Below are 232,559 nucleotides of genomic sequence, written 5' to 3' on the forward strand. Positions count from 1 at the left end.
ATTAGTTTTGTTAGGCACTAAAAGTTGCCCTTTTAAACTTATTGAATCATTGCCTTTTAAGAAGCTCACTAACCTAATTGAGGAAGTTTGTTGTATTTAGTTACGGGTAACAGAGCATGGCACAGGTTACAGCAATATGTTTGTTTTCTTGCAGTTGTCTTATGTTAATGAGCAAACCAGAGATATACACACTTACTCCAGGGTGTTTGTTTTTTACTGCTTTATCTGTCTGTTTCATGCTTTTTCTTGTATATGACTAAGATGTTTTTCCCTTTACACCTTTTACTGTATTGTCTTCAAAACTTAATTTCCACTCTTTATAAATTGAATTGGCTATTTTACATTTCTATGCTGGGGCTTGCTCCTTTTTATACAGCTATTGAAGCATACTTTTAAATAATTTTAAACTGATTACTAATTATTGATGTGTGTTGATGGACGCCATACATCAGTGAAAATCAGCTGCTGTGTTCATACTCAATCCTGTGCAGAATGAAAAAATATTGATTAACCAGTGGAAAAAATAGTCTCAAGAATACAAAATCTAATTACCATGAACTAAAATTCTTCAACAATATGTTATTGACATTGATGATTATTAACATGTATTAACAATCACAGCAAAGCAAGGAATAATATTACAGTGTGCAGCATAAAATGGTCTGAGAAAGTGGATACGGGAGTATGATTAAACATTGTGTATAACAAGAGCTCATCACAAGCAATTGACATAGGGGGAGCAGTAGTGCTTGAAGTGGTCCTAGAGATGTGGTTGAACCCCCCCCCCCCTTGACGCTTATATAAAAAAGGGACAGTGCAAAAAAAGTGTGGTCTCAAAAATAGGGGTGCAGTCTCAAGAGAAAGGGGTGTGGTCACACAATAGTATCCCCGACTCAAATGACGCCACACAGTAGCACAATCTTATTCACATTACACAGCATATAGTGTCCCTGATTCACATTACACCACATAGTAGTTTCCTTATTCATGTTATGACACATTGTAGTGCCCCCTTTACACAAATCCCACATTAGTGCCCCTTATACACAATGCCCACAGTAGTAGTGCTCCTAATACACATAATGCCCACAATAGTAGTGCCCCTTATACAATGCCCACAGTAGTAGTGCCCCTTATGCATAATACCCACAGCAGTAGTGCCTCTTATGCAATGCCCACTATAATAGTGCTCCTTATTCAGTGTCCACAATGGTAGTGTCCCTTATGCAGAGCCCACAGGAGTGGTGCCCCTTATGCAGTAGTGCCCATTATACATTGCCCCTTATGCAGAGCCCACAGGAGTCAGTGGCAAATGCAGGATTTCCATATGGGGGTTTCCAAATGCTTAATTTTAGAGTGAGCGTGGAATGTCAATGAAGAGGGCAGAATTAGTACTTAACCAGCTTTAATAAGCATCACACAAAGTGTATTTTGTGTATTAATTCCAGCATATACAGGACCAGTGATCACAGTAAGCCATTAGATGCACCAGTAGGCCATCCTGCCTGAGTTGAACATATTTATTTTAGATGTGCGCACCATTCCAGACTATTGGAGCAAGTCCTGGAGCCTGGAGGAGCAGCAGAAGAACCTAGCACTGGCCCGGACATACTGTATATGTACATATTGGGCTCTATAGCAGTGCATCTCTAACAGTGCATGTTTTCCAGATTTTCTAGTTTGTGCACAGGTTATTTATTACTGGTTGATACATGTTAAAAGATCCACAGGTGGTGCTAATTATTTCATTTGTGATATTGAGAAGAACATGCATCACTATTAACAATCTATTATATTACTATTTCTATTGTGATCATGGTGTGGGCTGGGGAAGGGGGTTTCCAGGCAGACAGAAACCCCCCTGCGTTTGCCTATGGGAGTGGTGCCCCTTATGCAGTGCCCCCAGAAATGGTACCCCTTATGCAGTGCTCCCTATGTAATGCCCCCATTAGCACTGCCCCCAGTGGTAATGCCCCCATTAGTAGTGTCCCCAGTAGTAATGCCCCCAGTAGTAATGCCCCATAGTAGTGCTCCCATTAGTAGTGACCCCCAGTAATAATGTCCCCAGTAGTAGTGTTCCATGTAGTAGTTCTCCATGTAGTATTGCCCCCAGTGGTAGTGCCCCAGTAGCAATGCCAACTGTAGTAGTGGCCCAGTAGTACTACCCCCAGTAGTAGTGGTAATGCCCCTATTAGCAGTGCCCCCAGTAGTAATGCCCCCATTAGTAGTGCCCCTTACACAAAAAAACCCACAATACTTACCTTAAGCCCCGCTGCCATCCGCCTGGCCGCTCCTCGGAAGTCGAGAAAAGGTTACTGGTGTTCTTGTGGTGATTTACTGGGTGCGGCGGTTATGGTGGCTCCAGCAGTGTCTTCCGGGTATGGCAGTGACATCATGATGACTTCCAGCGCATCCTGCAGATCTTTCGGTGGTGATTATCACTAACTTATAACCCAAACTCCTAACCATCTTCCTAGTGCCTAACCCTAACCTCCCCTCCCGTAGCCTAACCCTAAGCCTCCCCCTCTTGCCTAACCATCACCTCCCCTCCCGCAGCCTGACCCTAACCCTCCTCCTAGTGCCTATCCATAACATCCCTTCCCACAGCCTGACCCTAAGCCTCCCCCTAGTGTCTAACCATAACCTCCCCTCCTGCAGCCTAACCCTAACCCTTCCCCTAGTGCCTAACCCTAACCACCCCTCCCACAGTCTAACTCTAACCCTTTCCCTAGTGCCTAACTCCAACCTCCCCTCCCATAGCCTCACCATACCGTGCAGAATGTCAACATGTTGATATTCTGCAGAAGCTGGCATGTACCTAGTAGTGCCACTTTAGCCACAAGTTAAGTTGCGACTGAGAAGCTGTCAGGAACTGTAAGGGAAAAAGCCAGGAGGTTAGGGTGGCTAGGGAACAAGCAGGTGTGTGACAGTGCTAGGTCTACCTATTGCGGCCAAACTCAGGTTTGGCTAGACCTGCCCAGAAGCGCAGAGTCTAACTCACTTGGTGGCCTTCTCCAGTGACCCCTCCAGTTGGGATATGGGTTTCGCTGCACCAAGTGAGCAGGTCGCGGCAATCTGTACAGGTACATGGGAGTGGCAGAAAGACTGGAACTATAAACTGAATACTTGAACACCGGAGATCAGCATGAACTGAATAATTGAATATAGGAGATGGGCAAATGAACTGAATACTCGAGCACAGGAGATCAGTGTTTGAACTGAATACTTGAATACAGGAGATCAGCAAATGCATTGAATATTTGAACACAGGAGATGGGCAAATGAACTGAATACTTGAACACAGGAGATGGGCAAATTAACTGAATACTTTAGCACAGGAGATCAGGGTATGAACTGAATACTTGAATACAGGAGATCAGGGTATGCACTGAATACTTGAATACAGGAGAATACAGGAGATCAGGATATGAACTGAATACTTTGAATACAGGAGATCGGCAAATGAACTGAATACTTGAGCACAGGAGAACAGGGTTTGAACTGAATACTTGAACACAGGAGATCAACAATGAACTGAATACTTGAGCACAGGAGGTCCAGGTGCTGACTTGCACAGAGAAACACAGAGAAATTTGGATACAGACATATACTGGGAATTACTAGAGATCCAGCTGAGAGTTAACTAGTAATTAGCATGAAATCTGACACCACAGGAACACAGGGAGGCAATTAGAGAGCTGAGCAGCACACTAAAAGACAACACAGGGATTTACAAGAAACACTGGAGTTCTGTGAGAGCTGAAGTAACATGGTGGGAATTAGCAAGGGAGCTAATACAAGTAACACTGGTGGTCAGCGTGATGGCTGAAACAACACACTGTAGAAACTTCATGGAAAACACTGGTGAGCATAACAATCACTGGAACAGCGAAGTTGAATAGCAGTTTCCTGTTCCTGGAGTCAGACTTAAATACCCCTGGGTAGCTGGTCATTAGATCAGAAGATCAGCTGAGTGACCACAGGAGAACCATTGGGAGAGACTAGTCAGGTGATATGGACCAACAGGGCTGCGCCCATGCCCGGCACCCTGGAAACCAGGATTCACGCATGGAAGCCCTAGCAGACCCCAGGGAGAATACTCAGACACCATTCACCTCCACTCCCAGTGACTGAACACCTAAGCCCAAGGACGCCGGCGCGGAGGTGAGTAGCAGCCGATCCCATGCCGCATCCTGACAGATGCGTACAACTGTGAATCATCCGTAAAATCATGCAAGTGGCTATGGAGCATGTGCAGTGCAAATCCGCACTAAGTGCTGGAATCTATGGGTTTCCCAGCAAGTTAAGCCCCAAGTAAAAATCTGCGTTATGTGCACCCTCTGGAGTTTAATGTGCAGAGATGTGGCGCAGTTCTGACAATTAGCCATATGGTAAACACCACAGCTAATTGAATCTTCCCCATAAATATTAAGAGAAAAGTTAAAGAGCTGTAAATGTTATTTTTTTATTATCTTTTTCACTATAAATCGCTGACATATTAGGCAGCACTGTACATTGAGGGTGTCATGACACAAATTACATGCAATGACACAAAATAGAAGGTAAAGGTGGCCCTTGTTAGAGTAGTTTAAAATCCAAGAGGTGTGGAGAGTTCATGATATATAAGATAGTGGGATAAGAACTGTATTTGCTGGAGGGGAAAGTACATGTGGCTATTGTAAGCCTCCACTGATTGTAAGTATAATAAGGCAGTTATCATAGCCAGAGCTGACGTGAGGGTGATAAGGCCCAGATACTGCAACTCTCCAACTACTCTCTTATATAAAGTGTTATCACCACATGACTGTAAAATAGAAGAATGTATCTGACAGCATGTCATGTAAATTATTATCAACTTAATAATCTCACTTCATTGCACACAAGTGCTGACCTACAGGAGTGCAATATAATTAGACAACATTGTCTAAATTAATTTATTACAATTGACTTTACTTCGACAATCACTTTTTATATGAACACCTTTTTTGAATTACTATTCATGTATGCAGAGTTAAAAAAAAGAAAAGAAAGAAGCATTTTTTGAAATATGCATTTTTTTCTATTTCTATTTTTTATCGATATTGTGATAATGCAACAAACTACTGTATTTATTGAAAAAAACACCAGGTGGCGCTGTCTCCTATTGAAACTATGCAATTGGCAAATTTAAAGCTTGTCTGCTACATTTTTTTTTACATTTTAAAAATGTTTGAAGATGAATACTGAATTCATGTTTTAAAATATTTATGCACATTTGCAAATCTGTATATGTTACACTGTCTTATAATAGTATAAGCCTAGTAAATATTTAGTGCACAGTTTTGAATGATTAAAATAGCAATTTTTGTATTTGATTGCAAAGCATGCAACATACTGAAGTGTAAAATACCTTGCTAGTAATAAATAAAGTAAAAAAAATCTTACAAAATTATATAGTTAATATGTTTTCAATTGAACATAAAACTCTCACAGTACTTATATTTCATAAAGCAGAGTGCGAAGCTTAAAATGTTTGATAAATTAACTAATTTGGCTTTACCACTGTTGTTTAAATACAAGTGATCATTTTTTAGGTTTGAAACTATCGTCCCTTAAAATCATATTTACATGGACTGTTTGGTAAAGAACAGTTGTTGTTTTTGACATTCATCGGCTGTAAGAAGTTCATTGTTATACAAATTGTCAGCAACTTCTCTCAACCTTGTTGAGGGAAGTTCAAAACCAGATGCTGCCCTCTCCGGCATTAACTTCTCCAACTTCTTTTAAATTGCATCTACTGTACTGCAAGGGTAGAGTACAACCCTTTTCACAACATGATGCAGATATGACTGTAATCCATTGTAACCAACCAGACTTTTTGGACAATTTCACACTAGCATGATCAAAGCTAATTTCTGATTGGCTGCTGTGTAGACTAAAGAATGTTTGTGCAATGTGCATTATGATATTAATATTACACCGAAACAGAGGAACACCACGTTAAATAAAAGTGTATGGTAAACATTGTCCTTTATTAATGATTATTGATGATAAAAGTATGTTGCCTGTGTAGATCAGTTCACACAACATAGTGGCAGTTTATATATACTATAAAATTATGATCTGTAAACTATTCTATTTAGAACACACAACAGTTGTGGGATGCTACTCATGTGCCTTTAAATAGGAGCTGTAAAGATGTGTGATAGTATAAAAATACCAATTGTCAAATTTGGTTTGAGATGTACAGTAAGTTCAGTATCTAACAATGTACAGTATGCGTGTCATTGTAGATTGAATACATAATAGCCTGTACAGTGTCTCTGGACTGAACTTGCATCACATGCAGTGCAATCTGTTTCTCTTTAATAGGTTGTGACATTCAGTTGCATCACAAGGGGGGTGCAGGGCGCACCCGGGTGTCAGCCGCCGAGGGTTGACACAAAGGTGCTGACTCCTCAGTGACAGGAGCCAGGTGCTGCGCTGTAGCATTAAGTGCAGCACTAAGCCCCTGACACAGTGAGGGAGCCGACACTGCACACTGGGCAGTCTGCACCTCCGGCACCCCCCACCACCAACGCAACTCCCACCCCCGAGTGATAAGAACAAGAGTTTGGGCCGCAAGGCCACGCCACCTGTCCGTGAGGCCATGCCCCTATTTTGTCGGAGCACTCCAGAACTCCCCGCGCCAGGTGTCACCGCAGGGAGAGACGCCACTGGTGACATTGGTATAATTCCCAATTACATTATTATTTAACACAAGCTGTTTCAGAATTCATAGTTGCGTACAGTATGTGTACATATGTGTATGTGTGCAATTACATGGAAACTTAGTAAATTACATTTTGCAGTGGAACAGGCTGTTGTGTAGAGGTACAAAGTTCCAGCAATACAATCCTAAAGTTCCACTTTTGTTTGGTTGAAATGAATTTTGCAGCCAAATGCAGAACCATTATAATATTCAAAGAACTGGGTTTTTTTTGTTTGGTTGTTATGTAAATGCATCTATAGTGGCAATACAAATTCAAAAAACCAAAATTCGATTTAACACAAGAAAAGTGTGACTGTATATTTTAATGTTCAATGTGTGGGCGGAATTCAATTGTTTTTATCCCCTATCGCGCCCGACGGAGCTATTCTATTCTTGCTCCTGTCGGGCGCGATCAGCTGCCAAGCGCTACATTTCAGCTCGCAGCCCCTGGGGGATGAGAGCTGAAATGTGTGAAAAGTGACATGTTTGGGCGCCCAAACATCACTTTTCGCGATCGCGCCCAGCACTGTGGTCGGGTTTAGCTGCTTTACGCGGCTAAACCTGACCTCTATGGGCGCGATCAGCGCGAAGAACGGCAGCAATTGAATGGCGGCCCGCGATCTCCTGTCACTTTAGATGGGAGATCCGGACCGCATAATCAATTGAATTCCGCCCTATATGTCCCTCAACAAATTATCGTACAAGGTATTAATATTTTTTTTGCGATACAAAACAAACACTAAAAAAATCCATTGATTTACATTTGCACATGTCCTGTGATCTTTGTGTCAGATAACATATTGTTCTCACAGATAGCCATGGGAGTTATTTACAGTATGTTCACTACTTAGAACTGGCTGTGGTGGTGGGTGAGTATGGGAACCAATATGAAACAGTGATCTCTGTGATATAATGGAGACTGACAATTCTGATTGGTCCTCACACTCACCACCTCTTTCCATAGCTTGGACTGAAAGACAAACCACGGAACAACAGTATTGCTATTCAGAGGAGCCTTAAGGTTGAATGTAGCCCAGGATAGTGTGATTTTTTTTAATTCTACTGTACCTGTGAGTGTTGTTTAAAAGTGATGAAACTTGTTATCCATGGGCATTAACATGGCAAAAATGCACCCTGTAACAGGCCCCGCTACCAACCATGTGATGTCATTATATGTAACAATGAAAGGGAAGGGCCGCCTGGACCAAGGAGTAGCTGAGTAGCTGCAGTAGCTTGTCACCTAGACCAGGGAGAAGCTTAGCACCTGCAGCGTCCTATGGATGCTCCAGACGGCAGCTCCCTAGGATCGTCTAATAGGAGAGCCTCTGATGAACTCTGGGCACGATTCTATTCAGCGCGATGTAAATAGCGCCGGGAGATAGCTCCCGGAGCTATTCAATTCATCGCAATGTTAGGTCGGGGAAGGCTCGTTATCGCGCCTTAAACAGGGTGTTTAGGCGCGATAACGGGCATTTCACGACCTAACTTCCCGGCGCGAGGCTGTTTTCCAGGCGCGAAGGGCAGAAAACAGCCTCGCGCCAGGACTTTTGTCGGATTTCTTCTCTCATCCCCGGAGGGACTTGGCAGCGCGGTGTATTGAATAGCTCCGGGAGCTCACTCCCGGAGCTATTTACATCACGCTGAATAGAATCGTGCCCAATGTATTCATTTTTCTAAAGAGTGGAGAACTGAACAAATGGAGACGTTACCCATAGCAATCAGCTTTGAGGCAGCATTTATCGAGTACATTCTATAAAATGTTAGCTAGAAGCTGATTGGTTGCTATGGGCAACTTTACCACTTGTCCACTTCTCAACTCTTTAGAAGGCTAGATACATCTCCCCCTATAGGTGAGGAATGGATGGCTTTCCTCTCCTGCTGCTGAGAACTCACAGCACAGTCAGCTCTGGGGAGAGTATGCCTCCAGGTAACAGGATAGCGGGCACCCCCCTATTCTCCTCATTTGTTGAGTAGGCAGGGCTAGATTAAGGTCCTGGGGGGCCCCTGGGCAACAAATATGTGGGGACCCCTATCACTAAAAGTTGTATGCGTATATTATATATATTTATATATATATATATACACACATATATATACACACATATATGTGCATATGTATATATATATTAACATATATACACACACACATACACCGGGCTACCAGCCATGTGTGTGTGTGTAAATATATACATATGTATGTATATCACACAAACATACAAGCATACAGCAGCATTCCATGCAAGAAAGAAATGCCGCCATATGCTGGTTTTGGATACATATATATGTATATATATATATATATATATATATACATGTATACATACATATACACGTATACATACACACACATATACAGTGCTGCTTACCTCTCCTGGTTTCAGAGGCAGCAGCAGAAATCATCGCGATTTGCGGATCATTGAAAAGGGGGCAGAGCTAAATGCAGGGGACAGGGCTTAATCGTGGGCCGCTGATGTCGGCTCCGTCAAAAGAAAAAAAAATGTTCATCTGAGCCCTGGGTATTTGGACGGGTGCCGGGGACAGTGTGTGGGGGCCCCCTATGTGTGGGGGCCCCAGTACGATCACCCCTGACGTCCTGCCTATAATCCGGCCCTGTGTGTATGTAAGATGAGCAAGGATACAAGCTTGAGGGCTCACTGTTTGGATGTAATTTTTTGGATGTAAATATGTGTTGCAAACATCTTAATCACTGTAAGACTAATTGAAATAAAATGGTGTAGCTGACATAGCAGCAGGGGATATTATGTAACAGCCCCATATATGTAACTGCTCCATTGGATGGTATATGAGGGCTCACAAAAGTCATACCTCTGATTGAAAAAGAAGTTATACTAAGCTGTATGAAGCCATGGACTGCTGGTTGCACTTGTGTGTGGAGTCATATAATTTTGGATTTCATTGTTTCCATAGGTTGGTGTAGAAAAATGAACAGTAGAGGGCTAGAGCAGGGGTGGGGAACCTTTTTTTCTGCTGAGGACCATTTTCATACCTCCCAACATGACCCTCTCCAGGAGGGACACAAGGCTCTGGTCCTGGACTTCCCTGGTAATTTATGATTGGTGGCGGCTCCAGAGGTGGGGCTGCAGCACAGTCCAAAATTCAAATAGGGGAGTCACGCCAACTACCAGTGAGTCCCAGCCAGTGATGTTTGCCAGCGTTTAAAATGACAGTTGCGCCGCAGCCCCTCCTCTTACCAGGGAAGTCCAGGACTAGAGTATTGTGTCCCTCCTGGAGAGGGTCATTTTGGGAGGTGTGCATTTTGATATATATAACATTATTCGCGGGCCAGGTGCAGGCCATGCCCCCTCCTTGTGATGTCATTCAGGGGTGGGGTCGCAATCGCCGGTGATTATAGCAATGCCCGGAGCATCTGAGGATGCTCCGGGAGCTGCAAGGGCAGCGTTGTGACCGTCTGAAGCGTCCTAAGGATGCTCCAGGCGGCACTGCTGCATAGATTATGGCTGCAGGGTGCCATTCTAGGCACCCTGCTAGCCAGATGAGGATAGCAGAAAAAAGCTCCAAGGGCCAGACCAAATGATTCCTCTGGCTTTATATGGCCCCCTGGCAGGAGGTTCTCCATCCCTGGCCTAGAGGCTAAACCTCAACCAGGATAAAGCAACATCCATTCTAAAGAAACTAGAGGAAGATCAGCGTAGGGCATATTTATTATGCATGAGCCGGGTAAATCGGTTTGGTTATAGTCTATAGCGATTTCTAGGGGTATGTTTAGAGTTTTATATAGCTGTTAAGATAAGCCTTATAGGTTAAATATGGATATCAACCATTAGGGAGTTTATCAAGTGCTGTGTGACTGCACCCACAAACTCCACCCAGAGCTCCATGGCAACACACAGCTAAGATTAGCAGGGACACGTGAGCTTGTCCTATAAGATTTTCTAGACCACATGACCAAGCCCAACAACAAGAAATCACTTCTAATCTATTGAAATCACAACCATTTTCATTAATAATATATCTGTAAACCAATATATTATACATTATGGTTTGTCTGCATGCTATTGTCGATTTATTTAAATACATTAGCATTTATTTCATAAAATGCAACCAATGATATTTACTTTCATTAGATCAATGTAATAAATTGCGGATTGCTTACTGGTCTTTGCATATTTAGAAAAAAAAAATTATGATATCTGTGTGTTCACTTGAAAGAGAAGTGAATATACACACAGAAAATCATATAGCTGCTGAAATACAACTACAGTATACCAGTGAACAGTAAAGAAAACTGTGATATTTTTGTTTCCAATTAATTTGCACCTACAGCAGATGTTCATCCGATTAAGTAGTGCGTACAGACGGGACAATCGACAACGATAACGATATCGTTGTTCGATCTCCGGGTGTGCTGGACGATCGATATCGATCATCCAGCACACTATGGGCTTAATTCAGAGCCGGACACTATTTGCGGAGAGTCGTTCCAAAAAAGGGGCCGGCTATTTAAATTGAGCGCTCGCTCTTTGCGGTTTGTTGACGCCTCTATGTCTGAGCGAGCGAATGGAAAATGCGCTTGCTATTTTGTAAAGACGCCCCTTTGCCGTTCGCATCATACATCATCTCCGGTATTTATTAGATTAATCGGGTACATCGAAAGGCATCTGAACTGCTCGCAGTGCTTGTGGTAGGTTTTTCCTACCGCAATCACTGCGAGCAATTCCGGCTAAAAGACAACCAAGTGACGTGGTCGATGACGCTCCTTTACTAATTATGCACTACCATTAAACGCCCTTTTGACCATTAGGCACGCCTGCGTTCGGATCTCCACTCCCCCGTTTTCAAGCACCATCCCGTTACCACCCACAAACGGTACATTCTGTAAATCAAATTAGCAGCCCCTCGCTGTTTTGCGAGCGCACGATTTCTGACCACAATGACTGGTTTGCGCATGCGCATTACGACCCATACGCATGCGCAGTTGTGTGAACATTGCTCAGAGCAAACGAGCGGCCGTTTACGATCGGCTCTGAGTCAGGCCCTATGTACTCACCAACAACTATAACTATCAACGATCGCGGGTCCCTATAGTAACCTGGTCGATATCTACCAGGTTGGCCTGCATGCACAGGCGATGGTCGATATCGATGTCGACCATACGTGCCCATGCATCGCAGGTCGTTGGTGGGCGAAATAATGCACAATATGAACGATAACGATATGATCAATATCCTTATCATTCATATCGTCCATTTTAATCGTACCATGTATACACACCATGAGAATCAATTGCATGTAGTTTTGCAAGGTCATGGGCTCTATTTTATTTATTGTTAGTGGTACAGATTCATAAAATGGGATGAACAGGATCATTTAACATCATACAGTATGCAACTGAATCGACCACAAGACTTTTCTCTACCACAGGATTTCAATACCTAATTTAGCTTTCTCCTTAGACAGATCACATGGTTAATCACAGTGTTCTATTGCAAGGTTATCCTCTCTGAACAGATCAATGTAGTAACATCTGGGTTAAACACCATTTTGGTATTGCTGAGCCTGTGCACTTAGTAATACTGTGGGAACAAAACTACATGCATTGGGCTATATTATCACTTTGGCTAAAATACACTGTTACAATTGCAGATCATCCCTGAAGAATATATTAGATAAATATTTGGAATCACGTATAAATGCCTTTGCATTTGCTACTAAATAACTGGACAGGTTGGACATATTTCATCTTGTAAACTTCATGAATTACCTTTTTAGGTCCTGAAAAATCTGTGCAGTTTAAATTCTGTGTCTCATTAGTTCTCAAAGAGCAAAAATTACATTGTTAATCCCCAATCTCAATGGTTCCTCCGTTTTAGTTTGCAAAAGAAGCCTACATAGGTTTTTATGGGGGCTGCTAAAATGAGAACTGTATGAAGCTTGGCCCCAGCAGCTAATACAATTTTGTAATACAATGGATCCCACCCTGGTGCACTTGCGCTAATGGAGGTTGGCACATGCACAGTAGCACAGTGAGGTGGCAAACCTGTAAGTTACGTAATCACTATACATTATACTGATCGCTGGAACGGCCTGTCTCATCGATTCAGACGTAATACATTCACAAAGATTCCTTATTGCTGTGAATTGCGACAATCTTCCTTTTGCGGTAGACCACAATTATTATTAAATTAGTTCCTTGGTGCGTTAGGTGCCCCCAAAACATTAGCACCCTAGCTTTGCCTTATGGTACAGTAGCTTCAGACCTGTTATTTAGAAAGCTAGCCACCTTGGTGCATTATGCTAGATATATACATACTGTACATAATGCTACTGAACATAATGCTATATTCCAACTCAAGGCATTTGCATATAGCACATTGTGTTTTCTTAGCATTCTCCATGGTGCTGTATGTACAATATTTTTACACATAGTGAGGACACTAGATGTAAAATAAAATTTTATCCAAAAAAAAATATAGGTTCTGTTTAATAACAAATGTGCTGTGACCCAAAGCAACCAGTCATACAGTATGTCAGTTTCCATTTTTCATTTTGTGCTTGAAACATGTCAGTTATAATCTACATCTGTGCACGTGTTTTAAAAGTCCCAATTATAGCACAGCTCAAAGAGCAACTATAATGTAACATATTGCAAATCACATAAATGATGTTAGGACTGTGTTTTTTCTATTAGCCTAATGAAAGCTCCTGATTGTATGCTATGGTCTACTCACTATTTAGATTCCAAGTCCCAATGAGTAGGTGCATCCAGGGGTATTTTATACATACATGGACATGAGATACATAATATACATAAACATGGTCATGAGATGCATAACATACATACATGGACATGAGATGCATAGCATACATACATGGACATGAGATGCATAACATACATACATGGACATGAGATACATAGCATACATACATGGACATGAGATGCATAACATACATACATGGACATGAGATGCATAATATACATACATGGACATGAGATGCATAATATACATACATGGACATGAGATGCATAATATACATACATGGACATGAGATGCATAATATACATACATGGACATGAGATACATAACATACATACATGGACATGAGATACATAATATACATACATGGGCATGAGATGCATAACATACATACATGGGCATGAGATACACAATATACATACATGGGCATGAGATACATAACATACACACATGGACATGAGATTCATAATATACATACATGGACATGAGATACATAATATACATACATGGACATGAGATTCATAATATACATACATGGACATGAGATGCATAATATACATACATGGACATGAGATGCATAATATACATACATGGACATGAGATACATAATATACATACATGGACATGAGATACATAATATACATACATGGACATGAGATGCATAATATACATACATGGACATGAGATGCATAATATACATACATGGACATGAGATACATAATATACATACATGGACATGAGATACATAATATACATACATGGACATGAGATTCATAATATACATACATGGACATGAGATACATAACATACATACATGGATATGAGATACATAATATACATACATGGACATGAGATACATAATATACATACATGGACATGAGATACATAATATACATACATGGACATGAGATACATAATATACATACATGGACATGAGATACATAATATACATACATGGACATGAGATGCGAGATGCATTTCAGTAATCACTATAGCTGTACTGTACAGTAATGTACTCTTGCATCTTTGCTGCTTGTGCGCTGCGTTTGTGCCTGCGACTCCAAAAGATTGAATGGTGCAAACACAGTGTGCAGTATGGCGTACCGTGGCTCATGCAGCCGCGGCTAATTGCATGGCGTGATGTCTGTGCGTGTATGCAACGCGAGCGGCAAAGATGCAAGAGGACACATCTGTAGCCGTTTAACACTATATACATTCTGCTAACACCAATCTGTATAGTACAGTATGTGTGGTATTTGTATACTAATGCCTGAATATTGTTCTTCCTCATCTTTACTCTGTCCCTTTCCCCTGCAAGGACAGACCAGTAGAAACTATAAGCATCTCTTTACTTTTTGCCATATGTCTAATTCAATACTGTTCTCCTTCCTTTAGGGAACCAAGCTGGTGCCAATCATTTCCTTTCCCAGCCAATGAGAATATTTCCTGTCAGATGGGTCCCACCCTCAGGAGGTGCAGCTGCCTGGAGAGGGGTGGTGAGAGTCAGCAGCAGCAGCAGGAGGAGGTGGAGTGGGAGTGTTGGAGCAAAAACCTAATAGAGTTGAATGATTGAACTTTCTTTTTTAGTTTGTGCAGCAGCCAATGCCTATATCCCCTTCCCACTGCTCAGCGCAGGGAAGCTGTTGCCCATCTCCTCCTTGATTGATCTCAATACAAGATGTTGCTGAAGGATCACGGCAGCTGTGTGCCCTCTTTCCTGTGGATTATTATCTTGCTGTGGGGCAGCCTGTCTGCCACCAACTCAGCTGCTGCTGCTTCTTCTTCCCGCAAGCAGGATGAGTCCTTCTCCACGCTGAGTGTGTACAGAGCAAGATGCACGTCCAGGTGCCTGAGCCTGCACATCACTCGCATCTCTGCCTTCTTCAGGCACTTTCAGGTACAACTACTGTACAGTATGTGCTGTGGGTTCTGCTTCTGCTACATTGTATTCACCTGTTTATTCATTTATTACCATGTACTTATATAGTGCCAGGATATTCGGTTGCTTACTATGGTATCAGTTTTGTGCAGAGATAGACAGTAGCGTTTAGTGCTCACAACGATGTAGTATTTATGCGAGTGCCCCTATATACGACTCTGTGTAGTCGGACAGGTACGATAGTAGAGGGCATTAATTAACCTCTGGTGGCAACTGCAAGCTCCTCAGTTCTAATCCACTAAAGTCTCACCTTTTACATTTTAATGTGTTAATAGGTTCCATTGCTTTAACATCATCTAGTTAAAAGAAAAAAAAGTGATGTACATCCCAAATAGGATGGACATAATGTCACACTGGGCACAACATACTAGTACTGGTAACTTGATCATCAGTGCTGTAATATAGATTTTGATACATATGTTATTCTGTTTAGCAATTTTCTGTTAATGAGTAATATTTATAGGGCTGGTGGTATAACAAGTGCAGAGGGTACTGTACTGTATTCAATGAAACGTGCATTATCCTTTGCTGTTATCCTTTGATGAACCTGCATCTTGTGATCTGAGCACTTTAGATTTAGGGTATGATTCACTTAAATGTGACATCTTCACTGAGGTTTCTAGGAAATTAATGTACAGTAATTAGCATGAAACATTTTTCTTTTATTTCTAAATACATTTAATTGAATACAAGAGATGATTTTTATTTGTCCCAAAGGTATTTTTTCTGATTTATGGTCCATCCACTGGCCTTTCTGGCAGTATAACAATGCCACTAGCTGTACAAATTGGTATTTGTAAAGTAAATGTGGCGTAGTCTGCTTATTTGTTCAATTTCAAATTAAATAAAATTGTCAGTTACATTAAATCTACCTTTATTTTGCCTGATGGTGCCTCACAGTTGTAAAGGAAATGCTTCAGTCCATACATTTTAGTGGAATTCATCAAAGTGTTTATTTGTGTTACATATTGGTTTATTTTGTCTGCTGAAGAGTCTCAGACAGTGATTGTTGTGTGGAAGTGAATGGCACCTGTTGGGTATTATAGTGACAAACGCCACCTCAGAGAGTGGTCCGTCACAGCATGCTGAAGTAATAAAAACTGAGAGGGGATGACTTCAGGGATGATAAGTTTGCCTCATGCTTTACTTTTAGCCTTAGGTCCCTCATTGCTAAGTCAGCCTTGACTTACACTTAAAGGCTGCATTTTATTTAAGAGTAAAAAAGAATATCTGTGCTCACCTATTAACCTATGAAATCCACATAATTATTAGTTGACCTTTTGGGGGCAATTGCTGAAAAGGAAAAACTAACAGAGTACATGTGTAATACATTTATTTTAACAATGTTGAAAAATATTGTGGCTTGCTGTGGGGTAGCGTATCCTGGATCACACACACCATAAACATTGTCTTTTAATGAGTGAAAAAGTGAACTCAGATTATCTGGCTGCCAAGATGACATGCAGAAAATATTACATACTCTGAGGTATTTCTCTGAAATACTAGACAAGATGTAGGGCATTCCACTTAGTCTGAGTGCTTACAATATTCCCTGTGTATTTTTTTCCCCAGCAATCCATCGTTACATTTACCTAATTTTTTCATGTTTAGGAATTTTTGTTTTTAAAGAAGAGTAGACGGCTTATTCTTGTCAGCAAAAAATGTGTGAATCATATGTCTTTCACATCAGAATAAGGTCAGGGTGTAGCTTTATATACTATACATGCATCTGAGGCATGGCTTTAAATCTATATTATTGACTCATTTGCTGAATCAATCATTTTTTTTTCTGTGTTCTGAACTAGAATAATAATAATAAAAAAAATAGCTCTTTTGTAATTTGTGGAGCCAAAACCCAGACACTAGCAAACAGTATGACAAAACAATGTTTGTGGTTTGTGGTTCGGTAACTAGAAGCAAGGCATCCATGGAATAATTCACCAGGATGCAAGTTAATTAGCACAATTCTAAGGAGTTTGGTTAAAAAAATGAGACAGCCTTGTATGTAAAACTCATAGAGAAGATATGTAAATATATGTAAATTGAAATATGAGAAGGGGATTTCTTACCATAAAATTTAACATTTTTAAAATGTCTTCTAATTTGTATCAACAATATGGTGGTCAAAACTTTTAAGAACATCATCACATTGATCACATCACACAAAACTCCCACATTGAGTGGGTCTCATTGGTTGCTCCCAGAAGAGGGAGCAGCAACTGCTAAGTACATATAATCAAAGTATGGATGTATATAGGTCTGTCCTTAGCATCACTAGGGAGAAACTTCAGTAAAAAGTATATCAATGGTAGGGTATATCAAAAGTAAAGAAAAATGTAGTTTACTCCAAAAATATATAAAGAGGATGCACCATAAGTATTTGAATATAAACAAGAGCATGTTAAAGTAATTAAATTAAAAACAAACAAAAAAGAGTACTAATACTATTTCATGTAATTTCTTAATACAGTAGCAATATAAGAAGAAGTTACTGCTGACTGATTCCCCTTTCATTGTGAGCTATGTAGTAAACAGGAAAACACATATTTGTATATATTCTAAATATAATAATTGCAGTGACATGAATAGTATTTAGAAACAATACAATATACTTGGTGCAATGCTGCGAATAGATAGCTAGACAGACACACCCACAGATAGATAGATAGATAGATAGATAGATAGATAGATAGATAGATAGATAGATAGATAGATAGATATGAGATAGATAGATAGATAGCTAGACAGACACACCCACAGATAGATAGATAGATAGATAGATAGATAGATAGATAGATAGATAGATATGAGATAGATAGATCCAATTGTAAAGCGCAATGGAATGTGCTGCGCTATATAAGAAACTGTTAATATATAGATAGATATATTGATAGACAGACAGACAGATATATATCAGATAGATAGATGTCAAGGAAGGGCAGCATATGAATGATGAATGGAGTACAGTATACATATATATATATATATATATATATATAAAGTCAGAAATCCACTGCACTCGCCACTCCTAGATTTGGGGTGCAGACCTGCACTCGCCATTCCCAGGACTGGGGTGCAAGTGGCCTGTGACCACATTGCTTAAATAAATAAAAACAGAAAACCCAGCACTCACCATGTTTAAACACTCACAATGATGTATAAATAAGTAAATAAATAATGGGGATTTAGTTCATGGATTGAACTTATTTATACATCATTGTGAGTGTTTAAACATGGTGAGTGCTGGGTTTTCCGTTTTTATTTATATATATATATATATATATATATATATATATATACTGTACTCAATTTATATGCTGTCCTTCCCTGACTGCTATCTATCTATCTATCTATCTATCTATCTATCTATCTATCTATCTATCTATCTATCTATCTATGTACTTGTCAGTAGTTTCCTTGAAAAGGTTCCATCCAAGCGAAGCCTAATGATGTCTTTACAGTCCAGCATGCTAACAATACAGCTGTGTTAGGGGTTTCAATGCACAAATGTAGTCTGTGGGCTTTGTTGTGACTTTCAAGTGACATCTTTTAAATACGGGCTGAAATTTCCCCTCAAGCCATTTGCTTGTGACCATTTGTGCAGTACCAACCTGTTCAACTGTAGCACATTTCCTTTGAAGAAACTTCTTAACTTAAATGACCTTTACCTCATGATTCTAATACTGAGCTATATCATAGGTAGTATTCCTCCTTAGTAGGGTGGCTCCATATTTTCTAGAGAAATGAACACCTCCATAATACACCACTACATACAGGTGTTGGTAATTTAGATTAACATAAATAACATATAAATTACCATTTTGTGACAGAACATATTATTTAAATTAATTGGAGAGCCCAGTACGAGTATTTGTAATCTCCTGGTGGAGTAACTGAAAACTGACTGGAGCGAGGATACCACAGCTACATAGTGTGCCTAAATGAGGAAGCCTGAGGCATGTGACAGTTTTGCATCAGTATATATGGATGCAACAGGCTCAGTATGTATGTTCCACATTCATCATGTCGACATGGTCATAATGCTATTGAAAATGCTGACATTTTCAAGTCGACATACACCATGTCGACATTCAGCATGTCCCTGTTGATGTTATGTTGACTTTGTTATAATGTCGACATATTGTTTTCTAGTAATTCTGTTCCTAATCCTAACAGTAACCATGATGGCAACCTTAATAGTCACCCTAATGCTAACTCTAATCCTAAAGGCAACCCTATCGCTAACCATAATGACAACCCTAGCCCTAAAACGAATCCGAAGCCTGAGCCTCCTTGAAATGTCAACATTATGATAATGTCGACATTTCTGATGTTGACATTCTGTCAATGTCGACATTTTGCAGGTGTCACATTAGTGATGTCGACATTTTAACCATGTTGATATTAATGTTGACCTCTTGTCGATATTGTGAATGTCGACATACCGAACAGGGATATAATAACTGCATCTATCTGCTGTGGAAGTTCTAAAAGTCGATAACGTGGACTTGTATACTACCCATATACAAATATGGAAGTTGGTATAAGGAATGAGAAGTGCGCTATGCCATGTTAACTCATTAGTATGTCACTACTGTGTGCTGGCTGATATTCATAAAACATTGCTCATGTCTTTACCAGATAATTTACATGAGACTGAGGGGCATATTTGCAAATTATTCCTGCTATTCACAGCAATATTTCAGCTATTTGTGGCTATTCAATGCAATTAGAAATTATAGATCACCCAGATGTATTATTAAGCACACCATGACTGCAGCAAAGATGGGTAAGGACAAATCTGCATGTTTGGGATAGCATATGCTTTCATTGGGTCACTTATTAGAGCAAGTTCTACATTCTGTACCTGTCTCCTATACATAGTGGAAAAAGCCATTTTGTTGGTGGAAGCGACCCTTGCCTCTTTTCTCAATACTGTCACTACTTTCTAGTTAATTGATGGGCTCATATACATTAACTCAGCCCCCCCCCCCCCCCCCAAAAAAAAAAAAAGTCTGCCTCTGCTGTGAGTAAGTCAGAGGATTTATTAGTGGACAGGTCATATTTTATCTTTCTACAACATTTCTTTTATAAATAATGAGAGCGTAACAACCATGGCTTTAATAAATGACATAAATTTACATACTGGTAATAAATCATCTACCCTGTCACTAAGTTAATTTGCTGACTGAGGTATGGTATATATGTGCGATAATCTGTATACAAAACCAATCTTACACACTTCATATAGTAAGTTATGACCTTGCCTCAACCAACAAATTCTAAATTGGGTGAAGATGAAATCAATATTACACATTTTCTCAATGATATATTCTGTAAGTCATTTTTCATTTTCTGTCTAAATGTCAGTGTGCTGCTATATATATACAATGTGTCAGCACAGCACAAAATAAAAACTCATTATTATGAAATATAGCCAAGGGGAGTTAATTCATTATCCAGATGTTTTTATTGTATTGGAACTGATTTTGGAAACCTATGTAATAACATAATTCTTGTCCATAAAGTAATGAAATAATTATTCTGTATACAGTATATATTAATTTCACCATATTCTTACATCACAGTATGTATGCTTTATGTTCTTGAGAATGACTATTTGTTTGCATATATACATGTGGAGAACATTTTTTTCTCACTCTCTAGTTACTTCAGAGAATATTGATTATTAATTATGTCTCCAGCATTTGCATACTGGTAGCCATTTTGGATTTGTAAAACTTGACTGTCCCATAAAACACAATGATTTGGCTAAATTGATTAATTTGTATTTGGCTTCATATTTTCTTTTGAGGACTCCCGTCATAATTATCATACTCTGAATTGATATCTGAATCTTAAGTAGAACAAATAAATTACACTTTAATGATAACAAAGTGTGCTGCCATTTAGGATGTGTTATATAGCCGACTGGAAGCACCGTTTTGTATATTAATCATTTGCTTATGTTTCTCAGGTTTGAAACTATGAATTTCCACAGCCAACAAAGAGACAGATTATGATTAAAATGCATTAGGTGGTTAGGGCACGGAATGTGTGTATGTGCCAGCATGGTGTAAACATCTAGTTCATTGCAGTTTACAAAGTCCCCCATGGTTTAAGTACATATTATTGGCAGGAACGTTTCTTCCTTTCATGTAGAAATACATGAAGTATCTTAAATAATGCAGAACACAAACAGGCTGCCTCTGAACTAATCCTCAATTGGAATCTTTAACATCAAAGCAACCTCCAAGTAACTCTGTAGATTTTACTGGGCACTGCCTGCAATGTGTATTTGACAACACAACTGCATTATGATATTATTAATATTCATAGCTTGAAATCAGATGAAAACAAATTGACTATATACTGTTGCACTATTCTCTATCAGGAATGTCAAGATTACAGAACTTTTTATATGCGTATTGACATGTTAAGTGATCTTCAATATAATACAGTTGCATCATTAGACTTCCTATCAGTAAGTCTCCTCCAGGACAGTGCAGGGAACCATTCTGATCGCTGGTATAAGTGGCCAATATAATATTATAAAGTGTGCAGTGAGGTAAATGTGACATATCAGCATTATATACCATGATAATAACCAGCAGTGGTGCCTGTTCCGGATGAGGGGGGTTGCCGGTGCAGGTCTGAGGAGAGGAGGTGCAGTGCTAATCACAGCCCGGACTGGCAGTCCCAGGGGGAGAAAACACCTCCTCCTGAGACTGTCTGTCCTGTGTGTGACTGGCAGGTAGTGTGTCTAATGGGAAGCCACTGCCAGTCACAGTGTAGCCAGTACAGTCATGGACTGCAAGTGGCACACTGAGGTGGCAGATGTAAATTCTGCCACTGGTAATAACCTTAACAAGCAAGTAATGCCTTAGGACTAGATGTATCAAGCTTTGGAGAGAACTAAAGTGGAGATAGATATATGGGTATATACTGTATACTAAGGCTTGGAGAGAGACAAAGGGTGGAGAGATAAAGTACCAACCAGTCAGCTCCTAACTGTCATTTTTTAAACACAGAGTGGGATGTACTAAAGTTAAAATGTGGCAAAAACTGTGAAAACTGCCATTTTCTGAGTTCTGGCCACTTTCCCATATGTACCAAGCTCTGGAATGTGACACTTCCCCCAAGCTTGGACCCATTAGGCAATGCCATCTATAGATGGTGTCAGGGCTGCCATTAGAAATCATGGGGCACGGGACTCACAAAATAGGCAGGGAACCCCCTCTCCCTGTGTTTCTGCAACTCCAGCCCCGCAGTGTCTCCCCAGCCAACACTACTTCTATCTCCCCAGCCGGCACCCCTCTGTGTCTATTCTGCCCCCTGCAGCCCACAGACATTTACCTTCTCCTGTATCTTCTGGATGCTCTCCTTCGTGCTGCGGCCGGATCCTCTCTCAGTGATGCGTTGCACATGATGTAGTGACGTAAAGCGTGCCTTGCCTCAATAAAAAAAAAAACGTTATTGTACCAGACAGCCGCAATTCCCCTGTCAGTGACCCCTCCCACACACACATGCATACACACATCCCCCTCTGTGTGGCTATGCCCCCCCACACACATTCCCATCTGTCAGTGCCCCCACTACACATACACACACACACATTCGCCTCTATCAGTGACCCCCCCAGGCACACACATATTCCCCTTGTCAGTGACCCCCCCACCCCACACACACACACGCATACACACATTCCCCTCTGTCTGGCAGTGCCCCCCCCTAAAAAAAACATTCCCCTCTGTCTATCAGTGACACCCTCACTTTCTGTCTGTCAGTGGTGCTCCCTGCCTCCCCTCCCCATTAACCTATGTCAGAGTGCTGTGGGGTCCTCACTGTGGCCTGTTGCAAGGTGGAGGAGTCAGACTGTCCGAGTATCAGACAGGGATGTAGTTAAAATGCTCACCATTGGCATGCTGGGTGACGAAATCCCGGCACTGGAATCCCGAACCGGTGACAAGACACCGGTGCCAGAATCCCGACAAGAGGGGAGATGCCGACGCCGAGATCCCGACAGCCGGCATGCCGATGGTAAGTACAGTGGGAGCCCTTAGGTGTTAACTGCGGGGGGGGGGATAGGTTTAGGAACCTTGGGGAGTTTAGGGTTAGGCTATGTACTGGGGGGGTTAGGGTTAGGCACCACTGGGGGGTGTTAGGGTTAGGCACTAAGGGGGGGGGGGGGTTAGGTTTAGGCACTAAGGGGGGAGTGTTAGATTTAGGCACTAATGGGGAGGGTTAGGGTGTGGGGTAGGGAGGGATTTGGTGCACAACAGGAGAGTTAGGGTTACCGGGTTAAGGAGGGAAGGTTAGGGTACTTACCTCTCCCCTGTCGGGATTCTCGGCATCAGGATGCCGCTGTTGGTCTTTTGACAGCAGGCATCCTGAGTGTTTCATGCCCAACCTGTGTTAGCTACACAGTCACACTGCTCAGGCATATGCTGAGCTGATCTGGGCTGCTCTGAGTTCATTGTCAGGTGGCAGGTCCGGGGGATGGGCCAGCTGCCAGACACCAGGAAGTAAGGAAGCTACAGTATGTTCACTGTCACAGTGACGGCTGCCCGGTGCTGCAATGTGGATCCTCAGTGATAATTATCTGCTACGCGCTGGGATACCTGCGGGACATTAATCCTAAGGGACACCTGCTCTTTGCCCGGGACCTGGGCTCCAGACCCAGCAGTGCCCCCCTGGATAGCGATGCCTAATAGAAGCCTATGGGCTTCTCACCGCAATGTTCACTGAGAGAGATCCAATCGGATAAGTGGCGGTATGTACCACATCCAAAATATGATATGTAGTACATCCCGCCCATAGTCTATAAAATGGCAGTTAGAAGCTGATTGGTTGGTACTTTATTTCTCTCCAAAGCTTAGTACATCTACCCCAAAGTACCAACCAATCATCACTGTCATTTTACAGGCTGTGTTTGAATAATGACAGTTACAGTAGGAGCTGATTGGTTGGTACTTCTCTCTCCACTTTCTCTCTCTCCAAGGCTTGATACATTCCCCTTAATGAGGTAATAATATTCTGTACCTGAAAATATTCACGTTTTTATGCTTAATTGTCATATCCATAACTTCGATAGTTGAGTAAAGCAGACATTGGGCCTGATTCAGCATGGATTGCTATTGCGATAGTATGCACAGTCGGGCGATTGTTGTGTACTGCACATGTGTATGCATCGCAGTGCACGTGCGCAAGTTAGCATTGCGAACGCTCTGCGTTAACTTACGTAGATACGAAGCCATCGCAGACAGGACGGGACGTCAGAGTTTGGGGGTATTGACTGGGGAGTGGTTGGCGAAATGCAGGCTTGCCAGTCCGTTCGTACACCATTACAGGCATATGCAGCTTGTGTAGTCACTGCGTGCGGTAAGATTAGCAATTTCTGACCTTTTGTAATTGTGCGTGAGGGGGTCGATGTTCCCGATGTATATGCAGGATTGCAAAGCTTTACAGATGTGCAAAAAGCATACTGGTTGTCTCTATGCTGGCTTTGGGCGTCTCTATAATAGCTTTGCAATTGCAGTCATTAGCATATTATTGCAGCAGGTATTGATATGGTGGTGTTGTGCGCTCCTGGGGATACTTTTTGTGGGGATGTAAAAATGTAGCAATGTGGAATAATAGAAGATGTAAATAATGTGAAAATTGTAGAATTTCCCTGTTGCGGCTATAGACACTAGTGACAGTTCCCGTGTCACTAAAAATTGCAGATAAGTAGTAATAAATGTGTCTAAACAACAGCGCCCCAGGGAGTTTGGTAATTCAAAGTGCAATGAGTGTATAGTAAAAAATGGTATTTAATCTGGACATATATTGACAATATAATGATATAAAAAGAATGGAATAAAATACAATACACTACAATCACATATTAAAATTACATCTAATAGTTATTGCAGTCTCCGGTGTGCACAAGGTGATTATTGGATGGATCACAGATTTGTTATGCACATCAACAGCTCGTCAGCTTGGGAGATAGTGTTTGTAGCAAAAAAACTGACTGCTGTTTTGAATACAAAGTGTCAGATGGGTATCGATAGATAGCGTCTGTCCTACCTTGTTTCCAAAAAGTTCTTCAGCTGTCCTGGATGTATACTTACCACACTTCCGTGTGGTTATGGTGCTGTGAGTGCCGCCCGATCTTCTGGCTTCTCCTCCTGTCCTCCGCCAGTGTCTCTCAGGGATGTACTGTCCTGCTTGGCGGGTGTTTGTCGGCGGTGAGCGTGCACGCTGATCCTCGCCGGGAAACTGGAGATGGGAGTCTGTGAAGCTGTCTTGTTCACTGAAATTCCATCCAAATGCAGCCCAACTCTCACTCATCTTTCACAGGTTTCCTGCGGTCGCGGTGTGTATTTAGACGCCCACCAGCCTGTCTTAAGACGCCCACTTATGCACGTCATCTCCAGAAAGTGTATGCAACAATCGGTAACATCGCGTACCATCGGTAGCGTACGTAGCACTTGTGGCTGACCATACCCTACCGCAAGCACTGCGAGTGCTTCAGTGAGTGAATCAGCCATGTGACGTGTACTATGACGCTCCGTCTTAATTATGCATGCCTCTGAAACGGCGTTAATATGCTCAGACACGCCTCCGTTCGCACCACCACTGCCCCGTTTCTTTTGACTAACCCCGGTTGCCACCCACAAACGGCTTGTCCTGTCACTCAATCTAGCGAGCCATCTATGCTTAAGGGGCGATCGCTTCGCGATCGCATAGACTAGTTCGCTCACGCGCACTGCGATGCATACGCATGCGCAAATTGCAAATATCGGCAGGCTACGTGCGAATGCAGCATAGCGAGCAGGTCTGAATAGTGCCCTCAGACTCACCTCCATGTGTGCTTCCCCGGCCATTGACCTCACTGCATGTCACTCCACATTCATTGTATAATGTACAAGAGGTCACCAGAACCCAGTCCATCATAAATCAGTAAATATTTAAAAAATAAAAACACAAGTAAAATTTTAATTGAACATATCACATGTTCTACTCTAGCAAACTGATTAAATAAATGCTTATAAAAAAATAATAAGATAAGCACAAGATAGCTTTTGGATGTGAGCAAATGTGATGATGACATGGTGTTTTACTACAGCTGTGAAAATGTAGATGAAAAACCAAGGAAGGAAACAGAAATATTTTGTCAAGCAATCTGCATAATGCTCACTGTGTCAGTGCAATGACACTGTAATAATAATTTCCACCTGCAAATCAAACTTCACTTTCCCAAATATTATGTTACCTCAAAAACTGAGGACTCTGCATCCGTTGTAGATTACACACTTGTAATTTACAGCTACAGATAGTTCAGGTCCAGTTGAAATGGTGTGAGAGCGACCTCCCTGGAGATTTGCAGCCTGAGCTGCATGGAATGGATAGGTGGACAGCTGGGCTATCATCTCAGATTTCAGGTAGCATCTTCCGAGTTTAGTCCCAAGGTCTTAATATTGTTTTACTATATTGTCATATGCTGGAAGGCTGGAATGTTCTCTGAAATATGCTTAAATGTTAGATGGCGTATTTACAGATCTTTCATGGTGTTATTTTAGGACACATAAAACTGATATTAGTGTTCAATTGTGGTTCTGGTGTTTGTAGCCTAAACTTTTGTTCGGGCCCCAAAGAATACTTAACGCCTTGTAAAAAAAAAAGACCACTTTAAAACATCTGTTACAAAAAGAGGTGAAATAAAGTTTTCAAAGCCATTCTTTATGTTACTCGATAATTTATTTAAATATATTCTTGATAATACTTTAATAAAAGAAATTTATTAGTAAGCAGACTAAAAAATAAACTATTATTGTACTTATTACTTGTATTTATTTGTTCACAGAGCAATCACATATTGCTGAACAGGGGTGGTACAAAATGTCGACATGGACATAATATGGACATTGGCAGAATATTGACAGCCGGCTTGTCGACACAGTGTTTTTAGTGTTTTTGAGCCCTTACCGTAGCCTAACCCTAACCCCCAACCTAACACTAACATGGACTGTCTACATTGTACCTGTCGACATTTTGTCTATGTCGATAGCCTGAATGTAAACATTCAGAACATGTCAACATTCTGGATGATGACATAATTAATGCAATCCTCCTAAACCGTGTATTGCACTTACATAATAATGCATAGGATGCAAATTGCTAGGAATTGCTACAGACCTACTAAATAAAGGGTCACATCTCTCCAAAAGCACTCATTGTGCCAGAGCTGCCAGATATGATATAGCTGGTTATATGGCTGGTTATAACCAATATTTATTTTCAGGGTTTTTTCTTCCGTATGAAACATATGGGAAAATGTTATTTGGAACACATAGCAGTTTTGGAATTATTTTTATAAGAGCAATATTGCACATACAGTAGCTTCTACTTCGAAAGTGAAATAGGGGAACAGCTAACTTTTTTTAACTAATGAAATGTGCCCTCTCAGATAGGAGAACTGCAGGTATGCCATCTTCTGGACACCAATTCCTTTACAAATCATGATAGCGATTGTCACTTCTCCAGGACTGGCACTAGAAAAGTCTGTAGCAACACACCAGTCAGTCAGTGCAGTGTATCAATGAACATGACTAAATGCTGCCATGGCTCATCCAACCAGATTTATTAACACAGGGGAGATATATTCACTCAAATATCTCCAGGGTGTAGACCCTGGAATAATTACTTATTGCTACAATATTTGCTTACACTCCCGGAAATCGCAGGAGACTCCCTTTTTTTGGGTAGCCGTCTGCACTCCTGGAAGAGTATGCTGATCTCCCGCATCCTGCCCACTTCCTTGTGCAGTGGGCAGGATGGGGAGATTTTACAGGGAATTTGCGGGTCCGTAGGGAGGGGCGGGGCAAAAAAGACGCAAATCTCTGACTTTTCCAGGAAAGGGACGGGGCCTAATTACATCTACAGCCTGGCCATGCCCCCCAACCCTACCAGCAGCATCTCCTCTCCAGTCGGTAAGTCTAGAAGTATTATCAGCCACCACTATAAAAAGCAGCCATTGGCAATGTTTTCTGTGCAGCTACTAGTGGTTTGGCTGTTTAGGGATGAGGAGAGACAGGTAAAAGTGAGAACTTGAATGTCACTGTAGAAATAATCTAAGCCAGCCAGCCAGCTAGCCAAACCTTCTTTGCAAGTCTCCTTTTACTTAACTACAATCCAAGAGCATACTGTAGCTTACAGTTACCAGGCCCCACAGCAACATTTGGGTGGTGTAGGCAATACATCTCGCTCTGCTCTTCTGAGTGTGAGTCGGGGCCATCGCATGCACTGTACAGTTATTCCTATTTGGGATTTTAATTCCACTGTGGTTCTGAAAACCCAAACAGTGCTCATCTGTCCATGTCTTGGCCCCACTCATACTCATAAGCAGAGAGCGGGGGGATTTCCAAGTGAATGTGTTATACAGTATGCTTTAGGGACCTATTCATCATTACATAATTATCATTAGTGATAATTATGTTTTGAATTTTCTGCGAATTCAAAGTACCATTAGGAGGCACTCATCATGCCTCATTAACTAAGGATCACTTCCGAAAAGCTGCTCTTTTTGCGGAGCAGCTTCTCAGACTTGTGATACTTTTCCCCTTTATCTATGCTGTCTCTCTCCTAGCCCGCAGCCTCTGGCCCGTGTCTACCCCTCTTCCTACCCACATCCTCTGCCCCGTGTCCATCCTCTCTCTACCCACAGCCTCTGCCTCTATCCTCTCTTCTGTTTTCTCCTATCCCTGCGCTCCCCTGCCTGTCCCTGGTGTCCCCTCTCCCTGTGTTCCCCTTCCCGCAGCCTGTTCTAGTGTCCATGCTCCCTGCGCTCCCCGCAGCCTGTCTCCGGTGTCAGTGGAGAGCTGCCATCAATGTTGTTCCATCTCCCTGCCTACCAGCAGCCAGTCCAGAGTATACCCCCCTAATCCCCACATCTCCCTGTCTCTCATCTCTGCCCCCCTACTTCCCCATCTCCCTGTCTCTCATCTCTGCCCCCCTAATTCCCCCATCTCCCTGTCTCTCATCTCTGCCCCCCTACTTCCCCCATCTCCCTGTCTCTCAGCTCTTTCCCCCCTAATTCCCCCATCTCCCTGTCTCTCATCTCTGTCTCCCTAATCCCCCATCTCCCTGACTCTCATCTCTCGCCCTACTTCCCCCATCTCCCTGACTCTCTTCTCTGTCTCCCTAATCCCCCCGTCTCCCTGTCTCTCATCTCTGTCTCCATAAGACCCCCATCTCCCTGTCTCTCATCTCTGTCCCCCTAATCCCCCCATCTCCCTGTCTCTCATCTCTGTCTCCATAAGCCCCCCATCTCCCTGTCTCTCATCTCTGTCCCCCTAATCCCCCCATCTCCCTGTCTCTCCTCTCTGTCCCCTAATGCCTCCATCTCCCTGTCTCTCATCTCTGTCTCCATAAGCCCCCCATCTCCCTGTCTCTCATCTCTGTCCCCCTAATCCCCCCATCTCCCTGTCTCTCCTCTCTGTCCCCTAATCCCCCCATCTCCCTGACTCTCATCTCTGTCCCCCTAATCCCCCATCTCCCTGTTTCTCATCTCTGTCCCCCTAATCCCCCCATCTCCCTGTCTTTCCTCTCTGTCCCCCTAATCCCCCCATCTCCCTGTCTCTCATCTCTGTCTCCCTAATCCCCCCATCTCCCTGACTCTCATCTCTGTCCCCCTACTTCCCCCATCTCCCTGTCTCTCATCTCTGTCTCCCTAATCCCCCCGTCTCCCTGACTCTCATCTCTGTACCCCTAATCCCCCCATCTCCTGGTCTCTCATCTCTGTACCCCTAATGCCCCATCTCCCTGTCTCTCATCTCTGTACCCCTAATCCCCCATCTCCCTGTCTCTCATCTCTGCCCCCTAATCCCCCCATCTCCCTGACTCTCATCTCTGTACCCCTAATCCCCCCCATCTCCCTGTCTCTCATCTCTGCCCCCTAATCCCCGGATCTCACTGACTCTCATCTCTGTACCCCTAATCCCCCCATCTCCCTGTCTCTCATCTCTGCCCCCTAATCCCCACTTCTCCGTCTCTAATTTTTGTTGTCACCCTCAACGCCCCATCTTCCTGCCCCTCATTTGCAATCCACCATCTTTCTGTATGATACAAACTGTATCTCATCTCTGTGTCGCCCCCTCCCCCATTTCTGATCTCTACCAACCCTTTTGGTGGTCTTTTATCTCTGTCCTCGCCCCAGCCATATTCCCCTTTCTCTTATCTCTGTCCCCCTCACCCACTCCTCATCTCGCTCACTCTCATCTCTTTCCCTAGTGTCATTCTCTTTTATCTATGTCTCCGAAGAAGTCAGAACTGAGAGGCTGTAGGATTAGTTCTGAGTCACATTTTTTCTTATGCGCATGCATTCTGTGCACTGTACATGGGTCCATATAGAATGCACATAGAGTCAGAGTTGCGATTGAGGCACATGGAAGACGTACAGTCCCAGAAATGTCTTGAAAATGACTTAGTGGACACATGGAGATGGTCCAGTTTATGGGCGTGTTATGGGAGTGTTGCGGGTGTGTCAGTGAAAGTGGTTGCATACAGAGATGCTCAACTGCTCACACAGGAGGCCATAATTGGGCAGAGGAACTGCACCTGCCATAGGACTGGTGCAAGTTTCGATGGTGTGCAAGACGCTGTAATCAGTATTTTATACAGAAGCTGATAGTGGGCGTCTCAGTTCTTGCACATTCAGAAGCACAGCTGTACACTAGGAAAGGACTTTGTAGTGGCATTTGCAGAATCAGCCCCTGTGTCTGGAAGTCTGTCAGCCAGTGAGAGCTGTGAGGGGTGGGAAGGGGTGTGGCTCTCACTTATTTCATTATCTCACCACAATTTATTTTCACATACAGTATGTGTTTCCCAACATAAACAATATATGAGCATTATATCTGTTATTTGTAGAATGCACTAGACTTTTCTATGCAGCCGATGTACAATGGACTACGGGATCTATAATCTCATTAATAGCAGTGGAGGGAATAGTAAAGGAGGGGAAATCTGGAATTCCATACCTTGAGGCTGATTCTGAGTCTCACATAAGTTGTAATGTTCACAAATGTCATGAATTCCAGCATACTGTGCATGCACCAAAGAAAGTAATCAACTTCTGCACAAGGACGGAGATCGCTAGTGCGTACGGATTTATCTGCCCATGATGGACCACATTTTTTGTGGAATTGGAGTTTCTGGGCAGGAACTGGGTGGCAAGCATGCAATTGATGTGGAACTCTTCTGTCTCATGGGAGAATCATTAGAGTGTCATGGGCACGTAAGCTGGCTTCCTTGCTTGATCAGAGCATGCGGATAGAGATGGAATCTCTATTGTAGCCAGTACTGTGCATCCAGCATGGTTGATGTAATTCCAGATACTAATGATAACAGCTATGGCAGCGGAAGTGTGAACAGTGAGTGCATAGACATATTTATAATGGGTGCAGGGTGTATGATACATAGGAGCCCCTTGGTCCAGGGAGGCCCCGCACCACACTCCCTGCATCCAAAGTATACTCCGGCAAGTGGGTCGCTCCTCCTCTGTGGTGCCATCTTTCCAGTGACATCTTCGGGAAGATGGCACTATGCAGTCACAGCAAGGACTTTGGCACTGCGCCAGAGCCTTTTCTCTGTAGTGCGCATTCGTCATCTTCAAGAATATCACTGGTAAGATGTCAGCACGGAGGTAGCGGGACCCGCTTACCGGAGCAAGGTAAAGTGCCTGGTCACATGGATTTTTAGTGTACAAAGGCGGATTCACACATTAGTATAAACACAGCCGTACAGATAATGGGCTGCAGATGCGTCCGATTCAGAATCAGGCCCCTTATCACATGAACTACTAACTGTATGAGTTATCAGGTAAATGAAGCAGTGCAGGCAGGGCCGCCATCAGGGGGGTGGACTGCCATGACTGTAGTCCCGGGCCTGGACTGCCATGACTGTAGTCCCGGGCCTGGACATTCAGCAGCAAGGGGGGGCTCGCTCCTACCACTCGCTTCGCTACCCCCTTGAGTGAAAGGGGGTCTCACTACTACCTCCTGCCAGTTCGCACTATGCCCTCTCCAACCGGCACACCACACTGATTTCCTAAGGCTGATTGAATGACCGGGCCGCCTGCCCCCTTGTTTAATAAAGTTCTTTTTTGGAGTCAGCGTATGTGACGTCATGACATCACGCTGCTGGAAAAGAGAGGTCAGAGGAGCTGCAGTGTGTGAGGAGCAGCACCAGCCAGCCAGACCAGTAGAAGAAGCAAGAAGGATCCTTCTTTAAGGAGATAAGGTAAGGAGGAGGAGAAGGAGGGGAGGGCCTGCCTTTTTTGTCAGTACTGGGCCCCACATATTCTGATGGTAGCCCTGAGTACAAGAAAATACTGTATAGGAATAATTTTTCAACTATGTTATACATTGCAATGATCCTAAAACAGTCGTCGCCATCCCGTAGCTCGAGAGCTAGCGGTAGCTTGCGTCTTAATTTTGGTAGCTCACCTAGCTGCCAGTCAACTAGGAGGAAGTGACCTCTGAAGCGCTCTCCCCCGTGGCGTCAACGCCATGGGTGAAGTCACAGGGAAGTATGTCAGGTGATTGCCGCAACCTCTTTACAGCAATCACCTGACGTGCTACCCTGTGGTTCTACCCATGGCGTCGATGCTACATCAGAGCGAGTGACTTCTTCTCAGCTCTGCCAGAAAATCACACAGCTGCCTTGCCTTTATCTTTTTACTATTTAAGTATTTGCAAAGTAACAGGGCTGTATGTTCTACAAGGACCAAATAAAGCATGTCTCTAATATCTACACATAGAAAGGCAAAGTATAAAATTGTATATAGGGCCTGATTCAGAGCCGGACGCAATTAGCGCTCGCTCGTCCAGAAAATAGGGGTGGCTATTCAAATGAACCGTTCGCTCTTTGCGGTCTGTTCACGCCTCTAGGTCTGAACGAGCGAACAAAACTTGCGGTCGTTTTTTGGATAAATACGCCCCCTGGCCGCTCGCATCCTACGTCATGTCCGCTATTTATTAGATTAATCGAGTACATCGACCAGCGTATGAACTGCTCGCTATTCTTGTGGTTGGCTTTTGCTACCACAATCTTGCGAGCAGTTCTGGCTTTAAAATAACCCAGTGACGTGGTCAATGACGCTGCTGTTTTAATTATGCACACCCATAAAATGCCCGTTTTGACCTTTAAGCATGCCTGCGTTCGGATCTCCACTCCCCGTTTTCAAGCACCTTCCCCTGTTACCACCCACATACGCCTCTTTCTGTCACTCAAATTATCAGGCATTCGCTATTTTGCGAGCACATGAATTTCGACCGCACTGACTGGTTCACGCATGCGTATAAAGATCCGTACGCATGCGCAGTTGGGCAAACATCGCTCGGAGCGAACGAGCGGCCGCTTACGAGCGGCTCTGAATCAGGCCCATATTACTTAAACTATGAGCTCATTGAACACCGAGTCACCATGAGCCTGATTCAGATGCAGACAGGGTTGCTATCGCTGCTGTTTGTGGAAGCTGCACTGATAGGACTAATATAGTAATGCAGCAGGAGGCATCAAACCTGCTGCTTACACCAGTGATCTGAGCTATGTTCTAGGAAGCAGCATCGGCTCATCTGCAACACCATCGTCCGGCTGCGTGACCTATGGGGTCGTGCAAGCCGGCTGCCGCAGATACAACAAAGAGCCCAGGAAATCTTTGTCCTCCGATAGAGATCCTGGCCTCGTCCCTCCCACACAACGGCGGCGACACGCCTCCGTTCTGATAAATGGTGGTCGTCGGCATCAGACTGTCATCGCTGACAATCTGATGCCGTACTGCATCCTATGTCACTGACCCACACTAAACGTGTGCAGTATTAGTCCAGCACATGCGCAAAGTAGCAATCATCGGTACTTTGCGCTATACGCAGCACCTCCGTGCACATCTGAATAAGACATTCTAAATAAGAAAAAGGTGTATTTATGTTAAAATGCGCAAAACCATATTTTGATGAGGATTTTCTATTGAAGACTAATTAATGGGTACTTTGGTTCAAATATCAGGAACTGACGTACAAGATTTTTTATTTAAAAATGTTACTATTTCAACTCAGCCATTTATGGCTTACGATTTTCTTTTATTGAAATGTTATTTTTTCCCCCCAATTATTACAAACAGTTTCCTTACATTTTATACCAGGATTATGCTGACTTCTACCAGTCTCTAACCCACTGAGAGGCACACTTGTAAAAAGCAGGTGGTGCGCTACACGAGTTTCATCAGATTTGTAATATTAAATAAACTGACTACTTTGTATGATCTCTATTGGTGTTATTCAATACTGCGATACAGAGTACATGCCAGACAATATCACCAATGTTACTTATTACACCAATATTAAAATGTTCCAGGAACTGCTATTTTAATGTATGGGTGTTGCCTTTCAGCCAAACACGTTCTTGATAATTGCGTGTGATGCTATTATATGACTGTATTGCATTTGGATACCCTGCAGTCTTAGAAAAATATGAATTATCTAGAGGAATTTTTCATGTGAAACGAAAGTCTGGTTGACACCTTTTCTTTACAAGCACTTTATTCACAGTTGGGATGTGGCTGTTGGAATGAGATTTCACTGTGCCATTCATGCACTAATGCTGGAAGAGCAAACTAATGATATAGAAAAATGTAGCCAGCTTTGCAGAGATTTAACTAAAAGTTGTACTGTTATGACTCATTTGTTGGATAATGTATAGTAGAATTCAGTGAGGGGTTCTGAGACCATATAAAAGGACGAGGCTGCAGGCCAAGTGCGTCTATAAAGGGTACTCGGAAGACATTTAAAATATTTATTTGTACAGTTATTTTTATCCAGAACATTGATATACAGGAAGTTCTGAAAATTAAAAATGAACACATTAAATAATTGCTTCTGCTTGATGATAATGTCATGCTCAAATATGATATTCCAAAACAGAATTAATTATATTTCCACTGACCAATAGCAGTTACCAACCTGATCTCTCTATTACTGTTGATAACCCGACAATCCACCCTGCCCCACAAGCTCACTGCCTAGGTGTCATTCTTGACTCTGAACTGTCCTTTGTTCCCCACATTGAATCTGTCTCAAAATCTTGTTACATACATCTAAAAAACATATTAAAAATTTGACCATATCTTGCACAAGACATTGCAGAAACTCTAATCCATGCACTATTATTTCTCGCATTGACTATTGCAATAGTGTCCTTAAGGGGCCTATCCATTAGCAGATCTTTCTGAAAGACAAAAGACAAAAGATTTATCTTTTGAAAATTCCTGGGGCTGCTATGACAGATATCTGTCATGTACATGACAGATTTTTGCAGACGACGAACGATATTGCATGACATCATTCTGGGAGTGGATTTTTTTTTTATGTTTCTAATCATTTTCATAAAAAAATCGTTTGTCGTTTACCGTGCCAGATATTTCTAATATCTGTCAGCGATAAACGATAATTTACCAACATGTTGGAGAGACAAAAGACCCAATTTGTTGGCCGTGGGAGTGCGCATTTTTATCGTACAGAGCCTATCCATTAGCAGATAAATTGAACGACTGAACGATAAATCGCTCATCGTTCAAATTTATCTGTCAGTGGATAGGCCCCTTAACTGGTCTTCCAAAAAACAGGCTCTCGCCACTACAATCCATTATGAATGCAGCTGTGAGGCTGATCTTCCTCGCCAAATGTTCATCGTCTGCTGGTTACCGTTTTTCTACCGTGTTTAATACAAAATACTTTTACTTACACATAAGGCTACAGTATTAACCAAATCATACCAACATACATCTCTTCACTAATCTCAAAATATCTCCCAATCCGACTTCTCCGCTCAGCAAAAGATCTGCGTCTCTCAGCCCCACGCATTACTTGCTCACATTCATGGTTACAGGACTTTTTTTGCGCTCCACCCACTCTGTGGTATGCCCTCCCACACACAATATGACTTTCCTCTAGTCTCCAAACTTTCTAGCGTTCCCTGAAAACTCACCATTTTCAGACAAGCTTTTCAGATTCCGGAACCACCGACAAAACCTTCATAGCTTCCATATCCCGTCTCAACATCCACACATAACCTCACATATAGTCTTTCTTTCACATCCTCTTGACCTTTGGCCTGTGTGACTGGATCATTCCTGTGTGACTGGATCATACAGCCCACAAAAACCTCTACAATCTGGCTGGACTAAAATGCAATATATAGCACCTATTCTTGTGTATCAGTGCCTATTTCCCTATAGATTGTAAGCTTGTGAGCAGGGCCTTCCTACCTCTATATCTGTCTGTTATTACCCAGTTTTGTTCTATTAATATTTCCAATTGTGAGGCACAACGGAATACATTGCACTATATAAAAAACTGTTTATAAATTAATAAGTGCATCCATCTGCAATCCCTGTGAGGGACATTGGTACAAAGGGAGAAGAAAGTAAGTACCAGGGGTAGTGTGAGGAATTCTCCAGACATTACTCTATCTACACATTTCTTTTTGTAATTCTGCAGGCACTGACTGAAACATTTCCTTTCTTTAATGTGGGTGATGTGAGAAAAGTTATGAATCTTGATCCTCATAATCCCATTATAATGGCTACAACATGTATCCCTCATAATGTTGTATAATATTGATTTTCAAACATACTTGCCTAACCTCCTGGAATGGCTGGGAGTCTCCCAAAAATTGTGTGGTGCCCCAAGCCACTCGGAAAGGTGGACAAGTCTCCTCGGTGAAGTGGGTGGCTCAGACCGGCCAATGAAACAATTTGCATTTAATTGAGTCACCGCAGCACCCGCTCAACAATGTTGGTAATCTTGGCATTGCATAGCGGGGGTGCTACAATGACCCAATTGCATCATCAACCCCCCAGACCCGACCACATCAGCCAAGCCCCTTCCCAGAACCTCCCACATCATCCAACCCCTGCCCCCCTGCGGTGCCGACCTGGCTGCTTCCTCCTGGAGGAGGCAGCCAAACAGTCAGCAAGCTTGTGTTCAAATGGATGAAGAAGAAGTTCACAAAGTTCACAGGTAAAGCATGGCACATTAAAATTGACTATGCATATTGAACCTTTTGTGTGTGTTGCAGCAATGAAAAGAGGGTCCTAGTACGAAATAGTTAAATAAATAAACACAAAAAAACAAAAAATTCTGCTGTTTAAGTATCACCTCACCTATATCTGGAAACCTGATTTGGCAATTTGACACTCATGGGATTCAATAGGAGAGAGGCGGATGAGTTGCAATGGTATAGAAATGCCGGCAATGGCAACAGACCTCGCCCCCTTGCGTCCCAATCTCGCCCCGGACCTGTGAATTCAAATAAAATCTATGAGTCAGCCTGCACCGTAAGTACAGCATTAGCACGCCTAATTGAATTGATCCCATGGAGTTAAAGCTGGAAAGTTAGATACAAGTATTTTCATTTACAAATGCTCCATAATGTAGATATCATTTCTGTGACCCTAATATTATGCGAGCATTTCCTCTTCAGATGATGATCCTCACAGCACATGTCTGTCTTTTGGTGACTGACACTAATTCTCTCTAGCCATGAATATAACAGTGTTTCATCTTATTTTACTGCACAGTAGAACACATTTAGCTACATTTGAAAGGTACACTTGCACAGTGCTCATTCTGTAATAATGCAGATGCTGGTTACATGTTACATTTTGGTTCCCTCTGTGTAGTGACTATGATAGATGTACAACAGCAGCAGCTGCAAACACATTTCATGGACATTTATCACCTAGTGATTGTCAGACATCCTGGCTTACCACTGTGAAAGACCAACAATTCATCCCAGGTATTCTTCATGGTTTATTTTCTTTGCACTTTTGTAGTTGAGCTAAAAAGACTGTGAAGTGTAGGCCCATGTTTGTGTAACTGTCACACTTATTTTTACTCACCCAGAAATACTTGAAATTGATTTTCTTTTTATTAAACATTAATTTGAAAGTAGTGGTATTAAGAAAATAACTCAGGTCACATGAAGCACAATACATCTCTAGGTTAAACTGGCATGTTTGTAAGGCAATATATACCAAATATAAACTGAATTGTATAACAGGAGAGAGAGAGAGAGAGGAGAGAGAGAGAGAGAGAGAGAGAGAGAGAGAGAGAGAGAGAGAGAGTTTACAGTGCCAAGTGAAGTGAGAACCCTTATTAAGAACCAAAATATATTGTGATTATATGTATACCTTATATATAATATATATAACAAGCTACTGGTGAGAAAAATGTGTGTGTTTAAAGCACTCCCCAACAGTATGGGTGTCAGCTCAAACAGTAAACATGTAACAGTGGTAATCTTTTACTATTGGGAAATGAGAAAAATAGAACTAAATTTAAGGGCCCACCATGCTTGTATACCTTATGTATATATGACAGGGGAAGACTTCAAGGGAAGAAGTCTGATACCCAGTTGAAACGTGTTGGTGGCTCCTCTGACTCTACCTTTCATGAACTTTCCATTTGTTATCAGATAAGCCATTTATTTTATATCATTTTTATATGTGAAGTTTTTTGTATTTTCTCCATACATATATACATAAGGTATACAAGCACAGTGTGCGCTCAAATTTAGTTCTATTTTTCCCATATCTATCTTTCTATCTATCTATCTATCTACCTACCTACCTATCTATCTATCTATCTATCTATCTATCTATCTATCTATCTATCTATAAAAGTGTTAATGTTCTCTAAACTACAATTGCTGTGGTTGTAAAGTTCCGTTTATAACACATGCTTTGAAATGCATTCTTGCTTATCACCAGATACAAACTCTGCATGTAGGGGGCTGTAGCTCTAGTACACTGCAGCTCCAGATCATGCCCTTTGCCCTGATAGGACAATCTTCATATGGCAGGGACGCTACTAAGGAGCAAATAAGGCGGAAGTTGCGAAAAGGATAAATGAAAAGGGGCAGAGTAGGTGGGCCAAGTGGTTCTTATCTGCCTTCAAATTCCATGTTTCTATGTTACTAGTACACTCAACCGTTTAACATGACCATTTATTGCTTAAAAATCTTACACTGTATTTTGACATAGTCTAATCAATATTTGCATTTACAGTTATGTTTTTAATATGATGGCTTAATATTGGATCAGCTTTAATTTTATATTGTACCTTTAGGGGGATTTGAAAACAATTGACTACAAATCATTGTTGTGCAAGTGTTGTTAGTTTGTTTTATATTGTATAATTAGAGTTCTGACTAATTGAAAACACTGATCTCAGGCTGAAAAGTAAAATATTAAAATGAAAATCTTTTTTTCATTGACTTGGTTTTCTGTGTCATTGTTACCTAGACTGATTTATTTAGGGTAAATTTTTTTAACAGGCAAGGTGCCCATATTGTGTATTCACTTATAATGTAGCTTGGTTTTTCTTCCCCTATCTTTTAATCAACTTACGTCACGATAAACCCATGCTGTCCGGTAATACCTCTGCTGGCAGCAATTATTGCCTGCAATAGCTCCCCATAATTTTGCATAGGGGAGCTTATCTATGTAATAGCGCAGCGATACTGACAACACCATCCTATTGATCTTTACAGAATTAATTGACAAAGATAATTTAGTGATTCATTAAATACTTTTTTTTTTATGCTGGACCTTTTGAAAAGGTCAGAGGTAAATTTAGGGGTCAAGCTGCCCCTAGGTCCCCTCCTTTTTTTCTGTACATCAGTAAATATCCCTCTGTCTCCTTTTCTCTGAAACTAAAGGAGTTGCAAATGTGTTACCTGCCCCCTTCCACATGCTGCTGCTCCGTGTTTAGATACTTTCATTTTTCTTCTTTCTCTTTTTCTCTTTCTACTGTACTCAGGCTGGGCAGGTGGCACTTGCTCCTGTTTTGGATTCAGTCAGTCTTCACTAACTCAAGGATAAGATGTTATGACATGATGTCTTAACAGCAGGAGGAGGAGAGAGCACAAAAGGGACAGCTGGGGCGCAACACGCTTACCTAGCCAACCCTAGGCACATACTTAGTGGTAAATCTACCACTATACATGGCGCAAAATGTGTTTTGCATACTGCAGTATTAAATGCTGTGACATGTACAAATACGCCTGAGTTAGCAGAGGTAGAAGGAAGTAGTTATATGGGTCCTTGCAATGTACAAAGAGGGTGGTGCACCTAGTGTTGTGGTGAAGTCCAGAAACAGCATTTTCATTTACATATAAAAATTATTCAAATGAGGTGAAGGAGTAGAAAAGACAAACATAAGAACATTTTATTTGGGGCACGAGTCAACAGAAGAACTCTGAGAGGAAAGTCCCTGTGAAGAATAATGATATAGATTAAACAATGTAAAAAAAAAAAAAGGGCAAGCAATAGAATGCTTTATTTTAGCTTGGAGGTCTCTGTAGTACTATGTATTACCTGTAGCCTGTTCTCTCTAGAGCAATAGGCCACAACGGATGCATTAATTAGGTATTTGTAAGCATTTAAAAAGATAACAGACTTTCATCTGTAGATTTTACATTTTGATGAGTAGCACGTGCTACATCCTTACAAACATCCATCACACAATGAAGAAAACACCTTTGAAGAATACCATTTAACTTTGCAGGGAAATATAAAATTTACATATTACAATTAGATTGCTTGTATAAATGATCAACGTATTAATTTAACTTTATTGTAATTTTAAAGAAATATGATGTACATGATTTAAATTAATTTCATATTTATAATAGCCACTTACTTTAGATGAATAATAGCTAATAATAACATTACTTTTCTGCTTAATATGTTTTTACCTATCTGTTTTAACGGGATGTAGTCAGGATGCCGGCAGTCAAAATGCTGACCGCCAGAATCCTGACACTGAAAGCCCAGCATGGGACTAAAGATAGGCATCTAAATACCGATGCCTATCATTCGCCCCACGCCGAATTTCCGACTCCCAGCGTAGGTTAGGCGGGCATCGCAAGCTGTTAGACATGGGGAGGAGGGTTAGGTTTAGGCACCCCCGGAGGGGACTTAGGGTTAGGCACCCCCGGGAGGATTAGGTTCAGGCTACGGGAAGGTGGTGTTAGCGTTAGGCACCACCGGGGGGGAGGTTAGGGCTAGGCACCCCCCCGGGAGGGTTAGGTTTAGGGTGCGGGTAGGGGGGGTTAGGGTTAGGCACCAAGGGGTGGACTTAGGGTTAGGCACCACCCCCAGAGTCTTAGAGTTAGGCACCCCCAAGGGAGGGTTAGGGGGGGGAGGGTTAAATATACTTACCAGCCAGCGTCAGGAGCCAGCGTCAGGATTTTGATCTGTCGGGCTTCCAGGGTCGGGATTTAAACAGACTGCTTTTAAGCCGTCTGTATTTCATACTCAACCCGTTTTAACATGGGAGATATTGTAACACTCAAAATAAAAAACTGTAAACTTAATTTAATAGTTTTAGCAAAGGATAATTGTAATACATGGTTTGAGAATAAAGTGCCCCATAGTGATTGAAGAAATGAGAAAAGAAGAAAGACATCAAATTGGAAATTAGATATAGAGGAGAACAAATGATGAAAAACAGGAGTAGGCAACCCTTGGCACTAATGTCACAAGGTGGCACTCAAGGATATTTTCAGTGCCACTTGTGGTGTCAGTCACTCTTCTCTATGCTACTCTTCCCTTCCTACTTCACCCCCTTCCCTTATACCTCTTTTACACCTAAAACCAAGGTCCAGCCAGGGTCACTGAACACAGGTTTCTAGACGTGTCACAGTGGCTTGAGACTCATTTACACCACAGGCTGGACCCAGGTTATTACCAGGGCTTCTCCTCAGGGTGTTAAATCCTGCTCACTACCTGGGTTGGATTGCCGGGTCACTCGACTTGGGTATCCAACCCTGGCCCCTCTTACACAGAGCTGCGAACCGGGTTGACACGTCAATAGCCCGAGTTATTTGGCCAGTGTAAAAGGGGTATTAGAGAGACCCTTTTGGCTCACTAAAACCTCTCCAAACTGAAGAACCAAAGCATGCCCTGCATACCCAAGAAGCCTGAGCCTCTGGTGAGAAGATCCTGACAATGTTAGTCCTAAAAACATTCATATAATTACAAAATTATAAAGCATGTCTTTGTCTTCAGACTACAAATTATCAACCTAACTTGAGCAAACTGTCTACAAGAAGAAAGTACAGGGAAGCCACTAAATGTTTTTTTACTACCTATATATTACTTTTGTGAATGTTTGTATATGTTGAATAAGGTGGGCACTCCTGAAATGTTTTGGCTTTTTATGTTGAATGTCTAGCTCCCAAAGAGAACAATTTTTCCTACCCCTGGTGTAAACAATGGAACAATGCAAGGTGCATTGAAAAACAGAGAAACATATTGATATGCTTTGCCATCTATATGCATCAGTTCAAAATGAAGGAACATTCCTAATATGCATAAATTGTTTGGCACTATATTGTCCTAGGTTTAATTATTTCAATGAAACTAACTGAAAATAAAGACTGAAATGTGATTAAAGAGGTCACATTAAGAATGGCGTGAAAAGCAGTGCTAACCTTGGCAATAGCCTGATGTTGATATTTAAATAGATGGGGTGGAGAAATCCACTCCCGCGCAAACTGGATTGAGCAAAACCACTCCCCCTAACTTGGCCTAGCACTGGCCCCTCCATGAGTTAGAGACCAGGTCCTCCCCTGAGAGAAAGAGACAATCTTGACATTATCAAAGGGAAAATGCCACCCAACCGATATTGCATTACTAGAGGCCGCTGAGGGGCACTGCTTTTGGCATAGCTGGCCTTCACCTGTTGGAAGGAAAACACCAGAAATAACATTCTGATGAAAATGAAAATTGTTTACAAACCAAGACATAAAAAGTTGGATGGTATCTCAACTGGACAAGAGGAAGATGGTTCTTCCTCCCCTTATATATATCCTAACAAGTAAACACAACCCTTAACCCTATAGGGCTGACTGCACTGTCACTAACACTTTTCACACTGTCGACCACTCTGTTCTGATACAAACACTGCAATCCCTAGGTCTTCAGGACACAGCCCTTTCTTGGTTCTCATCCTACCTATCAAATTGTTCTTTCACTGTTTGTGTTTCTGATTCTACCTCCTCTTCAATACCTCTATCAGTTGGAGTACCAGAAGGCTCAGTCTTAGGTCCTCTGCTTTTTTCAATCTATACTACCTAAAACTAATCAGTTCTTTCAGATTTCAATATCAATTGTAAGTGGATGATACTCAAATCTACCTATCCCCTCCACTTTTGTCACCATCTGTATTGGTCGACGTTACTGAATGTCTGTCTGCAATTTCATCTTGGATGTCATCTCATCACCTCAAACATATTATTTACAAAACAGAATTAATACAATTTCCATCGGCCAATAGTAGTTACCAACCTGATCTCTCTATCACTGTTGATAACTCGACAATCAACCCCACCCTACAAGCCTGCTGCCTAGGTGTCATTCTTCACACTGAACTGTCATTTGTTACCCACATTCAATCTGTCTTGAAATCAATCATGTTAAATACATCTAAAAAAACATATCCAATATTCAACCATATCTTACACTAGACACTGCAGAAACTCTAATCAATGCACTCATTATTTCCCGCATTGACTATTGCAATAGTCTCCTTACTGGTCTTCCCAGAAACAGATTCTTGCCACTACAATCCATTTTGAATGCAGCTGTGAGGCTGATCTATCTCGCCAATTGTTCATCATCTGCTGATCCTATCTGGCATTCCCTCCATTGGTTACCAGTTTTCTACTGTATTCAATATAAAATACTTTTACTTATACATAAGGCTATTAACCAAACGACACCAACATTTATATCTTAACTTATCTCAAAATATCTCCCAACCCAACCTCTCCGCTCTGTGCAAGTTCTTCGTCTCTCATCCACACACATTACTTGCTCTTATTCACAGTTACAGGACTTTTTTTCAGGGTGCACACACTATGTGGAATGCCCCCCATGCACAATAAGATTTTCTGCTAGTCTCCAAACATTCAAGTGTTACCTGTAAACTCATCTCTTCAGACAAGCTTATCAGATTCCAGAACCGCCCACATTACCTTTATAGCTTCCTTATCTAATTACATCCCTTCTTACAGTCCACACATAACCTTACATATTTTATCTTTCTTCACTTTCACATCCTACTAATCCTAGGCCAACATTCCTGTGTGACTGGTTCATACAGCCCTCCAAGAACCTCTGCAATCTGGCTGGACCAATATGCAATATGTAGTGCCTATTTCCCTATAGATTGTAAGCTTGCGAGCAGGGCCCTCTTACCGTTATGTCTGTCTGTTATTACCCAGTTTGTTATATTAATGTTGTTCCCAATTGTAAAGCGCAACAGAATATGCTGCACTATATAAGTAACTGTTAATAAATAAATAATCCTTTATTCTACCCACTTTTAGACCCAGAACCCAGATTCGGCTACTTAAAACTATTCTGGTTTATCCCAGACACATGCATCAGCGACTAATATATCTATGCAAAAACTTCTTTAGGCACAACACTTAGCTATTTCTGGATTGTTTTTGTCCCATCTTCTTTTCCTCTTCCTAAATTTAGTTCCTTCCATTGGTCTCCAGCCTTTCTCTCAGTCAATAGGTTGAGCTAAGGAAATGATAACGAATTGTGAGGAGTAGAAAGAAAGACACAGCAATAACTTGTCTTCTGTCAGAGACACGATGCCCAGGAAAAGTTTAGTCAACACTTTCAAGAGTGATTTGTAATATAAAGTTTATGTATTTACATATTATGGGCTACACGTTCCAATAACAACACAAATCATGAAAGCTGCTTTGGCAAGGGCTATACTTCTCCTACTGTAGAAAGAGCACTATATAAAGAATATTATTATTATTAGTAGTAGTAATTGCTATTATTATTATTATTATTAATAATAATAATAACAATACAATATTTTTAGTCTATCCAGTGTCTGCACACTGCAAAGTAGAAAAGATAAAAATGGTTACCGTGATGTAATGTAAGGACAGATTAGTGATGTATTCCTGATTTGAGTAATGTTAATTCTTAGTGACACTATTCCTTTTTAGACAGCTTAGTTTAATAGCTGATTTTCTACTTTGCAATGTTGATGAATCATTTTTCAATTAAAATAAATACTTGTCAAAGCATGGTATTCGTGATTCCATCCACTGACAGACTGTATTTGTATTCATCCTCATATGTCTGATAGAATTAGAGTCCTCAAAAATATTTTTTATTTACAGACTCCAATTACAAACAGGATTTGGGAATCATGTCATCAAGTGACTGGTACAATGTCCCTTCTTAAACATTCTGAATCAGGTTATCTTTTAATAGTAGCCGTCCCTTGCATTAGGCAAGTGTCAGGCAATGTGTTGATGCACTGTTGAATTTTTCCATGAGAACATCATTAGATAGGAATGTACTCTCAAAAGAAACATTTACTTGTTGCTGGTAAAAAGTTGTCATGAAGATAAAGCCTAACGATATTCGGTACAACAAAAAAGACATACAAATTGTAATAACTAGCAGTGTATACAATGACAGCATCATTCCAGTTTTCCTTTCATGTGGTTTGATGACTATATGAATACAATATAAATGTGAAACAGTGATAACATGTAATATCGTTATATGCCTTAGACAAATATTAGGTATTCTGTGTGTCTAAATGAAGATATGTACAATTCATGTGGTTTACCAGAATACCATTAGGCTTAGAAATTGTGACCCTGCAGTTATTAGAGATGAGAATATTCCAAATATGCCAGAAAACTGCTTTACAATATGTGTCTAATTCTCTAACAATATAATAATATTCTGAACACCTGCTCTTGTACAATAAATCAGACGCTCTGTGACCAACACAAATCTTATTTTGAAAGCGATGTAGCACTATGTATGAAATTGCATTAATTTACTAGTGACATAACTATTATTTCTGTTCAGCATCCTCCCAACACCTGTGTGGGCATAAAATCAGTATGTAGCATTACAGAATTCTACCAGGCCAAGTATGATATCACAGCAACAAAACCTTACTTGTTGCATCCCAGGTTCTGATCCTCATAGCACTTGCACTATCAGAGTTGTGCCCTATATTATATATCATAGCTACATTAGAAGCATTTTGTTAGGGCAAGAAAAATAGATTATGTGGAATATATTATTGTTATACTATTTTACTTGGTACAATTATATAATTTATCAACATTATTTTTGACAAAGTAAAAGTGAATGTTACAGTTGCCTTGACCTTTGAAAATTTTAGACAGCATTGTTCCTCATGTGTCTTCCTAATGATTAGTAATTGAGTGTAATAATCAATCAACTTGTCAAACAAGCCACCAGTAGAGGAAATAGCTGCATATACTAAAGATATGAGAGAAGTGATGGCAAATGAATCACCAAATCACTACTCCATGCGTTTTCATGTGAATGAGGAGCAAGCAAAGCAAATGGGAGTGTAAACAGAAGTTGTGGGTAAAACCATGTTTACTCCATCATTTACTCATCATCTGGTCTTTCACTATGACTCTCTGCTCAGTGGAATGATGATGGTGGTGATAGATAGTGTGGGGAGGAACTGGTTTAGGTAGTGAGTTTTCCTACCACTACCACTTAGAGCAAGGGTGGGCGATAAGTGACCCTACAGCTACTATTGAACTACACATCCCAGCATACCCTGCCACAGTTTTAGTGTGTGGGTCATTCTATGTTAAGTGGACCAGGGGTCCACAACTGACCATCTTCAGTTTTGATAGTTGCACCCATCCCCACTTTTAGGGCCATAGGTTTGCTACTATTGCATATTGTGAACTACATTTTTCCCAAAGTTAATCTGACATATATGCCCTTTATATCACATTTTATCAAAATTATAGATGGTCAGGTCGGGACAATCTTCACAATTGGTCCACTGGACATGGACTGACCCTATGCACCAGTAGCTAAAATGTGGCAGGGCTTGCTGTGATGTGTAGTCCCACAGCAGCTGGAGTGCCGCTTATTGCCCACCCGTCTAATGGTGGGTACACACTAGATGATGTGTAACCAGACGATACGGCAGCCAACATATCGTATCTGCTGTAGACATCAGAACGATGTAATGAAGGACCAAATGATCCCTCGTTCCATCCTTTCACAGTGCCGCATCCAATATCATCTGGTTGGCTGTGCAGCATGGGCGACTGCAAGTTAGCGCTAACAACTGTGGAAACATGCAGATTGGCCGTACACACTTAACGGCCAGGCCGATACTGTAAGTCATTCCGATTCGGCCAAAAATGAAATCGCTTCAGTGTGTACCCAGCTTTAGAGGATGTTGCCTGTGGTGCGTTGTCCACCACATCTCATGGCAAGAGTTTTCTTGATAACTGATATCTGACTGCAGGAACAATAGATATGTCACAGCAGCTTTAATTGTCCAAAAAGATTCCTGCAGATCATGGCAGTCCGCTTTCAAAAGTACTGTAGTTGCTGTATAAAAGTTTTATTATGAAATAAGCACAGTTCTTAAGTAAATGCAGAATGTTCATTGAAGACATTGCACCTTTTCATATTTTGTAATCTTTTGTATATGTATATTGTTTACATACAAAGAAATGTAGCACAGTTGGCATAGTGGTTAGCATTACTGCTTCACATCCCTGAAATCATGAGTTTAGTTCCTCATTAAGGCACTATCTGTGTGGAGTTTGTAATTTCCCTCTGTGTTTGCTCCATTTTCCTCCCACATTCCAAAAACATTCTTGTAGGTGTTTTGGCTTCTGGTTACAAAAAAAATAAGCCTAGTGTGTATGTGTGTCCATGTAATATGTATGTCTGAACTGTTCACTATAAAGTGCTGCATAATATGTGTGCACTAAATGAATGTTCGAAAATAAAAATAAAAAGTAAAATGTAATGTTCAGTATAAGATCATAAAACACAGCATCCTGAAAAATAGCAATGGTGGAATGCAAGAGGCTACATACTAATCAAAGTGTCACTGCATACAGGGGAGGCACGGCCGGCTTGAGGACCGTTCAAGCAGTGCGGCTGCACAGGACGGAATACACCAGCAACCATAGCCTGCTCAGCTTTGGAGCAGTCTCACTGTGCACGAGACCTCTGCAATCCACCCACCGCTTAGGGTTTATGGTATGAGCTCAAAGGGACCTCAGGGGGAGGGAGGAGGGACGGTGGGGGATAACCCTCTTACAACTCCTGCAGTGGGAATGCAGCTGTTTTACCTAACCCTACCCTGTGGCTGGTTGTCTTCCTCAGGTTGAGGGACTTCCTGCTGTACGAAGCTATGTTGTTGCTTCTGATACTGCTGCCACATGGTGCCTGTGCCCAGGGCCAGCGCTAGGCTGTGCTGCGCCCAGCTCCGTATTGAGTTGCCGCCCCTTCCCTCCTCCGCTCCCTCCCCGAGCTTACATATTTCCTCTACCACCGGGAGGGAGGGTGGGCGTTTCCTGCGCCCTCCGGATACAGTGGCGCTCTGGGTGATGGACCGGCTTGCCCATGCCTGGAGCCGCTACTGCCTGTGCACCATCTGCTACTTACCACGAGATGCCAGTCCAATCCTAGGGGCTTCTGCTCTGCTTGGAGCTGCGGCTCGTGTTGCTATCTAGGCTATTGTGTACTGTGGATATCTGGAGGATGAGAAGCTATTAAAGCGACCAGATTGGGATACATAAAGATAACCTTTTGAGGAACACTTACACCTGAGCCCAGGTGAGTTAACTTCCCTGAGAGGGACATTTGTGTACTATACCCTACCATTTATATTAAGGAGGAAAAGTTAGTGATACCTTTTGATGAATGTTTCTCACCTGTATTAGGTGAGTTAATCACAAATTTATTTTGAACATCACCCACCTTATATTGGATTAATCCATAGACTTTGTTCTTGTTTCTCTTCTTTTTTCCAAGAGGGAGAAATCACATTATATCTTGGATTTAAACACAAGGACAGCGCCCATTGGACCATTCATTATTTTGTATCTGTATGTGTTAAGGGGTAGTGCGCCTGAGTGTGGACTAGGGCTGTAGTCCGGGAGCACAGGCTGATCCGCGTTGGACGATAGATTGTATACTTGTAGTATGTACCCAGCTTTAGTCATTTTTGTATGCCAAATCATTCTGTACCATTGCATGCCGTACACTTATACTTATACTGTAACTCTAACATGATGAATAGGTATAGTGTTAATGTGTTGTAGTTCTTGTTGCACAGTTGGAGTAGACTTCAGTATATTTTGTGATAATGACAATATAAAAAAGCGCAAGTACAGCTTATCTTATTTTTGGCACTTGGTCAGCCAAGTAAGCTAAATACTTAAATAAAGACTGTTCAACCTGTATTTTGCCATCAATTCACTGGTAGTTAGAGCCATGTGACGAAGCAGCTGTCCCTTCCCTTAAATACCTGGCATGTTAGTCTGGGGATGTCAGTTGGTCAACACAGACTCAGCAATCTCCTCACCTTAATTGGTGAATGGAAGACTGGATTATCTGCTTTCATTCGCTCCTTATTAATAATATATTAGGTTTCTTTAGTAAAACAAACATGTCCACATAATTTAACAGACGGCCACAAGTGCCAATGTTTCCTGCTGCTTTTGGGGGGTCTTGTTTTGAAATACATAGCAAAAGGTCTGTTTTAAGAGCAAGCTTGTGGTAATGATTGTTTTCTTATGACATATTATCCTATGTCTTGATGTGTGTTTCTCTCCCGTCGAGAAAAGTTTTAGAGCATGATCTCTGCAGAGCTGTGCGGTGACTTTTCTTGCAGCCAGAGCCATCTCCTTTTCATTTACAAAACTGTGGGCTCTATTTACTAAGCAGTGTTAGGAGACAGAGTGAAAAGTGATAAGAAAGTGATAAGGTGCCAGCCAATCAGCTCCCAACTGTCATTTTTCAAACACAGCCCGTGAGATGACAGTTGGGAGATGATTGGCTGGCACCTTATCACCATCTTATCACTTTTCACTCTGTCTCCTAACACTGCTTAGTAAATAGACCCCTTATCTGGAATCACGTCCATTAAATCATGTTATACAAAACAATAAGAGGGAGATGTATCACATTTTGGAGAGTGATAAAGTGGAGAAGTTGCTCAAAGCAACCAATCAACTACTAACTGTCATTTTAAAGCCTGTGCTAGATAAATGACGGAAGCTGATTGGCACTTCATCACTCTTCAAGGCTTGATACATCTCACCCTAAAACTAAAGTGGGTGTATTGTGAAAATTAGTAATGCAAGTATAAAACATATCTAAAATATATTTATTGTCACACACTCATCAGTTTAAAGGCTAAGTCCATCGTGTTCTTTCATGTATATCAGTACGTACACAAATGATTGTCATAAATCATACTAGCCGACGTTTGAAAAAGTATTTGAGGGAGATTGTGAATTCAGCACCTATGAGCGCGCAGTAAAGTGGGAATGTACTGCTACATGTGAGAGGTGTGTCATATAACTGACTTACATCCAAATGTAAATGAGCCCCAAAGCAGTTAGTAAGATCTATTTGTTGATGAAAACGCACTGATATGTTTCAGAAGATGTATGTAGCCATAGAGATCATTGTGCCTTATACCCAATGCAGGGAATTTAAACTAATGCTCCCATTTGAATGTATATATACAGTATGTCTGGAAAGTTTTTTCTATAACAGCTTCATATTGGGGATAAGGTGCAATCAGGGAGATTGATAGACTCTTCAGAGAGTCAGGGAGATTGCTACTATTTCAGGGAGTCTCCCTGACAATCAGGGAGAGTTGACAAGTATGCCATATACAGTATGTACCACTGCTCCATCGCAACGCTCATGGTGTGACCTATCGGGCAGCACAGTACAATACGTTCATGAACAGGCACCCTCTTACTTTTTAAGTTCGGCCAATTACATCTTTGGTGATAAATTAAAGAATCAAGTTACTGAGTACTACAATATCTCCCACTAACTTTGATACCTGCCTGTCCCTCTTTGTGATACTGACTAAGCTTTAGGACTCTGTATTGTCATTCATAGAGGTCAATCCAATTTGCCGTGAAGAATGCTAGTTGCCATTGCCGCGGTGTTAAAACGCTGGCAATGGCACCTGATCTGGCACCCCTAACGTCCCACGCTGAGCCTGAATGAATTTGTACAATTTGGCTCACACCCCTATGAGGCTGCGAGCACTTTTGAGCGACTTCAGGCTGCTGTAAAGTGAGCCTGTTGCTGCAATGTCTCTCACTCGTGAGTTCATCGCAGCTAATTGGATTGACCCCATAATGTGTTTCACCTGACTATAATGTATATTACTGTCCTCAGGCTACCTATTCTGTGCAGTCTTGACAGTGACAGTACCCTTATGCTATGGGGCAGTATAGGCAACCACCAGAGGTTCTTAGGGAAGATTTATTAACATCTCACTTATCTCTGCACTAAACGACATCCTGCATTTCCCCTCATCACATGCAGGAAGTCTTAGTGCTGCAGTGTATTTAAAAAGAGTCCCAGGAGACGTGTTACGGTAACTCACTTCTCCGTCGACCGCTGTATTGCAACAGCATAGTATAATGGCTACTGGGTGACTCCATTGTGCATAAACGAGATCTAGAAAAATCACTAGATCTCAATGCGAACAATTTGATCATGTGCAAAGTGCATCCGGAGGATGGCAGGACTAGTAGGTAAGCAATGTGCTATTAGACAAGTGGTGCAAAGCTCAGCTTTTTGTTTCTTATACCCCTTTTATACCAGAGCTAAAACCCGGGTTATTCCAGGGTTAAACCGGGTAGCTTTTTGGTGTAAAAGGGGACAGAGTTGGATTCCCGGGTCGAGTGACCCTGCAATCCAACACAGGTAACTTGCAGGGTTTAATACGGAAATGACCCGTGAAACCCTGCAGTGTAAACGGCGTGATCCGGGTCACGATGACCTGGAGCATTCCGCATGCCGGCCAATTGACGACCCACTTCCACACCGGAAAAGTCGGGAATATCCTGGGTCGGCATCGGCTAAATTCCGGGTCTGATCGGTTTGGAACCCTGTTCCAACCTCCAGGTCAGACCCGGAATTCAGGTATAAAAGTGGTATTAGTAAGGTGCCATCACACTTCACCAATATACAGTAGCTGGCTTTAGCAATAGCATTATCAAGAGAATCAAAAGGCGACAACAGAGAAATCCAGTAACTGCTTTCCATACATTGTGAAGAAGCATTAATTCATCAATAAATGGGATTATCACAGCTTGATACATTGAAATGATTGTGGAGTGTTATGGTCATAGACTATTATTTATTTAACAACACTTTTTATAAAATATGTTAATGCTTTCAATTTGGAACATATTTAAGTGCACAACCACAAAAAATATTCTTTTTTTAATTCAACTGTGCCTATCCTTTTGGGCAGCCTAGACCTGCAAGCATTTAATATTTTTGTTTTAATTAGGAATATCAAGTTGTTAGTTATTTTAAACATTATTTTTAACTTTTAAATGAAAGCTTAGACAGTTATGTCGGTGGATGTTCATAATTTATTCCCTTGAACAATTTGTCCCTATTCCAGCAATAACATTTAGTTGAGTCTTGGATTGGCAATTACTGACCACAAAATGGGGCCAACAGCTTAACTACTACACTAATCTCTTCTTAACTATTAGACTTTTAGCCTGTAACTGTCTTCCTCTGCCAAGCCTTGTGTGGGTGTTTCATGCTGCCTAAATACAGGCTTGCATGGCAGATGCCAGTAAGTGTAAAATTACTTTTATAATAAAATGACTCCTGACCAATAAAACCAAATGGTCTTAATACAGTTGTTTCAGATCGAAACAAGGTGCACTCCTGTAGATTAATTCTAAAAAGAGATTACCTCCATCAATCCTTCATAGACCTTTATTAAAGAAATATAAATGTTGCACACAAAAAAGAAGTAAGTTAAGCCAATTTAGGAGTAGATAATATTACGAGTCCAGCATCACAGAAACATTTACACAGCACTGGATTTCCATGGTTCTGGCCCATTCATCTGGTGCTGAGTGATTTCGCAGTGAAAGGTACAGTACATATGTAGTCACTGTAATAATTGTGATTGATTAGCTATTAGACAAGTATTTTCAGGGCATCATTGCTACATAGTGCACCTACCTGCTGCACTCCAAGGTGCTCTTCAACAGTTGTATCAAAAAGCTTCAAAAACACAAAAGTAGTACGTGTCATAAAGCATCTTCATTCCCTCCCCTCCCAATCTCATAATTAATATAAGCAATACATTGTTGTCAAAGTTTGCAATGGGGTTGCTAATCCCCTTGGACCTAAGATCTACTCTTCTGAGCATGCTGTGAGTGCATAGAACCCATATTTGGTTTTCAGAACTGAAAGCCCAAACAGTCTTCATGGCGCATGCACCATCTAGTGCCATCACTTCTGGCCCCATATTCCTCAGCCCCATGTTGTACTTCTGCCATTGGGTGGCTGCCACATCTAGAGAGTACCAGCTCAATGCAGAGTAGCACCAGGTGCTGCCTGGTACCCCTGGCTATTTGGTACCTGGCAGTGATGTGCAGTCAGGTGAGGCAGAGCCTTTACTGTCATACTTTGGTCATACTTGCCTAACCTCCCGGGACCTGCGGGAAGCTCTTGATTTTTCGGGTAACCCCCCGCACACCCGGAAGTGTAGGCACTTCTCCCGCATTCCGCCCACTTCCTAGTTTAGTGGGCAGAATGGGAAGAATATTCCCAGGGAGGTCCGTACGTAGGGGACAGGGACTTACTGTATGACATGATTCTATGAGAATTGCAATTCTCATAGAATCGCGTCATTTGGCCCCACCCCTAATTAAATATGCAGCATTCACGGAGTATTACTGCAAGGGGGCAGGTCTTAAATATAAATATCTTATTTGTATTCTTCTAATAATTTTTATGGTCAAAACTCTGGAGTAAAAAGTGTATGGCAGGTGAGGCACTGCCTCCCCTGTCTACCTTTTCCGCACATGCCTGATCAAAACATCCCACATTTCCAGCACTATATACTGCTGCACTTTTGTATAATGCCCACTTGAACCCTCGAGTTCATATATGTATCTGTAAATCTGGCTCTGATACTAGCCAGTGCCTCCCAAGCCATTTACCTCACCGCATGTCACTGGTACCTGGGTAAAACTGCGCAAGCACTTGTAGCAGTACAAGTGCCAATATGCACCATGAGTGCTCTTGTATTCTGGCACTTGTAGAACTACAAGCACCAGAATGTACATTAGCACCAGTGCATACTTGTAGTATATATATGTAAGTAGAAAAATGCACTACAAGTGATACCCAAGTCCTACTAATGCAAACAATTACTCCCATCCTAACAGTGATATAGATAGCCCTGTCTCAATAATTATGATGATTGCCCCATCTTAATAATAAAAATATTGGCTCACCTTAATTATAATAATACTAATAATAATTATGTTTGCCTCTGTCTTAATAATATAGAAGAATCCCTCCGTCTTAATACCAATTCAATCAATTCAAATCCATATTGTCCCCATAACAGTAAAGTAGATGTTTGCCCCAATTTTAAAATGAATCCAGATTACTAGATTCATAAACACATCGTTGGTGACTAATTATCATGACTTGTTTTGTGCCAATTAACAATACAGTTGTATGATTAGAATTGTATGCACCTAGATTAAATAGGCCTACATTATATGACCCTAAATTATAAGGAAATCATAAAGTTACATTCAAGACAGTGCTAATATTGAGATAATTTGCGCTGTGCAAAAGTTTTGCAACAGCAGAAAACATAGCAAACACCTTTGAGTAAATCATTTTACAGTTCTTATTTCAGATTATTGAGCCTATTCATCATCGAAGGGCGTATGGCCTATGATGAAGTATTGAACTCGCTGCGAGGGATACTTAAGTATCCAACTCACAGCGGTTGAAACATGACCGGAGCAATTCATCATTGCTCCGGTGATTGAACAACTGCTCCGAAAAGCAGTTGTCCCCATGGTTAGTATCACAGCTACTTCTTTCTGTAGCTGCATTACTTACCTGCTCCCCATTGTCCCGGCTACCTCGGGTCACACATGCGCAAAGCCGCCGGGGAGGTAGTGAGGAGGCGGCGGAGGAGATCAGCTCGGATCCCTCTTAGCATCTCCGGAACTCCTTCCCATGGGAAGGAGCTGGGCTACGAGAGCAAGTGCCGTCTGAAGATTGAGCTTGTTCTCGGCAGTTTCCTGAAAACCAAGGGGGTCCTATCGGACCCCTGATGATTGGCCCGGTAACTTAAATATGCGGAAACTAGTTTTTTCACATGGTTACCAGGCCATTTATCATTTGATGAATTGGCCCCTGATTATTGAATAGAAATGTGCTGTATTTCTATGAACCAAATAGCTTTGACTAGTCTTCTGCAGTTTAGGCAAGAGCAAACATATGGCTGCAGTATGTGTTATTATTACTATGTTATTTATCATATAAGTCTAGTTGAAGAAAATATGTTTATAAGAGTAACCAGTGGTCAAAGGAGATGTAGTTTAGAATATCGGTACCGGAATCCCAACACCAGTCAGAATCCCGGCACCAGCATCCCGACTGCCAGCATCACGACAGTAAGTATTGGGGTTAGGGACCGAGTTCGGGTAGAGTTGTGCACTAGGGGAAGGATTAGGGTTAGGCTGCAGGGGGGAGAAGTTAGGTTTAGGGGTAGGGTTAGGATACTTACCTGTAGATGTCGGTATTCCAACCCTGTTGAGATGCCAGCAGTGAGATTCTGAATGCCGGGATCATGAGCTCCGGCATCCCGTACGCAACCCGGTCATAACGGCCTGGTATACTATATGAGGTTATGCCTCACCACCACTTTTTTCTACTGTTTCAATCATAATATTACCAAATTCCATTCACTTACATTCTACTTACCTCCAGGACGTTTCCACTTTGATCACATAGAACTTGATCCAATTAGGTGTGAATGGAGTGAGTTGACTTTTCAATGGCATAGAAACGCAGCTAACGGCACCACAATTTGCCCCCATCGTGGACCGATCTCACACAGGACTTGCACATTTTTTGTGAAACAAAAATCTGCGAGTCTGGCATACAGCTGCACTTACTCGCGGCGTGAGTAATTTGCACCTAATTGGAACAAGCCCTGAGTGTCACCATGCCCAACATTGTACCAACATGGAAAAGAAGAAAATAGATCCTGGAAAAATCCTTCTGTATCAATAATAAATGTAAATACCTAATAGCAAATACCATTAAGTTAGAGCTTGAAAATGCTTCTAGTGTATTTGTACTAACTGGACTTTCTATTCTGTTACAGAACAATGGTTCCTTGATTTGGTGCCAGAATCACAAGCAATGCTCAAAGGTAAATGGATCATTTTTGATGCTTTAATGTTTATTGTTTCTTTAAATAAAAAAAGAGAAAGTGAGAAAAATGAACCATTAATAGATGTGGAAAATGTTCTCTCTTTGTGTGATTCATCCTTCTGTTGTTACTCTCAGGGCTTTTTAAGCAGCATAATAACTCCTTCACCGTTGAGGACCCCATTTAAACATTGCTTTTCAGTGATAGTGCTTATTCAAGACTTGACAAGTCTAGAATAGAACTAAGAACTCGTTGTTCGTTTAACCCCTTTGTTTCGCAGGGAGGGGCTGCAAATCATTTCAGATACTTCTAATGTGTTAGGGGCTGAAGGCAGCCATAGCTCATTATTTACTGTGACTCTGACATTAAAAACCCAGAGAGCACATAAACTTATAACTAATTGATTCTATTAGACAGAAATCTCATTAAGCCATGTAGATGAAAGATGCATTACATCAAACCTAATGTTAATTCAGCTCAAGTTCTCTACAAACTATGATGGGAATTCTCTGTAGTGAATAAATTGATATAATATGTTTCGAAATCCATCGCAAATGGTCTTTGTGTCATATCTCTATGCACTGGAACTGAATAAATCTGAAATAGGGGATTGGTTTTGTTATTTTTTTCATGTGTGTCAGTAAAACACTACGTAAGTACTGTATGCGTGCTTACATGTGCTCATGCATGCATATATATATCATAATGTCATAATGTCTGAAGCCTGAAGACAGGCTATTAAAGCCCGAAACGTTGCAAGCCATGGCAGCTGTGTGAATTCTTTTTTAAGTCTATTGAGTGCCGCACGTGGAGGATTATATATATATATATATATAGATTTATTTGTGTGGGGATGCAGTCAGGAAGCCGACGGTCGAAATGCCAATCGCCGTCTTCCCGACTGTCAAATTCCGGCAGGGTACTAATGACAGGCGGCGAAATTCCGACGCCTGTCACTATACCTACATTGGGAGCCCGGCATACCGAATGAAGGTAAGCCGCACGGCGGGTGTGGACAGTCGCGGGGGGAGGTTAGGGTTAGGCACCCCTAAGGGATGGTTAGGGTTAGAGGGGAGGAGGGTTAGTAATAGTTGAAAAACGTACCTGTCAGGATCTTCAGTTGCCGGTCTTCCTGCTTCGGGATTTGAACCATGCTTCCGACGGTGTTTCATACCAATCCCTTTGTGTGTATGTGTAATACTGTATATGTATTTATTGTATCTTATTGCCCACTTTATTAGATACAAATCAGAACAGCCTGAACTTCAGCTGCTGCAGATTTGTCAGCTGTATATTTTATTGCTATAAATCTCCGATTCCATCACATTCCAAATATGCTCAATTTGATTGAGATCAGGTGACTGTAGGCCATTGAAGTACACTGGACTCATTGTCATGTTCTTGGAACCAGCTTCAGATGACATATGTACAGGGCTGTAGTTAGCCTTACCAAGCCCACTAATTTTGGGGGGCATGGCCTAATGTTAGTAGTCGTGGCCATGCCTCCCTTTAAAAAAATAATTTTCGGCAGAGCGTGCACCACAGGGAGGGTGGGGGGTGCCATTGTGATGAATCCAGGGGGGGCACGATCAGTGTGATCGCTTCTCCCTGCACAACCAGAGGAGACTGCCATTGCTGATCAGCGGCAGCAGCCTCCTTGGTCCCACTGCAGCCCAACACACAGCAGCATGTGCTGGGATGAGAACAGTGGCATGTCCCTGCGTATGCCATGATGTGTTATCATACTGGAAGTAGCTATTAGAACATGAATGGATAAACATGGTGAGCAGCAATACTACGATGGGCCACACAATCACAGGGAGTGACACAAAAATAGCAGAGCTGCTCTGCCATTTTGGTGTCACCCCCTCAAATGGGGTCACCGAACAGCTCTGCAGTGGTGATGGATGACGCGAGCATGCTCTTGTCATCCACTCTGTGCTGGGAGAGACTGGGGGCTTCCCAGCAGATCCTGGAGTTTTAGTCAAACCCCCAGCGTGAAGAGGATGGGTGTCATGCCTCCAAAACCGCAAACATCGGGGAGTGTGGCCTTGCAGACACGAGGCCATGTTCCTTTTTGCGTGCGTGTGCCTTCATTGTGTGCAAGGGTCACTTAAGTGATGCATCCAGTGACGCCTCTGTGCTCAATTGGTATTAAGATGCTTACTGTGTGCCAAAAAATAATCCCCCCTCACAGGTCAGGATGGATCCTTGGATTCATGTTGCTTATGCCAAATCCTGAACCTATCCAATTTCAAGTTTCCTCTTTTTAGCTGACAGTGGAACCTGGTGTGGTGTTTTGCATGGCAGCAGCAATCATTGCATGGTCAAAGGGCAGGATGTACTAAGGGTAAAATGTGCTCAGTACTAAGAAAACTGCAGTTTTCCAGGGTTTACTACATTCCCAAGAAGGATCCCTCTCTGACTCCCCTGCAGCTTGCACACTTACAGGCCGATAGCTGAGCATGTGCAGTAGGACTCAGTGGTCATAAACCCGGCAGTCCTCATAACGCAAAGGGCAACTCTTATCGGAAGAGCTGTCCTTTGCCTTTATATTTGCAACTATTCATGCATACAGCATTAATAAATGCAGCTATGAATGCAACAACTGGCGGGATGTATCTCATGCAAAATGCAATTCATGATACATCCCGCCTAAAGTCACTTAGCTCACATTTCTCCCTCATTCTGATATTTTATCTGAACAACAAATGCGCGGCTTAACCATGGCTGTATACTTTATGCACTGAGTCGCTATTACTATGAGATTGGGATGATATGTTATATATGGTCAAAAATAGCACAATTCTTGTTAAATTTGGGGAGGCAGAAATATTTTAGAATTGTAGTAGGTGGTGATAGGTCAGGAAATAAAAATATGAACAGCTTTTTTGAATTAGTCTTTTGCATTGATGGTTTTGTCAGGAGCTTTGTGACAATTTTTTTGAATGAATCATTAATCCACAAATTAGATCCACATTTATCCACAAATCAGATGAGTAAGTCTTTCAAAAGTTTCCCCGGTTTACCACTAAAAGATGTAGGTGGAATAGATATTTGCTTTGGAAGTCCTAGATATAATACAAAAAGTGTGTACATAAAGAATCACATGAAGATATTTACAATTTGTTTAAATATAAAGAGTTAAGGTGAGTCACAGTGCTCTATAAAAAACACTTACCCGGAAGGGAAAAGTTTACAGCACTATCTTTCTTGATGCCAGATCAAATTATCATCTTATTTTTAGCTGTTCCTCCAAGGTGTGATATATTTTAGTTTGTAAGGAAGTTATCTGCATAAGCAGTTCTGTATATCCCCTTCCTCCCAATTAAATTTGTTGTATCATATTATCTACAGTAGGTGACTTCAAATTTCCGTATCATCTACACCCTATGGTCTAGGCCAGAGGTTCTCACTCTATTTTACTACACTGAATACTAAAAAAGCTACAGACTTTTAGTGTTCACTCTAGGTCCGCCGCCGGGCAGGGAGGGGATGACACCTGTCAGGTTGTTTTATCGGGGCCCTGCATTCTGCCGTTTTGAAATCGGGCAGGGCGTGGCACCCTGCTAAATCAGCCTAGCGGGAACACTAACTTTACTGAGGGACTCTTACCTTTCCATATTCCATTACCTTCCAAAGGTGGACAACATGTTTCTGGTACCTTAATTGTAGAGATTGTAGGATTGTCACTGCTGTCTGGAGACATCTTCACTACAACTGGGCATTTAGGGGCCTATTCATCATAACTTAAATTCTCTGGAGGTAATTAGGTTTGGAACTCGCATGGAGTTCTACCTAATTACTGGAGGAATTCATCATTCCTCCTCTCCATAACTATCTATTCCGAAAAGCTGTCATTTTTGCGATGACAGCTTTTCTGGAAATAGTTTTCCCTCTCTAAACTACCTTACAGCAGCTGGAATCTGTGCTGCACATGCGCTGTTACATTCGTAAAACCAGCGTATGCGCAGCACTGCCTACAGCTGCGGTAATTTTGTGTGTGTGTCCCCCAACCCCCCCTCCCCCCTCCCCTCTCTGAAAACCTCCCCCCGTCCCGCACTTACCTGGCTGCTGCAGTGCCTCCGACTCTGCTGTCTGCTCTGACACGTGTTCTCCCAGCTGACCACAGTACAGTTTAGAAAAAAAAGAAAAAAGTTTTTTGTTTTCTAAACTTTATTGTGTTCTGCTGGGATAACACAGTGTCTGAGCAGCCACCAGAGCCAGAGGACGGACCAGAGCGCTGGAGGAAGACGCCGGGGGACCTCACCAGCTGGAAGCAGGTAAGTCTCAACTACTACCTCACAGTGGCGGAAAGTAATTTCATCAAATTCTAAAAATACATAATTTTTGGAATTTGATGAACACCATAATTTCCATTTCCCCATACTAATGTATGGGGAGTATGGAAATTAACGCAGGGGAACTTAACCAGGAGATATCAGTGATATCTCCTGTGTTAAGATACTTCATGAATACTAAAATAACGGTATTTAAGGAAAATGTCCTTAAAAATTTTATTTTAGTGTTCATGAATAAGCCCCATAATCTTCTTTTTTACCCTTCTACTGCCCATTAGCCACTTATCGATGACAGCCTGGTGCAGCATGGCATAAAATATTCAAGGTGGGTTTTCCTATGAGTTATCAGACATATCACATCTGCTCTGCAGCACAGCAGATGGCCTATATGTCTGCAGATATATCGGCCTATCTGCGGTTATGCAAATCGTGTCATTGTGACCCCACCCTTGGCAGTGCTGAGATATTGCGGTTTGCAATGCATCATCACGCCCCCATCCACCTAGAGAGTGGGCAAGATGCGGGAGGGTGACACGCTTTTCCAGAAAACTCCCTGAAATTAATGTATAAGTAACGTACTAAATAATAAAGTACATTTTCATAGGCATAATCATATATGAAATGTAGGTATATTTGTGGATTTGTGACCACAATCCTAATTATCCTTAACAGAATTATTTAAATAATTAAAGAAACAAAAATAATTGTATTCAGTTTTAAATGGATTTTTAATGTACCAGCACTCTTATTGGTATTTTCACTGTAAAATGTATACATATACTGTAAAATATATATGTATGTCACCAGAGGCAGCTCCTACCCTCTTGGAGGAGGGGGACTGCCGCCGCCGAGAAGACCCTACCCTCTTGGAGGAGGGGGGCTGCCGCCGCCAAGAAGACTCACCCCGAGGGGGACTCAATGCTGGTGTAGCTATTGGCACCAAGACCGGTGCATACGCACTAGCGGCTGGGAGCTGCATATAAGCATTTTCACCGGCTTCCAGAGGGCTGCATTGTCTGCAGCCCCTAGGAGTTGGGTATGGCTGGCTGAAAGACAGAGTAGCGGCTTCCTCCTGCAATAGCAGCCCGGACTGGCAGTCCCAGGGGGAGGAGACACCTACCCCTGAGACTGCCTGTTGTGTATCTCACTGGTAGATGGCGCTTACAATAGAAAGCCACTACCAGTCACAGCATAGAGAGTGCAGTCACGGACTGCACTGACTACACTGAGGTGGCGGATTTTACTGGGGGGGCTGCAGCCTCGCAGCCCCTAGGCAAAATCTGTCACTGTATGTCACTAACATACATAAAGCAAGGAATCGGCTGTGCAATAACATCCAACTCAAATGTAAATTCAGCAGAAGGCGTCTGTATGAAATAGACACCTCCTTGCAGCATCTGCAATCCCAGTACAGTGTCTGTAGATGCTGCCTCAGATCACCATTCACCAACGCGACCATCGGTCCCAATGGCTGTTCCTTTGGCCATGCTGTGTAAGCTGAGACTTACAGTACTCAGCCTGTCTGGTTCCTGGCAGCTTGCGGGGCCAGGAAATCTGCATTATTATTATTATTATCATTGTTTATTTATATGGCGCCACAAGTGTTCCGCAGCGCCTTACAAAGTACATAACCAATAAAGTGACTTACAGTACAGTACAATACAATACAATGGAGGACAAGGACATGGATAATATACTTTGATACATTGGTGCCATAACACCCAACTAAGCAACAGAGCATAAGCAAACAAGTGTTAGCTGTCCTGGTGGTGAGTAAGAAGTAGATGAAAATAAAGTAAGGCGAAGCACAAGAGGGTAGAGGGCCCTGCTTGTAGAGCTTACATTCTCAAGGGGAGGGGCAGACAGGCATGATACATATGGGGAAGACAGGGAGGAAGAAGCATGTAGCAGCAAGTTAAGATGAGATCTGGAAGGCTTTGATGAAGTAGTGGGTCTTGAGAGCCTGTTGAAGGATTGTAGAGAGGTGGAGAGTCTGATGGGGAGAGGGAGAGAGTTCCAATGGTGGGGAGCTGCACGGGCAAAATCTTGGAGGTGGGAGTGACACAGAGTCTGGCCTGGTCACTCGCTGTCAATCAGGCTGTGGCATGGAGACACTGCAAGTGAAGTCGCAGATGGAGGGCAGCACATACACAGTACACGTCCTGTGCATGCGCAGTCCTCCACCATCGGGTTAGCATACATCTCTGAAACAGGGCCTCTGTTAGTAACTCACCTCAGGTAAATTAAAACTATAAAAAAATAAACAAGTATTTCCATATACACCATATGAATATTTAAGTGAAGTTGAATTGTAAATCCTAGAAATGTCAGTATATGTATATTATTCAGTAAGAGATTATTTGCATAATTATCCCAATGGTAGCATTTTCTCTTTAGTAAGCATGTTGTCCAAACTTCTTACCTTCAATTTAAAGAAGAAATTGTAATAATATAATTAATTTATTCTAGCAGTATGACTTCAGTTGATTAATGGGCTTAATGGGCTGCACCTTTGCCTCTATTTATTAGAAGCTATCCAGTGATTAAATCAATAAGATTAATGTAGAGAATGTTTTGATGGCTTTCTCCCCCCAGATTTTAATATTGCACTAGATTAAATCTACCAACAGTTAAATATTTGGCCACCATTGAAACATTTAGTCTAATCTGATTAGAGATGTCCAAATTATATAAATGGTCTGCAGTTTATGGATCATCTTCCTTTTTATGGTCCTCTGGAGATTCCTGATGTTTAGCCTTTGACTGAGGGTAAAAACTAAGAACACATATAATGTAGAAAATGATTCCACATTAATGGCGTGTTCTCTGCCATACAAAGACTGATCTTCAGGTTTGCACAACGTGCCAGTCATATCTGGTTTATAGTAAAATAATAAAATAATAGTCTTGTACGCATGAATATTGCATAAAATATATATATATATATATATATATTTATATTTATAAAACACTTTTGGGCTCATTCTGAGCCATATGCTGTAGTGGCGGCAGCCTCGGAAGCCTGATTTGCTACCTTATGCTAATGTGGGAATCCATAGGATTAATGCGGGGATTCGTATGCCTGTAAGTGGAAAGTCATGCCGCCATTAATTTTACGCCACAGATGTCATCATTAGTATGGACTCTTGCACCAATCCCATGCTAAGTGCAAGACACCCGTCAGAAACAGGCTTCCCTTCCCCATACGCAGAGCTCAGAATGACACCACGGTTTAGATACACACCCATGACACTTCCACAAGACAGGGCTGTTCCGTGTGCTTGTATTGTTGCCGCCCCAAAACGCCCAATTTCACGGAAAAACAGATGCGTCAAGTTCCACCTAAGAATAAGATTGGGGTACACATAGGTATATAAATGTGCATCTGCCAGTGTGCTGTATGCAAAAACTTATCATTTGCATCCGTGAACATAGATCTGTCCAAATCAGGATCAGTCACAGTAATAGTATTACTGCCAATCATATTTGTTGCCTATCTTGTGCAATACTTCTAGTGGAAAGATGGGAATTTTTTATCATACAAAAATTAGTTTTTCTATGCAGTCATTTAGTTAAAAAAAAACCCCACTTCACTGATTGAGAATAATATTCACTGAAGGAAAAGTATTGGTGATTTGTTAAAGAATAATTCCACCCACAACAAACTTTTGTATTGGGTAGTGTTCCTTAATTTAATATAAAGTTTTATTTACCTTTGTTGTACTGTTAACATAATTACACATTACTTGATTCCAATAATGCCTGATACAATGGTCCAGTACAGCAATGTACTCCAAGCCCACTCATCCCCATGCCCAGTGGGTACTAATACTCAATGGATAACCATTATTGGAGAGTAGAGTGCAACACTACACCATTAGAGTCAAGGTTATTTTGGTTCTGAGAAACATTGATCTGAAAGTACGTAGTATTTTGTGTATGATCTTATTATAAGAAACTTATATATTTAAGATTTGGGTGGAATGATGCCTTAAGTGTAGTTTGTAAGAAGCTACAGCAGTTGTTGGTGCTGTTACTATATAAATAATCAGTAGCAGTAAATTGTGTTTTACGGTCTGCGATGACATACATATTTCATCGTTAAACATGGACATTTATTTTGCTTCTTCTATAATTAAATATTTATGACATACAGTAGATGTAAGTAGGTGTATTTATGGAATATAGTGAGAAGTTATGGTGACATAACTAGATAGAATATATAAAACCTTTACATGTTGGCTGAAGAAGAATACATTGAGGAATATTTGGGCAGGTGTCTTGAGCCAGAGTTGCCTACCCTCCCGATTTTAGCGGGAGGCTCCCGGTTTTTAATGAAGCCTCCCGCTCCCCCGCAAATTGTTCTTCAACTCCCGGTTTTTGGAAGTAATTGGACTGTGCATGCGCGATTCTGAAAATGTCAGGGGGCGGCAGGGCCTGCGCGGGGGACGTCACGACACGTGACGCCATGTTACTTAAAGGCCTGCCACCGCGGGGTTGTGGGTAGCGGTGGCCGGCGCTATACAGCAGTGCGCACACAGCGTGTGCTTGGGCGCGATAGTGATAGCAACTCTGCACTGATCAGCAGTGCTGCACTGATCGGGACAGCGCAGCGCAGGTATCGGGCATCTGTGAGCGGCCGCATGGAGACTCAGATCACACACCAGTGTCTGTCTCCAGCGGCAGTGGCCGTAGAAACGGATCCCTCCCCCTCTCCTACCTGCACATGGGAGCCACGGGCACTGTGACATGGTGGAGGAGGAGTCCTGTTGGAGCTGACCTAGTGCAGAGAGAAGCTCTGGTCTGGTGGAGAGAGCACTGTTCGGTGGTGGCTGGGTCTGGGAGCTTGGTGGAGAGGCTGGAGGAGGAGAAGTGCCCGGTCCCAAGGTGAGTGCACTAACCTGTGTGTGTGGAGGGGATCTAGTAATGTGGGGCCTATTCATCAACACTAAAATAACGTTTTTAAGGACATTTTCCTTAAATAACGTTATTTTGGTATTCATGAACAGACTTAACACAGGAGATATCACAGATATCTCCTTGCTAAGTCCCCCTGCGTTAATTCCCACACTCCCCATACATTAGTATGGGGATGTGGAAATTATGGTATTCATCAAATTCCGAAAATTATCAATTTTCGGAATTTGATGCAGTTACTATTCGCCACTGTGAGGTGGCGAATAGCAGAATCCACTAACCTGTATCAGCGTGTGCAGGTCCCCCGACGAGTCCCTCCGGCGCTCTGCTCCGTCCTCAGGCTCCGGAGGCTGGTCTGTCATATGTGCTCCCCAGCAGAGCACAAGAAAGTTTAGAAAAAGAAAAAAAAAATTTTTTTTTTCTAATCTGTCATGTGGTCTGCAGGGAAACCACATGACAGACCAGCAGGATGGAGCCGGAGGCTGCTGCGCGGACAGGTAAGTCGGGGGGGGGGGGGGAGGTGAGCGGAGGGGGGTGGGGGGGAGTCAGGGGGGGTACGAAACTTACCGCATCTGTAGGCAGTGCTGCGCATGTGCTGGTTTTACAGATGTAACAGCGCATGCGCAGCACTGTTTCCAGACGCGATAAGGTAGTGTAGAGAGGGAAAAGTATCTATTTCCCGAAAAGCTGTCATCGCAAAAATGACAGCTTTTCGGAATAGATACTTATGGAGAGGTGGAATGATGAATTCCACCTATAATTAGCTAGAACTCCATGAGAGTTCTAAAGCTAATTATCTCCATTGAATTTTTACGTTTAATGAATAGGCCCCTGTGTGTGTGTGGAGTGGATCTAGTAATGTGTGTGTGGAGTGGATCTAGTAATGTGTGTGTGTGTGGAGTGGATCTAGTAATGTGTGTGTGTGGAGGGCATCTAGTAATGTTAATGTGGTAGGGCAGAGATAGATTAATATCAGTGGGGGAGCTAGGGTCTCAGTTTATAGGAATATATATGCCCATAGGTGGAGCTAGAAACGCCTTTTGGCATTCTGCTGCAATCTCCCTGAAAGTATTTTTCAAAAGTAGGCAAGTATGTCTTGAGCTGTAATGGAGACCAAGCATTCCTCTATTAAACAAAGTACTTCAACTTTGACTTTGATATGATATAACATTTATTGGGGAGGAAAGGTCTATTGTATTGTCCAAAGAACTTTGGAAGATGCTATTTGTTTTTATAGCAAGCCACTATAAACATAATGACAGCAGTGTACATATGAGGACACTTTAAAGGATGGGCTTGTAGCTTGTTCCATTGTAAACTTATACTAATTTGTTTTGTCAAGAATATAAAAGAATAGTCCTCATGTCACTGGGTGATGAGTTATCAAAATAATGGCGAGGTATTACCTACACAACAGTCCTGGATGCTTTAGGCCAGAAAGGGTACTGCTTAATAGAAAGGATTTAGAACATTACTGGGTAGGAATTGGCTTGAGCAGAATAGAATCTGATCTAGGTATAAAATGGGGGTTTGGTCTATTTTTGTCCTGATTGCTTAATAAGGTATATTGGGAGGTAGGAAAAATCGGTCCCTTGGTTGAACACTCCCATTCAAACTTATATCTGTGTTAACCACATTCAGTAAAGAGTTTGGGCCTGTTTCAGAGTGAGCGCAGGTGCGGCTATGTCATTTGCTGTAGCCATGTCTGCATTGCTATGCTAATGCCGCAAGTGATTCTGCTGCTACTGAGATACCCACAAGCAGGGGCATTTATACATCTTGGTGCGTCTTTAGAAGGACCATTGGTGCACAATCAGTCGCAACATTGAAGCTTCCACCAGCCCTAAAGCAGGTGCAATATCTCCATCTGAACATAGCATCCTGTGCCAGCGCTACTGTGTCTCTACTGCCTATCGGCATTGCAGGCAGTTAGCCTGCACCTCTGTGTCAGGCCCTTAGTATCGTTTTTGTTAAAATTTTTAGGTGTTTTGTTGCTCTTTAAAAACTAGAAAAAACTTTTTCCCTCATGCCATATGCTAATACAAGGCAACAGGAGAATGGTTGTAGAGGGTACATAACGGTCCTGTTTACCTGGATACTTTTCAGTGCCCTGAGTTGTAAATTTCCTATGTGCTTTGACAGCAGGAAATTATGTGCTTGTGTTTGTTCTTTGAACAGATGCTCTAAGTCGACAGGTTTCATTACATTGTTTGTCAAGATGAATTATTAGCTATAACGCCTGCAGTCACAGATAGAAAATATACACTGCACTGCTTGCTGGAGAAAGATAAAGATCAGGATATAGAGCAATTAGCTAGACAAACTTTGAAAGAATCCTGGTCAAGAGTTGGCTTCAAAAGATTTGACTTTTTATTGCCATGAGTTTTGGAAACATTTCAATGAAATACGCACTGATCATGGAAAACTACTATTGGCAACAATTGTTATTGCAAATTTTACATGAATCTATAAAATGCTAAGAAATAGTGAAATATGTGTATAGTTGTAGTTGTGCATAATATTATGTAGACACAGTTGCAGAGGTCAGAAATAGGCTTCATCAATTACCGTTAGTTGAACGCAGCGATGACAATTTTGCTGGTAATTATACTTGTCAAGTGAAGCTTATGAACCAGTGATGGTGTCTGGGACACAAAGGAGCACATTTATGGAAAGTAATGTACAAGTAGCTGTGCAAAAATGTGTTGCTAATCATAGCAGCCAATCGTGGAATGTCACTTTTTAAATTGCACTTGAAAATAACATACAATAAGATTGGTTGTTGTAGGTTACAGCACTTTTTATTAAAACTGTTGTTTTGCACCAAAGTGATATATCCACTGTCATTTGTTGTCAAGGGCTCTAAGGCTCATTAATTTAAAATGGATGGTGCTTGAATTAGCTTTTATCCCTCTTAGAACAGCCTAACATACTGTAATCAGCATGAACAGTTCAGGTGAAGTAAGAGTTACAGATGTGTTCACATACACCTAGCCTGAATACGCCATGTGACATGAGACATCTGGCGGGAGTGAGACACCTGGCGGGAATGAGTGTGTCTCTGCTTGCGCCAAGCATATTTTTCATTCACAAATGCATCTTAGTTGCAATGTGATGAGACTAAGATGCACCAGGAGACTGCTGATTAATTTGATATGCGATACTATATATGTGTGCAGGGGCGAGCTGGGCCGGTGGGCAGGGTGCCACCTGCCCCCCTGGGCCGGTACAAATGTGCAGCATTAAGGCTGGCCGGACCTCTGCCGGGCTGCCTGTCTGGCCAGCTCACATCAGCCGGAAGGACGGACTCACATCAGCCCGCCGGACTGGCTCACATCCGCCGGCTGTGCTCTTCCAGGATTTGTGTTCCAATGGAACGCAAACCGGAAGTTGTCGTCTGCTTCGTATATACTTGTCCTCTCGCAGGCTCACTTCGCTCACCACAGGATTATACCCCCCTCTATGTCCACGTGGATATTAGGGAATGGCATTGGACTAGACACAATTACCGCAGCTGTAATCAGTGCTGTGCATGCGCCGCTTCTGTGAATGTAACGGTGTACGCGCAGCACTAATTACAGCTGCGGTAAGTTAGAGCACATAGGAAAAAATATCAATTTTCTGAAAAGCTGTCATCGCAAAAATGACAGCTTTTAGGAATAGATACTTATGGAGAGGAGCAATGATGATTCCTCCGGTAATTAGGTAAAAGTTCTAAACCTAATTACCTCCATCGATTTTTTTTTTTAGTTATGATGAATAGGCCCCTCAGTGACTTATTTATGCCAATCCGCATTTTTAATGTAGATGTGGAGCAGTGGTTCTCCACTCCACGTGCAAAGCACAGCCATCACTACACGCGAGACATCACGGATCCCCTCGTTTTGGTAGTCCAGGAGAGGCCTCTCCCAACTCAGTGCTGTGTTAGCATGAACACTGGCCGACAGTGTATCCCATTATGAGAGTATATCCAGCCACAGACATTTGGAACACAGGTATACATCCACAGACGTGGATTGCAAACTAAGACACTATTTCCTACCTGACTCCTAATATGCAGGCTACGGACGCTGCATCGTAGCACTTCATATACAGATTCGGATGCAGCCGCACACAGATATATAAGTATCCCATATCAAATTAATCAGCGCAGTCTCCTGGTGCATCCTAGTCACATCGCATTACGACTAAGGGCCGTATTCAATTAGCCGCAAAAAGTGTCGTCTGGAGAAAAGTTTTTGCCGATTTGGACTTTTCGCCTCTTTTCAACTTATCTCCATATTCAATTCCAGGAGTTTTCGCCTAAACGGAAAAAAAAACGGCAAAAACTTTTCTCTATGTATAGGCAAGCAAATTGGAAGTGCACAATCTATTAGTGCACCCACTATTTTGGGGTGCAAATGTGGGGATTTGGTCCAGAACCCTTTGGACACCCCCCCCTAATGACTAATCAGTCCAAAAAACTTGAAACATTTTTTGAGAAGACCCCAAAAATGATGTCATTTTTGGGGGAGTGAAAATGAAAAAAGTGTTGGAAAATGTGTAAAAAGTGGAGAGCCTGGTACTTTGGGGGCTATATGGATGGGACAGGTGTTTTTGGGATTGCACAAGGCTGCAGCAGGTGTATTTTTGAGATTTTGTAAATCTTCACTTTAGAGAGATCAAAATATGCTAGTACCCATTTTTATGTACCCTAAATTTCACCTCTGTACTTATTTTCCCAAAAATAAATTGCATTCTATAATTTTTCAGCACTTATGCATGTAAGCATATAAAAGCCAATTCTGACACTTTAAGAACACAAAACACTTTTATTAGGGCTATTAGGACACTTCTATATTGATTTCTAATGTTAGTGTAGCTGTTTCTGGGGTAGAGACTGATTTCCCAAAATCTTAGTGACTTTTCGCCGATTTCGCCTGTTTGCCTTTTTCGCGTCTTTTGGAATTGAATACGGAGATAAGCAGGAGCGCGCAGGGAAAAAGTTTTGCCTAAAAACAGATGAAAGCGGCAAAAACATTGCGTCTCGGCTTTTCGCGGCTAATTGAATTCGGCCCTAAGACATATTTTTGGTGAAAAAAATGCTCAGCGCAAACTAAGAGGGACTGTTTGTCGTGACTACAGCAAGAGTGTATAAGGACACATCTGTACACTCACTAGGGTCATCATGTAAATATGCTGCCCCTAAATGCTAAAATACTTCAGGGTAATGTAAATTACATTGCAACTCCTTGGTGTGTAGAGCCTGATCAGAGAATATTCCATACAAGACTGGTTGCCTAGTCAGCATGTGAAATGTTTTAGTCACAACACAAAACAATGAAAATAGTATAAGCCAGCCATACACTGACAAATATTGTTCAGATTCGCCAGATGCATAACAGTTCTGAATGATTATTATCATGTACATGATCCATAATCTTATAACGTTTGAAAACAACAGAGAAATGTTTGGGATCATTTGATTTAATTATCAAACGTGTCTGATTGTGCCAATCGTACCTTGGCATGCTCTGCAGGCTTCCAGTGCTCGGGTGATGGGATAGACCATAGACCAGCCGGAGAGTAGGACAACCAGCCACGAATGGGTAAATGTGGGAGGGAGTTGGGGTAGGTTAAGTGGGGAGTGGAACAGGACATAGCGAGGGGCAGGGCTAAACAGAGAGGGAGATGGGACAGAGTGGGGAATGGACTGGGACAGAGCAATGGACAGAGAGGGGGCAGTATGTGGCACAGAGTAGGGGGCAGGATAGGACAGATCAGCCGACAGGGTGGTGGATGGGACTGAAAGGCCGGGCAGAGCAGTGGGCAGACTGAGGGACTCTGCATATGCCGGATACCTTTACTAGTGTTCAATAAAAATAATAATAAATAAAATATCATCTTAAATAATGTTCTACATTGTAATTCAAAATAATTCATATGAGTACTAAAAGGTTTATAAATGATCATTTTGATGTACTCACGATCAGGGGCTGGCTGGCAACTTTTAGCCTGGGGGGCAAGCACACGACACTGGCCCATGAGCAGCCTACCACCCTCAGTGCCCAGATGCAGTGCAATCTGTCGCCCCCCCCATCCACACAGTGACTTCATCCACCCCCTACCCACTGCTACACTCACTGTCATGCTGTCAGTCCAAACTTCATCCCCAGACTAAGCGATGCACTGGTGATTGGAGAGCTGATAGTGCCAGATACTGTACACCCACAATTTGGGCCTATCAGGAACCTGCATAGTAATAGCCTACACTATCTACTGCATAAATATAATGTTATTCAACACATTAGGGTATGCGGGACTACAGGTGGGACATGTTGTATGGAGGGGAAGGTCCCCCACAGTGGTGTGGTGCAGAGTTGGACATACCCAGAACAGCGCAGCTGAGCTCAGGAAACCTTTACACAACACAGGCACCACCAGGCGCTGGCATCTAACAATTTCTCTGCTGCTTTCAGAATAGGTTGCACTGCTGCTGGCTGCAGAAGCTGGCTATCTGCACCCACACTCCAGCCATACAGAAGCTGGAGGTGGGGACACAGGGAAGTGGAGGCAAGGGAAATTTGAAGAAAGGTACAATTCCCGAGTAAAGTGTGCAGCGGTACTACATGTTATGCCAAGTTGCCTCCAGCCTACCTTATCAACTGCGCTAGGAAGGGACTCAGGGGAGTATGTTTTGTTCCCCCCAGACTACTTTCTCGGGCACCCACACTGGTTCCTTCCCTCCACATTTGGAGCCTGGATGCACACGCTTATGATGCCTCAGTATACTATACACTGTAATACATCAAAAGAATAGTTCACAAGACACAAGGCATTTGATCTGTCCTCCTAGCTAGCTATGGGGGAGATGTATGAAGCCCAGAAGCGGTATAAGCGCACGTTAGGTGCGCTGATACCGCTTCTCCACGATGTATGATCGGGGGTCTGGGCGGTAAATGACAGAGGCGCTATGCCCCCCTGTCATTATCGGCGCTGCTATCTACAAGATAGCAGCGCCGATAGCCTGGGCCATGTATGAACGGTCAGATCGCCTGACCGTTCGTCCCGCTGTAGCTGTCATTATCGACAGCTACAGCCTAGCGCTGTCCTATCCCCACAGCAGGGACAGCGGTGTCCCTGCTGCGGCGGCTGCCGGCTGCACGTGGGGATCTCGCGATACTTGTGAGATCCCGCGCATGCTCAGTGGAGCCGGCCGGGACTGAGACACAGCGCATCGGCACTAGGCTGATGCGCTGCTGTCTCTAGCGGGTAGCGCCGGAGGGAGGAGTTAACGCTCCCTCTCTCCGGCCGATGAGATGTTCTTACATCTCATCGGTAGTGCTTCCTGCTTCGCCTCGGTAAAGAGGCGAAGCGGGAAGCGTTATAGCGGCACGTTAACTGCCGCTATCATACATCTACCCCTATGTGTGGTGCTTTCATTGTGAGACTGAGGCTTTTAAAGACCAGAGTCTACAGTCACATGTACAGTAGCTGCAGCATACATACTCTGACACAAACACTCTCTGCAGTCCAGTCACACACACTGACCTTACTGACACTCATTCTGCAGTCCTGTCACACCACACACACACACACACACACACACACACACACACACACACAACACACTGACCTTACTGACACTCTTTCTGCAGTCCTGTCACACCACACACACACACACACACACAACACACTGACCTTACTGACACTCTTTCTGCAGTCCTGTCACACCACACACACACACACACACACAACACACTGACCTTACTGACACTCTTTCTGCAGTCCTGTCAAACCAGACATACACACACAACACACTGACCTTACTGAAACTGTTTTGGCAATCCTGTCACACCACACACACACACACTGACCTTACAGAAACGTTTTGCAATCCTGTCACACCACACACACAATGACTTTACTGACACTCTTTCTGCAATACTGTCACACCACACACACACACTGACCTTACACTCCTGCAGTCTGTTTTCCTTCACATTCGGAGAGAACAATCTCCTGTGCTTCTGATCTTCGGGTTAAGCAGCTGCAGGGTCCTACCTCCTGCACTGTTTGGTGATCGACAGCTTCTGCCTGCCTGCCTGCCTGCGTGCTTTCAAGCTTCCCTGACAGTGAATGTGGCCACTGCTGCCGGCCCAAATCATTCAATAGTGCATCGGCCCGGGGGGCATATGGCCCCCTGCCCCCCGGTCCAGCCCGCCTCTGCTCACGATTCTGAGTTGGGAGCAAAGCAAAAAAGAGCAAGTATTTATGCACCTTGACAAACCATGTTGCAATGCAAGAGGTGCAAATACATTTTTTATTTTTGCATGCACTGTAAATACTGGCTGTTTTTGTATGTAGCCCACAAATGCTGGACAGCTTTATTTTTACACTGCCAATTAGATTTGAGTTTGGAGTGGACATATTTTAAATCAGCCCCACCTACAGTGCAACATGGTTTTACCAAGGTGCACAGTTACTTGCTCTTTTTGCTTTACTCCCAGCTCAGAATTAAGCATTGCGGTTATGTGAAAAATTACACTGTTGTTAATCCAACTTGTTAAGTTACTGCATTCAAGGCCATATTTAGAACGGATGCTACTATAGACTCTGTAAGTGAATATGCCCTCATTAGATACAGTATTATGTGCCCTTTATGCTCATGTATTTTCTCGCATTTATTGTATGTACTTGAAAATTAGGTACTTGGCAAGGTCCAAGAAGCAAAATATAATATGAATGTTCTGGTATATTGTATTCAATGCTGCCCTAGTAACATGCCCAGTTCATACATTACTTCTCTCCAAGAATATCAAGCAGGGGCATTTTAAGAGAGGAGATGACCCATGTGCAGACTCAGGGGCCTATTCATCACCGATAAATGGCCCGGTAACCATGCGGAAACGTTAGTTGTCGGATCCCCACTCCTTCCAGGGATGCGAAGAGGGATCCGAGTTGATCCCTCCGCTGCCTCCTCGCTACCTCTCCAGCGGCTGTGCGCATGCTTGACCCCAGGTCACGCATGCGTAGCCGGAAGGACAGGGAGGAGGTAAGTAACGCAGGTACTACTGTAGATGCAATACTAAAAGAGGAGACAGCTGCTTTTCAAAGCAGCTGACCCCGCATTGGAGCTCATTGCTCCAGTGTCACATTTCCCCCGCTGCGAGTTGGATACTTAAGTATCCCTCGCAGCGTGTTCAATACTTCATCATCGAAGGCCATACGGCCTCTGATGATGAATAGGCCCCTCAGTGCTGGCCCTCTCCTCTCTCTTGCAGTGCCGCTCCAGTGCGGGGGGTACGGCAGTAGATTCTTGCTTAGTGCCAGAATCTACTGCGCATGCGTGGGTCTTCGGGAAAATGGAACGCGCACCATTCTCTCGGGGACAGCAGTACTACGCAATGGCCCCCTCCATTTTCGCAGTGACTTTTGCTGCTGGAGACAATGGACAGGTAAGTACTCTTTGTTAATGGGTGCAGGGTACCGCACCGCACACCCTGCACCCATTATAGATATGTCCCTGATATCAAGCAGCCCTTCCAAACTCCCAGTGACGTGGGACTTGTACTTCTGCACAATACTGCAAATTGCAATTTTTTCACAACATGCCCCACCTCTCACCTTTACGTCACCTTGAGGGTAAAATACAGATCTGACACTGGGCCTGATCCAGTGATGGACGGAATTGCAGAGCTGCACACAGGCAGCTTTGCAATTCCCTGTCTTAATGCAAATGCAGTAGGAGGTGTCAGACACCTCTTTGCTTCATTTGCAAGCACCTTTGCGATAGTTCCTCCTTTGGTCAGGCAGTTAGAGCTGAAGCTTCCCGCAGCCTGACTGGGTGTTGGTCCCTTCAGAGGCCAGGAATCTTCATCCGCTGACGTAGACCCTGGCCTCATCCATCCAGGAAAACGGGGCTGACACTGCCCCCCGTTTCCAGGTCCGGTGACAAGCAACTCTCCTGCTCCACCCTCAAACGCTGAGGTGTCTGCACATGCCCAAAATGGGTCCTGCACAGATGCAGGCCCGGTACATCGGAGATGTACATTCATCATCGGATGAGCATACCTCTCTGAATCAGGCCCATTGTGTAGATGGGAAATACTTCAATATGTTACAATCTCATTTATACTAGCCTATGTATCTTAAGGAATGTGAGTAGTCTTTGAAACAAGCAAAAGAATTGTACAGCATTAAAAAACCCTCAGTTTTACAATCCTACAGTAGTCTAAACAAATAGAGATTTATGGAGTAGCTGGTAAGCACCCTGAAATGGCTTCTTGTGAAAACGGCTATATAAATGTATTAACAATCTAATATTTCAAAAAGACAGCTACATCAGAGTATGCCAGCAATGAATGTGAACTCCAGACAATAGTTTTGATGTTATATTAGAAACGTGTGTGGCGCCTTTAGCTAATCTAGTTGTTTTAGTATGTGACAGACTTGCAGTGTATTATATTTAGCTGAAATAGCCAATCCTATTACTATTTGAATATTTTTTTAACAGATATGTTTTAATAGATCTATTCTTAAAGAAGTGGACATTTTCAGTACACATTTATGCAGCAGTAAAATAGGAATGACATATTTTGTTTTAACGTTATCTGTGGAAATATTGTTATAAACTAGTTATCTACAGTATATAACAGAAATACTTTGTTATCAATGAACAGTTTGACTCCAAAAAATTACTGGTAGGTTAATTGGCGCCCAACAAAAATGAACCCTAGTGTGTATGTGTGTGCGCATGTGATAGGGAACGTAATTTGTATGCTCTACTGGGGCAGGGACTGATGTGAATGACCAAATATTCTTTGTAAAACACTGCGGAATACAGTATGTGTGCGCTATATAAATAACCATTAATAATAATAATAATAATAATGCTTGCTGGTTATGAGAATGTTGTAAGCTACAAAATATGAAAAATGTTTTCTGTAGTTCAATAAGACAACTATGCAGACATCAAAGGAAAGTCACATCTGCCGACCAAGTGAATAGATTTACCGATTTGCTTCAAAGTAATACAACAATAAAAGTTGTTTTGCATTTTACGATCTCGTAATACCCTCATAGCAATGTACAGTAGGTACAAGGGGGATGGAGTTGGCATCCCGCACGACAGTGTCCCGACTGCCGGCATCCCGTAGGTAAGTATCGGGGTGTTAGGAGGAGGTTACGGTTAGGCTTTAGGGGGAGGGTTAGGGTTAGGCACCGTGTAGGGAGTGTTAGGATTAGGGTGCGGGGAGGTGAGGGGGAGTTTTGGTTTAGGTACTAGGGGGGAGGTTAGGTTTAGGGTGCGGGGAGGAGGAGGTTAGGTTTAGGCACTAGGGGAGGAGGTTAGGGTTAGGCACCAGGGAGGGTGGGTTAGGGTTAGAGTAGGGGTGAGGGTAGGGGTTAGAAAAATACTTACTGTTACTTCCTATGGGTGTCGTGATTCTGGCTGTCTGGATGCCACTGTCGGTATTCTGACCAGCGGCATCTCGACAGCCAGGATTTCATACCCAACTCGTACAAAGAAGTACACTTCAACCAAACTACATTGCTTTTTACTTTAATCAAAGCTTACACTGGAAAGTACGCATGTACTGTACTACATCTCTCTATTGCAGATATGTTTCTTGGACTCTTGTTTGTGTCTGAATTTCTGCAAAACTTGGCTCGTTATGTGAGGGGGCATTCCCATGAGAATATATACATACTGTATGGCCATACTGTTTTAAGTCTAACAGCAGCATTGAACATATCTAACAATGTTATACCTCCAAACATTTGTCCCCCTCAGTAGCTGACAAGAGCCAAGTGATCCCTACCTGTCAGCGGCCATATCCCACCCACCAACCCTGTCACAGCTGAGAACACTCAGCAACATTAGTGGGTGGGTTTGTGCAAGAAAAAGGTGGACAGTAAGCTCCTGATTGTCTGGTGGGGAAAGAGAGTGGAAGAGTTACAGTAATAGGTTCCCGGAAATAGAGTGTTTGCCCAGAGTTGTGAGATCCGGGTCCCTCCAACAAGTCCAGGTCTGGGTACTTAGTACCACTCCCCAACCCTTTTGGAGCCCTTGGCTGGATTATGCCTTTAGTCTTTAAAATATTTGTTTCTATTGTATTGGTTTTATACTTACCTTCTTTTTAAAGGTGACTTCTGGGAGGTCTATGGTGAGTCAGGTCCAGGTGGTCGGTGTGAGGGCATGGCAACATGAATCATGTCACCGTGGCCACAGCCAATGCAAACTATTGCCATGCTGTGAGGGAAAGGGCAGCATGTTATCATGGTATCCCCCACTTCCCCGTCCAGGAGATAGAGAGAACGCATCCAAATTCTCCAAGATATTCTGGGAGAGTAGGCTTAGGTTCCTGGGACCCACTTCAGACTTGAATTCAAGTTCCCTACCGCTGAAAAGTGCAGCCTGTTAGGCAAACTATAGCACTGCATGATGATACCACCATACTCACACAATAATTTACAGTATGACCCTGGCCCTAATCTCAGTGCTTCCACATTACAGACACAGTACTAAAGCTGTGTGAACTGACTGCAACACTTGTGCGGTCTAGTAATAGTCGTATGTACTGTTGCAGGGAGTAAGCCTCTATGTAGCACAGGACTGTGAGGTCTCAAAGAAGTGGTGGCTTTGGAACTGCTGTAGCTACTAGTTAGGCTACTGTGTAATAACATAGATAATAATAAGTGTTGTTCTTGAGAAAGCGGGAGCAGGAAGCAATGTCAAATAGTACGTTTTAAAATTAAATTCCACTGTGAATAAGCTGTTGGAAGTAGTGTTCCTTAAGCTGGGTACTCACCTTTACAATTCTCGGCCAATTCATATCTGTTGCTCAGCCTAAAATAACAATAAATATTAGTAATAGACCACAATAGAAGGCCTTGCATAGCCAGAGTACTATAAGAAAGTCAGGATTCTTGCATGCCCGTACTACTTTATCAAATCACATAAAGATATATATAACATATTTAAATACTATATATATATATTTAAAAATAAATTGGTGTGGATTGGCACTCTGTGATATTCAAGCAGATACTTAAATTAAATACTTAGGTGTGTTTCCCCGTTGTGTGGTGTACACCAACAGGAGGAAATAGGCGGCACTCCACGGATTTGTGATACAGATGTATTCAGACAATCACTGATACAAGACTGACCATGTATCAGTGATTGACTAAATCAGAGCTGTAACTAGACTTTTTGGTGCCCAGTGCCAGAGAGAGCATTGGCACCCCCCCATTTTAAATAGGCACATCAGATAGGGTACCTGAAAAAGGGCCATGGCTTCATTGGGAAGGGCCAGGGAAGAGATAGGGGTACTCCTGGGGCAGCCAGGAGATGCTGGGGATAAAAGAATAAGACGCTACAAGCGACAATGATAATAAACAGGGAAATTTACAGGCCCTGAGGAGCCCTGTGCCATGGCCCTGGTCTGACTACATCTGTATCACAAATCCGTGCAGTGCCTATTTCTTCCTGTTGGTGTACAGGATAAAAATTTCTTAAAAATCGTTTAAAATCAATAAAATCGATAAAAAAAAGTAAAGACATCCAAATCTAAAACCCGAGTTTGATTTTTAAATTCGAGTTCCAAACTGGCAACAGATCCGTACCGGGTAACAAAAGTGAATCCGAACTTTAAAACAGTTCTGCTCAGAACCCCTAAATTTGGGTGTGATCGGATTTCAGAATTCTGGACCCGCACATCTCTAAAAAAAAAAATTAAAAAAAATAAATATATATATATATATATATATATATATAATGTCAATTATACATGTATGTACTATATACAAAAAAATAAAAATTTCATCTGACTTTAAATATTTGAACTGTGGTTTTGCATAGTTGCAATAAAATTCCCATATTAGACTTTGTGGACGGCAACACAGTCACTAGGAGCAAATTCTACAATGTGCTAGCCTGATAAAGTCACAATAAATAGGTATTGTCTGTTGAGTATTTAGTAGTTCTAAACTCCCTGGTGAGTTGCTTTTAGCAATAATTCAGGTGGAAAGATGAGTTAATGATTTCAACAAATTTCCTGCTCCCTCCTGTCAGTCAAAGCTTACTTAAATCAAATCTTACAATGTGTTGCCCTGCATCAGACCCAGCCAGGGACAGTGTCGGTGATATGCCAAGCTCATGGTTCAGCCATTCTTATGGTAAATGTTTTGTGCTTTCATGCTGGGAGACTTTTATCAAACCTATTAGTCTGTGTTTTGGAGATCGTTAGTCCTCAAAGGCTGAAACATTCCAAGTTCCTTATCCTAGGAACACTCATGTCAGCTAGATGGCATGCAGAGGATACATTTCTACAGCCTTTACAACTGATGAGAATTCAGCTTTATGTGAATGCTACAGATTGTGTCGCAATTTTATTATGGGAAAGTGATATAATATGATTCAAACACTGCTCTATATAGCACGGAATGAGAAAAATGCTGGGATTGAATTTATTAGGTTACTGTAGAAATTACAGATTTGGTTTCGCCAAATTGAAGACCTGACAGATGTTTTGAACTGAAGTTGAGATGTTGATGAAAAAATGTAAGTAGATTTGGAATGTGATTCTGAGTTAACAAAACACTTCATAACAAAAATGTATTACTTTTGGCAGATGATAAAGAGCCAATGAATATGTATGGAGACATGTATATAGATATGTATGCATGTATTATATATGCACATATAAACTTATCATTGCTTATACCCTTGTTTAGAAGTTATGAAGCCCCGTGATCATTATTTTAAAACTATTTATTAAAATAACTGATGAGTTTTCTATGCTTACTCAGGGCCTCCAAGAGGAATCTTAAGTCCCAGTGCAGCCCCTATTTGGCCTTTCCCCAGTTTTCAAGAAGATATTGGCCCTTACATTTGCTCTCTCCCCACTATGATCAGGCTGTACTATCACCATGGGTAGGCGGATGGACCCAGAATCACATCCGCACTCACCATAATTGCCACCACCAGTTATAATGCCCATTTACAACCATCACCTTTCTGCAGCTCTGTGCCTACTTTAAAGAAATTGCCGAATAGTTTGATGAAAACAATGTTCACTTGTTATGTTAATGTGTGTGATCTCAATTACTTGACAAGAGGATGCTAAAAAAAACAAAAGATGCCAATTTTTTTTCTCAAAATAGTGTAAATAGCTTTAATGGAGTGGCACATTTCATTTAAGGAACATTACTGTTTTAAAACAATTCTATGCTTATATATGTCTCTATGCTGAATAAAGCAAGGAAATCTCTATGGCTAATGCTGGACATACACTGTCAGATCAAATGTCTGTCAGGCCGGCAGACATTGTACCTGACAAGCTGAAACCATCAGATACCGTGATATATTTCTCAGTGAATTGCCACAAAATCTGACTTTAGCCAAACAAATGGCAAATAGCGTGTACATTAGTTATTATTGTACATTGCAGCACTCAAACAGAGGAATCCACGATGTTCAGGCTCCCCATGCCCACACATTTTTTAAAATAAAACACGGAAGACTGATGGGTACCAACCAACCGGTTGTGTTGAGTGTGTGGTGCCCCCCCACCCCCTGTTGTTAGTTAAGGGTGCCAGTCTTATACCAACAGGCTTTCTTACTGAATTCATTTACAAGGGGGAGTTAGATGACAAATGGGTAAAAAATATATTCTTTGAGGGTATACTGGACCTTTACAAGAAGGTATTTTAGCCTAAATATTTTGAATGTGGTTAGAAATGTAATCAATGCCAAGATTCAGATTAATAATAAATATTACCAGCATTGTAGTCCTATGCCACATGAAAAACAAAATTATTATTCACTTACCCTGCAACAAGTGTGGTACTGTAAGGACGTCTAAGTCAAATTTACTCTGACATCTGGAATGTCATTTGTATTATGTGGTCTGATGGTTTCCATATTTTTTTAGTTGAATATTGCCAGAAAAAAAGGAAAACCCATTGATATTGCCAAATATAATGAGTATGTTCTTCTATAATCAAGTTTTTGTTTTACACAAATCAACTTATTTAAAATGTTAAAGTGTGTAAAATCCATGTACAGCATATATGGATTTTAGTGCATTTGAGATGTCATTTACAAAAGATAATAAGAAAATTAAGATATGAAAACAGCCGGTGGGAAAAATACAACAAATGAATAATAGGGATGAGGTTTTTTCTTATACGTTTACAGTTCTCCAGCACAACTATCTGCAAAGGGAACTTATACGTCCTCTCATTTCAACAATAATGAATGAGTTTATTATTATTAGAATAGTTTTGTCACTGAATCTTACACTTGTAATTTTAGATATTTCTCTAGTAAAATCTTACCAAGCAATCTATTTTACCAGAAATTAATGCAATGAATACAGCTGTGAATTGGAAAAAGTAACACACAGAGAAATAGTATTGATGCTTGGGAAATAAATGCATCTTTAAATTTGCTTAATTCGCTCCACTGAGCACTGTATTCAGAATGAAGGGGTATTCACACTGCAGACTCGGAGCAATCCTTCTTTCATTAGAGTTACTTGGGCAAAAAAAATATTCTGTGTTTAAAAAGCCAAGTGAACTATGCAGACTAATGAACTGTAAATCTTTGCCATCTAGAGAGTAGTTGATTAGGTAGTGTCTTGCAGTAGTCTAATTATCAGTGAACCATAGCTGATCCAGCACGTTAGCAGAAGACAGTGCTTCAGAGATGCAAGGCAAATTAGTGACACAAATGCTTTAATGCAAGTGTCAGTATCTGCCAGTTTCTGTTATGGATGTACTGCTACTTTCCTAGTTATAAAGGGGATTGCAATGGGCAGAAACATGTAAGGAAATTAAGAAAGGAAGAAGATAATTTAGGAATAAAATGTCTATCTATCTCTGTATCTCTGTATCTATCTATCTATCTATCTATCTATATATCTATCTCTCATTTCTATCTATCTATCTATCTATCTATCTATCTATCTATCTATCTATCTCATATATATTTATCTATCTCATTTCTATCTATTTATCTCATATCTATCTATCTCATTTCTATCTGTCTGTCTGTCTGTCTCATTTCACCCTCCGGAGTGACTTAAACGGGGGTTTGGGCCGCGAGCCTACACCCCCTACCCATGCGACCATGCCCCCACCTACGATACAACGCCCCCTTTTGCCAATTACAATCCTATGTGTATGGGTGTCATCATGGGGAGGGACGCCATTGTCTATCTATCTATCTATCTATCTATCTATCTATCTATCTATCTATCTATCTATCTATCTAATTTCTATCTAAAATACTGCTCAATTTCTCCTTAGTTATGACAATAGTTGCTGACTTTGTAGAACTCTCCTCCTGGAGATCCCAAATGGTGAGGTTCCAGGAGCAACATCTGAGAGGAGTGTCATAAATTTGCTTTACATCCAAATATAAATGAGCCCCAAAGCAGTTAGTAAGGTCTAATTGTTGATGAAAACACACTGATACTTTTCAGAAAATGCATGTAGCCACCAGGATCATTGCACCTTATAACCAATGCAGGGAAATTATACTAATGATCCAATTTGAATAGATATATATTTTATACAACAACTTCATAATGGGGGTAAGGTGCAATCAGGGACATTGCCAGACTCTTCAGGGAGTCAGGGAGATTGCTACTATTCCAGGGAGTCTCCTGACAATCAGGGAGAATTGGCAAGTATGAGGTGGTTTTGTGATTCACAGCAATTTGATCAATCACTGTCCCTGACCTGCCCACTTCACTGCATACAGTACATTGATGGGATACAGAAGAGTTGTCTTCTCCTGGGTCAGCTCCTGAAAATCTGCTGTACATTAAGGGAGGGTAGGCAAATATGGTTAAAATTATTTAAAATTATTAACAAAAATGAAAAAACACTGGTGCTGGTGCTGTTTTTGCTATTTGCCACATTCAGGTTTTTGAATGTATTATTACCTTGGTCAAAGAGCGCTCATAGAAATGTCATTTCCAGCAAAGGTGCAACTGGAAGATGCATCATTTAAGTACAGGGACAATTCAACCTCTTTCTGTGCGACCTCTTGAAATGTGCCCTTTTAATATTTAAATAATCCTCTCCTGCAAAATTACATTTTGTGTCTACACTGCAGTACAAAGCTGTCAAACTTTTATGAAACAGCTGTAACCTGATGTTATTTATTTCTCTTAATTTGTATTTTTCGTATTGAAAAGAAAGTTCTTGTATAAATGTATCCATCAAAAACATCAATGTATTTGCTTTGATCAGATACCAACCATTAATGCAACAGTTTGTTATAGGTTATTGTCTAATTTTGGTTTACACTAGTAATTGCCAGTGAGTAATATTAACTAATTGGTTGACATTATTATTATTATTATTATCATCCTTTTTTTTATGGCGCCACTAGGGTTCTGCAGCTCCTTACAAATGAACAAAACAAAAAAAACAGTTAATTACAATACAAAACAATGCAGGACAAAAACATGGCTTATAAACATTGCTGGATCCACGATAATAACACTCAAATAAGCAGCAGGGCAACATTAGCCAATGGTTAGGTGCTGTTGTAGGGAGTATGCAGTAGATGAGGGTTGGGTATGAGATCCCAGCACACAGAATTCCCGGCGCTCAGAATTCCGACGCTGGAATCCTGAATGGTTGGAAATTCCGACGCTTGTAGGAAGATATCTATGAAAAAATATTTCTGAGAAGCAGAAGAACAAATAAGTCTTTCTGGGGCACTCTTAGAAATATAAAGGTGTATGTAAAGTGATGAAAAAATAAAACTTAACTTTTAATAAGACAACCCTTATATAAAAATGGTGTCATATAGAAATACACTCTTCAAAAGACAAAATCACAATAAATATATAATCACTGAATAGATTCGTATAACAATATAATTGTGTAGAAAATGTCAATAATAATAATAATGATATTCCCTAATTAATCAATTTCAGTATAATATTACTGAAAAAAGGGAGAAAAAAGCTTGACATCCACCTTAGTATTATATAAATGAAAAGAAGGAAGAAAAAGCTTGGCATCCACCTAAACTCAATTCATAATGCATGCAAATTTCAATATACATCTGTTAGGGTTGTGCTTCAGTATCTCATTAGTATTCAAATCATTTAACAGCCTTTAAACTATTTATTTATTACCAGTTATTTATATAGCGCACACGCAGCGCTTTACAGAGAGAATATTTGGCCATTCACATCAGTCCCTGCCCCAGTGGAGCTTACACTCTATATTCCCTACCATTTGGTCACACACATACACACTAGGGTTAATTTTTTGTTGGGAGCCAATTAACCTACCAGTATATTTTTGGAGTGTGGGAGGAAACCGGAGTACCCGGAGGAAACCCACGCAAGCACAGGGAGAATATACACACTCCACACAGTTGGGGCCGTAGTGGGAAACGAACTCATGAACTCAGTGCTGTGAGGCAGTAATGCTAACCATTACACTATCTGTGCTGCCCCAAACATCTTCAATGTTACATGTACAGTTAAGTTTTAGAGGTAAAGTCAGACAAATACAATATAACAATTAATAGCCAGCAGACAGGGTATTCACAAAGACATATGGTTTTAAGCTTCTATAAAACCAAAATAATCTTGAAATTACAACACGTTATATATCTGTGCGGTCTGACACACAATGATTTAGCAGAATTGAAACAACAGTTAACTAAATGGTTATTCCATGATAATTGTCTCCTCAGAGACAGTAGCAGTCTGCAACAGAAATCAGAGCATGATCGATACAATGGTTCTCAATTAATAACCAAAAGCAGGGTCTACTAATATAATATATTGAGCATTAATTCTCATCTCTTGCTTCTATGGATCAAAAAAAGGAAAAGATCCTGTAGTTGAAATAAGCAATGGTATAGAGAACCCTTGTATGTATAACCACAGACGTGTGTATGTAAAGGAAATGTACAGTAGAAAAGCCCAGGGAGGGAGTTTTATTTTTTTCATCACTTTACATACACCTTTATATTTCTAAGATTGCCCCAGAACGACTTATTTGTTCTTCTACTTCTCAGCAATATTTTTTTCATGTGTTTGACACAAATTATTTCAGGGAGCACCACCAGCTAAGTGTCAGTTTCATTTTTCCAATTACAGACCATAATGTTGGTTTTTTCAATATACTATATCAATTTTTTCTAAATCTTATATCATGTGTAAACTAGTGCAGACTTCACCTATCTTTTAATACAGAAAGGTATCTATCCCTACCTGTAAACCTAAACCTCCTCCCTCAGCCTTAGCCTAACCCGCCCCCCATTATTCAACCCCTAGTGCCTAACTCTAGCCCCTAACCCTAATACTTACCGTCAGAATGTCAGCGGCCGGGATTCCGGCGCCGGGATTCTGACCGCCGGGATGGTCAGGCCCGCTGAGAGCCGCGGCGGGCTCGGGTAATAGGGGGCGTGGCCTAATCGCGGGAGCCGTGACCACGCCCCCTTCCTGAAAAAAGAAAAAGATTTGCAGCGCCGCTAAGCGGCGCTGTGCGCTGGGGAGGGGGGCGCTCTGGGCCCCCTCAGCCCTGCTCAAAGCCAGGGGAGGCGCGATCAGTGTGATCGCTCCCCCCCACAGGCATAGGAGACTGCTGTGGCTGCTGCTCAGCAACCACGAGCAGTCTCCACTGCAGCTTAGCCCACGCTGTGTGCTGGGCTGCTGTGAGGGAGGGAGAGAGGGAGGGGGAACGGCGCCGGACCCGGGCCCCCGACGGGCCCCTCAGGAAACCCGGGCCCCAGTAATCTGTACCCGCTCCCCCCCACTCTGGGCGCCCCTGGGGATGGTGACTACATCCCGTAGATGATAGTATAAGTAAGGGAAAGGAGAAGCACATGAGAACTACATTCTAAAGGGAAGGGGCAGACAGACAGAGGTGACACAGATGGGGTAGATAGTGATGAAGGAGCTCATATTAACCTTCTCACTGCAATCCCCTGTCATGGTATTTCATGCTACCTATCTCTACCAAGAAACAAACAGTGGGTTAAATAGTTTATGAGAAAAAAAAAAAAGCATTACCAATAATTTGTTTGAATATATGTACACACACTCACACATATATATATATATATATATATATGTATATTTACACACAGAGAGACACACACGCATTATATATATATATATATATATATATATATACCTGCACATCCCTAATATATATATATATATATATATAAATAAGCATAAACACATCCGGCACTCACCCGTTAGTAGTAAATGGCCCAGGTGCAACAACCAGAATGGGTTAATATTCAGCAAGTTATGGAGCATACACACGGTCTGATTTGCATTAAAATGAATGGAATCGTCCAAGTCTGACTTCAAACACATCAGATGTCAGATATCGTTATCTGACCATCGGGAACGCACATCGTTCATCGTTCATCTGACGGATATGTCAGACTTTCCTTCAGATATGAACGATTGAACAATTTCTTAAATTGTTATCGTTCAGATCTGAAGAAAAATCTGACTGTGTGTATGCACCATAAGTGAGGCACTTCGGGACTTGTAGTACAATAATGCAAGTAGTCACACTTCTGCAATGTTTCGGTTTAATTATAAACCGTCATCAGGCATAAACATTCATTTACAGTCTTACCTTAAATAACCCCTATATATATATATATATATATATATATATATATATATATATATATATATATATATATACTCACTTTTGCACTTTTGTTGGAGTGATGGCCTCATTGATAAGTACTGTTTTCAACTTTTGATGCACTTTCATTTTTGTCCACACTGGAATGTGTATATATATATATATATATATAGCAGTGAAACAGTGAAGGAGTTAATGTTGTGGGGAGATACATGTTTAAGCTATAAGCTATGTTTGACTGAGGGCTTGTAGAGGTTTCTTCTGGGTGGCATGTGTACCCAGCAGGAAGGCCTCCATTGGCTACGGTTGTTAATTTTTGTTTGGTTCTGAACCATGCTGCTGACGGATATTTGTAGGCTCCATTATTCACTCACTGGGTGGCAGATGCATAAGTAACAACCTCTGAATGCCTTTTTACATTGCTCTGGCCAGGGTCAAATGCTACTGCTGAGAAGATGCACGAAGACAGCTGACACTTAGAAACAACATGACAATATGATATTATGTCGCCACCTTATATGCAGACATGAAAATCATTGTGAATGCATTTCATTTAACTTGATGTTAAGCCATTGACAGTACGTTATAATAGTTTTCAACACATTAGTTTCTTAAGTTCAATATTTTAGCAACAAATCAATGTTGTGACATTTGTAATTTATTTGATAAGTACTAAATCAAATTGGCATTTTGTTTCTTCACAACTATATATTAGAAATAGCCTGACACGTTCTTTGAAATTCTTAGTGATTATAGGCTGCTGAGTTACCATATCATTTCCACCTTTCTTGTAGCTAATAGGCAAGGCATGGATAAAACAGGCACATAATTTTATATGTCAGTATTCAGGTTCTCTTTGATGGAATTATTTTTCCAGTAGCTTTGTTTCTAAAACTGGATCCTCTTAAAATAAATATAATCATGTTAACAATTTAAACATTACTCTGATAAAAGAGAAATGATTGAATTTGCTAAAGCCTGGCTTGCTTGGAAAACTAAAGGTGGGTATCCACTACTAGATATACAAACGAGAGCACGTTTATGACATTGCAATCGTGCTCTCATTTGTATATCTAGTGATGTACCTACACCGAACGTTCACTCGTTCAGTCCAGGCACATCCATCATCCCCGCATATGCTGAACCTGACAGGATTGTCAAGTTGACCAGCATGTACGGGCGATGATAGATGTCGGAAGCGACCAGCATGCACGCGCATCGCTGGTTGCTTCCAACCAAAACATGCCCGATGCATACGCTATTTGCAAGCGATTGCACGATAACGACGTCGTTATTGTGCAATCGCTTGCTAAAATCGCCTAGTGGATACCCCCCTTAAGAGTAGGATAATAATGACATAATTTTAATGACATTGTAACAAAAAAAGCTGTTGCTATCCATAAGACAGCTCCAATTTCACTTCAATTATTTGCTATCTAAACACTTTGGTGAAGGCCAGTTGTACTGTAGATGATCTACTCCAAGTTAGGATTAATGGAATAGGAAGTGTAATAATATCTTCTATGGCCTGCCTTTTGATAACTTGTGGTTTATGGTCACTTTGCCAATATAAAGTGTGCCAATCATGTCAGATAGGTGGTGTTACGTAACTTACTAGTATAATTTGTATAAACTGTCTTTATAACCATGCTGAGCATTTCAATATTTTACTCTTTATTTATGGCTTACATCCTTTTAAGAACTAATGATAATAATAATAATAATAATAATAATAATAATAATAATAATAATAATAATAACAGTTATATGACATAACTTTCTTATATCTGTGATTTAGCATTCTTTGCCTTCTTATGGGTATCACATGCCGAGGAGTGTAATGCTGCCCATCCATTTAATGATGCGGGGGATGACGGCACGATTACGACGCCATCGTCTCCCGCGGGGTGAACTGCATACACTGAACGTTCAGACGTTCAGTGTATACAGATCAATCATCCTCGAACATGGCAACCTGATGGCGGTCGTCAGGTTGACCGTTATGTTCGGGCGATGATTGATGTTAAAAACGACCAGCGGGCGCGCACATCGCTTGCCGATTTGCGGGTGATTACCAAGCGATGGAGCGATAACGACCGTCGGTATCGCTCCATCGCTAGTTATAATCGCCTAGTGGATGGGCAGCATAAGGGGTATCGTTACTAGAAAAACAAAAAGCTAAATATTTTCAATTTAAAAAAATAAACAGGACGTTATTGGGAAAATCAGGACTCTGTAACTTTTCATATGAATCACAAAATCATGAAGGTCAGATGCCCAGTTTAGTTTAATAATGCTTTTCACTGAAGTTCTGAAGATATTAGTGGCTGTTTGTAAAGAGCAGACAGGTCATCTTATAGAGCATTACATCAGTTATGTTTGTTTTGCTATCACTGATCATTCCCCTGTGAGTGTATTCATTCACTGACTCACTCTCCTCCTGCCTTCTCTAGTACTGTACTTTCCAATGCCTTTGGCATTTGGCAGAGCAGTAGAGGCACTGTCTCACACTGGGCGTGGGACTGGGCGGTGGTGGCACTGGTAGGCAGCTGCGACTCAGAGGCTGCACTCCCTCCTCCTCCCAAGTCCTGCCCCTCAGTCAGTCCTGACTCCTTATAGCCCCGTCCCGACTCTGAGTCCTGGCCAGGAGTGGACTGATGAGCCCTTGTGCTCCTCTTCGCTCGGCACTGCTGTGTAGCAGTACTCCTCCACTCAAGAAGACAAGGGCCAACATGGGGCCAGGCAGCCTCTGAGCGAGTGCTGCAGGTGCTCAGCGCTGCCTGGCATAAAAAAAAATAATAAACCGCATGTGCTCACTAACAGAGCCGTAACTAGATGTTTTGGTGCCCTGTGCATTGGCATTGCCCCACCCCCCACAACTTGTCAAATAGGGATATAAGATGCACACCTGGAAAAGGGCCATAGCCTCATGGGGAAGGGCCAGGGAAGGGATAAGGGAGGCCAGGAGATGCTGGGGTTAAAAGAAGAGGAGTCTACAAGTGAGAGTGATAATAAACAGAAAAGCTCAAACAGCGCCCCCTGCCCTGTGGTGCCCTGTGCCATGGCACAGGTTGCACCACCCTAGTTACCACCCTGCTCACTAATACCGAAACCCTGGGACTGGAAGTTCCAATCCTAGGATTCAAATCCTGCCATTCTTAGGCCTAAATCCCGGGATCCCACCAATCCCAATTCTGGGATTGGGCCTCCCTACTCCGTATCAAAAGCTGGCAGCATGTAGCAGGGGTTAGAACATATTAGGACCTATAGAATGTTCAACAAATTTAGTTACATTTTTTAAGATATATTGTTTAGCTAATATACAGACTTTGATTAGTATTGTGATCACTCACTTTTTAACACACTACTGGTGATCTTTTAAACATCACAGAATATACCTCCTCTTCTCCACTTTTGTAATTATTTTCTTTTTATTCTTCTTATCTTTTATTTATATGGCGCTACAGGGTGTACGCAGAGCCTTACAAAGTACATAAACAGAGACATTATGAACAAAACAGCAGAACATAAGAGAAGGTTTATAAACATTGCTGTATCAGCGGTAATAGGGGTCTATTGATAATGTTCTGCGGTAAAAAATTGTTACTTATCACTATAGATCGAATCAGTGTGATGCAATCTATAGTTCCGATAAGTAGCACCGCATGTACCTTTGCCTGGTCTGCGATGAGATGCGGTATATTGAGGTACGGCAATCCGGTCTTCTCTGTGATTTCAGGATTATTTTTTTCATAACAATCTTTGTAAATCTGCTGTTGTAATTAGCATATTGCACATGCATCTGGTGGTGCTGTACGCCATTGCCCGGTGAGGCAATGGCTGATGGGATTGAAAGGGGGGGAGCTACAATGGAGGTCGGTCTCCAGGACAGGCAAGTAATCCACTTTCCTGTCCCTTTCATGAGAAGATACACACGCTCCGCCATGCTGAGATGGTTAATACGGTACAAGCAGAGGAGCGAAAAGCCAGTGGCATCATTATGGGGTTGTGGGCCACACCAGGTGTCACATTGGAGGGGGTGACACCAAAATGTCGACTCCTCCTCAGTGACAGGAGCCGGGTGCTGCAGTGTGACATTCACTTGCAGCACTTGGCTTCTGTCACAGAGGAGGAGCCAGCAGTGCAGGCACAGTCTAGGGGGACAGCCCAGCATGTCCAGGGACGATGGGCACCCCCCCAGAGTAACGCTATTGGGAGTTCCTACGAAGCCACGTTCCCGTTATGGTAGCCCACGCCACCTTTTCGGGCATGCACGGCTCTGCAGCATGGGGTGGAACTAGAGTGCACATCGGTTGTCACCAAGCCCAGTGATGCCTCTGTGGAAAGCTCAGCTTTCCGCTTGTTTATGAATCGCACTCACCATACAAATGTAGGGTGATACGATACTTACAGGAGCGCGTGTCCCGCTGGAGAAGTAATACGTTTCTCCAACGATATCCTGCTCTATGAATCCCAGGAAGCAGAGACGTGTCCTGTTTTCAGATAAACAGGACACTTCACTGCTTCATGAATAGACCCCATAGTACCAAAATAAGCAGCGGGATGGCCGATCCCAAAGGTTTGGTGCTGTTGTTGCCAGTAGGGAGGAGATTATGAATGGAAGGAAAAGCACATGAAGGAAGTGGGCCTTGCTCCTGAGAGCTTACAGTCTAAAGGGGAGGGGCAGACAGACAGGAGTGACACAGAGGGGAGACACAGTGATTTCCAGTGGTTCGGTCTAGTGCTGGTTATTGGAAAATAGGGGTTAAAATAACTGGAAGTCTGACATTGGGCTTTCAGTACAGTGCTGGATCCCGCATGTCCCAGACTAGCTATGAAGGGGTAGGTCTCTTCTTACCGCTGCTGGCCTGTATCGCTGGGGACTTGGGCATTGCTCAGCTGCTCTACCAAAGCTTTTTTCATAATTAAATTGCTGCAATAGGAGATTTTCTATCTCTGTGATAAGTAACAATAGGAAATTTGTTCCCTTAAAAGTGAAACCACAGTATAATTAGACAATAGGAAAACATTGAGCACCTTCAGCCACAACACTATACATTGCACTTTGTGGCAACATTAATACTATATTTCTACAGGGTCTATCTGTCTGCTACACGATTTCAGTGAGTTCGCTAGTAGCTTCTGCTTTCCATAACAATGAGTTCATTGTTTACACTTAAGTAAAATGAGGTTGTCTGCATTGTGCTATTTATTTGTTCTTATAAAACTAAAGCAATAACACCATGAGAACTCCATAACTAACAATCTCATGGGCCACTGCAGAGCCAAGGCAGTTTCTGCTGTCAATCAAATATATTTTCCAAACTGAGCTCACTGTTGAATAATGTATCGTATAGTAAGCAATTTACCCTTAGAGTAGAAAGTACTTATCTTACACTTTTTACATACATGTTCAAATAGAACTTGACAAATAAATGTGTCGATATGTTGTGAGAATTAACTTCTTTCCTATCCTTACATGTTAGAACAATTTTTAATCAAACAATCATTTAAATGTTGCTTTACTGTCAGCACTGCCATCAGAAATTGTGGGGCCCAGGATTGGCAAAATAGCCCGGGCCCCTACTCTTCCCCCTCCCTTCCCCTTCTCCTTCCCTTGTCCCCTTGAAGAATTCTGGCTGCTCCTGGTCTGTCTGTCTGGCCAATGCTGCTCCTCACGAGCAGCGGCTCCTCTGGCTTCTCAATTCCAGCGGCGTGGCTTTCGGGAGGGGACAGGCGGCCGGCCACGTCATTCCATCAGCGGCAGCATCAGATAGTTAGCGCGGCCCTCCTCCTTTCATTCAAGAGAGTAATGCAGGCCGGTGGGCGGTAGCAGTGAGGGCCACCTTTCACTGAAGGGGTAGTAGAGTAGTACAGATGTGCCCTGATATACCTATCCTGGTATAGGATAGATGATATACCTATCCTGGGCATGAGATGCAAGGTGCAACTTAGACGCTCCGCCATTAATAGTAATCCCTGATTTTCATACTTTTCCTACATTTCGGGCAAAATTTACTAAGCAGCGTGTTCTAAACCCCTCTGGTTTGGCGGCGGTTTCTAAACCCCAGCGGTTTAGTGGCGGCTTGATGACGATTTCTAAATGACACCAAAACTGATGACTAGTAATTTTAGGCCTAGCCCTGTTCTATTCTATTCTAAAAGGTTTTGATGGCAGTTTTACAGCGATTTTGAAGTGGTTTTGGCCTTAGTAAATTTGCGGATAGCAAAATCGCCGCCAGACCGCCAGGATTTAGAACCCGCTGCTTAGTAAATTTTTCCCCAAGTATCTTATTTACATCATAGCCGCATAAAAGTCGCTTATAGTGTAGTACTTAAGCATGTGATACATAGTGCCAGGGCCGTTACTAGGGTATACATGGCACAGGGCACTGCAGGGCAGGGGGTGCTGTTTGGGCCTGTGAATTTTCCAGTTTATAATCATTCTCACTTGTAGCTTCCTCTTCTTTTATCCCCAACATCTCCTGGCCTCCCATATCTATTCACTGGCCCTTCCCCATGAGGCCATGGCCCTTTTTCAGGTGCACTATCTTATGTCCCTATTTAAAAAATGGGGGGAGAGGCACCAATGCTCTCTCTGGCACAGGGCACCAAAAAGTCTAGTTACGGCTCTGCATGGTGCAAAGCATAGCGCAGCTCACTTGTATCAGACCTTTGTCTTTTGCCTTTTTACACAGTTAGCATCTGAGACACACTCGATTGTTGGTTGCTCTGCCAGCACCAGTGTCCAGAGTACCTGTGCATCATAATTTTGTTGCAATACCGATGCGAATAAGATGCATATTTTGTAAAAAAGTATCTGGCGAGACTCCTGACGCGGCTTAGTCGCAAAGTCCATGACACACCAATGGGGCTATTTAGTGTGATTTTATTTGACACATCTGAAAACAGAATATGGCTAATTACTGATTTGGTGCTTTGGTCTCATTATTACAACACAGACCCCTTTAAGATAAACTTATATATAGCATCTTCCTGTTGATATTTTTTTTAATGGAATTATTTCCCTTTAATAGGGCTCTGAAACAAAGATATTTGCTAAATGTTATTTGTCACAAGACCATCACAGAAAAAAAAAAATAGTATATTGACCAATGTAACAAATAATGACTGTTCTGTAATTTTTGAAACACTGGTTTGCTTAAAACAACATTGTGGTTAGAGCCTTTGACTAGATATTGTAGTTTGCTGTAAGGATAATCAGGGTTATAGTTCAGTGCTGAATGCAAAGAGCTGATATGCTATATCTTATAATAGTACACGTAATGTATGACAGAATGCAGGGCCTGTCTCTTTAATCAGAGCTTTATTGTTCATGAACAAGAGACATTTACTTACACATCATTCAGGCACCAGAATTACGTGACAGCTTTTTAATAAATTTACCTGGAAGATGATGTATCCTGACCTTTGCATCAGGGGCTGTCATACGGTTAGCATGTGTATGGAATGCTTATGCACAGACATTTGTTTTAGTTATTTATTAAATATTAACGAGTCCTCGGGAATATTGTAACATGCTGTGTGTTTCTCAGCAAACCCATGAAAGCTATGAATCTGCTTTATGAATATTAATGTAATCTGGGCCATTTTTAGAATAGGCCCATAAAACAGTGGTGTTTAACAGATCCGGTGTAGACTTTTATTTTATTTTATAGTTACAGTGTAATGGGTAAAGTAGTTTTCATACGAAAAGATGAATTTCCAATCGCAGTACGGTTGAGGCTCCCATATCCGAAATGCTCGGGACCAGGAGCATTTCGGATATTGGGTTTTTTCGGTTTTCAGAATACCTGAGGCCGGGGTGCTGTAGGAGTCTGGGAGTGTCACAGGAGGCCCAGCGGGAGTCGCGCGGGGGGGGGGGTCCGGCGGGTGCCGCAGTGGGTCCAGCCTGTGCTGCAGGTGCAACAGCAGGCTGGATGTATGCTGCAGGGGGTCTGGCGGGTGTCAAATGGATTTCCGGCGGGTGCCGCACATGACGGGTCCAGCGCTTGCTGCGGGTGTAACAGGAGGCTGCAGGGGGACCGGCGGTTGACACTGGAATTTCCGGCGAGTGCATTGGGTCCAGTGGGTGCTTCAGGTGTCACTGGAGGTCGGGCGTGTGCTGCGAGGATGTCCGTTGGATGTTGCAGGGGTCCGGTGAGTGACATGGTCTCTGGAGTGTGCCGTGGGGGAGATCCGGCATGTGGAGGAGAAGAAGAATCCTGTTTTCTTGTGGGAGAATGCTTCCGAAGCCACACCCACCTTCTAGTCATTGGTCATTGACACTAGTGACGTCATGACGTCGGGTCACGTCATGACGTCACGGCTGCCCCGAAATATTCCGGTTTTTGGAATATTTCGGTTTTTAGAATATACGGTTATGGGAGACTCAACCTGTAATGATTTAGGTTGTGTGTGCAGTTTCTTTTCTTTAATGACAACAGTTCCTTTGTACCGAATGTCTCTGCCCATGTTTTGTATTGGTTTTGTCTCAATCTTTTTTGTTTTTGATTTAATTTACATATTTTAGGAAAATACTTTTTCCATTTCTAAAATGTGACTGTTCCATAAAAATAACATAACAATATGCAGAGCTGTAACAGGGAACAATTGCGCCCTGTGCCGACCCCACCCCATGAGCGTGCAACGTCTGTTATTGCTTTGAGATGGTTGGGGCACTTTACAGTGAGATGTGTTGTACTGTCATTTGAATCCAGAAGAACACAGAGTGGCAAAGGTCTATGTACTGTATAACACTATAATCATGGGCATAGCTATAGTGGGTGTCATTGCTATGGAACCCAGAAGTTTAGGGACCCTGGGCCCAGGTTATATAGTGCATACCAATTTCCTGGATTTGCCTGCTAAGCAATTTTGTGCGTCCCATTGCCCAGTCTAAATTGGCTAGCATTCTATTTTAGAAGTGTGTGTAGTTGTCATAATCAGAACTGGGCACTGTATGTGGCATAATCTGAACTGAAGGACACTGTAACGTGTCATGATCTGACCTGCTCATTGTAATGTGGTATTATATGTACTGGGGGGTAATATATTGTTACATAATATGGACTGGGGCACTATAATGTTGCACAGTATGAAGAGGAGGTACTATAGTGTAGCACAATATGAACAGGGGTGAACTGGGGTCACTGTAATGTGGCATAATTTGATCTGGAAAACGCTGTAAAGTGGCACAATATGAACTGGAAACACTATAATGTGGCACAATATGAACATGGGGCACTGTAATGTTGCATAATATTAACTGGGGATTCTAATGTGAGTTGGGGGTATATGTCCTAATGTGAATTTGGCCTACTGTGTTGCTTAATGTGTACTGGCAGCCTTACAATATGAATTTGGGGTACTGTGTTGCTTAATGTGTACTGGCAGCCTTACAATGTGAATTTGGGGTACTGTGTTGCTTAATGTGTACGGGCAGCCTTAAAATGTGACATAATGTGAACTAGGGTAATACTATTGCATGTAAATAAAATAGCGCACTACTATGGGGAATAAAATAAACTACAGCACTACTAGAAAATTAATTAGGGCCCTATTATGGGGCATAAAATTAACCACTGCGGAAGAGAAGTTTCTCTCTAGAAGCATTGGGGTGAGCCCCTTCAAAATGTTGCTATGGGGCTCACAAAGTTCTGAATATGCCACTGACTATAATGCAGAGCTCTATTGTGCATTAATTATAAAAGTCTGTATATTACTGGACTAAATATATATCTGAAATAACAGTAGTATTCATTCTAATATGTACAGCACGATATAGCAGCATCTGTCACTTCTATTCGCTGACAGTTTTTATCTTATATAAGCTTCCAGTGACGCCATTGTTTATTTACCTTCCATTCCTCTTGAGCAGAACAGAAATCTAAGTGTAAGTGACATAACATAAATGCAGAGCAATTATAGATACAAGGGGCCATGAGCCAGGCCTGGACTAGAAGTCTAGCAACTCTGGCATGGCTTCTACCGGAAGGGTTGGTGCACCTGACAAGATGCTAGTTTGGATTCTTAAATGTTTGTTAAAATGTGTTATGCAGCCTCTTTAATCTTTCCAGCACTATTCTGATAAAATAGCACTGAACTGCAGTCGCATTGCTTGAGACAGCAATATACTGAAAAAAATGTAAGCCATCCAGTGAATAATAGGACTCTGTGATATAATTAGGTTGGGCACAAAAAAAATATATATGTAGGCACATAATGAAATATGTGGGTTTTATTGTTTTGATATGTCAAGGCAGTTTAATAGCTCCAGTTCAGTCCTGGGAGAGACAAATGATATCACAGAAAGTCAGACATGATATATAGTAAGTGGCATGCTGTGTTTTGCTGTTTCTTTATTTTATCTGACACAACCACCCTTTTAGCTATTGTCTAAGAGCTGTGGGATGAAGATTTTATGTTTGTTTTGAAAGCATTGTAAATCAAGGTAAGACTTTTAGGCATACTTGCCAACTCTCTCAGATTGTCAGGGAGACTCCCTGAAATAGCAGCAATCTCCCTGACTCCATGAAGAGTCCAGCAATCTCCCTGATTGCACAACCCTCATTATGAAGCTGTTATATAAAAAAAAACAGAGATATATACATTCAAATGGGACAATTAGTATGGTTTCCCTGCATTGATTATAAGGCACAGTTATCCCTATGGCTACATGCATTTTCTAAAACGTATCAGTATGTTTTCATCAACAAATAGATCTTACTAACTGCTTTTGGGCTCATTTGCTGTTGGATGTAAGTCAGTTTTATGACACGCCTCTCACATGTAGCAGTACACGCCCACTTTTCCGCCGCACTCGTAGGTGCTGCTTTCACAATCTCCCTGAAATGCTTTTTCAAAAGTAGGCAAGTATGATTTTAGGGCGGGATGTAGTAAGCTGAACCATGGGTTTTACTGCATGCATCCCGGTGATTTGTTCCGGTGGGTAACGCCATCATCAGATGGCATTACCCGATAGAAGCCTATGGGCTTCTTATCAGGACGCCCCCAGAGAGAGATCCAATCAGATCCCTCCCAGCTCCCCCTGCGGTGTGCACGTCCTTCTGCACATGCACAGAAGGACGCCAGAGGGACATATGGGTCATAAACCCGTAAGTCCCTCAATCGCAAAGGACAGCTCTTCCCGGGAGAGCTGTCCTTTGCAATTTTCTAGTACATACCGGCGACATTATCGCCAGTATGTTACCCGATAAGGGGCGGTATGTATGGCATCGCGGATGCCATGCTTAGTACATCCCGTCCATAATGAGAATTTCTGTCATGCTTTTTATATGCAAACTAAATGTTTTGTTTTAGTTTACACAAAAACTGCAGAAAACAGAGGAAAATATATATATAAATCCCCCTCCACCAAACTAACATATTCTCCATATTGTGAGGTAGAGAGCATTTAAAATATTCTTTTTAACATTAAAAAAAAATGCTCACAATTCATTTACTGTTTTTTTTTTTGTATTTTTACTAGTGTATTAGAATTGACTGGAAGCTTTTTAATGCAGTAAGAAAGCAAAAATATGGAACTAAGAAAAGCAGGAAAATGTTACTGCAAAGCAAATAAAAGTAGAGTCTGAAATATACTTATCTGGAACAACTATTTATATTGTCACATTCATATTAGGGGTGTGCACCGGCCACTTTTCGTGTTTTGTGTTATGGTTTTGGATCTGGATCTTTCTTCGTGTTTTGGATCTGGATTGGTTTTGCCAAAACCACCCTTCCGTGTTTTGGGTTCTGGGTTTTGTGTTTTGGATCTGTATTTTTTTGAAAAAAAGCATAAAAACAGCTAAAATCACAGAATTTGTAGGTTTTTCTGCTCCTATGCTATTATTAACCTCAATAACCTTAATTTCCACTCATTTCCAGTCTATTCTGAACACCTCACACCTCACAATAGTGTTTTTATGTCCAAAAGGTTGCACCGAGGTAGCTGGATGACTATGCTAAGCGACACGAGTGGGCGGCACAAACACGTGACCCATCTAGGAGTGACACTGCAGTGGCAGGCAGGATGGCAGTTAGAAAAACTAGGCCCCAAACTGTACATAATGCAAAGAAAAAAAGAGGTGCAAGATGGAATTGTCCTTGGGCCCTCCCACCCACCCTTATGTTGTATAAACAGGACATGCACACTTTAACAAATCAATCATTTCAGCGCCAGGGTCTGCCACACAACTGTGGCTGAAATGATTGGTTCGTTTGGGCCCCCACAAAACAAGCTGGCAATTAATGTGTCCCTGCACAAACTGGCTCTACGGAGGCAAGATGTCATCCTCATCCTCCTCATCCACCGATTCCTCACCCTCTTCAGTGTGTACATCCTCATCCTCACAAAGTATTAACTCGTCCCCACTTGAATCCACCACCACAGGTCCCTCTGTACCTTCTGGAGGCTGGTCTCCCTGGAAGAGCTGATAATTCATTTTGATGAACATCATCTTCTCCACATTCTGTGGAAGCAACCTCCTACGCCTTTCGCTGACAAGGTTCCCGGCTGCACTAAACACTCTTTCGGAGTACACACTGGAGGGGGGGCAACTCAGGTAAAATAGAGCCAGTTTGTACAGGGGCCTCCAAATTGCCTCTTTTTCCTGCCAGTACAGGTATGGACTGTCTGACATGCCTACTTGGATGCTGTCACCGATGTAATCCTCCACCATTCTGTCAATGGTGACAGTATCATATGCAGTGACAGTAGACATGTCAGAAATTGTTGCCAGGTCCTTCAGTCCGGACCAGATGTCCAAACTTGGTCCTGCCTGCCCTGCATCACCGCCAGCGGGTTGCTTAGGATACCTAAGTTTTTTCCTGGCAGCCCCAGTTGCGGGAGAAAAAGAAGAAGGAGCCGTTGACGTGTCACGTTCCGCTTCAGCTGACAGTGTGTTCACCAGCAGGTCTTTGCACCTCTGCAGGCTTGTGTCGGCCGGAAAGAGAGACACCACATAGGCTTTAAACCTAGGATCGAGCACGGTGGCCAAAATGTAGTGGTCTGATTTCAACAGATTGACCACCCTGGAATCCTGGCAAAGCGAATGAAGGGCTTCATCCACAAGTCCCACATGCCGAGCGGAATCGCTCCGTCTTAGCTCCTCCTTCACTTTCTCCAGCTGCTTCTGCAAAAGCCTGATGAGGGGAATGACCTGACTCAAGCTGGCAGTGTCTGAACTGACTTCACGTGTGGCAAGTTCGAAGGGCTGAAGAACCTTGCACAACACGGAAATCATTCTCCACTGCGCTTGAGTCAGGTGCATACCCCCTCCTTTGCCTATGTCATAGGTGGATGTATAGGCTTGTATGGCCTTTTGCTGCTCCTCCATCCTCTGAAGCATATAGAGGGTTGAGTTCCACCGCGTCACAACCTCTTGCTTCAGGTGATGGCGGGGCAGGTTCAAGAGTGTTTGCTGGCGCTCCAGTCTTCGGCACGCAGTCGCTGAATGGCGAAAGTGGCCAGAAATTTTTCGGGCCACCCAAAGCGTCTCCTGCACGCCCCTGTCGCTTTTCAGAAAATTCTGCACCACCAAGTTTATTGTGTGAGCAAAACATGGGACGTGCTGGAATTTGCCCAGATGTAATGCCCGCACAATATTGGTGGCGTTGTCAGATATCACAAATCCCCAGGAGAGTCTAAGTGGGGTAAGCCACTGGGCGATGATTTCCCTCAGTTTCTCTAAGAGGTTGTCGGCGGTGTGCCTCTTACTGAAACCGGTGATACACAGCGTAGCCTGCCTTGTAACGAGCTGGCGTTTCTGAGATGCTGCTACTGGTGACGCTGCTGCTGTTGCTGCGTAAGGTGATACATCTACCCAGTGGGCTGTCACAGTCATATAGTCCTTAGTCTGCCCTGTTCCACTTGTCCACATGTCCGTGGTTAAGTGGACATTGTGTACAACGGCATTTTTCAGGACACTGAGGACACTTTTTCTGACGTTTCTGTACAGTCTCGGTATCGCCTGCCTAGTGAAGTGGAATCTAGACGGGATTTGGAACCGGGGACACACTACCTCCATCAATTGTCTAAATCCCACTGCACTAATGGCGGATACCGGACGCACGTCTAACACCAACATAGCAGTCAAGGCCTCAGTTATACGTTTTGCTTCAGGATGACTGCTGTCGTACTTCATCCTCCTCACTAAGGACTGTTGGAGGGTCAATTGTTTAGTAAAAGTAGTGGTGTTCCTACTTCCTCTCTGGGATGATGAACGACTCCCAGCAGCAGCAGCAACAGCAGCAGCGGCAGCAGTAGGCGTAGCAATGCAGGATCCTCCGGAGGAATCCCGGATAGGAGAGTCAGTCATGCCAGTGATATGGCCTGCAGGACTACTTCCGATCCTGACTAAGGAGGAAATTGACGAGGAGGGAGTTGACGGTGTGGTTTGCAGGCGCTTGGATACAACAGGACAACGGGATTTAGGTGTCCCTGGACTGCTTACGGTCTGAGCCAAAGTTTCTGAACTTGACAGTAACTTTTTATGAACGCGCTGCAGGTGCCGTATAAGGGAGGATGTTCCTAGGTGGTTGACGTCCCTACCCCTACTTATTTCACCTTTACATATGGTACATATGGCAAGACAGTTGTTGTCCGGATTTGGATAGAAATATTGCCAGACCAAAGAGGTGGAATGTTTGGTCTTCTGCCCAGGCATGACCATGATGGGCTTTTTCATCCCACGGACAACAACTGTCTCCCCCGGAGCCTGATTTAAACAAACCACATCACCATCAGAATCCTCCTCGCCAACTTCCTCCTCAGCGCCAGCTACACCAGTATCCTCATCCTGTTGTACTTCAACAGTGACATCTTCAATTTGCATATCAGCAAGTGGACTGTGGGTGCTCCTTTCAGCACTTGCAGGGGGCGTGCAAATGGTGGAAAGAGCCACCTCTTCCCGTCCAGTGCTGGGAAGGTCAGGCATCGCAACCACCACCACACTTGGACTCTCCTTGGGGATTTGTGATATCTTCTTAGAAAGCACAGTTCTTCGCTGTGCTTTTGCCAGCTTAACTCTTTTGATTTTTTTAGTGGGAGGAGTGCTTCCATCGTCATGTGAAGCTGAACCACTAGTCATGAACATACTAGGGATCGACCTTAGCCGTTCCTTGCCACTCCGTGTCGTAAATGGCATATTGGCAAGTTTACGTTTCTCTTCAGCTGATTTAAATGTCTTTTTCAAGGTCATTTTCCTGAACTTTGCCATTTGGGATTGTATGTGCCCTCTACTATGACATTGGGCATCGGCCTTGGCAGACGACGTTGATGGCATGTTATCGTCTATGTCATGACTAGTGGCAGCAGCTTCAGCACTAGGAGGAAGTGGTTCTTGATCTTTCTCTATTTTATTTTTATCGGAGAAAGTTTGGTCCTCCATTTATGTTATATCGATTTGATATATACGTGCGGCTAAACACAGAAAATAATTTTTTTTTTGGTTTGGACTGGAGTGTACTTTGTGGGTTACAGCACCCTTTAACGGTCAAGCCAGCCGGCCCTTTACTTATGACACAGGCGCACTCTTGGCACTACTTTGTTGATGCACGTGCGGCTACTGCGCACACAATTCACAAACACAGAAAATAATTTTTTTTTGGTTTGGACTGGAGTGTACTTTGGGGGTTACAGCACCCTTTAACGGTCAAGCCAGCCGGCCCTTTACTTATGACACAGGCGCACGCTTGGCACTACTTTGTTGATGCACGTGCGGCTACTGCGCACACAATTCACAAACACAGAAAATAATTTTTTTTGGGTTTGGACTGGAGTGTACTTTCGGGGGTTACAGCACCCTTTAACGGTCAAGCCAGCCGGCCCTTTACTTATGACACAGGCGCACGCTTGGCACTACTTTGTTGATGCACGTGCGGCTACTGCGCACACAATTCACAAACACAGAAAATAATTTTTTTTTGGTTTGGACTGGAGTGTACTTTCGGGGGTTACAGCACCCTTTAACGGTCAAGCCAGCCGGCCCTTTACTTATGACACAGGCGCACGCTTGGCACTACTTTGTTGATGCACGTGCGGCTACTGCGCACACAATTCACAAACACAGAAAATAATTTTTTTTTGGTTTGGACTGGAGTGTACTTTCGGGGGTTACAGCACCCTTTAACGGTCAAGCCAGCCGGCCCTTTACTTATGACACAGGCGCACGCTTGGCACTACTTTGTTGATGCACGTGCGGCTACTGCGCACACAATTCACAAACACAGAAAATAATTTTTTTTTTGGTTTGGACTGGAGTGTACTTTCGGGGGTTACAGCACCCTTAACGGTCAAGCCAGCCGGCCCTTTACTTATGACACAGGCGCACGCTTGGCACTACTTTGTTGATGCACGTGCGGCTACTGCGCACACAATTCACAAACACAGAAAATAATTTTTTTTTGGGTTTGGACTGGAGTGTACTTTCGGGGGTTACAGCACCCTTAACGGTCAAGCCAGCCGGCCCTTTACTTATGACACAGGCGCACGTTTGGCACTACTTTGTTGATGCACGTGCGGCTACTGCGCACACAATTCACAAACACAGAAAATAATTTTTTTTTTGGTTTGGACTGGAGTGTACTTTCGGGGGTTACAGCACCCTTAACGGTCAAGCCAGCCGGCCCTTTACTTATGACACAGGCGCACGTTTGGCACTACTTTGTTGATGCACGTGCGGCTACTGCGCACACAATTCACAAACACAGAAAATAATTTTTTTTTTGGTTTGGACTGGAGTGTACTTTCGGGGGTTACAGCACCCTTAACGATCAAGCCAGCCGGCCCTTTACTTATGACACAGGCGCACGCTTGGCACTACTTTGTTGATGCACGTGCGGCTACTGCGCACACAATTCACAAACACAGAAAATAATTTTTTTTTGGTTTGGACTGGAGTGTACTTTCGGGGGTTACAGCACCCTTTAACGGTCAAGCCAGCCGGCCCTTTACTTATGACACAGGCGCACGCTTGGCACTACTTTGTTGATGCACGTGCGGCTACTGCGCACACAATTCACAAACACAGAAAATATATTATTTTTTTAGCACTTGGGGGGAGCACCCCTGATGGACAGAGCACCCCCTGGACAACACTACAGCACCCCTTTAGGACTGGGACACTGCACAGGACTTTGGAGTGGACACAGCCCCTATGGAGAACTGACTGCACAACACAGTCCAGCCAGCCCCTATGGACTTTGAAGTAGTGGACACAGCCCCTATTAACAACAGCAGCACAGCACAACACAGCCAGCCCCTATGGACTTTGAAGTAGTGGACAACAGCAGCACTACACTACACTACACTACACAGCACTAACTCCCACCCTCCCTCTTCACTGTCCACAGCCGAGTGAGAAAATGGCGCCGACGCGGGTACCTTATATAGGATCCAAAACCCGCGAGACTCGGAAGGCGGGATGATGACGTTTTGCCTCGATGTCAGATCCGAGTCAGGCGGGAAAAGTCGAGCCTGACTCGGATCGGACTCGGATCGGGGGGGCTCGGGGGGGTTCGGATTTCAGAAATCCGAACCCGCTCACCCCTAATTCATATGTTTTATATACTTTGAATTATGCATTTTACATTTTTAAACATCAGCGGGTATTGTATGTAATGTACCAGCAAACTACACTGGACTGGAGGACTTGGTGACTACCTCCTGACCTGGGACGGATGATCACAGTGACTTTTGTTAGTTGGGAAAGAGTGGTTCATTTTGGTAGCTACACTGTTAATGATTATTTATATTCTAATTGTAAATTTATTCTACAATACAGGAATTTCTTTATAGCTTTTGCTTGTCTCAAAAATAAATCCTACCAGAAACTTTGTAGTAATTTGGCAGATTTATCTTTCTCACGTCTTCATCATCACTATAGTCTCCTTTAAGGTACTGTGAATCAATCTTGTTGCCTTAGCATGTACTTTATACATGCTAAAACAGGATATCACTTGCATTAGCTACAATAATCGGCTCTATACCCATTAATATTGTAGCTAAGATCAATTGAAATAGGTTTAATAGAAAAAATAGTTTAGATGTATTCAGAAGAGTGACGTTATTGATGGTGTATTTTATTAATTCCTATGAAAGTTTTGCTATGTACAAAAGCTTGACGTTCAGACATTTTTCTCCTTCGGCTGACTTTAATCAGGTCACCATACATGCTGCATCATGAAATCTTTTGAGGAATTAACTATGAAACAATAGTATTTTCTTATTGTGTGAATCAGAATAGAAAGCCCCAAGGCTACTGCGGTCTTTTTATAAAGGATGTATCTTTCAACTGGGGATCGTATACTTAAAAGAGAGATTTAGAATTACCAGGATAACCAATTCAGGATAACTAGCAGGGCTGGCATTCAAACAAAGCAGCAGTTCTGAGCCAACAGTTGTCTGAAGTTATATTGACAGAGGAAATCGGTATTTAAAGTGTGTAATGAATAGCAAACTGCAAGAAAGTGTCAGCACAATATCTAATCATATAGTACTACAAGACAATTGTTATCATAAACCATCAATAAATGTAAAAAAATACTTTTTTTTACATTTTGTCAATGTAATATGCTAAACCAGTTATATATATTATATGCATATATGTTCTTTTTACACTAATGCTTTATTAAAGATATACTGTGTATCCTGCACACTGCTCTAGAACTGATGCCACTCTATGGAATAAATAGGAAAAAGTAGGCTAATTTTCTGCTCAGCTGAATATGAAATGATTTTATATTGTTATTTACTGTAGACAACATTATGAACAGAAGATGCACATAATGTAATAACTAAGTGCCACAGGGTTCTTGTCTCCTCATTGTTTTGTACATCTAACCAGCCAGGCAGAGCGATTATGAACACATATGCTTTTCTGTGTCACCAGGGTTTTCGTTCTCTTCTGGCTGTCAAATTCTCAACATAGTGACAAGAGTCACCAGGAACGTCACTGTATTGGTTACATAGACATCAAGCATTCTGCACCAACAAAGCATTAAATACAGAACATGATGCAAAACATTTTCTGGAGGAGTTCAGTGTCGCATTCCCCCACCTGGGGATATCAAGGCTTCATTAAATAAACCAAATACCTTTTTAAAATTCTACAGATTTTTCTTGATGCTCAGTTAACATTTAAACCACATTGCAACCATATCTATATGCATCATGTTCATAGCTATTGACATTCACGCGGATCCAGATGGGATCTTCTTGTTGACAGAGTAACTGGTGACATTGGTGATTTGATACAGTGTTGACAGATCGAGAGTTCAAAGGAATGGTTGAAAGTTAGATTAAGCACGTCTTATTAAAATCAACACCAAAATAGCCTTAGGGGGACATTTGCAAATCTATATACCATAGTAACAAACTACTATCAACTTTATTGATGGGGATAGATGACAATATCATGTTACCAACCTAGGAAATATATTTTGCTTGAAGTTCAGTGTCGGTGGCATCAGAGGATCCCACAACGTCAGCTATAGTTTTATTCTGAGATGTGGACTTTTAGGTGTGTTATATTAACTCGCTCAGCAGACTTAGGAAGCAAATATGTTTATCAAAACCATTCTATTGATGCCTAACACTGTAGTTATTATCTTATCTAGGACAAGCACTCATAGGACACATTAAATAGTTAAAATAATACAAATTAGCTGTAGCTCACTGTAATTTAGATGAGTAATCAAAGCCAGCAATAGAAATCATGTAACCTGGCACACCCATGTTTTTGGGGCCCCCCAATCCTTGGGTCCCTGGCATGTAGAGGCCAGTTGCTTGAGAGTTTGCCTTGCCTATATTTGGTTTTACTGCAATGGGGAACCTCTGAAGAAATTTTTCCTCCCTGGGCAGGTGGTGACTTCAGTCAGTATTCACTATTCATGTAGGAGATAACATGGTTTGGAAGATGCCTTTCTGCAAAGTAATATAACCAATGTCATTGTCATATAGCAAAGGTTCGACCAGATAATACATAGTAACAGATGTTTTGGTGCAGGGAATAATGTGAACTTTCCTGATCAAACCATTTTATATGGTCAAACTGTATTTGCTAATTTGGCACCATTTGTATCAGTAATGTTTCTTTAGAATAAGGATTACTATCCCAGAGCCTTTTCCTTCTAATCCTGACAGTTGTGGATAATCTCCAGCCACTTCCCCCCAGTTCTCTTCAACCTCATCCTCTCTCTATCCAGCCCCTCAGTGTCTCTCCAGCCCCCTCAGTGTCTCTGCAGACCCCCATTGTCTCTCCAACCCCCTCAGCGTCTCTCCAACCCCACAGTGTATCTCCAGCCCACCAGTTTCTTTTCACCCCCCAGTGTGTTTTCAACCCCACAGTGTCTCTCCAGCCCCACAGTTTCTCTCCAGGTGCAGCCAGAGGTTAGAGATCGATCTATCTGTGGGTCCCTGGAACCTTTAGGCCTGTACAGATGTGCCCCTAGTCCTTCCCTGTTGCTGGGCCTGTGAGTAATCGAATAACATACACTCTATGCGATCTGAACTAATCCTCATAATATAAAAATTCTGCTGACACTTGATCACTTTCTGTATGGTAGAATGGTAAAGTTTGTATATTTGGTAGAGAAACTGACTTCAGCAGATGAAACTATTCTGGCAAATTGGCAAGTTATATTTTGATATAACTGAATTGATTTGGCTGCTTCAAATATTCATCTTCAAAGGATTAGTTTGTGAATCATACCTGATTTAACAAACATTCGCCGAATAAATAACACTGACTGTGTAATAATTAGCCTTATCGCAGTGAAAGGACCATGGGCCAAATGTAATAGGGTGAGAGTTTAGAAAATGTGAGAGTTTAGCAGTAAAACTCACAATAATACATTAATTGAGTTGTATTTTCAAAACAGGAAACACCATGAGAGTTTAAATCTTGAGAGTTTTTTGAGTCTGAAATACATGCAAGTTTACATGTCCTGTGACTTTATTACATTGACTGAGTTTAGAAATGTCAGAGTTTTCTCTCACTTTTTCTAAACTCTCACCTATTACATTTGGCCCCATATGTTGCTCTTAAAGAAGACAGGTTGTTTATTAGAAATGATTAGGAACCATTTTGAGGTAAACAACTCATTAGTAAGAGGTAAAACAGAAGAAAGAAAATATACATTAACAAAATACATAAAACTCAACACAAAACTAAAAGTTTTGTTTGGGTGGATTTAAAATAGAAAACAAAATTTGTTCCTGTTATAGAAGATGATAGGACAACATCATTTCAAACTACTTTGCAGTTCAATGAGAAAAAAAACCTTCAATTACATTCCTTGTGCCACTTGCCGCATCTGTCAGACTCTCAAGTAGCTTAGATAGTCCCATGCCGGTTGTGATATAAAAGATTGACAATGGACAGGTCAACAGTAAATGGGCCGAAACTAGATGGTCGACATGCAATAGGTTGACATCAACAAAAGGTCGACAGGTACAAAAGGTCGACCTGTACAACTGGTCGACAGTGCAGAAGGTCGACAGGGACAAAAGTCAACAGGTTCAAATGGTCGAAACACAAAAGGTTAACGCATATTTTTTTATCTAATCCTAACCCTCACCCTAGTACCGAACCCTCTCCCTAGTGCCTAACCCTAACTATCCCTTCAGACAGCCTAACCCTAACCCTCCCCTAAGTGCCTAACCCTAGCCATCACCCTAACCTTAAAAATGTTGAAAAACCATAAAAAAATGTGTTGACCATTTTTGTGTCGACTATACGTGTGTCGACCATATGAACCTATCAACCTTTTACACCTATTGGCCTTCTGTACTGTCGACCTTTTGTCAGTCAACTTTTGTATCTGTCAGCATTTTGTCCCTGTCAATGTATTGCATGTCGACCATCTGGTGTCGACCCATCGACTGTCGACCTTTACATTGTTGATCTTCTATTGGCATACCCCTATATCACATTCCACTCTTCTCTTCCCACTTGACTTACTTTAAACAATCTAAGCAGGTATTGACAGGGGTGCCAAGAGCCACGCCGAGCCCGAGTGAAGGGGGTGTGGCCTAATTGCTGGAGGTGTGGCCACACCCCTTAGGAAAAAATAATAAAAATTATATTTTTGCAGCTCTGGGGAGGGGGGGAGGGCGCTGTGAGCCCCCTCAGCCTGGCGCATAGCCACTGGCATAGGAGACTGCTGCATCTGCTAGTTAGTGTGGTATGTGCTGGGCTGCTGTGATGTAAGAGGGAGGGGGGGCAACGCCAGACTCGGGCCCCTGCCAGGCCCTTCCAGGAAGCCCGGGGCTGGGTAATTAATGCCCGCTCCCCTCCCCCTCTCGGCACCCCTGAGTATTGATATTCCTCCTCTGTGGACTTGCTATACAGTGAAGGGGAAGTCCCGGGGGAATAGCATCGACATCTGCTCATCTTATTTCAAACAGGCAGAGTTAGAAAGGCGAGAGTGTGATGCACTGTGGGACTGTTATACCCAATGGAGTCCTTGGCCAATCCCTAAATGGTATGCAAACTAAGTAAAAATCTTATTATACTCCACCCAAAACTGTTTTTTTTTTAGTTTTGGGTGGGTTTATAGTTCATGTTCATTAACGGACTTCATGGAAAGTCTTAATGTTTTTTGTTTACCCTAACGTTTTAGGAAAGCTAAGATGGAGAATGTGATAAACTGTAAAACACTATTTGTTCTTGAATTATGACGCATTGATACCTAAAAACAATAAAATGTCAACATAGTTCAGTAAGTCATGTCTGCCTTAATGTGCCTTATTGTTATGTCTGGAGAAAGCCATAACATACACATCATTTGTTTCAACTGTCCACTGGCCTACTAAAAATATTCTGGCACTGAGTCAAAATCAACCAATCAATTTACAAGTACTAAGTTTTCAGATAGTATCATCTAATTTTTGGAGTATTCGCAAGTGTGTCCTGAAAAGAACCCATAAAATACTTATTAATTAAATTGAAACAAACATGGGAATTTAATCTAGAATAAACTGTCACATTTTCTAATAACCAGTAGACTGCACGTATTAAACAGTAGTTTCTTGTATTGGCTACAATGAAGTGAATACTTTGGCAAAGGATAAACTCACTTTTGTATGAGGTACAACAATTCCTTCTATAGTACATCATATGTGCACAATATTTGCTGCAAGGTGTTGGAGCAATGTAGAAAATTATAGTGTTGCCCTGAAATGAGGACCCATATTCTGATATCTACAGTAATTGCAGAGATTTAGCATTGTATTTTAAGCTAATAGGTCAATGAAAGAAATAACATGGAATTTATTAAAATAATTTTCCATATAACCGTTTTTTATCTCTTCAGTAAGGAGTCCTCTTCGCCGTTGGAAATAGCACTAACCAGATGTTTCTGAACTTAAATATACTGGCTGCATGGAGGCATTCCTGTAGGAGCTACTGGAGAGCAGTGTAGAAAGCGCAGATATACATAGTGCTAGACATAGCAGCCATCTCCTGATTGGATAGCAATGACACTCTTTCATTAGGTTGTGTACATAAGTAGGGCCGCCCATTAGGGTGAGACTGCCGGGATTGGAGTCCCTGGCCCGGAGAAACAGGGGGGCTGGGTGGCAGTGGTTCAGATTTGCGCCATGGGGAAACAAACAACCATGGCCGCAGCATTTTGAATATGGCGCCAGCCGTGAGCCAATTGTAGCTCACGGAACGGCAGCCAGTCAAGTCCGACGGCAGCAGTCGCTCCTGATTGGCTGCCAGACCGCGAACACCAATTGGCTCGTGGCCAGTGCCATAATTTAAATACCACTGATGTGTCTCTCTCTGTGCCTGGACCACTGGTATCATCTGAGGAGCCCCCTCACCAGGATGTGACAGTGGCAACTGCTTCGGAGTGACCACTAGTCTGTGCTAGGAGCAGTGCTCCCCCTTCTTTCTCATCTTATCACCAGTCCTCCGCCTCACCTCATCTCCATCCAGTGTCTTCCCTCTCCTGTGCTGATACAGTACTGTATACCACCTTCATATACTGTGCTTCCTTCACATTCCCCTGCCACTAAACTTACCCCTATATCCTCTAATATCTTTCTACCTGTCTCATGTATTGCAATGTGTAATCAGGATGCAATCGGGAAACCGTCTGATGTGATCCCGACAGCCGGCTTCCCGACTGCTTTAGCCCGGCGTGGGTTAAATGACAGGCGTCTATATCTAGACACCTGTCATTTTCCCGATGCTGGGAGCCAGGCGCCCAGCATCCCGATCGAAGGGATGCCGGGCACCACGAGTGGACAGCTGCGGGGGGGAGGGTTAGGTTTAGCGCACCCGGGGGGGACTTAGGGTTAGGCACCCCCCGGGAGGGTTAGGGTTAGGCTAGGGGGATGGAGGGTTAGGGTTAGGCACCCCCGGGGGGGACTTAGGGTTAGGCACCCCCCCGGGGGGTTTAGGCAGCGGGGAAGGGGGCGTTAGGGTTAGGCACTTACATGGGGGATTAGGGTTAGGCACTTGGGGGGAGGTTAGGGTTAGGCACCCCTAAGGAGGGTTAGGGTTAGGGGGGTTAGGTTAGTTATTACTTACCTAAGGACGATCGGGATTTCTAGCGTTGTCGGGCTGCCGCTGCTGGGATCTGTTCATCTGTGGGGCTGCCGCTGCCGGGAATCGAACCGCGGCTGGCAGTATTTCATACCGATTACATGTAATCCACCAAGATCCTCACATCTTATTATATCTCTCTCTTTCTAGCATAGTAGTACCTGTATAATAAGGAATGTTAGGGACACACTTGTTCATATTACTTACTGTATACAGGACAGTACTTTATCTTGCCTCCTTTTTTTACTGTATCTGATTCCTCTATCTAGCAGTCTATCTATCTATCTATCTATCTATCTATCTATCTATCTATCTAGATAGATACTAATATATAAACTCTTACAGATACGTACAGGTGTGTGCTCTTAATGTGTCTAATGGCATAGTAAGCTGTATTCTTTGTGTAAAGTTGGACGCATTTTATGTAAAACACGCATTTATTAAGTGCAATTGAAAAAAGTGCAATTTCACCAGTAGCCAGGGCTGTAACTAGGGAGGTGTGACATGCGCAGGGCAGGGGTCGTCTGTCACCTTTCTGTTTATAATCATGATCACTTGTATCTTCCTCTTCTTTTATCCTCGGCATCTCCTGACCGCCCCGATCTCCTCCCTGTCTGACTCCCCCTCCATCTGGCCATCTCCCCAAGCAGCTTCAGTCACATCCTCCTGTATTTAACACACATATTTCAAAATACTGTCATACCGGGGACTTGAACCCAAAACCTCTTATGACAGTCAGACACTTTACACATAGAGCTATCTGCTTGTGCAAAGGAAGCCTGTAACTGAATATGTCAATGTAGGAGGTGCTGGGTTCAAGTTCTGGATGTGACTGCTGAGAAATGTGTGATTTAAAATAAAGGATAATGTAACTGAATGACAAGGAACTCTCTAGTTAAGGGTATGAATGTGGTACAAAAGGATTGATGCCCAAATTCAGTTTCTTGGAGGGTTCCCAAAGCATAGGTGTTCTATAAATGCTACACATACTTTTTTTGTATATATATATATATATATAATATATATATATATTTGTTTGTGTGTGTGTATGGGTCATGGGGAAAGAGGCATCATACTGTAAAATGTGCTTTCTCTGGGCGTCAGGGCTCTTTAGAACTTTGTGTCCAGTAGGCCGGGGTGGATGAGGATAAGGGGGCTCTGTCTGTTACATGTGTACTGGGCCCCACAATTTCTGATGGCAGCCCTGATTGGCAGTATTGTATTCAATTTAATTTACCTTCTGTTCGAAATGTGAATGGAGAAGCAAACATACTTATGCCTATTTATCAAATAGTTGTGAAAAATATATTTTCAGGGCTATTTAACAAATAAAAAAAATAGACGGTGCAGTTGAGTGAGCAAAAGTCCCTACTGACTGGCTCCTGAATCTGGAATAAGGATCAGCATTGCTGGACCCCCCAAATTTTACTACAGGGCTTGGCGATGAAAAGTTATTCCCCAATATGTATTTATCTACTGTACCGGTTTCTTTCACATATATATGAGCTTCCATGTCTTTATCAATTTCCATAAATGGAACAGAGGGTAGGAAGAACTAACTAACACTCATGTACACTAAGGCCCAGACTTATCGATGAGTGATATTCTTGTTATGACTCGTTATTACTAATCTTAAATGGTGCGCCAACCAATCAGCTCCTAACTGTCGTGTTCGAAAAATGACAGGAGCTGATTGGTTGGAGCACCATTTAAGATTAGTAACAAGTGATACTGGGGTGAATTTACTAAAGTGTGGGTTTTTAGAAGAGGATGTTGCCCATAGCAACCAATCAGATTCTACTTAACATTTATCTAGCACCTATAGAAGATACTAGTTAATATCTGATTGGTTGCTATGGACAACATATCCACTTCTAAAACCCGAACTTTAGTAAATATAGCCAACTGTAAAAATTTCACTCGTTGATAAATCTGGGCCTATGCATCTAATGTCCAGAAGCCCCTGCAGCCTCCATGTGCTACACTAAAGTTTATGGCACTACAGAAATAGGCAAGTGGCAGGTATGGGGATGTCTTGAAGAGGGACCTAAAAAATGTATGTAGTCAATGACAAATATTCACATTCATCTTTGTGAAGCTTGTTAATTGCAATGCTGGATGTCAGATTAACCTGACAATTGTTTTTGGCACAATGTGCAGATATGTGTGCATTTATACTGTACTTCACCATAGAATGTTTTTCTTTTCAGTATTAATGTCAGGGCTGGATTAAGGGCCACAAGGGTCTGGGGCTGAAAATGTTCAAAGAGCTATAGTGAGAAGGGGAGGAGCTGTGACCCGTGCAATGTGGGTGTGGCCAGAGCCACGTGGGTGTGTACACCCCATACACGATCAGCCCTACTGTTTCCCTAAATATAGAATTGAAACATTTTCAAATTTTGCAAGCAAAATAGAAATACAATTGTAATACTTATAATTATGGCAAACTGTGTAGCCAGCTAGGCAGCTGGTCATCATCACCTTACCATGATGATGGGCCTATATTTATGAGGAGGCCTCGAACTGCAGTTCCCTTCTCCTGTTAATTTGGCCTTGATTAATCTATGTGTTATTGAGACTTGTAAGTAATTGACTCTCTTCTAAAACATTGTGTGTAAAAATTTTAATATATTATTGGGTTTTGCTGATTACAGATACTTTAAGGAAACATGATCTAAATGTTTTGTGCGTGATATACAATTTCACTCTGTAAACACTTTAATTATGTGGAAGTGCAAATGTTATGGGAAAGCGACATTGATCCTTGTTTATGTTTGTCTGCCGAGAAGTCCTTAAGGTTAACAAAGTGTCTGTCCTTCCCGAGATTGTTATCTTACATAACCCCCCGAATAGGAAGTCTCTCTATAATGTTATTTTTCATTAGTTTTTTTTAAGTGTTTTTGTGTCTCAATTTCACAAAATACCATCCCACTGTAATTGTGTATTTGTATTTCTTGCATTTTCATTTGCATGTAGAATGTATGGGTCTGTGACTTGTGCTGGGAAAATAATGGTCATTATATTCTGTTATGTGGTGTAGTTGGGAACATTTATGCACGGCTTCCATAGCAAAGTGTTATTAAAAGCGGATATTTAGTGGTACATTTTTGAACATTTTGATTATCTTTAGTCACCCTAATGTTAAAGAGTGAAGAGCTAGGGTTGCTGGGATCTTTGCCTGTAATGAATCACCACAAATACCCAACTCTGCAGTTAGCAAATGCGCTTCGCTTTCCTTGCAAGTAACAGTAGCATAAGCGTAGGAACAGGACAGGAGGTGTGGCTGTTTGTACAAAAATGCTCCAAAATACACACTGTTCATGCACAATACAGTAACACCACTTTCATACCACAGTCCCAGGTCTGACCCGAGGGTTTGAACACGGTTCCAATCCGGATCAGACCCGGAACAGACACCTTTCATACTGCGGCGCCGACCCAGATATTCCCGAGTCTGCGCCGTTGACACCGTAGCCAGGTTTGCAGTGACCCAGCTCTTTTGGTGTTGCAGTGGACACTTGGAGATGACGAAACCTCCAAGCGCCACTGAAGCCGGCCAATCGGGCGGCATGCGGCATGATCCGGGTCATTGTGACCAGGATCGTGCCATTTACCCTGCAGGGTGGCAAGGGAACGACCCGTGGCCAACCCTACAAAATACCTGAATTTGATCCCCAGGTCTCTAGACCTGGGTAGACCCATTTCCACTGACAAAAATTCAGTTCACGTGCATCAACCCGGGATTTTTATGTCGGTGTAAAAGGGACTTTGATGGCAGGAAAGTGTAGGCTCCTCAACGTATATTGACAGTAGTTCATGCAATATTGCCACATTGATGTTACAAAGTATCATATGTTTCTGTTCTTAGTACTATTACTGGAAGCATATTGTCAGCTTTTTAAGCTATAAATAATTAAATCTGTTAATTGCCAGTGCAGGAATGCCACGATAGAATTTCAGATGGATCCAATTTCCTTTAAACATGGAACAAAATATAACAAGCTTTGTGAAATAACCATTTAAATACATTTTAAATTCATTTTAAAATAAATGTTTCAAGGGTGGACTATATTTCAGGTATTACACTCCACTAACCTCTCAGTTCACAGGAGCCAGGGAACATTTAATGACAGATGCACTAAGTCACACTATAAGTAATACTGTTATGTCTGACTATGTTGTTTTTTTCCTGGTTTAGAGTATTACATTCCCAAGAAATAAAAATAAAACACATGCTGCAAAATGACAACCATTTAACTAAGTGTTTGTTCAATCTTTCAACAGTGCTTGGAACCATGCAAGGAAACCTGGGATTTAAGAAAGAATAGCTGCCAAAGTCTCTGTGAGGTATGTCATATTTATTTTGGGCAAGGAAAGACATTTTCTCTCATGAAAGATGCCATGCAAAAATACAAGAGCCTATCGTCCTTCTTGTGGGTGATTTATGATTAATTTAGGCTCTTATAAAGCATTTACGGTAATTTACATGTATTTAAAAAAAAGATATCAGAATATTTCCAGAGGCATTCTTCATCTGCCTGAGGCACCGTTGTACACATATGAAAGGAACAGGGGCAGGAGAGGAAAGATACTTCTTTATTTATTTATTTCCTTCCTTCCATCCCCATGCGCCTACTCCTCTTATAGGAGATTCCATTCTCTACGACGTTTGGCTTATTTTTCTGCACATTTCTATGGGATACAAGGGAAAAATTAGTGATGATAATGGTCACAAAGTGCCTTCACCTGGTCGTTCTGGGAGGCTCTTTGAGGTCACTGCAGAGAAGTAAATCTTCCCCTCATTGCCTGGTAATGCTTTACAGAGATTGCAGATCCAATGTGTCATTCAGTACTCCGTCCTGCAGTCACTTCTTTTAGAGCCATCGGTGACCAGAGCGCTTGTATTTCTCACTTCTTCTCATGCTCTGAACTTATCCTGAAGAACAGCAGATCGCAGGTAGCAAGTACTGTATGCAGGTTTCTATAGATGTAAGCTTGAATACTTTTATGTTGGCAATATTAGATCATTCTGGACATGCAATATTATTAGTAACCTTTATTTATTTACCACCACCATATTTTTCAGAGCTTAGAGAGTTTTAATAATTTATAGTTTCTTCCCCATTGGAGCTTATAAATTATTGTTTTTACTACACAAACATTAGGGTTAAATTTGCCAGAAACATCAACCAACCAGTATGTTTTAGGACTGTGAGAGGAAACCAGAACACTTGAGGACAACCTCAAAAGCATGGGAGAAGGAAAATACAGAAAAATCTACACGGATCGTGTACTGGCCCGAATAGAACCCATGTCCACAATGCTGTCAGTAAGCAATTGCCACCCTGATATTACACTCATTCACCACAATCACCAATGTCTTGGGCAATTAGATTCCGACTGTAGAAGCCCAATATTCACATATCTGTAATATTTATGCACACTTCTGTTTAAGGTTATATAGAAAATAATGTACTCCCCTTATTCAAATGATAAAGATCATTCCGGAGGGAAATCACTTATGACTGCTAGACTCAGACATTGGCTTTCAGGCTGTTGGTATGTTGTGTGATGAAAGAGGGGGGAGAAGGAGAGAGAGGATGTTACAGTGAAAACAGCTGAAAGGGGCGTTCCAAAGCCTCTCTGCTCACTACATTATGTATTGTGTAACTGTTGTTGCCATGGAAGTAATCTACAACTATGGAAAAATTTGAAAGATTAGCAATCATTAATTGCAATCTAAAGAGATAAATAAATGAGAAAGGGAAATTACCAAGATGATTCTTATTGCCTGTTGGAGTAATGTGATAAAAAAAAGAAATTAACTTTTTTCATGTGAATGTTGCTTTAAAAATGTATCTCTTCCAAGCTATACTGTAATGGTCCAGCCATGGAGATTCTTTCTCCTGCCTCAAAAAAAAATTAAAAAAAATAAAGCAGCAGTGTTGTCCCTCTTTTATAAAACTCCCCTTTCATGCAAAATAAAGGTACATGAAGGAGGAACTTCGATAACTTGGAGTTTAAGCATTTGAAAGAGGCCCAGCAGAGTAAGAGTGGGTACATACTGTGATGATGGATTCCCAATGGGCGGATCCGCCAACAGAGCGGTCAGTTAGGTAAGCTACACAGTCTTTCCAATTGACCGCTCGATGTGTGTTCCCTGACATCAAAACTGGTCAGGCATTTGAATTTGCCAGCCTATTTTAGCTGCCAGTTACCAGCGGTACCAACAGCAAGTGTACGGGTGGTCGCATAGCCACCTGTACTGACAGCCAGATGTGCCAATATATATCTGCAAATATATCGACCATCTGCTGTGCTGCAGAACAGATGTGATATGTCTGTGAACGACGTCATTCACAGACATATCGAGTGTAAATACCCACTGATGTGCTTGCAATATATCAGTCATTCGATATATCAGTCATTCCCTGAATGTGTACCCAGCTCAAGATGGACAATTTCCTGATTTGACAGGCATTTTAAAGCTGTCTAATTGACTATCACCGGAATACAAATATAATTTTATAATTTTTCTATCTTAGTTAATTCCACACACAATTATTTTTTTTACTTTTTAATTTTCAGTTTCTAGTAGAAGTAGTCTTTATGCAAAGAGTTCTACAAAAACATCAATTCATGGCACAATATAAAATAAATGTAAGTCATTTTAAATAAATTAACCAATGTTCCTTTATGAGTTATTTTTCTGTACATATATATATATATATACTATTTTATTTACTGTATTTCCTTTGCAGTTAACATGTTCTTTGGTACTGCTTGACTGCAGTAAGACAGACCACCATTAATAACGTGACAGTGTTATTTTTCCTAATTTTAGTAGACACTTAAGCTACCTAGCAGTGCTCTTTTCTGCCAGCAAACAGTTGCAGTGCAGCTGTAGACTAAGCAATTCTCAGTAAACATCTTACTGATTAGTGATTGAACTTAAATTTAGAACTTCAAAGACTAGTAATGAAGAGCAAAACACTTATGCCTGAGAAAAAAAGCTGCAAATCAGAGCAAGAAAGAGAAGGCCATGGGGCAAATTAGACCCCAAGGGATAATAAACAGTTTTAATTAACTAGCTGCAAACTCGCAACTCACAAAAAAACAGTCCTTTCGCCTTTATATGTGTGTTGCTTTTATATTAAATAATTAAAGAACCAATAAACTTACAGTAAATTGCAATTGGTTTTATATAAAAAATACTATTTTAATAATATTATAGTTATATATGGAACATTTTGGGAGCTTATTCGAACCAAAGATAGTTGATAAAAGGTTTTCATCACAGTGGCGGTATTTGTTCTCAAGCACTTCAGACTTCCTGTCAGAAAGACTATCTCAGTCTAAATTAGCTCATATGACACGGCTGTAGATTGCATTGAAATATATAAGGTTACAGTACATACAAGTCAAATATGTTAACTCTTAGCGTATGGGAACTTTCGCTATCTTGTAGGCTAGACATCTTCTTATCCATATGTTTTAGGTTCAGTTTCTCTGGAACATAATATACCCTTCCACTAATTAAGTTGATGTCAGTTTGAAATAAGGAAAATAAATCATGAACTTATGCTGTGTATACACTTGTATAGTTCGTTCGACGAACGATATATCGCGATTGCATCTGCTGGTGTGTACATCCTATATGTCTGTGAACAATGTAGTTCACAGACATATAAGGTCATCCCTGCAGCATAGCCGATGCTGATAAATCTAAAAGATATATTGGTGCATCGTCATGTGTGTACAGGTGACCCGCCAACCGTCCGTGCACTTACTGCAGGGACCGACGACACCAACATCACAACTGGGCAGGCAAATTTAATGTCCTCCAAGTTGTGATGTCAGACCAGACACATCGAGCAGCGGATTGGTAAGTGTGTATAGCTTACCAATCGGCCTATTGGACGGCGGATCGGTCCGATAACCGACCCGTCATCCAAGTGTGTACTGGCACTTAGACATAGAAGCTATCTACCCCTCATAACAAATGACACAATACCAAGCAATAGAGATAATATAGCCACAGTTTTTAATTTATTATTCACCAGCCAAGTGCCGCCAAGTTGGAAAACTTAGTGGCCTCTTATCCAAGAGTCACTTAACCCAAAGACACTCCAACTGGCCACCTGACCATTTATCCTGATGACATATATTATTATTATTATAATTTATTTATATGGCGCTACAAGTGTTCCGCAGCGCCTTACAAAGTACATAAACAAATTGTTGACAAGCGACTTACAGAACAATAGAATACAGGACATGAATAATATATATTGCTACATTAGCGACCATAACACCCAGATAAGCAACAGAGCATAAGCAACCAAGTGTAAGGTGCCCTGGTGGTGAGTAAGAAGTAGATGAAACTAAAGTAGGGAGAAGCACAAGAGGGTAGAGGGCCCTGCTCGTAAGAGCTTATATAAAACCAGGACTGCAGTCTAGTCAGTTCCCATTGTTTTACTTGCAGAGGTCAAATATATAAAATGTGATTGCATTGTGATAAGTAAATCTGTAGCTTGTATTAACCCCTCCACACAGGACCTCGGCCCAGCTGGTTCCCAGAGTTCCTTCCAAAAATAGCCATACAGTCCAGCTTTTTCCAGTGTATGCACAACTGCATTCTTTGTTGAGTGAGAACTTTGCCTATATAGGGGCATATTCAATTGCTGGCAAAAAGTCCCGTACTTTTCGCATGCTGGACTTTTCAACTACTTCGCCTGTTTTCAATGTGATAAAGTATCACGCGCGCCCGCTTTTTGCTGTACAATTCGAAATCGGCGAAAATGGGACCCGGCAAAACTGTAATATGCGAAAAGTGCTGTCAGATTTGGGGAAATCAGCCTGACACCCCTCCAAAAGATGCACTGACATTGGAGATCACTCCAGATACCCCCAAATAGCCCTGCTGAAGGTATTTGGGCTACTTAAATGCTCTCAATAGCTGTTTATTACTTGGTTTTGGTGGTGAAGAATAGCATTTAGCAGGTTTTTTTCTCAAAATAATGAAATAATGAAAATGGGTGCTAGCATATTTTAAAGTTGCTAAAGTGTATTTTTAGCAATCGTTAAAAATCCACCTGCCGCAAGCATCTGCAAACTTAAAAACATCTGGGGTATACTTGGGGACCCCCCTGGAGTCTGTTTCGCTACTCGTTAAGTTTGTCCCCCAACTTTGAACTTTTTTGCCCCACAAAACGAAAGTACTTTTTTGGAGTGATCTAAAGTCTTTTTTAAACTTTTTTTAATGCAGTTTACCTTTGGGGGACTATCCCAAGGGTGCAGGGGGGTTACCGCAGCTTTGCACCCCAAAACTCCAATTCTGCAATATTTTTTGACACCTATTCATAGGGGAAAATTTATCAAGGGTCCCATTGCATTGAGTTTCCGCACCGGCGAAAAGTCCCTGGAATTGAATACGGAGGAAACTTTTTGCATGGAGAAATGACGTCACCGGCGATACTTTTCCACAGAAACTGACTTATCGCGGCTAATTGAATACGGCCCATAGAGTGAGCACACCCCATTAGAGTCCAATTCTACTTGTTAGGTCATAATTTTAAATGCAAACAATATGCTTATGACTCTGCATTGCCTACACTTGCGTGCAACTATTTCTGAGCATGCCCAATTCAATTCATGCAAGATATACTCGGGGCGTATGTTCAACTCTGCGTTAACTCCAATATGTCTTATACTTTCATTTTTATTAAGGCTTAAGTTTATTTAGATGAGATGATCTAGTGTAGAAAGTGGTAGATCTTTGAGGCATCACAGGTAATAATAGTAAATTGTAATGCTGCTTTTTTTCAGCCACTGTTTCCCAAGAAGCACTATGAATGTTTAACCAGCTGCGAATTTCTTAAATCCGTCTTGTCAGTGAAGCAAGGTGATTGCCCTGCTGCGGAGAAAGCCAGCGGATTTGCTGCTGCCTGTGTCGAAAGCTGTGATGCTGATAATGAATGCTCTGGGGTGAAGAAGTGCTGCTCCAACGGTTGTGGCCATACATGCCAAGTACCTAAAAACTTGTACAAGGGTAAGGCTTTAAGTTTTTGCATTATCTTTATGTCAGAAGCAAAGCCTTGTGTGCAGTAGGTTGTGGCATCATTGCTTCTGGTTTAACTATATATCTGGTTTACCTGTACTGCTGTATACTGTACTTGTGTCATTAGCCTGGATTTTACAGAAACATACAGGGAGATACTGTATAACGCAAAAAATGCATTTCATTATGTCACTACCAAAACAAGTGTTCAACATAAAAAGCTGATGCGTTCAAAAGCAAAGTTCTGTACTCCGCATGTATAGTTTATGCCATAACAAATGGGGTTTGTTACTTACAGTATAACCTCTATAAGCAGCATATGTAATTTCATGTACTGTTGCAGAATTAAGATAGGATAATGTACCCAATTGCAATCATTGTGTCATAACAACTGCTTCTACCACTCGTAAATCAGTGAGTTTGCACAACCTCATATTTTTATTTTTGGGGGGCGAAAATAGGTGATAAAAAAAAATATTAAAAGGATTAAAAAAAATTAACATAAAACTTTTTAATCAGTGCTATTATAGGAATGGTAAATACAGCTTTTACAGGACAACAGGTGATTAAATGAGGGTCATATACAGTATTAAAGTTCTACTTTATAAAAATGGCTGCCCCTTATAAGAAACGTCAATGTGCTTTTGGACTCTGGTGTTACATAGTCGTGCCAGTTTAACGCATACACAAAACCTTAAACTTTGTACATGTTTTTTTTTTTTTATGTTAATAAACTCCACTCAAAGTTCTCAAAATTCAGAACAAAATAAGCCCCCTGTCCGCCCAAATGCCTCCCTTTTTTGTTCAGACCCCATCCCAATCTGTCTAGTAATGCTTACTGTACTTTTGGGCAAAACTCTGCCCCTCTTGAGGGCTAGAAATTCGGACTGTCCCAAACAAAATGAACACAGCTGGGAGGTGATGACCCCATGACTAGAACGTTGTATTTTACTGAGTGTTAACGCTTTTGAAAACTGTAAGAATTGGTACAAAGCAAAGTGCTATGAAAAGCTGCCAGATAGTATTTGTGTACAGCTCCTATGGTACTCTCAACAACTAAACGTGTTCAGTAGGCTGTATGATAGTGTGTTAACGTTTAAAATGAACTCCCATGTGAAGGGGGCCTAAGAATGTTTGTATGTGGCTTGATCCACAAAGCTGAGACGCGTTTTAATGGATTATCAATATAAAGTCCGTCCAGTGAATAAGTATTACCATATATTGCAATGTTAAGTTGCAGTCTTGCTGACAAATACAGATGACAGTTCATTATGTGACTACTTCCCTCCCAGCAAATGTTCTGTGAATAGCCTGACATCAGTTCATTGTTCAGTTACTCACAGCAGGATCTCAGCACTCAATGAAAGGCTCTTACTAAAGCAGATGCTTTTTACCTGGAGGATAAGAGGCTAATTGTGCTCTCTTTAGTGCCCTTTCATTATCTAAAGAAAGTGATACTAAAGACTGGTAGGACGTTATAAAAGACACATTATTAAAGTCAGGCATGTGCAATACTGCCAATGTAAGGTACGCTTGATGACTGGAACCAGTCATTATTCAGAGTAGGGCATGTTGTTCAGAGCAGGAAACCATGTATATATCACACCCTTTCATTACTTGATGAATTAAAGGAAATACTTAATGCTTAATAGTACTAATGATATTAACCACATCTGGCAGTGTATATTGGACTAACAGAAACATGCTGACACGTACTATCACTAATGAATTCAGATGAACAGCAGGAAACATTCCAAAGCAGAATCCATCGATTTGATGAGAGCACAGATAAAGGTGACTTGGTATTTGCAACAAATTAGATGATTTAAAAAAATATGTATTCCTGTATTGCTGTAAATAGATTTGACTTTAAAAAGCACATTTTCATGTATGTATAACAGGCAACGATTGGTGTATTGGGACCCAGTAAACTTGGTGTCATGCCAGATAATTGCTTGTAGAACCTTGGTTGCTAAACAACACTCGATAGCAATGGTGATGGGCTTTTTCTTTTTCACTTCACCTCTGTCCTGAATAAGGAAATTGAGTTTAATAAAGGGATCACTATTTGTAGTGATAGGAGATGTTTTGCCTGGACCGCGCCTGTGCACAGTAGAGGATGCCCAAGAAACATAGCCTATAGGCTACAATGGCTAATTCCATTTGACAATGTCTTTAGCTGTTAGTGCCAAGCTCTGAGCTTTTTGAGATTTTTGGAGCTTGCTAAATAGCCCCATATAGCTGTCAACATATAAGCCAAGTTCTGAAAGCTAAGGTTTTTAGAGCTTATTAAAGAGCCCCTTATTGCCACCACCATGAGGACTGTGGGTATGCCAGTTCTTTAGGGTACTCAGTGGTATTTAGTATCTATGATGTCTCTGACATTGGAGGTATTGTAAAAACATGCATTTTTGCAGAATTTTTATTATTTCAGTCTTTCAGTGGACCCTCTGCACTAAGAGCAAATACCTACTTTATTATTGTATGATTCCTCTCTTTTTGCTTTATTTAGACTCTATAATATGGAAATTTATTTATTTAAATTATACAATGAATTCTGAAAAAGTCAGTCAGATAGGTTCATTTAGCTCTCTGTATAATAAAATGCTCGGAATCCTCAGCAATTTTAATGTATCTTCACCTAGGAAAATATAATTTTAGTGTGCAGTGTAAACTTGAGCCAATTGATTTGAGAAGTTTAACAATTTCACATGAATAATTATAATTTAAATATGTAGATGTATACTGTATCTTGTTACAAAATTAAAAAGGCCCATACTACTAGGTGCCAAACTAGTGACTAAAAAGTACTAATTCTAGGATGCAAAATAACAAAATTAACAAAACGCACACATTTCAAAGTAAAAAAAAAACACAGTGGAGAAGCACTAAACCTTTTGAATAGCCTAAGTGGTCCGGAGGCCTAAATTAATATTGCTCTAGTTAACTTCCTGTGAAAGGTATAGATTTTTTAAAAGATAATACAAGATTATAGTCATTATCTTGACTTGATGAAAAGAAAATGAATTATAAAGATCTAGGCCATGTGCTAGAAAGTTGAAACTCCCCAATATAGGCTTATGTAACCAGGGGCTCTCCAGCTGTAGAACTAGGAATCCCTGCCAGCCTCCTAATCTGTATAGCGGCCCATTCACAGTGTGATAAATCAGCTGATCCAATGGATTGGTACAATTTGACTGCTATATCGCACCGTGTATGAGCATGATATCGGACAGAGAGAGCACCCGTGGGGTCGTACATCGTACCCCCAGATCTTACTGCAGGTTCAGTGGATCTGGGTATGCCATGTGCGATCCCATGCAGCACTATGCAGGTGGGGGAGGAGGGAGGAGGCATTATCGGGTGGTCGGCCACCTGATCGCACCATGTGTGGGGACCGCCCGATATGTTGGACGTCGGATCCCCCGTCATGTCGCACGGTGCATATCGCGCTGTGTATGGCCGGTTTATGTCCTGCCACCTTCTGTGGAATAAAAAGTCCTGCTCTGTGGTGCTAGACAAATGCTAAGACTAATACATATATATATATATAAATTCACTTATGGACATTTTTACAGTATTTTTTGTAAGACACTTGCAGATGTACCCAGTTTCACTGGTATGCAGTCAGGAAGCCGACGGTCGAAATGCCGACCGCCGGCTTCCCGACTGTCATATCCCGGCAAGGTACTAATGATAGGCTTCGAAATCCCAAAACCTATCATTAGCTCTATGCTACGAGACTGACGCCCGGCATACCGAACGAAGGCAAGCCGGGCGGCGGCGGTGAACAACATCGGGGGGGGAGGGTGGTTCAGGGTTAGGCACCCCCCCCCCGGGAGGGTTAGGTCTAGGCTAAGGGAAGGGGGGGGTTAGGGTTAGGCACCCCCAGGGGAGAATAGGTTTAGGCATCTCCCGGGAGGGTTAGGTTTAGGGTGCGGGGAGGGGGGGTTAGGTTTAGGCACCCATGGGGGGTTAGGGTTTTGGCACTTGGGGGGAGGTTAGGGTTAGGCACCCATAAGGGAGGGTTAGGGTTAGGGGGGGGAGGTTAGGGATATATTAGATACTTACCCTGTTGGGATCTGGTCCTCTCTAACTTCCGGCGTCGGTATTACATCCGCTGGGCTGACATCCGGCAGAATATAATACCGATTCTGTCAGTATCACCGGGTATCACTCAGCTGATTCTGCAAAATAATATTTGTAAAGATTATTGAATAAGCCCCTAAGACGCAGGTCCAAAATAAAATGTTTTTTTTTTCATTACAAAGTACTGTGTGACACCATCCTGTGTCATACCATCCTGATGATGCCGCCTTCCACTATACTGTTTAGGATGACTAAACCACTGAAGTGAAACATTGAAATATGAACCACAAAGATAAAATATACTTTTTTGGATTAACCTGACATTCCACTACAGCTGTGTTATAAAGTAAGGCATTACCTACCTAAGCAAGTACAGACAGCTGAGTCATTTCCCATATCTCATGGAGAGTGCCCCAATTCGATCTGTTAGATGTCAAAAAGCTGAGACTGGGTTAGTGATGCCACAGCAACATAAACATGTTACTGTGACATCACTAATTCTCTGAATCCACTAACTCATACAATATATTTTTGCAAAGCAAGTCTCCCTAGTTGTTCACTGCTTGTTTACAGTAGGTAGATACTATAGCCTGCAGCAGAGGAGTGAGACAACACAATGGCCTACCTGCAATCTCTCCTGATTTAGGTGGGACAGTACATCTTTGATAGAGCTCTCTCTACTGTCAAACACCAGTAGCAATTTGGAAGGTAATCTTAGGGAAAGAGCATGGATTTCGACAGTTTAGCATTTCAGAAGCACTAGCACTCAATCAGGTGCCATGACCACATCCCCAACATGATATGGACAAGGCAGCCTCCAGATTGGCATGGATGCACTATTTTGTATGTGCACACACATTGTCCAACTGATACATGATTATTTAGTAAAATAGGGAGATATGCATCAAACCTTCTAAACAGTGGAGTGTTTGACAAAAATCAGCTGCTACAGTACCTATTATTTTATAGAATGTACTTGATAAATGTTAGCTAGAAGTTGATTGGTTGCTATTGAAAACTTCTCTACTTGTCAACTCTTTACAAGGTTTGATACATCTTCCACACTGACATATAGTTAAGTGCAAACACTCCAGTTATTTCACATGTAATATTCAGCTCAGTAAAACACAGCAGTATATATTAATGTTAAATACTAGCTTTATTTGTTCTTTAAGCTTTTTTTATCAAATAATATGTTTGGATAACTCACACATAAGAATAGATAGTGGCAAGGAGTGGCAGTAACATGACTGTCACGCATACACATAGTCACACACACACACACGCACACACGCACACACACACACACACACACACACACACACACACACACACACACACACACACACACACAGTAAAACAAACATTGCTTACAGCAGCATTTCCCAAATTGTTCACCATGGCACTCTGGGGTGCCACAGTGTGCTTACAGGGGTGCTGCAGCCTGATGGTCTGGTCCAATCCCAAATTAAATGAATTAAACTGACAAGTTATTAGGCTGGTCACTACAGTGTGCACCCATTTACTCCATTCTCCTCCCCTGTGTGCTGCATCTTCCAGACCTCCACAGAGTCAGAATGAGTCCTAACTCTCTGGACCAGGCTGACAGTCAGGGGCGGAACTAGCAGTGGCGCAGCCATTGCATTGCAGCAGGTTCCTCTGCTAGAAAGGGGCCCATAACCGGCAGCTTTATAATGAGTCAGACTGACTCATTATGCCGCAGCTCTGTGAGCCGTAAGAGGTACAGTAGGTCACAGCACTGGCATCCAGCAACATGATGCAAGGATCAAGAAGCACAAGATAACAAGGTTTTTTAAAAGATCTTTTTGATGGGAGAGAGCAGTGTGAGGGAAGAGATCTGTGCTAGGGAGAGATCTGTGTGAGGCACGGGCAGAACTATGGGAGACAATAGAGGCGCCTGCCGCCGGGCTCCAGCACTGAAGGGGCATCTCCACCAGTGCCCACAATATATTCACCTCACTTAGGGCTGTAACTATGTACCCAAAGTGTACCGTCACATCCGCCCTAAATGGCACCTCTTCCCGGCACCTGAGAAGCCACCATACACTAATGGAGAGCTCTGTGTCAGACCATCAGCTGCCACCCCTGTCTATCTATAGCAAGAAAGGGGAACCTCAGGCCTACGGGCCGTATAAGGCCCGTGTAATCATTTGGTCTGGCCCTCTGAGTTTTTTTCTGCTATCCTCATCTGGCTAGCAGGGTGCCTAGACTGGCACGTTGCAGCTAGTATCTATGCAGCAGTAATGACCCCTTCTTCTTGGTTTCTTGATTAATTTGCATTACGGGTCTGGGAATAGCACCCCATAGTATTATAAAATATGCAATTGAGTTATTTCTATTAATATTTATATGGGTTATTTTGCATGAATGGATCATTGATATAATTTTCCTTGGTGCGATCTTCCCTTTGTGTTATCTATGCAGCAGTGCCACCTGGAGCGTGCTTAGAATGCTTCAGATGGTCACACCACTGCCCTTACAGCTCACTGGAGCATCCTCAGGATACTCCGGGCATTGTTATAATCACCGGCGTTTGTGGCCCCGCCCCGTGTGACGTCATAAGGATGGGGTGTGGCCTTCACAGGGCCTGCAAATGTTATAAATATCAAAATGGTCCTCGGCAGAAAAAAGTTTCTCCACCCCTGATCTATAGACTGTCCCTACTCATTAGTGTTGCAGCTTATGTTACTGTGACACGTCCGGCGCTCCCCTCACCCACAACTCTGTCTCACTGACAGCGGCCCTAGCCTCGACTCTGACCTGTGCAGCAGTCCCAGCGCCTCCCCTCACCAAAAACTTCCCGTCCCACTACTCCCTGGTGACAGGCCTAGCCGATGCCCCCCCAACCCCCCCACACCCACAACTCTCCATGCCAGTCCTCTCTGGTGGCAGCCATAGCCGCATCAGAGGATAAGCTCTGCTGCAGATCTTCTTCCAGGAGCTCGATGTCAACAAGGATGCATCGAACGGAGCTGCGGGTAAGAGGGCATGGGAGGCAGGAGCCTGGGGCACCAGCAACTGAATCTGGGGGGCAGGTCTTTGGTGGAGCAACTTCTCGGCATGTGATGCAGTCGGCAGTAGACTGGGCATTTTGTGATTTGTAGTCCCACCACAGTGGCAGTCTTGCAGTATCTTGATTTAAACTCCTCAAAGCCACCACATTAGGTGGTTTTCCCCTCCATGAGGGGTATCAGGAGGGCTACCCAACCCACATCAGGTGGCTTTCCCCCCCACCAGGAGGACTCTGAGCCTCATGCTAATTGCACCATACAGGTCACTATCTTATCTGTGGCTAATGCATACAGATGTGCCCACATACATCTATCCTCCGTGTGACACATAATACATGAGCGCAGAGTGACTCGGTAGCGCCAAGCATCTTTTCATGCAAATTTTTCTTATTCGCACAGTGATGCAAATAGGATGCACAAGCAGCTACTGCTGATTAACATGATATGCAGCATGCCTATATTCTGTGTGCCACTGCGGCTGTATCTGCATACGAAATGCTACGTTACAGTGTCAGCGGCTGTGATGGGGAGGGGGACTCACTAAATAATAACTTGCCTCCGCGCGATGAATTTACGCCACTGGTGTGAGGTGAGATCTTCTGTGCTAGGAGTATATCTGTATGATGGGGGTCTATGCTAGGCAGAGATCTGTGTGAGGAGTGGATCTGTGATTCAGGGAGATCTGTGTGGGGGTATTTGTGCTAGGGGGAGCTGTGTGTATGCTTGAGGAGGATGTGCGTCTTGGGGGTCTGTATGTGGGGGAGCTGTGTGTGACGGAGCTGTGTGGGAATGTGTGTGGGGAGGGATGTGTTTGGAGAGAGTGTGTTTAGTGTTGGGGAGCTGTGTGTGTGGGGAGGAGCTGTGTGATAAGGAAGAGCTGTGAGATGGGGAGAGCCATGTGAGGAAGATCTGTTTGAGGGAAGGAGATTTCAGTGAGAGGGAGAGCTGAGTATCTATTTAACTATATATTAATTTAATACAGGGCCCCGAAACAGTAAATTGCCTAGGGCCCCGTGAGGTCTTACCCCGGCTCTTGCCATGGTGTTCTGGCATGGACCCAGAACATGATTAGTCACACTTTGACTGTCACAGTGTGTAAATGAGTGCCCCAGCCTGCCAGCCACTTACAGCCAAGGCAGCCACACAGTTCTGGTGAGGGCCCAATCCCCACCTGGTACCTCCATCATTTCCCCCTCTCTGGGCAATTAGCCCTATGTCAATAAATTCAATCCATAGGCCTACTACTGAGACTGACAATCTACCCCTTGGCCTAGGGGTGTTGTGAAAAACTTGGAGACAATAAGGGTGCCATGAACTTTGAAAGTCTGGAAACCACTGGGTTACAGCATAGTAGATTCAACAACAACACAGAGGTAAAACAAGAAACTGCGTGTGCAACAGAAATAAAAACTGACAGATTCACTGTTCTCATATCTAACAGATACCTAACAGCGTTAGCTGTTCTAGCACTATGAAGTGAGAAAGGCCCTCTATCACAAAACAGTGAAGTCTTTGGCTATAGCAATAGCTATAACTTTATCACAAACCGCTTCGCTGGGACACTTCCCTATCAGAGCTGCTCTCAAGTTGTTTGTTTTTTGTGAAATACCCATCACTAATAAATAATAGATCATTACTTATCTCTGTGACATGCGGAAACTCTAAATGACACTTTGTGGCACACTGCTACCAAAAGTAAATATACCACTATCTATATATATAAAATCAAATGTCCTGGCTGACTCACTGACTGACTGACTCATCAATGCCCAACCCAAACCCCTGGACCTAGACACATGAAAATCGGAGAGTATATTCCTTCCATGACGTTGGTGCCCCCTAAGAAGGGATTTTTCTAAATTCGTCTCCTAAGTGGAAAAGGGCTAAAATGTTTCCTCCCCCCTGTGCCATGTCCTGTCGGTCTCATCATGGCTACAGCACAGTTCATATTCAAACACCAACTGTCATCACAAGTGCTGCCAAACATCACTGGCAGTTGGTGTGGCTCCTCTATTTAAATAGTGAGGGAAGCTTAGGGGTAAAGATAGAATATTGGGTGCAGGGTTATGGTGTAAGGGTACAATATTAGTAGCAGGGTTTAGGGGATAAGGGTACAGTATTGGGTTAAGTGTTGCGGGATAAGGACACAGTTTTTTGTGCAAGGTTAGGGGGATAAGGACACAGTATTGGGTGCAGCATTAGGAGGATAAGCATATAGTAGTGGGTTGAGGGTTAGGGGGTAAGTGTACAGTGTGGAGTATAGTGTTAGGGACACTCTGTGTTAGTACAGAGGTGAGAAAGGAAAATGTGTTACTACTAGGGGTGAGCGGGTTCGGATTTCTGAAATCCGAACCCCCCCGAGCCCCCCCGATCCGAGTCCGATCCGAGTCAGGCTCGACTTTTCCCGCCTGACTCGGATCTGAAATCGAGGCAAAACGTCATCATCCCGCCTTCCGAGTCTCGCGGGTTTTGGATCCTATATAAGGTACCCGCGTCGGCGCCATTTTCTCACTCGGCTGTGGACAGTGAAGAGGGAGGGTGGGAGTTAGGGCTGTGTAGTGTAGTGTAGTGTAGTGTAGTGTAGTGCTGCTGTTGTCCACTACTTCAAAGTCCATAGGGGCTGGCTGTGTTGTGCTGTGCTGCTGTTGTTAATAGGGGCTGTGTCCACTACTTCAAAGTCCATAGGGGCTGGCTGGACTGTGTTGTGCAGTCAGTTCTCCATAGGGGCTGTGTCCACTCCAAAGTCCTGTGCAGTGTCCCAGTCCTAAAGGAGTGCTGTAGTGTTGTCCAGGGGGTGCTCTGTCCATCAGGGGTGCTCCCCCCAAGTGCTAAAAAAATAATATATTTTCTGTGTTTGTGAATTGTGTGCGCAGTAGCCGCACGTGCATCAACAAAGTAGTGCCAAGCGTGCGCCTGTGTCATAAGTAAAGGGCCGGCTGGCTTGACCGTTAAAGGGTGCTGTAACCCCCGAAAGTACACTCCAGTCCAAACCAAAAAAAAATTATTTTCTGTGTTTGTGAATTGTGTGCGCAGTAGCCGCACGTGCATCAACAAAGTAGTGCCAAGCGTGCGCCTGTGTCATAAGTAAAGGGCCGGCTGGCTTGACCGTTAAGGGTGCTGTAACCCCCGAAAGTACACTCCAGTCCAAACCAAAAAAAAAATTATTTTCTGTGTTTGTGAATTGTGTGCGCAGTAGCCGCACGTGCATCAACAAAGTAGTGCCAAGCGTGCGCCTGTGTCATAAGTAAAGGGCCGGCTGGCTTGACCGTTAAGGGTGCTGTAACCCCCGAAAGTACACTCCAGTCCAAACCAAAAAAAAAATTATTTTCTGTGTTTGTGAATTGTGTGCGCAGTAGCCGCACGTGCATCAACAAAGTAGTGCCAAGCGTGCACCTGTGTCATAAGTAAAGGGCCGGCTGGCTTGACCGTTAAGGGTGCTGTAACCCCCGAAAGTACACTCCAGTCCAAACCAAAAAAAAAATTATTTTCTGTGTTTGTGAATTGTGTGCGCAGTAGCCGCACGTGCATCAACAAAGTAGTGCCAAGCGTGCGCCTGTGTCATAAGTAAAGGGCCGGCTGGCTTGACCGTTAAAGGGTGCTGTAACCCCCAAAGTACACTCCAGTCCAAACCAAAAAAAAAATATTTTCTGTGTTTGTGAATTGTGTGCGCAGTAGCCGCACGTGCATCAACAAAGTAGTGCCAAGCGTGCGCCTGTGTCATAAGTAAAGGGCCGGCTGGCTTGACCGTTAAGGGTGCTGTAACCCCCGAAAGTACACTCCAGTCCAAACCAAAAAAAAATTATTTTCTGTGTTTGTGAATTGTGTGCGCAGTAGCCGCACGTGCATCAACAAAGTAGTGCCAAGCGTGCGCCTGTGTCATAAGTAAAGGGCCGGCTGGCTTGACCGTTAAGGGTGCTGTAACCCCCGAAAGTACACTCCAGTCCAAACCAAAAAAAAAATTATTTTCTGTGTTTGTGAATTGTGTGCGCAGTAGCCGCACGTGCATCAACAAAGTAGTGCCAAGCGTGCGCCTGTGTCATAAGTAAAGGGCCGGCTGGCTTGACCGTTAAAGGGTGCTGTAACCCCCGAAAGTACACTCCAGTCCAAACCAAAAAAAAATTATTTTCTGTGTTTGTGAATTGTGTGCGCAGTAGCCGCACGTGCATCAACAAAGTAGTGCCAAGCGTGCGCCTGTGTCATAAGTAAAGGGCCGGCTGGCTTGACCGTTAAGGGTGCTGTAACCCCCGAAAGTACACTCCAGTCCAAACCAAAAAAAAAATTATTTTCTGTGTTTGTGAATTGTGTGCGCAGTAGCCGCACGTGCATCAACAAAGTAGTGCCAAGCGTGCGCCTGTGTCATAAGTAAAGGGCCGGCTGGCTTGACCGTTAAGGGTGCTGTAACCCCCGAAAGTACACTCCAGTCCAAACCTAAAAAAAAATTATTTTCTGTGTTTGTGAATTGTGTGCGCAGTAGCCGCACGTGCATCAACAAAGTAGTGCCAAGCGTGCGCCTGTGTCATAAGTAAAGGGCCGGCTGGCTTGACCGTTAAAGGGTGCTGTAACCCCCGAAAGTACACTCCAGTCCAAACCAAAAAAAAATTATTTTCTGTGTTTGTGAATTGTGTGCGCAGTAGCCGCACGTGCATCAACAAAGTAGTGCCAAGCGTGCGCCTGTGTCATAAGTAAAGGGCCGGCTGGCTTGACCGTTAAAGGGTGCTGTAACCCCCAAAGTACACTCCAGTCCAAACCAAAAAAAAATTATTTTCTGTGTTTGTGAATTGTGTGCGCAGTAGCCGCACGTGCATCAACAAAGTAGTGCCAAGAGTGCGCCTGTGTCATAAGTAAAGGGCCGGCTGGCTTGACCGTTAAAGGGTGCTGTAACCCACAAAGTACACTCCAGTCCGAACCAAAAAAAAATTTATTTTCTGTGTTTAGCCGCACGTATATATCAAATCGATATAACATAAATGGAGGACCAAACTTTCTCCGATAAAAATAAAATAGAGAAAGATCAAGAACCACTTCCTCCTAGTGCTGAAGCTGCTGCCACTAGTCATGACATAGACGATAACATGCCATCAACGTCGTCTGCCAAGGCCGATGCCCAATGTCATAGTAGAGGGCACATACAATCCCAAATGGCAAAGTTCAGGAAAATGACCTTGAAAAAGACATTTAAATCAGCTGAAGAGAAACGTAAACTTGCCAATATGCCATTTACGACACGGAGTGGCAAGGAACGGCTAAGGTCGATCCCTAGTATGTTCATGACTAGTGGTTCAGCTTCACATGACGATGGAAGCACTCCTCCCACTAAAAAAATCAAAAGAGTTAAGCTGGCAAAAGCACAGCGAAGAACTGTGCTTTCTAAGAAGATATCACAAATCCCCAAAGAGAGTCCAAGTGTGGTGGTGGTTGCGATGCCTGACCTTCCCAGCACTGGACGGGAAGAGGTGGCTCTTTCCACCATTTGCACGCCCCCTGCAAGTGCTGAAAGGAGCACCCACAGTCCACTTGCTGATATGCAAATTGAAGATGTCACTGTTGAAGTACAACAGGATGAGGATACTGGTGTAGCTGGCGCTGAGGAGGAAGTTGGCGAGGAGGATTCTGATGGTGATGTGGTTTGTTTAAATCAGGCTCCGGGGGAGACAGTTGTTGTCCGTGGGATGAAAAAGCCCATCACGGTCATGCCTGGGCAGAAGACCAAACATTCCACCTCTTTGGTCTGGCAATATTTCTATCCAAATCCGGACAACAACTGTCTTGCCATATGTACCATATGTAAAGGTGAAATAAGTAGGGGTAGGGACGTCAACCACCTAGGAACATCCTCCCTTATACGGCACCTGCAGCGCGTTCATAAAAAGTTACTGTCAAGTTCAGAAACTTTGGCTCAGACCGTAAGCAGTCCAGGGACACCTAAATCCCGTTGTCCTGTTGTATCCAAGCGCCTGCAAACCACACCGTCAACTCCCTCCTCGTCAATTTCCTCCTTAGTCAGGATCGGAAGTAGTCCTGCAGGCCATATCACTGGCATGACTGACTCTCCTATCCGGGATTCCTCCGGAGGATCCTGCATTGCTACGCCTACTGCTGCCGCTGCTGCTGTTGCTGCTGCTGCTGGGAGTCGTTCATCATCCCAGAGAGGAAGTAGGAACACCACTACTTTTACTAAACAATTGACCCTCCAACAGTCCTTAGCGAGGAGGATGAAGTACGACAGCAGTCATCCTGAAGCAAAACGTATAACTGAGGCCTTGACTGCTATGTTGGTGTTAGACGTGCGTCCGGTATCCGCCATTAGTGCAGTGGGATTTAGACAATTGATGGAGGTAGTGTGTCCCCGGTTCCAAATCCCGTCTAGATTCCACTTCACTAGGCAGGCGATACCGAGACTGTACAGAAACGTCAGAAAAAGTGTCCTCAGTGTCCTGAAAAATGCCGTTGTACACAATGTCCACTTAACCACGGACATGTGGACAAGTGGAACAGGGCAGACTAAGGACTATATGACTGTGACAGCCCACTGGGTAGATGTATCACCTTACGCAGCAACAGCAGCAGCGTCACCAGTAGCAGCATCTCAGAAACGCCAGCTCGTTACAAGGCAGGCTACGCTGTGTATCACCGGTTTCAGTAAGAGGCACACCGCCGACAACCTCTTAGAGAAACTGAGGGAAATCATCGCCCAGTGGCTTACCCCACTTAGACTCTCCTGGGGATTTGTGATATCTGACAACGCCACCAATATTGTGCGGGAATTACATCTGGGCAAATTCCAGCACGTCCCATGTTTTGCTCACACAATAAACTTGGTGGTGCAGAATTTTCTGAAAAGCGACAGGGGCGTGCAGGAGACGCTTTGGGTGGCCCGAAAAATTTCTGGCCACTTTCGCCATTCAGCGACTGCGTGCCGAAGACTGGAGCGCCAGCAAACACTCTTGAACCTGCCCCGCCATCACCTGAAGCAAGAGGTTGTGACGCGGTGGAACTCAACCCTCTATATGCTTCAGAGGATGGAGGAGCAGCAAAAGGCCATACAAGCCTATACATCCACCTATGACATAGGCAAAGGAGGGGGTATGCACCTGACTCAAGCGCAGTGGAGAATGATTTCCGTGTTGTGCAAGGTTCTCCAGCCCTTCGAACTTGCCACACGTGAAGTCAGTTCAGACACTGCCAGCTTGAGTCAGGTCATTCCCCTCATCAGGCTTTTGCAGAAGCAGCTGGAGAAAGTGAAGGAGGAGCTAAGACGGAGCGATTCCGCTCGGCATGTGGGACTTGTGGATGAAGCCCTTCATTCGCTTTGCCAGGATTCCAGGGTGGTCAATCTGTTGAAATCAGACCACTACGTTTTGGCCACCGTGCTCGATCCTAGGTTTAAAGCCTATTTGGTGTCTCTCTTTCCGGCCGACACAAGCCTGCAGAGGTGCAAAGACCTGCTGGTGAACACACTGTCAGCTAAAGCGGAACGTGACACGTCAACGGCTCCTTCTTCATTTTCTCCCGCAACTGGGGCTGCCAGGAAAAAACTTAGGTATCCTAAGCAACCCACTGGCGGTGATGCAGGGCAGGCAGGACCAAGTTTGGACATCTGGTCTGGACTGAAGGACCTGGCAACAATTTCTGACATGTCTACTGTCACTGCATATGATACTGTCACCATTGACAGAATGGTGGAGGATTACATCGGTGACAGCATCCAAGTAGGCATGTCAGACAGTCCATACCTGTACTGGCAGGAAAAAGAGGCAATTTGGAGGCCCCTGTACAAACTGGCTCTATTTTACCTGAGTTGCCCCCCCTCCAGTGTGTACTCCGAAAGAGTGTTTAGTGCAGCCGGGAACCTTGTCAGCGAAAGGCGTAGGAGGTTGGTTCCACAGAATGTGGAGAAGATGATGTTCATCAAAATGAATTATCAGCTCTTCCAGGGAGACCAGCCTCCAGAAGGTACAGAGGGACCTGTGGTGGTGGATTCAAGTGGGGACGAGTTAATACTTTGTGAGGATGAGGATGTACACACTGAAGAGGGTGAGGAATCGGTGGATGAGGAGGATGAGGATGACATCTTGCCTCCGTAGAGCCAGTTTGTGCAGGGACACATTAATTGCCAGCTTGTTTTGTGGGGGCCCAAACGAACCAATCATTTCAGCCACAGTTGTGTGGCAAACCTTGGCGCTGAAATGATTGGTTTGTTAAAGTGTGCATGTCCTGTTTATACAACATAAGGGTGGGTGGGAGGGCCCAAGGACAATTCCATCTTGCACTTCTTTTTTTTCTTTGCATTATGTACAGTTTGGGGCCTAGTTTTTCAAACTGCCATCCTGTCTGCCACTGCAGTTTCACGCCTAGATGGGTCACGTGTTTGTGCCGCCCACTCGTGTCGCTTAGCATAGTCATCCAGCTACCTCGGTGCAACCTTTTGGACATAAAAACACTATTGTGAGGTGTGAGGTGTTCAGAATAGACTGGAAATGAGTGGAAATTAAGGTTATTGAGGTTAATAATAGCATAGGAGCAGAAAAACCCACAAATTCTGTGATTTTAGCTGTTTTTATGCTTTTTTTCAAAAAAATACAGATCCAAAACACAAAACCCAGAACCCAAAACACGGAAGGGTGGTTTTGGCAAAACCAATCCAGATCCAAAACACGAAGAAAGATCCAGATCCAAAACCAAAACACAAAACACGAAAAGTGGCCGGTGCACACCCCTAGTTACTACACAGTTTAGGGAGGGGAATGTCAAATGTGTTACTATGTGAGATGGAAATGGAAACAGTAAATATCTAATGGTGCGTATCCACTAGCAGATAGTGTAACGACAGTACAATTACAACATTGTAATCATACAGTCATTCCTCTTCCCCTGCAGTGCCTACACTAAACGATATGACATTCAGTGTAGGCACCCTCCCTCATCCCTGAACATGGTCAGTCTGTCGTTATCAGCATGAAGACCAGCATGTTCAGGCGATGATAGATGTCAAAAACGACCAGCGGGAGCGCGCATCGCTGGTCGTTTTCGACATTTTCATGCACAATTAATGAACAATTGAATGATAACGATTTCGTTATTGTTCAATCGCTCATTTTAATTGCCAAGTGGATACGGAGCTTAAGGCCTACCTAGGTGAAATGGAATTGGTATGTAATGCCGGCTGTCGGGATGCATCCAGTCAAAATACTGACAGCGGGATCCCGATGGTTGGTATACCGACAGGGTATGGGTAAGTATACTTACCTTCCCCCTTTCTCCCCTTAACCCTCCCTTCTTTCAGCCTAACCCTAACCCTCCCCACCCCGCGCCCTAACCCTCCCCACTTCAAGCCTAATCCTAACCCTTCCCCCTTAGTGCCTAACCCTAACGTCCCCCCCTAAAACCTAATGCTAACCCGGCTATGCTATTTAAATCTAACCCCCCCCCTGCGGCTAACAACTAAGGGCGCCCTGGACTTACCTCGTTCGGGCTGGTGTCCTTTTGGATTCCGGCGTTGAGATTAAGATACAGTAGGCGTCTGTATTTTGACGCCTATCTTAAGTCCCTTGTTGGGCTTCCCCCGTCAGGATTTAGACTGCGATGCCACTGGTCTCATAACTACATCCCATGTACATAGTGTAATTCCATTTAATAAAAAAAAATGAATTTATATCAATATTTCCACACAATAAAGAATAAAATCCACAATATAAAACAATCAATACGGTATTCACAAAATGCAGGATCCACAAGTGTTTAAAGTAATGGCAGTTAAAAGCTGACGGAAAGAACTGGCTATTGTCAGTTCTTAATGTGCATAGGCCAATGGGGGTTATCCCGGCTGCAGTCCCGAATGCCTCTCATGTGTCCTGATTCCCTATCTACTGGAATAGAATTAAAATATGATTACTACGGTGTCCGATGCACAATATACTGTGGATCGATGATTTAGACAGCTGCAGCTGTTGCCTCACCACACCTGCAGCTGTTGCCTCACTATTTCTTCCGACAGCCAGGGATGTGCATACAAAAAACAATAGTTTTTTTTAACCAAAGCCTGGGTGCTGCTGGGAGAAAATAACCGGCACAGAAAGGAAGACAGCGCCGGTCACACAGCCAGGAGAGACAGCGCAAGTCGCCAGACTGGTTGAATTACAACTCTCCCTCTTCATCAAAACAAATTTTAATACATGTGGGCGTACGTTGACCTGCTTTGCCTCGATAATGGGCGAAGCAGGTCCAGACTTTACCATACTTTAACCACCCATTTCATACATCCCCCCCAAAATGATTAACCAGAATAATGAAAGTGCTAAGCATAATATCTAACACCATCCAATAGGATGAAAATACCATCTTTGGTATCTGTATCAAATTGTCTAGTTTACACTTTTAAACTTATACATTTGCTCTCTACTGTAAGCTTAAGATCCTGTGTTCTTCCATCTTACGAAGTTTGGTTTATGTTCATTTTTATTTTACTTTTTAGATACAGATCAGACTGTTAGTTATACAATGAAATAAAAACAGAATATACTGACCAACACACATCTGGTTTACGTGTTCATGGCAATGTTTCTACAGAGAATTACACTGAAATGCACTCGCACTTTGTGATTTTGAAATCCATATGCTGACAATTACATTCAGCAGAGTGAGGTTGAGTTATTTCCAATCAAGTGAGTCCAATGGACCTTAATGTAAAGCAGATGGGGCATTTCTGCATGCAAATTGCAGAATTATTGCACATCACAATTAAGGATGGAGTTTAAGCCTACAAATTCAACCTGACACAGTTTATGATTCTCATCAACTAAAGTTAAAATTGATGGCTGCTGGCTTACAGGCAACTTCTAGAGTCTAATGTTTACTGAAATACTACATGTTTATCTTCCTCTTGAAAGACAAGACATAATTGTTAGTGTGTGCTATCGTATAAGTACATACATAGTATAGTGAGCTTTCAATTTTCGGAAAACAAGGTATTCATCACTTTAATTTACTAATAATGTAAAAAAAAACCCCTTAAGGCTAGCTATTCTAAGAGGCGGCTTTTGCAAGCCGATAATTCTCAATGCTTTTGAATGTGACATTTAGAATGGCAATAATATTAAATGCAAAACAATCCTGGTTTTGCAAACATTGATTTGTGTTGGGTGGGCCATCCTAAATTGCTGGTGCAGAGCTAAAGCTGTTTGTTGTGTACATCCACTGCTTCCTAAAGGAGGTGCAATGTAATGTGCATAGGTCACACGTGTAGTTTAAAATAAAAACAAGTAAATTTTTTTAATTTCTTCAAGTGACATCTTTAAGTTTGCACAAGTTTCAAATGTCAGATTTATTTTTACAAAGTGTGTGTATATATATATTTTTCAATTGTAGTACACTCCTTATTAATGGTAAAATAAATCACGCATGAGCAAAGGTCAGACGATGAACAAAATTATAACATGGATGTTTTTTTCCATCAGGAAAATAATTTTCCATAATCATCTGCATTGGTGCCATTTGTCCCCAATAATTGTGAGGAATTATCAAACTAAGGGCCTGATTCAGAGCCGCTCGCAAAAAGTGAGTGCTCGCTCTGAATCAGGGTGGCCACTTTATTGTTAAAAACCCGGCCTCCTGCCGCTCGCTAAGCTGTGGGTGACCACCCAAAGCTTTTGAAAGCGGCCAGGTTATGGTCGTGATGTTCGCGACCATCGGGCTTGCGACAAGACCCTTGTGGTAGGATCTCATCTGCCACAAGCCCCAGTGAGCTTCCGGCTCTAATAGAGACGGAAGCTCACTACTGACATCACTCGTGATGTCAGTAGGGCCGCCCACAAACGGCAGGCATTCCTTCAGGAATGCCTCTCTTTGTCCAGACACCCCCCACACCCCGCCTACAAAATGGGGCGAGCTGTCGATCAACATCAACAGCTGCCCCGTTTGTAGCGAGCCCCGGAGCGAGTGAATTTCTCACTCGCTACGGGGCTTGCGCATGCGTATTGCGCACGTTGCACATGCACAATGCAGAACCATCGACCCGCTTGCGAGCACATAGCGCTTGCGAGCGGGTCTGAATCAGGCCCAAAGTGTTATCAGACCGGTCAGACTCTGAAAGAGGCCTCTCAGTCATTGTTTTGACAATTCAATCCATAAAAGGTCACACGTTTAATTCTCTTCTCCATGTTTTAGGGGTTCCTTTGAAGCCAAGAAAAGAACTAAGCTTCAGTGAACTTCAGAATGGAAATCTTGTGATTAAATGGTCATCAAAATTCAACATTTCAGTTGAGCCAGTGATCTATGTGGTTCAGAGAAGATGGAATTATGGAATACATCCAAGTGAGGATGATGCCACAGTCTGGCAAACTGTAACACAGGTTTGTTTGATCTTTTTATTTAAATGATATATGGTTTGTTATAATCAAAGTATGTACAATGCAGTAAACATCTTAATACATCTGACAATGCACTGTAAATGTAAAGCATTATAAGTGCACTACTGTAGCTGTAATCCCCATGGTTGCATGGCATTTATTTACTTCTTATTTCTCTCTCTCCCCTGACACTTTCTCCCTACCTCTCTCTTTCTGTATCCTCCTCCCTTTTCTCTCCCTTGCTGCCCAAGTTTCTACCTTTTCCTACTCTCTTCCCCCACTGTCTCTCGCAGTCTCTCTGAGACATCACTGAATAGGTGGGAAGGGTCAGACTTTTATCACATTCCAACGTGATGACATCATCTTATATCAATAGCAGTATATTTATATTAGTCAAAGGACCTAGCATATGCTGGATCACGTCAATCTGTCTGATGCTCCGGAATCGGTATGAAATTCGATTCCCGTGATCGGCAGGCCGACAGAAGCAGAGTTCCCGGCAGCGGAAGCCCGACAGCGCTGGAAATCCCGATCATCCCTAAGGTAAGTATAAACTAACCTAACCCCCTAACCCTAACCCTCCTTAGGGGTGCATAACCCTAACCTCCCCCCCAAATGCCTAACCCTAATCCCCCCTCTAAGTGCCTAACCCTAACCCCCCCTTCCCCGCTGCCTAACCCTAAGTCCCCCCCGGGGGTGCCTAACCCTCCCTCCCCCTAGCCTAACCCTAAGTCCCCCCCGGGTGCGCTAAACCTAACCCTCCCCCCCCCCGCAGCTGTCCGCTCACGGCGCCCGGCATCCCTTCGATCGGGCTGCGGGCACCTGTCTCCCGGCGTCGGGAAAATGTCAGGCGTCTACATCTAGACGCTCAGCATTTCACCCTCACCGGGATATGACAGTCGGGAAGCCGGCTGTCGGTATTAAGGCAGCCGGTTTCCCAATTGCATCCCGATGCTCCATCCCATCCTGCTCCACACTCTGTCCCACCCCACCCTATCTCTGACAGCTGCTCTGCCCTGTCCTTCTCTCTCACCTCCCCAATTCTCCGCCCCATCCCTACCCCTGCTTTGTTCTGCCATGCGTCCCTCTCTGCTTCTCTTTCTTACTCTGCATTGCACTTTGTTCCACTCCGCCCCCTATTCTCCCCATGCCTGTGATTTGCTCCCCTGCTCTCACTGTGCATACAGTACATGTTGAAGATGGTTCAAACCTTACAAAATTATACAGATTTATAATCTAGAATTATAGATATTATATAGATATGATATACATAATATTGTCTTTAAAATATTTCCTAAGGAATATTAGCTCTGTGCATCAAAATGGAAGACACACATAAGTAGACCTCCCAATATCAATTAACAATAAAACATACAGTACAAAGATGGTGAACTGTGGAAGTGCTGGTAGCCTTTTGTGCAAAGGGAAAGGGATGAGAAAGACTTTAGGGATTTTCTACTTTAGGATAACTCCTCTATATAAGTAACATCTAGGTATGTCCCCCTCTGGGAACTCTACAATTGCTTAAAAATTGTTACTAGACTACAGTATGTTACTGTTTTGGAACTCGTCTAGGTGATTATTGCACCTGTCTAATCTGATATTTCTTCCAGACAGCTTGGTGTGACTGCCTTTAAAAAGCTCATCAGTTAACCACTTTCTTGGGGATACCTCCCATAGGACCATAATTGTTACTTTGCATTCCGTACAGCAGTGAGGAGTCCTTCTAGTGACAAGCCACTAAAAATGTGTGTAACTCAAGCATACTGCATCTGGATTGTACATTTTACATCTGATTGGACAGGTGCTGTAGCCAATACAATCAGTTGCTAGTACATATCACAGTGCAGCTAAAAATGATAGTGGCCCTGATTCAGAGCCGGTCGCTCTGACAGAGCGCTCGCTCTGAATCAGGGCCGGGCTATTTTTTTTTTAGAACGGCCTCCTGGCAGCTTGCATAGCTGTGTGGTCCCACCCACAGCTATAGCGAGCGGCCAGGAAGATGGTCGCGATGGTCAAGACCATCGTGACCAACGGGCTTGCGACAAGACCCTTGTGGTAGGGTCTCATTGCCGCAAGCCCCAGAGAGATTTCGGCTCTTAACAGAGCCGGAATCTCTCCACTGACATTACTTGTGATGTCAGTGGGGCCGGCCCCAAACGGTAGGCGTGCACATGGGAACGCCTCCGTCTGAGCAGCCACCCCCCCGGCCCGCCCACCAAAGGGGGCGTGCTGTCACTCAACATCGACAGCACGCCCCCTTTGGTGCGAGACCCGGAGCGACGGTTTGCCCTTCGCTATCTGGGTCTCACGCATGCGCACAACGGAGCTTGCTCCATCGTGCGCATGCGCTCTGGGCTACCATCGACCCGGTTGCGAGGGCTTAGCGCTTGTGACCGGGTCTGAATCAGGCCCAGTATTCACTAGTACTATAAAGTGGCCCAAACACAGTGCGATTTTTTGCACGATATTGCGATTTAGATCAATCGTAACGACCAATCATGTGCATCGTGTCCAGTATTTGTACGGTTACGATGACGATGCGTGTCCCTGCCGTCATAAATCTGCATCATAGATCATATGGAAAAATAGTAAGATTATGACCTATCGTGTACAATGTGACACACATCGTATGCTGTTTTGCTTGATGTACGATCCGATGTTCGATGTATGAGGTCTTGCATAATCCCTGGCCACTCCCCCCTCAATTTTGTGAGAGGCAACGCGTTGGTATCGTATGATCGTATCTGTACAATCGTACACCATTTGACCAAATCGTATAGAGAATTTCATGGGAAGAATCTCAAGGGACATCGTACAACACATCTTAACGTTAGGAAATCGCACCGTGTAAGGTCGGCTTAAGATTTCTTCACTGCTAGCATGGAACAAAAAAAATTGGTAACGGAGGTATTCATATAGAGGGTGACACCAAATGTCGATGTCGGACACAGTGGAGTGATATTTTGCCACTGCACATTTATTTATTTATTAACAGTTTCTTATATAGCGCAGCATATTCCGTTGCGCTTTACAATTGGAACATTAACAGAACAAAACTGGGTAATAACAAACAGATATATAGGAAGGAAGGCCCTGCTCGCAAGCTTACAATCTATAGGATATGCAGCGATTTATGACTGAAGATTTATTCGCAAAGTGACAGGCAGTGACCAATTAGGGGAGGTAACGGTGCGGTTACAAAAACACAGGCATGTCGCCACTGTTTCCTAGACGTGTCCTAGTCAGCCACTGTGAATGTGTTTGCAGTTGGTCTGGCCCTGGTGTCGTAGTTGAGACGGACATTCTGAGACACCATAGAGTTGCTCAGAAGTTGGAGCGACCAATGTCCGACCAATGTTCCCAATGTTGCGTCTTTTTTCATAAGTGGTGGATCTGGGATGCCGCAGTGCTTGTCTCTGTGCACAAGAGTCAGTAGCATATTTTTGCAAGTCCACTGTGCAGGGGTGTATCTAGGGGTCCGAGCGCCCATGGCAAAGTAATGGAATGGCGCCCCCTCCTCCCATATTTTCTGTATAAATACAAACTCTGTACTTAAAACCTCTCCCTCGCCAGCCCCATGTCTCACCTGCCAGTAACAGTAACACTACACCCTGTCACATACTCAGCCTGTCACCTTAGCACTACACCCTGTCACACACTCACACTGCACCCTGTCACATACTCCCACTCAGCCTGTCACCTGTAACACTACACCCTGTCACATACTCACACTCAGCCTGTCACCTGTAACACTACACCCTGTCACATACTCACACTCTGCCTGTCACATACCTCTGGCACCCCGGCCCCGGATTCCCGCTGTCAGCCCACACAGGAGCAGGAGCAGCCGGCAGGTACCCTCCCACATCCTCTGCTCCCCGGTGCCCGGCGGCATGTGCGACGGAGAGTCAGCCACGGGCCTGGGTGACCCCCTGTCAGCCCTCACAGGAGCAGCCGGCAGGTACCCTCCCACATCTGCTCCCCGGTTCCCGGCGGCATGTGGGAGCGAGGAGGCTGGGGGAGGACATGCGGGGAGGTCCTGGGGCGGGTGAGGAGAAGGTGCCAGAAAGTAGGCGGTGGGTGACTCCCTCTCACCAGCGGCTGCCAGACCCTGGACAGACAGGAGCAGGATAAATATATACTACAGTATGACGTACCTGGGACTCCCCGACAGTCCTGTCTTTATTCTACCCCCTGACCATGGGAGGCACTGCTGGCCGGAGCCCCCCCTCGGCCGGAGCCCCTGGCGAGTGCCAACCTGGCCACTGGCTAGATACGCCCCTGCCGCTGTGTCCAAAATCACAGGTGTGTATGCAACTGCATCCACCTTTGAATCAGAACCATAGTTGCCATCTATGAATGGCTAAGTTGATGGCAATTCTGTTATAGTTCATTAAATGATAAAACTAAAATGATGACGTTATGGTTTGTACAAAATGACTACACTGTGTGCATTGGAAGTAGTCTGACATGTTCAGTTATAAAACACAAATTAGTCAGGAGGTACCTGAGTACCATTCTTGGGAAACTTAAATGTCTATACAATATCTTTCATTTACATCAATTGCTAAATGCCACATCTGGCTCAGTACTACACCAAAACCATTTTTTCCATCCAAAGTAGAAAATGGCTTTTGCATTACTGATATTTTAAAATAATGCCAAAATAAACGTATGAAGGGGAGTAATATTTTGTGGTTAAGCACTAGTCTATGAAGTGGGAGTTTTTGGCCCAGGATCCATATTAACATTGTGTGGCCTTGCAGAAGGTTCCAATTGGCTCCTTTACAATAAATTAGATTGTAAGCATTGAGGCCATATGGATTTTGTCCATTTGCTGACAGGTCAAAAGAGTTGAATTATTGAACGTAAATCACCAAATCCTGAAAATCAGTATTTAAAAGATGATATATATATAATATATATACACATATTTGCTATTTGACAACTCTGTGCAGTGTTTAAAAGTTACAAGAGTGTTTTAAGGTCATGTATCTCAATTCAAATAGAACAATAAGGATAATTTACCAACCATAAAATATATAGATAATTAGACATGCAGAGCATTCAGTTTAGTACAAGTGTGCCTGTGTTACCACATTGCACATAAATGATTGCACTTTCCTTGTTTGGTAAGTGCATCTTAGAAGTCATTTGCAGGGTTGCTGACCTAGATGAGATTTGCACATTTCGGAAAGAGTTGTATAGTCTTTCAAAGTCCTTGCTACTATCACCTATAGACATTCCCCCACTCCCAACCTTGGCCTTTATAAGTTAAGATTTATTGGAGATGCACATTTAGAATCCCCCCCAAATAATACATTATAGCCTAGCCCAGAGGTTACCAAACTCTGCCATTACAGTCAAGGTTTTAAGGATAGCTGCTGCACCCGCCACCAGTGTCCTCCAGCCCGACGACGCAGAGAGGTTTCAAGCTGGACGTCCGCTGAGATTTTATTACCAGCGGGCACCCGGCTCCTTCCCTGCAGCGTCGCGCTTGCCGGAGGCTGGAGTTCTCTTCTGAAGTCCAGCTTCCGGCATTCCCAACGGTCACTATGGGAAAGATATCATGACGTCTATACCATAGTCCGAGGAGCAGCCAGGCGGACCGGATGGCATTGGACGTCAGAGCGTGGTGTAAGGTAAGTAATGGTTTTTTTTTGTAAGTGGCACTGCAGGGGCATTACCATATGGTCATTACTACAGGGGCATTACAATATGGGCACTACTACAGGGGCATTACTGTATGGGCAGTACTACAGGGGCATTACTATATGGGCACTACTACAGGTTCATTACCATATGGGCACTACTACAGGGGCATTACTAGGGGGGCATTACTATATGGGCACTACTACAGGGGCATTACCTCGGGGAATTACTATAGGTGCACTGCTGTAGGGAGCATTACTATAGGGGCACTGCTGCAGGGGGAATTACTATGGGGGAATTACCAGGGGGGCGCCGCATTACTGTCTTGCACCGGGTGACAAAAATCCTAGTTTCGGCCCTGAGTTTGTGAACCTCTGGCCTAGCGTAATAAACAGGTTATGATGGGGATTGTCTTACACCATGGTCCTGTTGAGTGAGTACACTTCAAGTCATGTTTACATATAGCAGCAAAGTGTACTTAGATATTATTTTAAGATCATTCCATCGCCCTTCGCATGCATGCCGGCGTTAGTAATACCGGTATGCATGACAAGCACCACAAAGGACTCCTTTGCAATGGAGGGACTTCTGGGTCTATGACCCAGAAGCCCCTCTGGCATCCTTCTGCGCATACACAGAAGGACGCACGCACCGCTGGGGTGCTGGGAGGGATCCCTCTCACAGCACTTTCCTGATAGAAGCCCATAGACTTCTATGGGTAACACCATCAGGAAGATGGCGTTACCTACCGCAACCAAGCCCCGGAGTGCGGTCAAACCCGCATTTTGGGGGTTTGACTGCATTTCTCAGGTTGCTCCATCCCATCCTAGGTATTTCTTTCATGGGCCGCCTGTTATTTATTCTTTTTTGTTTACATTAGTAGAATTGTGGCTATAAAATGTGCGCAAAAGCTGCCCAATTCAAAGCACAGGCTGAAGCCTGTTCTCCTACCCCTAAATATGGGGAGTGAGGCTCGGAGGCCACCCAATATACTACTGTAGGAATGCTCATCCAAAAGGGCAGACTCCTCCCCTTGAAGTTTATTTAACCTTCGGTGAACTAGGTGGGTACCCCAGCAATATTTAAATTCTTATAACTTTAAAAAAAATACTGCACGTAAGTGGCCATTTTATGTAGATGGAGTTGCAAAATTGCCAGTTTGCGTAGTGATGGCGGTTTAGTGTGGCGAGCACTAGTGCAGCCACATTCTTAAAGTGCGTGTGGGTATCTCTTACGCCACCTGGTCCGCACCTGCCTTGTTTTCTGCCAAGAGTAATCTACAGTTATCTAGGTGCTAGATAAATGATATTGGATTGGTTGCTATGGGCAACAACTCCACTTCTAAAAACTAGAGATGTGCGGGTCTGGTTTTATTCGGTTCTTATTGCCAAATTATCGCAACTTCGGATTAGTTCAGATTTATCTTATTGGCTATCCAAAACACATGACAGCTGGATAGTCAATATGATGCCGTTTTTGAGATCCAAACATATCAGAGTAAAACCAAACCGCACATCTCTACTAAAAACCTACACCTTAGTAAATATACCCCCAAGACTGAGTTGACTAAGTTTATTTTAACTTTTTCTAATTGTTTATACATTTAGTTTTTACTAACAACTGTGATTCAAATGTGTTCCAAATATCTTTTTTTTTAATAGTGATTACTAGAAGACTTATAATTTAGGAGCTCATTCAGACCCGCTTGCAAGATGCGATCGCTCGCTGGCCAAAAGGGGCCGGATATTTAAATTAAGCGCTCGCACTGCGTCGCGTAAGGACGCCCACGTGTGTTAGCGAGCTACAGCAAAGTGCGCTCGCAGGTGTCTGAAGATGCTCCCTTGCCTCGCGCAACACACATCATCTCCAGAAAATGTATGATTAATCGGGACCATCGTGAGCCATCGGAGCAGCTCGCAGTCCTTGGGGTTGCTTTCCCCGCCGCAAACACTGCGATCAGTGCGGGCTGAAATACAGTCAGGTGCATAAATATTGGGACATTGACAGAATTTTCATATTTTGGCCTCTTTTCACCACCAGAATGGTTTTGAAATGAAGCAAACAAGATGTGCTTTAACTGCAGACTTTCAGATTTAATTTGAGGGTAATTACATGCAAATCAGGTGAACGGTGTGCCTCCCACTTTTTAAATGGCCAAAAGTAATGGGACTATCAACTCAAGAGCTATTTCATGGACAGGTGTGGGCTATTCCCTCGTTATTTCATTATCAATTAAGCAGGTAAAAGGTCTGGAGTTGATTCTAGGTGTGACATTTGCATTTGGAATCAGTTGCTGTCGACTCTCAATATGAGATCCAAAGAGCTGTCACTATCAGTGAAGCAAGCCATCATTAGGCTGAAAAATCAAAACAAACCCATCAGAGAGATAGCAAAAACATTAGGTGTGGCCAAATCAACTGTTTGGAAGATTCTTAAAAAGAAAGAACGCACCGGAGAGCTCAGCAACACCAAAAGACCTGGAAGACCACGGAAAACAACTGTGGTGGATGACAGAAGAATTATTTCCCTGGAGAAAAAAAATAATTTCACAACAGTTGGCCAAATCAAGAACACTCTCCAGGAGGTAGGTGTATATGTGTCAAATTCAACAATCAAGAGAAGACTTCACAAGAGTAAATATAGAGGGTTCACCACAAGATGTAAACCATTGGTGAGCCACAAAAACAGGAAGACCAGATTAGAGTTTGCCAAGCAACATCTAAAAAAGCCATTACAGTTCTGGAACAACATCCTATGGACAGATGAGACAAAGATCAACTTGTACCAGAGTGATGGGAAGAGAAGAGTATGGAGAAGGAAAGGAACTACTCATGATCCTAAACATACCACCTCATCAGTGAAGCATGGTGGTGGTAGTGTCATGGCGTGGGCATGTATGGCTGCCAATGGAACTGGTTCCCTTGTATTTATTGATGATGTGACTGCTGACAAAAGCAGCAGAATGAATTCTGAAGTGTTTCAGGCAATATTATATGCTCATATGCAGTCAAATGCTTCAGAACTCATTGGACAACGCTTCACAGTGCAGATGGACAATGACCCGAAGCATACTGAAAAAGCAACCAAAGAGTTTTTTTAGGCTAAAAAGTGGAATGTTATGCAATGGCCAAGTCAATCCCCTGACCTGAATCCGATTGAGCATGCATTTCACTTGATGAAGACAAAACTGAAGGGAAAATGCCCCAAGAACAAGCAGGAACTGAAGACATTTGCAGTAGAAGCCTGGCAGAGCATCACCAGGGATGAAACCCAGCGTCTGGTAATGTCTATGCGTTCCAGACTTCAGGCTGTAATTGCCTGCAAAGGGTTTGCAACAAAGTATTAAAAAGTGAAAGTTAGATTTAGGATTGTTTAGTTTGTCCCATTACTTTTGGCCCCTTAAAAAGTGGGAGGCACATATAGAAAGCGTTGTAATTCCTACACCGTTCACCTGATTTGGATGTAAGTACCCTCAAATTAAATCTGAAAGTCTGCAGTTAAAGAACATCTTGTTTGTTTCATTTCAAAGCCATTGTGGTGGTGAATAGAGGCCAAAATATGAAAATTCTGTCCATGTCCCAATATTTATTCACCTGACTGTACATGCAGGTGACATGTACAATGACGTTACTTTGCTAATTATGCACGCCCTTTAAACAGCGTTTTGGGGGACTGACGCGCCTGCGTTCGCAACACCACTCCCCCGTTCACAAGCACCTTCCCGTGTTACCACCCACAAACGGCACTATCTGTCACTCAAAGCAGCGACCCGATAGTGACTTACGAGCTACCAAAATCAGATTGCAACGAATGGCTTGCGCAACGAATGGCTTGCACACGCGCACTGCGAAAATCGCTCACAGTGAGCGATCTCGCCTTAGCGAGCGGGTCTGAATCAGGTCCTTAGTTTGTAAAAAATTGTTTTGTTTTCTTGTTTTAAATATTTCCTTTTTATTATTCTGTTTTATTTTTATACCTTAAGGGACAAGAATAAATTATGACAGTCGGAATAACTGTTGTACTAAATTAGTATAAAGTACATATGGTGAAGTATAGCATGGGGTATGAGATACTCCACATGGTACGCCATTTTTATTTTTTCCACCTGGTTCATGGAAGATTAAATATCTCATCCTCCATATGAAACTAAAAATACATTGTATCTATACATACAAATAATGTATTTTATTAGATGACAAATGGCATAGCCTTGCGTTAGACTACACATTTATACTATTAAAGGTTTACAGCTGTAAAATAAATTATTTCATCTATTTAAAGCTACATTAGCAGGAGTTTGCACTTGCAAGTTGGTTGTATTCTACTATTTATGGCACAGGTTCTCAAACTCAGGACCTGATTCAGACCTGCTCGCTAAGGCGCTCTCTCTCGCTGTGAGCGATTATCGCCCATCTGCGCATGCGCATAATTCGCAGTGCGTGTGCGCAAGCCATTCATTGCATTCTGATTTTGGTAGCTCGTAAGCCACTACCAGGTCGCTGCTTTGAGTGACAGATGTACCGTTTGTGGGTGGTTACAGGGGAAGGTACATGTGAATGGGGCAGTGGTGTTGCGAACACAGGCGTGTCTGCCCGCTAAAATGCCGTTTAAAGGGCGTGCATAATTAGTAGAGATGAGTGGGTCCAGTTCCCTGAGAACCAGACCCACCCGAATTTCAGGGATCCGCGGCGATCCGAGCGCAGCCTGAGGCAAAACCGCTGATTGGCTGAGAGAGCCCATTGAAAACACTAGAAAGGAGGAAAAAAAGATGGCGCCCACCATCCCCCGCCGCCTGACACCACCGGCACCCCCGCTGTCGACACCACCGGCACCCCCACTGGCAGCATCCCCCGCCGGCACCCCCACTGGCAGCATCCCCTGCTGCCGACACCACCGCTGCCGACAGTCCTGCAGTGCTGCCCAACGTACTTAGGACACCATCAGTGACCCCGACACTGCCGACACTCCCACAGTGAGGACACCACCAGCACCCCTGCACTGCCGACACAGTGAGCAAACCTTCACTGAGGACACCGCTGGCACACCCGCTCTGCCAACACCGCTGGCACCTTGCATTGAGAACACCCCTGCACTGCCGACACAGTCAGCAAACCTGCACTGAGGACACTGCTGGCACCCCCGCTCTGCCGACACCGCTGGCACCTTGCATTGAGAATACCCCTGCACTGCCGACACAGTCAGCAAACCTGCAATGAGGACACCGCTGGCACCCCCGCTCTGCCAACACCGCTGGCACCCTTCACTGAGAACACTACCAGCACTGCCATTCCATGTACTGAGGACACCACCAGCAACCCCCGCACTGCCGACACAGTCAGCAAACCTGCAATGAGGACACCGCTGGCACCCCCGCACTGCTGACACAGCCAACAAACCTGCACTAAAGACACCGCTGGCACCCCTGCACTGCTGACACAGCCAGCAAACCAGCACTAAAGACACAGCTGTCACCCCCGCACTGCCAACATAGCCAGCAAACCTGCACTAAAGACACTGCTGGCACCCCCGCACTGCCAACATCACCGGTACCATTCACTGAGGACACTGCCAGTACCGCAGCACTGCCATTCCATGTACTGAGGACACCGTCAGCAACCCCGCTCTGCCGACACTGTTGTCACAGTAAGTGTATCCAACCCACACTGTATAACACTAGCTGGATGCAACCTTTTGGCCTTAACTAGATGAAGCAAATAATATTGTGAGGTGGTCAAAATTCATTGGAAATTACTGGAAATAAATGTTATTGAGGTTAATTATACTGTAGGAACAAAAACAGGCCCATTTTATGTGATTTTAGCTGTTTTTATGGTTTTTAAGAAAAAAATCCAGATCCAAAACCAAAACACAAAAACAGAACACCAAGGAAAAAAATCCAAAACCAGATTCAGATCCAAAACCAGGGGAGATCCAGATCCAAAACCAAAACACGAGGGTCGGCGCACATCTCTAATAATTAGCAAAGTAGCGTCATTGTACACGTCACCTGCATGTATTTAAGCCCGCACTGATCACAGTGCTTGCGGCCGGGAAAGGCTACCTCAAGAGCTGCGAGCAGCTCCGATGGCTCACGATGGCCACAATTAATCATTCATTTCCCGGAGATGTCGTGTGTTGCGAGTGGCAAGGGGGCGTCTTCAGACACTTGCAAGCGCACTTTGCCATAGCTCGCTAACACACAGTGGGCATCCTAACGCGATGCAGTGTGAGTGCTTAATTTACATATCCGGACCCTTTTTGCCAGCGAGTGATCGCATCTTGCGAGCAGGTCTGAATCAGGTACTCAGTCCTCAGGACCCCAAACAGTGCATGTTTTCATGTCTCCTCACAGAATCACAAGTGAAATAATTAGCTCCACGTGTCAGTGAGTAATGCAGAGGTTCCCAAACTCGGTCCTCAAGGCACCCTAACACCAGGTTTTTAATTATATCCATGCTTGACCACAGGTGACTTAATTAGTACCCCAGTCAATTTGAATTAACCACCTGTGCTCAACCATGGATAGCTCTAAAACCGGAACTGTTGGGGTACCTTTAAGAAGTAATTAATACACCTATGCAGCTGCTGGGTGACCTGGAAACCGTGAACTGTGTGGGGTCTTGAGGACAGAGTTTGAGAACCACTGATTTATGGTCACACCATTGTAAAGTTACTGTCATAATTTATTTAAGACACAGATAAAACTAATCCTAGTGATATTTTAGGACAAAATCAGCATACTTTATTTATCTTTATTGGTAGCAAAGGAGTAGAAGGTTGGACTTTGATGTGACATTTCTCTGCAAATGGAAGCACACTCTCAGTTGTATGAGTCTACTCAGTGGCATATCTTTAATGGGTGCAGTGTGTGCAGGGCACATGGGCCCCCTGGTCCAGGTGGGCCCTGCACCGCACATCCTGCACCCATATTATTTTAAATTTACCTGTCCCTGGTCCCACAGCGGCTGTCAAAGCTGCTTAGAACACTGGAAAAATGGCCGCCATTTTTCTGGTGGTCTGCGCCGCGCAGTAGACTCCGGGCACACTCTGGTGCCCAGAGTTTACTGTGCATGCACAGAACGCTGGAAAATGGCCGCCGCGACCAATTTCCCGGCATTCTGTGCATGCGCAATAGACTCCGGGCACACTCTAGTGTCCGGAGTCTACTAATGCTCCCGTGGCTGGCCAGCTGCGTCACTCGACTGCCGGCCACCGGGGGGAGAGGAGGGGGCCCCACATGGTGAGTGCACATGGGCCCCCTCCTCTCTTAAGATGCCCCTGAGTCGAATCCTATATGCCTCGGACAGGAAATACCAGAAAGGTGCACCATCTGGTGCATATAGTAAATTAGTTCCACTGATGTTAATGACATTTGCTATACTTTCTGGCTGGAATTGCTGGTAAAATACAGATGTGTCCACATACTGTACACCTATCCTCAAATCGCATCAAATATCACCGTTTGGCGAGCCACAGACTTTGCAACTTTGCTGCGCTATGTGATTTTTTCTTATAATATGTGTCTGAATCTGCTATTATACCAATATCTTTGCAACTACTTAGGGCCTAAATCAGATATGTACACTAATTCAATCGCATCTGCGATCCCATATGCAGCTGCTGTGCAAAAATATGCTAATGCTGTAGCCGCCTGGAAATGTATTGAGACATCCACTGGTGGCTCTGCAGATCCAAGCAAGTGTGTACAAATTTGCAGAGTTGATCGCAGATCCTGCAATAATCGACCATCTGACTAATCCTATGGTCTTGCAGAATGGCTGTAGGTACTAAGACACTAGTGCCAAGCTTTCTGCGTACGGGATGGCAGTAGTATGCTCTGACACCCCCCCAAAATGGTCGAGACACGTGTGCATTTTGCTGCCACTCCCTGTAGCCGCCAACAAACGGTCCCTCAATGTCAATCACTTTGCAAATAAATCCTCACTGCAAGCAGCATCGCTAAGGTATCTTGGCACGCGCGCAGTGCGACCATGACGTATGTGCAGTTGGACGATAATTGCTCAACTGCGTAAATATCTGCATTGCATACATATCTGAATCAGGCCCTTAGTACACTATTAGCACATTAAGCCATAAAATTCACAAAAAAGTACATAATCTGGGTAAAAAAGCAAAAGATACAGGTCCTATAAAAGTTATATGAGCCACACAACGTTATTCTTAGGGGTCTATTTACTAAGCAGTGTTAGGAGATAAGTGAACATTGATAAGGTAACAGCCAATCAGATCCTAACTGCCATGTCATAGGCTGTGTTTGAAAAATGACAGTTGGGAGCTGATTGGCTGGTACCTTATCACCGTCTACTTTATCTCCTAACACAGCTTAGTAAATAGCCCCCTCAATCTGCTACTTTATACCAGTTCCTTGGGGACAAAAAGTACAGTACTTATTACACTATTAGTTACTTAGTGTACTATTAGCAGATTTAGATGCATAATTTAGGAAAAAGTAATCAAGCACAGATATTGCAGGACATCTATGTCATGCCGGGATGTCTATGCCATACAGTGCGAAAAAAAATAGGTGTTCGAGGCCACATCTGTACAATATATACATTTGTTATTAATAAATGCTTTCAATTTGTTTTATACAGTACTTCTTACTAATTTGATTTTATCTTGAATCTACATAAGTTACAATGACTCCTTTGGTCTTGACACATAATCATTGAAAACTGTTTTGAGGGATTTTTCGTTATAATCCCTATATGGATGAGCTTCCAATAATAGCCAGCAGCTGCAAATATTATTCATTAATAGTTATTTAGAGTGTGCCAGCATATTAAAATATTGAGTGGATATAACCCTGACCTTTGAGTAGCGTTTGTCAGACATAACTCTAAAGGACAAAAATCTTTATCTATAACATGAGACCTAAGGCACACATCCACTAGAAGGTATGCAAATGACTACAAGATTACGACATTGTAATTGTGCAGTCGTTTGTCAGTCTGTGATGTGCCTACACTGAACGAGCAGTCATTCAGTGTAGGCACATCAATCATCTGCAAACATGCTGAACCTGAGGAAATATCGTCAGGTTGTACAGCAAGTTTGCATGATGATAGATGTCTAAACGATCAGCGGGAGCGCACATCGCTGGTTGTTTAAGACATTTTTGCAAACGATTTGCAAATGATTTATGAACAATTGAACGATAACTATATCGTTATCATTCAATCGCTCAATAAAACTGCTTAGTGGATGTGTGCCTCTACTTCTCAACCTCCAGCAACCACAATGGTTGGGATTCATTTCACCAAAGAACCTAAGTTAGGGGGCTTATGTCAGCACAAGTAGAGATAAGACTACAGATCAAATACAAAGAGCAGTGAGAGGGCCACACAGTGTTTGAATGCATTTGACCTGTATAGTCACATACATTTAGCCAAATAGATACATTAAACTAATGGGGTCATTGAACGGTCTTTTTATAAATTCATTGATTCTTAGTCAGCACCATTCTTGATGGCCAAATAAAACACATTTGCTGCAGCAATGCTCAGATGGTGAGACTAAAATAATACATGAAAACCATTCCAATAACACCGCTTAGTTTTATATATTGTAAAATGATCAATTATATAGTAAGGAAAACAATTTGAATGTGCATAGAACTATAGAGAGGCTTGTGCCTATTTTTGCAGGTAATATATTTGAATCATTTTATACTGTTATTTTATTTTGTGCAATATATTTAAATATGCAGTTGATGTAGGACTAAGCCAAACTGACATCTAAAATATAACTGTTTCACTAATTCCACTTGTCAGAGTTGTTTAAATGATTGGAGAAAGGTTTGTGCAAGAAAAGAAAATGAATACTATACAATTGCTCAGTAAAACCCACTTAATTTATATCAAATAAATGCAGCTGCTTGATATCAAAACTAACTTGATGCATTAAATATCAGTCTATCATTTTTAGGGTACATACTCATGAGTATGTGTGTAAGTCTGCACAGCATTTAGTGGAATGTGAATTAATAGCTCATTATAGATAGTAATTTACAGATAACTATGAGGACTGCACTATCATTATTCACATTTCTGTAAACTGGTGCTGGGTGGTCAATCCCACACCAGGACCACTTTCCTACCTGGAAATTTCCATTTCAGAAGTCTCAAATATCTCAAATACTGTAACACACACACACACAACGAGAGAAAAAGCAGCTCAAGTAAAAGTAAACTCAATATACCTATATGTTCAGGTATAAGCCTAAAGTGCACAATCGTGAAACGTAATGCAGTGACAATACGTAAAAACACTCCTCATAAAATGAGTGGCAGCTCTCTGCAATATATCATGTTTTGGTTAAAACACATGCAAATAAAATAGTGTATAAAAGTAATAATAGAGTGCCAAAAGTGCAGAAATAAATAGATCCACAACTTATCTTCAAAGGGAAAATCTTTGGTCACGTGACCATCAATTTGTTCAGTATATGAAAGAAATAAGCATAATAAATCTCACATAGTGTGTGCCATATATGTACAGCCAGTGGAGCATACAATATTATGTTCACAATATATTAGGAACACATTGGTCCCAAAATAACCGAATCTCCAGTGTAGCTTCATACATAACATTTATTATATCCGAAACAGCGGTCAAATAGTAGGTATCACACGTACAAGAAACAAGTTTTAAAAGAGCTTATCTTAGGGGAACAAATTGATGGTCACGTGACCGAAGAGTTTCCCTTTGAAGATAAGTTGTAGATCAATTTATTTCTGCACTTTTGGCACTTTATTATTACTTTTATACTCTATTAGGCGCTTTCTAAACTTCATTTAATTATATATATATATATAAACACACACATAGGGATTATTTTAGTATTTTACTAAATTCATTTTCAGAAATATTTTTCTCTTCCAAGTTTCCATAATAAAGATCAAATATTCCGGTTTTAATTAAGTAAGTTATATGTCAAGTATGTTCTGGCTTAGATAATATATGGAAAATTTGATTTTATATGAACAACACAGTAAATATAAATCAACGGCAAAATAGTTTAAAAAAGTTATATTTAAAATTTTAGTTACTGTTAACATATAATAATATTGTTTGTGATATAGTGTCTACATTATTACATATTTATAGCATGTGCAGCTGCTTTTTTCACCTCATAGGTTTCTGCTGCAAATTTCTGTGTCAATAAGTTCAATAAGTTCAGAATTTATTGTAAGTTATAAAGCCTTGTATTAAACAAAAATATTCTATGTATTTAATTATTTCCTAATCACCTTTTTATGACACATCTTGTGTAAGTACCAAACACATTGCTTCTATTTAAATCTAATCAGTGTGTAATTTTCTTGATCAGACTACAGATGAAAGGGTACAGCTGTCTGATGTCAGACCAAGCAGGTGGTACCAGTTCAGAGTGGCGGCTGTTAATGTGCATGGGACACGAGGCTTTACAGCACCAAGCAAACATTTCCGTTCATCCAAAGGTTAGTAGCATTTCTCTATATATAACCCCTTCCCCTAGCCTAACCCTAACCCTCCCGGGGGGGGGTGCCTAACCCTAAGTCCACCCGGGAGCCCCCTAACCTAACTCCCCCCCCCCTTTCTGCGGCTAAGAAGACTCGCGCCCCAGACTTACCTCGTTCGGGCCCGCATCGTTCTGTATTCCGGTGACGGGATTATGATAGACGTCGGTATCTTTATGCCTATCATACACCCCTAGCCGGCATTCTGGCATTGGGATTGTGAACGGTGGCCTTGCTTCCGCCGGTCACGTAACTACATCCCATTTATAGCACAGTGTGCTTAGGTCAACATTAGGATACTACTAGTGCTGGTCATATCTGTCCTACAGGTCATGTACTTATACTGTACATATTCTCTCTACATATAAATGATTCAGACAGCGAATGAATAACTGAATAGAATGCAACAGATCTCGCTCAATTGGCATCTTTTCATTTCTTTAGTGTACTGTGGGCCTGATTCAGAGCCGCTCGTAAGCGGCCGCTCGTTCGCTCCGAGCGATGTTTGCCCAACTGCGCATGCGTACGGATCGTAATACGCATGCGCGAACCAGTCAGTGTGGCCGAAAATCGTTTGTTCGCTAAATAGCGAATGCCTGCTATTTTGAGTGACAGGAGGAGGCGTATGTGGGTGGTAACAGTGGAAGGTGCTTGAAAATGGGGAGTGGAGATCCGAACGCAGGCGTGTTTAAAGGTCAAAACAGGCGATTTATGGGTGTGCATAATTAATACAGCAGCGTCATTGACCACGTCACTGGGTTATTTTATAGCCAGAACTGCACGCAAAATTGTGGTAGCAAAAACCAACCACAAGAATAGCGAGCAGTTCATACGCTGGTCGATGTACTCGATTAATCTAATAAATAGCGGACATGACGTAGGATGCGAGCTGCCAGGGGGCGTTTTTTTCAAAATTACGTTCGCATGTTTTGTTTGCTCGTTCAGACATAGAGGCGTCAACAGACCGCAAAGAGCGAATGGTCAATTTAAATAGCCAGCCCCTTTTTCTGGACGAGCGAGCGCAAATAGCGTCCAGTTCTGAATCAGGCCCATAGTACCCACATAAGCAGCTAAACCCAAAGGATTGGTGCTGTTGTTGGCAGTGGGAAGGTGATGATGTTGTTAGTGAGGAAAAACACATGAGGGAAGAGGGCCCTGCTCATGAGTGCATTCAATCTAAAATGTTGGGACTAATCCATCTCCACGACATCCTATAAAGATTCAAAGTGCTAGTCTGCCAACTCTCTACTCTTACTACTGTTGTGTTTATTCATTCTAATCACTTTTTCATATATAGCAGTGCCAATTCAAATTGCCATTCTTAAACACATAACTTATATGCTGGCTTTTTTTATCAAACAAACTTTATTCTGGTGGGTAATATATCAATCAGACTCTATTCTGGCAGCCAATATATTCATTTGAATAGCCACCCCTATTTTCTGGACGAGCGAGCGCTAATTGCGTCCGGCTCTGAATCAGGCCCTGTGTTGGTAGTGGCAACAAATGTACAAGGCGTGTGGATTGCACCATTTTTAGTAGCACAGTCTGCTTCACCTGCATCATGTGCCACAATATAATGCAGTTACATCATACATCATGTATCTTGCATGTACTGTGTCAACCCCTACTGATGTGTACACTGTTTAAATCAGATGTGCTATTACAGATGTGTCTTCATACATCTTTGCTGCTGTTGCACCAAACTGCCCCTTTTGGCATACCTGGGGGTAAATTTATTAAAGTCAGAGTTTTTAGAAGTGGAGATGTTGCCCATAGCAACCAATCTGATTCTAGCTATTATCTTCTAGAAGGTGCTAATTAAATGTTAAGTAGAATCTGATTGGTTGCTATGGGCAACAGCACCACTTCTAAAAACTTTAGTAAACAGGAGACTGTGCTGATTAATTTGTTGTGAGATATCTGTATGCGACAGAGTCTGAATCTGTATACAAAATGCTACGAAATAGTGGCCACTGCTTTTTTCCACACTGAAGTTCCATTGTGCTTTGTATACAGACTAAGCTGCATTTTTTCGGAGAGAAATATGTGAAAAAAAACACCCGGCGTTCACTCGCGCCAGGCATCTCGCGTCACATGACATATTGAGTCTAGCTATATGACACATCTGTACTTGTGACTCACTGTGCTAATAACATATACTTTCTCTCCGTACTTGGCAAAATTCAAAGGTCCCTAAACAGTTTGCAATGTTGCTAACCTTGATTTCAAACACAATCTGTATCACTGAAACTCCTGTGTCATTATGTTTCACCTGTTTGTATTCATATTTTATTCAGTAATAATCACAACAAAACCATAATGTGTTTGTCTCTACTGGATCAAATTAAGGAGAGTGCAGAATCTGTGTGACAATTGAAAGAACATCAGGTGATTTCTAATCTATAACTCTTTTTATATTTCCTTATGAGATTCAACCCTTTAGCCCAGTTTTTCCCAAAGTGGGGGTGCCGTGGCGCTGTCACCAGGGAGCCGCGGCTGGAGGGGGAAGCAGGTGTCAGGTTCTTTTTCCCCCAGTGCTTCATGTATGGAGCTGGAGAGGAGGCGGGGAGGGAGGCGGCGGTTAGGTGCTGTCACTGGGGTGCCGGTGGGAAGCTGCTGTCTTTGGGAAGGGATCTATAAAATAGTGTGGGTTTACCTGTACTACTAGGATAAAGTGAAGTTCATTATGTACCACCGGCAGTCCTTTTATAAGATCAATTAGTAAGACATTACTAGCAATATATGAGTAAACATTTATAAGAAGACAGTGGCCAAATTATGAAGACTACCATTCAATTTTATGCAAGGTAGCTATTCCGCAGATAATGCTGATGTAGGATGTCTGAATCTGAATAAGAACAGAAAGGTGAGGGTATGCAGATAGTAATGGGTAAATAATGATCTGATGGACTTTGAACATGGAGTGATTGTTGGCGTCCGCAGCAAGTGGTTGTTCGCGGGTGTCAGTTTTCACATTTTCAAATACACCGTGCAGATGGCAGGGTGAGAATATGGAGACAACAACACCAAAGCATGGATCCTTCTTGCATCGTCACAACTCTTCAGGCTGACGGAGACACAGGGGCGTTTCTAGAGAGAAGGGGGCCCGTGTGCAGTCTCCGACACGGGCTCCCTCCTTTCCGCCCGGCGGCTGGCCGCGCACTGAGCTGTGCGCGGCCAGCGCCGCAGTTATAGACTCTGGGCACTAGAGTGTGCCCAGAGTCTGTAGTGTATGCACAGGTAACCAGGAAAATGGCCACGGCGGCCATTTTCCCTGTACTGCGCATGCGCAAACGAAGGGAAAATGGCTACCGCGGCCATTTTTTCCAGTCGTTCTACAGCGCCGGACGCCCACATCGATGTGGGACTCTGGAAAGGTAAGTATTATTATGGGTGCAGGATGTGCGGTGCGGGGCCCCCTGGACCCATGGGCCCGTGTTCCCCGCACACCCTGCACCCATTATAGATACGCCCCTGCGGAGACAGCATTATGGAGATGAATTTGGGCTAATATTCCCCATGAATCATATCGACCATTAGAAGGTCCATGCCTAGAAGAATTCAAACCATATTAAGAGCAAATTATGTGTCAACAAGGTACTAACTCGGTTGCTATAATAATTGGCTACTGTAAAACAAGTCACACAAGTTATCAGTATATTGTCACCATGACGACATTCACTATGTCGGCATTTGGAATGTTGAATGTTATTCAGAATGTCGATATTGAGAAACTGTTGACATATGATATGGTGACAGTGAAAATGTTGATAATAGATATGTTAGGAATAGCATTTCGGTTATCGTTAGGATTAACATGGGTTAGAGTTAGCATTAGTGTTTGGACTAAGGGTCTGATTCAGAGCCGCTCGTAAGCGGCAGTACGCTCGTTCCGAGCGAAGTTCGCACTTCTGCGCATGCGTACGGTTTATAATACGCATGCGCAAACCAGTCAGTACGGCCGAAAATCGTTTGTTCGCTATATAGCGAAGGCCTGCTACTTTGAGTGACAGGATGAGGCGTATGTGGGTGGTAACAGGGGAAGGTGCTTGAAAACGGGGAGTGGAATTAAGAACGCAAGCGTGCTTAAAGGTCAAAACGGGCGTTTTATGGGTGTGCATAATTAAAACAGCAGCGTCATTGACCACGTCACCTGGTTGTTTTATAGTTTTACTGCTCGCAATATAGTGGTAGGAAAAACCAACCACAAGAATAGCGAGCAGTTCATACGCTGATCGATGTACTCGATTAATCTAATAAATAGCGGACATGACATATGATGCGAGCGGCCAGGGGGCGTATTTTTCAAATAAACGTCCGCAAGTTTTGTTCGCTCGTTCAGACATGGAGGCGTGAACAGGCCGCAAAAAGCAAACGGTTCATTTGAATAGCCACCCCCTTTTTCTGAACGAGCGAGCGCTAATTGCGTCCGGCTCTGAATCAGGCCCTAAGTTTAAAATGGCTTGTTATCATTGTCACCATGTTGACATTTCCTCAGTTTCTACATTCTGCATGTCTACCTTGTGCATGCTGAACATGTCGACATATTATCTGTCCATCATATGAATGTTGACATGTTGACCATCAACATAGAGAGATCACAATAAGTTTATTAAACAAATTTTCATGCCCGGTGCCGCAGGGAGGCTCCATTTGCCGGGCACACGCTGAGATTTTGTCCCTCCCCTAGTGCCAGCAGCAGCCAGAGGCTAGAGCTCACACCTGAGCTCCGGCTTCCGGCTCCCACAGTGTGCAGTGCACTATGGGAGAGGCATCATGACGTCTCTCCCATAGTTCAGAGGAGCAGCCAGGCGGACCAGATGGCAGCGGACGTGGGAGCTTGGCTTAAGGTAAGTATTAGGTTGTTTTTTTTGGATGTAAGTGGCTTCACTATTGGGGGCATTACTACTGGGGCACATAGGAATGGGTCCTGGACTGCATACCCTGAATATATATATAATGGGAGGTGCTACCTGTTGAGACTATTATTGCAGGCAAAGAAACAGACAAATCACAGATGCACAACTCCAAATTACTGATTATATATAAATACATTATGCAATAAAATGTTGCAATAAATAGAGGTTTTTAGCATAATCATGGCCATGGTTATGGGCGTATCCACCATATCCAGGTAACCTCTGTAGGGTAGGTCCCTAACATACTAGGGTTCAAATCCAGAGCGTAGGACACCCCCAAACCAGCTTAGCCGAGCCACCCCAGGGCATCGTTCTAATGAGAAGAGTGAAGTGTAAAGTAAGAAGGGTAAAAGCAGCTGCTGCATGTATAGGATAGAGAAGTGAAAATACAAATATAATAAACTGGGGGCACTACTACATGTGGGCATTACTACTTGGGTCATAACTCAGGGGACACTACTACTGGGGGCATTACTACAAGGGGCATTACTACTAGGGGCACTACTATTGGGTGCACTATATTGGGGATTACTAATGGGGGCATTTCATAGGTGACTTGGCATAAAGGGCACCACTCCTGGGGGCACTACATAAGGGGGGCACTGCATAAGGGGCACCACTACTGTGAGCTCTGCATAAGGGGCACTACCACTACTGTGGGCACTACATAAGGGGCACTACCACTACTGGAGGCACTGCATAAGGGGCACTACCACTACTGGGGGCAGTGCATAAGGGGCACTACCACTACTGGGGGCAGTGCATAAGGGGCACCACTACTGTGGGCATTGTGTATAAAAGGCACAAATGTAAGCATTGTGTAAAATGGGCACTGATGTGTGTCATACATGAATAAGGGACCCTACTATGTGGTGTGGACACATCTGTGTGGCGTAATTTGAATTGGGAATAGTATTGTGTGACCACACCCCTTTATTTTGAGACCACACCCCTTGTTCCCGGCACGTGTCTGCGGTGCGCGCTGTCCCTTTATTGAAAAAACACTGAGGGGGGGGGCGGGCGGGTGAGTAGTGAATTCCTCCACTTCTTTAGGACCACTTTAAGCACTGTTAATACTTTATACCTAATTAAAGCTGAGTAAAATGAATGTAAGCTCTCATGTGCAGGGACCTCTTCCCTCATGTGCTTCTCTTTACATTTTCTTCTACTCTCTACTCCCCATTAGGGCACCTAACATGGGACTGCCAACTCCCGGCAGCTTATTGTGAGTGCTTTAATCACTATTTCAGTGACTGCGCAGACCCATCACAGAGTGATTGACAGGAAGTGACCGTTTGGGGGTGGTGGTCGGCAATACACAGACGTGCCAGTGTGTTAGAACGCCGTTACAGGGGCATGCATAAATTAGCCACTGCAATGCCATATGCAGCTCGGCTTTCACTGCGTGCACTGAGTTTATCAATTTCTGAGAAAGATCAAGTGTGCATGAGGCTGCGATGGTACTCGATGTTACCGATGGTTTTGTAGACTTGCTAAGTATTACGGATGTGTGTAAGCTGAAGTGGGCGTCCTTATGTTAGGCTGCAACAGCATTTCGATAGCGATCAATAGTATATTTTTGCAGTGAGACTGCGTGCGTAATCGCAGCTGCGATTGCAATAGCGATCCATAATGAATCAGGCCCTTTGACAGTTCAATCATATATTATGATTTGTTTTAGTTTCATACTGATGATGACACAATCATAAAACAAAACCAGGATATGGAGTTATCAAGCTTTTACCATTCATTTAGATAAGTAAAATAATATAAGCATGTTTAATAATGAAGTTATTTAACATGTTTACCTTGCGAGCATGATATGAGACCAGGGCCGGACTGGCCATCTGGCAATTCTGGCAAATGACAGAAGGGCCGATGGCCAGATGGGCCGGTCTTGCTATCTGCAAGTCTTGCTGTTTCCGGCACTCTGCTTGGCGGGTGCATCAGCAGCATGACATCATGTGATGCATCAGCGTCATGTGGTCACAACACGGGCATGTTGTGTATGTAACGCGTCTGCTGTCCTGCCCAAACAACACCGCCACTGGCCGGTGTTTCAGAGACATACGTCTGCATGCCCGGTAGATTATAAAACATGCCCGCGAAGACACCAAGGCTGAGTCTGCAGCGCTGTCATCACGCCAATGAGGACGCCGGACACCAGCGCCAGACAGATGCTGTATCAGTGGACAGGGCAGCATCTCTGGTCGAGGGCAACAGATTTTCTGTGTGAAAATTTGATGAATGACTGATCCTTCCAATAACTGAGCTCTTTAATCAAGTTGCAGCATAATTTAAAGTCTGTTCTTCGCCATTCATATTCTTTACATCTTTAAACAGTTCAGTGATATTTCAAATATACTAGCAGCCTTCACAGGATAGTCATTTTGTGAAAATTAGTTGTGAGAATTAGACCTTTCTCTAGAAACGAAGGAGCTAGTTACATTGTTGAGGTATGAGACGTTGATTCAGAGACTGATGCACTGATGACTGATAAGGTGAACAGCCAAAGCTCTATAATAATGGTCATTATGCTAGAATGAACACTAAGGTGTCTATGTATTAATAATCGCTAATATTAACGTTATAACTTGCTGGGAATATTTACATTTTCAATGGTAATTTCCCGGCTATGTATTACCGGGAACTCGCAGGGACAGCGGTTGTGGTAACTGCTGTCTCCGCGAGTTATATCCCTGGCATTTTGAAGAAGTCTTTCACTAAAGTGAAAGACTTCCCTCGGGGAAGCTGACACTGCGTCAGCTTCTGGGGCCGGCCAGGGGCTGCGGGGGAGAGATCAAAAGATCTCTCTCCTTCCCCTGGAGACCCCATAGGCTTTCAGTAGTTTACACCATCTGAAGATGGTGTTAACTACTGGTACTAAACTCTGAAAAGCATTGCTTTTTGGAGTTTAGTACATAGGGGGCAGATCGTAGTCCCCATTGATATTAATGGGGACTGCGATCTGAAGTGCTAAATAGTGCTAATTAGTGCCATAAGTACATAAAATTGAAACTGCAGCTTCTGCATAATTTTATGTAAAAAAAGCCTTGATACATAGGCCGCTAAGTAACATACATATCTTGAAAAAGGCTAAATATGGTCCTTTGTTTTTGTTTCTTTATATAACACATTTTGAGGCACCAGGGGTCTGTTTCAGCACGGATCACTATTGCAATCACGCAATTCAGCTGCAAACTTATGCTAATGTTTGCAACCGCTCAGCCAGCATAGAGGCGCCCACTACCACTTACTCACATCCGTAATACCTTGCAGTCCTGTGTACACATTGGTAACATCGAGAAACATCGGCCCCTCACGCACATTTACAGCAGCTCTGACCTGTCTCAGAAATTGCTAACCTCGTCACACACAGTGAGTACTCAAGCTGCGTATGCCGTCGCAGTGGCTAATTTATGCACACCCATGCAATGGCGTTCAAACGGACTGGCACGCCTGCATTACTCCAACCACTCCCCCGTCACCAGCCCTAAACGCTGACCTCCTGTCACTCACTCTGCGATGGCTTTCTATGTGCATGCGTGATCGCCATCGCTGCTCACGCACAGTGCACCATCGGCCGATCTGCGTACATGGTTGCAATTGTGATCCATGCTAAATAGGGCCCCAGTTGAGAAGTTTTACACCTGAAAGAAAGTTTGGGTAAAAATTTAACTTTTTTGGAATCAACAATCTGCATCAGTACCACTTATCTAGATCACAGGTTCTCAAACTCTGTCCTCAGGACCCCACATAGGTCACGTTTTCCTAGTCATCCAGCAGGTGCACAGGTGAATTCAATACTCACTGACACAATTTAAAAGTTCCACAGGTGGAGCTAATTATTTCTCTTGTGATTCTGTGAGGAGACCTGGAAAACATGCACTGTTTGGGGTCCTGCAGACTGAGTTTGAGAATCTGTGATCTAGATTGTGTGCCACCCTGTTAGAGAAGCAGTCTCCACTGTGTAACTGTCGCTGTCCCAACCTTGCCTTTTAGTAGCCTGGCTGAAGTTTGATCACCCACTGCTAATTCCTCGTAAATTGGGGCATTAGTGCAAATCTAACTGCACCACGTCACAAAGCAGCATTTGTACTAGTCTTTTACTACCTCAAAAATGACCTTAAATTAATGCAGTTTTTTTCTATCTGGAATCTAACTCCATCCCGTTTTTCACCAGTTTCATTACACCTTGGGGACAGTTTCGTTTAAAAGTGATGCTAGCAAAGTGCTGCCAGAACTCTGCCTGTTGCTATACTATTATTCCGCTGTGGCATTTAGTGTAAGGGGCATTATTGTGGGGTATAATGTATAAGGGGCACTACTACTGTCATGACTACTGCTGGCATGTTGTGTATAAGCAGTACTACTGTGTGGCATAATGTGAATAGGCTCTGTGTGGCATAATGTGAATGGATGCTGTGTGGTGCAATGTGAAGGGTCACTGTGTGATTAAATGTGAATAAGAGGCACTACTGTGCAGTGTAATGTGACTAAGGGGCACTACTGTGTGGCATCATTTGAACTATGGGTACTATTGTGTGGCCACGCCCCTTCCCAGCGAGACCACATGCACTATCCCATGTACATAGGGCACCAAAATGTGTAGTTACAGCTCTGCTTTGGTGTACACAGATGTGTCCTCCTCTGTGTACAGCACCCCTGCCCCAAAAATTTGAATACTAATTCTCTACAACTACTAAGCTGGGGCTTGGGGGGTGATTCAGCACATGACAGAACTGCAAAGCTGCATGCAAACAGCTTTGCAATTCTATCCTTGTAAATATGCAAATGCAGCAGGAGGTGTATGACATGCCCTGCTACATTTGCGATCCAAGCACTGCTACTGAGGTGGCAAGCTGGAATCACCATCGCGACCATCTCACTCCGGCTGGCCGGCTGGCGAGGCCAGGAAACTGCAGCCTTGGACGCAGCCCCTGACCTTGCTGCCCCCGTTTCCGGGAACGCTGGTCGACCCTGCCCCCGCACCACCGCTTAAATGCTTTTGCCTGTCAATCGGCCAGAGGCATAGAAGGGGCTGCGTGCAATCACGCAGGACCTGTTCTGCACATTTGCAGAACGGGTCCTGCGCACGCGCAGAATCCAATAATCGGGAATCTGCGTTCAGCATTGCATTTGTGTGCGATGCTGAATTTGCCCCTTGGTCAATTGGGAAAATGCCTTCCCTTTTCTTTGTGTGTGACCTACACCAATGAAGTGCCAGCTTTACCTATCAGAACCAACCAAATACCAAATGTCTGAATATGTCACATGTTTGAATCCCCTGCAGAATGTCCCCTGTTTTGTGTATTTTAATACAGAGAGTGTGGGAAAAGCCAGGAATAGTAAGGGGAGGAGTCTGTGCCAGGAGTCAGCTACTGACGAGAGGTGGGCCTGTGAGCTTTAAATGCCAGGGCCTATTTTTAGTCCCAGTCCGGCCCTGCATGAGACCCTGGCGTGCCAAACTGAACTTTGGGCCTGATTCAGAGTTGGGAATAGAGCATACTGTACTTACCTACTTTTGAGAAAGCATTTCAGGGAGATTGTGGAAGTAACACCTATGAGCGCGCGTTAAAGTAAACGTGTCCTGCTACATCTGAGAGGCGTGCCACAAAATTGACTTACATCCAAATGTAAACGTGCCCCAAAGCAGTTAGTAAGATCAATTTGTTAATGAAAACACACTGATACTTTTCAGAAAATGCATGTTGTCATAGGGATCACTGTGTCTTATAACCAATGCAGGGAAATTATATTAATGATCCCATTTGAATGTATATATCTCTGTTTTTTTTGTATAAAACCATTTCATAATGGGGGTAAGGTGAAATCAGGGAAATTGCTAGACTCTTCAGGGCGACATGGAGATTGCTACTATTTCTGGGAGTCTCCCTGACAATCGGGGAGAGTTGGCAAGTATGGAATAGAGTAATGGTGCACATCCACATGCCGACTAGGGAAAGACAGCTCCCCTTCCCCTGCAGTGCCTACACTGAACGATCAGTCGTTCAGTGTAGGCACCCTCCATCATCCTCGAACATGGCCAATCTGTCGTTATCGGCAGATTGACCGGCATATTCAGGCGATGATGTCGAAAACGACCAGCGGGAGCATGCATCACTGGTCGTTTCCGACATTTGCATGCCTGATTTGTGCCCAATTAACGAGCGATTGAACAATAACGATGTCGTTATCGTTCAATCGCTCTGTTTAATCGGGTAGCGGAAAGCCGCCTTAAGATAGAGCAAGTAACTTTGAGCCTGATTCAGAGATGGACATTAATGCAATTTTCATGCAGATCGAGCGATTGTTTGCCATTGCGCATGCATTTGCACTGCACTGCATGTGCGCTGCGATCACATTGAAGTCACCCACAGAGGAATCCATTGCTAAGTGAGCGACAGACTGCCAGCGTTTGAGGGTGCTAATGGAGAGTGGTCAGAAAAACGCAGACGTGGCTGTCCGTTTAAACGCTGTTGCATGAGCGTGCTTTAATTAGCCACTGTGATTGCATACGCAGCTCTACGTGTCAGAAGAGCACCCAAGGCTGCGGCAGGTCAGACCTGCCGCAAGGGTAAGGTGCCGCTGATGTGCTTCGATGTTACTGATGTTAACGTAGGTGTGCATCGTCGCACGCAAGTGAGAAGACAGCAGTGGGCGTCTTTATGCTCAGGTGAACTTTGCTCACTTTTGCATATTTTCACAGCTGCGTTGCGCATGAAAACGCAGTTGTGATCGCATTAGCGTCCGTCTCTGAATCTGGCCCTTTGTACCTGGACAGACCGTGTTGCAATGCAAGGGGTGCAAATACATTAATTGTGTTTGCATGCGGGGTAAATACCATCTGCTTTTGCATGTAGCCCACAAATGCTGGACAGCTTCATTCTTACACTACAATTTAGATGTCAGTTTGGACACATCCCTCCGAAATCTATATCTCTCTGCACATTTTACATCTGCTCCACCTGCAGTGCAGCATGGTTTCACCAAGATGCATAGTTACTTGTTCTATCTTACTCCATTCCCAACTCTGAATCAGGTCCTTTGTGTTCTGATATCATTTAGTCTGACAGGCTCCTTTTTTCCCTCTCAACTGTTTACAGTAATTATTCTATGTGGTTTGGTTGTTTAACTGAAATGACAGCTCACCTTCTACAACTTGTATTTCTAGTTTCACTTCATTATATGTACATAGTAGATTTCTACATGGCCTTTTCCAAAAGGTATTTCCTTTGTCATCTGTCTCAGTGGAAATAGGTAATAGAGGTTATGTTTTACGTCATGTTCTACATATAGGTAACCGGGAGATAAGAATAGATATTTTTTTGTCTTGTTACTAAATATAATTTTCCCTAAATCTCTCTTATTCCTTATATTTTCTGTGTGTATTTGTAATTGTGTACTTCATATATTCATGCTACTTTACCAAACAAATCCTCCTTAATGATTTTGATTACCTAAATGGTACCCACCATCAGCACAAAGCCCTTCTCTTCAAATTTTGCTTTGGAGCTTGGGGAGATAGTATTTCTCCTTCAAATCCGAATTCTAGCATGATAATGTTATTGTGACCAGGGCTGCCAGGAGAGCTGTCTGCCCCATTACTGGGAAGGTGGCCATGCATGGGGGACCATGACCATGCCCAGTTGTTATTCTAGGACTCTGCATAAACTGAAGAAGTATGGCCAAAGCCCCTTGGGGGCCGTCTTGAGCTGTTGTTCCAGACAATCCCATGCCCATTACTTTATAAAGCCTCCCCTATCCTCTCCGCGCCCCTGCATGTGGCTGGTTAACCTTATTGCCAGTTGGGTATAGTCCAGTGGGGCTCTGGGGCACACAGAAACAATGCAATGGGATGCTGACACTTTCTCACAATCATCTCATTGTGGCGTATGGAACACAATAGGAGAAACAGCTCATCTGCACAAGCAGTAATGTCAGTGATATTCTTTGCAAGGCCTCTGGGATAAGTGGGAAAGGAATGAAATGACACTTTAACACACCAGCAATGCAACAGATCCTTATTTAATATTTTATGAACACCAGTATATTTTGTAGATTAACTGTTAGATTTCTGTTGGTAAATTCCATACTAAGATGTTTTTTTCCGCTGTTTTAATCTGTGATTTATAAGAAAAAAAACGGAAATAGCTTATATTAACACAAAGTAAATCTTGTTTTCGGGAAGCATTTAGCCTTACTCAGTTCAAATAAAAGGCAGGTCAGATGTTAACATATATCAGCCACTTTCTGGCCAGGCCATTATCTGCTCTCAAAAGCACCAGTTAACAATTAAACATGGAACACAACAAAGAATCAATATACACTTACCAAACGCTCGCTTATCAAGTTAATGTATCCACACAGTTGACAGTATTGCAGATAGTAAAGATACAAATACAGCAGATAATTTGTTTGTCAAGCACTATATAGCTAGGGCTCCCATGTGTCCCAATTTACCCAGGAATGGCAAGCACATGGCAAGGCAAACAACGAGGCTGACTATAACTGTCCTCCATTGTTTATGAGTTGGAAAGATTACATTTTCTGTGTCCAATACTCCATGTATATAAAAGAAATACATTTTCTTTCAGCAATAAAATTATAATTTATCACTTTTTTGTGAGAAGGATATTAAAAATGGCATAAGCTATTGAAAGAGAGGCAAAATGCCATCCAGTGCCACAAAAGCTCTAGGAACATCATAGGTACAATCGCACCCTTCTCCCCCTTAGGACCAGTGGAGAAGTTGCCCATAGCAACCAATCAGCTCCTACCTATTATTTTATAGACTGTACTTGATAAATGTTACTTGAAAGCTGATTGGTTGCTATGGGCAACTTCTCCACTGGTCTACTTCTCCACACTTTTCGCTGCTTGATAAATAGACCCCCAAAGCACCACACTGCATTCCATCACAGACATGGGGTAGCAGTAGTTGGCTCAGAGCTCCTCCATGTCACCTGCTGGCGCTATGTATTGGGGCATTGCGGGTGCAATGAAAACTCTGTATGAGTGGCATTATGTCACTCATATAGTGTTTAAAGTGACCTATAACCATTGTCACCCTAGCCAACTGTGTAGGGTCACCATTGTAGGCTCAATCCGATGTGACATTACCGTAGATCCATATCTGAACAATCAGCCAGTGTATAATTCTCTTTATTTTTGTACCTAGATGAATGCTCATTACTGACTGTATCACCTGAAAACATAAAAAAGCTGTGATATATATTTTTTTTCTTCAGACAAATCCCAAGTTGAGTGTGATTTCATGGTTACATTGCTGCGTGCTAGTAAAATTAAAACAGACACCCACAGCCCTCAATAAAAATCTTTCTCTCCTCCTCTTGGGACTAATAATTTTTAATGTTGAGCAGCTGGCTTATGTGTGTCATTTACTGAACACTGAGGAATCCTAAGGATATGTCTATAATGGTTTAAGTGCTGGAAAGCTCGTCTTAAGCACAAATCTAGGGCTTCAAGGTTGCAGGTCAGAATGATAGAAGATTAAACATTTGGGAGTTTACTTTTAGACATATTCTTCTCATTTTTACAGAACTCAGAACATGTTTTAGGACCTGAAGCTCTACAATAACGATCAGATTACATTTTGATTTAAGAGGCTTCAAATTTTATTGTAGCATGTACAGAACAATGAATAAAGATGTACATTGATATATTTGTGTTTCTGTTATACATATTGCATGTGTTTTATCCTAGACATTATAATGTTCTAAGACAACATTTTATTGAAGACATTGACAAATAACAAACAGAGGGCCTGATTCAGAGCCGGATGCTCTGACCAGAGCGCTCGCTCTGAATCAGGGCCCTCCTACCTAAAAATGGAGCGGCCTCCTAGCCGCTCGCATAGCTGTGGGTGACCACCCACAGCTTATGCGAGCGGCCAAAAAGATGGTCGCGATGGTCAAGACCATCGCGACCATCAGGCTTGCGACGAGACCCTGCGGTAGGGTCTCGTTGACCGCAAGCCCTGGAGTGATTTTGGCTCTATCAGAGCCAAAAGCACTCCCACTGACATCACTAGTGATGTCAGTGGGGCCGGACCCAGACAGTAGGCATTCCCATGGGAACGCCTCCGTCTGGCAGCCACGCCCCCGGCACGCCCACCAAATGGGGCATGCTGTCACTCAACATCGACAGCACGCCCCCTTTGGTGCGAGATCCGGAGCGACATCTTGGCTGTTGCTATCTGGGTATCGCGCATGCGCACGACGGAGCTCCCTCCGTCGTGCGCATGTGCACTAGGGCACCATCGTCCCGCTTGCGAGCGCTCAGCGATCGCGAGCGGGTCTGAATCAGGCCCAGAGGCCCTGATTCAGAGCTGGACGCTCTGACAGAGCGCTCGCTCTGAATCAGAGCCGTCCCTCTGAATTTAAGAGTGGCCTCCTGGTCGCTCACATAGCTGCGCCTCCTGGTCGCTCGCATAGACCCACAGCTATAGCGAACGGACAAAATGATGGTCGCGATGGTCTATCAGAGCCAAAAGCACTCCCACTGACATCACTAGTGATGTCAGTGGGGCCGGCCCCAGACGGTAGGCGTTCCCATGGGTGCCTTTGGTGGGCGTGCCGTCAATCACCATCGACAGCACGCCCCTTTGGTGCGAGACCCATAATGACGGCTTGGCCGTCGTTATTCGGGTCTCGCGCATGCGCGCGACGGAGCCGCTTCCGTCGTGTGCATGCGCACTTGGCCAACATCGACCAGCTTGCGAGCACTCAGCACTCGCGAGCAGGTCTGAATTAGGCCCAGAGATGGGATCAATTAAAAACATATATCAGCATTCCATAAGTACAAAAATAATAGGCATATAATTGATTAACATTTTTGCTCAGATCGAGAGTAAATTGGAATGGTAGAAAAGGGTGTATTGTGGGGAAGAGGGATGAGGGTAAAGAGAATCTGGGGACAGTGGAAGGGGGCTTGGAGGACCAACAATGTCCAAACTGTTAAGGCAGTAAACAAAATGCTCAGTGTGTAGTAAACAAAATGCTCAAATGCTCAGTAGCAGTGAATTAGTCATGCTGGCCACAAAACTGAACAGTATCTCCCCAATTCACAAAGGATGTTAATCATAAATTCCATAGAGACGTAGTTCTACTGATGACCAAGGAATGCAGAAGGGGGTTGGGTTTCTTGAGCTAGGAAGGTGCCTGACTAGCCTGTTGGTATGTGTAGCAGTGCTGGAGTCCAAGAAGGTCAGAAGTAGATAGGATAGTTTTTTGTGGGAGTCCCACAAACTGTGCTTGAATGCATATAGTAGTCACACAATAGAACTAGAACCCTTTTTTGATAATAATAATAATAATAATAATAATAATAATAATAATCACTATACCGGGATGTAGTTAATATGGAGATCAGGATACCGGCGTCGGCATCCCGAACACCAGAATCCCGAAAGTTAGGACCAAGGTAAGTATCACAGTTTCCCCGGGGATGGGGAGTTTAGGGTTAGGCACCCCCAGGTGAAGATTAGGGTTAGACACCCCCCTGGGAGAGTTAGGCTATGGGGAGAAGGGGTTAGGGTTTGGCACCACCGGGGGGAGGTTATGGTTAGGCACCCACTGGGGAGTGTTAGGATTAGGGTGTGGGAATGGGGGGTTAGGATTAGGCACCACCGGGGGGAGGTTAAGGTTAAGCACCACCATGGGAGGTTAGGGTTAGGCACCACCAAGGAAGGGTTAGGGGGGATAGGGGAAGGTTTAGGGTACTTACTGTCCCTGTTGGGATCTTCACTGATCAGGCTTCCGGTGTTGGGATTTACAAAAAATCAATTTCTCCTGCTCCCACTCTTTTTCAATTTTATTTTGTTGTTTATGTGAACATCTGTTCACCTCACACAGCATCACAGAATCAGAGTAGATAGATAGATAGATAGATAGATAGATAGATAGATAGATAGATAGATAGATAGATGGATGGATAGATAGATTAATATATAGATAGTTAAGAGGATAAGTGGATGGATAAGACCAGTACATAAGGGGCTCAATGTAATAGATTGCGAGCCAGCGCCGCTGTGGGAGAATATGCGAGTATGCCCATATTTTTAAAGTAGCAAGCATGTTAGGCTAAACCAAGTTTAGCCTTTAACATGCTTGCTTCTTTAAAAATACAAGCATACTCGCATGTATTCCCGCAGCGGCGGCAGCTTGCACTCTGTTACATTTAGCCCATGTAGTTTGGGCTGTCAGTTCCAGAACTTTCCTAAATCTTGCTATAGGTCCCAATGAATGAGTCGTACATTCCAGAATAGATACATCTGACATAATTAATTTTTAACTTAAAGATTGTCTCATGCACACACCATAGTTGCAGCAATTGTGCAGGCAAAGCCAAAAATCTTAAGTATGCAGTCAGTCATTTCAGTGCTGAATGAACAAAAATTAACAAATTCATACACACAGGACAATCGTCAACGATAACGATATCGTTGAACGATCTTCCGTGTGTGCTGGATGATCGATATTGATCATCCAGCACACCACCAACGATGGCCAATGACCCGTGATCAACGTTAGTGGGTCTCTGTAGTAACCTGGTCGATATTGACCAGGTTGGCCTGCATGCACGGGCGATGGATGATATTGTTATCGTCCATACGTGTCAGCACATCGCAGGTCATTGGTGGGTTGGAAAATGCACGATATGAACGATAATGATATGACAGATATCGTTATCGTTCATATGGTGCATTTTAATCGTACCATGTGTACGCACCTAAAGTCTGATTGCAATATTGATATAATATTAGTTAGCTTATAATAAATATGCCCCTCTTGTAATAATTTGTTGATATGAAGTAGAAACAGAGGGCCTGATTCAGAGCCGCTCGTAATCGGCCACTCGTTCGCTCCGAGCGATGTTCGCACATCTGCGCATGCGTATGGATCGTCATGCGCGTGCGCAAACCAGTCAGTGCGGTCGGAAATCGTGTGTTCGCAAAATAGCGAGTGCCTGCTAATTTGAGTGACAGGCGTTTGTGGGTGGTAACAGGGGAAGGTGCTTGAAAACGGGGAGTGGAGATCCGAATGCAGGCGTGCCAAACAGTCAAAACGGGCATTTTAAGGGTGTGCATAATTAACAAAGCAGCGTCATCGGCCACGTCACTTGGTTGTCTCTTAGCCTGAACTGTTCGCATGATTGCGGTAGGAAAATCCAACCACAAGCACTGCGAGCAGTTCAGACGCCTTTCGATGTACTCGATTAATCTAATAAATAGCGGAGATGACGTAGGATGCGAGCGGCCAGGGGGCGTCTTTACAAAATAGCGAGCGCATGTTTTGTTCACTCACTCCGACATAGAGGGTCAACAGACCGCAAAGAGCGAGCGCTCAATTTAAATAGCCGGCCCCTTTTTCTGAACGAGCGAGCGCAAATAGCGTCCAGCTCTGAAACAGGCCCCGAATGTGCAGTAACATACATGCACCTTAGACAGAACAATTGCCTTCTCTTGTCATCTAATTTTTACTGTGAGTCTTTTAAAAAACTTTTTTCCTTATTTTAACATCTGTGAATAAGAACTACTGTTCCTTTCAGCGTGATAATGGAGGATTATTTCAAACAAAGACTGGGGATTCTACTTATTATGTTGATTATTTGACTAATGCAGTGAGTGTGGAAATGTATTAAATAGCTGAATTAGCACTGCAAAAACATCCAGGTGCATGCTGAAGTTAAAAGAATGCCTGACCTAATTTTGTTAAATGCTTTCAAGTTCTGCCTCTTTTTGTTCTCAATCTATGAGTGACGCTCCACTTGACCTGCTATTTTTGTACTCAGTGAGGCTCATGTGAAATACATTTCTGTGACTGTATTGTGACACATATCAAATTGAGCAGAGACGCATTTCCATGAATGGTTGGAACAACCATCATTCTAAAGACAGCTTAACATGCAGTATGAAATATCACAACAATAGACTAAAAAAAAAAAATCACACCTAGTAAAAATAGACTTATACCTGATGGGTAAAGCAGAAGGCGAATCTTAACGAGAATGACTATTCTATTAAATTTAAGAATATTATATGAAAGCACCAAATGTGATTTCCATGGATATGCATGTCATATTATTAGTTCAGTTTTTATAAAAAAATATTACCATTGTTTTCAGTTAGAAGTGTTGTGTATTAGGTAGATGTGAAAAAAAATTGGAGGTAAACAGTAACGGAAAATTCAAAGTGTCTAAATAAAATAATGTGTAAACTAAATAATTATAAGTAAATGACAAAAAGCGGTCTGACTCTACATAGCTGTGAGGTGGTCATATTAACTGGAAATGACTGGAAATTAATGTTATTGAGGATAATACAGGTTGAGTCTCCCGTATCCAAATATTCCGAAATATGGAATATTCCAAAATACAGAATTTTTTTTAGCATGACTGAGATAGTGAAACCTTTGCTTTTTGATGTTTCAAAGAACACAACTTTATTTAAGGCACAAAATTATTAAAAATATTGTATAAAATTGCCTTCAGGCTTTGTGTATAAGGTGTGTATGAAACAAATTAATTTCATGTATGTACACAAATTTTGTTTGAGCCACAAAACTATTGAAAATATTGTTTAAAATTACCTGCAGGCTGTGTGTATAAGGTGTATATAAAACATAAAAGCATTCTGTGATTTAGATTTGGGTCCCTTTCCCTCGATATTTGATAATGGTATGCAAATATTCCAAAATATGGAATATTCCGATATCCAAAATACCCCTGGTCCCAAGCATTTTGGATATGGGAGACTCAATCTGTAATACTCTAGGAAGAACAAAAAGCCCAAATTATGTGATTTAGCTTTTTTGTGACAATTTAAAAAAAAAAATGCAAATCTAAAACCAATCACGCGGTTTGGCAAATCCAAATCCAAAACCAAACCATGAATCAGAGCCAAATCCAAATCCAGCAAAAATGGTCCGGCGCACATCTCTAGTGTCAGAACAAAGCTGCGTATGATTGGGGGATAGGACGAAGCCATGATGGCGCAGGGAGGGGGGGTGTGCAACAGAGAAGAGTGGGGTCACCCAGAGCAGGGAGTGAAGCTTGGGAGTAACTGAGATGATCCGTTTTACTAATATATATATATATATATATATATATATATATATAGATTATTGTGTGTGTGAAATATTCAGGTCATTCTGTCTAATGTGAATTCAGTGTATGTGCTGCCACTTGAGTGCTCTATGAACAATTATAGGTATGTATGTACTTTAGTGTTTTGCCATAATACACATTTATTTACCAAGTGTTGTTTGCTGATGGGTGGGAAAATATTATCCTCTGCTACAGTGATATATTAAGGAGCAGCTGTCACAGTGACAGAAGAAATTGTGCTTCTACAGTAAGTGTTTTAATTTTCCCATGCCAGTCCTTTTTTTCACCCAGGATATTTTATTCATCTTTATTCTTAATTAAATGTAGTTATTCATCCCTTAAGGTGCATACACACACAACGATTTTGTTACCAACAATTTTATGAGCGATTTTATGAACGATTTTCTGTCAGATTATCTGTCAGATTTTTTAAAGTGTAATGAACGATATTTTTGAATTACAAACAATTTTTGCATATTCCCTTGATGCAAATCGTTCAGTTGGTCAGTCTGACTGAACTACAAACTACAAACGTGAACGTGCATGAACGATAATCGTTCATCGTTTTAACTCAGAAAGTGAACGATTTTTACAACGATTGAACGATAAACGATATCGTTAACGATAATCGTTCAAAAAATTGTTGTGTGTGTATGCACCTTTAATGTGAACTACTGATGTCAAAATAAGCAGAATTAGCTAATGTTTTGCATTATTTTGGACCTAAAATTAAATATTGGGTAAATTGTACAGCCTAACCAAACTTCACATTTCTAAACATACAAGTCTGAGAATAAGTAATAATCTGTACAAGACCTCTGTTTAGATTATTTCCACACTGTACTGTGAGGTCTTGCATTTGTTTATGTATCTAAAAACATCATACAAAAATGGGGACATTCTCAAAAACAACAATAATAGAGCAATATCAAAAATGAACAATCAAGGTGGTGATCTGTACTTTTTCTATTCAGATTTGCCCTTATTAACATTACAATAATAAAAAAAAAATATCTAACATAAAGTGAATGCTCAAATCTACTTGCTTTTCTAGATCCATCAGCCCCACCAGCACCAACAAACCTCAAAATTGCCAACTCAACCACAAACAATGATGGCACTACCACTGTACGGGTTACGTGGGATCTCCCAGAAGAACCTGATATTCCTGTGCATCATTATAAAGTGTTTTGGAGCTGGACATCCCATGGCAAATCTGTTGTTCCTGCAAAAAAGAAGCGTAGGAAGACAACAGAAGGGGTAAATAGATTTTATTACACATTTTAATTGTTATTAGTCATGACATTTAAACCATGTACCTCAAACTATGAAATTCAGCCTGATTGCCAAACAGTATGATGTCTTGTATCTTGTTTGCGAGTTACCATATTGGGCAATCTATTCTGTTGTTGGTCTGACTCTGGCTGGATGAGCAGATTCCATGGGCAATGATAGTGTTGTGGGAGAAAAAATTAGGGCCCAATGTGGTCAGCACTTTCCAAGTTGGTTGACAATATTGACACAAGTGTTGCCAGTTTAGTATTGTTAAAATATTTTATGGAAGGTTCTAACAATAATGAGCCAAGCAATGCATAACATACACAATATGGATATTTAACATGGAAATAACTGCATATTTTTTAATTTTAGAACCAAAACTATGTGAATTTAGAAGGATTACAGCCAAACAGTAACTATATGGTAGAGATACAAGCCATTACATATTGGGGACAAGTGCGTTTGAAAAGTGCAAAAGTCTCGCTGTTCTTCTTCTCTGGGCCATCAAGTTCAACTAGTAAGTATATGTGTGTATACATGATACATATATATAGTATACAGCATAATAATAACAACAACTATGGAAGTAGATTTGGGGAACTGACATTAGATGAGCATCTGTATAAGTGGACATGCCTGTACAATTGCCTATCTCCTGACTGGGAGATACGTGTTTTCTTGCAGAGTGTATCTATTTCTCGCACATTTATACTAATCAGAATTTGAGCTCTATTTAACCTATTAACGGTGTCCTTTAGCTAGTTTTTCCAGTGCAGTGCGATACAATTTTAAAACCATCCATAGTAGATAAAAGTCATTCTAGTTTTATAGTTAATTAAAGATGCTGCCTGTTTCTAATAAATCATTGATCTATTTTCAGAGGATCAAATATTAAAAGTCAGCAAAATGAAGACTGATACTCTAGTGCCACCTCAAAGAAAGCTTACGGCTCACATGCTTGAAATTGGAGCGCCATTCTACCAGGATAATCAGCTTCAGGTTAAAGTTTACTGGAAAAAGGCAGAAGGTAAATACAGTACAAAGTTTGTAAAGTACCTGATTTTCTATGCATCTTGTTTACAAATACTGTACAGTATGAACATGTTTATTTTCAGAGGTAAAATAATTTCTCTGCAGTTGTGCTACAAAGAGCTTTGGAGTTGGGAATATGCCATCATTTTCCCATTCCCTCTTGTATGTAAGCAATTAGATGCCTATAGCCTTGTATGAAAATGTTATTATTATTTTTATTGTTTATTAATATGGCATCTGCTGCAGAGTATATAATCAGAGACAATATAAACAGAACAAGAAAGAAGTGTCTTACATAACAAAACTTTGCAGAACATGGACAAGGCTAATAAACATTTCTGCAGCAGCAGTCACAGTACCCAGATAAGCAGCTAAACCCAAAGGATTGGTGCTGTTGTTGGCAGTGGGAAGGTGATGATGTTGTTAGTGAGGAAAAACACATGAGGGAAGAGGGCCCTGCTCATGAGTGCATTCAATCTAAAATGTTGGGACTAATCCATCTCCACGACATCCTATAAAGATTCAAAGCGCTAGTCTGCCAACTCTCTGCTCTTACTACTGTTGTGTTTATTCATTCTAATCACTTTTTCATATATAGCAGTGCCAATTCAAATTGCCATTCTTAAACCCATACCTTATATGCTGGCTTTTTTATCAAACAAACTTTATTCTGGTGGGTAATATATCAATCAGACTTCATTCTGGCAGCCAGTATATAAACCATAACAGTTTCCCAAGTCTAGCGGTTTGTGTACAATACATAGCCCAGTCTGAAAACTAAGCAACTAGTATATAGTTTACTGTAGATCACATTATATGGTGACTATTGTATAATACATCGGCTTTTGTTGTACCCAGAATCTGCTTGCAGTGGATGCCACTTGAATGAAAACATGAGCACCAAATGCTGTTGTTAACAATTATTAGACAGCACTTAGCACCCTAGTTAGCTACTCCATGTCTTATGCTTGTACAGTAAACATGGTCGTTGCTTCTGCAATAAACATATCTGCTGTAATCTATTGCACAAGAAGCCAGATATTATTTACCAATAGAAATTCAGTACTTGATGTTTAACCTGCAAATGAACAGCATGCAGAGAGTGTGGTTTGCAATGAGTACTCTCAGGTTGGTGCTGTCCCTGCCTGTCTGCATGCATTTGTTTGTGTGTGGAACAGACCGTTTTGCAGAGATGTAACATTGCAACAATACAGTTTTCCAGCTTCTCTTTTGCTTCATCATGCCACATGTACTTAACTAAATAAATAAATTAAATTTGCATTGTGTCCCAAAATCCCAAAGCAGATCCAGTGTTAGACAACCTAAACTACTTTCTACTAACAACAAGGAGACTACAAGAATGTGGTCCTCTAACTATAGTTAAAACCAGATCCAGGCTAGTTCCCCTGGGTTATGGGGAGGGGGAGAGAGGGGGCAAAAAACATAATTTTCTACAATTATACATATTAAGTATGTGATTAGAACAATACATTGCAGCATTTGTATTTACTAGTAAGTAGTCAGTCTGATGAAAGCTACAGTATGAACTTCAGGATCTGCTCTAACATGGGAGCAATTTGTTTTGATGATTATTTCCCTTTGAAATGTTAAAGGACACTAATTTCAACCACAAGGACATTTTGTAGCTTTAAAATAATGGAAATGATGGGAATTCAATTAGCCGCTGTAAAATAGTCCTCGATAATTGATCCCAATTAGCCCCGAAGCGCGGCCACATCAGGGATTTTTTGGGGGGACCTCAGCAGGCTCCGAAAAAAAAATCCCTGATACTTAGCCTGTTTTCGGGATGCCACCCACAAAAACAGATAGGTCCGTGAACTTACGGATTCTATGTATTTTCACCCGAAAACAGACATTTTTTTTGGGAAAAAAATGGGTTCTAAGCTTAAAAACGAAGAAAAGTCCAGTTTTTCGCTCCTGAAAAATTATCGTAGCTAATTAAATACCGGCCTAAATATTTAAATGGGCTTAGTAATTTTAATTGCAATGTTCAATTTGTAAATTAAATGGTCCAGTTAAAATATTAAGGACTGGGGTCTATTTATGGTTGCAAAAAGTTTTAGATAGAAAATTATGAATGTGAAAATATATATTTTTGAAAGTATTGCTAGTCCTTTAAACCTTTAAATGCTATACAAAACTCATAAATAGTATGTATGTAACTGTACTGTACGTATATATATATATATACAGATAGATAGATATACTATATATATATATATATATATATATATATATATATATACATACATGATATTTTTCCGATAACATTGAGTTGTCCATGGATCAATAATTCCCCTTCAGACATAACAGCTAGACAAAGTGAGGGCTGCAGTGTTAGATCATGGAAAATAGTGCGGAGATTAATGAGATGTCTTCATATTATTTGAAATAGTCTCCTTAAGAAAAATATTCACACAAAATATATATTGACATTGATGTGTATTCATCTCACTGACTCGTTTGTATTTGAAATCGTTGTGACATATCTATGTTTATGTATTTTGAAATGTCCTTTGCTGCAGTGATGTTTAAAATATGCATGGATCACTAAACTCAACTCCATCTGCTTGTAAAACCTTTGAAATCGTCTCAGTGATTTTTCCAGCATCAATCTTCTATAAACTTACAGTAGACTCGCATTTAACTGAAATCTAAATGGTTTCCTAACCAAATAGCCCCCAAATGTTCCAACTCTTTGAAAGTTTGCTGTCATTTATATGGAGGTATTATTGCCTTGAATGCAAAATAAAGCGCAATACCTCACAAAGCACATTCTGAAAGTAACAAGCGTGTGCTTGTGAAGATGAGTAGTGTCCATAGGATGTGACAGTTATACTTATTTCTTTTTACCAACAATGTAGCCATGATTTAGCACCATTTACAAAGTTCATTAACCTGGCATAGTGTTAATTATTATTAGCTTTGTCACATACTGTATTACTGTATTTCTGGAGCATCCTTTCAGCTTCCTTCTGCTAACCATTACTTTCTTTCTGCTCGCATACTTACATAGGGGAAATACAGGTTATCAGTGTAAGGGGAAGGACAAATACTACTCTTATGGATCACCCCTTTGCCACCATGCGGAGTGGCTGGGCCATGATGATGCGATTCACTGAGAAATGCGTTGACACATTTCTCTTCACTTATAAGTAGGGGGATGTGGGAATGTAATATGCTCTCACAGGAGAGTATGTCTCACTGACTCATAAAAAAAATTTATTACGTGATTCCTTATTGTTGATCTAGGAAAATTATAGCATAGAAGAACAATGATTATTTCCCTGCATCTATTTGAGTTGCCAAAACTGCTCCTGCCCTGTGAGAATGTTGGGAGTTACAGCTGTTGTACTTACTGTAAGACATATATATATATATATATATTCTCACCTCTTGCATTACCAATCATTGGCTAATTTTAACAGCAATCAGCTCATGAGAAGTGTAATGGGATAGGGACAACAGGGCAAAGTTGGATGATATCTGATTTAATGGTAATTTTGGCCATCAATCAAGTGTTACTTTCTCTGTTTCACAACCAAGTGATTTATTTGAAGACTATAAAGGATGAGTTTTATGGTATAATTACTGGCAGACACTACAGTGGTAGGTGGCAGTGGTTTGTAATGGAGGTTAGTTCACGAGGGTTGGGTACGGGATCCTGGCAGTCAGGATGCCAGCAGTCAGAATACAGACAGCAGCATCCTGACAGTCGGAACACTGACAGAATTAGTTAAGTCTCCAATCCCTAACCCTCAACCTTAACCCACCTTGCCTGCAATCTATCCCTAATCCTCTACTCCCGCCTAACCCTAACCCTAATACTTACTGACAGGATATCAGCGCTCGGTAATCTGGAGCCTTGATTCTGTCTGCTGTCGGGATACCGGCACCGGTATGCTGACCGCCATCATCCCGACCGCTGGGATGTCGACCACATCCTGTCCACACAGCAGATCAACTTAACCAGGGATTTAGTTTATTAACTGGTAGAAGCAGGTAGCAGGATAACACTGGGTTAATAGTAATGCAGAATGTACAGGATGCAGAGAACAGCTAGTTGTAGCCTGGAGCATTATAATGGTTGCTGGGCATGGTTATGCACCAGCATTGCATTCACTCAGTATAGATATACAGTCTTGGCAGCGGGATATTTATATGTTGTGGTGTTATAGTGGACTTTGGGGTTTCTAAACTACGGAAGAACACCCAGGTGCACGTCCATTCACTGTACGGATGGAGTAGTAAGATGCATACAGGAGCCGTGTATGTGCAGGAGCAAAGCTTGAAGGTTGCGCCTCCGGAAGTCCGCCATCCTGCATCCTAGTGCCCAACGGATTAAGCAAAGGCAGCGCAGAGTGCTCTTCTAACCATAATTTCAGGAAGAGCCTTCTTTTACTTTTTTTTTATACGCATATGTTCTTGGACCCCATAAGGTATGTTGGGGTCCACATACCAACAAACATAAAGAATACATGCTAATATATATAGATATTTTATATTGATGGGACATGGCATAGATTGCGGCTGTGAAGTGCTGCAGTGGAGGCATAGTTGCCTACTTTCCAGGAATGGCCGGGTAGCTCCCGAAAATCGAGTGGCGCTTATAATGTAAATCTGGCCCTCAGAACTTATCTAGTGCTGATGCATTATTAAAACAAAATATATCTACTATTAAAATTGACCCATAAAATGAAAACCATAGTTGTGTTTAATGGATGCACTGTTTGGAAAAATTTCTGCTCACAAGCTGATTATTCACCTGTACAAATATCTTATTAAAAGCGATTTATTGAGTGAATCAACAAATAATGTCAAACAAGAGAGCTGCAGCATCAAACCAAACAAAGCTCATAACTTTCAAAGAAAGGTAATGCTAGAAAAATATTTCTTTTCAAAGACAAACGCATTAAGCCACCTGAATACCAGTGGCATTTCTTGATACAATAGAGCTTTATATTTTTTTCTTCCCTTACCTGTATGGAAGTACTGTACAGTGTAGAAACCAACATATGATCTCTGTCTTCCTTCTTGTTTCAAAAAAGCTTAAGGATAGATGCAAAGAAGACAGCATTCCTGCCTGATTAAATGGATTAGCTACAGACTAGAACTAATCACTGTGGCCAATTCTTAATTCAGCCAAATGTGCATCATGTTGTGCCCCATTTTCCTTAAGGCACTTGTAAAAGAATGCCATTTGTATCTCTTCTGTCAATTACCTTTGCTTTGAGCCTTATTTATACAGATGTGCCTCGTACTTTTTGTATTGCTTCTTCACTTTGAACATGGCAAAAATAGAGAAGGAATTTTAAATATTCATATTTTGTTTTCTACTCTGTATTTTATGTGTGAAGAGAATATAAATAGTTTTGAAATGTAAATAGCAATTATTTTTTGAAATGCAAACTTTAACTACACACTACCTGTAATCTAATATTTACAGAACAAATTGTACATATCAAATTGATGTTATTGGAGCTCTTCAGCTTTAACCATGTTCCGGACAGAAGATTTGTTCTCAGGTCTAGAACTGTTTGTCATCCTAAGCCATGTTTGTTGTGTCATTCACCTCCCACCCACGCTCCACGTCCTAACCTCTGCTATATCCTATCAATATAATATAAATAAATGCGTCATCCATGTAATTAGAAATTGTCATGGAACCCTAGCAGAGGTAGAAACACATATATAATAAATGCCCAAACTGTGGCATCTGATAGCATCTGGTCTGTAGTGAATAATAACTCATATAAAGTGTTCTCTGTGGGACAAGAAATCTTACCCCCCTCCATACTTGACATAAGCCAATAACTCCCTATAGTAGTTTATGGGGTGAATTAAATTAGCCGCAATAAGATGCCTTTCCGAGGAATATGGCTTATCCTATGAATTTGTACCTGCGTGCAATCCTATTATCTGCGAGTTTTCGCGGGTGCGAATTCTTCACACGAATTTCCAGTGAAAAGTTTTTACCACCTCCTGAGTAGGTGAAAAGTTGTGCAAAACCCCTATTTTTTTTACTAAAAATCTTGGGACTTGGATCCACTAGGACACCCTCCTTAATGACTAATTAGACAAAAAGTTTTTTGAATTAGCTAAGTTTGGCCAATAATGACATCTCATTTTTTAAGGGAAAAAGTGCAGGAAAATGGGTTAATTGATGTCGGACAGGTATATGGGGGTGTTATATGAGTGGGACAGGTTTTGTTAAGATTGCAGGTGGTTGTTAGAGGCGTGTTTTTAAAGTTTTTTCTGTTTAAGTGACACAAATGTATACTTATAGGCATTTTTATGCACCCCCAATCTAAAAAGAACATGTATTTGCCCAAAAATCATTAGCTTTCTATCATTATTTTCCTGTTTTAGAAACATGCATATAATGGCCATTTGACTCATTTTAAGAACTCCAAATACTTTTATTACGGCACTAATACACTCTTTTATTGTTATCCTATATCAGTTTTGCTTTTTTTGGGTACAGAGAGATTTTTTAATTTTTACCTATACTTAACGCGGGTACCACCGTGAAAAATTATTGTATGAATGCCGCATCAAGTCTTTTGCAATATTGCGCAAAAAATGGGAAAATAAATTTCCCTATAGATTGTAAGCTTCCGAGCAGGGCCTTCCTACCTATATATCTGTCTGTTATTACCCAGTTTTGTTCTATTAATGTTTACAATTGTAAAGCGCAACAGAATATGCTGCGCTATATAAGAAACTGTTAATAAATAAATAATAGCCGCGATAAGCGAAAAATAACCCGCGATGGGTGCGATAACTTAACATGCATTAAGTTATCACATTATCGTGGCTAATTGAATCCCCCCTATGTCGTTTCCCACTTGCAGCGCTTCTTTGCAGCTTTGAGGCTGTATACTCCTACTCTCCTCTGTCTCCTTACCAGACACTCTTTATACTGGGATTGCAGAAGTATGTGCATGGTTATATATGTCACAGCATGCCTCATCCACCTGTCCTCCTAAAGTGTATGTGAGCCATAGAGGTGCTGGGATGGGGAATATTCAAAGGGTTAGGAGACAAGGTGATACGTTCATCTCTGCTGTCTCTAGAACTATGGGCCTGATTCAGACCCGCTCGCGAGCGCTGAAAGCTCGCAAGCGGGTCGATGGTGCCCTAGTGCGCATGCGCATGACGGAGGGAGCTCCGTCGTGCGCAATGCGCGAGACCCGCATAGCGACGGCCAGGTGTCACTATGGGTCTCGCACAAAAGGGGGCGTGCTGTCGATGGTGAGTGACAGCACGCCCCCTTTTTTGGGCGTGCCGGGGGCTTTGCTGCCCAGACGGAGGTGTTCCCATGGGAACGCCTACCATCTGGGTCCGGCCCCACTGACATCACTAGTGATGTCAGTGGGAGTACTTTTGGCTCTGATAGAGCCAAAAGCACTCATGGGCTTGCGGCAGCGAGACCCTACCGCAGAGTCTCGTCGCAAGGCCGATGGTCGCGATGGTCTTGACCATCGCGACCATCTTTTTGGCCGCTCGCATAAGCTGTGGGTGGTCACCCACAGCTATGTGAGCGGCCAGGAGGCCGCTCCAATTTTAGGTAGGAGGGCCCTGATTCAGAGCAAACGCTCTGGTCAGAGCGTTCGGCTCTGAATCAGGCCCTATGTCCCCTAAATTCATGCCCTCACCTTACTTTATGGTATGATTGACTCTTAAGACCATCCCTTAGTTGCAGGTTGGGGAGATGGTTAGTTGGCCATATAAGAATCTAAGAATCTTTAGAACTGCATAAATACTGAAGCGTGCACTGCTGAATCAGGACCTGAATCATTTTATTTTAGAACTGCAGAAATTGCCTAGAACTGTGCACTATTATACCCCCTGCTTACAATAATGCTTACAATGCTCATGTTTTTGGATATACCTTACCGTTTAGCTCATACTTCATCTCATACAGTTTTCAATCAACAAAACAATAAGCAATTATATTCATTATCATATTCAATTTAAAATATTTTTGGGCAAAGTCATATATTAGATAGCACTGACAAAAAAGAAATAAACAAAAAGTTTATTTCAAATTTGCCAACTATTTGCATTCTTTTCAAAATATGTTAAACTTGCCCAAGTAGAATCATTTCTTTTTTATTTAAGACTGTGTGCCATTTCAATTTCACAGACAAGCCGTTTTAACCTCACATGTTATTTTAACTGTTTGGTTTATATTGGTTAATTCAGTTTATTTCAGTTGTATTTTTCCATACTGTAAGTATAAACTTGTATGATTTTGTTATGCTTATTGCTGGAGTCAACTACTTTTTTACTTTTTGATCATGTGTGAGTACTCATATTGCACTATAGCTATAAAAAATATATTCAAGACTTCACTCTACTCAGAACAGTAGAGTGAATGAAACATAACATGCAATAAATACTTTGATATTATAATATATATGTATAATATTATAAACACATTAATGAATGAAGAAAAATTCTGGATACTCACTACTAGATATATTATTCGATTGAGCATCAAACGATGCATCAGTAGTGGACCGTCAGGTGTGTACAACCGATATGTCTGTGAACGTCATTCACATACATATCAGGTTAGCCCTGCAGCACAGCCGATGCAGATATATTGGTGCATCTGAATATGTGTATGGGTAATCTGCTGACTGAACACAGAAAAAAGGGATTTGCCCTCCAGCACACTGCAGCAAAATCAACAAAAAATACTTAAATCCTACATGATAATAGAGATTCAGAGGCATTTGCAAATATATGAATAAGCGCCAGGCCAATTGTCAAGGCTCCTCTATACTGGCATCCCTAACAATCTGCTGACTGCCCATACACTGGCTGCCGACACTGACATCACAACTGGATGGGCAAATTTAAATGCCAGCCCAGTTGTGATGCCTGACACAACATATCAGGCGGATGATTGGTAAGTGTGTATACAGTAGATTGGTAAGTGTGTATACAATAGATACTTAATCAGCTGCTTGGTCTGTGCAACGGAAAGTTGGCCGCAATGTCTTCAAAGTGTGTACCTGGCTTAAGATAAAAGGCTCTATTTTACAAACCGCAGACATTTCTTATGGAAGTATGTTAAAACTGCTATTTCTTGGACAGTAGTATACATTGAGCATGAATCAATATTTCCATTTGCATTTTCCTCGCATGTTAATACTCAAAAAATATTTAACGCTGTAAGCTATGTATTCTTTCAACATTTAAGGCTATATAATTGGACAATGTTATAAATATGTCAACATCATGTCAATTTATCAATAGAACTGACATTTACAAGATCTATTTAAGGACTAAAGAATATGACCAAATGAACTCTTTAGTAACCCATCTACAAAAGTTTACACTAAAGAAAGTGTAAATTTCATAGCCAACACAAACTGAAGAATCTCAGTCAATATCCTTTTTATTACTGTATACTAATTCCAATACTGTCCTGAAAAGAAAAGTTTAAAGATGCTCTGTTTGACACATACATATAGTACAGATACTATTTAGTTATCACTTAGTACATTATTTTGCTATATTTAAGAAACACATTGTTATTTTATTATTATTATTATTATTATTATTAGCATTATTATTATTATTATTATTATTATTATTATTAGCATTTATGATCTTGTGTTTTTAGTGTTGCTTTTATTGGTTTTTTTAACAAAAATATAGGTTTGGAGAAAATGTTTTGTAACAGTTAAGACAAAAATGTTTTAGTTCTAAAATACAAAAACCTGGAAACAATCCAGCTTTCATAAGATGACGAAAGATTTGGAAATACGATCTGTACATTTTGAGATATTGTACATGCTGATGTTTTCAGTCAGATGACTAAAGATAACGATAAAACTATACCAAGAATATGTAGACATGCTTGATTTTGAAATTACCTCAAAATGGCATCTTTAGTTCGATCATCTTAAAACAAATCTTAATTTAGTAGGATATTCTACTTTCTAAAAACAACCTACCATCAATCCATCAATCACTAAATGAATCAATTAGTCAATCAATTTTGTTGATGTACAACAAGTTTTAAAGCTTTGAAGGTTACGCACAGAATCCTAGGGTTTATGGAATATTCTCCTAATGTCTCATATAGAAATTCTGATTGTGGTGCTAACATCATTGTGCAGTAAATAATATTAGATATCAACTAAATTACTGATACTGAATTTAAGGATGCACAAATAGTAAAAGAGCACATTTAGTACAGTCTTAAACTGTCTAAGGGGCATATTTATTATTCAGTATTTGCGGCATATCCCCTGAAAACACCTGTAAATATTAAGTATCACCCAAATTTAACAAGGAGGGACTGCAGCAGATATCTACAATATTTGCTACCGTCCCTCCATTTCTGACAACAGCCAAAGCCTCATAGGTTTCTAAGGGGGCTGCAAAGCTATCAGATTTACTAAATTCCAGAATACAAAGCATTCCGGAGTTTGGCCCCAGCAGCTAACGTAATGTGAATATGGCATTAGCAGCTGTAGTTTATGGGCTACGGCAGGGAGACAGTTGCCCACGGAACCGTCACCGGCAATGGACGAAGCATGTGAGCATGTCCTAATCCCCATGTGACGCACCTCCTCTCTTTCAGCGGCATGGTATGACTTCATGACTTCACTTGCCAGGTCTCCAAAAAAAAAATAGCTTTATTGGATGGCGGTGGGTGGGAGGGGGGTGCAGTGTGATTGTGGGCAAGCCCCCCTCTCTGTCCGGGTCCAGGACTCCAGTCCAGGCAGTGTCCCCCTGATTGTGGCCCTGGTGAAACATCATTTGTTATTGCCACAAATTACGGCAATAGAAAATTCCGATTATCGGACCTAAAACCCAAAAACCAATACATATACCCCTAAAAATATCAAGCAGCTGTCAGCTGGCAGTAATCCATCAGCACTTGATAGACATTCAGTGTAAACATCAAGACCTAACTTAATGTAAAATATTCTCAATTTATTCTAGAAAATTTATAGAATACAGTGCATGTTTCAGTTATATTGTAGCTACCATATTTTACAGTATGTATTAATAAACAAATCCTATAATTAAAAATGATAAGAATATATTTCTAACAAGCAGCACACAGAAAATAGCAATAAGTGCCGTTTTAGTACCACAAAATAGAATTTACGTCATGAAATTATATGGATTTATCAATAGGCAAACCATTATCCAGGATAATAGGTGGTACTGATTGGATGATGGGTGTTCTATGGTTTATTAACATGTATTTAAATGGTGCCAACATACTTTGCAGCCATTTGCTTCCAACACGGGTACAATGAAGTCCCTGACTATGTCTCCAAATTGGCATGAGAAGTTTAAATGATCTGTTAGAGGTTAAAATTGGTCTTGCTCCGTGTCAATGCAAATTCAGCACTATGAATGTAAATATGCACACGTGTATTTTATATTTGGAACAGGCATTCCTGATTTCCAGTTTCTTTGAGGAGCTAGTGTAGTATATTATTTGAAAAATGAAAACATTCCAAATTAAAAATGAATGGGGCAATGCAAATGTATTATTAGGCCATGTTTTTTAAGGACATTTCCCTTGTGACATGAGCCTTTGAATTTTGTCTTCAAAACCACAATGATCATTTACATTATTTCAGAGATTAATGACCTCCAGTGTGTTCTTAAAGATGTTAATAATAACAACATAAGAAACAGTTTAATGGGTCTATAGAAATGATTAAAGGTAAATGCAATACATCATGATCATGGGTTGAACTAGCAAACTGTGGCCACCCATTCTGCTTTGAAATGTGTCTGAACTGAGAGAAGGTCTGATGCCCCTTCACCCCCAACCATCTGGATATCCACATTGTGAATACTACCTTACCAGAGAAGGCAGAAGCTTCTGGTGTGTTCACATATGGAGCAAACCTGTGAATGCTTCCAAGCTGTATTAAATTACTAAACATTTTCTGTCAATCTTTGTATATCCATGATGGATTTATATGGTTCATGATTAATTTAACTCAATGATGTTGATGAATATTTCAGTTTATGTTCCAATGACAGCAATTTTTTTCCCTTCAAACAATTCTTTTGAAGTAATCAGACATATTGGTAGCATGAAATTTGACCTCCATGATACATTGATTTTCAGTGTTTCCAAGTTAATATTTTTAGGAAAATGTCAATTTAGTATCCATTCTTTTTATTGTTACTCGGGGCAATGCAAATGACAGAATTAGCTTTATATTTGCTAAAGTCCATACTTCATTTGTGTTTGCAAGCTTCCAATTACAAGAGCCTATAGGAGAATGAATGTATGGTGTTTTACGCATTTCAGCAAATTTTCCTTATTTAGATGTCAACACACCTCTAGATCTGGTTGTTTAGCCCTTAATTTAATTCAGCTTCAGTTATTAAATAGTTTAGGCCACCAAGTAATTGAGCTGAAGTAATAAATTTGAATTGAAGTACTGTAAAGAGAACATTTTGTGTTTCAGTATCCTTAAGGGTCCAATACAGGTTGAGTCTCCCATATCCAAATATTCTGAAATACGGAATTTTTTGGGCATGACTGAGATAATGAAACCTTTGATTTTTGATGGTTCAATGTACACAAACTTTGTCTAAGCCACAAATTATTTAAAATATTGTATAAAATTACCTTCAGGCTGTGGGTATAAGGTGTATATCAAACATAAATGAAATTAATTTTTGTTCACAAACTTTGTTTGAACCACAAAATTATTGAATATATTGTATAAAATTACCTGCAGGCTGTGTGTATAAGGTGTATATAACACATAAATGCATTCTGTGTGTATATTTGGGTCCTAATCCCAAGATATTTCATTATGGTATGCAATTATTCCAAAATACGGAATATTCCGTTATCCAAAATACCCCTGGTCCCAAGCATTTGGATATAGGAGACTCAACCTGTATATGCAAATAAAAAAAACACAGTGGCCTGGAGTTGGAACAAAAAAATGTTTGACATTTGAGATATTGCCAATATTTCAAGCCAGGTGATTTTAAAGGCAAAATATATTATTTGCCAATGTTTAGGTATAATATATGCTTAGTGACAGATGGTAATGATTTCAAGATTTATGAAGAACCAAAAATAAACCTCTGTTCTAGTAACTGTAGTAATTATTGTACTTTCAACAAGAGATTATGGATTTAGATTTATTAAAGTGGGCAGTTAAATGGAAATTAGCAACATTAATAAGCAAACCAATTATTTTACTTTAAATATGTGTAGATAAATGATAATAGGTGTATGTAGATTGTTCTGAAGTTGGATGAATATGATTTTTTGTGACCATTTTTTGAAAAAAGAATTATTCTTTTCACCAAGTTAAAAGAATATGGCTAAATGTATTCTTCAATTTCTATTCATTTTTTTTTAAAGTGGCTTTAGATAAAGTGATATAGTTAACATAGATGTATGAATCACAGCAACTGCTCTACTTATCATTACAGTGAAGTTTTACATTATTTTTTAATTCCCTAATTATAATTTGTACTTACATACAGTAATTACATAATGTATAAGCCATGCAAGGTTTCATTACTAATTAACTGATTCTACTGTTTAATTATTTACAACAGTCAATTAAGTTTATGGTTGTCAATTTAATAAGTAATTTTAGGGTGTAAAGCATAATTTACTGTAAGGTATAAATTATACTATGATAATGAACGAAAAATATGTATAAAAAACATTTTGATAATCATTTTACTGTGGCTTGGAGGAATACTTCCCCCAGAGGCTATTCCTTCTAGGCTTTATGTTTAACTAGGGTGCCCTACCCTGTTGTATCCACCATAGCTTCATAGCCCATAATTTCGTTCTCCACTTGCCAATAACCACTAAAGCCATAATACTATGCAATTGTCAGCTGATTAGTTGGTGCCACCTAACTGATAAAGAACTCCAGTTACCAAGACCATTAGGTCTAAGACTACTAATTCTGATGATGTATTTGTTCATTTGTACATATAAATATGAGGAAAATCTTAATAAAGACTGAAAAGTTTGATCTTTGTTATAGCTAGCTGCTCAATTTATTTTGCATTACAAAGTTCATGGAGTGCCATCACACTTCTTTGGACTATCACCAATTTATCTCATGTAGGGGAGATATATATATATATATATATATATATATACACAGAAAAAACGGCACTCCTGAATAAATTGAAACACCAGAGTGTTTATTAAAAATGTATACAATGTACAGCTTACAGCAACGTTTTGGTTAACTGTGTGCCCTTTCTCAAGCTTAGTATGTAGCGGAAGGTACCCAGGCCATTTAATTGTGCTGGGGAGAGATAGATAGAGAGAGAGAGAGAGAGAGAGAGAGAGAGAGAGAGAGATGCGACACAGACTTGACAGATGGTTGGGCTTTAGTAAAAACTGGATAAGGGTTCCTGGGGTTATGGATGGAGCATGAGGGTGGCCTCCATCCATTAGGCCCATTCTGGGTCTTCAGTCTCAGAACAGCCTACTTAGTAATTGCACGTGTAAGGGGCTAAAAAGGTGTGTCAGGGTTTTTACTCATGGTCTCACTACCTGGGGAAACAGGTAGCAGGCTTGTTAAGAGACATTGTAATTTACTGACTGTGAGTACTGTGCATATGACTATGTTTGTGGTAGGGTCTTTAGGTCCAACCACTTGTGAGAGGCAGAACCTGTGTGTTTAGTTAGAGCCCAGACAGGTTAGGATTTTGTTTTATGTTTTTATTTACTTCTTCTACAATAAACTAACTTCGGCTAATTTCACGGAATCCATGGACTGCTGTGCTATGCTGTTTCCTGGCTGCTGTGTGTTTGGAAGTGCCTATCCCTACATTGAGCCCCTCACTATATATATATATATATATATATATATATATTTCATAGGTAAAGTTAAACAATCCTTCTGAGGTTTTACATTCCAGACTTAAAAGTTCTGACCCAAGTGGGGTCACTACTGGGGGCACTGCATAAGGGACACTTCTGGGGGTACTGTGTATGGGGCATTACTGGGGTACTGTGTAAGGGGCACTACTGTGGCACTGCATAAGGGGCACTATTACTGGGGTCACTATATAAGGGGCACTACTTGGGTACTGCATAAGGGGCACTACTGGGTGCACTGCATAAGGGGCACTAATGGGGTACTGTGTAAGGGGCACTACTGGGGGCACAACATAAAGGGCACTACTGGGGGCACTACTACAAGGGGCATTGCATAACAGGCACTATTACTGGGGTCACTGTATAAGGGACATTACTGGGGTACTGCATAAAGGGCACTAATGGGGGCACTGCATAAAGGGCACTACTACAGTGGGCACTGCATAAAGGGCACTACTACTGGGAGCACTGCATAAAAGGCACTACTACTGGGGGCATTGCAAAAGGGACACACTACTGGGGAAATGCATAAGAGACACTACTAAAGGCTACTGCTGCTGGGGGAATTGCATAAGGGGCACTGCTACTGGGAGAATTGCATAAAGGACACTACTACAGTGGGCATTGCATAAGGGGCACTACTACTGGGGGCATTGCATAAGGGACACTACTACTGGGAGCATTACCGTGCATATGGAATGGAGTGTTCCCAGAGTGACAAGAAATGGTGGCGTGTAATGTTGAGATGCCCCCATTTTCAGTGGCCATGCCCCTTGGGGAATGTGGCCACGCCCAGATTGGGGGTGCACCATTTTTTATCTTCACCTGGGTGTTAAATTCAGAGAGAAGGCTTTGAGCAAGCCTACTTCCACAGAAGATCTGCGGTTAGTTCTTCAAGATGTTTGGAACAGCCTACCTGCCGAGTTCCTTCAAAAACTGTGTGCAAGTGTACCTAGATGAATTGATGCTGTTTTGAAGGCAAAGGGTGGACACACCAAATATTGATTTGATTTAGATTTTTCTCATGTTCATTGACTTTTGCATAGTACTGTGTGTGTGTATATATATATATATATATATATATATATATATATATAAAATGTATTTAATTCAAGAGTATTGTATCAATTTAACACTTTGCGTTCCCTCCCAGTATATGTATATATAAATATATAAAAGGAAGAAGTCCTACTAATGCGCATGAAGTCTTTTGATTGAAATGTCCAGAAATGATCTATTCAGGTATATATGTAGCGCAGCTGCATCCCAGGTCCAAGCCATGAAGTGATAGATTCTAGAGGTAAGCAAGTTGAAAGGAGAGCGCACTCGTGATTATGTGAAAAATAACAATTTTACTTATAACATTTGCTCACATACATCAAAGTTTAAAACATAAAACTCCACCATGGACAGTCCTCCGGATCCTGGTGTAATCGACAGGCCACGCTGCAGACAGCAATTCAGCGGACCACCGCCGGTTCTGGGAATACCGGATGACGTCACACGTCCACGTCATTAAGTCACGCCCAACATGTTTTGTCACTTGATGACCCCCCTCTGGCGAAGTCATCAAGTGACAAAACATGTTTGGCATGGCTTACTGACGTGGACATGTGACATCATCCGGTATTCCCAGAACCGGCGGTGGTCCGCTGAATTGCTGTCTGCAGCGTGGCCTGTCGATTACACCAGGATCCGGAGGAACATCCATAAAGGAGTTTAATGTTTTAAACTTTGATGTACGTGAACAAATGTTATGAGTAAAAGTGTTATTTTTCACATAATCACGACTGCGCTCTCCTTTCAACTTGCTTACCTCTAATATATATATATATAGATAGATATATATATATATATATATATATATACACATATACACACCATCACTGTGGAAGCACTCAGGATCGCAAACAACAGAAAGCAGTGGCTCTGTATCACAAATATTTCAATGTAATAATATTTTCCTCAGGGTGCTCACAAACAAATAAACACAAACATCAAAATACCTTTCACCAGGTGTGTGGTGTCCATGCTCTGGAGGTCCCTTCCAGTCAAACGACACTACGGGTGGAATCTTGTGTTAGCTGACGTTACACAAATCTAGATAACCTAGCAGCAACAAACAGAGGTTTGGGAACTGTTACATTGATCTAGCACAGGTAAGCATAAATAAAATAGTATCAATACTCGACAACAATTAATATAACAATGTATTAACTTGAGAGCTGTTTGTGAGCACCTAGTCATTCAATTACAACCTCCTTTATTTTAAATCATAAATTTCTCAGCAGTCAAACCTGGGATTTGACACCAGGACCTCACACATTGCAGTCAGACATCTTACACATGGAGCTATTTGCTCCTACTTTAGTGTTGCTACAGGGCATTGAATGTGTGACTGCACACTACATATATATGCTTAGCTGCAATGATTTCATCTGTCAATTACACCTAGCTTCATATAGTTAGACATACAAACCTTCCAATGCAATAGTGCAGAGGTACCCAAACTTTTTTAAATCATGGCACCCTAAAGTATCAGCATTGTTTTTAACGCACCCCTAAACTAAACGTTTGTTATTGAGAAATTCAGAAAAAATGTAGTGAAGTAGTAAAAGTGAAGTAAATTGTGCTTATCTGTCATACTTAGGGTCAGTTATGTGATGGGGACAGGTTTGAGCTTCTGTTTGTTCACATATTTACATTACATTGCCCATATATAATTTGATTTGGTGCTGGACCACCAACCTGAGGCACCCCTACAAGTGTCCCGAAGCACCCCAGGGTGCCACAGCGCACAGCTTGGGAACCACTGCAATAGTGTATAGCTCCATGTGTAAGGTGTCTGACTGTAATGTACAGTATGAGGTCAAGTCCTGGGTATGACATTACTGAGCAATTAGTGTGTTAACTAAAGGATAATGTAACTGAAGGTGCACATATCCTCCAGTACTTATAGGGCCTGGCTGTCTGCCTGACACAGCAGAACATCGGACGCTGACAGTGTGCTGATCTTTAGGACGGCAAACTGTTTCCTACTCGCAGACAGACATCTGTGAATAAGAAACAGTTCACATGAGAGATCATTGACATGCTGTACCCCCCACCCCCAAGTAAATATGAATAAAACCTGTGCACTTTAGGTTATTAATGCAGTGATGGCCATGGTTTTCACATATTACTGCTATAACCTTGACCAAAATTTATATGATCAGTTTGATCAATATAATGGTTAACTAATTAATATCCTTTTTTTTTTCTCCTGTTTTAACTTAGATCATGTTTTGGAACTCTACCATGTTCAGTGGCATGCTGAATCATGTGCACATAATGAAACCAAAGGACCAGAGAAAGCAATAACACAAGTAAGTTAAGTGTAACGGACATATCGATGCTACAAGAATATGGGTTACAGTTAAATTTTAAAGGGCATTATGTATTGTGTATCAAAAGGTGCATCAGCTGAGTTACCATCCAGTCATATGGTTTAACACCCACGTTATCACACTCCTCTTATTTTAAACATTTTACCAGGAATTCTATACCTCTGCTGCCTCTAGTAAGGCCGACCAGACAACCCCTTGAATAACAGCAATTTGTATTTTAGATGCATTTCAAACAATTCACTTTCAATGCTAATTTAAGAATTAAAAATATTATTTTATGCATTTTTGTAAAAATTGTAATTACATTAGTTTGCAATAAGCTGCTTGTTAGTATCATAACATATCCTGTAATAGAGTGTTCAGTATTGAAATGGGAAAAGACCAGCAAACATGATAATAAGAAGCTGGATGTGAATAACACTCCCTTTTTTATACAGTATGCTGTAGAGGCGTTGCTAGTGTATCCTAAGCTGGCCTTTTATGCCGGCTCTAATACCCAGTTGTTTTGCATGGATAAACATTTACATTCATACAATACTACACCCCAGCTATCATCACGTCATGGGAATTTTGCTTTCTGTTAGAACTAAGTTGCTTTGATGCAGCGCAGCCCAGGTGATTCATAACATACAGCTGAAACAGACAGCCAGAAAGCATTTTAGTAGCCACCCACAGAGTAAACAAGTCTTGTCTGTGTACAGTACAATACTGTACTATCATATAATAATGCAAAGTAAATACTACGATTTTTCAAACAATAAAAGTTCAATCAATTTGTCAAAAATGTTTTGTAGTCAGTGTTGGCAAATATTTTTTTTACTATGTAGCTGAATGATTGCAGCAAGGAATACGTCTAAAAATAAGTCTGTTAAGGTCACTAGTCTGTATATTAGAAATAGTTGTTCATATATATCTATTTACTTTATGCTTTGCATGGCATAAAATAGCCAACAAATATTTTGAACACATAAAATGCTGGTATGCAGACAAGAAAGAACAGGTGTTAGTCCCATGTGAGCCTACTCCCTTTTGTATGAGAAATAGCTGAGTATCACATATATACTAAGCCTTGGATTTAGATAAAGTGAATGGAGATAAAGTACCAGCCAATCAGCTCCTAACTGCCATGTCACAGGCTGTGTTTGAAAAATGGCAGTCAGGAGCTGATTGACTGGTACCTTATCTCCGTTCACTTTATCTTCTCCAAGGCTTAGTAATTAGACCCCATCATTTTTAGATTTCTATACTTAAATACTGGGCAACCCATGAACACATGGATTTTACAAGAAAATAGAAGTGAAATCCTGGGTGAAATATAAGTATTTCTATTTATTATGTCTCTGGTCTGTCATCCTTTTTTTTAACATCCATATATAAAGATGGTTAGTCTTTCTAAACATATATGGATTCTGTCCTGTAGGAAGTATATGAAAATATGTGTAAATGGAATTTGCCCTCTGTTTCTGGAGATTTTTATGTTGGACTGATTTGGGAATTTTGTAAGTTAAGCAGTGAAGGGACACTTTCTTATTCATCATTTAAGCAAAAGATAACTGTAATAGGATTACTCTGGTCACAGGAAAGATTTAGAGGTTCATTTACTAAGTACCAGGTTCTAAAACCAATTGTGCTTATGTCCAAAATTTAAAAGGGCAATCCTTTTAATAGCTGTGTTTTGTTAGGGAAATTTGGGGCATAAACATGATCATTGTAATAAATAATATAATGTGTGTGCTAAATATCATAAAGATATTTGACTTAATTTTAACTTACCAGAACATTAATAAAAGCACTTCTACTGAAGTGACCTGAATTTTGCTATCAAAATAATTCTCCCATAGTACTGTACATTATACCATATATGTTTTTCTGTGTAACATATAGATTTTTTTCAAGCTAAACTTAAGTGAGTTTTATGAAATCAATAGCATGTGTACTATCAGTACAACAAATATGTATAGTATCTAACTTTGTTATCTGTTTCCAATTATGATTCATATCCAATTTTCTTACCTAGGATCATCACATTATACTACCAGCTTTAATGTTTTCATGCAAATATAAAGTTACAATACATCCAGCCAGATCTAAAGGCCATTTAAAGGCTGAAAGTATTTTCTTCACAACTCCTCCCTGTTCAGCGCTGAAAGGCAAAAACCACAAACACATTAACTGTCCAACTGAAGGAGGTAAGAACAAGTTTGGCCATGCATTTGGGGAAAATAAAGATCTAAGGTTTATATTCTGTGTAATGGCAAGCTGCTGTTTTTGACTTACATGTAATTTTGTTTAATTAAGAGAGATATCAATGTAAACAGTGTTTACATTGATATAATGTAAACACGGTTTTCCCAGATTAGTACAAGGCATACTTGCCAACATTTGCAAGCCCCTCTCCAGGAGAGGAAGTTCCAGGTGGGCATGCTGAAGGCATGGTGCATCAAATAGCATCATCACAACCCTGCCCTGTTCCATTTTGATGTGAATCAGGCTTCTTGCCCCACCCACTTTACCTGGAAAGCTCTGGGATTTGAGAGACTTGTACACTTTCCCCAAGGACAGGAGACTATGCCCCAAGTGTAATTTTGTTTGTAGATAGTGGCTGATACACTTATTAACAGGGCTATTTTAAAGACCTGTTACTTATACACAGTGGAGGTAGCCATTTTGTTGGAGAGCACAGTTCACTAGGAACCAATCACATCATTGATGCATGTGACAGTTTGCATATTGTTTTGCCACTGTCTAATATCTGAACCGTGTGAGGCCAACGGGTGTCCTGCAAAGATTATAATGTATTTTTTGATGATGATTTGAGTGGTCCAGTTTTCTGTGTAAAAATATGGGACCTCAAAAATAATGGAAGGTAAGAACAATACTGTTATTATGTTTGGATGTCTTCACTGAATTTACTCAAAAATTGCAATCATGTTGGTCAGGTTATGTTAGATTCTACTTTATTACATTTCCAATTATGCTGAATCAGCCTGGTTTGTGTCATTAAGATGGAATGCAAGGGTGTGGCCATCTTGACCTTATTTTTGCGCTGCCAGGTTGTCTCATTAGGTTGGCGACTTTGTAATGACATGCATAAGTCAGAAGTAATTTAATGTTCTGGGAGAATTGGGACCCACTTAAAAATCTTGCATTCAGCCGACTAGCTGGACAGAACTGTCTCAGCTAATCTACACAGTTATCTAGAAAAGGGCTTCATGGTGAGAGAGGCTGCTGAAAAATACATAAACTAATTACATATTTGTGCTGCCTGATTCTAATTTAAATTCTTTATTCAACCTTTAGTTTGAAAAAAAAAAAACACCTGGCTTTGCCCAAAGTGCGTTTTTGTTTCACAAAAAAAACTAATGTAACTTTGATGTTCTTGGAATAGATTCCCTTATATCATAATGGAATGTCATCTCTTTAAGGTAGAGCTTTTTGGGTCAATCAAGTTACTTTTATTACAAAACAATTCCAATTGATGTTTAAAAACTTAAAGGCTCAGAACAAATAGAGACTTTCTTTGTGTTTGGCGAGGTGTTGAAGTTCAGTTAGCAGTCTCTCATAGCTCTGTTGCTTTTACAGAGATTTAGCATTGAAGTTTACTGTAATTCAGTGAAATGTTTGTGAAGTCCTGCCAGATATTGGAAAAGGCTTTCATTGTTGGCATATCTGCTCTTAGTCAACAATGTTTCAGGAGGAGTTAACACATTTTCAAAATGCATTTGAGGGACTTTCAACATTTTGCTTGTCTTACAAAAACAACAGGAATGGCAGAGAGCAAATAAATCTGGCAGATCACTGACTTTAAACAGCAAGCTTCCAATTTACAATTTTTGTATGGATTAACCTGGTTATTTTAGCGTGAGCTATTGACTAAGCGTGGTCCTTTTTACATAGATGTGGGAAAGTCAGTGGCATTGGGTGTCATGATTGCACAGTATATAATATTACTCTCTGGGATTCACTAATATGAAACAGTTTCTGTTGATAAAAATATAATTTTTCTATACACTTCTCACTTTCAGAACCTAGTGATTGTAATTTACCATAGGAAAATTTAACTACAATTTGAGCTGAGTGCAGTTTAAGCTTGGGTTCTAGGGTTCTATAGGTAATGGTTCCTATTTGTTGAATAAGATACACAGCCCTCAAAGTGAGCACGATATATAACTTAGTGGGCAAGTATCAGGAAATGAAATCTCTTATGTAGGGAAACCATGGAGCTACAAGTGAGACCTGTCTCAGGGGCCCCCACCTATCAGAACTAATAGCTTCATCTGATATGAAAACGGCTTTTATATATCATTTATGCAGAATTTATCAATGCTGGCAATAGGGAAGACCTGACATATGCACAATTAAAAAAAATAATAATAATAAATTACATTTTAAGCCCTATATTTCTATCTTATCTTACATAACATGCATGTACAGTAGCTGGCATCACTATGCGTGAGAGGGGTTGGGTATGGGATGCCGGCAGTCGGGATCCCGGCTGTCAGAATCCCAACACTGGCATCACAACAGGGCTAGCATACCGACACTTGTTGTTCAGTGTGCTTACCCTCTCCCTACCCTAACCCTCCCTCTTTGGTGCCTAACCCTAACCTCCCCCTCCCCGTACCTTAAACCTAACCCTCCCCCTTAGTGCCTAACCCTAACCCTCCCCCTTAGTGCCTTACCCTAACCCTCCCCCTAGTGCCTAACCTTAATCCTCCCCTAGTGCCTATCCCTAAACCTAACTCTAGCCCTCTCCCCCACCCTGCTACTTACCTTCGGTATCCCGGTGGTCGGGATAATATCAGCGCTGACATCGTGGCCGCCGGGATACTGACTGTGTCATGCATGGGAGATCTAACCAATTAATGTTTAGGATAACTCTTCCGATTTCAATAACTGGGGTACAGCATCACAGAAAAGTATGTCATTTTTGCTAGATTTACTAGTTTTAACCTGTGCAATGCACTTGAAATAAAAATTGCCTTGATGTCACTATTACTAACATTAATTTATAAGTCACCACAAGTGTTCCCTAGTGCAGAACAGAGGGAATGCAACTGACAATATGTTCAGACTTGTACATCAAGTTAAGAGTTTCACATAAACACATAATTACAGTGTGCCAGTGGCATAGTTATGTAGAGAAGACAAACTGAAGAAGGACCTTTTCCTACAATCTAAAGGGAATATGAGTGTACACATTAGGGAGAAAATAGTTAGAAGAGGGAAGAGACTAAAGTTTTAAGAGAACAATTGAAGTCTGACAGCGTATAGAAGGGCATTTCAGAGGATGGGAACAGCCCATTAAAAATCCAGAATACAAGAGTGGGAATAGTTAATAAGAGAGAAGGTGAGGTGGCAGAGTGAAGAGGGTGGAGGTAGTGTGTAAGGAAATTACACTTCAGATGTAGGGAGGAGTGGTGAGGTTGAGAGCTTTGCAGGTGAGGGAGCGAAGCTCCAACTTTATTCTGATTGGTAGAGAGAGTGAGTGGAGTGATGGCAGAAACAAGCAGTAAAGATAGAGCATCCAGAGATAAAATGAGGAAGGCAGAAGAGATACGGATAGACTAAAGAGAAGCAAGACAGGTGTTAGGAATGCCAGAAAGGAGTTGATTACAGTAATATTAGCGAGATGTGATGAGGGCTTGAATTAGAGTTTTAGTAACTTGTAGGATGAGGAACCACCTGGTTCTGGAAATATAATGTGGAGATGGAAATGGGGAGAAAAAGATCGTCGGGAGAAAAAGAAACAGTAGAGCCAATAGTGACACACAGACATCTGACTTGGGGCCTGATTCAGAGTTGGGAATAGAGTGAGATATCTCTCTCAACTGATCATCTTGGTGAAACCATGCTGCACTGCAGGTGGGGCAGATTTAAAATGTGCAAATAGATTTAGATTTGGGAGGAGTGTGTCCAAACTGACATCTAAATTGTAGAGTAATAATAAAGCTGTGCAGTATTTTTGGGCTACATGCAAAAGCAGCCAGTATTTACCCCACATGAAAAAAAAAATTATGTATTTACACCCCTTGCATTGCAGCATGGTTTGTCCAGGTTCACAGTTAAGTGCTATCTCTCTCTATTCCCAACTCTGAATCAGGCCCTTGGTGAGCAGAGAAGAGAGAGACTTTATCAACGGAGAGGGAGAGAGTGGGAAAGAAGGGGAACTATGCTGGTGTACTGTGCTTTTCAAGGGGAAGCCATATCTATCTACAAAAACCAATGAGAAATTATGTAGGGTCCATGAAACCTTTAATGATTACTTGTTAATTCTACAAACACATAGAATACCTGTGAAATCTCTCATGAGGATTTTTTCTGTTGCTATTGAAGAAGAACTATTTTGGATTATACAGGTATGGATGGTTTTGGACTTATTTAAAAAAATATTTAAAAAGAGAATTAAAATCATGTAACTTGGACCTGTTTTTGTTCCTATAGCATTATTAGCATCAATAATAGTAATTTCCAGTCAATTTTGACCACCTCACAGCACCTGAAAACAAAAGGGAGGGACTTTAATGCAATTCAAAATATGTGAGATTTTGATTTTAGATCCGAGTTCCGAACTAGGCAAGAAGACCCAAGTCGGGACTCCATGCTACTTGGAACCCCAAAGTTTAGGTGTGTTTGGTTTTCAGCAAAATTTAATCGCTCATCTATTGTACTATACTTTGTTCTTTTTGGGTTTCTGAAAATAAATACTGTATAATGGGTTTATGAAAAAAGATCCCACAAATGTACATGTAAACGTGCACATTAGTTTTACTAAGTCGTGAAGCATATGTAGTAAATCAGCCACCAACATTTTAGTGGCCTCTGATCTTTGCTTTTGGAGTAATTTACTTTGGGTTATATTGCCAGGATTAGTAGCTGTGTATATATTTGGCACCCATAAGGAAAGGATACAAAGAGCCGTATTCAATTTGAGCCGAGCCGCGATACTTTTTCACCTCCCGGACTTTTCGCCTACTTCGCCTGTTGTGCAGGCGGAAAAGTATCGCGCGCGTGCCCGCGTATCCCCGTATTCAATTTGAAAGTACGCGAAAACGGGACCCAGCGAAACTTAAATAAGCAGAAAGTACTGTCAGATTTGGGGAAAACAGCCTGACACCCCCAAAAGATGCTCTGACATGGGGGTTCCCTATGGTACCCCCCAATTTGGCTTGCTGAAGGTATTTGGAGTTTTTAAACGGGCTCAATAGCTGCTAAATAGCATTTTTCTATACGTTGTGCAGAATAGTATTCTGGAGTATTTTTTGCAGAAAATAATTTATCCCAGCAAATTTGGGGTACTTGAAAATGGGGACCAGCATATTTAAAAGTTGCTAAAGTGAAGTTGAAAAAAATCGTGAAAAATCCACCTGCCGCAAACATCTGCAATCAAAAAAACACTTATACTTGGGGACCCCTCCAGAGTCAAGTTTGCTACTTTTTAACTTCGTACCCCAATTTTTTTTTTCGCTCCTTTTTCAAAGTGATATTTGGGGTGTCCTTAATATTTTTTTTATTTTTTGACACAGTTTACCTTTGGGGGACTGCTTGAAGGCTGCAAGGGGGTTCCCGCAATGTTGCACCTCAAAACCACAATTCTGCACTTTTTTCCGCCTGCTATTCATAGGCGAAACTTTTTTGCCTGGTACATTACATTTTCAAATTGATACGGGGTAAAACCAAAACAGGCGAAAATGACGTCATCGGCGAAAAGTTTGCGCCAAAAACACGCGAAAACGGTTTTTCGCTCCAAATTGAATACGGGCCAAAGAGTAATCTCATGGTCATACATATCTTGTGTGTTTTCCAATAGATTATATTTGGTAAGAAACCACATGTGAAATCACATATGTCATATACAAACCAACTATTGTGTAAATGTAGGGACAAAACCAATCATTAAAATAATGAAATTGTCTAATGGGCACTATAGCATCTTTTTACTGTGTGATTTGCATTGAAAAGGAGCAAGGCATACATTGTATGAGCAAAGGGCAGAATGGACACAATTATTCATTACACCTACATGACTGCTGTAGAAACAGTAATACAGGTTGAGTCTCCCATATTCAAAATGCTTGGGACCAGGGGTAGTTTGGATAATGGAATATTCCGTATTTTGGAATATTTGCATATCATAATGAAATATCTTGGGAATGGGACCCAAATATACACACAGAATGCATTTATGTGTTATATACACCTTATACACACAGCCTGCAGGTCATTCTATACAATATATTCAATAATTTCGTGGCTCAAGCAAAGTGTGTGTACAGAAATGAAATTCATTTATGTTTCATATACACCTTGTACACACTTCCTGAAGGTAATTTTATACAATATTTGTAATAATTTGTGGCTTAGACAAAGTTTGTGTACATTGAACCATCAAAAATCAAAGGTTTTATAATCTCAGTCATGCCAAAATAATTCCGTATTTCGGAATATTCCGTATTTCGGAATATTTGGATATGGGAGACTTAACCTGTAACAGTTTTTGAAAGTCTATTATTACTATAGAATTGCTGTACAATTATAATCATATTAGTATGTCATAAGGCTACTTTGCATATGTCTCTACTCTGAGTGACATGGACTTAATATTGCTTGTAGTAAAGATGTAATGTGTCTGTTGCAATTGTTGTAACCTGTCTAGTTGTGCTTTAATGCTATGTTTTATGCCTGCACAATTTTTGAACATCTCATAAACATCTATTTTTTTCTCCTGTTAAACCTTCAGAATAGACTATAAAATGCCATCCGTAGAAATGTTTATATTCATACTAAGCTAAAACAAACTCAGTCTATATATAAATTATTATTAAGTACCTCCATTCTCTCTTAGAATTAGTATACTGAATTAATTTAGACTGCATGTGAACTAGGTCAGCAAAACCACTCTTAAATACATTAATACTGTATTTTGCTCTTGAAACAAGCTAATCTTATGTTGTGATTTCATGTTGTTATGTATCAATTCATTAATTTGCAGCCGTTTTCAGAGGCTTTCAACGCTACTTGCAATCTTTTTTTCTCTTATATATTGTGTAGTATGGGGGTCATTCAGACCCGTTCGCGAGCAAAGGACGCTCGCAAACGGGTCGATGTTGCCCCACTGCGCATGCGTACAACGGAGGGAGCTCCGTCGTGCGCATGCGCGAGACCCGGATAGCGATGGCCTCTCCGTCGCTCCGGGTCTCGCACCAAAGGGGGCGTGCTGTCGATGTTGATTGACAGCATGCCCCCTTTGGTGGGCGTGCCGGGGGCGTGACTGCCAGACGGAGGCGTTCCCATGGGAATGCCTACCGTCTGAGTCCGGCCCCACTGACATCAGTAATGATGTCAGTGGGAGTGATTTTGGCTCTGATAGAGCCAAAATCACTCCTGGGCTTGTGGCAGCGAGACCCTACCGCAGGGTCTCGTCGCAAGCCCGATGGTCGCGATGGTCTTTGACCATCGCGACCATCAACATGGACGCTCGCTATAGCTGTGGGTGGTAACCCACAGCTATACGAGCATCCATGAGGTCGCTCCAAAAACAGGTAGGAGGGCCCTGATTCAGAGCGAGCGCTCTGGTCAGAGCGTTCAGCTCTGAATCAGGCCCTATGTCTCTGTGTGTCTTTATCTTTTTTACTTATTAAAGTTGTAAAAATATGCTAACAAGACACACAAGAAATCGAAATTTGCTGACTTCAGTGAAAAGATTAAATATCTGGAATAATAATTTTAGTTATAATACATGTGTGTTGTGAAGCTACATCCTTGTGTTTTTGATGACCACAGAACCCGTAGGTGACTTCTAATAATTTATAGCAGATAGTTCATGTCAGCTTTGAACAAGCTTTATTCTACCATCATGTGTCTTCTTATAGACACTCTTCTTGAGAAAGACGCAGCACAGTACATCAAAACGCTTTGATAGAGGTGTCTTTTTACTTGTATACCAATTTTGACCTGCATTATCACTGTATTGATATACCCGGGTTCTATCTTCTGCTGTGGATTATATGTTTTTCATATATGGCACAGATGGTGTAATGGTTAGCGTTACTGCCTCAAACTAAGGTTGTGTGTTCAATTCCCACCACGGCCCTAACTGTGTGGAGTTTGTATATTCTCCCTGTGCTTGCGTTGGTTTCCTTCGGGTACTCCGGTTTCCTCCCACACTCCAAAAATATAATGGTAGGTTAATTGGCTCCAAATATAAAAATGAACCCTAGTGTGTATGTGTGTGCGCATGTGATAGGGAATATAGATTGTAAGATCCACTGGGGCAGGGACTGATGTGAATTCGCCAACTATTCTCTGTAAAGCGCTGCGGAATATGTGTGCGCTATATATAAATAACTGGTAATAAATAAGTAAATAAATATGATATGCATGTCCATTCCCTTTTAATACATTTATTTAATTGAATTATGTCCACTTTCTGATTCCCCTTTTTTTCTTGTTCTGGTTATATATATATATAGGATTGAGAATATTGACATATATATGTAGAATCTTGATGAAGACGCAAAGAAACCTTAATGTGTACATACTCCATTTATGCAAGTAAGCATACATGTAAGAATTTCCACTAAGTGATGTACCTTCCACACTTTTGGGTGCCGGTAACAAGCATCGGGCATTTAAAGAGCCTTGGAAGAGACTATTTCACCCTGTCCTGTGTACTTCGACAGGTGGGGTGCAATTGCCTAACAATATTATACCATTGTTCCTTTAAATACTGGAAATACCTGGAGACTGTGATACCTGGAGACTGTGATGTTTGGAGCTGTTGGAACAATCTACATGTATAGCGCAAAGTGTTTTTTGTGTTTACTTTTATTTATAAGTAATCTTAAGGTCTTGTTGCTGCTTTTGGAGTGCAGCACCAGTGGTTAAAATATTTTTTTGTATTCTATCATCGTGATGTAGTTTAAATCCCATATGACAGAATCCCAGCGCCAGCATGCTGACTGCTAATGGGAGGGTTAGGCACTAGGGAGGAGGGTTAGGCTTAGCCTGCGGGGGGGTTTAGGTTTAGGTTGTTGGGGGGGAGTGTTAAGTTTAGGCTGTGGGGAGGGTGGGTTAGGTTTAGGAATAGCAGTAGGGTTAGGATACTTACCGACAGGTGTCGGTATCCTAACCCTGTTGGGATGCCGGTGTCAGGATTCTGACTGCTGGGATCCCGTACCCAACCCCTCCCATCTACTCCTAACTCACCACAAGGGCACCTAACACTTACTTGCTTACGCCCTGCTGCTTGTTGAGTGTTATGATCGCGGATGCAGTAATGTATATAAACCATGTTCTTGTCCTGCATTGTTTCATATTGTAAGTCACTGTTTTCTTGTTCACGCATTTGTTCATATATTTGTAAGGTGCTGGAACCCTTGTGGCACCATATAAATAGTATAATAATAATAATAATAATAATAATAATAATAATAATAATAATCTGCACACTTATTCAGAATGTGGAAGGTACTGTACATCTTGTATCAACTTATAAGTTTAGGTGAGTACTGCAACCTTTCTCATAGAAAAAACCCCACTGAATAATATATTTCACTATAGTAGCCATTTCGGGACATTCCTCATTAATATCAGATTAACTAAGATAATATACTTCACATTTGATCATGCACTGTGGGGCTGATTGCATGCAAAGTGACTGTAGTTGGAGGCAGCTACAGAAACCTGATTTACTACCTTATGCTGATGTGAGAATCCAAAGGGCTGATATGAATATTTGTGCATCTGTAAGCCAAAACCTGTGCCGCTCACTGATATTACGCAATCTGTCGCAACAATAGTATTGGCACCAGGGCCCGATTAAGGCCCCTGGGCAACAAACTTGTGGGGGCCCCTATATACCGCCGTTTCTCGTCACCCTAGGATTTATTTTTTCTTTCTATTCACCTTAATGCCCCTCTTGCAATGCCCACTGTAGAAGTGCCCCTTATGCAATGTCCACAGTAATGGTCCCCCCTATACAGTGCTCCTTATGCAGTGCCCCCTGTAGTAGTCCCCCCTATGCAGTGCCCCCCGTAGTAGAGCCCCTTATGCAGTGCCCCCAGTATTGGTCTTCCCTATGCAGTGCCCCTTATATAATGCCCACAGCAGTGGTCCCCTATACAGTGCCCCCAGTAGTTGTCACCCCATTGCATTACCCTCAGTAGTAGTTCCCCCCTATGCATTGCCTGCAGTAGTAGTCCACCCCCTTACAGTGCCCTCAGTAGTAATCCTCCCTATGCATTGTCCTTTATATAGTGCCCCAGTAGTATTCCCCCCAGTAGTAGTCCCCCTTATGCTCTAGCCCCAGTAGTAGTCCCGCCATGCTCTGCCCCCAGTAGTAGTCCCCCTATACAGTGCCCCCAGTAGTAATCCCCCCATGCTCTGCCCCCAGTAGTAGTCCCCACCTATACAGAGCCCCAGTAGTAGCCCCCCTATGCATTGCCCCCAGTAGCAAACACCCCCTATACAGTGCCCCCATGAAATGGCCCCCCTATACAGTGAACCATGTAGCTGCCCCCCTATACAGGAATACCTGTAATGCTCCCCCCACCCCCTATGCAGTGACAGTGCCCCACACACACACACAAAAAAAAAAAGCTTACCTGAATCCCCGATCCTGACGGGAGTCCCGGCTCTTCTGTTGCACAGTTGGGAGAGACGTCAGCGTCATGACATCTCTCCCATCATCACCAGCTGCGGGGGGGAGCCGAGTTTGTGTGACTCTCATCGGCTGCTGTAACAAACACACAGCTGCCGCCGGCAGCTGTGTGTATGTCACTGAGTAGTGTGGCCGCACTCAATGCGCAGTCTACACTACACTAGTGGAGGGGGCACTAGCGGTGGGTGCAGACAGCGCAACGCTGCTAATGGGGGCCCCTCTGTGTGTGGGGGCCCAGGGATGACCGCCCCTGTCGCCCCCCCTTAATCCGGCCCTGATTGGCACTTGCACGAGCCCCATACTACGTGCAAGCAATCCATCATAAACAGGTTTCCTTTCCTGTGTAAGCACAACTCAGAATCGCACACTTTTAAAACATACCCATGACATACCCACAAGACAGAGATGTTCATTGTTGCAGCCCAGTTGCCACCCTGAAATGCCCAATTTCAAGGAAAGTCAGATTTGTGCTAGTTCCATACGACTCAGAATAGGATGGACATATGCGCTGTATGAAAACAGGCTTTTTGTGGCCATGCAAAGAGAACTGTCCAAATCAGAATCAGCCCATGTGTTTGAACAAACCTTACATTTTTCTTATTTATACTCTTTTCACTTACTACAATACTCACATAGAAGGTGAGATCTTTACAATTTCTCATAAAAAAATAATAAAATAAACATTAAATAAAAAAATAGTATATTGAACATAATTTAGCATATGATTATTTAAATTGCTAAATAATTTTATTTCTATGGGGCAGATGTACTATGCTCTGTAAAGTGATAATTTCTAGAGTGATAAACTACTGTACCAACTAATCAGCTCCTAACTGTCATTTTTCAAACACAGCCTATAACATGACAGGAGCTGAGTTACTGTGAAATCTAAAGATATTAGAGGTCACTAAGGACTTCGATAACCTCTATATAAACCTTGCTCTTTTGGCAGACTGTCCCTTTTTTCTTTTAAATTACAATATTTTTTTTGACACTTATTATTAAAATTTTTACACAGTATCAGCATATTCTACAGCATTTTACCAATAGGAGCAAAAATAGTGGTAAAATATAAGACTGGGTTTATCAAAGAGGTAAGACAGACAAGTTTACTATCTATATGAAATATACACTATGGGACCCGCTATTTTGATGAGAATATTTCCCCTGATATTTCCTCTAGTATCCTCTGGGAAGCCCATAAGGCTACTATACAGGGTTTTCTCATTTCAAAAACTTCAGCGGTTAGGAAAGTGGCTACACAGGAAATCCATTCCCTTGAGTCACAAATCTCAGTACTATTGATCCAACATAAAACATCTCCTAGCGCCTCCGTGCTAACCCAAATTGAGAAACTACGAGGCCAGCTTAATGCCTTCGTCTCGCCATGCTGCACTTATCTTGCAAAAACTTCATCAACGCTTTTATGATAAAGCGCACAAAATTGATTCTTTATTAGCCAATAAATTGCGTTGCAGACCAGCATTAGATGCGATAGACAAATTACACTCTCCGTCCTCTGGTTCTCTTACCTATGATCCTGAAGTTATGGCTGAGGAATTTCAGACCTTTTATAGTTCCCTTTATAATTGATCAGATTCTCTTTTTCCCACTTCTGCTGGAGCCAAGGGGGTACGTTCGTATTTGTCTTCTACCCCCTACCTAGTCTCTCAGAATCCCAATTATCCACTCTCAATGACCGTATTTCAGATGAAGAGACAATAGCTGCTATTAGATCAATGCGTTCTTCTGCCTCCCCAGGCCCCGATGGGTTTACAGCCCAATACTATAAGTTGTTTACAAAAGATCTCGCCCCACATCTTACATCTTTATTTAATGATATCTTGGAGGGCGTTTCTTTTGCCCCTGATACGACTCGGGCTGATATTGTGGTGATCCCTAAACCTGATCGTGATCCTACTCACTGTATTAACTATAGACCGATTTCATTATTAAACGTTGACCTGAAAATTTATGCTAAAATCTTAGCGACTCGGTTAGCTCCTTTGCTTTTTTACCTGATACATCCGGATCAGGTCGGGTTTATACCTGGACGTCAGGCATTGGAAAACACCAGACGGGCCACTGATCTAACACATTCTATTCATAAAAGGAAAGCTCCTTCCCTGATTTTAGCTCTAGACGCGGAGAAGGCCTTCGACCACATTTCCTGGCCCTTTATATTTGCTGTTCTAGACAAAATGGGCTTCTCAGGTAAATTTTTAGATGGCATTGTGGCACTCTACCATTCCCCCATGGCGCGGGTTTCGGCCAATGGTGTTTACTCCTCTAGTTTTGGGATCACGAATGGTACTCGGCAGGGTTGTCCCCTCTCTCCTTTAATATTTGCTCTCATTATGGAACCCCTGGTGGCAAGGATCCGTTGTAATAGAGCTATTTCAGGAATGTCCACAGGCCCATCTGAATATAAAATTGCATTATATGCTGCTGACGATGTTTTAGTTTCTCACTGACCCGGCCCAATCCCTAAATTCACTTCTAGAGGAAATAAATTCATATTCTCAATACTAGGGTTATAAAATTAATGTTACCAAGACTGAAGTTCTCAATTTCTATATCCCAGCTACCCTAAAACAAACCCTAGAGGCCATGCTCCCCTGTACCTGGCATAAAAAAAAGATCAAATATCTCGGCGTTTTCTTAACTCATCACTATCATCAGATGTTTCAGGCAAACTTTCCTCACCTGCTGGATAGTATTAAGTCTGATTTGCATGACTGGTCCAATTATTTTATTTCTTGGATAGGCAGAATACATTCGCTTAAGATGAGCGTTCTCCCTCGGCTCTTGTATTTATTTCAGACCCTTCCGATTTATATTCCTCCCTACGTGTTCAAATTCCTTCAGTATCAAATTTCATATGGAACCGGAAAAGCCTGCGGATCTGACTAAAGCTGCTTCAGCGTCCTTCCAGGGGAGGAGGTTTGGGTATCCCTGATTTTAAAAAATATTATTATGCTGCGAAGCTCTGTCATTGTGCTCAGTGGTGTAACTTTAATGCAAGGAAGGTCTGGGTTGCTATCGAAGCTGAGGAGCTGGGACTGACCACTGTATCTTCCCTTTTATGGATATCTAGGATTCATCGCCCCCGGATGCTTTCTTCTCACCCTGTAATTTCCCGTTCTTTAGCAATCTGGGATTTACTCAATAGACGTTTTAAGTTGACTCCAGGCCCGTCTCCTTTGATACCGTTATTTCACAATCCCATTTTCCCTCCAGGTTTATGCAAATCATCCTTTACTGCCTGGTCATCGGGTAATATATACTATGTAAGCGATATCACTATTGATACTAATTTTCCACAATTCTCTGAAATCCAGGATAAAGTATCAACTCCATCCAAAGAATTTTTTCGGTTCCTACAAATTGGACACTTCCACTCCAAAATTAGTTTGACTTTGATTTGCAGACCTTTGACTATTTTTGAGTCTGTATGTTGGAGACAACCCTCCACTAGGGGTCTTATTTATACTATTTACTTTTTATTAGGGGAAGAAGTAAGTCCCAATCGGGAATCTCATGAATTGGCATGGGAACAAGATTTGGGACACTCTATAGATGCTGAGGATTGGATTGAAATTTGGGACAACGCCGCCGCCAGTTCTATTTGCGTCAAAATTAAGGAAAACACTTACAAATTACTATATTGATGGTATTATGTGCCATCTCAGCTCCAAGTAATGTTTCCCGATGCTTCAGATAGATGCTGGAGGGGTTGTAATAGCTTGGGCACTTTTTTGCATATCTGGTGGACTTGTCCGAAACTAGCCAGTATATGGCAGGAGGTTGTCGATCGCCTCTCGCGCCTCTTTGAGACCACGATTCCCTCCGATCCTCAGCATTTTCTACTTCCCTTATATCTGCCCACCTTATAACGATAGCAGAATAAGTTATTCTGACATATAGTATCTACCATGACCTGCCAAATAGCAGCGGATTGGAAAAACCCTAATCCTTCTCCTATGCAGGCAATATTATCACGTATCTGGTATGTCTACAAGATGGAATACATGACTGCGTTATTACCCAATACATCGAAATCCTTTGATAAAACATGGTCCCCTTGGCTGACATATCAAAACATATCCTCGCCATTCAACATTTCATTTTTTATTTTTTCTATTATTATATTTAGATTGAAAGAATGTTTTCTTACTCAGAGCCAACCCACCCTTTACTCCCCTTATTTTCCCTTGTTCTTCTTCTGGTTTATGTCTTTCTTTTTCCCTTTTTTACTTTTAGACGGTTTGCCACACCATTGCTGCAAGATGTTTTTTTTGCTTCTATATTTTTCTTTTTCTATACTGAAAAAATGAATCACTATATTATTGTATTGAGAGGTTACAGTTATTAGTTTAAAAGCATATTATGTGCTGTAATTTAGCCTTGAATATTTGACTGTACTATTGTATTGTGATTTGCTCAATAAAGAGAGTTTAAAAAAAAAAAGAAATATACACTATGGACTGGATTAGCATACCACCAATTATTACTTTACAAAAATGTGTTCAATTTTAAATAATGGTCCTTACATTTGTGATTGTAAAAGTACAGATGTGTCCTCATTGGTCAAGTCAAACAGCCCCTCTCGGCTCGTCTGGTCCCATCAGGCTTTGCTAGCGCTGGGGTCTTTTATGACGAAAATGCGTCTGTCGCAATGCTCTGCAACTAGGACACACCAGGATATTGTGCTGATTAATTTAATATGTGACACTCGTATATCTGTGTGTGACTTAGTCTATAATCAGCATGCAAAGTGCTACGATGCTGTGGCCACAGCTTTTTTCCACACCAATTTCTGTTTACAGTCTCGGTCGCACACCATTACATTTGTAAGGCAAGCCTATACTAGTGCATGCACAGCCCGATCGCCATGCATGCACTGCAGCCTCACCGGGTCCATTACAGTGATAGCTGTATGATTATTAACAATATAATACTATTGAGGTATTCTAGAGATTAGTAATTTATAGAAAAGAAAGGCTCAAAACTATAGCAATGAGCATCGGTTCCAAGATTAGGATATGGGTACAAATGACATGCCTATATGGGGGCCTAGACTGGCCAAGGAGATGTAACCACATACCCAAGATGGAGTGGCCAAGATCTTTTCAGCATGTGCTGATGTTCGTACACAATGGGATGGAATATGTTTCCTAGTACATAGGCTGGACCAGTCTCCTAGGAGCCCTGCCTACGAGTTTTAGATATCCCCATGGTAATGTGTATACTGGTGATTTTATTGATGATAAAAGTATAATGTTCTGTAAACTGTTGCTTTTAATGATGTGTAAAGCATAATTTAAATTGCGTTATTTTCTTGCCTTTTACCATATAATTCACAAATTTGATAGGAAAAGTTTCATAAGTTAGGTGAACTCCAAATCACTTTGTAAACTCTTTTCTTCTATAAAGGTCAAGTTGTCTCCAAAGTATTGGCAAAACCAGAAAACCTGTCCGCTTCATTTAATGTACAGGAGGGTAACATCACGGGACATTTTTCATGGAAACTTTCCAAAGTAAATCTTCACCAGCCAATGACGGGATTCCAAGTCACATGGGCAGAAGTCACAACAGAAAGTCGTCAGAACAGCTTGCCAAACAGTATCATTTCCCAGTCTCAAATATTGCCAGTGGTAAGCTGCAGCGCATCCATTTTTGGTTTATCATTATTACCATTTTATAGATGATTTTTTAATTTGTGTTTTACCGTTCTGAAATAATATAAACTGTGCTATATGTTACTGTAAATTGTTGAAAAATAATAACTTGTAAGTTGATTTTAAGAACTCTAACATAAACTATCTTCTGTACACAGGACCATTATTTTCTCATTGTCCATAATCTTAGACCTTCAATGCTCTATCGACTGGAAGTCCAAGTATTAACCACAGGTGGTGAAGGGCCAGCAACAATAAAGTCCTTTCGAACACCAGATGTACTTCCACCATTACCTTATCGTAAGTGAACTGATATTTTTACTAATTATAATAATTTTTCATCTCTGTGAATTTTTTTTTTCCCTAAAAATCTTGTTTTTCTGGCTTTTCTACATTTTCAGGACAAATGTTTTAACTGATAAAACCTGACAAAACAAAAAGATACAGAACATAATATGACATATTTGGCTTCAACCTAGAAATACATATGTTTATTACTGTGTTATGGGCAGTATCTATCATGTATCACAATTAGATTTCTATACATTTTGTCTTTATTTGCATGCATACCGGCATTTTGTAACATTGGTATGCATGATTACTTACCTACCGGGACAGCTCTTCCGATGTTGAGCTGTCTCGGTGAAGAACTGCCTTTTGAGTTTATGACCAGTGACAACTATAGCATATGCACAGCTGTCAGAGCATGCACAATATTAGGGGGTTTCTTGTGATAAGAAGCCTGTTGACTTATAAAGGCAATGTAATCTATAAATGCTGTTGCCTGTTGGGCTCAACTCCAGAAAGCTTTCCAGAGTTTGATGCATATGGGCATATCACAGCCCCATAAAGTTCTATGGGGCTCACTGTGCTGTAGGTCTGTAGTAGATATCTCAGATACTACATCTCGGGATCCATATATATTGTGATAAACCTCAGTTTCTGAGGTTTTCCCACATTTTTAGTAATACTACATCCCGTGCCAAAGTGAGATGAGAAATTTGGCATTAAACCCTATGTTGATGGCAGTCTAGACATTGGTACATTAATACATTAATACTGTATATCATGATATATCTTGGTAGCAGCATGATTCTAATTGCATATACTGTATTGTATTGATTTTACATATAGAAATACTGTATAAGGGAGCTTTTAAAAGATAATTTTCACGAAAAATTCCCGAAAACTTTTCTGCTTTTGACCTTTTAGGATGTCAAAATACAAAACAGTAACAGAACAGAAAACAATTTGGTTAGTGGTGAGTGCTTGTGCCATTATCATGCACAGCTGCAAGGAAAATGTAGTGTAATTGACAATTAAGACCAAAAACTGTGTTTGTTTTTAAATTCTTCCCTCAGTTTACATTCTTTGCTGGGTAAAGAGTGCACTGTGCAACCAAGCAAAAATGATTGATTCTAAAAACCACCTTTAATCATTCTTTTATTTTTTTTTGCTTTTGTTTTCTGTTACTGTGATTCATGTACTGAATGTTAACATAACAGGTTAAAGATGTTATTATTGTTGTCTATGCATGGTTTAATGAATGTGTGTGTTTGAACATTTACCAGTTGCTCCATTGTTTAAATTTTGTTTATTATGCTGTTTACACTAATATTTGTATTTCCATTTTGGTGAAATACAGTATTTTGCAGTTTGTTGTACTGTATGAGTAAAATTTTCAAAAGTGTGGATAATTCATCTCAAATAAAGAAAATAAATCCAGCTAAAGAACCTTCAAGTTCTGTAATGTTCTAAAAACTTAGACCTTTGCAAAAGGGTACGGTTTTGGGTACTGTTACTGTTACTGTTTTGTATTTTGACATCCTAAATGTGAATAAATACAACATGGAACGACACATTGTGCCATCGTACGCAGCACCATGCACTATGTACAGATGCTAGGATGTCCCGTTCCATTGCATTGTGCCATCAACTGGGTACACATCGTATAGTGAGTACCCAGTTTTACATAGCAAAGCAACATATACCTAAAAATGTACCTTAAATATGGTGGAGTGGATACAACCAATGTGCCAAACCTTGTATCTATATTATGTTTTGGCCCAAATAACAACTTTTCAAAGTTATCATGGGCAATTAGAAATATTAACAGAATCTCTTTTATGGTAATATTTTCATAAAATATGTATTCTGTTTACTGTTCTTATATTGTATTTATTTCCTTTAATTGTGGTGTCACACTACTCCTAATAACTTTATGCATGAGGAAACTGCCATGATGTGAATAAAATGTTGCATGTGGTAATATTAACATTTTATTTAAGATGTAAATTTATACACGTGAATGCTACTTATTGTGTTTTATGTGTTGTGCATGACAAAATGTCTTCAGACATCTTCAGTTGTAGACATGAATCCTTTGAACACATCTTAGCATTTCCAAAATATAATTGTATAAAATCATTTACCATCAAAACAAAGCAACCTGTAGAATTACCCTTAATGAGCCTAGATATGTTTAAATATATAAATTATACTCTCTTTTGGTTATTATGGCTAAAGTCAAGGCTATTACATATTTATTTATACGATATGTACAAGAAAACCTGTTTTGTTGAGTCCCACTCAAGTTTATAACATTAAAGAAAAAGTGTAAAGACTGAAATGATTTTGTAAAGAAATTTATAAATGTAAATATTATTCTATGTTACCGATTTCCATGTTAGAATTTGTACATAATGTTTATGTAATAAACTATCCCTAAATGTAGAAAAAAATGAATTCTGTAATGTTCTAAAAACTTAGACCTTTGCAAAAGGCACTTTTACCCAGAGGCGTATTAACACTGGAGGAGGCCTGTGTGCAGCCCGACCCTTTTCTGAGCAGCAGGCCCCCCAATGCCCGCATCTTACCATGCTCCGGCAAGCGGGTCCTCCTCCTCCATGGCACCATCTTCCCAGTGATATTCTGTAAGATAGAGCATGAGCAGAAGAGTGCAAAGACTTTGGCACAGTGTGCACCACACACCCTGCATTCATTAGAAATATGCCTATGCCTTTACCCATGCTTGACTACTCTCCTATGATGTCTGGATGACTTCAGAATTTTAGGGAGCTCTCTCTGCAGAGTAGACAACCCTACCGTACCCAAAACCGTACCCAGCCCACTTATCCAGTGTACTGGTCAGGACAGGCCAGTGATGATGTAATTTGCAGTAAATCGTATCCTTCTGCAAAATGCCAAATTCCCCTGGGACCTTCCCCTCTAGGATCAACCGCTGGGGAGTCATACAAAGTCAGCAACTGTGCATTTACCATTTCTGCCAAATCAAAATATTTTCAGTTTTCTTAAATGAAAAGGTTTTAACTGAACTGAATTGAAAAATAGTTTGTGCCACACCATAAATAAAAGAAAGTAATTTTCCAGTTATAACGGTCAACTAAATTAGCCACAATGATTTGTAAATGCTGGCAACATTATTATTGGCACCTCCTCTCGTGGCCCGATCTCGCCCCAGACTTACTGATTTTTGTACATAGCCTAATGGGGCTGTGAACAAAAATCAGAGAGTACGTAGCTACCGTCAGTGCAGCATATAACCGCACTTATTCACACAGACTCAAGTGTTGAGTTAATTAAATCGACCCCTAAAATGTCTTTGAAAGCTCACTATTTTTTTTGATTCTCTACAGGGCCTCATATGAAGCAACACCATCCTCATCACTACAAACCATCTCCAGATAAATTTTGAAAATGATTCTAACCACAACTATATAAAAGGACTTTGCATGATGAAAATAAAAACACTCAGAAGGACAATGTCGAAGTTTTCTGAAGGTGTATCCAGGCAGTCAATTTTACATCAATGTGTCCTGGACGTTTCATGTGGCATCTTCTCAGCTCCCAGTATGCAATGTGTAGCACATATTGAAGGATAGATTTCAGCTACCCATGTTGCTTTTCCTTATATTTCATATAGATTGTAACAGTGCTTCGTATGGCACGTCTGTTTTCTTCTCTGTACCATTTATTCCTCGTAGTTAATGGGTTTGTGAATATTATACTGTATATTGTAAATACAACTTAATATAGATACTTAAATAATTATTAAGGAACAGGAAAGAGGCCAGTAGAAATAATGGAAGCAATAAGATATGCACAAGAGATAAGAAAAGTATAATTTAAGGACACTTACTGTAACATGCATTCCATTGACAACAAACTGTACAATGGTGACTACAATTTGTGGCCATATTTTGCTGGCAAATTGTGCCTAAACCAAAAGCATACTGTCCATTTCCTCCACTTGGCAACAATACCATTAATTGAACTGTATAAGCATTTTAAGACAAAAATGTTATCTAAAAAAGTGTGTACTTCATTCAGTCATAAAATAGTATTGTGCATGACGCATAATATCAAACTTTATTCATTATTGTCATGGATAATGATCCATAAAAGACGTAGAATAGAAGTTATTAGAGCCTCCATTTTATATAACTTATTTGTGCTTCATTTGATCAGTTGGACTGTATAATAAAATAAAATATATTTTTCCATGTACTTTTTCTGATTTCCAATGCAATGTCTTCCAGTGGTAACTTGTGTCACCTGAATTTTATCTTATGCAGAATTAGGATTCTCATGATAAACATATATTAGTGAAAGTACACAGTAGCTTGAAGATGCATCTCACTGTTAGTATATATTGTTTTTTTGTGCTTTGTGTTAATTATAAGAACATAGCACTGATATAATTTGTATATTAATGCAAAATATAGATTTTAAGGCAATTTCACAAAATTAGTAATTTTGGATTTAAGTATTGGAAAATTAAATATGGACATAACTGTGTATATGCTAAATGGTGTGTAGATTGCTTTTTTTGGTTTTTTGACTGTTGATTCAAAGTACATTTAAATAATAAGCTATGCAGTATTTTTCTAGTTTAACTTGCTGAGTTTGAATTTTAACTTTAGTATGGTAGCAATTACATTAGACTTATACCTAAAAGGTGGCATAGATAACTAGAGTAGTTGTAAATGGTAATAGCTAATTAGCTTGCAAAGGAAATAATTTTTAGAAAAAACTTTGAAATGATGCTGCATCAGAGAACCACTAACCCTAAAATACTAGATGTCTGAAAGTGAATATAACATATATGCATATGTTTTCCATACATAAAAATATGCAGTCACAGGTTTCATATATTTCCACTTCCGGCCTTATATTGCAATATTTGCATAAATGTCTTCATGTTACTGTTACCTTTCCAAATTTACAGTTCTATGTTAGTGAATGTACTGTAATTCTAATGGTCAAATTCACCCATTATCACCAATCTGTATTCTCTCAACTCTAATATTTATATACAGTTTGACCTATTGTCAATGCAATGACAACTTGAGAGTGGATAATAAGTATGAAGCTAAAGTAGCAGATAAATATTTTTCTATGCAAGTTACATAACATCAGGCCACACATAATACTTGTCCCCATATGCTGAATTTGTATGTTCTTACTACATATGTCTGGACAGGATATATTACCAAAATAAAACTCATAATCTAATTGTAATATTAGTTAAAGCTATAATAATAATCTTAACATATATAGAATAACAGATATTTGATACATTTTCAAGAAAAAAATATCTCAGTTTATGGTCACACCTTACTATATTGTAGTTTATAGTCAGTACTTACCATTATGTTTTTAAGGGATGTAGTTAGATTATTGGTGGCCGGGATGCCGTCCATTGGAAACCCGCCATTGGAAGCCCGACCCGGGACTAAAGGTAGGTTGTCGAAAGCCCGACGCCTATCTTTAGCCCCGCAGAATCACGACAACCTGCATCCCGAAAGAAGGTAAGCAGGGCTTCCTAGGTCTTAGCCATGGAGGAAGGGGTATTAGGTTTAGGAACCCCCAGGGGGATTTAAGGTTAGGCACCCCCCCCCCCGGGGAGGGTTAGGGTGCGGGTCGGGGGGGGTTAGGATTAGGCACCACCAGGGGGAGGTTAGAGTTAGTCTCTAAGGGAGGAGGTTAGGGTTAGGCACCACTAAATTAGGGTTGGAAGTGGAGAGGGGTAGGGATAGCATACTTACCACCCCTGTCGGGATCTTCAGGTGCCGGGATGCCGCTGTTGGGATTTGAACCGGCGACTATTGAGCCGCTGGTATTTCATGCCCATTCTGTTTTTAGTGCATGTTATAAAATTAATTTTGAGTATTGGCAGACATACAACAAATTATGTAGTTACTGTTTTTAATGGGTTTTACTTGTGACACGTAGGACATAAAATAGTATACATTACTAAAACACCAATTTGTATTCTTTAATAATGTACAGTAATTATGGGCACTAGTTACCAAGTAAATATTTACATTTAAAGTGACTAATTGTGTTCTGCTTATTTTGATATTATGAAAAATACAGTTTGTTTTGTTCTTTTGTTTGCTTTCAGTGTTACAGTAATTAAAGTCTAGCAACTTGTATTTGTTTGTTATAACTGCATCACCACCTACTGTACATAAATATTTTATTAATGAGCCCCTTCCGCTAGCCAGCAAGACAGAATCAGCAAATCAGTTTCATTCACTTATTTTAAATGGCAGCAGAGGTATTTGTTTTGCTTTACCTTACCACTAAAGTTAATATACACTTTTATACAATACTAAATACAAAGATTTAAAAATTTGCAAATACAGTATGTAATAATTTCGATACATTGAGATGTATTTGGGTGCTCTTTGAAAAACTCTGCATTCAGAGCTTTTGTTTCCTCTAAAGCATTCTAGTAGAAATTAAAGATTTCTTTTATTAGATTTGGCTCACATCTAGTTGTGTTGTGCCTTAAATTATTTTTTTTAAAAAAGCAGTGTTCAGCTACATAATGATAACCAGTGTTCAGCTACGTAATGGAGCATCTGTCTACTCCTTTAGCTGGGTAAACACTATGCGATCCCTTGCACGATAAATCGTTACAACGTGGATTGGAATGATATATTGTGCAGATCACATAGTATGTACGCCCGATCGTGTGTGCCCTGCGGGTTGTTCATTGCATCACCCATCTGCTGTGCAGCACGCAGATGGGACAATGCTATGAATGAGGCCATGCACTGTACGATGTGTTCCCAGCCAGTGGGTACAATACATTACGCCGTCCGTACACACTGCACGATTCGCTTTGCAACAATATAATGTGCGGATCGTATAGTGTGAACGCCCGATCGCACGTGCCCGTGTGTGGTTCATCGCATCATCCCATCTGCTGTGCTGCATATCAGAAGGGACAATGCGATGAACGATGCCATGCTGCTAAATACAACATGGAACGACACATTGTGCCATCGTACGCAGCACCATGCACTATGTACAGATGCTAGGATGTCCCGTTCCATTGCATTGTGCCATCAACTGGGTACACATCGTATAGTGAGTACCCAGTTTTACATAGCAAAGCAACATATACCTAAAAATGTACCTTAAATATGGTGGAGTGGATACAACCAATGTGCCAAACCTTGTATCTATATTATGTTTTGGCCCAAATAACAACTTTTCAAAGTTATCATGGGCAATTAGAAATATTAACAGAATCTCTTTTATGGTAATATTTTCATAAAATATGTATTCTGTTTACTGTTCTTATATTGTATTTATTTCCTTTAATTGTGGTGTCACACTACTCCTAATAACTTTATGCATGAGGAAACTGCCATGATGTGAATAAAATGTTGCATGTGGTAATATTAACATTTTATTTAAGATGTAAATTTATACACGTGAATGCTACTTATTGTGTTTTATGTGTTGTGCATGACAAAATGTCTTCAGACATCTTCAGTTGTAGACATGAATCCTTTGAACACATCTTAGCATTTCCAAAATATAATTGTATAAAATCATTTACCATCAAAACAAAGCAACCTGTAGAATTACCCTTAATGAGCCTAGATATGTTTAAATATATAAATTATACTCTCTTTTGGTTATTATGGCTAAAGTCAAGGCTATTACATATTTATTTATACGATATGTACAAGAAAACCTGTTTTGTTGAGTCCCACTCAAGTTTATAACATTAAAGAAAAAGTGTAAAGACTGAAATGATTTTGTAAAGAAATTTATAAATGTAAATATTATTCTATGTTACCGATTTCCATGTTAGAATTTGTACATAATGTTTATGTAATAAACTATCCCTAAATGTAGAAAAAAATGAATTATTGTGTTTATCCTTTTTAATATGAGCACTTTCTTGTTTACTGGGTTGTTTGACATACTCTAGAGTTGATTTTTATGTATACATTTTAGTTTTACAGGGCAATGGAGTAGGATTGTGTATCGTGGACTTGACTGTTTTGAGTGACTGTGTAAGTTATACAATTGGTTGGGATTTTAATATCACTCAGTTGTTTTTTTACAAGTACAGACCTTCTTCTTGTGCCTCATATAACATTCCTGCCTTTCTTTGGATGTTTTACACACAGCAGACCTGTATTTATTTAACATAAAAAAGTCCAGTATATGCAGTGATTGTTTTTATATGGATTTATAACACTATACAATCTAATAGAATTTAGATGTTTCCCATGTCCACTGTGCTGAACAAAATTAGGTTTGGTCACTGTGTGCCTTGTGCAATAGTGGTGGAGCATTTTATGGCCATTTTCAGTTTAGAGGGTAGGAGTTGAGGACATTAAACTGTGAAGGTTCACGGATAACACACCAGTACACCTCGTTTGATGGACAAGTACAAAAATGAGATTTCATTTAGTTTCAATTGTGGAGCGAGACTATTGAAAATAAGAAAATGGGTTGGAGAGAACTGTTTTTAGAGGTGGTCCATTCTCTATGGAGGAGGCTCAGAATTGATGACCTTCTGGTCTCATCCTGTACTTTTATTGGGGCCAGGTATGCATCTGCACTTCAGTGGAGGCGTACATTTCCAAGCATCTTACAAGCTATGCACTTAAAACTTTGCACACAAAATTATCACATGTACTAAAGAAAGTCTCTATATACACTAACTCTCATGATTAATAAAAGCCATACATGAGCCTAAACCAAGCAGGATTCTAGGAGAAAAGCCGTGAAGTTCATTTTGTTGGAAAGGTACTAAAAGGTTTGGACTCTGATGAAACACTTATATTATCATATCTTCAGAGTTTCCCACCACTTCACACATTGGCATATTTCTATTGTTTGGAGGCATCTCAGCAGGAGCAGAGCTGAAAGTAACACTTTGATGCACACTGGGCATACTAATAAGGCCCAGCAGTGGAAAACCAATGAGTTTAGCTGTACACATTGACAGTGTTTCATAAATTATTCCCTATATTATATATAGAAATTAGTGCACTACAATAATGCTACATTACACATTACACATAGCTTGTACAACCCCCTCTAGTTATTATTAGTTACCACAATGATAAAGTAATAGAGTATTGTGTACATGTGCAGTGTTAAAACACGCAAGATATGCTGTGCAAACAATGCTGCACCAGTCCCGGAGGGTCTATTTTTTGGTTATAGCTTTGTTTTTGGAACATTATTAGATACATGTTATAAGCCTATATCTGTTGTTATTTTATAATAATAATAATTATTATTATTTATTATTATTATTATTATTATTATTGTTAATGATCGGCTTGGATTACTCGGTTATGTTCGGATCTCAAAAATGGCACCATATCCAGCTCCCCATGTGTTTTGGATACCAAATAACTCTGAATGAAAGCAAACTTGCTCTAATTTGACCAAGTCAAACCCGAACTGCTTATCAATTATTGTGATTATTATTATTATTATTATTATTATTATTATTATTGTTATAACTACTTCTGCCCTGAAATTAATATGATTTTTTGAGTGTCATGAGGTTGACTATATCATAATTAAAGCTGTAACTAAATATTTTTGTGCCATAAAACCCCTTCCAAACTCTCATGCCCCAAATGTGACCAGTCTGCAGCTATGTCCATTTTTCCTGCCTCCAGCACTTCAACTTCAAGAACTGAATGTTCACTTGCTGCCTAATATATTTAACCCTTTAATGTAATGAGATAATTAATATTATTCAGTTCACATGATTAACATTGATTATACTAGCTGGGATAACGGAGTTGCCCGGGTTGAAGACTGGACCTTGAAGTACATCTGCAGCCTTCATTTTTTACATTGCAGATCAACATTAGAGAGCATGGCATATGAAAATGTGCTTGGAGGAAATTAGTAACGGTCAGTGCAGGTGGAGTGTGACAGTTGATCCTTCGACTCATTGCTCCTGGAAAATCATAGGACACCATTGGTGACCTCCTTAGCCTTTTACCTTGTGTGGTCTCCCATGGCTACCGGTGTCATTATGGGGGTTCAAAGGTACATAGTGCCCTCCTCCATAAACTGAAAGTGTACTTTTACCATAGTACGAGGTAATATTGTCTGATTATTACAGGTGAACACCAAACAATAATTACTATGGGGCCCAATTATTTGAAAAGAGGGGACCCATTTCTTTCTTTCATTTTTGGAAGCTGGGTTAATGGAACAAGGTAACATTAATCATATTTTTTGTTTGTGAACCCCATCACTGCATCACTTATATCCTTTCCCTAATTGTCAATGTGTTCCAGAGCTTTTTTGACAACTTTCAATAGTGCATACATTTTAATTTTATTTGCAAGAGATAAAGCAAATACATGATTCAAAACCCAAGCCAATATATTCATTGTGTCATTTACATTAAAATTAAAGAAATATCTAATTTAGCTTTCATTTCCTTAAAGGTTGTGCTTTCATGTCCAATGGATATTGTCCAACTACAGTATGAGGTTCACACAAGACTGTATTGATAACACTTTCTGGTTCAATACAAACAAGTAAGCAAATAACTAATTATCAACATAATATGCATATACAGGTTGAGTCTCCCATATCCAAAATGCTTGGGACCAGGGGTATTTTGGATAACGGATTTTTCTGTATTTTGGAATATTTGCATACCATAATGACATATCTTGGGAATGGGACCCAAATCTAAACACAGAATGCATTTATGTATTATATACACCTAATACACACAGCCTGAAGGTAATTTTATAACATATTCTTAATAATTTTGAAGTTTGTGCCTTAAGCAAAGTTTGTGTACATTGAACCATTAGAAAGCAAAGGTTTCATTATCTCAGTGATGCTGAAAATAGTCCGTATTTTGGAATATTTGGATATGGGAGACTCAACCTGTATATGTATATATATATATATATATATATATATATATACACATATATATATATATACACACATATATATATATATATATATACATATATATATACACATACAGAATATAATGATCTGCAAAGATTTCAGAATACAAAAAAGCACATTACACTTACTTTTATGAGGATTCCAAATGTGCAAACTTTATAGAAGAGAATTCCACACCCGGCAAATATATGGAAGATAAAAATAGTAAATGTGTTATGGCCACAAACCATTAGTTCCATTTACTACATAAGCAATGACCCATTGCCATATACACCTGTGGTGACTAACAACATGTTTATGTGAGCGATTTTACCAAAGCTTTAGTTAGCATCTGTTTTAGGAAGGAAGTTGTTTAAGACCACCAAGGATTCTGATAATACCAACCCAGTCACTGTGAGTCATATTAACACTAATATACTGAAGTAAAATAACTAACATGTAGCTATATACCTTGCTGACTGCAATAGTAAGAATATGATTTATTCACCCAAGAAAAATGAAGTGACTTTATTCACAGTATCATTTCCATGAAAAATCCAGCTATGAGCATTACATGATGAATATAATACCTGAAGGCCAGATTTCACACACCATCCTTCTTACTCTGATGGGGACAGATGACATAAAAAACTTACTGGACTTTTCAGTTTTACCACTACATTCTACAAGGACAATCCATTGTGTTTTGAAGAGTTATAGCTAAAGTACATTTCTTCTCAATCAATGTCTTACCTATATTAAGAAACCATATCCCTGGTAATAAAAGCTTAATTTTAAGTACAGACAGCAGGGACTGGCTGCCAAATTTTAACCTGGTGGGAGAGCACACAGCTTTGGCTTATAGTGCATGAACAACACCCCATCTCTTAGATGACTGTTCCATGTGTTCTACTTGTCTGGTTGTATAACAGTGCAACCTATGAATATCCAGCTATTTAGAAATTACAAGTTACAAGTTGCCCTCTGATGGGACTTGCTATGCCTGGTAGTTAACACTGAAGAGCAGGAGACAGTGATAAAAGTAGAGTTATAAATTATAAATTGAGGCCACCTACCTTGCAGCTTTTATTCTGGCCAGTCTGCTTCAATACTGTACCTTCTCTAGAGCAGGGCAGGAAGTGTAGTCCATCCACATGGAAATCTTGTATTGCTATAGAAAGTACATTTATGCTACTTTATGTAATTGTCTTTAAGGTCTTTTACAAGAGCTACATTTCAAACTATTTGCTATTATTTGCATTTCTATTGTAACATCATTGTGTTAATATTTTTCTAAACTAGCGTTAACAGAGTTACCAGGGAACTTGATGAATTTTATTTTTGTCAAAATCAATAGGGTTCCATTTCAGTTATATAGGTCCTTTATTTATCATCAACAGGCCCTTTCTTGATGCTACAGTATGTAAGATTTTTTATTGCTACTTTTTATGATGTACAAAAAAACTCATCCCCATAATTTAGCAAACAAAATATAAAGCTGCCACATCAATACTGACCAGGAGCAGAAAGGGTAGATGGGTCACCAGGACTCCAGCAACTTCAGAAGAGGAGGTGGAAGGTAAGTAGAGAAGATGAATGTGGTGCGGGGAGATGGTGCAGGGCAGTAGGAAAAGTAGTTTGTGCGGGTCACAGTGGAAAGTGAATGTTGTGAGGATAACATTGGAAGAGTGAAGGATGAGTCCTGGATAAGAGTAGGATAAATAAGGTCAATAAGAGGGGTAAAAGGAGACAGATAGACACACAAAGTTATAGGGGCCAATAGGCGACAGATGGGAACACAGAGGTGGACATTTAGAGACAGGGACACAAAGAGGATATGATAAAGACAGACAGACACATGCCAGTAGGGAATGGGGCATCAAACCTGGGTTAATATCCCATGATGTTTAGGCAAAGTACAGGATTGAGGCCTCACTTATCCAAATGTATTCAAATACATATGTGCTCTTCTAAAGGCTGCCTAGAAACCTCTGGGTAACACTAGTACCCCAACATAACAATGAAAACAAATAATTACTGTATGTGTCTTGGGCACTTACTGTATATGTATCTAAATATAGATAAGTTGAAGTTCAACATTTTTCAAAACACTTTGAACTTCAACTTTCCTGTATATGGTTATAGTTCAGCGCCCATGATACATAATTGTTTATCCATAATTTCACAAGCAATGGTTGCAAAATAAATTTTCTGCTCTTGTTGATATCGTCACCTGTCTCAAAAAATTGATAACCACTTGATTGAGAATTTAACCACCATTGTTTTTTTTTAAATTTAATCAAGTAAAAAAATTTATTTCATTATTTTAGTGAAACAGGTATGCCTAGTGGTTGTCTTGCACTCACCACCCCGTGTCCTTATGTTTCCATTGCAATATTACAATAAGTTGCATAATACTCCATCCACCAGTGTCAGTTGGTCCCCATTGTGGTATTACACCCCTCATACCCAAGTGTCATGTGTCATCATTTAAGTATCAATCCTCCCGGGGATAAAATTATTACCACCAATGCCTGTACAGTAGCTTCTCCCAGTGGCATTATCCATCCCCCAGTTCCATTGCCCCCAGTATCCATCCCCCAGTCGCATTGCCCTTTCACCTAAGGCAGAGTGCAGTGGTTCTTTCACTTAGTCATTCCCAGGAGTCTGACCACTGAGGAAGTCAGGGGAGCATGTGTTGTTTTTTGCATAATGTTATTATTAGAAAATAGATAATTGTGTTCATCTCACACACACTTCATAAATCCTCAAAATTGGTTAATAACTACAAATATACCAATATGGAACTTGTGCAAAGTTACTTGCCCTACCCTAAACTTTTACGTTTTAAATTTTTCCTCTAGACTGCAGTATATATGTCTTATAAAAATATGACACTTTTAGTACTGTAAGAGTTATAAAATACCTTTAAGTACATTCTCCTTCTGCTCTGTCTGTCACTCTGTAACCTTCATATGCTTTTCTTTACTTTGTTCCTTGAAGTCCTCTTTGCGCTGTCACTCAACTGAGCACTGCTGCGAATGTCGCAGTCAGAGGCGCGTGTGATAAGCTCATGCAATCAGGACTCAGCACAAGCTCATCTGTGCCTTAGGGCTGTGCCTCATATGACTGAAGCTCAGTCAGTAAAGTAGGGTTGGCCATCGGTAGGCCGTTAATTGATGGTCATGATTGATGGTTCCATCGGTGATTACCATCAATGGCACAAAATCATCTATGGTGGACCATCAATAGTTTGCACCCCACGATGGGCGCTGCTGCTGGCAGGCAGCAGGCGGACCCAGGCTTCTCCTGACAGACAGATAGATATATAGATAGATGGATAGATAGTTTCTTTTGAACTTGAAGTAGTGTACTTTAGGTGTAACAGAGCCTTCTAATATCCTTACCTTTTTACAAATGGTAACAACTTTTGAAT

At 41.6% G+C, this 232,559-nt stretch overlaps 1 protein-coding gene across 1 annotated transcript; it reads left to right on the plus strand.

Annotated features, from left to right (window-relative positions):
• The first annotated feature begins 15,145 nt into the window (after nt 1-15,145).
• Nucleotides 15,146-226,018, plus strand: ANOS1 (anosmin 1). The gene is made up of 14 exons (XM_088451532.1): nt 15,146-15,364; nt 56,746-56,793; nt 116,495-116,557; nt 122,039-122,261; nt 141,554-141,738; nt 158,744-158,873; nt 180,018-180,223; nt 180,614-180,758; nt 181,122-181,268; nt 199,449-199,537; nt 201,576-201,747; nt 217,656-217,876; nt 218,059-218,200; nt 221,557-226,018. The coding sequence occupies exons 1-14, from the start codon at nt 15,146-15,148 to the stop codon at nt 221,613-221,615; spliced, it is 2,049 nt and encodes a 682-aa protein (XP_088307658.1). The 3' UTR covers nt 221,616-226,018.
• Nucleotides 226,019-232,559: the final 6,541 nt, after the last annotated feature.

This window comes from Taudactylus pleione, unplaced genomic scaffold (assembly GCF_031769625.1).
Source record: "Taudactylus pleione unplaced genomic scaffold, aTauple2 ptg000026l, whole genome shotgun sequence".
NCBI lineage: Eukaryota > Metazoa > Chordata > Amphibia > Anura > Myobatrachidae > Taudactylus > Taudactylus pleione.

Coding starts and splice junctions, on each gene's coding strand:
- ANOS1 (XM_088451532.1), top strand. CDS start 15,146: ATGTTGCTGAAGGATCACGGCAGCTGTGTGCCCTCTTTCCTGTGGATT. Junction 180,759..181,121: donor TGGGCCATCAAGTTCAACTA/GTAAGTATATGT, acceptor ATCTATTTTCAG/AGGATCAAATATTAAAAGTC. Junction 217,877..218,058: donor AGTCTCAAATATTGCCAGTG/GTAAGCTGCAGC, acceptor TTCTGTACACAG/GACCATTATTTTCTCATTGT.